Here is a 288,358-nt window from a genome sequence, read left to right as displayed (position 1 = left end):
TCTAGACCCCAAGGTGCCCGAAGACTGTCCAGCGACCTGGGAGAGGTATGTTTGGGTCATTTATTGTTTATGCACCAGTACTTTTTTGAATAACAAAGACATTATCCTACTTTCTCATGTGTTTTAACAGCATTTTATGTCTCAGCCCAACCTGGAGCCCTCTTAACATCTTTCAAATGGGGGTGGGGTCGCACACTACTCACACACCGGCGGTGTCGCCCCTAAGGACTCTGGTTAATGTAGTAACGTGTTCGCAATGCATCATCTTTCGATCTTCTGCTATCTTCGCCATCCCTGGACACGTGTTTCGGGGTATCACCCCTCGTCAGCAGGGATAGGCCGTGTTCTGGGGTTGCCGATGGATGCCAAATATCTGCCAGGTTTAGTACCACTCAGGCGCGTAGGTGTGGGATCCCAGGCTCGTCAGCCAACTGCTCAAGGGAGCTTAAATGTTACAAATGGGGGTGGGGTCACACACTACTCACACACCGGAGGTGTCGCCCCTAAGGACTCTGGTTAATGTAGTAACGTGTACGCGATGCATCATCTTTTGATCTTCTGCTATCTTCGCTGTCTTCGCCATCCCTGGGCACGTGTTTCGGGGTATCACCCCTCGTCAGCAGGGATAGGCCGTGTTCTGGGGTTGCTGATGGATGCCAAATATCTGCCAGGTTTAGTACCACTCAGGCGCGTAGGTGCGGGATCACAGGCTCGTCAGCCAACTGCTCAAGGGAGCTTAAATGTTACAAATGGGGATGGGGTCGCACACTACTCACACACCGGCGGTGTCGCCCCTAAGGACTCTGGTTAATGTAGTAACATGTTCGCAATGCATCATCTTTCGATCTTCTGCTATCTTCGCTGTCTTCGCCATCCCTGGACACGTGTTTCGGGGTATCACCCCTCGTCAGCAGGGATAGGCCGTGTTCTGGGGTTGCCGATGGCTGCCAAATAACTGCCAGGTTTAGTACCACTCAGGCGCGTAGGTGCGGGAGCCCAGGCTCATCTGCCTCATATAAAGAATTGGCAAGAATGTAGCAAGTGTGTCCAATTTGATGCACTTTATTCCATCAGCAAAATCCCCCAAAAAAGGAACACGTTATGCTGTGGACATGGCTGCTTTTTTTCCGCAACTTTGCTCTAAGGATAATTAATGGGAACCATTGAGGAAAAGGCGTTTGTCTCAATAAGTCACTAGGGGTTTTAACTGTTTTATTCAACATTGCACTTATGTCGTTGTATATTGCAATGATTGTAATTAATCAGGCGCTACTAGTCTCATTTGTCTAGTGTAAAAGCTTGAGCAGTGCTTCCATGGTCACTCTTTATGGCTCAGGGATCAGGACACTAGGATAACTCCTCAATGAAGCTGGAACCTTATTGCTGTGTGCTTCTTGAAGATGGTGGTCTTAGCTCCAGGATCATTCATCAATATTGCATCCACACCACCAGAAGCCATCCTAATAAAAGCTGAAGACATACCTCCAGGATCACTTCTCACTGAAGTGGATTTAAACCTCTAGGATTATACTTAATTCAGGCTAGGGTTACACCAGTGCTACTCCTTAGAGAGGTGCAGATCACACCACAAATGACACTTTCATAGAGGGTTGAATCATGCCGCTTTGATCATCCTTCATTGATGTTGGAGTTCATGCCCACTGGGTCACTTCTTATCAAGACTAGGGCACATCAGCAGGCCACTCCTCATTGAGGCTGGATTCATGCCTCCAGACTCACTTCTCCTCAGAGAGAAACCTTATGAGAGAACTGAGATGCGTGTCTGTAGTACAGCAATAAGGGAAAGCAAAGAAAATATACAAACAACTTCTAGCTCCTTGCCGGGACACACTCACACAGCTCCATCCTCTTCCAGTGCTTCCAAAGGCACACACAGGACTGCCTCTGCCCCAAGATCTGCTTTAGGGCAGAATATGTCTGGAAACACTGGAAACCCAGCAATACTGAAAAAATGTAGACTTTCTGCATCTGAGACCAAGAGGGCTCATTCTCTGACACAATACGTTCAGATTGTACGAGGTGTATGTGCCTTAGCATGTCAGATGCACTGTGAGAGGAAGGAGCTTTTCCTGTGTATCACATCGAGGAGCCAGATTCTGCTTTATTTTTTTTCTAAGAGTCTTTTTTGCTCAAAAAAGAGTATCCCTTAAAAAATGGATCTTGTAGGCTTTTACATTTCAGGGATTTGTCCAAAGTTGGGAACATTTACAGAAAACGTAATGAGACATTGAACAACTTCCAGCACCCACTGGTCAGCGGCAATTGCAAGTCAGCCGGGCAGATTTTATTTATTTATTTATTTTGAAAGTTTTTGTATAGCGCGAACAAGATCTTTTCAGATATCAGAGCGCTTTACAAGGGCACGGGGTTGATGTAGTAATAGACTGTAATAGTTGAGGTAGTTAGGTACACGGTGCATAGTTACATAGGTAGGTCAAAAAACAGGAGGTAGATCATAGGTGAGGTAGTGTCAGTACAAGGTGCATAGTCAAACAGTTGCGCCAATAATATAAAAGTACAAAAATAAGCATATACTTGTTTAAGCGTGCTACAAGTGTTTTTGGAGATAACATAAAGGTGGGCATAGTTGAGGTAGGTGCGTGCAGGATGTATAGTCACACAGGTGCATCAGTAGTACAAAAGTAGGGATGGTTGAGGTGGTGTAGGGACAGTGTGCAAAGTCAGACAGGTGCGTCAACAATACATCAAAATACAAAGAGGGAACATATACAATCAAATAAGTCATAATACAAGTAGTACAAGTAGACCTAGGGGTCAGGCAGGTATTACGGAGCGGATTCATGAGAACTACAGAATAATAGATCATGTGTATTTAGCCATGAGGATCGCTTTTACTTCTTTCTTAAACAGTTTGTTGGAGGAGATGAGCCTGGTTTCAGGAGAGAGTGAGTTCCAGATCCTGGGTGCTATTCCTGAAAAGGAGCGTTTATAGGTTTTTTCCTTCCTGAATCTTCGAGGCTTCAGCAGAAGATTGTTTGTGCTTCTAGTAGTTCTAGAGCCACCCGAGATTGTCAGCTTTTGAGTGAGGTAGGCGGGTGAGTTCATGTGTACAGCCTTGTGAGTCATGCAGGCGATTTTCAGATGTATTCTGGCTTCAAAAGGTAGCCAGTTCAGGGATTTAAAGTCAGGGGAAATATGCAAGTGTTTTTTTCAGCCAGTGATGAGCCTCGCTGCAGCGTTAAGGGACGCTCTTAGGGGTGCCGTTGTAGTTAGGGGGAGCCCGCAGAGGGCGGTGCTTCCGTATTCTATGTGCGGGATGACTATAAATTGTACTGCAGTTTGGAAGTCTTTGGCTGGAAGGAAGGCTTTAAGTTTTCTCAAGGTATTGATTTGGAAGTTCGCTCCTTTGGTTGCCTTGCTGATGTGCTGCTGCATGTTGAGATTGGCGTCAAGTGTTATGCCTAAGGATTTTGCTGAGTCTACGACGGTAGGTTGTACATTTAAAGCCGTTAAGTGCTTAAGCCATGTTTGAGTCGTAGAGATTTTTGCGGGAGGTGAGATCAGGAGGAACTCAGTCTTCAGGGCATTGAGTTTGAGGTGATTCTCTGCAAGCCAGGATTGGGTGTTTCTGATCGTGGTGTTCAGAAGCATGATGTCCTTGGGGGATTGTATTTTGAGATAGAGTTGGGTGTCGTCGGCATACATGTGAAAGTGAACATTGGATGTCTGTAGCAAAGTAGTGAGAGGTTCCATAACTAGGTTGAACAGTGTTGGGGAGAGGGAGGATCCTTGCGGGACGCCTAGCGATACAGGTACCGGAGAGGACATCAGGTTGTTGCTTTTGAATCTTTGTGAGCGGTTGTGTAGAAAGGAGGTGAACCACTTGAGAACGGTCCCTGATATGCCCATTCTTGTGTTTAACAGTTCGAGTAAGTTCTCATGTTTAACTGTGTCGAATGCTGAGGAGAGATCCAGAAGGATGAGGAGGCAGGTATCGTTTTGGTCTAGGATTTGGAGGGCTTCGTCCACTATGTGAGTCATAGCTGTTTCGGTACTGTGCCCTGCACGGAAGCCTGATTGATGAGCGTTGAGGAGATCAAACTTGTCTATGTGTTTAGTCAGTTGTAGCTGTACGCATTTTTCCAACAGTTTAGCGAGGTGGGAATATTTGTAATAGGGCGGTAGTTGTTTAGATCAGTGGGGTCTGCTGTTGTTTTTTTTAGTAGAGGTGTGACTTGTCCGACTTTGAGGGCGTCAGGGATGGGTCCTTGTTGAAGAGAGCTATTGATAATTTTAGTCCAGAGTGGGAGGAGCAAAGGGGTAAAGTCTTTTACAGCGTTTGCAGGAAGGGGGTCAGTGAGGTGATTGGATGGCTTCAGGTTGCTGAGCAATCTGCCAATTTCTTCTTCGGAGTAGGTGCCAAAGGATGACCATGTAGCGTTGTTCTTTGGTTCAGGCGCTGCTGTGAGTTGGGGGTTGGAGTAAAGGTTTGCGTCATTGAGGAGATTGCTTCTTATGTTGTCGTTTTTTTGGTTAAAGAAAGCAGAGAAGTCTTCACAGGAAGGTGTAACGCCCATGGTGCTGATTGTCTGGGGTTGTTCTTTGGTTTGTGTTCTGATTAGCTCAAACAATTTCCTTGGGCGGTTTTTTGCTTGGGCGAGCTGGAGGCTGAAGAAATCTCTTTTTGAGCGTTTTATTTTCCTGAAGTAGGCGTTTCTCTGTTTCTTCAGGCTTTTTAGGTGCAGTGCAGAGGGGGCTGACCTCCAAGTGCGCTCTGCCATTCGCATGGCCCGTCTATCCTCATTGAGGCTCCCGTCATACCATGGGTTGGAGATCTTGGACGAGACTCTTTTCAATTGCATGGGTGCAGCCTCATTGATTATTGTGGACATAGCAATTAGATAGTGGTCAGTCAGGAGTTGAACGTCCGTAGCGCCGGACGGGGGAAGTAGGAGATTGCAGCTGTTAGGTGGTAAGGAGTTTGGGTTGAGTTTCTTCATGTCCCTTTTCCAGACTTTGGGCTTAGAGGGTTGCACTGGGTTAAATTTAATGTTTTCATTGATAAGGAAGGAGACAATATGATGATCTGACCAGTCACAAGGTTGGATTGACTCAAGTTGAATAGCGTCCTCTTTGGAGATGATAAGGTCGAGGATAGAACCTTTCTCATGGGTCGGGCTATTGCATATTTGGGTGAGATCAAGGGCGTTGAGGAAGCTTTTGAGGCTATTTACTACTGTGTCACTGCTGTCATTCCAATGGAGATTGTAGTCGCCAAGGAAAATTTGGGTGTTTTGCCGTCCTGAATTGGTTGATATTGTGTCCATGAGTTGTTGGCAGAAGGAGAGCTTGTCCCCAGGTGGGTGGTATATGATGTGAAGTGAGCAGACCGGTTTGCTTTCGCTGATGACATCAAGGCAGAGGTATTCACAGGAAGTAAGAGAAGGGGCGGACGCTTTAGTGACTGAGAGGTTGCTTCTGTAGATACAGGCAATTCCACCGCCTGTCTTTTTGGGCCTGTCAAGTCTAATGATACAGCAGTTGGGGGGACTAGGATATCCAAGATAGGTGTAGAAGAATCATGCCAACCATGTTTCAGTCAGAATGGCCAGATCCGGTTCCTGAGACATGATGAGGTCGGCGACCCCCGCAGAATGTCTTTGGGCCGATCTGCAATTGAGAAGTATGCATTTGAGGCTAGGGGCGCAGAGGGTGGAGGAAGGTTCTATAGTGATGGGCACATTAGTGAGGTTGTTGGGGATGGCGCCTCTGTTGTTATCCTTTTGGTGCCTGAGGGGGTTAGAGATAATCGTTGGGATGGACAGGTGGTTGGTGGCTAGGCGATCTTGGGGAGCCGAGACGTACGATTGGAGAAGGGCGTGTGTGTCATGGTCTGAGATCGTATTGGTAGTGCGTCTGGGGCGATTGGTGGTATTGTGAGAGGGGATAGAGGTCCAGTGTGGGGGGAGTTGTGTGATAAGGCGAGTAGGCGGTGAGGAGAAAGTGTTGTTAGGTGTAGAGGGAGTATTACGATTGGTGGTAACGCGATTGCGATTGGTATTGTGATTCTTGGTATTGCGAGAGGGGATAGAAGTCCGGTGTGGGGAGTGTTGTGTGGTGAGGCGAGTAGGAGGCGCGGAGGAAGTGTTATTAGGTGTAAAGGTGGTGGTGGGAGGGGGGGTTCTGGGGTGTGTGATGAGCAACTCTTTGATGGAGTGTAGTTCTTCTTTCAATTGGAGGAGGGAGGACATAATCATGTCCAGCGTGGTGTTGGGCGCGGAGTTGGGGAGGGGTACAGGCGGTGAACCGGCGAATAGGTTGCTGGAGACGGGTGGGAATCGGGGTGAGGAGGTGGAGCTGGTGAAGGGGTTGGCAGTGTTAGAGAGAGGATAGGTGTTAGGGATGGTGTTTGTGTTATCGGGAAGGGCATCAGTGCTAGGGGGGGAAGGGTAAATGAGGGCGGTGTGGAGGATGGTGGTAGCGGGGGGGGAGGTGGGATAGTGGGGAGTGAGAGTGAGGGGTGAGAGGTTGAAGGAGGGGTGAAGGCTAGGCGTGACTGGAGTGCTAAGAGTGGGGGGCGAGATAGGCGGAGAGAGAGTCATTTTGTGTGGGGTGCAGTTGGGGGAGGAGGGGTGTTCTGAGAAGATTGGTGTGGAAGACGGGGCGGGAATGCTAAGTGTGGAGGGGGAGATAGGCGGAGAGAGAGACATGTTGTGTGGGGTGCAGTTGGGGGAGGAAGGGTGTTCTGAGAAGATTGGTGTGGAGGACGGGACGGGAGTGCAAAGTGTGGGGGGGATATGGGAAGATGAGCGGAGGTACGAGGGTAGGTAGGGGGATGGGGGAGCGGGTGGTGTATGTGGGGGCGGGGTCTCTGTCTGAGATTGAGGGGTGGGGAGGGGTAGCTGCAGCAGGTGGGTAATTGACTATGGTGCTGGGTGTGAAGGTGAGGTGGGTGTCGTTCTGGTGCTGAACTGGGTTGGGGGTGTTAAGGGTGGGTGCTGTGCCGTCAGGGGTGGTAGGACAGAAGGTGATATGAGTGAAAGTCCGAGGATTGGATAGGTGCTCTTTGAAAGTGGGAAACAGGTTGTCAAGTAGTTCTAGGTTCCTGTCTGTCGACTGAATTAGGACAATCCCGTTATTGTAAATAGTGATGGTGGTTCTGCCTGGGAAGAGTTGGGATGGTGTGATGGAGAGTGTTAGGCCATTGGTGGATTTCCTGGTGGTGGAGACGTTGAGTAGGGTGAGGAACGCTTTTTTCCATTGAGCTCTGCGTGTAGTGTGGAAGATGATATGGGTGTTCAAGGGTCCATTGACCGATAAGAAGTAGGTGTCGGCAAAGGGCGTTTCTGGGTGGGACTTAAGGAAGTCGTGTTTGAAGCGTTTAGCGGCTTTTTTGGTGAGCACGGGTGGGTAGTTGATTTTATAAGTGTGCTTGCCGATGAGATCCATGTTGGTATGGCGGCAAAAGTAGTGCGTGCGGGAGGGTGAACAATAATGATCAGCAAGAGCAAGATGCAAATGCAAACACAACAGGTTACATGGATCAAGAATGGCACTAGCTGGCAAAAGAGACACTAGTGAGCGACCAGCATACAGGAGGTGGCAATCGGTGCAATACATGTGAGAAATTTGAAGTGAGTGCAGGTTATATAAATGTGCTGAATGCACGCTACAAATGCCAACACCAGGTTACACGGCTCCAAAGTGCCCCTAGGGCGCCATCGTGACACTAGTGTGCCTACGTGACACTAGTGAGCGACCAAAATACTTGAGGTAGCAGTCGGTAAATTATAGGAGAGGAAAGTGAGAAATGGGTGCAGGTGCAGAGTTGTGCAGAGTAGTGCAGAATACAATTAGAGGTATAATTCTGATAAAATATAAGAGCAGAATACAGATGCAAAGCAATCAGTTACATGAGACAGATAGGTGTGTACCAAAATACGGTAGTTGAGTTTGGTCTAGGGTGGGGGGTTCTTAGTGTCAGTTCATATAGTGAGAATTAATGAACAGTCCAGCGACAATGACTAGTCCAAGATGGCCACCCGAGAGAGAGACTGGACAAAAATGGCCGCCACATAGGTGGGAAAGAGTCAGTAGTCCTCTGTTTATTGTGGATGCTTTGTGAGCAGGGAGGGCAGTTTCACTTTCATGCTAGCCCAGCTTCTAAGTTGCTGTGTGGGAGTCTTATCTTGCAGGAGCCTCGTGGGCACAGGAGGTGATTTATTGCCTTAGCTTTTGGGCCCCCGCCATTGTGAACAGTGGAGATTTAAAAATGTGTACTGGCAAATTCAAATAAATACCTTATTTGAGCTTAAAGTATGCTTAGCTCTCGCGGATGACTTTAGCATCTGGCTCAATCAAGCCTCCATGCACGCCTGGGGAGCCTCGATCCTTCAGTGTCTATAGTTCACCCGGTCCGCTGCCTGCTCTTGATCCGCAGCCCTTCCCGACTCGCCAGGCGACGACGCTTGATTCCAGCTTGCTCCGCTCTACCACTGCAGCTCCCAGGGCAGCGGGGCAACACTCACACTCGGCTCCCGCTCCCTCCGCCAGACACCAGATTGGGGCGACGACGCTCGTTTCCCGCCTGCCTCGCGCCCGCTTGCCTCGCTCCACCACGGCAACTCCCTGGGCAGCGGGGCAACGCTCCCACTCGCCTCCTGCTCCCGCAGCCAGCTGCAGGTGGGGCAGGCTTATTCGATCCTCCAGAGCCCGGTGGCCTCCTCCGCTGAGTGCCGCAGCTACCCCTCCGGTGTCCGCAGGTCCTCTCCCCAGATCTCGGTAGCAGCTGGGGGGGGGGGCGCCGGGAGTCACCGCCGCAATGGGATTCCTAGTGCTGTCCCTAGGGCAGTCGGACACTCCCGAGCCGCAGACCCTCCCGCCTCCGCCTCCGCCTCAGCAGGCGATGCTTCCAGCATGCCTCGCCGTGTTCCTCGGGGCTCCACGCCGGACGCTAACGCTCCCCCTCGCCTCAATTCCCGCTGGCTTCAGAGTACAGGGCATCCGTCCCGGGCACTGCCGCTGGCAAAGGCAGCCCGGGGTTCGTACAATGAGGGGGGAGGGGTCCCGATTCTCTCCTGCAACGGTCCGGGGGGGGGGGGGGTGACCAGGGACCCCCGCAAGCCTTAGTCCCAGCCACAGGAGACTCCAGGCAGCCAGACGTTCGCCCCAGGCACCGCCGCTGGCCGGGGGCAGCCGAGTTTCCGGTGAGGCGGGGCGATTCGGTCCTCTCCCTCGGCTATCCCAACCTCCGAGAGCGTGGAGAAGAGGAATCCTCAAGGTGCTTCAGCCGCTTCCAGTCAGGTAGGGGTGCTGAAAATGTTATTCCTGTTGGATAGATTATTAGATGCAGTTACTTGCTTGCGAGGGCCGGGGGTGCTGGGTGCTAATAGGGATTGAATCCAGAATTGGAATCCCAAGCACTCGGAGCTCTAGCCCAGAGCTCCTACCCGGCGGCCATGTCTTCTGCCCCATCTGCAACAGATGAACCTCAGAGCAACAAGTGCTTAGCAGCAGGTGAAGAGTAAGAGGAGGTTTTACCTCCCTGGTGGCCATTGCCTCTGACACCACCAGGTCTCCTAGACCCACAAAAAGGCTAAGCAGGCCACTGAATAGGATAGGATGACTGCCTCTAATGTTAAGTGTTATGATTTGCCGGTCTTCTTTGACAGAGTCTGAAGATAATCCATTGTTCTAGTGTAGTATTGTTACTAAAGACCCGGAGGGCTTCTGATGGGAGGATTTTATCTGGGCACAGACTCCGTTTGATTTATTTATTTACATCTGACCTTACTGTGTTCCAACAAAAATGTTAAATAACAAAGTTGTAGGCCGTCTTTCTTCCTTGGTTGTCCTGTAAAAGGGGCACCTGTATAGTCATTTCTCCTGTAATGCAGATGGCATAAAAAAATATTTCTTTTTCTGAAAGTAGAGTCCATCTACTATGGTGTAATATGTGTCATTTCCCCTCTCCCAATGTTGTGGATCCCAGGCTGAAAGGTATCCTTTACAAAGCCAGGATATAAGGTTCACTCATTGAAATTTTCCCAGGTTCAATATATCGTAATAGGGCATCTGCCTGTCCATGCTGTTGTATCAGAATCAAAAGAAGGATAAGATCATCCTAGCATGCAGAGTGTTGGTACATATCATGGATTTGAAGAACCCTAAATATTTATGCTTCCATTCAATTACTGGATGTAAAGCCCATTCAAGATTGTGTCTCCAGTGAGCAAAGTGTTTTTAATTGCTAACAATTCCTCATCATAGTTTGTCTAATTTTAGTCTGCAATTGTTAAAGTTGTAGTCACAGCACTGCATCAGTTATCAGATATTTTTGCAATAGAATGGCTCCCAGAGCAAAGGAAGTGGTATCCATTTCTGCGATAAAGCGTCGATTTGTGTGTCTTAGAATGGAAGCTGTAGTGAAGATGGTTTTCAGTTTGTCCAAAGTTTTTTGCTGTGATTCCCCCAGTGAAAAACAACCCTTTTATGGCACGTTTTACAATGGGGAGGGACCCCAGTAGAGACGTTTTCAATGGCATTTAGCTTAAAATTAGCAAAACCCAAGATCCTTTGTTATCTCCTTCACACTGAGAGATCTGGGACACTGTCACTTTCTTAGAATCCATACTGATAACTTCTGTCGAGGGCGCAACCCAAAAAAGTTAGTGGTTGGACTTTGAATATGCATTTCTCTAATTTAGCATGTTTCAGGAACTCATAAGTGTCTCAATACGTCTCGTACATGTCCTTGATGTAGTTGCAGCTCCGGAGAAAAAATGAAAAAGTTCTGTCAGTAGAGGATTACTAAAGTGTCCAAAATATCACCTAAGATGTTATTTACTAGATGTTGTAAAGAAGTGGACGCATTTCATAATCTAAAAGGCATAAAAAAATACTCAAAGTGCTCTTATTGCGTATTAAAAGTGGTCTTCCATTTGTCGCTACTTTAAACCTGACAGGGTTATAAGATCTCCTCAAATCTAATTTAGTGCAAATCTTGGCAAAGATGACTTGCTCCAGCAAAACTGAAACCAATGCAAAGGGTAATGATTCTTCACTTTGATGCTATTCAATTCTAAATAGGCCACACATGGGCACTGCTCTCCATTAGGATTCAGGGACAAGAAATATGGGAGCCTCATGCCGGTGATATGCTGGTGATATAGATTATCTAATGGAGCCTTTTGTTATGTTATCTTCGATGTAGCTCTTTAAATGTTCATCATTAATGGTCAGAGGATATAATAATAATAATCCACATGTGTAAAGCGCACAATCACCCTTAAGGGTCTCTAGGCGCTGGGGGCCATCGGGAAGATTAAGCGAGCTATTGCCCAGAGTCACATGGTGCTGGGCTAATCTTCCACCGGTGCCAGGGATCAAACTGTGATCCCCAGATTCTGGAGTCAGTTGCCCTAGACGCGGTGCCACACCTCTTCCCTCCATATTGAATCGTAAAGTTTGAAATTAACTCAATGACTCAGTGGTATCCCGTTGCAGAATTAAGGAATGAGCAATATTCTCACTGAGCACATCTTGATAATTTGCATAATCTTCAGAAATGTTTTTTTTTCTCTTTAATCGTGTTCAGAATAGAACATTCCGATAAAGGATGTAGAAGTGAACTCCTTTTAGTTGGGAAACGGTGCTCTTTACAATAATCTGAGATCAGAAGATTTACAATTTATTACTGTATTGTATTCGCGTAACCAAGAGATACCTAAAATAATATGAGAATTTGGGGTTCTAATAAATCGACTCTAATCTTCTCACAGTGTCCTTGGTCAGTAGCCATTACTAGTTCCAAAGTGTCTTCACATACTGTTTCTGAAGTCAGCTGTGTGCCATTTGTGCCTTTAATTGTTCAAGAGTTTCCATTCTTCTTGTGGTAACGTTACGTAGACTTAGAACTTGAAAATCCATAAAGCAGCCTGTCGCTCCCAAATGCAATAATGCCCAACACTCCTTTGGACTGCAAGGAGCTGCCAACGTCACCTATCAGCAAAAATGTGCTCTTCTTTGAGCAGACACTTTAAAGTTCCCTTTTCTCTGATCATTTTCTTCTATAGACAATGGTTTATGTAAGTTCCCAATCTACATAGGTTCTTCAGAGGCAACAGTTGATACTGGGTCTGCCAAAGCAAGTGGAACACCTTGAAGCCAGTTCTGCGTTTTTCACCATGATGTTCTTTCTGCTTCTGCCCAACCTGAATCCCTACATTGAGGAATGCATTTCAGGTAGTTGGTCTCTTAGCAACCAAGCCAAGAGCATCCATAAGTTCCTCTCTTAAACCATGGTAAAAGACAGAGGCCAAAACCTCATCCCTAGAGGCTTTCTCTGATTGTAAGTGTGTAAACTGGCTGATGTAAGTAATAATATTCTTTGATCCTTCTCAGAGGTTTAATAAGCCCGAGTGCGCTGCCTGTGTAATCAGTCTCTGACCAAATACTGTTTTAAATTGCTTGAGGAAAGTCAGATATTGCTAATGCCAAGTGCTGTTATTAAGAATTAGACATGTAGCTCCAACTAAAGTGTCTTTGGACAAATAAGATACCATAAATGCTGTTAGTAAATTGCTTTAGTTGTGTAAGGAAATGTAGATTATATTGAGCCAAAAATGTACAAGAAGAAATGGGGACCTTCAGTAAATTCGTCAGACAGTAGCAAATTATAATTCCCAAAGTGGGATGATACACTACTGCTAGTGAATTGGGAATGGGATTACTGATGCTCTTGCAGTGGGCATATCTCTTTCAAAAGCATGAGTAAATAGGCATACTCATGGAAGGAATAGCACCAGTGCATAAGATACACCAAACAGACCTTCATAAGAGACAAAGTCCAGACCAACCCGACCAATGCCAAAGAGCTGTTCAACTTCATACAGCAGTTTGCCAAACCCCCCAGCGAAGCCACGGACGTTACACCTTCCCAGGAGCGTTGCGACAAGCTCAGCTCCTACTTCCAACTGAAGATCAATGTACTCTACGACAACTTCAGCGAACAGACGCCGGACACCACCCCCTCCCCACTGCCGCGGATAAGGCAACCATCATGACCTAGAATCCCTCCACTGTCGAACACATCACCGCGACCATGAAGAAAACCCACTCAGGAGCCCCAACGAACCCCTGCCCACCGCACATATTCCACATGGCCGCTGTCACCATGAACTAGGACGGACCACCAACGCCTCCTTCAGATCCGGCATCTTTCCAGATGACTGGAATTGGGCTGAGGTCAAACCCCTCCTCAAGAAACCAACGGCCGACCCAACGGACCTGAAAAACTACCGGCCCATCTCTCTCCTCCCCTTCGCGGCGAGAGACTCGTAAACGCCCAGCTGACTGCTTTGATTGAAAAGAACTCCATTCTAGACGCCTCCCAGTCTGGATTCAGCAGCAACCACAGCACCGAGACCGGCCTCCTTGCCGCCACTGATGACACCTGAATGCTACTCGACCTGGGACACACCGCATCCTTCTAGACCTCTCCGCAGCCTTCAACACTGTGTCACATCGCACGCTCACAGCCAGACATCACGACGTGGGGATACAAGCAGCCGCCCTCGACTGGATCCTATCCTTTCTCTCCGTCAGAACCCAGAAGATCAGACTCCCTCCCTTCCATTCCAAACCCACTGATATCAACTGCGGACAGCATGGGCTCAGCATTGTATCACACGCCTATGACACCCAGCTCATCCTTTCTCTCACGAGGAATCCCGGAGACACCAGACTCTGCTTTCAGGAAGGAATGAAGAACGTGGCAGCCTGGATGAAAGACAGCTGTTTGAAGCTCAACTCAGAGAAAACAGAGGTCCTCATCCTCGGACCCTGCACCTCCATCTGGGATGACACCTGGTGGCCCCCCACCCTTGGGAATCCACCCACCCCTACAGACCACGCTCAAAACCTCAGCATCATCCTCAACTCCTCCTTCTCCATGAACCACCAGATCAACGGTGTTGTGTCGGCCAGCTTTAACTGCCTGCCCAGCTCCGCAAGACTTTCAAATTGATTCCCCTGACTGCAGTAGGACCATCACCCACGCGCTCATAACCAGCAGACTGGACTATGGCAATACCCTATATGCCGGAATCAACAGAACTCTTCTACACAAACTCCAAACCATCCAGAACGCCTCAGCCAGACTCGTCCTCCGGGCACCGCGTCACAAACACATGACCCAGCACCTACGAAACCTCCACTGGCTCCCCTTCGAGAAGATGGCCACCGTCAAACTCCTCACCCACCCCTACAAATCCCTCAACAACATCGGACCCAAATACCTCAATGAGAGAGTCTCCTTCCACGTACCCAAGAGGAACCTCAGCTTGGCCGACCTCAACTGGCAGAGGTCCCCCGCATCCTCAGAATCCAAACAGGCAGGAAAGCCCTCTCCTACATCGCAGCCAAGATCTGGAAAGACCTCCCTGTGGACATCAGATGCTCCCCGACCCTGCACACGTTCAGGAAGGACCTCAAGATCTGGCTCTTCGACTGATCCGGAGCTGCACCCCCCCAGCGCCTTGAGACCCTCACGGGTGAGTAGCACGCTATGTAAAACCCTGATTGATTTATTGATTGATTGATGATGGTCTATTTTTAAATCCTTCTGAATATTAGAGATTTCCTGTGCCTAGAGTTGCATCAGACTGTATTCAGAACTTATGTTGAAGGGTATGGCGAGGGTATAGCGATCTGGCAAACTGCCAAGATTTGTGGGTCTTGTTCTTCAGACCCCCCCAGAACATAGCATTTGGGTGAGCAAGCATGAACAGCAGAACTAAAATCTTTGGGGGTAAGGGGAATAGAAGTGAGAGCGAGAGAAAAGGGAGCCAGAATGGCACAGTCTTGCCAACCAAACATCTCTTATGCTTCAGGGTAGTCACAGTAGTGTTTTCAAAGGTGAATCCATAACATGTACTGAAGGTTAATGAAACAAGGATTTGCTATGTTGCATAAACATTTAAATACACTAAGAAAGAGAGGTATTGGGGGTGTGCTTACAGGATTCGTAGTGGCTGGCCTCAGGAAAAACAAGCCACAAGCAAAGGAAGCCAAAAACCACAATAGAATCTCCATTCAATAGTGAGCATGGAATTCATGAAGCAAAAGGTAGAGCAAGCACAGCAAACTATCTGAAAACCAAGAGTTAAGTCAGAATCCTGGCAACCAGTCAGCAAACAGTACCAAATCATAAGCTAGAGAGCAGTTCAGAATTCAGGCATTAAGGTCAAAGATTCAAGAAGAGAACAACAAAGATCAGGGGCATAACAATTGTGCATGAACAGAGCAAAATCGAAGGAACGTTGCCAGGCACTTTCCGAAGGGGAGTTTGACCGTTTATAAAACCCAATTCATACTCATGACCTGGAAGTCCCTCCCCTTCACCACCAGTGATGATCCTGATGCCTGCTCTGATAGACTTGTCTTCCATAACCTTCCTGGTTTTCTCAGCCATATTCTATTTTAATCATTTCCAGAACCAATACCCAGAGTCCGCAGAACTCCCTCATAACAGACGGTATGCCAGGTTGGAGAGAGTAAGCCCCAGTAGCTGGCTTCTTGCACTGCTCCAGTGTTAAACCTGCCTTGTCCCTAAATAGTCTGATGCTGTCAAATAGCATATCCATAAGGGATACCTGTACATCCCCCAAAAAAGCCCATGCCATATAACCAGGCAAGATGGCAAATTACCAACATACTGCTGATAGCATGGATATAACAGTCTGCGGTTTGAAGACCAGTCAGCAAAATGTACTTGGTCACGTTCTGGCCATTGTGAAGCATTTGAGCAAAGGGTTTTCAGTATTCCTTAGAGAAAGTGGACAAGCTCTCAATAACCATATCCCATAAGTCATGAGTATTTCTCCCTGATAAGCAAACATCATTCACAAACCGCCACACCAAACTGGCAAAAGAGAAAACCCTCTAACCAAGCACATGAATGTACTTTGAGTCTCAGACTGGCGGCGCACGAAGAAATGCATTTCGGTTCATATTTCTGCTTGAAGCCTGAACTACAACGTTTTCTGTCTTGGTGTGCTGCATCAAAAAGTGTGGATCCATTTGTGTAGGTCTAGATGTTTACCACTGAACCAACTCACTGGTGGTGCTGATCATGAATTCGACCCATCACTGTCAAAGCCTGCTTCAGAGCTTCATTGAAGGCCAACAAAGTTTCTGAAGTTGGAGGTCTTAGTTGCAAGATCTCCACATGCAAATTTGGTTTTGTTTCCACAGTTACAAATGCAAGATCGGACTATTCAACACCCGTGAGGCTCAATGAACTACCACTGCAAAAGAGGCAATTTTCTTGTGAAGGGCGCCTAGTGGGAATCCAGTTGTTTTTCAGGTGAAGTAGCAAATTGTCAGGCTCTTTCTCATCATCCTCATCAGGCAGAACCTTTTGGAGCGAGAATTACCCTCAACCATTCATCAGATTGTAATACAGCAAATGTTATTTATTGCATCAAATGCCCGTGCAGCTATTTATATGTAGGAAAAACCGAGAGAAAGATTGAAACACGGGTAGGCAAACACAAAAGTGTGATCAGTAATAAAAATACAAACTATAATCTTGTGGTTCATTGGATGGAGCAAGGCCACAACATCACCCAAGTCCGGTTCATAATCATAGAAAAACTGACAGTGAAGGAAGGAATAGACACAAGTAAAAACTATCACAGAGAGAAGTGTTTTGGATTAGGAAACTCCAGACCATGATGCCACATGGTCTCAATGACAAATTGGATCTGAGTAATTTTTTGTAATACCCCTCTGCTTTCATAAAAAGTTGCAGCCAGTAATATCATCATATACCACCACACATCGTTTCACATGTTTCACACATGCACTATTTCAGTCACTTAAATTACCCCCCGTAATACTTCATCATGTTCATTTTGGTTTTATTAGAGGGCACTTCAGATACCTTTAGCCTAGGTTATGGAGGGTACATTCACTTTATGTAATTGGAAACTATTCAGGTTCAACTGTACATTGTAAGTTCAGGTTTCACTCTATGTTACTTTAAACTCAGGCAAAACCTGATGAGTTCTATTGTACATTGTATGTTTCGGTCATATTGAACATGTTTGTGTACTGTTTAGCGACACATGTGTACCCCACTCTCGTCTTGACTACAGGTGGTCACATCACTGACCTTCTATACGCTATTCGTTTCACTTAATCACACCTGAGGCATGACATGCACCTTGCTAACAACACACCCTTTTCTTTTTGGGGAACTGTCGTCTTGGTATTCACTTTAGTAGGCAACTTTGGCTTAGGTCATTTTTGTTGTTTTGCGGCGTATCTGTAGCCCTTTAATTTCTCTTTTACCGCGTGTACATAACATGAAGTTTTGGTCTAGTACACTTTTTCGCTTTGCTGCATTTTTCTTCGCGCATTTTTTATACCACTGGCAGTAGCAGTATTTTTTGTATTCTTTATTTTTTGAGTTAATGTCTCATTCCGTCTAACATTGTTTATCGGTTGGATGCCAGTGAGTACTACATTTCAAGATGGTGGCCCATTCTCTTTCAGGCCGCTTCTATTTTTGTCTTTCCGTTTAATGTGACCTTCGTTCACGTTTTTAGGTCTCGCCTATTCCATTCCGCAAGGAATGAATATGCGAGTCTAATGCAGCTAAACCACTACTTAAACCAAAGGCTCACCAAAGGCTCTTCCAAGGCTCTCAAAAGACTCTCAAATGGATTTTCAACAGTTCACGCGAATCACGTGACCACACAAGCACGCGCATTTCCCCAACAGGCTTCCCCAGCGTGCTTAATTGCATCAGACCCATTTGCTCCTGGGCTTCCCTGCCCACTGCTTCACACTTCAGGGCCGCCAGGCCGTGACTCGCATTTCTGCCCAGCCCCCCCTCCCAGCACTGCCTTGTTTTTTTTTCGGTCTCAGTATGCCAGTGACTCGCATTTCTGCCCAGCCCCCCTCCCAGTGCTGCTCTCTCTTGACTATTTCTGTCATCCTTTCGGTTTCATTGCACTCTTCCTCTTCCTGACCCGTCTCTTGTCTTGTCTCTTCTTCTATCGTTGAGCGACACTCAGGACCTCTTCTGTCTGTTTTACCCCTTCATGCTCTGCATCTCACTCACAGCTTGGTGCCGCCAGCAGCTCTTCCCGCTCCGCCCCCTGCTGCATCAAAGGCTCCCCTAATTATTCCCGGCCGCCCCGGCCGTACTTTCAGTTTCACGGCCTCCAGGCCGTGTCTCCTTTTATTTTAACTTTTTTTTAATTTTACCCATTGTTTGTCTTCTGCCAGCCTCCTTTTCTCTTTGCTACCCTTTTCTATGTTTTTTCATCTTTGTTTTCTCACTGTACTGCCTTTTGCCCATCTCTTTCTACTGTCTCTTTCTCTTTTTTGCCCCTTCCCTTCTGTATGATGCATGTCTCTTTTCTGTATCGCACTTTGTCTGCCCTGCCCCACCCAGTCTCTCCCGTAGGTGCACTTACATTTCTCTATCATTTCTCATTGTCTCCACTTAGTGTCTTTATTGCTCTCTTCCTCTCGTGCGTTGATCTTCGTTTTTCTCATCCACATTGCCTGTCTAATGCATGTCTCTTTGCTACTCTGCCTTTAAAATATTGTAATTCCGAGTTTCCCATTCACTCTCCTAGTCTCTTTATTGCTGTCACTCTATCTCTCGTTGCTATATTTCTCCCAGAGTATTCTATCTCTTGCCTGTGTCCGTTTGTGCACCCATGCTTTTATTGTCTGTATAGCTCTACGCTCTTGGACTCAAACTTTACACTTCCTCTTGCCTCTCTCTCTCTGTCACTTTTGCCCAATGATGCCCTCTTCTTTCTCTTTCGTTCTCCCTGAGTCTCACTGTACTGCCTTTTACCCATCTCTTTTTTTCAACTCGTCCATCTACTACCACTATCTCGTCTGTATCACGTACTTCCCAGTCCCTCATTTGCTAGCCCCATGCATTCATTTTTCCCCAACTTCTCGTTGTCTCCCTCCAGTTTGTCTTACTCTTTCTCTCCCTTTCATTTGCTCTCGTCTTTCTCTCTCGCAATCTCTCTGGCCCACTCGTACCTTTTTCAGACTCACTATCTACTTCTTTCATAGCACCTACAATCTAGCTGCCACTGCCCTTCAGTCTCTCTGTGCCCCTCCTCTCCCCGTGCTCTGCCTGCTCTATGCCTGTGCCTCTCCGCGGCTTGACCTGCTCGGTGGATCGTCGTCTTCCATATCTGCCTTTGCCCCTCCTGTTTCTCACCGCATGATCTCTGTCTGCGGCACTCTTCTTCCTCAAAGCCTGCCATCCTTTCTCTCTTACTCCTTCTTTGTGTCTGTTTCTCAGGCAGTTTCTGCCTTCTATCTCCCCTCCTCTCCCTCCTTCCCTCTCGTCCTCCCTCTCCCTCCCTCCCCTCACTCTCTCACTCTCCCTCTCTCCGTCTACCTCTCTCCCTTTCCCTCACTTCCCTCTCCCTCTCCCTCTCTCCTCTCTCACCCTCTCCCTCTCCTCTCCCCCTCTCCCCCTCTCTCTCCTCTCTCCCTCTTTACCTTCCCCCTGCTCTCCTTTTTCTCCCTCTCCCCTTCTCCCCCTCTGCCTGCTCTCCTCTCTCTCTCCCTCTCTCCCTCCCCTCTCTCTCCCCTCCGTCCTTCGCTCTCGACCTCCCCCTGTCTTCTTACCCTCCCTCTCTCCCTCTACCCTCTCTCCCTTTCTCTCTCTCCCTTTGCCTCACTTCCCTCTCCCTCTCTCCCTTTCCCTCTCTTCCCTCTCCTCTCTCCCCGTCTCCGTCTCCCTTTCCCTCACTTCCCTCTCCCTCTCTCCCTTTCCCTCTCTTCCCTCTCCTCTCTCCCCGTCTCCGTCTCTCTCTCCTCTCTCCCCCTCTCTCTCTCATCTCTCCCCCCTCTCTCCTCTCTCTCTCTATTTACCCTCTCCCTCTCCCTGCTCTCCTTTTTCTCCCTCTCCCCATCTCCCACTCAGCACCACCACAGCATCACTCAGCACCACCACAGCACCACTCAGCACCACCACAGCACCACTCAGCACCACCAAAGCACCACCGCAGCACCACTCAGCACCACCACAGAACCAGTCAGCACCACCACAGCATCACTCAGCACCACCACGGCATCACTCTTCACCACCACAGCATCACTCAGCACCACCACAGCATCACTCAGCACCACCACAGCATAACTCAGCACCACCACAGCATCCATCAGCACCACCACAGCACCACTCAGCACCACCACAGCACCACTCAGCACCACCACAGCACCACTCAGCACCACCACAGCACCACCGCAACACCAATCAGCACCACCACAGCACCAGTCAGCACCACCACAGCATCACTCAGCAACACCACAGCATCACTCAGCACCACCACAGCATCACTCTTCACCACCACAGCATCACTCAGCACCACTGCGCCATCCCAGCATCAATCTGTGCAACCATTCAACAACAAATGGTTCAATTATGTTCTCTCAATGTTTCAAGCTTTATTACAAATGTCACAAAAAGATGTTAATATTTCACTTCTGTTCATGGATTTTCGTCACAATAAAATACACTGAACATAATCTTCACAAAAGTTTTTTACAAAAGTTAAAGCTATTGCCATTATAAATTACAATCACTTTTATTTAAATATTAATTACTTAAAAAAATTAAAAGCCATTGTTATTTGTAATATCAATACATCTAAGTCATGTAAATACCAATCATGTTGCATTACAAATGCTATAGGTGTCACATTTGCGAAAGTTATAACTATTGGCATTGTAAATGACAAAGATATTAATTTAGCTATTTTCAAAACCAAACCAAAAATAAAAAAATGGTCATTTACAAGACCAATAGCTCAAACTTTCCTAATGTGAGACCTATTGCATTGCAAATGCTTGTTTAACAGGCGGGGTCTCCCGCTACACTTTTCACCAACTTTTTGAACGGGACACGGTCCTTAAACCAGTCTGTGCGTTATCGGTAAGCGGCTACACTAACCTTTAGGTCTCGCCTACGCAGCGCGCATGGTCTACATAGGAGGAGACCTTTAGCCATCGGTCCCCTTTTTCACCCACAACCGTGCACGTGTACCATTGCCTTCAATAGCAACGCGTGCACTTGTGGAGATTCGCTTGCAGGAGCGAGTGCCACCATATGGTAGCAATTATCGCTCCCGCAAGTGAATCGAGCAGGCTCCCCTCCTCCCCCACGAGTTGCGTGCCCGCCTCCCCCTGCTGTTGCGTGAGCTTGTTAATCTAGAAGACAAATATACGGCAGGAAGCTACTGTAGCTACATAACAGCCCCACTCGGTGGCACTGGTGGCTATTCTTTAAGCATTACTGGTCTTTATTCAGAAAGTAAACATAATTTCATACTTTAGGTCGTTCCAATTGCATGCTGGAGTCCTGCGTGTCTTCTTAATGCAACTAAATCCATATAGCTTTTTGGCAAATGCCACCTTATTGCTGCCAATGACGCCAAAAAGAGTAAACGGTTTGTACACAAATGAAGCCCGAGTGTATTTGCCTTCAGACGTTTGAGGGGCATGCGACATGTCTGAAACACACACTCAACATTGTATGTCCCACGGCTGATTTTGCACTACTGCTTCACCTATGGTCCAGTTTAGGTAGAGAGTTAAACCTACCACAACTCTGAGGTAACACGGAGGTAAAGCACAGCTGGTCTGACTGCAGAGCCTCAACAGCAATCAATATATTTCCACCTTAGCGAGTGTCCGCTCCGGGCACGCATTCCAGCCTTCCGGGTGCCATGTCTCCTCTGAACTGGGGTGCCACACCTGTGAATGTAAGAAGGCATCTATGGTCAAAATACCACTTTTGGGCAGGTGGCACAGCCTCAAGATGATGAAGTCAGCTGGTGCGTTGAAGATGGGCAGGAGGCGCAGCCTCGAGATGATGACGTCAGCTGGTGAGCTGAAGATGGGCAGGTGGCACAGCTTCAAGATGATGACGTCAGCTGGTGAGCTGCCGATGGGCAGGTGGCGCAGCCTCGAGATGATGATGTCAGCCTTGTCGCCATTGAGTTTAAGGAACTCAACAGCATCATGAAAACAGTTCGCAAGGGAAAATGCTTGGGGCTGCTTACTTTTAAGGACATTTGGGTGGGATAGGGTCCCTACGAGCATCAGGAGGGAAAGAATTGAGATATAATATGTGCGACAATGTCTCACACGACAAGGTGTCAGAGGAAGTGTAGAGGCCTGGCTTGAATGACTAGAAATGGCTATGGCAAAAGGATACTGATCAGTTGGTGGTGTTTTAAATGAGGATAGTTGCAGGGGAGCCTGTTGACCAGGGTGTCCTCGAGTGGTGTCAAACACAGCTGACATTCTAAGGAGGATAAGCATTAGGTGCAATGCCAGCCTCAAAAAGGAATTTTCCCCAGACAGTGACCAGGGAGGTCTGTATGGCGTCTAGATTGGCACGGGTCAAGAATGCTTGTGGCTATCAAATAACTAGATTTGTTGGACCACAGATTGTTCCAGAACCCAGTAAAGCGGCTGATATGCCTTGAACCCATGGTAAGTGACGCGGGAGGGCTCAAATCAATGTTTTTTAAAGAGATAAGATGATCGCTTTTTAAAGGCCGCTGGTACCATCGCAGAGAATAAAACAATGTATAAGGTTTGCTAGTGGTTGCACTTTCTTTTGAGAGAGACGCAGCCATGGCCTCATTTAAGGCTTGGGAGGGGGACAGAGGTAATGGAGTTGAAAAATCTGTTAGGCCAGTGGTGGTGGGTTCAAGACTGAATTGGATGAAGAGGTAGGTAGAAAGAACTGGCAGGTGGGAAGATGTGATTTTCGTCTGGACATGTATGTCATTTTAGACATTTTGTACTCAGGGGAGAAATACATAGTTTTTTCTAGTAAATGTTTTTGATCAACATGATGTGCATTTCAAGCGGCATGTGCCTGAGGAAGTTGTAGATGACGTGAAATAGTTCCATGGGTTTGTTAGTGATTTCTGGATTCTGTATATAAGATGGTTCTGCAGTAGTCTGATGTTCTGACCGACTTTTTGCCCCTTTTCTTGAGTGAAGGTGATTGAAGGTGACTTTAGTCTGCTATCATTCTATTAGGAGGACTAGAACCTTAGATAGGGCCTATTTACAAGGCGTTTGATACAATTCCATACCCTTCTCTTTAGTTTAGGGCTTATAAATCTATGTTAATGGATAGATTCCTTAGTATGAGTAGTAATCCGTCCTTTTATAAGAGTGCTAGTATATTTCCGATGGAGTTATGCTTATTTCGGGCCTTGTAGGCCTCAAACTGGAGAGACTCCATCTTTCTTTCTGCCCCGGCAGCTTGAGATGCTTCTAGGTCAAATGTAATGTTTTAGTTACGAGGTGTTGTTCGCTTGGAGAGAACCGGCTCGGGCTGGCCCTTATCGAAAGACTGTATTTTTCTCCGTGCCGAAGACATAACATCAGGCCGGCCGGCTGAGAACGTGTCCTTGGTACGGGGAGGTACAAGAATTTGGTGGGCGGCAGGTTACTGGCCGTAACTTTCCATGAAGAGACAAGCTTCTATATTAGCGAAAGCATGAGGCAGTGAGTTAGTCAGTCTGTAGGCGGCAGCTAGTCGTTAGCATCAATGCAATTAATTATTTCAAGGCAGACAGTCGCCATTTTGAAGTCCGAGAAAGACCGAGAAGCTGATACTCTCTTAGAAAGATTGAAGTTATTTTAGTTGGAGCAGCTGGCGAGCTTTGACATTAAGATCAGAGCATACAGAGTGAAGCAGTTAAGTTGAGAGAATGAATACCAGAGTGATAGAAACTGAGTTATAAGATCGAAGTTGAGAAGTGAAGACAGTCCGTGATTGAGAGGAGAGAGGAGTAGTGCCGAACAGCCAGAGAGAAAGCAGCTGATGAGAGAAAGGTTCCAGTGACTTGGAGGGAAACGGAGGAGACAGAGCATAGCGGTGCAGACGTGTATCCGTGACTGCAGAGGTGTGATCCTAAGACGAGCCAAGGCACAGAGGAGAAGGGAACCCAGATGACTGCTGAGTCCAGACTTCATATCAATAACGTGACGTCGACATTTTCTTATTATCGTGCACACACATTCTAACCTTTCCTTTTCCTTTTTAGGCTATATGTTATAGTATAGTATTATATTGTTGATATTATTATTATTGTTATAATAAAGATACCCCAGTTCTTAGTGAACCAGTGTGTATATTTTATTTTCCTACAGTAAGGTTAGCCTTTCTTCTAGTCAGATGCTGTTATATGAACGGATGCTACTCCCGTCCAGGTAAATGGTAACTGAATATTGAGGGAGAGAGGAGCTCTTGAAATAGGGAATAAGTTATGCACCGTGTAATTCGGCCATTCTTGTGAGATCCATAAGATTGTAGTATTGTACCTCTAGTGGATAGTGAGAGATTCCCCAACATGAAGAGCTAAAGGTATTCATAGGAAAGTGATCGTCGTTGTAAGGCGGCGTTAATGAGAGCATCGGGAGGGAAACCGGTGTGTAATGAGATCGCCTCTAGAGAAAGAGGCGTTAATGAGAGCATCAGGAAGGAAACCGGTGTGTAATGAGATTGCCTCCAGAGAAAGAGGCGTTAATGAGAGCATTGACTGAGGTCGATGTGTATACCCATAGGATTGTGGCTTGAGAGAGCACTGGTTGCAGCCAGTGTGTAATGGTAAGTAATCAGAACTGCCCCAGGGTAGATTAGTCTGGGCCCATGTGGTCGCGAGACTATATTGTATGAGTGTGGTATTTTAGAAGATCTAAGCTTGTATATTGCTAATTCCCCATCCTTGCGTAGGAAATATAGATACCTGTTGTAAATAGGTCCTAAGGAGGGAGGTGGTTACGTTCGGCTGGGTTAGTGGTGTCTTTGTGAGCTGATTCTATCTGGTCCGAAAATCCGGCCGTTACATCTGATCAAACCGTCCTTGAGCAGGCTCGGCTTGACAACTGAATCCCACCAGATGGCCTTAAGGAAGCAGCAGTGGCTTTGGGGTTATAAAGTCTGGGGTGGAACTGGTGAGGTCGGTCCTCCAGGTTGCTAGATCAGAGCTGGCAGTGAGGGTTAAGAGGTGAGTGAGCTGGCAGTAGGTAGAACTGTTGGAGAGAGTAGAGGGCATCTGATGTTGCCAATGCGAGCCGCTTTCAATTGTTCTGAAAAAGCTTATTTCCAGGGCAGTTGGGAGCAGGGGAAGTGGGGTGGGGGTGGTGGGGAGGGGAGGGCAGGAAGGAGTCTTGAACATGGGCAGCAGTGATGGCAGAGAATGTTAAAGACTAGTAATCAGAACAAGCTAGAGGATCTGAGTCCAGAAGCAAGGTGGTGATGCCAAAGAGGAGCTCTGTATCAATGATGTGAAAGGAGGGCATCAGTAGAAAGGGGGATATCAGGCGTGGTAGTAAGGTCAGTGAGAATATGACAGGAGACTCAGTTGGCTAGTCCATGCAGTTGTTGGTCTCAGTGTTGTGGGGTGGAGTGGAGAGGCAATGGGGAGGAAGTCTTTACAAATAAGGGCTACACCACCTCCTGTTCTTGGGGCAAAAGTACTACGTGGGGCAAGGTGTATTTGACGTCTAATGCATTAGAGCTCTGTAATAAAGCTGCAGTCCTGGTTCCTGCAGGTGAACGTGTCATTTTGGTAGAGTGTCGGTGGTAACATAGGGGGCGTTAATACATGCTCCTCTGAACACTTTGCCTTCCAGACCCATACAGTGTAATATGAAAAAATGCATATCTATGGCAGATTATACTTTTTGTGCAGTGATATCTTGCTTGCTAAAGCAATCTACATTTTATGATCAATGTTTTTTATATGAAGATTTACCAATCCCGGATTAGTGCCTTCTGATGTCGCTCTTATTTCAAATGGTCCAAGTAAAGTCTATTTACTGTGCTTTGTGATTGGCCAAGCTCGAGGTAATTGTACAATAACAATCCGTAGTTCTAACTTCTGAAACACGGTCCTATATACTGCAGCTGGAGTACAATCATTATTAAAATAAAACACTGGCAAAAAAGTCAACCTTTTTAAGTAGTGAGCTTAAATGCAAGCTTGGCCAAACACAACTGGAGGCAACAATATATAATTATCACTCCTACTCACTAAAGTTGGAAAACCGATGTGTCTGCTCTTTAGACCAGCCCAATTTAAAAATATTTGATTGAGGAACTTAACTACTAAATGTGTGGTTGTGGTTATGTTAGTTAAGCATGCACGTCTCTACACAAGAGCAGGGTAATACTATGAGCAAGAGTCTAGTCTCAGGCGCTCTTTGTCTCTTTGCAGTGCCTCTGTTTGCCCAGATAGAACAGCGCAACAACGCTGCTGCTGTACACATGAATAACCTTGGTGAATTGGCGGGCACTTCAGTAACAGATCTCTATAAACACCAGTGTGTTGATATGTACATTTCCTCCTGATGATCATCTCAAAATGGGCTCCACACAACCATCTGTAGTAATCGTGGGTTATGGACACTCAATCAGGGTGCGCCAAGGAAACAAATCCTTGTGATGCAAGCATATTCCAGAACAAAGCAAAACAGGTTTGGAGAATTTCAGACTTATACAGATTGAGAACCTGCCTCCTATCTGGGTTATTATTAACTCTTGCTATATATCTACTCTTCTCTATTTGGCAAATACTGTCATATTAACCTGGTCAATCCAAGCACCAGTTCAACTGGTCATCCTGCCTTCCTCCTACAAAGGAACCAAAAAAATCTTAACAAACATAAAGCTCCGGACACAAACGGACTGCAAGGTGACAGGTACTCTCACAATGAGATTATTGGTCTCTACTTCCTCAAAACCGAAGGATCCAGACTGAAGAGGCAGAAAAAACAATTTTAGGATTTAAAGGCTTATGGAAATTGTCCTTCTGGGCTTAAGTTTTAACCAGAACAACGTCTATGTATGTACTAGAGCTCAATTTGTTTTGCAGCTGAGCATGAAAGCACTCCTTAACTAGGAACACTGATAAGAGAACTTCTTTTACTGTAAATACCGTTGTGAGAATGCCACAAAGTCAAGGCAGACGATGCATCTAGCAAGGAAAGTGTGCTTAGTTGTGACACTCTCTCTGAAAACATTTGTTGAGCACTGGGAAGGAGCTGCCTTACAGAGTTATGACTGTTGCTCACCCATTTCTGACACCTACTTCCACATCAGTTTCGAAAACCACACAGAAGTATACAAGTCCACTTACCAGAATGCTCAACGCCTTCTTTGAAGACACTGAAATCAGTACGGAGCGAAGGCTCCTTTGTCAAGAGTGGTCAGGGCTCTCAAGGAACGTTGTAAGACTGAACACAAGAATAGGCTGGGCAAGGAAAAAGGGCAGCATGCATGCAGGACCAACAAAAAGTTCAAATCTGGCAAAATATTTATTGTAGGAAATAAGTACTCCATTTACAGAAACTAAAAGATGTGAAGGGACTACTGGGACTTATGGAAGAGTATATGAGCAAAAATGATACTTACAGATGATACTGAAAGGAGAAGATATACACAGGTGGGAGTAAGCATGACTCAATAGTAGTCATCCTAGTGAGAATGTATTGCATTAGGTGGTGGCCAGGCTGGTAAGATAGGATCAACTTGAAGGGTACAATATAGTCAACAAGTTAGATCAGGCGGGAGGTGGACGATTAGTAGGGTATCAACAGCGAGAGCTATCTGCACAAGTCAGTCTTTGCATACTTCTCAAGTGGGAGTCATAAGGATAGATGGGAACCATTAGAGTGTTGGTGACATTAGCAATACTGCTGTTAACCATGTCAGATTCCTTTCTATCTTGTAATAGCAAGGTGTTCAGTAAAGATAGGAGTAAAGGTGCAATTCCTTCTTGATTTTCCTCTTGTGCTAAAGTCTCCCATTGGATTACAGTAAGCGCATATTCAATAGAAAATGCAAGATACGCTTAATTTGTACATTTGTGCAATCAAGGTTGGCCTAAATCAAACCTACAGCAGCTATACAGGGTATGGAAGTATATTTAATCAGTGATCTACTGTTGAGATCTGATGTTCAAGATGCAGTTGAAACACACAATACTGAGACAGAGAGCATTAGCCATAGAAAAGTACATTGATTAACACATTCAAGCTTTACAGTTTGTACCTAGGAAATGAGCAGCATTTGTAATAGTAATAGGAGTTAGTGACTACAAGCGAGAACAAATGGAAAAAATAGGAGCTAATGCACCAGAAAGTTACATCAGACACTATACTATACAGACTTCTGACATCAGTTCACATCCACACCACACATTACACCAAACTAGGCCAATACAATTCCAATGATCTATTTGTCCCTTAGAAAGACCAACATGACATCTGGAAATCTATCTCCAGACAAAAGTAATCTACGCTACTTAAGAGAGCCTAAACAGGCCCACTAATGCCTGCGTCTCCAGAGAAAAGTTAAAACACTAGACATCAGGGACTCTTTTTGAGGCGGGGGCAATTCCTCCTTCATTTCCCTCCTTTTGTGATAAAGTCTCCCATTGGATTACAGTAAGTGCATATTCAATAGAAAATGCAAGATACGCATAATTTGTACATTTGTGCATCAAGGTTGGCCTAAATTAAACCTACAGCAGCTATACAGGGTATGGAAGTATATTTAATTAGTGATCTACTGTTGAGATCTGATGTTCAAGATGCAGTTGAAACACACAATACTGAGACAGAGAGCATTAGCCATAGAAAAGTACATTGATTAACACATTCAAGCTTGCCCCCCTCACAATGAGATGGTGTCCCTCCCCCCCCTCAGGCCCAAAGGTTTTTCTGCTCCCCCGGGGCAGATTGGAGGTTCTAACCTAAAATTTGCCCAGAAAGTCCACTAGACACCAGGGATTTTTTTTAAGGCCATAAATGGGTGGAGGCGGTACAACCAGGCATTGGGCCTAGGCCCCAATCACCCATATAAACCCCAGCAGTCTTTCTGTACCCTGTCTGGGCATATTGGAGGCATTGGGGGAGGAGGGGAGCAGAAAGCCCACAAGACAACCAGGGATTACATTTGGAGGGGGGAGTGGTCACCCTTGGCAATGCTCCCCGCTACTTAAAGGCCCAAAAGTCTTTCTGCCCCACCAGGAGCATATTGGAGATTGTTAGCCCAATGACACAAGATAGTCTTTTTTATTGCTACAAAGTGTGGGGGTGGCCTGCCCACCAATAGGTCCTAACCTCCACCTCCAATATGATCCCAACAGTCTTTCTGCCCCCCTGGGGATTAAAGCATTACCCATCTTTTTGGCAAGAAAAGCAATACTGATTTTGGCTTTTTTTTGTACATACGGGTTGGACTAAATCCCAATATCGTACTACTTCTATGCTGATTGGCTGCACTTTTCAGGCTCAGGTCAGCTGCCACACGGGGAAACCTACCAAATAACATTTCAGCATTTCTGAAAACTAGACTTCCGAGGGAGTCCAGGGGTATGTATGCCTCATATGTATTCCACATAGCTTTTTTACCCACAATGCCCTGCTTACCACAAACTTTGCCTAAAATTGCATATTTTCCTTCTATTTCTGTATCATAAACTTCTGGAATCAGCAGGAATCCACAAAATTCCTACCAGCCAGTGTTACCCCACATGTCCCGATAAAAATGTTACCCCACTTGTGTGACCTGGCCTACTGCCCTTGACAGGCACAAATCAAACCAGGGTCAAAAAGAGTCACTCCCATTGATTTTGGTTTGATGCTTGCCTATCTCATGCGCTAGGCCCAGCCATGCAAGTGAGGTCTAATTTTAAAAAATGTACAGATTTGCAAAGCTTCCCCAGGTTACGGCTAAGCAAGGGCCCAAAAGCCACAGCTATCCACTTTGCAAAATACGGGTCAGTTTTGAGTATAAAAACGTGATGTAGCCATGTTGCGTTTTGGGCCGTTTCCCGTCGCGGGCACTAGGCCTACCCACACAAGTGAGGTACCATTTTTAGCAGAAGACCTGGGGGAAATGCTGGGTGGAAGGAAGTTTGTGGCTCTCTGCAGATTCCAGAACTTTCCATCACAGAGATGTGGTGAATCGTGTTTGTTAGTCAAAGTTTGAGGTTTGCATGGGATTCTGGGTAAAACAACTGGGTAGAAGCCATGGAAGTCACTCTATACTGGACTCCCATAGGTGTATAGGTTTAAAAATGTTATAAGTTTGCTAGGTTTCTCTAGGTTCCGACTGAGCTAGGGCCCAAAATCCACAGTTACCCACATTGCAAAAAACAGGTCAGTTTTGAGTGGAAAAATCTGATGTAGCCATGTTGCGTTTTGGGCTGTTTCCTGTTGCAAGCACTAAGCCTACCCACACAAGTGAGATACCATTTTTATCACAAGACATGTGGAAGCATAGAATAGTAGAATGTTATTACCAATTGGATTTCCCTGCTTTTGTGCATTCCAAATGTAAGCCAGAGTGGAAGAAAGAAGACATTTTGAAAAATACCCTCTAAATCATACGCTCGTAAGGGGACCTGCAAATTCAGAGATGTAGAAATAACCACTGCTCCTAAACAACACATCTTGTGCTCATTCCACAAATATATAGGCTTACCTATTTTTCCCTCTACACATTTCACCATCTGAACTGGTCTACACTCAGTACACATTAAATAAGCATTGGCATAGCCAATAGGTCTCGCCTTTGGGACCTTTTAAAGTGTTTAGCCATGCAACAGTAGATGTTATTGCACCAAGGATAATGTGCTGGATAACTAAACACTTATAAGGTCCCAAAGGCGAGACCTATTGGCTATGCCAATGCTTGTTACATTTAGGCGCTGGCCACTTTGTCTCTTGCAGCGCGGTTACACTTTTTTTTTTGTTCGTTTCCAGACCAGCCGTTGAAGACTACGTTCATTTCAAGGCAAAGTTTATTCTAACCCGGGGAGCTCTCTGTGTACTCTTTAAGTTTACCGCTGGGTACACACTTTGTGTCTTCACACTTTTCAGGCTCACCGCGGGCGCTTCTATATTGGCTGTTTCAGTATTTACATTTCAGGTAGTTAATTGCGTACTTTGGCATTCAGGTACCTGCATCCTTTTGTAGATTCCATTAATAGCTTGTTTTTGATTGCATGGGCACTCGACCACTCTAACATACCATAACGCTTCATGGGTGTTCATCTTTTACAGTGAATGTGTTGCATAAAACTCCAGGAAGTTTTGGACTCTTTTAGTCCGCCTGCAGCGGGTGATTTCTTTTAGATTTTTTCAGTCCTTTCGGACGTTCAGTGCCTTCTCATCATGAGTATTGCTATCGTGTTATGATCACAGAAGAATTTTCTCACTGGTAACAGTTCTTTTTTCTTTTTCATTCACTCATCTAGAAATCAGTTACATGGTTGCATCGCACTTGTGCTGTCTCATGATTTTTGGTATTGATACCACCATTGTATGTTTTGATAAATCAAAATATTTGTATATCACATGTATTTGAATATATATTTATCTTTTTGCATTGTAGTGGCCCCTGAGGAAGGGACACAGGATCCCGAAACGCATTGGCCCATCCTGAATTGTCTATGACTTAATAGCATTGGAAAGACAGGATGTCACTTTGTATTAGAATTAAATGATTTATGTATAGATACATAATATAAACAAGTGTTGTTTCATTTGTTGTATCATTTTATGTGTGTATACCATACAATTGTTGAAAGACATGAATTTTTGTTTGAAGCCTCATTCCTGAATTATTGTGGACATACATTGTTGATTTGTATTGTCAACTAAGCAAAGTTTGATTCAATGTGCAGAGTTCACATTGGTAGTGCACACAGTATTTCAAGTGAGTTTTCTCTTGATTTTTTTGCATGTATCCATACGTCGGACAGGCAACCCACAAACACTGCTCAGAGCACATAAACTTGTTCATAGATTAGGTCATTATTTGAATCACTTTTTTCGATTATTTATTTCAAACACATAACCTTTGGTGTGCACCGCATCATTCACATTTTCAAGAACCTTTTGAAGGCCTTGTATTGCCTCAGAATGGATCAAAATATAGCCTCAAGCTGCCAGCAATACTGGTGTTCAGGCAAAGGCACTGCCGGAGAATCCTTGCACGCTAATGTTTGTGTCTTTATTGATCTCATAACAAGGCACTGTCTCATATCTATGTAAGCTTTTGCCTGGACCCAAGACTAACATTGAAGTCAAATCCTGAGCAAGCTCCTCTAGAGCCAAGGCTGAGGTGAACCTGTATGGGCTTTGGTAATGGGGTGAAGGAAAGCCTGGCCTAGCATAATCAAGGCGCTGGGTCGAGGCCCAGATAGGTAAGTGGGCGCTGGTGTGAGTCCTAATGGCAGAAGTCCAACTGAGGTCCCTAGCGAATCCATTTGGTCTGAACGTGCTCCATATGAACCCAGATTGGTCTAGAATAACTACGCATTGTAAATGACAACATTTTTATTTATGTGATGGTTTAGAAAACAGATACATAAATGGCATTGTCATTTACAATGTCAATAGCTTAATCTCTCGCAAACGCGAGACCTATTGCATTTGCATCCACCCACAGAGAGCCACACACACAGAGAACCCCCCCCACACACACACACAGAGCCCCACACACACACACAGAGCCCCCCCACACACACACAGAGCCACACACACAAACAGCCACACACACACACACAGCCACACACACACACACACAGAGCCACACACACACACACACGCACAGAGCCACATACACAGAGCCACACGCACACACACAGAGCCACACATAGAGCCACACACAGAGCCACACACACACACGGAGCCCCACACACACACAGAGCCCCACACACACACACAGAGCCCCCCCACACACACACAGACCCCCCCACACACACACAGAGCCCCACACAGAGCCACCTACACACGCACAGAGCCACCCACACATAGAGCCACCTACCAAAAAAGCTACCCACACAGAGCCACACACACACAGACAGAGCCACACACACAGAGCCACACACACACAGAGCCACACACACACACAGAGCCACACACACACAGAGCCACACACACACACACAGAGCCACACACACACACATCCACACACATACACACAGAGCCACACACACAGAGCCACACACACACACACAGAGCCACACACACAGCGCAGAGGTTTACTCCTGTTTATAGCTTCGGCTAGAGATCAGCATTAGTGGTGTACCAGGGGAGAACGCCCTGAGCTGGAGGAGCTACCACGATATGCCAGGCCCTAGAATGTCACTGGTCAAAGTACAGTCTGGGCACAAAGAGACCCGGTGCACCCCACCCGCATATTGGCAGGCGGTACATCTGCAGTGCTTACAGGGCACGAAAAGGCGGCATGCAAGGAAGACAGGCGGCACTGCCTATGGCGTGTACTGCGGTGAGACTCCCTTGGATGTGCCCTCCCCTGTGACTCGGGGCCCTCCCCTAACTGCAGCAGCCTGGCTATAAATAGCTCTTCGCTGGTCTTTGCTACGCTTCCAGTTTACACAAGCACTGAAGGGAAGGGGCCCCTTTAGGGGGGCGCGGGACAGTCGACCGGCCGTTCCCAGCGAGAGTACATATCAAACGCCCTACCCTTGCAGGGGGCAATCGCTCTCCCGCCAGAGGGGTTTGGTTGCAGCGCAGATAAAAAGGCACTTCATACACGTATTTACCGAGCAGAGGTCATGTGACTGCGACAACAGTCACTGAACGGGACAGGGGGTGACAAGGCACTTCTGTGGGTACAACCTGCATCCAGGAACGACCGGCACTGAAGCAACCACCATGAATGAACGCCTTATTCCAGCAGAAACCTTGGTGAAAATGTGGCCTGGCGCGCTGCACGAAAATGTGGCCTGGTGCGCTGCACCAAAACAAACGTTTGAGGGCTGCCCTTAACCCACAAACCCTCTTCTTGCGTTGGACGTCAAGTGCCGACACATAATTCGATTTAAAATCTTGAAGGATAGCTGAGACCCCAGCCGGCATCCATTAGTGAGCGGCCTACCAATGCACGATTCTGAATAAAATAAAATAAGTCCTATAGTATATATTTAGGTGACACGTCCTATGCGAGGGGCACAGTGCCGATTGCCTAAGTCCGCATGCCGTATATTCTAACCAATGATCATATCAAGAAAACTTCAACTCTGAAAGCCTCCGCATGTGCCATCTCGTACTATCTGCAGTGGGTTCAACGCACGGCGACACACACGGAGGCGAGGAGCTTGCCATCACTGGTCTGGCTTGCGTGCTTTGAAGTGCCCCTCTCTCGAGTGTGCGGGGAGGTGCTGCGCAGACGCCTCACGTCAGCAGATGGCGGCTGGCAGCCTCCCTCGGAACCCCCTATACAACATGCAACCAACACACCCAGAGCGCCATTATTGGAAGGGAATTGCTCATTCAAACACGTACTCACAAAGTGAACTTGCTTCGCGTGCCTACCCGCTTCGGGCCCCTTAGTGAGCTGAAAGTTACATTGCACGCTCTCTTAAACCGCGTCACCTCCCTGGGGCTTTTCCAGACTCCTGCCTCCCCCACCACCTGTATGGAGAATGGCACCGGAGCAGGGAAGATCGTAACAAAGCACGCCCCTGATCTCGCTGCGTATGGAGAATGGCACCGGAGCAGGGAAGATCGTAACGAAGCACGCCCCTCATCACGCTGCCTGCACGCGCCAGGCGGCCCTCTGATTGGTTAATAAGGAACACCAATCAGAGAGCCGACTTGAGCGTGCAGGCAGCGTGATGAGGGGCGTGCTCTCTCCCGATAACGTCAGGGAGAGAAAGAACAAAAACACACCCCTCTGTCCGAAAAAGACGGGGCTTAAATGGAGTGACACCCCTCTCCTCCAATGGCTGGCCAGCATTTACGAGGCCAGCCAATGGAGAAGAGGGGCGGGAATCCAACATTCATTCATTCATTCGTTTAAGCCCCCAATACTGTAAACATTAAATCTCGTCTGTGCGAACACTGCTGCGCAGTGTAACGCTAAGCCGAGACCTGAAAACTGCAACTAAATATTTGACGTTGCACTCTTGGAACAGAGCGTATTCAGTTTTATCCCTCACTCCTTACTTCTTACTCTTTCATTGCTCACTCGATGTCCCTCATGTCAAACTCCTAATGTCTGAATACTTATGCTCTCATTAAAAGTCTGATGGAGCAATATCTACAGATGGAGATATCACTTTGCCAGGCCATTAGTGGCCTAGGGTTCACCCATCTGAAATTATCAGGTGCAAAAACACAGGCCCAGTTTTACTGGTGTGGCTCCTCTGTAGAGGGGCAATAGGTGTATGTGCTTGTCCCTAACCAGGCCTAACCAGCAACTAGCGGGAGCAGGCGATTCTCCCACAGCTTTGAAAGACATTCCATGCTCCCAGGTGCCCTCCAAAATAATGTTCTGGGATCAAGGAAAATGAGTTTAGATATTTCAGGGAATCTCAGATAAAGTCCAGGATGGTGGCTTAAAGTTTCAGTATAGAAATCCTCACAATGCTGACACACAAAAAATTATGTTCATTTATCTACACTCAGAGAAGGGCCTAAGGGAAGAAACCTCTGAATCAGTGCTTAATTAGTAAAAAAAAAAAAATAAGTGCTGGGACTCTAGTCAGCAGGCCTCTTCCGCTTGCACTGCCCATTGCCTCTGTTAGTTACAGTAACAGCATAACTAATGTCACACTCCTACAAGTGTGACAATTCTGACATTTTACAGACCCTCAAAGTTAAAAGAATAGTTTGCAACAGATATTAGTAATTCTTAATGTATATTAAATTAAAAAACAATAGTTGCAGTGCTCATCTCTGAATTTAAAAAAACAGCGCCACCATGTGGCAGACTGACATAGGTACCGGTGCTGACAATTAAGAGCTTGTGCAGAGCACCAGAAACGCCAGCTCAAATTAAGCACTGCTCTGAATGCCACTTGCCTGATTTATAACTTGTTTCGCAGTATTTCACTGCTGTCCATAGAGACGCAGATACCCAAAAAATATAAATGTGCAAAAAAAAGTCTGATTTCAATTGTAATAATCAAAGTCTTTAGTGATAAATCTTAGTAACAAAAATCTGTCTGAATCAGTGTCTATTAGCTCTTTCACCATTTACGGAAATAAGCAAACCCTATGGGTTTGCTTCCACAAAACTGCAAGCCCAGCCACAGCATCTTGGCTTTTGAATTTTTTTTAAAAACCACGCTCAAAACAGAATGTGTGGCTGACAGTCCTTTCTCTTATAAACACACAGCCATAAAGCTGCCCATCGACAGAAAAATGTAGTCTTGGCAGGCCCGCGTGAACACAATTACCCTAGATAAATCTCTTATTTCTTATTTTAATTTATCAGTGGTTGTTGGAATAATATATTCCCCTTCCTGACATGAGGCTGTATTTAATCGCAGCATTTTCTTATTTTCTCCATTAGCATTGAGGAGTGGGGGTGGGGGTGGTGGGGCGTAGTTACCGTTGCCGCCTGAGATGGCAGGTGATAGCGTCGGGGCGCCGCCCCAAAAACCTGTCCCGCCCAGGGTGGACTGCCCCCCCTAGCTATGCCACTGCCCTAATCACAGGCTAAAAATGCACTGTGTAAGAAGCTGAATACCTGATTTTTTCTGCTCTTTTTCTAAAATACAAACCATATTATTTTCTTACTTTGTCAGACCAATTTGTATTTCTCACCAGAGTATCATATTATCAGAATTCAGTTAGAACTGGTTAGTTCGCTCTTCTCAGCTAAGGCTGCATTGTCTCATGTACGTGTTAGAGAAATATGCTGTTTTACAAATGAAGGGGACTATTTTACAAAGGTAAATGTATACTTATAGTTCACTATTTTTTAGTGTAAAGTTACTCGCAGGTGCATACTTGTATGTCTCAGCCCCGGTAGAGCCTCCTATACCAGGATTTACAAGTTTAAAGTTACTTTTTGTAACTGTTCACACATAATACTTAAGGTCTGTGTCTCCAGCGCAGATATTGAGATCTGGTGAAGTATAAGGAAAAATAATAAAGTTGAATAATTATTTTAAAAAGTATTAAAATATTTGAATGTAAATTAACAATTATTGTTAATCTAGAACTAAAAAACAAAATGTTACAGCACATTAACTCATCAAATTATATGATTAAAAAATAACTATATAAATAAAATATATTGATTTAATTTAAACGTAGACAAAAGATTTTTTTAAATCTGACCCTCACTAGAATTTTTATATATTTTTAATTTTTTTATTTTAAAACTTTATTTGGGTAAAGGTGCGTTACAGGTTATGCATTTGATTACATAGTTTTTGATCAAGGCACATTCAATAGGCATTCAAGTATTAACAGGAGGTCAGATATGCAAACGACATAATCACATTCTGGGCATAGAAACGACATTGAGATTAGCACACCCATTGATCTCTACGTCTCATTCACGTTGGGGTTAAGTGTGTCCCTCTTCCTGTCGGCTTGCTCGTTCATGGTTGCAGGGACTGAGGGGTAGTCAGGGGATTGGTTAGCCCCATCTGTCTGTTGGAGATAAGACACTAGAGGGGCCCAAATGTCATGCGGTCTGCTCACTAGAGGCATTAAATTCCAGGACTCGCACAAGTGTGACTGAGAGTGTCTAGCGTCTGCTAGCCAGGTTTTTTAAGAAAGTGCCGGCTTACGGCCCCAGTGAATCGGCACCCTGCCCCTAGCCAGCACCAGGAGCATCGCTACCAGTCTTCGATTGGCGTCAGAAATGTCCTTGTCATATCCCAGGAGGCATATGAGGGGATCGGTTGCAAGGGTATCAGAGGTGATGTTGCCTATAATGCAGCATATATCTTGCCAAAAGGTCGCTATCCTTGGACATGTCCAGGCAAGGTGCACAAATGATGCATTGGGGGCAGAGCATCTAACGCAGTTTGCGTCCTCTGCTAAGCCCATTCTGTAAAGTGCTGCAGGTGTATGATACAGTCTATGTAGATATTTGAAATGTATCAGGCGAAGTCGATAGTTTGGGGAATGTTTTTGGGATTGATTGCTGCAATACAGCCACTGTCTTGGTGTGGGCTTGTCTGCTAAGTCTGCTGTCCATGCGAGGCGTGCCTGTTTGGTGTCCCCCGTCAAGGCTGCAAGAGTCAGCGCATATAGCCTGGATACCAGTTTTTTTATTTTTTATTTTTTTATTTTATTTTTAGAACTTTTTGAAGCAAGTTATAAACAAATCCAACATGCCCCCCCACACTCCACCCACCAGTTGAATAGCACTTCAGTATGGCGTCAAACACCTATCCGCACATTTTCCAATAGTTACACAGCGATTTAGCCAACAACCCTGTCAATGGGGCAGGTGGCATTAAAAATACACAATTATGCTTACACACGCAGATCAGACAACACAAGGAGGCAGCAGTATCCCTACTCGTGCCCCAGGCAAGCAAATCAGGAGATTACTCAATGTACAATGTGCTCCAGGCCCTGCACCCCTTCCACCTAGGTCTCCTGTGGTTCAGCATCCAGGTCATTGTCTGCGCTAGTCGCTAAGTAGGTTTGGTAAAGCCCCCAAAAGTTCTTGGGTCTGCTGGTAGAGGAGAGGAGTTCACTATAAATCTCAGACTGTGTGCAGCAATACAGCATGTCATGTGCCCATCTTTTAGGTGTTGACTTTGGTCCCCTCATCCAGCAGCATGCCACTACTCTGCGCGCAATTAAGAACCCCATGTCAGCCAGCCTGCGGACTGCTCTCGGCAACCTTTTGGTGTACCCTATCAGAGCTATCATAGGGTCAAGGGGAATGGCAACCTTAGTAATGGTGCTGAGTTCAGCGAAAATCTTGACCCAAAAGTCATGTATCCCCGGGCATTGCCACGCAAGGTGTAGGAAATCAGCGTTAGGCAAATGACACCTCTCGCACTCCGCTGTGGTTCTGAGACCATACCTGAAAAGTCTAGCTGGTGTATAATATATCCAATTGAGGAATTTAAAGTGGACCAGCCTGTGCGGTCCGTTCAGGGAGATCCTCCTAGTATTGGTGCAGCAGTATGTCCAAGTGTCATCGTCCAGCACCATTTGCAAATCTAACTGCCAAGCCAGTCGCGCTTTGGTGTATGTGTTTTCTCTATGGGATTGTGACAGGGTGTGCAAATGAGATAGCAATGTCATTTAGGTTGTGACCTAAATGACATGCGTGAGTTCTATTACCTCCGGTGGTTCTACCATATCCCCCCCAAAAGATCCGAAAGAGCGTGGCGTACACTAAAGTATTGGAATCTCGTCAGTGGCAACGGTGCCTCCAGACCAACCTTCACCTGTTCCCAAGTTTTGACCACCCCGTCCCCGAACAGATCTCCTGCCGTCTCAATCCTGAGTTTCCGCATAGCATCTAGTACCCCCTTCTCGCGTAGTGGAGGCAGCCACCGGGTCTAGTCAATGGGCATACTAGGGGAATACAGCAATGCGCCATTTTTTCTCTGTAGCAGATTGCTCCACGCATGATTCGTGGCCGCTAGCGAATCTAGGGTTCCCGTGCGGCGATCAGTAGGCTAAAAAATCGTATGCGGGAGGGAGAACGGTCGGGCAAACAGGGTCTCACTTTTTCACGTGTGGTATGTCTCTGCACCCATGTACCCAAGTGTGAAGATGAGCGGCCTGCGCCACTCTATAGTATAGTTCTAGGTCCAGCGCGCCTAGAGCTCCCATATTGTATGGTAGTGTTAGGAGCGACCATTTTGCCCTGGGTTGTCCGCCCGCTCACGCTAGCATCGAAAGCTCCTGTTGTAGTCTTTGAAAGAACGTCTTGGGGAGCACCATCGGGATGGACGTGAATAAGAATAAGAATCTGGAGAGCATAACCATTTTCATGATGGCAATCCGCCCCATAAGAGAGAGCGGAAGTTTGCACCAGGCGGTCACGTCATCCTCCAGCCTGCTGAAGGCGGTACCATAATTGGCTCTAAATAGGATCTCCGGGACCGTATGCAGTTGAACCCCCAGGTACCTAACCGTGTCCGTGGTCCAGGTGAGCGGGTATTCCATGGTCGTAGGTAGTGTGATAGGTGTCAGGGGGAATGCCAGCGATTTCGACCAATTAACTCGCAGACCTGATAGTGCGCCAAAGCGGACTACTTCCCTCAGGACAGATGACAAGTTATTGTCTGGGTCTCTGACATATAGCAGTGTGTCGTCCGCATACATCGAGACCACTATCTTGTAGTTCGGGAAACATATGCCTTCATTACCGTGGTATTCCCGGAGGGCGCAAGCCAGGGGCTCAGTCACCAGTGCATACAGCAGGGGCGAGAGTGGAAACCCCTGCCTGGTGCCTCTAGTGATCGGGAATGAATCTGTCACCAAATCGTTAATTCTGATTCTAGCACGTGGCCGATGATACAGAGCTCCTATCATTTGTAGGAAAGGCTGTCCCAGACCCATGCGCTGCAGCACCTTTCTCATGAACATCCATTCCACTGAGTCGAAGACCTTCTCCATATCAAGGAAGACTGCCAGCGCTTTTCTGTCTTGTCGGGTATGTTGTATACGTGCCTAAGACAGTGCGGATATTATACGTCAGGTTCCTGCTTGGAATGAAGCCAGCCTGTTCTGGGGCTACCAACTGGGGCGCCAGAAGAGCCAGCCGAGTGGCTAGGACCTTAGCGAATAGCTTTGCGTCCACATTCAGTAGGGACAGAGGTCGGTATGAACTACAGTCCTCCCTTGGCTTGCCAGGTTTCGGGATCGTCACTAGAAGCGCCTCTCTCATCGATTCTGGCATTTTGCCCTCAACGCAGATGTCGTCAAAGAGAGCCGACAGATGTGGAATCAGCTGTTCTTTAAAGGCTTTATAAAAGCCCGCTGTCAGGCCATCCGTTCCCGGAGCGCTACCAGACTTCATACTCATCAGAGCTTCGGATATTTCATCTTTTTCTATTGGGTGCATGAGAAATTCCCTATCCGAGTTTGGCAATGTGGGGAGGTCTATGTGTCCAAGGTAATCCTCAATGTCCTCTTCTAGGTCCCCCCGCGCCATGTAGAGGTCCGTATAGTAAGTTTTAAACTTGTTGGCTATTTCAACTGTGTCAGTGAGGGCCTCGCCCGCAGCCGATTTTACCTCTGTAATTTGTTGGCGTTTTCTCCCGCCCCCAATTACCCTGGCCAACAGTGCGCCAGGTCTGTCGCGTTCTCCATACACTCTAAGCGCATAGAGGGAAAATGTCTATTAGAAAATGTTTATTGGTATATGTAATAAGGTTATGTTAATAATTTGGTTTGTAGTGAATCCCCTGAAGAAGGGCTACTTTATAAATCCGAAATGCATTAGGAACCAGCAGAATCACCAAAGATTTGTTTTAAAGTACAAGCATGCGACAGCAAGAAGTTTTTTAACACAGCGGCCGTGTAGAAGCAGTGTTACTTTTCACGGTCTACTTTGTAACAAACACAACTGAGGAAATAATTTGAACATAAATAAAAGGATTAAAATTTGAAGTTATTGGTGGACTTTCGATATACGCCGTTCCGGCAAATGCAGTGCGCTCGAACTTGAAGTCACTCGCTTCAATTTCACTTGCATCTATTAAACACGTGGTTTTAGGACAGACCGCTATCGAGCGCACGCCAATTATTCAGCATAAGAGGAGTGCACTTGACCTTGCACGGTTTACCCATGTCATGACACCCCTGGCGTGTGTAGTAAAGCCCGCCGCCGCCACATTACCTTCTAGTCCCCTACAGTGTAGCATCTTACTATCCATAGGGAGGTGAGTCTCCTGAATCAAGGCCAGGTCTATACTATGACGCTGCAAGTAACTTAGCACTTTCCGTACTTTTCTGTGGTCATTCAGGCCTCGCACATTCCACGTGAGCGCCCTAAGTCTGTTAGCGCGTGTATTGTCTATTTCATCTGCCATCGCATTGGATTAACTTCATTAGCACTCTTGGAATCTAGATGGGTCGTGTGATCGCGCTGTGTATCGCGTTTGCCCCTAGTGTGTGTTATGCTATGATGTGTGGTGCATGAATTTGGTTGCCCGGAATCAGTGTGTCTACCATAGAACAGTAAAGTTTCTCCCAGCCCATTTCTCCACCCCCCCCATCCGCAACAGACCAACCCCAACTTGGCCTAAGTCAATACCCCTACCCTCCCCCTCCCATAGCAGACCAACCCAAACACGGCCTAGCATGATAAGACTTCCCCCCGCAAGCAAACCCAAAAAACTCAAATAAGCCCCCTCAGGGACTAACATTGCATACAGCGCTAGGGCCGAGGTAGCCAGTGAAACAAGAAAGTCTGTCGTTGCAATTTTGCATCAATATCGCCCCTAGCGCCATCACCACGAGTATATAAATCAACTAGAGCTATACTTCAATCGTTATTACTCCCAGGCCTCCCTCAACAGTCAAGCAGCTGCCCCGCCAGCCGTGCTCAGGCAGTCCTTGAGAGAACACTGCATCCAAGGGGGTGCGCCGTCGCGATGCATGCAGCCGCATTTCGCTTAATTTCATACAATAAATGTACAAATGGAATGTTCTCACCAGATCGTAGTTCAGCTTATCACTAGAAGGTGTCTCAGGACTGCGTTGTCCTTCTCCGCCCAGTCAGAGTGGGGCCTCATAGACACAGACCCCGGCTCCAAGTCCAATGCTAGGTCTCTCATCGCTCGAAGCGAGAGCGCAATCCTCAGTGTGAGTGGCGCTCCTATTCCTGGTCGTCCAGCCGGCTGCTCTGTCCCTCCGTGCCGCTCGGACTCCTGGGGTTGCTTTTCTGTTCCTTGGCCCACGTTTTTAGGGCCTTTTGCAGGTCTTTAGGGTCCGTGAAAAAATGGGAATGGCCCTGGCGATTAATTCGCAACTTCGCCAGGTAGAGCATGGCGTAGTCCAGGCCGAGGTCTCGTAGTTGCTTTTTGTAGGGAGCGAAGTGTCTGCGCTCTTCTTGCACTTTCGCCGCGAAGTCCGGGTACAGCGAGATGTCGGAGCCCTTGTATTGTAGCTTCCCCTTCTCACGAGCAATCCGCAAGTGCCGTGTCCCTGTCTCAATAATTTAGTAACTTGGCAATGATTGGTCTCGGAGGGGCTCTCGGACGGGGGCGAGGACCCAGCGTACGATGCGCCCTTTCTACTATAAACATGGGTGAGAAGACATCATCCCCCAACAGTGTAATCAATAGTTTTTCCACAAAGAGCTCCATTTTTCCTGTGTGGGTCGCCTCCGATATACCCGTAATTCGTATATTAGATCGCCGAGAACAGGCTTCTAAGTCTTCCGACTTATCCTGTATGACCTGGAGCAGCTTGTCAAGTTGTTTGCAGTCTTTATCCAGCCCCGTCTGCGCCTCCTCAACTTCGGTCAGGCGCCTCTCCGCCATGTCAAGTCGCTCCGCGTGCTTGTCAACTCTCTCTGACATGCGGTCCATTCGATACGTCAGGGCGTCAAGCTTAGTCCCTATAGACGCCATACTATCCTGCAGGCCCTTCTCCATTGTGACCATCAGTTCTTTGATATCAGAGTAGGTCGTGTCTTCCGTGCCCTTAGTCTGCTGCGCAGGTTCCGGCTCCTGGGGTTCTGGAGCCTTGGTTCAGCGCTGTTCAAACGGGAGCGTAGTTTGGGTCTTGTCTCCCTTTCCCATGTTGCCGCGTGGGCCGCGACGGCACTAGGACGTTCACAGCAGCTCAGAAGACAGGCCTCTCCTCAGGGACCACACCACACTCCGCCCGCCCGATCCCAGCAAGCTCCCGAGCGGCGCCACACCGCGAGAGTCCACCAGGGCCATGTGGCTCTCACCTCAATAAGGGACAGTGAATTGTGCTTTTTCGCGTTTACAGGCTCTCTCTCCGTCGACGTTCTGTGAAGGCCAGTGGTGAGGGGGCCCCCTCGAGCAGCGTCCAGCAGAGAAGGGGCAGCAACCATCCAGTGAGTCGCCTCCAGGTATTTTAGTGTGGCTCGTCAGTGGTCAGCAGCAGGGAGATCCACTCTCATTAGCGCAGCGTCTCATCCCCCTTGCAGCAAAAAATTGCACACACCAGTGTGTATCCAGGGGTGTTAGGGGTCTTGCACAAGCCAGCTCCGCAGCGGAGCATCGCTCTGTAGGCTCAGTCAGTCTTCCAATATGTAAGTTTTGTCCAAAGGGGGGCCCTGAGACCAGCAGCCCAAAGCCCCCCAGCAGCCGTGCTCGCACTTGTGGGCCCGGGCGCAGACAATGCTCATAGGACGTATCGAGTCAGGCCGCCACAGCGCTGGAGCGCGCTGAAAAATGCAGTCTCTCCCGACGCTCAGCAACGTTTCCAGGCCGATGTGGGTGATTCGCCCTCCACCGGGCAGGCAGCGCACGGGGTAGCCGCACGCCGGGTGACGCACGCCGGGTTACAGGCAAATCGAGGTCCCCGGTCTGCGGCCTGGCTCCCTGGAGGATTTGTCTTCGCGCCTGCTCCACTTAGGCTGCACGGAGTCTTCCGAATCTCCAGCAGCAGACGTCGAAGGTGTCGGCCGTTGTGTGTCTCCTTTTTGGGGACTTTTGCTCCGTGTGATCAGGATTATTAGCGGATTTTGTGGGTGATGGCGCGGAGCTCCTCTATCAGGCGACCGCCATCGGTGCCGGCAAGCTCCGCCCCCAGCCTAGATACCAGTTTGCACGGGGAGGTCGCTGTATGAATGTACTCAAGTGCAGCGTTTGAAGGTGGAGTGGTGGGGAATGTGTTGTTCATGTTTTTTGCAGACTGTTCTTATCTGAGAATATAATAGCTTATCTAATGAAGGTGCATTTTCTGGGAGGGGGAGAAATTTTCCATTGGGATATAGTTCAGCATTGGTGCAGATGCCTAACGCTGCGCCGCGCCGTGCCATATCACTAGTCTGCAGCGGGGTGAAAGAGAGATTATTAGCCAACTGCATCACCAGGGCATATAATGTCTTTGATCCAGTGTGTCTGCGAATCCCCTCCCGGGCCCAGCGTACGCATTCTACAGTATCTATTTCACCCCTCAGGGTTGTGTATGGTAAGAACAGCGCTGTTTGAAGTGGTCACGGTGAAGCGAGATCCGTTTTGACTGTGACGTGCAGCTGAAAAGGCATGGGATGTAGCCAGAAATTAAGAAAACTGGCCTGAGCGGAGTCTGCATGAAGTTAAAAGTTTGGAGGGCCCATCCCGCCACGCGATAAAGGTAGTTTTAGTGTTTGGTAGGCAATGCACGGTTGGCGACCAGCCCATAAAAGCATAATCATATTGGAGCGCAGTCTCTTGAAGAAGTGAGATGTGAGTGGCACTAGGATATTTAAAAACAAGTAGAGGAACTTGGGCAGGATCCCCATTTTGGCGATTGCGATTCGTCCCACTAGGGAAAGTGGAAGATTTTTCCAAGTGAGGATTTTGGATTCTAGCCAGTCAATAGTCTTGCCACTCCACAGCTCTTCTGTTTCCCTGGTTAACCAGAAGCCGAGATATTTGGTCGGGTCAGTAGCCCACTTTATTGGGTATTCCGTAAGAAAGGGTCGAGTCGCGTCCTTTAAAGGAAGTAGGATAGATTTTTCCCAGTTAATTTGTATGCCAGAGTAGCCTCTAAACGTAAAGACCTCTCTGGTCATAGGGGCCAGGTTTTCTTGGAGTTCGGGGATGTAAAGTGCCACATCGTCTGCATACTTCGAGGTCACTAAGCTGTGGGATGAGAACTCGATGCCACACTGCGTATGATGTTGTTGCAGGCCTTTCAGCAAGTGGTTCCATTGCTACGGCAAAAAGCATGGATGACAGGGGACAGCCCTGCCTAGTGCCTGTAGTGATGCACATTGGCTCAGTGATTTGTCCATTAATGCGGATGCGTGCTGCGGGCAGCGTGTATAGCAACTTGATTTTGCTTATAAAGGCTGGGCTGAACTCCAAGCGGCCAAGCAGGGTAAAGAGAAAAGGCCATTCTAGAGAATCAAAGGCCTTGGTGGCGTCCAGCAGGGCCGACACCGCTGGCAAGTCGGGATTGATCTGGTGCACAATGGAGAAAATGGTGCGCAAATTGTGTGATGTGGCACAACCTGGCATAAAACCGATTGGTCCGGGCAGGCAATAAGAGACAGGAGGGGAAGGAGGCGGTTGGCTAACAATTTTGCGTAAATCTTGTTGTCAGTATTAATTAATGATAGTGGGGCGATACAAGTCGAATGACTCATGCTGTTTATCAGATTTGAGGAGAAGAGTGATCACCACCTTGCGGAGGGTGGCAGGGAATTGGCCGAACATGACAGACTTGTTATACATCTCAGCGAGATGAGAAATGAGGATAGGCGTATATTCTTTATAGAAGGCAGCCGTCAACCCGTGTGATCCGGGTGCCTTATCCACGGGGAGGCTCAAGATCACCTGCGCAATCTCCTCAGAGGTAAAGGGGTTGTCTAAATATTCGCGATGGGCTTTGCTGAGCGATAGTAGCTCGATAGTGTCAAAATACTGTTCGAAGACATCCGAAGGTGTCTCAGCCCCGGCGGTGTATAGGTGAGCATAACATGTGGAGATCCTATCGATTATAATTCAGGGAGAAGTGATTCTGCCTACAGATTTGTCGTGTTATTCTGTTATGTAGGAGGAGGCATGTGGCTTTCTCAATAGGTTTACCAAGGTCCTGCCAGCGGGTCTCCCTCCCCACAGCGGTGCGCCTGCGCTTCGTAGCCGAGGTTTGTGACCTCAATCTCAGCTTAAGCCTGATATTCAGTCATCTTTAAGAGTGTATACGCTAATATAGCAGGGGAAGGGTTGCTAATATAGCTTTGGTAAAGTTGCTTGAGTTCCATTTCCAGCTTCTCCAGGGTGCCCCTGATAGATCTGCCACACTTATGGCGGCCAAAAGCAGTACAAAGATAGATCTGAGCACACCTGATTGTCTAGCAATGCATTCTCCCCTGACCACCACTTTAAAGGTCTCCCAGAGGATGAGTCCACCGAGCCGGTGTATAGTTAGAAGAATTCAATGATGGCTCAGCGGCGCTCTTCTCTGAATGCGGCATCCCGCAGCGTCTGGGGGGAAGGCACCAAGCAAACATGCCCTGAGGGGTCCGCTGGAGTCGGATAGCCAGACTCACTGGTGAGTGGTCCGATAGGATGCATGCTAGATGTGTAGTGGAGGTGGTCCAACCCAGTACATCCCGAGTGACTATCCGCAGATCGATGCGGGACCAAGAGCTGTGTGTATTGGAAATGTAGGTGCGCTCACCCTTGCCAGGGTGGCGATGCCTCCAACCGTCAACCAAGCAATGTCCTGCATGATGGTGTGTAGTGAGTCAGTAGTCTCTGGATGAAGTACGCGTATACCTGAGCGATCTTAAGTGTTCAGTGGGGCTATATTGAAATCGCCGCCCCATATCAATGGTAGTGGGCTGGAGGAGGAGATGAGTTTCCAAATTTGAGTATAAAAGTCTGGATTGTCAGTGTTTGGGCCATAAACAGCTGCCAGAGTCACTGGTTGAGTATAGAGGGTGCCCGTGAGGATCACATATCTCCCCTCAGTGTCTATAAGGGTGTGCATGGAGCGCCATGGCAAACATTTCCTAAATGGTATAGTGACTCCCCTTGCATTTGAATAAAAAGAAAAGTAAGTGTCCCCCCAGTGTCTCAATCGGAGTCTGGCGGTGCTATGAGCTGTCAGATGGGTCTCCTGGAGAAAACTAACGTCAGTCTTGTGTCTAAGAAGATGTGAGTGTATGAGATGTGCTTTGCGGAAATCTTTCATGCCTCTGATGTTCCACGTCATAAATGTTATCTCAGTCATGGGGTTGTTTTTAGTATGGGCATGAATACGTGTCTGAGGTTATCTATCCTGTTATCAAACCTTGGTGCAACATAAAATACAGTATAAATGTGATCAAATGCCATCATATTCAGGTTTAAATTGAAACATGTGCAACTTTGAAACATGGCCCGAGTTGCGAGTCTGCAGCAACACCCGTTTCAGGGACATCACCCCTCCCACTCCAACCCCCAACATAGTTGAGAATCGGACCTCCTCCCACCCAGGGAACCCCAAAATTGGCAGGTACCAACATGTAGCAGGACTTATGCCGATGGGGTATGTGGGCTCCACCATCATCTCTATGCCGTAGGGCATAGTGGCCGAGTGCCGCAGGTCGTACCAAGGGGGGAAAATGTAAATGATTAAATCACAGCAATTAGGATAAGCAGGAATGCAATGAAGAGATATACTATTAAACTCGATTAGTCAAGGCCTATTGCCAGTAGGATCAAACCGCAGCCACCATCAATGGTAAACAAATTCAGTCATTGTCACTTGCATGGCATTTCTCGGTGAGTGACTGTCGATCTTGGTGGAGCGATTTTTGCAGTTGTTTTGCAACCACCAGGGCAGCCTTAGGGTCGGTGAAGTAGTGGGGTTTGTTTCCAGAGTCTATGTGCAGCTTGGCTGGGTACATGACTGCATATATGATGTGAAGTTGCTGAAGAATACACTTAGTTGGGAGGAAGTTTCTGCCGACAGCTTTCACAGATAGTGTAAAGTCAGGATAGAAGGATAATGTGTTACCTTGATGCCTGACCTCCCCCATCTCTCCTGCCTTCCAGGAGTATTGAGTTGGGGTTGCAATATTTCAGTAGGCGAGCTATTATTGGCATTTCGGGGGTTCCGGTGGGAGGCCCCGGGCCCAGTGATCTATGCGCCCGCTCAACGATGAAAGGTCTGACAGAGCTGCGCCGAACAGTTCATGCAGCAGTCATTCCAGGTAGGTCTCCATTTTATCAATAGCTGTGGATTTAGGAAGTCCCACAATGCGTATATTGTTCCTGCGGGAGTGGGATTCAAGTTCTTAAGTTTTTGCGCAGATAATTTCCAACACCTTGTCCATTTTCAAGAGTCGGTGTCGGTTCTCCGCCCCGGTGTCGTCTGCGTCCGAGGCCCTCGCCTCCAGTTGCGTGATGCGGTTATCGTGAGTGTCCACCTGTTGTTTGACCTGATCAAGACGGGAGGTGAGATTGTCTATCTTAGAGTCAATGGTCTTTAAGCTAGATTTCACTTCGAGGTCAGAGAGCCTACACTGTGGTCCTGTTCTTCTAGGGTATCCATCTGTGTAGCCAGCTCGCCAGCCTCTTGGGGTGATTCTTTGGCCCTCCCTGTCCTGCAGCCCTCGAATATAAAACGGGATTGTTTTGCGTCGGCCTTCCCCATATCCAACGGTTTGCAATGGGCTGGGCACCACACCAAAAGTGTCGGTGGGGACGGAGAGTATCAGCATAAGGCAGATGCAGGAACAGTGTGTCTATTTGGCCTGATCACCACTACAACTAGCAACTATCGATTAAATGGTGCCGGGGGGGCAGAGGTAGTGCACTTTCAGTTCAATGTGCTCAGGCAGGCAGGGGATGCGCCTTGATGTCCACAGAGCAGGTGGGCCAGCATGTCCACCACTGCACCACGCCACCGATAAAGCATCCCCGCAGGAGCGGATGAAGATCGCAAATAGGGGATCAAATCAGGTAATGGGCCGGGGCGGCGTCCGCAGAGGCTCTCCGGAGATTCAGTGCCAGCAGCACCGATGGATACTGGTGCCCAGTGGTGAGGCCACTGGGCGCCAGTATCCATCGGTGCTGCTTCAGACCCAACGGAACGACAGCGCGCCAGGCAGCCAGAGCCAGCCGCCTCCAGGCCTGGAGGAGTTAACTGCAATTTCAATGGAGCGGGGGGGGAGTAGGCCCAGGGAGTCCAGGATATGCAGCCAAGACAGCCCACAAGTGTTCAAATATTTGCCTCTCCTCCCACTTTAGCTCCTTACCCTGCTGCCGGTGAGTTGCGCTGGGACCACAATGGATCCAGCACGCAGCTCTGCTGAATCGTTGTTGCGGCAAACAAATCCCTCAGGAAAGGGCCGGGACAGAGCCTCCAGGCCCGAACACACTGCACAGGCTTCTCCGATGCTGGGGCAGAGACCCAGCCGACCCCAAGCCACATGTAGTAGGGTCTCCGCGGCGGCAACTCTCCCAGCAAGATAGGGCCGCCCTACGAGTCAATGAAGTGGAGAGCTTAGGCACCGCACGGGCCGTTTCCCCGCTGAGGGGTGCGGTCCGTTCTCACCTGGTAGGCTGCAGTATGTTCACGGGCAAGATGGCGTTCCGCTAGGCTCCGTCGGGTACAGTTCTCAGCGTTCCAAGCCGTCTCGGGCGATGGACAGCAGCGATATCAGTGCCTGGGGTATTGAGCCAATTAGGCTCGCCTGCTATTCGAGTCAGCCCCCTTGTTGCTGTCGGATGATGTAGGATCCCTTAACCCAGCCGGCAGAGCTCGCTTAAAGGGAAGCCATCTTGCCTCTGGCGAAACCACGCCCCCCAGCATTTTTATATTTAACTACTTAGTACATTTTATTAAAACTTATTTGTTTAAATGCAATACATAATTTTCTTTACTTCAACATTTTATTTAATTATTTTTAAACAGTTAAATATTAATTTATTTACATTAAAAGGGATCTTAAATTCACTGTTTGTGCACTTGAATATTAAATATTATATAAAATATTATATATAATGTTAAATATTAATAGTATATATTAATATATAATATTATATTAATATATAATATTATATTATATATTATTAGATAATATTATATTAATATATAATATATTAATGTATTCATATTATATATAATATATAATATTATATATAATATTATATATAATGTAATATTATATATAAACATTATATATTATATAAAATTCTAAATAATGTTGTTTATTTAATACTATTTCCGATGGGGTGTTAGTTTAAGTCCTAGCCAGTGTGTTTGTGTATATTAAAAGTCGAAATCATTTCATCATTTTCCATTGGGCATTATTTTTTAAACTTTTTTTATTATTACAGAAGGACAAAAGACATAACAGGGTCACTCAGCAGGCATATACCAGATTACATCAAACAGCATGGGACAGGAGGGTACAGTGTGATCAACCAGTAGGATTATCACAGTATGTAGTTCAGGGTAAGAAGAAACTCTCTTGGACCTAGTATTCTTTCCAAATATTATACAACTCTGCTTCAATCTTCAAACATGAACTCACTCAAGGATCTCTCAATGACCACAAACATGGGCCCAAAGAACAATTATAAACACATTGATAAAAAACTATAACTGGTATAGAAATAATTTTATTAAAAATATATTTTCTTAGGAAATATTCGTATTTAAAATCAAAATGACACAAATGTAACTATAAACGACAAATAGACAAAGTCTAAAGTACATGAGAGACAACAGACATGTGAATCATTCAAATCATCATATTGCGGTTATTTTAAGTGAATCAATCGATTACATAAAAAGTCCATTAATGAATTGTGTGATTGGATGTAGAAAGTTCCTTTAATAATAACCTAAAAAAGACAAAAAGGGCGTTGACGCGTTTCAGTGGCAGTAAATTATTCAAAAACCACCTTCATCAGGACAAAAGTAATAACTGTCTCTCCTAGTGATACATTTGTTGGTGCAATTTCATGTTACCTTATCAGTAAATGTGGGATGGACTGCCAACCTCCAGTATAATATGGAGACACGGCGATGATAAAATGCTTTAAAAATCTTAGGCCATTTCAAAGTCCGCTTCGAATGCTTATCAATATAAAGACTGAACTTTTCTCAAATCTTAACCCCTTCCGTGCGGCCGCGATTTTCCCCGTGTGCGGCCGCCGGCCGAACACGGGCGGGCCATGACGAACCCCAGCCGTCATCAGCACACGAGCACCGTAGTGCATGACGGCTGGGGTCCGTCACCAGCATGGAAGGGGTTAAGCAAGTTAATCCGCTTCAAGTCCAGATCAGATTTGATCCCCTGTTATGTCAGTGGGATCCCTTGGTCTACAGAGTTCTCCCTCAAAGGCAACTATTATTTAAATATCTTCCATTGTTTTCCTATGGTGTCGGGGAACGATGTGTCTATCGTCTACTGTTGTGGCTTCCCTTTGTTTTGTTTAATCTCTCTAACGAGGATTCCAGCATCACATACTTCTCCGTACCGTTCCCCTCTACGACCGGACTTCACTGATAACATGGTGCCGTATATAAAAGTAGAAAAGAATGCAGCATAACCCAGGTGTAAGTCATGCTTGCAGTTTGGGACCAGCTCAGTGGTTAGGGCTGCAGCCCACCACAAGCTCATGCGGAGATATTCTCAGAGCCATCCGCATTCCAGTGTGATACTGCTTCTCGCTGTGCCTCCAATAGGCCACCAGCGGGGCCCAAATGTCTCTTGGCCTCGACTGCTCGTGCTTTTAGTCCTAATACACTTCCTTCTGTTCCTGACAATAAGCTGCATCACTTAGCTAACACTTGAGTCAGGGCCTGGGGCGACTCCCCAATGGATGGCAACCCTACACTTAGCCAACAATAAAATGATAGAGGTTAATTTGTGTATTTCGGAAGGGATAGCCTTTACATAGCCTAATAAGGAAATCAACGGTGAATGCAGAGACGTGTGATCCGTAATTAACGCAATGGTATCTAATACTTCTGACCAGAAAAGTGCCACCGCTGTACACTCCCAGGCCAAATGTAAGAAAGTAGCAGCTGGCGCCGCGCATTGCAAATAGTACGCACCATCAGCTAGTGTCATTCTATGCAACTGCGCTGGTGTGCGATAGATCCTGTGCAAGTATTTAAAATGGATCAACCTAAGCCTGTAGTTTGGGGAGATGGCTCTGGATTGGGAGAGCAGTAGCCCCACTGCTCCTCATTAATGGGAGACTGCAGATCAGCGGACCAGGCAGAGAGAACACAGACTGGGCCCTTGCATTGTGACATAGAGGTTTGTAATAAGTTTGTATGAGGATGGGCTAGTGATTGCCAGTTCCAGTGCGTGGAATGTCAGGGGAGCTGTAGAGAATGTGTTGTGTAATGCTAGAACGGTAGCGCAAAGCCGGTAGTAGGTGAACACATCCAAAAGGGTATGGGCCGGATCCTCATGTATGCGTTGTGGGCACCGGGGTTCTAGAGATGGCCGTCCAGTACTGCCAAGGCAGGACAGGCACACCCGCAACACACTGAGGTGGGCACGCAGCTCCAAGCTTGGAAGATCCGTCCTCACACTCCAAGAGCAAGCCCTCCAATGAGGATCAGGGCAATCCACATGAGGCCCACATTCAGCAGCCCTCCGCATACACCTCCCAACTGATGCCTGCTGTCCTGAGACTCCCAGGGCAGCCAGCCGCTATCCCACTACACAGCTGTCTTGCACATCTCCCCTCTGGCAGATACTGATGCCCGCCTCTCACCTCTTGCATTGACAACGGCCCACTCTGCACAACACCCGGACCCGGCCACGCTGGCAGAGTCCCTCCTTAAAGACAAGCTCCTACAGGCCCAGCCAGCCCTCAATGGGGCAAAGCTGGATAACTTCACAACCACGGTTCCGGTGTCAAAACAAAAGGCCACATTATGATCGGGGGCACCCAGGAGCAGCAGTGATGTTTAAAAATGGGTGGAATTTCTCCATTATAGACAGGATAAATTGCAAAATAATATCTCCAGGTGGCAGCCATTTTGTTGCAGGGCTCTCTGGTGCCCCCCTGCTTGCCCCCACCCATTTGGCATTATGTTAAGTTCTTGCTTCCATTCTTTTCTCTGGGAGTATGTTGCTATACCTGTGAGTAGCCATGTGTGGTGCTGGTTTACTTCAAGGTTGGAATGTAGTATATTTGCTACTGTTTTTGATTCCTTATAGCTATAGTAACTTTAGAAGTGTAGTTTGTCAATAGCAATTGGCTTACTCTTTTGTGGGTGGGTGTTTGTGTTTGTATGTCCCTCCCTAATACCCTCCTTACCCCTCTCTAACCTTCTATTAAGTAGTACGTATTTCCCAGTCCCGCATGCTTCTTTCTAGATTATGCAGTGCTTGAATGGCAAGTGTCAATGTTCCATTGGCCATGGCATTTCCTGGGATGAACGTGCAGCAGACAGCTCCGATCTTGGGACACAACCCTCCCTTTATTGCAGTGATCAAGCCCAGTACATAACGGTGCTGCATTACCATAAGGCGGATGGCTCACATTTCGTCCTTGATCACATTGAGGCCGAGCTCAGTGCTGTTCATTGTGAGCATTTTGCAACAGGTAATTTGTAGCCAGCGGGCGTTAGCTTCTGTCTGCAGGGTGAAGAAGGGTATCAACCTCCCTCCCCCCTTGGCCTCAGCTGTGCTTCCGTGAACAGTCTAAATACTCTGGAATGTCTTTCTTTTGAGCCCAGCCAAAATAGCCCGCAGCTCTCTTTTCACGAGCTTTGTGCAACAAGGTGGTCTTTTGTTTTAACAGGTGCTGGTACAAGTCTGTTAGCTCTCCACTCGGAATAACTAGGGCCCGGGTGTGCAGAGTGACCAGGGAACACAGTCCCCTCCATATAGGAGCCAGCTGAGTGTAGGCATGCTTGCCGCACTGCCAATAAAAATCCATAAGTGTGGAGGTGCCCCACTGCATATCTGGAATATGAAATATTGCTGCGCAGTTAGCAATTGTTGCCATCGGAAGCATTCCTTTTCTTTAGAATACAGTGTAAATTTCCATACAATCAGGGGTTGACCTTTCCCTTCTTGCCAAGTGTATCCACCCACCTCCGTGTCTCAGATTTCCTGACATGGGGTAGTCATACTTTTAATCAACCCTCCCCCATGTTATGACCCATTCCCCTTTCTGTCCCTGAATTGGATGGCTCTACATAGGAATTCCATGTCAGGAGACCACTTGTTGTTTAAGAAGACCGACAGAATATAATAAGAGCCAAACTCCATCTTGCTACCTCCAAAAATGTCTTCTCCGAGAAATCTCAGGGCCGAGTGATATCTTCCCCTATGGTACCCTTCCTTCTCATCCTGTCCAGTTCGGTTTGGATATATACGTGGACTCAGTGAGGAAGTTCAGCTCTGTTGAGTTGGTGTTGTATCAGGTCAGGTTTACAACTACCCTGTGTGGTTCTATCTTGTTGGGTTGGATCCTGGTCCTTATCCAATATAGGTAGAGGTGAACAAGGCATTTTGCTTTCTTAGGGGTTGTCATGCCCCCCCAAATAGGACAGGAGCCAGGAGTAGTCTTCAACACATCTTTATTCATGGCTATCCTACTCTTAACTAACTTCCCATTTTTCCTTTTCCTGCTCCTCCCTTTCCTGCTCCTCCCACCGGTCTATCCTCAAACACTAGACTGCTACACACAACATGACACCTCCCCCTTTCTTAACAAAATAGTCATCTTCAACTTGTTCGTAGTTTCTTGACTGTCCCCATGCAGGTCTGCGGGAGTCCGCAGGGGTCATAGGCACATTGCCGTTCCAGGCTTGGACTCAGTCAGCTTCTCAGGCGCTAGCAAGGTATAGTCTATTGAGGCACTGTTTTGTTCAAGCTGCTGTCAGCTGCCTCGACAAGGGTATCCTTGACTGCGGAAGTGTGCCTTTGAAAGTACGGAGTATTGTGTGTGATCTTCTGGTTCCCTGATTCGTTGCGGGCTTCAGTAGTCTTCCGGGTTATCCACCCATTTACAGATTCTGACGCGAACGTGGCTGCTTTGTGTGAGACGACAGTTGGTGACTCAGCTCGATAGCGGCAATCTGTCTTTCTTGGTAGTTCTCGTTCGACTGACACTCAATCTCCTTCAGGAGTGGACGATGTTCTGGTTCTCTTCCGAGCATCTGTACGAGATCTTGCTCCCTTCTGTCTCTTTGAGTCGGGGGCGGTACTGTCCTCTTGTTTCGAGCCGTGCATACCAATCAGCAGGGCACTGTCTGACGTGGGTGACCCGATTTGGTCTCGGGACTCATTTGTAATACCAGTCAGCAAAGCACTGTCTGACATGGGTGACCCGGTTTGGTCTCGGGACTCATTTGTTGGCCCTGTGTCCTCTTGTTCCGAGTCGTGCATATCAATCAGCAGGGCGCAGTCTGCTGGAGATACTTCGTTGTGTCTTTCTGGCAGTCTTGACAGGAGTATCGCTTCTTGTGATGTGGCTGTCGATGGTTCCGCTAGATGTCGGCTGTCCGTATTCTTTTGTAATTCTTGCTTGGGTGACAATTGATCTCTTGCATGTGTGTCCGTTATTTTGGTTTTCTTCCGAGCGCCTGCATGCACTTCTATTTCTCGTTGTCTTATTCGGTCAGGGGCAACACTGTCCTCCTGTCCATGGACAGGCATATCCGACAACATAGGTATACGTTTCCCTTCTGACTGATGATGATGACCTCTCTTTCCCAACGTGTTGGCCCTTCTGGGTGGGGTGACTGGGTGGTCTTTCCCCGCCCAGCAGGTACAATCGCCTGCATCCGTGCTTCTTCTGTGCCCCTTTTGCGTAAGCCTTGCTGACCCTTTCAGTGGTGACGGTATATTCTTCACGTCATGATGTTCCTGGGGCTGACATGGTATGTTGTTTTGTGGGGAGTTCAGGCATTGCGGGTTGTTGGCCTGACAGGGAAGACGGTCTTTGCTTCCACTGTGTTTTCAGGTGGTGGACACCGTGACTGTTGTCGGTACCAGGATTCCGTTGATCTAGGTGATCGTCCAGACATACTTTCTGAATCGCTCGATGACGCACTCCTGGAGTCGATGCTATCAAGGAGACACTCTTCTCGGTGCATCTCTTGAAGTGACGATGACACGCTCTTGGAGTCGATGCTGTCGAGGAGACACTCCTTTGGGTGCATCTCTTGAAATGTCTTTTGTGTTGTTGTTGTGACGGGGTTGTTTGCTAGCCACGTATTTACTTCCTTGGTTTGGTATTGGAACATTCGACTCTTCTCTGTTTTCTCCTGATCACAGATGGCTTGAGCGTATGCGTCTTGAGTTGTTCGAGTGTGTGTGTATATCCGTTTCTGGAGATGGCGTGGCTTGTCCCCTCTCCTGTGTTTGGTCCTTTCCTCATAGCAGTTGAGTTGACTGTCGTCGGTCTCCTCTGTGTGGTCTGTGTCTCTGCATGATGGTTCTCCAGAGTAGTATGTTAGTTTCTGGATATAACGTGACTTGTCCCCTCGCCGGTGTTTGATATTTTCGTCATGACCGTTGAGTAGATTGTCTTCGGCCTCCTCTGTGTGGTCTGTGTCACTGCTTGATATGTCTCCGGAGTAGTGTGTTGAGTGCTTTTAGTCCTAATACACTTCCTTCTGTTCCTGGCAATAAGCTGCATCACTTAGCTAACACTTGAGTCAGGGCCTGGGGCGACTCCCCAATGGATGGCAACCCTACACTTAGCCAACAATAAAATGATAGAGGTTAATTTGTGTATTTCGGAAGGGATAGCCTTTACATAGCCTAATAAGACTGAACTTTTCTCAAATCTTAACCCCTTCCGTGCGGCCGCGATTTTCCCCGTGTGCGGCCGCCGGCCGAAAACGGGCGGGCCATGACGAACCCCAGCCGTCATCAGCACACGAGCACTGTAGTGCATGACGGCTGGGGTTCGTCACCAGCATGGAAGGGGTTAAGCAAGTTAATCCGCTTCAAGTCCAGATCAGATTTGATCCCCTGTTATGTCAGTGGGATCCCTTGGTCTACAGAGTTCTCCCTCAAAGGCAACTATTATTTAAATATCTTCCATTGTTTTCCTATGGTGTCGGGGAACGATGTGTCTATCGTCTACTGTTGTGGCTTCCCTTTGTTTTGTTTAATCTCTCTAACGAGGATTCCAGCATCACATACTTCTCCGTGCCGTTCCCCTCTACGACCGGACTTCACTGATAACATGGTGCCGTATATAAAAGTAGAAAAGAATGCAGCATAACCCAGGTGTAAGTCATGCTTGCAGTTTGGGACCAGCTCAGTGGTTAGGGCTGCAGCCCACCACAAGCTCATGCGGAGATATTCTCAGAGCCATCCGCATTCCAGTGTGATACTGCTTCTCGCTGTGCCTCCAATAGGCCACCAGCGGGGCCCAAATGTCTCTTGGCCTCGACTGCTCGTGCTTTTAGTCCTAATACACTTCCTTCTGTTCCTGGCAATAAGCTACATCACTTAGCTAACACTTGAGTCAGGGCCTGGGGCGACTCCCCAATGGATGGCAACCCTACACTTAGCCAACAATAAAATGATAGAGGTTAATTTGTGTATTTCGGAAGGGATAGCCTTTACATAGCCTAATAAGGAAATCAACGGTGAATGCAGAGACGTGTGATCCGTAATTAACGCAATGGTATCTAATACTTCTGACCAGAAAAGTGCCACCGCTGTACACTCCCAGGCCAAATGTAAGAAAGTAGCAGCTGGCGCCGCGCATTGCAAATAGTACGCACCATCAGCTAGTGTCATTCTATGCAACTGCGCTGGTGTGCGATAGATCCTGTGCAAGTATTTAAAATGGATCAACCTAAGCCTGTAGTTTGGGGAGATGGCTCTGGATTGGGAGAGCAGTAGCCCCACTGCTCCTCATTAATGGGAGACTGCAGATCAGCGGACCAGGCAGAGAGAACACAGACTGGGCCCTTGCATTGTGACATAGAGGTTTGTAATAAGTTTGTATGAGGATGGGCTAGTGATTGCCAGTTCCAGTGCGTGGAATGTCAGGGGAGCTGTAGAGAATGTGTTGTGTAATGCTAGAACGGTAGCGCAAAGCCGGTAGTAGGTGAACACATCCAAAAGGGTATGGGCCGGATCCTCATGTATGCGTTGTGGGCACCGGGGTTCTAGAGATGGCCGTCCAGTACTGCCAAGGCAGGACAGGCACACCCGCAACACACTGAGGTGGGCACGCAGCTCCAAGCTTGGAAGATCCGTCCTCACACTCCAAGAGCAAGCCCTCCAATGAGGATCAGGGCAATCCACATGAGGCCCACATTCAGCAGCCCTCCGCATACACCTCCCAACTGATGCCTGCTGTCCTGAGACTCCCAGGGCAGCCAGCCGCTATCCCACTACACAGCTGTCTTGCACATCTCCCCTCTGGCAGATACTGATGCCCGCCTCTCACCTCTTGCATTGACAACGGCCCACTCTGCACAACACCCGGACCCAGCCACGCTGGCAGAGTCCCTCCTTAAAGACAAGCTCCTACAGGCCCAGCCAGCCCTCAATGGGGCAAAGCTGGATAACTTCACAACCACGGTTCCGGTGTCAAAACAAAAGGCCACATTATGATCGGGGGCACCCAGGAGCAGCAGTGATGTTTAAAAATGGGTGGAATTTCTCCATTATAGACAGGATAAATTGCAAAATAATATCTCCAGGTGGCGGCCATTTTGTTGCAGGGCTCTCTGGTGCCCCCCTGCTTGCCCCCACCCATTTGGCATTATGTTAAGTTCTTGCTTCCATTCTTTTCTCTGGGAGTATGTTGCTATACCTGTGACGAGCCATGTGTGGTGCTGGTTTACTTCAAGGTTGGAATGTAGTATATTTGCTACTGTTTTTGATTCCTTATAGCTATAGTAACTTTAGAAGTGTAGTTTGTCAATAGCAATTGGCTTACTCTTTTGTGGGTGGGTGTTTGTGTTTGTATGTCCCTCCCTAATACCCTCCTTACCCCTCTCTAACCTTCTATTAAGTAGTACGTATTTCCCAGTCCCGCATGCTTCTTTCTAGATTATGCAGTGCTTGAATGGCAAGTGTCAATGTTCCATTGGCCATGGCATTTCCTGGGATGAACGTGCAGCAGACAGCTCCGATCTTGGGACACAACCCTCCCTTTATTGCAGTGATCAAGCCCAGTACATAACGGTGCTGCATTACCATAAGGCGGATGGCTCACATTTCGTCCTTGATCACATTGAGGCCGAGCTCAGTGCTGTTCATTGTGAGCATTTTGCAACAGGTAATTTGTAGCCAGCGGGCGTTAGCTTCTGTCTGCAGGGTGAAGAAGGGTATCAACCTCCCTCCCCCCTTGGCCTCAGCTGTGCTTCCGTGAACAGTCTAAATACTCTGGAATGTCTTTCTTTTGAGCCCAGCCAAAATAGCCCGCAGCTCTCTTTTCACGAGCTTTGTGCAACAAGGTGGTCTTTTGTTTTAACAGGTGCTGGTACAAGTCTGTTAGCTCTTCACTCGGAATAACTAGGGCCCGGGTGTGCAGGGTGACCAGGGAACACAGTCCCCTCCATATAGGAGCCAGCTGAGTGTAGGCATGCTTGCCGCACTGCCAATAAAAATCCATAAGTGTGGAGGTGCCCCACTGCATATCTGGAATATGAAATATTGCTGCGCAGTTAGCAATTGTTGCCATCAGAAGCATTCCTTTTCTTTAGAATACAGTGTAAATTTCCATACAATCAGGGGTTGACCTTTCCCTTCTTGCCAAGTGTATCCACCCACCTCCGTGTCTCAGATTTCCTGACATGGGGTAGTCATACTTTTAATCAACCCTCCCCCATGTTATGACCCATTCCCCTTTCTGTCCCTGAATTGGATGGCTCTACATAGGAATTCCATGTCAGGAGACCACTTGTTGTTTAAGAAGACCGACAGAATATAATAAGAGCCAAACTCCATCTTGCTACCTCCAAAAATGTCTTCTCCGAGAAATCTCAGGGCCGAGTGATATCTTCCCCTATGGTACCCTTCCTTCTCATCCTGTCCAGTTCGGTTTGGATATATACGTGGACTCAGTGAGGAAGTTCAGCTCTGTTGAGTTGGTGTTGTATCAGGTCAGGTTTACAACTACCCTGTGTGGTTCTATCTTGTTGGGTTGGATCCTGGTCCTTATCCAATATAGGTAGAGGTGAACAAGGCATTTTGCTTTCTTAGGGGTTGTCATGCCCCCCCAAATAGGACAGGAGCCAGGAGTAGTCTTCAACACATCTTTATTCATGGCTATCCTACTCTTAACTAACTTCCCATTTTCCTTTTCCTGCTCCTCCCTTTCCTGCTCCTCCCACCGGTCTATCCTCAAACACTAGACTGCTACACACGACATGACACCTCCCCCTTTCTTAACAAAATAGTCATCTTCAACTTGTTCGTAGTTTCTTGACTGTCCCCATGCAGGTCTGCGGGAGTCCGCAGGGGTCATAGACACATTGCCGTTCCAGGCTTGGACTCAGTCAGCTTCTCAGGCGCTAGCAAGGTATAGTCTATTGAGGCACTGTTTTGTTCAAGCTGCTGTCAGCTGCCTCGACAAGGGTATCCTTGACTGCGGGAGTGTGCCTTTGAAAGTACGGAGCATTGTGTGTGATCTTCTGGTTCCCTGATTCGTTGCGGGCTTCAGTAGTCTTCCGGGTTATCCACCCATTTACAGATTCTGACGCGAACGTGGCTGCTTTGTGTGAGACGACAGTTGGTGACTCAGCTCGATAGCGGCAATCTGTCTTTCTTGGTAGTTCTCGTTCGACTGACACTCGATCTCCTTCAGGAGTGGACGATGTTCTGGTTCTCTTCCGAGCATCTGTACGAGATCTTGCTCCCTTCTGTCTCTTTGAGTCGGGGGCGGTACTGTCCTCTTGTTTCGAGTCGTGCATACCAATCAGCAGGGCACTGTCTGACGTGGGTGACCCGATTTGGTCTCGGGACTCATTTGTAATACCAGTCAGCAAAGCACTGTCTGACATGGGTGACCCGGTTTGGTCTCGGGACTCATTTGTTGGCCCTGTGTCCTCTTGTTCCGAGTCGTGCATATCAATCAGCAGGGCGCAGTCTGCTGGAGATACTTCGTTGTGTCTTTCTGGCAGTCTTGACAGGAGTATCGCTTCTTGTGATGTGGCTGTCGATGGTTCCGCTAGATGTCGGCTGTCCGTATTCTTTTGTAATTCTTGCTTGGGTGACAATTGATCTCTTGCATGTGTGTCCGTTATTTTTGTTTTCTTCAGAGCGCCTGCATGCACTTCTATTTCTCATTGTCTTATTCGGTCAGGGGCAACACTGTCCTCCTGTCCATGGACAGGCATATCCAACAACATAGGTATACGTTTCCCTTCTGACTGATGATGATGACCTCTCTTTCCCAACGTGTTGGCCCTTCTGGGTGGGGTGACTGGGTGGTCTTTCCCCGCCCAGCAGGTACAATCGCCTGCATCCGTGCTTCTTCTGTGCCCCTTTTGCGTAAGCCTTGCCGACTCTTTCAGTGGTGACGGTATATTCTTCACGTCATGATGTTCCTGGGGCTGACATGGTATGTTGTTTTGTGGGGAGTTCAGGCATTGCAGGTTGTTGGCCTGACAGGGAAGACGGTCTTTGCTTCCACTGTGTTTTCAGGTGGTGGACACCGTGACTGTTGTCGGTACCAGGATTCCGTTGATCTAGGTGATCGTCCAGACATACTTTCTGAATCGCTCGATGACGCACTCCTGGAGTCGATGCTATCAAGGAGACACTCTTCTCGGTGCATCTCTTGAAGTGACGATGACACGCTCTTGGAGTCGATGCTGTCGAGGAGACACTCCTTTGGGTGCATCTCTTGAAATGTCTTTTGTGTTGTTGTTGTGACGGGGTTGTTTGCTAGCCACGTATTTACTTCCTTGGTTTGGTATTGGAACATTCGATTCTTCTCTGTTTTCTCCTGATCACAGATGGCTTGAGCGTATGCGTCTTGAGTTGTTCGAGTGTGTGTGTATATCGGTTTCTGGAGATGGCGTGGCTTGTCCCCTCTCCTGTGTTTGGTCCTTTCCTCATAGCCGTTGAGTTGACTGTCGTCGGTCTCCTCTGTGTGGTCTGTGTCTCTGCATGATGGTTCTCCAGAGTAGTATGTTAGTTTCTAGATATAACGTGACTTGTCCCCTCGCCGGTGTTTGATATTTTCGTCATGACCGTTGAGTAGATTGTCTTCGGCCTCCTCTGTGTGGTCTGTGTCACTGCTTGATATGTCTCCGGAGTAGTGTGTTGAGTGACTTCTCGACGTTATGTCAATCTGGTTGTCACAATTCCTGGTTGTCCCAGTCTTACGTACATCCTTATCCATTGTCCTTTGTGTTGGTGACTCAGGGAGTTCCTTGTCACTTTGTCTCTCATGGTATCTTGTTTCTGGTCCGCTGTCACTTCGTTGTTCATGATAACTTGCCTCTAGTCCGCTTTTGCCATCCCTCTCTCGGGTTTTGTTTGTCTCCTGGGCTTTCCTCGCGGACATGGGGGATGTCTCCTTTCTTCTCTTTTTGTTTCCTGCTTCCCTGTCATTTTGTCTCTCATGGTATCTTGCCTCTAGTCTGCTTTTGCCCTCCCTCTCTCGGGTTTTGTTTGTCTCCTGGATTTTCCTCGCGGACATGGGGAATGTCTCCTTTCTTCTCTTTTTGTTTCCTGTGTCCTGGTGGAATTCCTTGGATGCTTCCCTCGCTGTGACCCGCTCTCCAACTTCGGCTCTCCTGATGATCTCTTTTAGCGAGAACCGCCCTTGAATGATCTTGCGCTTGGTGTCAGGCTTTGAACAGCCTTCAATCACCCGCAGTCGGATTGCATCTTCATTTGTGAAAGTGTCGAAGTGGCAACATTTCACTAGACGTTGCAGCCGGGTAATGAAGCTTGGTAAGGATTCTAATGGTTCCTGCCGTGCTACGTTGAAAGCAATGCGTTCATGATCCACGTCTTCCTTTGTGTAGAAATGAGCGAGCAGCGTCTCTCTGAGTCCCCTATATGTCTCTGTATCCTTTGCTGAAAATGTTTTGATTAGGCGTCGGCTTTCGTGACCCACCAGCTGAAGCAATAGTAGTCGACGTCTGCTATCCCTCCGCTCACCGGTTGTTGCGAGGAATTCGTCCAACGACTCCAGCCACCTTGACCATTCGGGACCTAAACAGTGGTCGCTGGTTTGTGCCACTGGAGGAGGTACTCCGATGCAGGGGTTGGGTTTGTGCGTGTCTTTCCTCACTGGCATGATGGTGGAATGCGCAAGCTTCAGTTGGAAGGATTTGGTTTCTTGAGATCAGCTTGGTCGGCACTCGCCCGTTGGCTGTATGCTTTTTTGTTCGTAATTGTTGCGTTTGATTGTTTGTATTTGCTTGTGCTTGTTATGTTCAGAGTTTGCCTTTGCTCGTGTTTGTTGCGTTTAAGGCTTGCATTTGCTTGGGTTTGTTGCTTCACACTTTGCCTTGGCTCGTGCTTGTTGTGTTTCGGGATCCGCATTTGCTTGTGTTCGTTGTACTTTATTGTTGCTTTAGCTCGTGCTTGTTTGCTTATTTTGTCTCTTGCATTTGCATGTGCTTATTATGTTTGCTATTGTTGCTTTTGCTCGTGCTTGTTTGCTTATTTTGTCTCTTGCATTTGCATGTGCTTATTATGTTTGCTATAGTAGTGTTTATTTATTCTCTGCGCCAATGCTTGTTTCTGATGTCTGTTGAATGCTCATTTCTGCGTGCCTGACTTAAAAATGGCCGCTTAGGCGTTTGAACAGGGGTGTCTCTATAGGCTGCCTGACTTAAAGATGGCCGCTGACACTGAAGTCTCAGTTCACACGAGACTTCCTTTTCATTCATTCCGGTCAATGCTGATTCATCCAGGACTCACCGACTGCTGATCGCAGAGGCAGCAACTCTTCTCCGGGTCTCTTCACCCTCACAGCACTGCAGCATCCAGGTGAGGTCGGGGTGTGCTCCCACCTCACTTTCCTCGGTCGCGCGCTCACTCGGCGACTGCATGCCAAGTCTCACGCATCGGGGGTGAGCTCCCGATTTGGGTTCCAAACAGCGCTCGGCTTCAGGCGGCTCCAGCGCTCAACAGCGCTTGCTGGTCGGGCTTCGCACGATCACCCGATCGTGGAGTTGGCTCACTTGCCAGGACTTCAAGTTAAGTTCATGGGGCAGCATTCAGGCTCGACGTGTGGTGCATTTCGTTTTTCGCGCTTCTTGCACTCGGCGCTGACACAGGCTGCAGGCTCGCAGGTCTCGGGCCGTTCACGGACGGCAGGGGTTTGGGCAGATGTGGGTTTCAGCATAATCCCACCCTCATCGCCATTGTCATGCCCCCCCAAATAGGGCAGGAGCCAGGAGTAGTCTTCAACACATCTTTATTCATGGCTATCCTACTCTTAACTAACTTCCCATTTTTCCTTTTCCTGCTCCTCCCTTTCCTGCTCCTCCCACCGGTCTATCCTCAAACACTAGACTGCTACACACGACATGACAGGGGTTACTTCTTGGGACAAGTAAAGCCTATCTGTGCCTACAGTGTGTGGGATCAATGAGCAGACATAGCATGACCTGGCTGATGTTTGGGAGCCAATTGTGGTCATGTGCTGGTACCATATGTTATGTAAAAAGGCACTATGCAGTGCATTTGGGATGCTGCTGTTCAGTTTAATTGTAGGTAACCTACAAGAGGTCCCTACACAGGTGTGGTAGCTCCTCATCAGTGAATCTCTTGACTCAGCAGTTCCTCTTTGGTATTTCCTATTTGGTAGATGATACATAACTATATAAATATACGTAACTTCTGGTGTGATACTTTAGTTCGAGGTATGGATCCCCTGGGAGTCATCTGTGCTCCTCCAGTGACTCTTGTTTCTTTTGACCAGTTAAAATATGTTCACAGTATTTAGTTCAAGGGTGTCATCACAATGGAAGGGCTCAACTGCACTTTGGAATGGTGCACCTACGTTAGGGTGACCAACCGTCCGTAAATTTCACGGACAGTCCGTAATTTCGGCCGTCTGTCCGTTGTCCGTGAAGGATTCTTTAACGGACGCCATTTGTCCGTAATTTTAACCCGGCACCGGTCGCACCTCCCTAAAGCCGGCACAGCTTCCACTCACCTCCCTTCTTGACCTGACATGACGCATTTAGGGCTGTTTGCATCTGAATAGATGCCCCTGCTCTTGAAGCTGCAGCCCCCACCCCTCACACCTCCAGCCCTTGATGAGCTGTTAAGAGGTGCTCGACGGTGACTGAGAGGGGGGGGGGGGTTCAGCTTCAGGAGCAGGGGGCATCTATTCAGATGCAAACAGCCCTGAATGCGTCATGGCTCTGCAATTTGTGTGAGACATTCCCTTTCTGCCCAGGGCCCCAAACATCCTACAACCGGTCTGGATTACACCGAGGCAGCACGCTCTTCACGGCACAGAGCTTAATTACTGTCACTAAATTGTAAACAAACCTCGATTCTTCAAACATGCAGTCTTTACTTGGAGTATCTCCTTTAAGTGCTGTACATCACAGTGGGGGATGACAAAAGTAACACTTTGGAAAGAGAGACTGACTTCTCATTGTCTTGTCCAGGAGGGGGTGAGGAGCCCTATCCCACCCTGGAAGAGACCAAGTTGATACTAGAATACCGCATGCCCACCCCTGTGCCCACCCTGGTGGATCCCAGTGATGGCTCCTGTCCCTCGACCCCCACCTGTGGTGGATCCTGTCTCTGCCCTGGGTGGCTTCTGTCCCAGTCCAGGAATGGCCCCTGCAGCTCAAAAACGCTCAGCTCAAAATTAGTATGAAAAGGTGGGCGAGTGAGTAAGTGAAGGGATGGGTGGATGGCTGGATGAATTAGTAAAAGGGTGAATGGATGAAGGAAAGATTGAATAGATGGATAATAAAAGAGGATGGGTGGATTTATGAGTGAGTGGTGGAAGGATGGAATGGAGAAAGGGTAAATAGCTGGATGTATGGGTGGAAGGGTAGCTGGACGGGTAAAAGGGTGGATGGATGAGGGAAAGGATGGATGAGTAAAAAGGTGGATGAGTGAGTGGATGGGGGGATGGATGAGTGGAAAGATGGATGGATTGTGAATTGATAAGTGCAAGGGTGAATGGATGGATGGATGAGTGAAAGGGTGGATGTGAGGATGGATGAGTGAGTGAAAGGGATGGTAGATGGACTAAAGGATGAATAGATGAGTGAAGGAGTGAAAGGATAAATGGATGAGAGAAAGGATGGATGAGTGATGGGGTCAATGGATGGATTCATGAGTGGATGAGTAGATGGATGGGTGGGTGGATGGATGGAAGGAAGGATGGCTAAGTGAAAGGGTCGATGGAGAGAGAAAGGGAGGATGGATGGATGACTGAAGGGGTGGATGGGAGGGAGGATGAGTGACTGAGTGGATGGATGAGTAAGTGAAAGGATGGCTGGATGGATGAAAGGGTAAATGGCTGGATGGATGGATGAGTGAATGGATGATGGGTAGAAGAGTGGATGAAGGAGTGTACAGATGGATAGGGTGAAAGGGTGGATGGATGGATAATGGATGGATGAGTGAAAGGGTGAATGGAGGGATGGATGAGTGAATGGATGGATGGGTAGAAGAGTGGATGTATGAGTGTACAGATGGCTAGGGTGAAAGGGTGGATGGACGGATAAAGGTTGGATGAAGGGATGGATGAGTGAAAGGATAGATGGAAGGATACATGATGGATAGGTTTGCAAATGGTTGAATATGTTTGGATATGGCTGGGCTTACTTATATACTATTGCGCGACCTCTGACGTGTCTGTAAAACTTATCCAATTGTCCTGAATTTATTTTGACCTCCTGTCCTGAATTTGTGTCCTGAATTTTGACCCTTTGTCCTGAATCTTTACACTCACCGTCCTGAATTTACACCAATGCCAGTTGGTCACCCTAACCTACGTGGGTGTAAAGCAGATCTCTGGCTGAGGGCCCAGGGTTCTTCTCTTCTTCCATTTGCGCAAGTACGGCATTGTCCCTTTTTCCTTTGGTTCATGGGGGTTGATGACAAATAGGCATTGGTGCACTTCGTTGTCTTACAGTTATCTGTTTTGAAAGAACTTTCTTCGGTGTTAATTCAGCTAATTACGTGCTCCTTTCTCAGTGGTCTTTGGAATCCTGTGTATTACCACGGGGATGTTCTCATCAACCTACTAGCTGCAATGTAGTGAGGTATTGGAAGGCAACCTCTGCTAAAAGAACATTTTCTGAATAAAGATTTAAAAACAAAAAAGGAAGGCAACCTCTGCTAGAAACGTCTTTTAGGGAGATTTAGGGAGAGAGAGAGAGACGATTATCTAGACAGATCCTATTTTAATGAGCCATTAAGCCCCCCTAATCCTACTTAAGGTGTCTTCGGATCTTCTCTGAAATGTTGGTTCTGGCCAGTCAGATCAAGGATAGACAGGTTTGTGAAGTGGTCTCATGAGTACAGGAATTGATAGAACTGTGGCTTTAGCAGGAGTTATATGGGCATCACTGGTTGTATCCCAGGCACCTCGCCCTGTGTGTGCACAAGAGCGTGGTTGCTGCACAGCCCCCTCCTGATACTCTTTTCCTGCTGGGGTCTACCTGTTTAAATATAACCCCCAGTTGCGTTAGCTATGAGTTGTGTTATTCAGTCCACATATTTGCTACATGTGCGCGGAAATGTGGGAAGAAGGGGCGTGTTGCCATTTGGGTTGCTGGTGCTTACCACGTGACCTTGTAGAGAGCCACCCGGCCTCTCACCAACATTGTATCCACACACACATGCACGCCTTCACCCTCGGGACGGGCACGCCCCGAGGTATATAATAAAAAGCGCGGAAGACCGCTCGGGGTCTTTCCGGCATGCCCCTCAGCCTGTGTGTGTGTCCCATTAATGTACATTTAGTTTCCTCTGCGAGGCCCGGACCTCGCGCACTACACTGGCGACGAGGCCGGTTCCGCCCCCGCGCGTGCCTGGCCACCCCTGGAGCTGCCTGCTCCTGCCCTGCTGCTCACCGCCTGCTTCGCCTACCTGGCGTCACCTTCGGCCGCGGAGCTCGTCCGCCGGCCTGTCACACCTGCTCGAAGTCGGCTCCCGCCCACGCGCCTCCTAGGACGGAGCGTGTTCAGCCGGCGGGAGCTGCCTGGTGAGTCATCACCCCTGCGGGCCCTGCTTGCCCCCCCCCCCCGCGCTCCGCGCGCCGCTGCCTGGGGGCTCGTCCTCCGTCCTGCGCGCGGTGTGCACGCGTGTCCCTAGACGTGCTGCCCCGGCGGGGGAGGGGCGAAGTGGGGAGACGCTGCACGTCAGCCCCGAGGCCCGACCACGTGGTGCCTCCAACGCCTGCCCGGCCCTCCGCGTTCCCGCGCTGCATTCCGCGCGTGAGGCCGGCCTGCTCTGGTTTTCTGCACGTCCTGTGCATGCGAGTGGAGAAAGGATAGACCCTCAAACAAGCATTGGTAAATGCTCTTGCTGTCCTGCCCGGGGGAAATAAACAAGCACTGGCCGGTGCAACTGCTGCCTCACCCAAGACATTTGTACCTTCTTCTGCCCTCGCCACTCCCAGCGGCCGACGCCCGTGGGTGTCCTCCTGCCCACAGTGACGGGTCACCAAGATGTCCGACCCCGCCGTAGGTGGCGCATCCACAGCACCAGCCACGATCGCCCCCACTGGGCCAGCCGCGGCTGCTGCAGTCCCAGGACCCGCTGGTCTCCCCACATGTCGAGACGCGGATCCCCACATGGTCAGTCATGCACACACCGGGATGGCCCCCATCCCACCTTTCAGTGAAACTGTCGACCCTGCAACTGCGGCGCCGCGATGGAAGGCATGGTTGGGACGTCTGAACCTGTACTTTAGAGGAACCAGAGAGACTGATGACACCGTGAAGAGATCGCTCTTGATCCTCTATGGGGGCCCAGAGATATATGACCTTTTCGAGTCCCTCCCAAACACCGGTGAGGATGATGACTATGACGCGGCGGTAGCCGCACTGAATACCCACTTTGACCCCCAGGTGAACACCGACTATGAAAAGTTCAAGTTCAAGCGGGCGTGGCAGACCGAGGCTGAGTCTGTGGACATGTACTATGCGAGGTTACGCCGACTGGCCAGCAGCTGCCCATTCGCCGACCCGCGAGAAGAAATCAGAGACCAAATCATCGTGGGTTGCAAATCGAAACTACTCCGAAAACTCATCCTCAGACAACCGGGAATCACTTTGGACGCCATTCTCGTCCTTGCTCGCTCCCACGAGCTATCGGACTCCAGAGCAGACGAAATGGAACTGGCACTACGGTCCACCATAGCTCCGCAGACCGTGCCCAAAATGGCGCCCATCAAGGAGGAAACCGTTGACGCAATACAAAGAAGACCGACGAGCGGGAAAACACGACAGTGGTATCCCCGGGACGCTCAATGTGCATACTGCGGGGGAGACCACACGCCGACCGCAGTGTGCAACGCAAAAGGAAAGACATGCTCGAAGTGCGGCAGGCTCAATCATTTTGCCGCTGTATGCCAAGGAGGAAGATACAGACCCAATGCACAAAGGTCGCGAGGCGGGTACGGGCCTCGGTCGGCAACTTCCCGAGTGCGACAGCTATCGCTTGAGCAAGAACACCCGCCTCCAGACACACAGGCCCAGGGCCGGAAGCCATACTATGAAGACGAGGAGGACGATGAGGTATATGTGATATCCTACGTCAGCAGGGTTGCCGCCCGGAAGAGGCCGCCGCCCATGTGCACAATCTCCGTGGAAGGCTCTGAAATCAGGGCACTTATCGACACGGGAGCCTCCGTGAACGTCATGGACTCTGACCAATACGACCAAATGTCGCCTAAACCCACTCTGAACCCGTCGAACGCCCGGATAAACACCCATGGGGGCACAGAACCCATGCCACTACGCGGCGTCATCAGCACCACCATTCGCAACGGGGAGTACATGACAGAAGCCCGGTTCCACATAACCGAAGGGAAGAAAGGCACCTTGCTCAGCTGCAACACCGCAGAAGATCTGAGACTGGTGTTCTTTGCCAACCAAGTACACCAGTCACACGCTGATGTCATGCTCGAGGAATTCCCGGCACTCTTCAGTGGCCTCGGAAAGCTCAAAGACAAGAAGGTCAAGCTGCACATAGACACTTCCATCCGTCCTGTCACCCTGCGGCACCGCAGGGTGCCATTCAACCTCCGCACTCAGGTGGAAGAAGAGCTGAAGAAGCTCGAAGACCTCGACGTCATCGAGAAGGTGTCGGGACCGACTCCATGGGTGTCCCCACTGGTGGTAGCCCCGAAACCCAAGCAGCCTGGCGCCATCAGACTGTGTGTCGACATGAGATTGCCAAACACAGCAGTGAAAAGAGAGCGCCACATCACGCCCACCATGGACGACATTGTCGCCGACCTCAACGGGGCGAAGTGGTTCTCTAAACTCGACCTCAACGCAGGGTACCACCAACTAGAACTGGAGCAAAGCAGCCGGCACATCACGACTTTCTCCACCCATGTCGGACTGCGGAGGTACAAGAGGCTCAGCTTCGGAGTGTCGTCTGCGGCTGAGGTGTTTCAGAACGCGATTCGGGAAGTCCTGTCCGGGTTGAGTGGAGTTATCAATTTGAGCGATGACATCCTCATCTACTCAAACACGCTGGAAGAACACCATGCACATCTCAGGGCCACCCTCCAAAGACTGCAGGAACACGGACTGACCCTCCACAGGGAAAAGTGCTCTTTCTACCAGGAAGCAGTAGACTTCTTCGGCTACCGATTCACGCGCGAAGGGCTCCAGGTTGATCCTAAGAAGGCGGAGGCCATCCAGAATGCCAGCACGCCCTGGAACCCCACCGAAGTGCGGAGCTTCCTCGGGATGGCCACCTACTGTGGCCGATTCATACCCAACCTGGCTGACCTAGCCGAACCCCTTCGCGCACTCACGAGGCAGGACCAAGAATGGGAATGGACGTGCGCGGCGAACCAAGCCTTCCAAGAAATCAAGGCGAGCCTTCTGGATAAGGCCACGATGGCCTACTTCCAACCGCGTAGGAAGACCGAGTTGGTCGTAGACGCCAGTCCCGTAGGCCTCGGCGCAGTTCTGCTGCAGGAGTATGGACAGAACGAATGGAAGCCCATCGCATACGCGAGCAAGGCCCTCACAGACACCGAAACGAGGTATGCTCAAATCGAGCGGGAGGCTCTAGCCATCAAGTGGGCCTGCCGCCACTTTCACTTGTATCTCTGTGGCCAACCTTTTACCATCGTGACCGACCACAAGCCGCTCCTGCCTCTGTTCGCTGGGTCCTCCAGGCTTGCTCCCCCGAGGATCGAACGCTGGGCCGTTCAGCTACAAGGCTACCACTTCACCCTGGTCTTCGGGCCGGGTGCCCACAACCCGGCGGACTATCTGTCCCGGCACCCCGATGTAACCAGAAAAGCTACCCCGCTGGCGGATGGTCAAGTAGTGGAGGACTTTGTCCACATGGTGTCCGCGGCCGCTTGTCCAGAGACTCTCACCCTGCCAGAAATCGGTGAAGCCACCGCCGAAGATGAGACCCTGACCCGCGTCAAGAAAGCCCTGGAAACGGGGAGCTGGACTCGGTTTCTGGACGGGATCCAAGGACTTCGACCGGAAGTAAGCCATGCACGACAACAGCTATGGCAGGTCCGCCATGAGCTGAGCGTCGGTGATGAAGGCATCGTACTGCGAGGACATCTCATTGTGGTACCGGCGAGCCTACAACAACAGACACTTGCGATCGCCCACACGGGCCACCAGGGAACAGCCAAGACAAAGGCCCGGCTCCGTAACAAAGTATGGTTCCCGGCCATGGATCGCATGGTGGATGAGATGGTGCGCTCCTGTCACGCCTGCACCATTACTGGGTCAGATCCAGCTCCGGCCCCAGTCATCACCGAAGAAGCAGCGACAACACCCTGGACTCAGCTGAGCATAGACTTTGGGAGCTTCCCAGACGGCCGACACACGCTGGTAGTTGTGGACTCTTTTTCGAAATTCCCAGTAGTGGAACTGCTCTCTTCCACAGCATTCAGCTCAGTCAAGAAAGCGCTGGACCACATCTTTGCCACGATGGGACTCCCAGAGGAAGTGAAGTCGGACAATGGACCCCCTTTTCAAGGGCGAGAATTCCAGGCATACCTGGGCAGCCTGGGGATTAAACACCGCAAAATCACACCGCTGTGGCCGCAAGCTAACGGCGAAGTGGAGAGGCTCATGAGGACTCTCAACAGGGCGCTCCGCATCGCCGTCAATGATGGGAAAGATCCGGAAGCGGCACTGGACCAATTTCTGAGTGCGTACAGGCAGACTCCACACAGCACTACCAGATGCGCACCGGCACATGTCCTGTTCAAAAGAGCGCCCTGGGGCAACATCCCGGCGTCCTCTACGTGGACCCCCGACGAGAGAGATGGTGCCGCCATCCAGGCACGGAGAACTGTCACGAACCAGAAGGCAAGTGAGAAGAGACACGCAAAACACCCCGGGTTGCAAGAAGGAGACACCGTAGTGGTGCAAGATCGACACCCTGGGTGGAAGTTCAGAACACCGTTTGAACCGGAAAGGTGGATCATTGAGAAAATTCGAGGCACAATGGTGACTGCCCGTCTCGGCCAACAGACTGTCACACGCAATATGTCCTGCTTCAAAAGAGTAGGAGTGCCGGATGGTGCTCCCATGGATGTGGAGGAAATCATCGATGCCGGCTCAGGTGGTCAGGACGATGTACGACCAGGGGGCCCGCGATCAGTGCCCATCCAGAGCCATGACCAACACAGAGAGGACAGGCGTCAACCTGTCGGGCCCCAAAGTGAAACACCTGGACATGCCTCCTCCCACCGAGACGGCGAATCAACCCCGGCTGGGGCTGATGGATCTCCTGTCCGGCACAACCACAGATATCACCTGCGGCCTAATCCTGGGCCGAGCCAAAGGCTCCGAGACTTTGTGTGCACTTCCCCTTAACCATGTGTACGGACAGTTAAACATGAACTAAATTGAAGGAGGGATGTAGAGAGCCACCCGGCCTCTCACCAACATTGTATCCACACACACATGCACGCCTTCACCCTCGGGACGGGCACGCCCCGAGGTATATAATAAAAAGCGCGGAAGACCGCTCGGGGTCTTTCCGGCATACCCCTCAGCCTGTGTGTGTGTCCCATTAATGTACATTTAGGGCCCGATGTAGGTAAATCCCATTTACCGATTTTGAAATACCGAATCCTACCGATTCGGTATTCCAAAATCGGTAAATGGTATGTAGGTCCCAACATCTGGATTCGTTACCGAATCCTTAGCAATTCTTTAATTACCGATTCGGTAAATACCGAATCGGTAATTAAAGAATTCACAAGGGTGCAGGGGGTGTCACTTTGACACCCTCTGGCACCCCCAAAACAGGCACAGGTGCCATGTGGCAGGCATACCTGCCCTAAGGGCAGGTCTGCCTGTCACATGACATAGGTGTGCATGCACACATGTGCATGCACACCGGAATCGGTATTTTACCATGGATTTGTATTCCATGGTAAAATACCGATTCTGTAAGCCATGTGCAGAAGGTACATTGCCTACCTACATTGCATTTTCGGTAATTTTACCGAATCAGTAAATATTACCGAATCGGTAATTATTTTACCGATTCGGTACATATTACCGAATCGGTAAATTTACCGATTCGGTAATGATACCGATTCGGTAAAATTACCGAAAATGTGCCCCTACATCTCAATAGCCCTTTACCGATCGGAAACGGCCGAAAATCGGTATTTTCGGCCGATTCCGATCGGTAAAGGGCTACCTACATCTGGCCCTTAGTTTCCTCTGCGAGGCCCGGACCTCGCGCACTACAGACCTGTGAACAAGTTTTCATGCTTGTGAATCTCCCTGTTCCTGGCACTTGGTGTGCTATGCAGCCCTTCCGCATGGCATAGATACCTAGCTTTGGCTGATCTCGCCCTGCCTTTTTATCTGGAATCATCATTTTGGGCTAGTTTTGGGTGTTGTTTTTCTTTAATTGTGGGGCATTTCCTTGAGCCGCGTTATTCTTTTTTTCCCTTGTCCGACTTTGAAAAGGTCAGAGGCTGCTCTGTGGATCTCCCCCTCCTCTATACTGCCCCGTGGGGTTGGCAGCTGACTGTTTCCTGGATGGTGCCTGCAAGCTGAGGCAACGTGATTGGACTATGCTTGGAATGGGGTTGGGCCTGGAAGGAGCGCACCTGCGGCCCTGCGATCCATCTGTAGCAGGGGTAGAGACTGGGAAACCTCTGTCCCTGGCACCCCCCTCTCCCTCGAGCCCCACCCACCTTGAAAGTGAATGCTAACTGGAGTCTCGAGCTCGTCATCCCATCGAAACAGTTCACAAACAAAACAAAAACATCTCAGAGGGATGCTGAATGCCTTGAAGATGGCGTTTACCAACGGCACAAACACAGATCCCTAGGTACTACGGGAGATAGACTAACTATGGACTCATAGAGGCAAGTTCAGTGGGGCTGCTCAAGAACCCAATTAAATCTAATGGGACAGATTACCCAAAAAATCAGGACTGTCCGGGCAAATGTGAGACGTCTGGTCACCCTACACTGAGGCCTCTTAGCTTACTGACTCATGCGTGTGGGGATTGTGGCATTTTATGGTCTCATGATCCCAGATGCAACCTTCAGTGAGGATGTCTTCATTTATAACTGAAAGGAATGTCTTCATTGATTCAGAGGCTCCTGGCACGTTTGTGGGGGCTGTTGAGACTACATGCCATGAAGGAATTATTAAGCATGTGCCTGATGTCCAAACATGGAGACCCTTTGTATTGCTGATTGGAATGCATCCCATTAGACTTTGGTTGCAGGAACTGGGTGCTTGTTTTTTAACCAGTTTTCTATCCCGCCCCCTCGTCAGACTGCCCTTCCCCTGGGGTGTGGCCAGTGAACCCTACCCTGGGGGATCAGCAGTAGAGTGCGCCTAGTGTCTGTAGGCGCTGTAGGGAACCTGATTATTCTGTGCTCCCATGGAATCATGTTGACGCCAAACTTAGTATGGACACCTGATTGACACTGCCCACTAAACCCGGAATACCTGGAAGCAAGTAAAACTTTTTTTGGACCCCCAATGTTGTCTGTAGTTCTTTCTGTTCTGGTACAATTTTATGGGGAAGGGGGTTGGGGGATGCTGGTCGTGATGAGTCGCTGGGGTTATTACTACCTATGTTCATCTGCTGGGGGGGGGTCAATTTTATTGTGGATTTTGGCTCTGTGGTTGTGTGAAGGTGCTACCATCCCACACTATTACCCCTCTTTGCCGGGATTGTGGCTCAGGTCCCTGTAGTGCTGGATTCCCTGTCTGTGATTGCTACTGCCACGTGCTCGCCTAATTACTTGATCGCTCCTGGGGTTGTGTGGCAATCGGCAGACCTCCTTGTGACTGAGTGGAAGATGCATTCTGATTACCCTGTGCTTGCAACTGAGGAGGTACATTTGTGGTGCTTTGTGGTGGCTGCCCCTGGATTTCTAACCTATGGTACTTTTGCTGCTCATGGTATTCCTTTGTCTGGCATGCATCTACCAAGTGACCCCGCCTTCGGCAATAGTAGCGCTCTCTAACGTCTGGTTGCAACCACCCTCTCTGACCTCCACTTCCATAACCTGTTCATGCTCCAAGACTTCCTGTTTGGAAGCCCCTTAAGTTTTGCGGTGGAGCCCCCATTGTGACTGGTGCCATATGCACGGCTGTGGCCATCACTGCAAGGGCAGTCTTTTTCAAATTTTGTTGCACTCATTTTGCTATATCTCTTTGGGCCTTTTCTTAAAAATATTATAGAAAGTTGTGACTTGTGAACCCGTATCGGTCAACGGCTGTCCAGTTCTAGTCCCTATCTTTTCCCGTTCTATTTAGCAAATTATTTATGCTTTCCTCTGGCTTCATGGTCTCTGCCATTAGCCCACCTACATTTAGGCATTCAGGGAATATTTCTCTCAGGGTGGTCTGCGCCTGTGCGTATTAAATGAGCCCCCTTCATGCTGGGCATCTGTTAGCATGATTGCTGGAATGCGAGCTTGGGTGAACACTGTGTTAGTCTGCACACCAATTAGACTGCTTAGCAGACTCTTAATGTCTCCTATCGCTAGATTGATACCTCAGTGTTTTTATCGAAGCATGTAATCCATTTCCCTGCCCCATCCAGAAATCATGGTAACTTTGTCCTCAACCCCACTTTATTCACCGGGGCCCATGGCACATATATAATCCCCGCCACGGACTTCTGTAGTAAAGGTCACACTCTCATGCTAAGTGACTCTACATGTTTCTACTCAACACAGTGTTCCCTTTTTACGAGGCATCGCTGCATGTAGAGGAACTCCAAACTAGGGTTTCCTCCTTCATGCCTGATGCAGTCCTCTGCTACAGCCATGTCCTCTAGCTCAAATGATCCTTCCCTCTGCCACTACCTGCCATATTCATCCCTCTCCTCAGTCCAATATCCTAATAGCTTGCAAAACAGGTACACAAAAGTCTTGCTTTCCCTTTTAGCTATTATCTCCCTCGAGGTTTGTCTATCTTTGTCTCACACCCGTGAGGAGCAACCCGAATCCTCGTTGCTGCTTCTCTCATGTGTACACACAAGTGCTATTCTGTTTTTGCTGCATCAGGGGTGGGTAAGTACCAGGCTGCCTTGTTCCTTTATTTCTTTGTCAGCCCCTCTCCTATGCCCACTGAATGATGTGGCTCTGAGCCTTGCTAGGAGCCATTAATCGATCTCTGATTCTTCCCAGTGCTGCACCCTAGTGACTGGCCCCTCCTTCTTCATGAGGAGAGTGCTCTGTCCTGTACTCTTGCATTAAATCCTAGTTGCATGCCCTTTCTCGAGCATCTGCTCACACCTCTCTTCCTCTCACCGTCTGGCCTGTCCCTTTTGTTGATCGCTACATGCTGCTTTCATTAGCAAACCCCGTAGCCCCACCTTCGTCATCGGTTCCCAGGTGACTGGAGCGCCCTTCTTCTCCAGAGCTCTCTGAGTTGCTATTGAGAACTGCCACAAATATCTGTGACGTTTACAATCGCCTGAGTCAATGGAAATGCGTATTTTACCCACCTTTGAGGTGTCACGTGTTGAGCATGGTGGACGGGGAGTCGAGCATTTGGGGACCTTCCCTAGGAACTTTGGCTGTGATGGGGGGGGGGGGGTTGCTTTTGGATTTCTTTAGGAGAGACCTGACTGACCTTTTTTCATTGTGAGGCTCATCGGTTTCTAATATTTTTGGGTATGAATATCCTTATGCAGAGGGAGCTAGTGTGAGTACATCCATCACTGCATATGGCTGGGGAGGTGCTGACACCTTGCTTGATATCGACACTGTAGGGTTATTGGTTTGAACTTCTTCGAAGATGGTCCATAATTCTAACACTCATTCTCTTTTGTCTCTCTTCTGGCCTGTGTATTTAGGATGTATATGTGTTTTAGTGTGTTCAATTATATTTGTGTCAAATGTTCCCTCCTAGACCAAAGTTATGTCTGTGCCTTCATGTGTAAATGCCACTCTAGGCAGAACATATTTATTATTGGTATCTGTTTGGGGAACCAAGTTTCCATATGTTGTTTTGGGGAATCCATGTCAATTTTAGTTAATTTGAATAACTACAACTCAAATGATGTTTTCAAAGTTTTGATTGTCTAATCGTAGGGGCAGTCGTATGTGGTCCACTCTTGCAAGTTACATACTAGGAGCTCAGCGCTTACAAGTTTTACATCAATCAGTTCGAGCAAGCCTTCAATGAAAACAATAAGAATGCATATGTAGTATAACAACATATTGCGAATATGCGATATGTTAGAATAGCATCTGCACGATCTCAGCTTTTCACACAATACAGTTTTCAATAAACAATCAATGCAATATCATCACGTACAATAATACAGTTCAATAATCGATGCCAGAAAAATCAACTTTGTCAAGCAATGAGTACGTTCATCACATGTTAATTTATAGCAAGAGAAGACTAGCGCTGAATACGTTCCTAAATGAACTGGATAGTCTGCCACTATCCTCTCCTAGACAAAGGTGGTAATCATAGAAACCATTTAGTAGTAACTCTGGAATCACCAGCCTCTCTTGGCCACACACAAGTTACAACAAGTTTCCCGGGTCCAATGTTTCTCTAATCGAATTTGCGCCACGTGACTTCCAAGGTCTAGCCAGATGCACCGCCCACAATCCCTCCAGGTACTAGGAGTGTTAAGCAACCTCTAGGAAAATGATGAGGTCAAAAACTATGAGACGGAGGGGTCAACTACGTCCATTCAGGATAGCTATGTCACAAAAATTAGCATCTGGGGAGTTATAAAGTGCTATTCACTATTGGCACTATATTCACCTTAGCTAGCGTACTTAGCTATCGAAACAAGGTGACTTCTGCAGGAACATCTCCAAGGCCACCTTATGGCTGATCCAGTTAGGACATATAAAATAAGTACTATGCCAGACCCTGTCAGTGGCAGGCAACTCAGTTTAACTTTTTATGCTTCTCCCTAGTTTACCATATGCCAAATGCTTTAAATTATGCTTTAGGTTCGGATGTAGTCTTCCTGTGACGGCTGCTTCAGTAATGACCTCCTCTCTGGGGATTCAGCAGAACTTCCAATCAATTGTGGTGTCTGCCCACCTTACTTGTTGTGCAAAAGTGAATTAATCCGGACAGAGTAACCTTCCTTCATCTGCAGTTGGGTACAATGTCCCAATCCTCCTGGCTGGCTCAGTAAAATGTTGCCTGAGTTTGAAATCCTTAGAAAAAGCAGAAGACAAGAGGCGTTTGACAAACCAGGAACAGTTTGTTTAATTAAACAGTTCGGCTTAGAGAACAGTTACATGCACTAGGTCTGTGGACTGTCTAAATTTACATTTGGGAGATATCCTTTTTATATACAAAAATACAACAGATAATAAAGGTTTCTGGCATACTATATAAGGTGAGGAAAGTCGGTTGCTGCCTTTGGAGTCATGTAGGAAAGTAGGATCTGCTTTCATGGTCACCCCCACTTTTTGCTGGTGTCATCATGTTTTACTGACTAGTCGGACTGGGATCCTGCTAATCAGTCTATGTGCTTCTCCCCTAAATTGGACGTGGTGAGCACTTAGGTACACTCCAGGTTGGCTACTGGTGTACCCATGTAAGTCCATAGTATATGATACTAAGGTACCCAGGGCATAGGAACACCAAGGGTCTCCCATGGGCTAAAACATTTATTATACCACCCATAGGAGACCACTCAAATAGTGATTACAGGCCTGCCATTGCAGCCTGTGTAAGCTGGTGCTAGCACCACTTACAAAAGATATGTTTCCTTATATCGGAGGTCCATGTACTTAAAACCAATAAATTACCCCTAAGGCAGGCCTTTCAATCTTGAAGCCAGGGGCTTGGTTATAAGTGTGAGGGGGGCCCTGCATGAGCAGGACCCCCAACAACCCACAGAGTCCTTTCTCCCAGGTTGTAAGTGCATCAGCCATTATGATACATAGAGCTGGCATGCGTCTTTATGCTATGGCTATCTCTAAACTGGCTGTAACGAACCCAATCGTATTTGGTATCAAACATGTTGGAATTATACCCCAACACTGTAAATGGTTTTGGAGGTATGATTCCATGCACTGTAAAGCTCCTCCGTGAGGCCCTCAGTGCTCCCGCTACCAGTCTTCTAGACCGGACAGCAAGCTATGGCTGCCGCCGACCAGAGACATGATTCTGCCCTCCTGCTGCTGAGCCAAGCTCCAGCAGGGGAAGGTAGGACAATAGGTTTACTGTCACAGGGAGGTGTTGCCACCTTCCAGACAGGACTTAGTGCATTGGGACAGGGTGGGGGCGCGTGCCAGCGCCACTAGAACGCTTTGAAGGGCACATTTGGTGCCCTCCTTGCATACTACAGTTGAAACTGGTTCAGGGAGCCGTTGGCTCCCACACTGGTGTGGAACTGGACAAAGGACATGGTCTCCACTGTCTAGCCCCTCCTCTGGGAGGGATCACTGAATTGTCCCAACCAGTTCCTTAGGGTACTTAAGGGCTTACCTGTGGATGGATCTCTAGATTTGTCGTGGGAAAAGATTCAGAATCAAAACCCCTTCATATTCAACCGTGTGGGCACTTTGGACTTCGCCGGACTTCGCTTTGGGAACCAAGACTGCAACTGGGAAGATTCCTGCTGCTCCTAGTCTCGTCGTCCTGCCAGTCTTCTGCAACATCTGTGCCTGAACTCCATACCGGTTCTTTACAAGGCCTGTGGACATCCAAGACACTCAAAGGAATCTCCCTTGGAGTGAAGGAGCCACTCCCCTACATCGCAGGCACCGCAACAAAGCTGATCGGTCTGCTGTTCCTGAGCTCCTTTGGACTCAGCAACACAGGTAGTGGTTCTGCAACTCCCTTGAGGCCTGCACTGCCTGCATAGCAAGTTTGAAGCCAATATCCCTCATTGGAACTGCTGGACAAATACCCCTGTGCACCACGTTGACTTGCCGTTGCCAAGGCTTGTTGTCTCTCCTCCAGAGATCTTCAAGAAGCTCCAGCCTCGGGCATCTCCTGCAGCCAAGATCTTCGTGTGCACCAAATCCCTTGCATCTTTTGGTGAGCTGCTCAGGGTCCTCTTGCGACTCCTCTGCCTCCGCCACGTGGGTCCTCTCAAGGGTCCTCATTGGCTCCAGTGGGCTCCCTTGCTTGCTCAGGCCTGCTCTGACTTACCTGCTTGTGTGAGTCACTTGGACCTTGCTGGTCCCGACACTGCACCTTTTTCGACCACTACATTGGTTGCAGTTACCAAGGCTTGTTGTTGCCCCTGCCAGACGTTGACCCCCTGGCTCTTGATATTTCGACATGGGACAGCTTGTGAATGGCTCATGGTCATCCACATCATTGCCTGGTCCGTACAGCTGCAACTTGAATGGCACCGTGAACTCTCATGCATCCCGACATCGGTGGACATTCATGTTCTGTGCCACCTGATCACTCCTGAGTGGCACAGACTCTGTCCCCTCTGCTTGCAGGTACCTCTCAACTTGAATCCACTTTTGGGTTCCACCAGACTCTTTCATCTTCTTTGCCAGTAGCGTCTTTCCTGGAGTCCTCCCATTGTGGTCTACTGGGGTTTCCGACGTCCCTTTGCACCTTTGCACCCGGCTTCCCTGGTGTGGGTATCCTGGTTCCTGGGGTATCCACGGATGGGGTGACTATCCAAACTTCCATCTTCCATGGGGTGTCTTCAGGGTCCACTGGGAAGGCTCCTCTTTCTTTAAAACTGCAACCGCGACATACCCATTGACTTGTATTGAGCATGCAGTCGTGTTCTCACTCTGCACACGACCTCCGTGGGGTCCCTAGATACTCACTGTGGGTGGTTCCTTGGGTACCTGCTCTTCTACGTCTTCTGGGTCCATTCTCGACTTAGGTCGTGGTTCGCATTCCACTATTTTAGTATATGTTTCAGTTTCACCCTGGGGACCCCTGTGTATTTGTGCTACTTACGTGTTCTATTAGTAAAGTATTGTGGTTATATCTCCGGGTAGGAGATATTGCAATGTGTTAGTGAGTGTTTTTAATAAATACCTATTTTTATAACTACGCTGTGTGGTTCTTTTTCACTTAACCTACACCATAAGATTACGTACTGGTAAAACACCTTCTGGACTAAGCCTGAAGGCTGCTCTCCACAGTTACCTCTTAGAGAGCTTTCTAAGGTTGTCTAAGACCACTGAAATCGCCATGAGGGTTGTCTGAATTAGTGCAGAGTGCTACATTTACATAAGTGAGCACCATCTACTAAGCCAGCCTCCTATAAGCCATAAATTAATGGTCAAATGGTTGTTACAGGTGAGTCTCAACCTCGCGTGGACACAGTGTGACCAGTGGTGAACATGTCCAGATTTCCTGCATGGGGAGTGCGTGATCACTATGTGTGCTAGATCCTGATTGGCTATGTGATCCTAACTCATGTAGCATCTGACTTTATGGTGTTTTTAGGAGCGTGCGTACCCCCTCCTGCCTTGTGTGGTTTATTGGGGCAATCCCCCATACCATTGTAATGTCGCTGCGCCTAACTGTTGGATTGGTCAAGAGTTTCCTGCACGAGTGTTTGCCAGCCAGCTATGCACCCTCCCACCTGTGACCCATCAATCAGGAATCCCGATCCTAGGTCTCAGGGCCTGCTTGACAACATATTTGCGAGTTGAGGCAGATGTGGAGTTCAGAACGGGGGATTCTATTAATAAGGACGAGATTTCATTTTTATCGATGAATGCATTGATTTCTATATCAACAGCTCAAACTGTTCACATTCCTTAGTTTGGGACCTGATTCTGTCTGTTTTTTCCAACATCATATATTTTGGACATAGGAGCCTTCTGAAAGGCCCCTATGTCATTTTCGGTTTCATGACACTGACCTTATTTGCACCTGCTGTAACCTTGGAAAAAATAACCCTCTACTCTCGTCACCCCACATCGTTTGAATGGTAGACATTGAACTACCAGTCACCCAAATGCATAATGTGCCTATCACCCCCTTCAACCCAACTAGCCCTTTACCAAAATCCATTGACTGAACCTGTATCTGCATCAGTATTAGTCAACACAACATAAAGCCAGTATTTAGGAGCTCTTTGTAATTCTGGAGTGGCAATTGTCTAAAATCATTTGGGCTCACAGCCGCCTGGATACCACCGAGACTGCATCTATTTGATCTGTCAATCCTGATCCAAGCAGGGACCCATCTTGCCGTCAACCAGTGTCCATGATGGCATCACTACTGTGGCTCTTCTTCTGTTTTTCAGCCCCAGCATTTATCTTTGCTATTGAAGCTCAGTTCTTTGTGCGTTATCCACGTACCCACGTCTCATGTTCAATACTTTTGCCTAGACCACTCTCCATGTCAGACACTATAGAGGGCAACTTCTCCATTAGGTTCACCCCCTCACCACCTGTATTTGACTCCATCATCACCTCTTGTCTCACTCTTCTTACCACCAGTTTCTATGCATCAAGGTGAGGATTTTCCTTTTACCCTGCAATCTGCCATCAAGCTAGTTCTAAGGATCTTCAGGGTTTAATTAATGCCCTGTCCTACCTTCTCCCTCAAGTCAATTTTACAGGAAAAGAATCATATGTTTAAGATTTACTTACAGCAGTTTTGTTTTTACATCATCAAAACTGTGTCTCTGTTTTTGTACTGCTTGGATGAAATCTGGGAACAGAAGCACCCTCTTATTCTCGTATGGGATAGCTCCCTATCCTCTTGCCTCCTGGAGACTGCTGTTCAAAAAGCTAGCTAGCATGACCCTAGGAAGTGGTTCAGGTGCCATCAGAGACACCAGTGTCATGTACGCCCTTTCAGCAGAGAAAAATGATGGCAGTCATTAAGCCTTCATTATCTTTTGAAGCCATTCTTTAAGGAACAGTTTAATACTGGGTCCTCAGATTTTTCTGATATGCAAATAAAATGAGCATTGTTGCACATTGATCTGCCTTCAGCTTTTTCGCGTCGTTGTTGTAGGACCAGGGTGTCCTTCATTAGCATTAGTTGGTTTACACAGCCCTTGAGCATTCTGTACTTCAGTGACAGTAGCAAGGCGCCCAGGAGTGGACGCCTCACAGGGAAAGCCAGGACGGGTTCCACAGCGGTATTCGTACAAGCACCTTGAGACCCTTACGGGTGAGCAGTGCGCTATACAAGTATCAATTACAAGTATCAATTACATAAGGCATCCCTTTTTCTCCCATTCACATTCATTGTTTTGAACTCCATTCCCAACAGGTTCACTTCAATGCTAAAAGTGTTGATTTTGTTCTCCATGGACAATGGATGTAGGCACCGCCTGGAGCATCTCCCACATGAAGGTCTCTTGTCCCCATGTATCTAGTGTCTGTTTTCCATCTCCAGCTGCCAGCAGTGACTGATTCGGCAGTGAATTCCATCCAAGTGTAAAATAATAATTATAAAATAAATCAAGGTGTATTTTTAAGAATTCAATTTTTTAATACTAAAAATTTGATTTGATATGGTAAAGTGCTGTAACATTTTGTTTTTAGTTCTAGTTTAATTATTTGCAGTTAATCTACATTCATATTTTACTTCAAAATATTTTCAATGTTTGTTTTTAATAGTTAATAAACTTATTATTTTTCTCTATGTGCATCCCATTGGTGGAAACCTCAGCCTGCGTGTGAAAAGTCATTAGTAGCTCCGCCCTGTTTTGCAGAAACCTCCTCCTACGTGTGAAAAGTTATTAGTAACTCCACCCCCTATTTTAGGGGATGGAGACCTATAAATCTACATTGTAGTAAAAATGTACACTCGGAAACAGTGAATAGCACAAAAGTGTAACGGTCGCTTGTAGTAAATTTACACTCGGAAATAGTGAATAGCAAAAAAGTGTAATGGTCACTTGTAGTAAATTTACACTCGGAAACAGTGAAAAGCACAAAAGTGTAACGGTCGCTTGTAGTAAATTTACACTCGGAAACAGTGAATAGCAAAAACGTGTAATGGTCGCTTGTAGTACATTTACACTCGTAAACAGTGAATAGCAAAAAAGTGTAACAGTTGCTTGTAGTAAATTTACACTCGGAAACAGTGAATAGCAAAAACGTGTAATGGTCGCTTGTAGTACATTTACACTCGTAAACAGTGAATAGCAAAAACGTGTAACAGTTGCTTGTAGTAAATTTACACTCGGAAACAGTGAATAGCACAAACGTGTAATGTTCACGAGTAAATCTACAATTTGCCTTTGTGAACTGGCCCCATGGTATTATAATTTGTCGATAAACATGGGATTTCAAGTTGTGTTCACTTTCGACTTCTTTCCCTGTGCAGGTGTTGCCAGGTAAAGCTTCGGCTCTCAAAGCTACTGTCGTTCAAAGAGGGAGAACTAGTCACCATAGGTAACTAAAGGTTAATGTATTTTGGGATTAAAAGAGTGTGCTGTAAAAATGTTAACACAGCCAGAGGTGAGGTGTGGTAATGACATTGTGTCAGATCTTCGTTTATCCCGTGATTTCAGCTATCCAAAAGAATAAACAATCATTTGCAGCATCACTGAATAAAGTAAGCAGAATGCCCATGGGTCATCTGTGTATTTTGGAAGCTGTGCCAACATATCAGTATATTTTTAGCTATCTTGCACATCCACTGCTTTGTGCGACTGCTCCTCTCAGGTCATTCATAGCATTCAGTACCTTTCCGCAGACCAGAATCAGCCAGATCCCTGCTCTGCCCTGAGTTAACATTTAAGACCACACAGCTCTAGAGTTTTCTCAAATGTGTAATGTTCCAGTTAGAACTGAAATGCAGTCCAGTTTATAAGAATTATAGTGTCAGGCAGGCCATATTATTGTACCATTAGACTCAGTTCCCACAGCCTATTTGAATGTGTGGACTCTTTCTTTGTAATGTTTTACTTTGGAATGTCAGTGTCTGTAAGCAATAACAGCTGAATCTGTCACGGTTGGTGTTGCTTAACTTACTTTCCAATAAGAACATTTTTACAATAAGAAAAATTTAGCTAGGCATTGATTCAACAGTACATCACTAATATATTACTCTGAAGTGAGAGTGATTTAGAACAGGCAAACCACCATATTATAACAGAAAATTGCTATTCACTCATGTATGTATCAAAACATTTAATTTTATTGTTTTGTATATAACTTATATTTAAAAAAAAAATGTTTACATCTTTATATTTCATTTACAATAATATAGTTGTATATCTATAATATATGGTAGATTCAAAGATGATGGAGGCAGTGCGGCAGGTGCCAACTACGCGCGTTTCGGCATAGGTGCCTTCATCAGGTAGCCGTCTATTGCACTAGAATAAACATACAATCAAATTAATAAATCATTATTTGATTATTATTCGGTGGTTGCATGTAACATAATTTAAACTTCAGAGATATTTGCAACATGACCTTTAGAGTTGCAATCAATTCATGCTGTCAGTTTTATAATTACTATTACTATCTATAGAGTCGCCAAACCACAAAGAAGTAAGGGTCCTCCACATTTGGGCAATAGACCCGGGGTTACTAAGGTAGGGTGACCCTGTAGAGTCTATGCTAGGATTACAAACCTGCCCTGTGTATCGCCTAATACCGGTCACTTGCGCCATAGTAATTCTTTTTGAAGGAGTGTTGCAACGCCTCGTGCATTATTTGAAGAAGTTGAGACATTTCTGCAATACATCCCGTGCTTAAACAGGAGTGGCTCGCATCTGTCAGATATAGCTTCCATGGACAGCATATGTCAGTGTGATGCCTGTTCAGATGTGCAAGCATAAATCTGGCACTATTTATTGAGCACCCGCACAGTCCATGTCAAAATTTAACAGGTGCCATTGAATATTAGTGGCAGTGTATGCACCTTGTCATGCGTGTGGCAGCTGGGATACAGATGTACCTATACCAGTTGATGAGTGTGTGGCATGAAAAAGAAAAATCTGCTGCATCAGAAAAAATGTTAAGTAGTCCCCACAACATCCACCCCCTCCAACTTCAACTCAGTTGGATACCCAAATCCTACCCCCCATTTCAACACAACATACCAAAACTGATACATTATATGGAGAATCATCCTTGGGCGCCAAGAGGACCACACTTACTCCCCAGCTGGAAAGCAGCTGGGTGGCCAGGAAAGAAAAGTAGGGGGATAGCATATGTACTCAGTCACCTCGGAGGCCAATCAGCACTTGTCCAATCTCTCCAGGCAGTAGAGCTCTCACTGAAAAGTATGCCAAGATGTGGTCAGCATGTGGCCAGAAGCCGACCGCCTCCAACTCCCATGGCCCCAAGCAGTAGTGTGGCAAACAACTGGTGGTTAGTCAGTGTCACTGAGATAGCTGCTAGTCGTTCCTCCAGAGAAGGGTGCGCCTGTTGTTGAGGCAGAAGCCAGACCTCGAGAGAACTTTGTCACAGCTTTGGGGGCTGTGAAGTGATAGATTTTCCGATTGAGATTGATACAGAGCTTGGCTGGGTAAATCATATAATAGGGGATTCCAGCTTTTTGCATAATGCATTTGGAAGGCAAAAATTCATGTTGTGCAGACTGCACCATCAGATTGAAATGTGTCTATGGAGAGATGTAGTTTCACTGATTTTGGATAGCCTGCCGTTCTCTAGCAAGACGTAAAATGGTGTCCCTGTAATTCAAAAGCAGAGTCACAATCGGCCACACTGGAGCCCGGGGGGGGGGGGGGGCAGTGAGTGATGGGCACGCTCAACCACGAACACAGGAGAAAGGTCATCGTCAAATGGCCCTCAGCATGCTTTCAACATAGGTATCCATTCTGTCCAAGTCCATTGATTCAGAAAAAACAGAAGACAAGAGGCGTTTGGCAAAACAGGAACAGTTTGTTTAATTAACAGTTCGGCCGAGAGAACAGTTACAGGCACTAGGTCTAAGGACTGTATTAATTTACATTTGGTAGATGTCCGTCATCTATGCAAAAACACAACAGATAATAAAAGTTTCTGTCGTAGTTTATATGGTGAGGAATGTTGGCTGCTGCCTTTGGAGTAATAAATTAATAGTTACTACAGATGAGTCTCAACCTCACATGGACACAGTGTGGCCAGTGGTCAACGTGTCCAGATTGCCGGCATGGGAAGCGCATAATCACTATGTGTGGTGTGCAAGATCCTGATTAGCTATGTGTTCCTAAATCATATAGCATTGCTGGTGTCTTTAGAAGCGCAAATTCCCGGTCTGCCATGTGTGCTTTATTAGGGCAATCTCCCCTGACCATTGTAATATTGCGGCGCCTATCTATGGGATTGGTCAAGAGTTTCCTGCCCTAGTGTTTAACAGCCAGGTACGCACCCTCCCACCTGTGACCCATCAATCAGGAATCCTGGTCCTAGGTCTCAGGGCCTGCTTGACTACATATTTGTGAGCCGATGTAGATGTGGAGTTCAGAACGGGCGATTCTATTAATAAGGACGAGTTTTAATTTTTACAGATGAATGCATTGATTTCTATAACAACAGCTCAAATTGTTAACATTCCTTTGGGACCTGATTCTGTCTGGTTTTTCTAACATCATATATTTTGGACATAAGAGATCTTCTGATAGGCCCCCATATCATTTTTGATTTCATGACATTGACCTTATTTGCACCTGCTGTAACCTTGGACAAAATAATCCTTCACTCTCGCCACCCCACATCATTTGAATGCTAGACATTGAACTACCAGCCACCCAAATGCATAATGTGCATATCACACCTTGAACTAAACTGGTCCTTTACCAAAATCCATTGATTGAACCTGTATCTGCATCTGTATTACTCAGCACAACATTATGCCAGTATTTAGGAGCTCTTTGTAATTCTGGAGTAGCAAATGTCTGGAATCGTTTGGGCTCACAGCCCCCTGGATACCACCTAGAATGGATCTCTTTGATCTGTCATTCCTGTTCCAAGCAGGGACCCATCATGCCGTCAACCACTGTCCATGATGGCATTTTTTTTTGCCCACCGTTCTAGTCATAAGTTCTCTCAGATGGCAGTGTACAGAGCCAGGACACCTCTGGGTAGCAAAGCGCTTTAAAAATATTAACATTAACATTAACATCACTATTGTAGTGCTTCAGTTTTTCAGCCTCTGCATTTATATTTACTATCGGAGCTCAGTTCTTTGAGCGTTATCCACGTACCCAGGTCTCATGTTCAATACTTTTGCCGAGACCACTCTCTATGATGGACATTATCAAGGGCAACTTCTCCATTAGGTCCACCTCTCACCTGTGTTTGACTCCGTCATGACCTCTTGTCTCGCTCTTCTTACCACCACTTTCTATGCATCAAGGTGAGGATTTTTCTTTTTCCCTGAAATCTGCACCAAGCTTGTTCTAAGCATCGTCAGAGTCTAATAATGCTATGTCCTCCCTTCTCCCACCAGTCAATTTATTTCACAGTACACGAATCATATGTTTAAGATTTGTATACCGCAGTCTTTTTTTGACATCATTAAAACTGTGTCTCTGTGTTTGTACTGCTTGGAGGAAATCTGGGAACAGAGGCACCCTCTTATTGTTGTATGGGATAGCTCCCTGTCCTCTTGCCTCCTGTAGACTGATGTCTTTATGTCTTAATTCAGAAATCTAGCTAGGATGGTCCTAGAAAGTGGATCAGGTTCTATCAAAGTGACCGGTGTCACGTAGGCCCTTTCAACAAAGAAAAATGATGACAGTCCTTTTGCCTTCATTACCTTTTGAAGCCATTCTTTAAAGAACAGATTAAAACTGGGTCCACAGATTTTTCTGATATTCTAATAAAATGAACATTATTGCGCCTTGATCTGCCTTCAGCTTTTTCGTGGCTTTCTAGTTGGACCACGGTGTCATTCATTAGTTGGTTTACAGAGCCCTTGAGCATTCTCTACTTCAGCGACAGTATCAAGGCGTCCCTTTTCCTCCCAATCGCATTCATTGTCTTGAACTCTGTTCCCAACAGGTTCACTTCAATGTTAAAAGTGTTGATTTTGTTCTCCATGGACAATGGATGTAGTCAATGCCTGGAGCATCTCCCACTTGAAGGTCTCTTTTCCTCATGTATCTGGTTTAGTGTCTCTCTGTTTTCCATCTCCGACTGCCAGCGGTGGCTCTTTCGGAAGTGAATTGCATCCAAGTGTAAAATAATAATTATAAAATAATTTATGGTGTATTTGATTAACTTAGTTTAATACTAAACATTTAGTTTGATAAGGTAATGTGCTGTAACATTTTAGGATAATTATTTTAAGTTAATGTACATTTTTATTTTATATGAAAATGTTTTCAATGTTTGTTTTTTAATAATTAATAAACTTTTTTTTAAAGAATAAATAAACGTTATTATTTATGCGGACACCTCAGCCTACATGTGAAAAGTTATTAGTAGCCCCACCCCCTATTTGAAGGGATGGAGACCTATAAATATACGCTCGTAGTAAATTTACACTCCAAAACAGTGAAAAGCAAAAAAGTGTAACGTTCACTTGGAAGAAAATTTACACTGGGAAAAAGGGAATATCACAAAAGTGTCACGTTCACGAGTAAAACTACACATGTAAATTTGCCTTTGTGAATTGGCCCCATGGTATTATAATTTGTCGATAGACATGGGATTTCAAGTTGTGTGCAGTTTTAATTTCTTTCCCTGTGCAGTTGTTGTCAGATAAAGTGTCGGCTTTCAAAGCTACTGTCGTTCAAAGAGTGAGAACTAGTCACCATAGGTAACTAAAGGTTAATGTATTTTGGATTACGAAAGCGTGTGGTGAATATGTAAACACAGCCAGGGGTGTGGTAAAGACATCGTGTCAGATCTGCCATCATCCTGTGACTTCCGCTAGCAAAAAGAATCAACAATCATGTGCAGCATCCCTGAATAAAGTAAGCAGAATGCCCATGGGTCATCTGTGGATTTTGAAAGCTGTGCCAACATATCTGTATATTTTTAGCTATCTTGCACATCCACTGCTTTGTGGGACTGTTCCTCTCAGGTCATTCATAGCATTCAATATCTTTCCACAGACCAGAATCAGCCAGATCCCTGCTCTGCCCTGAGTTGACATTTAAAACCACACAGCTCTGGAGTTTTCTCAAATGTGTAATGTTCCAGTTAGAACTGAAATGCAGTCCATTTTATGAGAATTATACTGACAAGCAGGCCATATTATTGTAACATTAGACTCAGTGTCCACAGCCTATTTAAATGTGCGGACTCTTTCTTTGTAATGTTTTTGCTTTGGAATGTCGGTGTCTGTAAGCCATAACACCTGAATATGTCACGGTTGGTGTTGCTTAACTTACTTTCCACACAACTCATGTGCAGATATCATTTATGCGAGTTTGCATTGCCCTCAGGAACCTTGAGAAAGAATACTTTTTATCTTTTGTTCTTTTAGCGTATTTAGCTTCCATTTTACATCACTGTTGCATCCATTTTGTTTAAATGCTTAGTAAACATGCTTGAACACTGGGCGTTGCAGTTGCGTGCAAAGGGTATGGATTTCCGAAAAAAGTTTGCACTCTGCTAAGTTCTTCAGAAAGGACTCGTATCGTATGTATCCAAATGCAGGTGTTAGTTGTACACACATTTTTGTTCTGCTAGACTCAAGAGTGCCTAAGCCCCCTTCCTTGAATTTGTATGTATGAACACATTTTGCATAGGTTCAGGTGAGTTTCGGAAAGAAAGGAAATGTGCCAATGTTGTTTACAGAAACTGGCCTAGTGTTAAGTTATTAACTTGGTCTACCCACAAGTTGTATTTATTTACGTGTGTATTCTACTGCACCTCGGCAAGGCCAACATAGTTTTGACATTGAACCGTCTAACTGTTTCCACTGATAGGGGGTTAAGTCAACTGATTGCAGTAATCCAATGTCATCATTTGTATCCTTTTAAGGCTACTGGCACCTTTACTTTGATTGTTGCACAGTAACTATTTTCTTCCCATGCCTTCTCCCCACCCCTCAGTGCGTGCCTTCTTGCCCCCACCCCCACTCTCGGTGTTTGTTTATTTTGTATTTATTTATTTATTTATGCGTTTTTATATAGCGCAGACTTTACCCGAAGGTGTCAGAGCACTTCACAAAAGGAACAGAACTGATACAAGAGAACATTTCAAGTGAACAAATTACAAAAGCAAAAGTTACATTACATGAGGCAAAAGTGACAATCGTGAGTGAACAAAATACAAGAGGTAGCAAACGGTGCATTACAGGAAGAAAAAGTGACATGTGTGCAGGTTACAAAAGCGTACAAAGCACAAGTAGAGGTATAATACTGCAATAAATGGAGGACAATCAAACACAAGAACAAACGTTACGTAGGCAATGGTGGCACTTGTGCAAGTATCGAAAGCAAACAAAAAGTAAGAGGTAGCAAACTGTGTTACAAGAGAAAAGTGACGTGTGCATGTTACAAAAGAGTACCAAACACAGGTAAAAGGGTAGTACTGCAATAAATGGTAGTCTCTCAAACCACAAGAACACACTGGGAAGGCACTTCCATTGATATGGAGAATAGAAATGTTCTATACTAAAAGGTCTTCCTTAAGATAATAGAGGGCATGAATTAACTTTGGAATTCGATTGCCTTGAGTGGGGCTATTTGTCTGCGGTATTGGAGGCATACGAACTGGAAGACAACTTCCTGCAGATGGTGGGACTCCTGTACAGGAACCCTGTGGTCCGTGTCCGGCTGGGGCCGTATATGGCGGTGGGTAGGGGCACCCGCCAGGGGTGTCCCCTTTCACCGCTGCTATTCGCTCTGGCCATGGAACCCTTAGCTGCGGCCGTGAGACAGCTCCTGGTAGATGGTATCCCACTGGGCAACGGCGTCCATCAGATATCACTATACGTTGATGACCTATTGGTCTTTGTCCGGGATGTGGGCCACATACCGGAGCTGCTAGCCCAACTGTTAAGCCGGTTTGCCGGTCTATCGGGGCTCCGCGTAAATGCAGGTAAGTCGTGCCTCTATGCCTTTAGCAGTGAGTTTGCTGATCCAAAGTATAGCCTCCATGGCACACGAGTCCAGTGGCGGGCGGACACGTTTAAGTATCTGGGGATCCAGATCTACCGCCAACCGGCAGACCTGTTGGACGGGAACTTGGGAAGAGCGCCGCCGGCGCTCAAATCTCAGATCAGTTTCTGGTCCACGCTTCCCCTAACACCCACGGGCAGAGTAGCTATGGCCAAAATGGTGATGCTCCCCCGCCTTTTATACAACTGCCCTTGTTCATACCTGCGCCTTTCTTCTTCAAACTTAACAAAATCTGGCGTGACTTTGTTTGGGGCGCGTCCCGCCACCGTCTGGCGTTCGGGAAACTGTTCTTACCCACAGACAAAAGTTGATTAACCGCTCCCTGCTTTGAAAACTATTACCTGGCAGCGCAACTTCGATGGATTGCCCGCTGGCTGGCGGACAGGGGTAGGGACGACACCGCCACGAAGAACCGCCATACACGCTGGAACGGATCACCACGCTCTTTCACCCGCTAGCGGCACCGGTGCAACCCACCCCGCTCTTACTGGCGGTGGCATACAAGTGCTTCCGCAGGGCACTGCACCTTACAAGGAAGGTGCTCCCATACGCACCTGCGGTGCCACTGGAGGGCTCGCCAGGGGGCGAAGGGGTCCTCACGCACCGCATGCTGGAGCAGTGGCATGACGTTAGGAGACTTATACCAAGATGGAGCATTGATTCCCTTTGAGAAGCTAGTCTCAGACGCCGGGCTCCCCCCGGGGGGTTCCTGATGCACCGCTCCCTCACGGCCCACATGGCGGCCAAATGGGGCGATGTTGCGGAGGAGCCAGCGCAACTCTTGACAGTGCAATACCTGCATGACATGGGCAGGGGCAGACATCTAATTAAGTGGTTTGCTGCATCCCTACGGACCCACACGGAACTAGATCTGACCCCGCTCTGCGGAAAGTGGGAGCGGGGCACGGGACGAGCGCTGGCGGACAAAGAGTGGGAAAAGATCCTTAAAAGCCCGGTGCGCATCCCCAGAAATATGTGCTTTTGCCAGGGTATACACCTGTTACAACGCATTTGTTACAATGCACTACCATTACAACGCGACTTTTACAACGCATACCATTACAACGCATTGCGCTGGGGGGCGCTCTAGGATAGGGAATAAGTATAATTTACTATCCAACACCTTCCCTAGGGTCCACGGGGACTGGAGTTAGAATAGTAAATTATACTTACCACTATCCAGCACCTCAAAGCGCTATGCGTTGTAATGGTATGCGTTGTAATGGTCGCGTTGTAATAGTAGGTAGTTGTAACGGTATGCGTTGTAACATGGTACATCCTTTTGCCAGATCCAAGTATTTATAGACCACAGGGCCTATCGTACCCCTGACTTAATAAACAGATACTTCCACAGGATGGACGCGTCTTGCTCTCGGTGTGGCGAGCTGAACGCGGACCTCCTTCACCTGTGGTGGCACTGTGCAGGACTTGGCACCTACTAGAATGATATTAGTGTTCTACTTACGCGATGCATTGGCCCCTTGCAACTGGCCTGAATATCTCTTACACCACTTCAAGCGGTCGCCCAAGGATAAGGCATCGTCCCGCTTTCTGGATTTGGGGATGGTAATGGCGGCACGACTTCTCACTAGTAGATGGAAGGCGAGGGACTCGCCTAATGTGCGGGCATGGACTTTGTCCCTCCTATCGTGGGCCCGAGCAGAATGGACTGCCATCCGGAGGGAGGAAACAGTGGGGCTCCGCAAGGAACCCATGGCGGAGCACTGGGAGCGCATGCTTAACGCTTTGCAGGCGGCAGAGAACACCTCGGGCGAGGGGGTGGCGGGGGACTAAGCTGGTACAGTGGGTGGAAGAGGGAGGTGCGCAGCGGGTAGCGCGTCTGGCACACTGACGGGTGCACAACATGTAATTGAGGCGAGGAAGCAACAGAAATGGTAACATGTAGGCTTTGTGGGTGGGGGGATAGTAAATGGGGGGGCGGGCCTAAGAGATGGAAACGGGGACGAATTGTGCTGTATCCTGATGACAGTGCCGCAGTTTGATGTTTCTGTTTACAGCAAATGTTTTCTTTGCAGTTGGACTATACACGTAAGATTTGTCTCTTCACGCAGAAAAGGGACACATTGACTCTTTTATAATGCGGGCATGCCTGGGCGCCCAAGATCCACTTGCATGCTATTTTGTGTACCTATTGTAGCGCCTCATTGATATGCTGCGCTGCCAGTGCGCTATCAACCAAGCAAGGTTGAAGAGCTGTCTGTCTTACTTACAATGATGTACCCAACATAATGTCGAAATATATAAATGCCAATAAACAGATTTGACAAAAAAAGGAATTAACTTTGGAAGTGTCTTTGAAGGAGGAGAACTTTGAGGTCAGTTTTGAAGGCCTGGGAGGAGGTGGTGGTCCGGAGCTGAGGCGGAAGTGAGTTCCAGATTCTCACTCCGTTGCCTGAAAAGGATTTTGCCATTGATCTTTCCTTCTTGAAAGTGGGAGGTTCAAGCAGTAGATTTTCCGCATTTCGTGATGGTCTAGAGCCTCCAGAGAGTTTCAATTTATTCGCCAGATAACGAGGAGAGGAGGAGTGCAAGGCTTTGTGGGTGATGCAGGCAGTCTTGTAGATAGATCTTGCCTCAATGGGAAGCCAGCGGAGGGTGGATAACATGGGTGTGATGTGGTCGCTTCTTTTGGCCCCATAAATGAAACGAGCTACTGAATGGAGAACAGACTTAAGGGGGGGGCAGGTAGGATTTGGGGAGGCCAGTAAGAAGAGAATTGCAGTAGTCCAGTCCGGAGAGGACCAGCGATTGGACCAGGGTTTTAAGGTCATGCTCCGGGAAGTAGCGAGGAATCCCCCAAAGAAGGAGTAGTTGGTATAGAGCAGACTTTGCAATTGAATTAATGTGGGAGAGTAGATTGAGTTAGTGTCGAGTATGACAGAAAGGGATTTTGCGCTGTCGACAATGATGGGTTAATTGTCCAGTAGATTCATCTGGTCCATCCATGATTGAACCGGGGGAGGAGAAAGTGAGGAGGAGAGGAGGAGGAATTCAGTTTTGGAGGGATTCAGAAGCAGTTGATGTGTTGACATACAGTTTTGAATGGAGTCCAGAGTAGAGCTTAGGACAGAGAGATCGTGAGTGGAGGCAACCTTGAGGTAGATTTGAGTGTCGTCTGTGTAGAGATGATAGTGGACCCCGGATTTACTTAGGAGATTTCCCAGTGGTTCCAAATAGAGATTTAACAATGTGGGTGCAAGTATAGAGCCTTGAGGAACACCTTGACCCACCGCCAAAGGAGATGAAAGACTTTCCCCTATTTTGATCATTTGGGATCTATCAGAGAGGAAGGAGGCAAACCATTTAAGTACAGTGCCCTCCATGCCCATTCCCTGTTGATGAGTGTTGAGGAGGGTGTTGTGATTGACAGTGTCAAAGGCTGCAGAAAGGTCAAGGAGAATTAGAAGACAAGACCCCCCGAATCGAGTATCCGCAGCGCATCATCAATCACTTGCAGCAGAGCTGTTTCAGTGCTGCAGTTCTGGATGAAGCCGGACTGAAAATTGTCAAGAAGATCATTGTCCTTGATATGACGAGAGAGCTGTTTCGCAACACATCTTTCTGTGATCTTCGCAAGAAAGGGTAGGTTAGTGATAGGGCGGAAGTTGTTGAGGTCATTCGCATCAGCAGTGGGTTTTTTAAGCAGAGGGGTGACCTGCCCAGTTTTGAAGGGAACAGGAAGGGAGCCTTGACAGAGGGAGAGGTTGACCAGAGTTGTCCAATAGGGAAGAGAATGGGTATAAAAGTCAATGGCACTAGGGATGGGGTCAAGAGAATGGTTGGAGGGCTTTGTTTCGAGGATGCACTTGAGGAGGACATCTTCAGAGATGGGGTTGAAGTTCTGCCAAATGGTTAGTGATTTGCGCTCCTCTGGAGGGGTAGGATGAGCGACCTAATCCACAAGTGATTTCACTTTTTTGTCAAAGAATACAGCAAAATCCGCAGCTTTCTTTGTAGAATCCTCCAACTTGGAGTTTGGGGGAGAGCAGTTAGTATTCTTGATGAGATCAAAACGTTTTTTGGGTCTATTTTTGGCTGAGTCGAGGAGGGTTCTGTAGTGTGATGCTTTCCCAAGGAAGATGTGCTTATGGTACTTGGATCTTGCTGAACGAAGCGTGGCCAGATTATCGGTGGAGGACGCTTGCCTCCACTGTTCCCCCAGGAGTCTTAGGTACTTCCTTTCTTCATAGAGGGATTTGTTGAACCAAGGTGCTGAGGGAATGGGCCTTTTCTTTTTGCTTTGGAGAGGAGCGACGTTATTGATTTGGGCTGCAAGGACTGAGAGGCATTGGGAGGTGAGATTGTTAACATCTAAGTTCGGGTCTAGCCTTGGAAGTGACAGCAAAGCTGATTCACAGAAGGAAACGGTGTCAATATCTTTAGTGTCACGAAACCAGGAGGTAGCCCTCTTGGGTTGGCCAAGAGTTATAGAGTGTGCTAGATGAAGAGAGAATGAGATGAGGAGGTGGTCAGACCAGTCTACGTGAATAGGGGTAGCGATAGAAAGCATGCCTGCTTTAGAAATCACAAGGTCCAGGATTGAGCCCTTAGAGTGTGTTGATTCTGTGCAGTGTTGGATAAGATCGTTTGTAGAGAGGAAGGTGGCCAGCAAGTTTGCGCAAGAGTCTTGCAGAGAGCCCCAGTGGAGATTGAAGTCACCCACGAAGGTCTGATTGTCACTTTGCGAGTATTGGTCGCTGATGAAGTCAGTGAGTTCCTCCATAAACGAAGGGCCACTGCCAGGTGGGCGGTAAATGACATGGAATCTGAGGGGTGAGCGCTGGTGTAGTTGAAGCTCAAGAGAAAGACATTCAAAAGTGTGGAAGGCGCTGATGGGAGAAGCCTTAAGTTGAAGGGAGTTTCTAAAGATGACTGCAACACCTCCCCCGACTTTGATAGGTCTGTCATTCCTAAAAATAGAATAGCCTGCGGGTAATAGGAGATCAAACATAGAGTGAGAGGTATCATTGAACCAGGTCTCTGTTAGGAAGAACATGTCAATATTGTGATGGGTGATGGTATCAGAGATTTCGAGTTTGTGTTTTATTGCAGATCTGCAGTTGTGGAGCAGACATCGCAGCTTTGTCGAGACTGTTTGGTGACGGGGGCACTTGGGCTAAGAAGGGTGATAGGGATATTATACTTATACGGGGTTGCACGGGAGGGTTTAGGTGGATGCTTGGTTCTGACAGAAGAGATGGTCGGAATAGTGTAGATAGTTGGGTTACTCGGAGATGCAAGTTGAAGAAGGGTGGCATTCAAGGGCTTGTGTGAGTGAAGGATGTTTGCAGACGACAGGTTATGCTTGGCTATGATAGGGTGAGGGGGCGAGGTGCATCTCGCGGGAAGATGAGAGTTTTCAAAAGGAGTTGAGGTGAATGGGAAAGTGGAAATCTTGGAGCTTAAAAGTGAAATGGAAGCTACAAGCTGGTAGATGGCGGTGATAAGAGAGTCTAACTTATTTTCAATAGAGAGTAGGGCAGAGCACGGAAGGTTGGGTGTCTCGATGGCAGAAGGAGGGGGTGAAATTGGTGGTGGAAGGCAGGGAGAGGTGGGGGACAGGAGAAGAGTTGGGGTATAGGGTTCATAGGTGGGGAAAGGTGGAGGTTGAGAGCGGGGGTTGGTGTATCAGAGGTGAAGGGAGAGTTGTCTTTGTTGGCATTGCACGAAGGAAAGGAATTAAGGACACATTTAGGGGGAGATGGGTGCGGATCAAGGCGGTGGAGGAGAGGGAGAGGGGAGGACTGTGAGGTGTCATAGGAGTGTAGGAGGTTTGAGGGGAAAAGAGTGGAGGTGGTTGGAGAGGTCCTGTTGCCTAGGAGAGGTGGCTGTGAGGGAACGGGCATCTGGCAGAGTGAGGGGGGTTGGGAGAAGGGGAAGTTGAAGAAAGGAAATGGTTCTGCTGGGCCCGATGGGGGAGATGGAAACGGTTACCAAGGGGGGAAAGGGGGTAGCACAGCACAGTTGGCGGAGTGGGGAGAAGGAGAGAGATGCAATGGGAATGTGGAGAAATCGGGGTAAGAAGCGAGGGGAGGAGGGGGTAGAGAAGAGGGGGAGAGGGAGGAATAAGGGGATCATAAGGAAAGTTAGCTGGGGGAGGAGGTTGGAGGAGGGGTGGACTATAAAAGGGAGTAGCAGGTAGGAATAGGGGGGAGGAGATGAGATTGGAGTACCGGGACGGTGCAGATTGGACGAGGAGTGTATTAGCTATTGGTATGGCTGACGTGATGAAGGGGGGGGGGGCATACTGTGAAGTGGGAGGAAAGGGAGAGGAGTGCATAAGGGAAGGGGAGGGAAGAGGGCCGACCTGTGCCTCCCGAGGGTGCAGCCTATTGGAGTGTAGGGGGGTCAGGGGAGGAGAAAGGGAGTAATGGGTGGAGCTAGATGGGGGTCAGGAGAAAACCCGGTTGCAGAGGAGGGGAGTAGGGAGGGGAAGAGGTGGTCAAAGAGAGAGAGACAGGTGTCTTTGCCTTGGATCATGACAGTACGGTTGTAATAGATTGAGATGGTGAGGGAGCCGTTGAAATACGCAGAGGGGGAAATCTTTAGTTGTTTCCCATGAGGGATAGAGGAGGAGGAGGTGACGTTAAGGGAATTATATAAGCTGGTGGACCAAGAGGGGGTGTTGTGAGTGAAGAAAATGAAATTGTTTTTGCGCCTCCCAAATCGACCATTGTAAAATTGATCAACAAAAAGGGAATCAGGGAAACGTTCAATAGTGTTATGCTTCAATCGTTTTACTGAAGCTTTAGTCTGGCCGGGAGGATAAATGATTTTATAGCAGTATATTCCAGCCTTAACTCGAGTGGTGGCCATGTTGGGAAAATGAGGAGAAGGAGTGCAGGGGGGATATGAGAAGGGTGTTACTAGGAAAGCGGTGGTGAGGAAAAGTATGACTAAAAGGGGGCACATATTCCAGATGTCGGATGAGGAAATCTGAACTAATGTGCTGTCCAGGAAGAGAGGTGGGTATTTGTTGGGCCCTTCAACTAGGTATACATGAAGCTAACTGGCACAAGATAGTATTTACAAGGGAAATGTTCACATATGTTAGGACCAACTGGACCACTGTCAGAACCATCACGAAGCACAATTAGACAAAATAGAACAGATCACAAACGAACACCCAGTGACCACTGGTGATCACTGTACTTGGCATCAGCCTGCATAAGGCCACCTTTAGAGGTGCTCAGAGCAGGGTGCATAAATCATACAACATGAAAAGCATTTCCTAGCACCACATATACTTAAAAAGAGCCTGGCTCTGTACAAACCTCGCAGTCTCCCTGGCCAACTGGCCATCTCAGAGGGGGACTCAAATGCCCTGAAACCATAATGTCAAGGTTGCTGCCAATGCAGCGAGAGTCCTAACTCAAACAGAAATGTCCCCATGGAAAAAATGTCCTAAACGGTGCAGCTGGCACTACTTGCAGCACAGCTGTAAAAGGCCTAAATGGAGCAGCTGGCACTACTTGCTGCACAGCTGTAAAAGGCCTAAACGGTGCAGCTGGCACTACTTGCTGCACAGCTGTAAAAGGCCTAAACGGTGCAGCTGGCACTACTTGCTGCGCAATTGTAAAAGGCCTAAACAATGCAGCTGGCACTACTTGCTACACAGCTGTTAATGGTCTGAACAGTGCAGCTGGCACCTCTTGCTGCGCTGAGGAGAGCGTGAGCCTTCCTGCCCAGCAGACGACCCCTCCATACAGCGCTCACTGTAAAACACTTGCGCTGCCTCCACGAAGTATGGCCATATAGTAAAATTTTCTGCCTCTTACCAGCATTCAGGGTGTTCCGATGACCACGTACACAGCACCCCTGCCATCTTGGAATCAGGCTCGATCTGAAACAATCACTGCAAAGTCGCAATGCGTGATTGCAATGAAATAAGCACCTTTATCGAGGCTGTATCCGGACCCATCCTGCAGCATCAGGTGAATAAATGAAGAAAAAGCGGTCCCTGGTTGCAGTTCTGCATGTCCATGAAGCCTCCGCGCTGCAGTAAAGGAGGCGTAGGCTAGTACAACTCACTGGCGATTTAGGGCACCGCACAGCAGCTCCTGGCACCGGTAGAGCGCGCCCAGTCCATGCCGCACGTCCTCAGCACAATCCGGCAGCCGCTGCCCTTACAGCGCGATCCCGGTCCGTGCCGCAGCTGTCTATGTGATGCTAGTGCCTTCCCTATGTCCTTCTTGCTCCCTGCCTTCCACCCGCACTCCCGTTTTCAATGCAATAGGTCTCGCGTAAATGCGAGTCCTATTGCATTGCAAATGCTTGTTTATAGACATTGACACCCAAGGTAACCTCCGCCTATCTTCTGTGAAAAACTAGTCTCAGGTTGCCCATTGGAGTATGTTGGCTTCTGATGGCCATGGGAGCAGGCATTTCCTGCATGGGTCTCTCTGTAACTTCTGTGGCAACACAGACTCGCGCTCAGGATCTCCCCCGGCTCTACACTCTGAGCGAAAGGGTGGCACGCCAGAGACAGAGGGCGGCTCCTTCCGCTCTCTGCAGGCTTCAGAGTGTGTGTTCGAGAAGTCGGGGCTAGTGTTTCCTCCCGGGCTCGGCAACTGCGTCCTGCTGAGAGAGACGTGCCAGGTGGCGTGGTACATACCACTGCCAGAACCATGTCCATGCTCAAGACCTTCATCCAGTCCCTGGACCCAAGACTATGCTCCGCATCCTGCGCCTAATTTCTGGTGTGTACTACCAAGGTGAGCGAATTGCACAGGAGACCCTTTGGCCTTCCGCCTCTTGGCACCATTGGGGGCTGGTTTGCTGCTTTACTGATCCTTCTTGAGCCACGGGACATAAACAGACACTGCCTAATTTGCTTCATTCCAATGCTACAAAAATGATGAACGTAGTGTACGAAACAGAGGTTTGGTAGGTATGAAATGTAGATGGAAAAAGGTGGTAAAAAACAGAAAAAGGATGGTTAAATGATACATAACAAACATGTGATGGCTTAGAAGAAATTGAAAATTGTGGCCATTAGACTTTAGAATGTATCATCCTAGCAAAGCTGATTTGTTGACAATTTACTTTTTACGAATCACACGAAAACGAAAACCCTTTGTACACATCAAGAAGGCGTTATTTTAAAAAACATTTACAAATATTTGTGAGCATTTTAGAATAATTAAAGATTGCTGCAACTAGACAAGCTACTTTCATTCATTCCATTTGATGCACTTTTCCAAATAAACTTAGAAAAAATAAAAAGGCCCACTCCCGCTAGTAGCACCTGTTTCGAATTTTAAGCGATTGACATCTAATGCATTAGTGTTTGTGTACAGCATGTCAAGAAAGTAAGATAGAAATGGAAACTGAAGACAAAGGTGTCAAAAGATAAAGACTTTCCGTTCCCTTACTATGCGACTGTGTCATGCGCAAACAGCTGCTGAAAATTAACAAAAAAGTACCTAAAATCACACAAAGTATGTCATGCACTCTCCTCAGAAAACAACATTTTGCTCTAGTTCACTTGGAATTTTTAACATTCCTACGTATTTGTTGTGAAATAACTCCTGAAAGTATAGTGCAACTCCAAGACAAAAAAGATTAATTATATATGAGCCCATTTGCTTGGATCCTGGACATACCTTTAGAGACGTCTTTGAGGTGCAAGCCCATATTTTCAGAGTTGGTTTTTGTGCCAAAGTTGCTTCTAAAGTGTATAGCCCCATTTCCTTCTCAGAATTCATATTCTACATTTAAATCGAACTGGTTCGGAAATGGATGTCAATTTTACCAAAATTTCAGGGGTAGTGGAAGTGAGATTGCACGCCATTTGACCTTTACTTTGACTCACACACACATGCTTACACATACTAACACTTTCACACGCTCTGGCACACATAAACTCAGCCTCACCCGCAAGCATGCATACAACATACATTTAACAGCATTTTCTTTACTTGCCTTAGCTTCCAGATAGGGTCATATTCCAGCGAATATACTCCATTTCATATTATACTAACAGTGAACAATATTATTCACTATTTGCATAATTAAACCAGCATTTCCAATGCAATAGGTCTCGCATTTTCAATAGTTTAAGCTATTGACATTGTAAATGACAATGCCTTTTATTTACGTTTTAAAAACCAAAACATGAGAAGCCCGGATAGCTCAGTCGGTAGAGCATCAGACTTTTAATCTGAGGGTCCAGGGGTACTTTAAAAAATACAAAATAAAAAAATTAAAAAACACATAAATAAAAGGCATTGTCATTAACAATGCCATTAGCTCAAACTCGCATAAATTCGAGACCTATTGCATTGCAAATGCTTGTTTTTTGTTAGGCACCGGGAGATTGATTTAACCAGAATCACAGGATGTTAGCCGATGCCGAGATTCAAACGCTCCCCTGCTTCGAGGTCGATGCTCTAGCCGTTAGCCAATGAACCAAAGCCATTGACTGACATCCGCCTTACTCCTCGAGCTCACAGGCAAAGACTGACCCAACACCCTCGGTCCTACACCGTTTGGTATTTGGACACATTTTGCCCACAGGGACTTTAAGCCCGGTGACCAGAGCCTAATAGTTAAAGCAGTTCCCACACTGGTATGAAAATACTTGTGTACTATTATGAATGATATAAATAGTTTGTCGAGGCTGCATTCCGGAGAGTCAAATGCACGTTTGGACAGGACCCGATTCATGATATAAATAGTCCGCCTGACACTCTTGCACTGCTATGCAAGCCATCTGCCCTGCCTTTTGACTGGCCGGCTATATGCACAGTACTTAAGAACACACGTGAAAGGTCCATAGTGCTACTGTTGTATCTACACTCATTGACTTGGATATTGTGACAAGGTCCGCATGTTTTTGTGTGATCACGTGTTAATCAAATTGTTATATTTAGTTCAATGTAAAAAGTCTTTCATTACCCAAGGTGTCAGACACTAAAAGTGAGGCTTCTGTTTGCAGATGGGCCTGTGAAACATTCCTGCGTGCACCTACTGCTGTTTCTTTCAAAATGTGTTTCTTGTCTAATTTTTGAAAAATAGTGACAGACAATTAGTTAAGCAACTGACTGAGTGAAGGTCTCAAATGATATATGAGGTGGAGAGGTTCATGGAGTACTGCTTTTCTTTGCATCTAGTTTTACATTGATGATGAAAAAAGCAAAACTACAAGTCCCAGAATGCAAAGGTTGGAATAGTCAATATGAGCTGCTTATATTTAACATAGGGCAAATTGAAATACCCCAGAAAGGGTATGAGCACTTGCAGTCATAAGTCATATTTTAATGTCAGCCAGTCTCGAGGTACTTTATAATGTAGGGAAAGCAATATATGGTTATTGCTAGGGGCAATGTCAAAATGGTTATTCAACTGGGCAGAAGTCTCCTTTGCCCACGGCCTGTACTTGCCTACTAACTGTACTAAGGGCAGATTATCCATGCTTGCCGGGAATCGTCTGTGCCAAGTGGTTTAATGTCATGTGTGCCACCTTTTGCCTTTTCCAGACAACTGCACTCTGTACTATGACACATTTAGTTCTAATTTTAAGTATGCGCTTAGAATTCGAGCATGGTAAATGCTGCTGGGTAAGTTGCTATGGTTGACAGAATTGTGCCACACATAACATAGATATGCTTGGCAACTGCCAATTTAGCATGCTAAGCTTTTTAAACCCATATTTTCAACAGTACAATGAGTGCCAAAGTCGCAGAATGCAACATACTGCTAGCTAACCAGGCATAAGTGTCTGAAGGTGTTTACACATGACAGTGAGCCACTTTAAAGCTATGAAAAGGTGATGAACAGATTCTTCACAGTGGATAATGTGGCTATGATGATTGTAATGCTTCTCCAAGCGGTCTAATGAAGCATGATCACGTGAAGGCAGCAGCAATTGAAACCCACTTCTTGAAGGGCAAGTGTTATACCACCAATATCCCTTCTAAAGAACATACCTTTCCTTGGAAGTTCAAAACGTCTGTGTTTTGTGCACGTTCTTGCTGTGAACTCTGAGCTCTAAAGTTGTGCTGCGTTAGATCTTAGTGCCTCTTTAAGTCCGGAGTTTTACTTTGTGTTCTGCTACCTGAAGTTTGCTTTTGTCTATAAGAGCAGAAGAGCAAGTGCTCAAAAGGCAAATACAAATCAGTACATGTTCTGCTCACACCATTTTAATTAAAACTTTAAATGGTGTAAAGTCATCCGCTGCAAATATTTGCATGTGCCGTTTTGCCAGCTCTTTAGATTTTCTTGTTTTTTCTGGTGCCAACAAGCCGCCATTTGGCTGCTTCAGAAGGCTTTGTGTTACATAATATATACACAAATACAAGGTAATCATAAGGAGTTTACATTAACTGCTGCTTGAAATTGCAAAGCAACATTTTCAGCTGCCGATTGGACGTATGTTATGAGTGATATCTTTAGCCTGAATTGCTTAAATTCTAACAACATTTTTGTATACTTTGATAAAAAAAAAAAACTAGTAATGCTTTATTAAAGAGAATCGAAAAAACATTACATAAATTATGAAACATTATAAGTAATCCAAGCTTTATATGTATGCAATAAAATATTACATTAAACTTTTCAATTTTACAAAAAGGGAAACAAAGGAACGTTAATAAAATGTAAATATCTGAACTTTGAACCACAATGCTTGAAGTGAAAGATGCAAACTATTAGAAAACCAAGAGCATATGAAAAAATGTTGAGAATAGAAAGACAAGAAAAAGAGAGAGAAGGAGAAAAAAGAATTGAAAAAGGAAGTAAGTTACAAAATGTGGTACTAGAACTAAAATTGATAACTATACTAATAACTATAGCAGCCTGATGATCAGTATAAACTTCTTGGGGGATCAAAAAGAGTACATTAGATGTGGAATGAGCAATAGGGTGTAAGTGGCAACCATAAAAAATCGTTCTTAATCATTTAAGGCAGAGAAGTGGAATCAGCTCTATCCAGTTTGTGATGCAAATTCCACCAGCTCTAAAGTTGTTCAGCGTCAGAACTTAGTGCCTCTTCAAGTCTGGAGCTTTACTTTGTGTTCTGCTACCTGAACTTTGCTTTGGTCCATAAAAGCAGAAGAGCAAGTGCTCAAAAGGCAAATACAAATCAGAACATGATGTTCTACTCACACTATTTTCATGAAAACTTTAAATGGCGTAAAGTCACCTGCTGCAAATATATGCACGTGCCGTTTTGCCAGCTCTTAAGATTTTCTTGTTTTTTCTAGTGCCAACATGCCGCCTTTGGGTGCTTCAGAAGGCTTTGTGATACATAATATACACACAAATACAAGGTGATCATAATGAGTTTACATTAACTGCTGCTTGAAATTGCGAAGCAACATTTTCAGCTGCCGATTGGACGTATGTTATGAGTGATATCTTTAGCCTGAATTGCTTTATTCTAACAACATTTTTGTATACTTTGATTTTAAAAAAAAACTAGTAATGCTTTATTAAAGAGAATCGAAAAAACATTACACAAGTTATGAAACATTATAAGTAATCCAAGCTTTATATGTATGCAATAAAATATGACATTAAACTTTTCAATTTTACAAAAAGGGAAACAAATGAACGTTAATAAAATGTAAGTATCTGAAGTTTGAACCACAATGCTTGAAGTGAAAGATGCAAACTATTAGAAAACCAAGAGCATATGAAAAAATGTTGAGAATAGAAAGACAAGAAAAAGAGAGAGAAGGAGAAAAAAGAGAATTGAAAAAGGAAGTAAGTTACAAAATGTGGTACTAGAACTAAAATGGATAACTATACTAATAACTATAGCAGCCTGATGATCAGTATAAACTTCTTGGGGGATCAAAAAGAGTACATTAGATGTGGAATGAGCAATAGGGTGTAAGTGGCAACCATAAAAAATCGTTCTTAATCATTTAAGGCAGAGAAGTGGAATCAGCTCTATCCAGTTTGTGATGTAAATTCCACCAGCTCTAAAGTTGTTCAGCGTCAGAACTTAGTGCCTCTTCAAGTCTGGAGCTTTACTTTGTGTTCTGCTACCTGAACTTTGCTTTGGTCCATAAAAGCAGAAGAGCAAGTGCTCAAAAGGCAAATACAAATCAGAACATGATGTTCTACTCACACTATTTTCATGAAAACTTTAAATGGCGTAAAGTCGCCTGCTGCAAATATATGCACGTGCTGTTTTGCCAGCTCTTAAGATTTTCTTGTTTTTTCTAGTGCCAACATGCCGCCTTTAGGTGCTTCAGAAGGCTTTGTGATACATAATATACACACAAATACAAGGTGATCATAATGAGTTTACATTAACTGCTGCTTGAAATTGCGAAGCAACATTTTCAGCTGCCGATTGGACGTATGTTATGAGTGATATCTTTAGCCTGAATTGCTTTATTCTAACAACATTTTGTATACTTTGATAAAAAAATAGTAATGCTTTATTAAAGAGAATCGAAAAGTACATTACATAAGTTATGAAAAATTGTAAGTAATCCAAGCATTATATGAGTGCAATAAAATATGACATTAAACTTTTCAATTTTACAAAAAGGGAAACAAAGGAAAGTTAATAAAATGTAAATATATGAACTTTGAACCACAATTCTTGAATTGAAAGATGAAAACTATTAGAAAACCAAAATTAGAACATTAGATGTGGAATGAGCAATAAGGTGTGAGTGGCAACCATAATAATTCGTTCTTAATCATTTAAGGTAGAGAAGTGGAATGATCTATATCCAGTTTGTGATGCAAATTCCACTAGCCAATAAAAGTAATGTTAGTGGTGTCTTTCCAAGTTGATGTGATTATTTGTAAAGCAATTGCAATTATCAAATGAATACATTTCACATCATGCCTTGGGATTGCCATAATGGAGAGGAGCTCCCTAAAAAAAGATGTAGAGTGTTTCATATGAGTAACATTTTTTAACCAAAGGACATTCAAAAAACATATGGAGAAGGTCACTGTTATTGTGGGGACATGACTAGCACTTGGTATTTTTGGAAAGTTTGAATTTATGGAGATACATGGGAGTTAGGTACAGTTTATTAAAAACATGATATCATGTTTGGGTTGTGTCTTGGCCTTTACATATTTCCAGATTTTAAAAGAAAATTAGTTGGTAAAGTCTGTTTCCCACTGTAGTTCTATAGTAGATTTTGCTCTTTGTATGGAGGAAGAATTCAAAGTCTTACATATGCAAGATGCTTTTATTTGTGAGGAAAAATCCGGGGTGAAAGAGGAAAAGTGTGTATGGGATACAGGAGTAGACGATTGAGAGATACATTGAAGAAGAGGAGTCTTAAGGTGCTGATATTGAGTGGCATAATAAGAAATTCCATATTTTTGTTGAATTTCATGAAAATCAAGAGGGGAACCTTTGGAGTGTATATGACCTATGGTTGTAATTCCTTTATGTATCCATTCTTTCTATGGGAGAACTCTATTTTTAAGTTTGATGTGCTTTTTGTACCAAATCAGACTTTGTTAGAATTAATAATTAGAGGTGTAGCAATGGAAATAGAATGTCTATGTATGGGTGAGAAAAAAGCCTTTGGGGGGTTGAGAAATATAGAATGCTTCCCTGAATAAAAATGGTGTAAACTGAGCCTGGCCCCAGACTGTCAATAAATCAGGAGGAGTAGCCGAACAGGAGGTCCAAATCTGCTAAAGTGTGAAAACAGAGTGGTATTGGTGGTATTGCTTAAGATTAGGAAAGTTGACCCCTTAGTTTTCCTTTGATTGCTTAAGTCTTGCTAGTGAAATTCACGGCCTACGCTTGGTCCATAGGAATCTGTTAGGAGAACGCTTAGTAGTTTTAAAAAATTTAAATGGAAGTGTAATTGGGAGCATGGACAAATAGAAATTGATTATTGGTAACATCATCATCTTAATCTTCCCCACCAGGACAAATATAGAGGGTACCAACTGTCAGCCAAAGTTGAGATTTTTGAATTGACTTCAGTGAGATTAATGTTAATGGTTTCTTTGATAGTCTTTGAATATAGAACACCTAGACTTTTATTATGCTTAGAATTTCATGTGAAGCTAGTGTCTTTGCTTATGTCAGGAATACAATATTTATTCAAGGGCAAAACCTCTGATTTTCCTATATTAAGTTTGTATCCTAAAACAGAAGAATATTTATATAATAATGAAAAAAATACAGTAACTGTGGTGTTTGGATTAGATACATATAGCAAAATATTGTCAGCGTAGGCCTTGAATTTTATATCCATATGCTTAAATTGAAAACCTGAAAAAGTTGGGGAACATCAAGTTCTTTATAAAGGATTCTATGAATAAAATAAATAAAAAATAGGATAATGGGCATCCCTGTCTGGTCCCTCTATGGAGAGGGAAATAACAAGACGGATTGCCATTAACCCAAACTGAGTTAGAAGGCTCAGAGTATAACAAATGATTATATTGGAGGATATGGGGTCTGGAGCCATGCCATTCTAAAGCTTCAAATATGAATTTCCAATTAACCTAATAAAATAAAATCGGGATCAAGAGTTTGCCCGCTAAGAGGGAATTCAGCTTGGAAGCCAAATAAATTATATTGAGGAAAGTTCTGGAATTATCTGAGATAGTCCTCCCATCACAAACCCTGAGTGATCTAAACCCACTAAATCGGTAATAACTTGATTAATGCGCAAAGCAAATATTGTAGCTAGGGTCCTAAAGAGGGAGATGGGTCTATAAATACTGCATTGAGATAAATCCTTACCTTTTTTGGGGAGCGGACAAAGTATAGCCTGAGAAAATGTACCTTGTGTCTGCACTATAGTTAAGAAGAAGGTATTTAGGAGTAATAGCTTTGGAATTGAAAGGTGCTCAAAATGCAATTAGTTCGTTGCTGGGAGAGGACACCAGGGTATATAAGTTGGTATAGTAATCAGTATATAAGTTGTAATAGTAATCAATATAGTAATCGGTAAAACACTCTAGTATTTTGAAATCACTGGTGTGTCTGACCCCGTTATTGTTTGTTATGGCTACTATCTTAGGAGCCGTTTCACAAAACTAATCAGAGATAAAGTCCTAAACTTACTACTTTTGGTATTCACAGAAGGCATTTAGTAGGAGTAAAGTTAGGACTCCTAACTTTACTACTACTAAACTGAGATAAAATCCTAACTTTACAACTTTCGGTATTCACAAAAGGCATTTAGTAGTAGTAATACACAATTACAAAATGATAATACTGTGAAAATGTTTATCCTTTTTATCAGTTGAAACAGGTTAAGGTGTTTATCTACTGTTGCATCGGGGGCGTGGCTTGGACGCCGATCGGGATGGCGGCGTGAGCTCGCAGCTCCGCGCGGAATCCCGCTAATTCTCCTGTTTTTCGGGACCCTAGGCGACCCGGAGACGACGCTCCTGCCCTCTGAAGTGTAAGGGGACAGCTGGGCGTAATCGGAGAGTCGCTGGGGGACTGCTGGCCCCGAGGAGAGCGAGAGAGGAGGCGGCCGAGGTGTAGCCCAGGGTGTGAAGAAAATGGCGGCGAGGAGGTCGGACGGTCCCGAACTTCAGCCCTGAGCCCGGTTGTCGCCAAGTAGCAAGGGACCCTGCACCCGGCTGCCCGACACACTAGGATTGGCGGGGCGATGCCCTGAGACCAGGGGGCGCTGACCCGATTCACCCAGAAGATCGGGGGCCCTCGTCGGCCACCGCCCTAAGACTCATACTTCCCCCCGCAGGCCAAAGGGGGTGACGGAACGGAGCTCGTCCGCCTGGCCATTGTTCCTGTGAACGTCGTCGGGGACATAGCACTGCCCGGTGCCCGGTGGCCGGCACGGACCCACGGGCGTACTCGCAGAACGGGTGACCGGACTTGTGACGCAGCGCCCTGACATGGCGGCGATCGGAGGGCCGATGCCCGGGAGCCGCGAGGGGGACTCGGCGACATCGACTCGGCTGAGTGAGAGTCCCTCCACGGAGCTTGACCAGGAACAGCGGCTGAACCGGCGTTTGGATGCCATCCTTGAGGCGATCACCTCCACTAAGGAGGCATTGCACAATGACATTGCCCAAGTGGCCACGGGCCTGGGGCTGCTACGCGCGGATCACGCGAAGCTGGCGGATCGGGTCAAGGATCATGACCAACTGTTGCTGGACCTGAAGCCATCGGTGGTGACCGCGGAGCACAGGATCACGGACATTTTGGCCCGACTGGGCACACTGGAGCAGAGGGCGGAGGATGCCGAAGGCCGCAATAGGCGGAACAACGTGCGGGTCGTAGGCCTGCCGGAACGGATTGAGGGGGAGGATGCGGTGGCCTACATGGAGAACTGGTTCCGCACTGTGGTGGCGCCGGAGGGGCTTACTCCATTTTTCACTCTGGAGCGAGCCCACCGGGTGCCCGCTCGCCCGCCGGGGCTTGGCCGCCCCCCCCGACCGATGGTGGTGCGGCTCCTCCACTACAAGGACCGAGATCTCCTCATCCAGCGGGCCAGGATGTCGGGCCCTTATGAGGTGGAGAACAGCAAGGTAACGATCTTCCCGGACTATACGCAGGCGGTCCAGAAGGACAGGGCATCGTTCCTTGCTGTGAAGAAGGAGCTCAGGGAGGAAGGCATCCAGTACTCCTTGCTCTACCCGGCCAAGCTGCGGATTATCATGGATGGCACCACGCACTTTTTCCAGACTCCGGACGAAGTTTGGCAATGGCTTGAGTCGTACAGAGCGGGGACGGACAGATCACACCAAAGTCGGCGAGACCAACCCAAGCAGCCCCGGGTGCGGCAGTCACAACGCATCAGATCCCGCAACAGGCGCCAGCGGGAGAAACGGGAGGCTCAAATGGCGGCGGAGAAGAGGGATGCGCTCGCAGCGACGGCGGCCATTACAGGGTCGCAACAGAACAGTGAACGGGCCGAAACGGACTCGGGAGGGGAAGGCAGCCGAACAGGAGAGGAACTTTCGGAGGCGGAGAGCCAGAAGGGGCCGATAGTAACCCCACAGACTTCGGAGGTTATTTTCTGCGGCTGAGATAGAACTGGGACTAGATCGGGACTTCATGGTAGGGTGTTATCCTGTTGCTGGGGGGCGGGTTGCCGGGAGGGGGAGCTGTGTGTTTTGGAGGGGATGAAGTGCGGGACGCGGGCTCCGCTAGCTGGGGTCGGCGGCGACTCACCCCCCTTAGGCCCTTAAGGTCGACTGTGGTGGAGACCACAGGGTAAGTGTGTGAGGAGTTGGGTCAAGGTTTGGATGGGGGCGGCCATTGGGTTCGTGTGCTCTGTCCTGGGGAGTGGGGTTTGGGGAATGTTTCAGTTTTGGGACTGTTTGGGGGGGGGCAACTGCATTGGGAGGGCCATGGACCGTTGTTATTTGATTCGGACTGTACGGAGTTGGAATGGGGACATTACCTAACTTGAAATGCCTAACGTGGAATGTCCGGGGGCTGCGGACTATGGTGAAACGTCACAAAGTACATGCATACCTGGTACGCAGGGGGGTTCAGATTGCTATGCTCCAGGAGACTCATCTCACCAAAAAAGAGTGCGCTGCCTTGCAGAAAAGATGGCGGGGCCAGGTCTTTGGCACCACTTACTCAGCGTATGCCAGGGGGGTCTTGATCTGGGTGAGGGCGGGGTACCCTTCCAGGTGCTGAATCAGGCAGTAGATCCGGATGGCAGGTTTGTAGCGGTGGAGGGGAGGTTATATGGACGGGATGTGGTTTTCTGTTGTGTTTATGCACCGAACACTGACCAAGGCCGATACTTTGATGGCCTCTCGGGGCCCTTGGCCTCTTTCCTGGCGGGTCCGATAGTGCTAGGGGGGGACTTCAACTCGATTACTGATGTTGCTCTGGATAGGTCCCATCCCCCCCTAGTAGACTCTCCTGTGCGCAGGCTGGCCGCGCACAGGAAGGACTGGCAAGAACGATGGGGGTTGCTGGATGTCTGGCGGGAGAGGCACAGGGGAACCAGGGATTATTCCTTTTATTCCGCTCTCCATGATCTACATGTCAGGATCGATTCGGTGCTTTGCGGGGGATCCCTAGCCCCATTGATTACCCATGCGGAGTACCTGGCTAGGACTATATCCGATCATAACCCCCTATTGGTGCATATTCAGTGGCAGAGGGAGCGCTCAGTGATACCAACATGGCGGCTTCGGCCGGAGACGCTGGAGGATTCTGTGTTTGACGATGCGGTCCGGCAAGGCATTGATAGTTATTTCGGTGTGAATGAAGGCACGGCTGCGAGTAGATCTACTGAATGGGATGCAATGAAAGTGGTGGTGAGAGGGGTGTGCTTGGGCAGGTTCTCGAATGCTCGTACGACTGTGCTGAATGACCTAATGAAAGCGGAGGAAGCTTTGAGGGACTTGGAGCGCCGCAGGCCAACTAGGCCAGGTCTACAGGCCCAGTTGTTGGAGGCGAAGGAAGTAGTAGCCGCGGAGACGGAACGTTTGAGATGTTACGACTATAGGCAGTACATTATCAGGGCACACGCAGAAAGGGACAAGGTGGGTACCCTCTTGGCCAGACTAGCTAACCCGGAACTTAGGGGCTGCCCGATCCTCAGCATTAATAATGCGCAGGGAGAGATGGTGTACTCCCAGGCAGCTATATTGGACCGCTTCAGGGGATATTATGAGGAACTGTACCGGAGTCAGCTGGGGGTGGGGGTTCGGGACATCGCGGAGTACCTGGGGGAGAGGCCGCTTCCGGTCCTGGACGAGGAGGACGCGAAGGAACTGGGTAGCCCGATCACGCTTACGGAAATTCGGGTGGCCATTAAACATATGGCCCGTAACAAGACGCCCGGGGTGGACGGACTGCCGATCGAGTTCTATCAACACTATGCAGACAATCTGGCGCCCAGGCTGCTGGTGGTGTATACCGAAGCCTTCGAGAAGGGGGCATTGCCTGGCTCCATGCGGGAGGCCTTGATAGTACCTCTCCTCAAGCCTGGCCGGGATGCCGCGGACGTGAGGTCTTATCGCCCGCTATCCATGCTGACGGTGGACTATAAGATCCTGAGTCGCATCCTAGCCACCAGACTGGCCCCGCATATGACGGGCCTGGTGCACAGGGACCAGGCCGGGTTTATACCCACGAGGAGCACGGCGATGAATATCCGCCGCCTGGTGGGAATAATGGACGCCATCTTGGATGGGGAGGGAGTGCCGGCGGTTCTGTCTGTGGACATCGAGAAGGCCTTCGATAGCTTGGAATGGCCTTTCCTGGATGGCGTGCTGGAGAGGTTTGGCATGGGCGACGGGTTTCGAAGGTGGACGAGGGTCTTATATACCTCGGCGACGGCGAGGGTACGATTGGGCGGCATGGTGTCTGCAGCGTACCCGGTGGGCAGGGGAACACGACAGGGATGCTCTCTCTCCCCTCTGTTGTTTGCCCTGGCGATGGAACCCTTGGCGGTCCATGCGAGGTCAGGCGACCGATACGCGGGGATAGTGAGTGATGGGCAATGGCATTATATATCGCTCTATGCGGATGACTTGCTCCTGTACCTAGCTGACACCTCGGGGGCATTGGTTGGAGCGATGGATCTGTTGTCTGAGTTCGGCCGGCTGTCGGGCCTTAAGGTCAATTGGGCGAAGACTTGCGTGTTCCCGCTGAGAGCGGGATCGCCAGCCCCTAGCAGCGATTTGGGTGTGGTATGGGAACCCTCTTGCATCACCTACTTGGGTGTCCGCATTTACCACTCGGCTGCTGACCTTTTGGAGGGTAACATTGGCCGCTGTGTCCGGGCGCTGCGGGGCAGCTTGTCTTTCTGGTCAACCCTCCCGCTGACAGTCCTAGGCAGGATAGCACTGTTGAAAATGGTGGCGCTCCCCCGCTTCCTCTATTATTTCCGAACGCTGCCTGTCTGGATTCCCCAGGGGGTGTTTAGGGAACTGCGGTCAATGATAACTGGCTTTCTATGGGGGCATGGCCGCCGCAGAATAGCCCTGAGCACGCTACTTCGCCCCAAGCTGGAAGGGGGCATGGCCGTGCCCGACCTAGAGCTGTATTATCTGGCGGCGCAGTTGCAGGTCCTTACGCAGAACGTAGCCAGGGTGTTCCGGGGACCGGAGGAGGACCGGGATCGGGGGATACAGCGCCACGTGCTGTCATACATCATCATGCAGCAGCGGCTCGAGCTACGGGCCCTCACCATGGAAGAGCGGACGCTCCGGCTGTGCTGGCAGAGGAGCCTTCGGAGAGCGAGGGCATCGCGGCCTTATGCCCCGGAGATCCCGATCGGGATGTTGACGGCATTGCCGCACGGAGGAGATTGGTCCCCGTTGTTGGATTGGGAGGAGGCGGGGTTGCAGGTGGTGGGCGACTTGTACATAGATGGGGCTCTGGCGCCGTTCGAAGTGCTCCGGGACCAGTTCGGACTGCCTGAGGGGGGCTTTCTCCTACATGCGGCAGTTGTGGCTGCCGTACAAAAGCACTGGAGAGAGGGGCTCTCGGAACCCGCGACGACTATGGCGTGCCAATATGTGGTAATGGCGGCTGGTACATTCAAAGCTGTGACGTGCCTCCATAATAGGATGCTGAACGAAGGGCTGGAACCACTCCACGGGCTCAAAGCTAAATGGGAGGTGAGCGTTGGCCGGCCCATACCGGATACGGCATGGGGCCATATCCTGCGACGCACGTGGAAGGGCACTAGGAACGCGCGCTTTCAGCAGGTCCATTTCTATGTGCTCCATAGGGCCTATTTAACTCCTGAGAAACTACAGCGGTACTTTCGGGTGCCGGATGCCTGTTGCCCCCGGTGTTCGTCCCTAGGGGCGGACATGGACCACTTGTTTTGGGGGTGCCCGCAACTGGGGACCTATTGGGCGGAGGTAGGGGAACTCCTGAATGAAGTGACTGACAGGGAGGTAGAATTTGACATGGCAGCGTGCCTATTGCTCTGGTTCCCGCATACTAAGCACACCAAGGTGACAAGTAAATTCATAGACCTGGGTCTGATATTGGCACAGAGGGAAATATCGTGGCACTGGAAGTCCAGGGGAGGTCCCTCACTGCGTAGATGGAAGAATGAGTTGCTGCGGTGGTCTGACTGCGAGAGTGTGCTCCGGATGAAGCAAGCAGTAAAGTTGGGGAATGAGAAGGTACTGGATGCGGCGCGAGCATGGGAGTTAGTGGTACAGGCTTTGCGTGATTCTTTGGTTGAGGATGAGGAAGGCGAGAACTAAGCCGCTGGACGCCGCGGGGCGAACACAGAAGTATGGTACTACGCACTGTAGGGGACCCATCCAATTCGATAGGGCGAAGCACACACCTTAGCAGTTGCCAGGGGAGGGGGGGTGTTGGGGGGGTTGGTTATAGGGGGTTTGGGGAGGGCCGGAAGCCATTGGAGGGTTGCTTGTTAGGGCCTTGGACCTACTGGGACGGTGGGCACTGAGTGGAGGGCAGACTGACTGGGTGGAACGGCCAGGTGCGCAGGCCCATATAGTTTAGGGCAGGCCCTGTAAGGGCGATATCGTTGATTATCACGGAGATGGCTGATGGGACTGTTGTTGTGGGTGGGGGGGGTAAAAGCAGATACACAAAACGACCTTCCGCCAGGGTCCCAATGGGACGTGCACTGTGATGTGTTCCTTTTGAGCGATGTGATATGCCGCCCGGCCTCCGGGATGCGGGCTGAATGGCTGTGTACAACTGTGAACTACCATTGGACGGGGGGAGCCCACAAGTGCACTGGCTGTTTAATTGTATCCTGTGGTTTGTACTCTGCAATAAAAATATATTTAAAAAAAAATATATATATATCTACTGTTGCATCAATTGACACTCATGCTCAATCCAGGAGAACTTTGTTATGTCATGGAGGATAACTATTCTTGGTTGTCTAGTCTCCAGAGTATTCAGTACCTTCAGCGCAGGACAAACACTGAATAAATACATCCACAAAATATCCCAACAACACAGAAATAACTTCTCCAAGGAAGTTGGGCAGAAAGGTCCCACTGAGATCTCCAGCTGCAGCTGACTTGGCGAACACAAAGAGTCTGCCGCGGACTAACTATAATCCAAAGAATCTAAGGAACAAGAGTTTCAGTGCAAGTGCACCCTTACCGATTCTTTTTAAAACTGGAAATGCAGGATCCTATTATAGCTGCTATGCGAATAATCAGTAGCGTCCTGCCGTCCCCGGTAACTTAAATGCAGAGAAGTTCTTTCGAGTGAGTAGGTCTTTTCCTGGGCATACACATTCACTTTCGCTTTGCCCCATGGGAAATGTAGTTTGTACAGCCAGATTCTCCTTCTCCTATCATCGGATGCCGACCTCATCAGAAGGAGGAATGTACGCTTCTTTTGTGGAGCTACTTTGCCCCTTCCACCACCCCTCTAGCTGCCGAAACACCTCTTCATAGCTGGTGAATACTGCCTGAGGGTCGAGAAACGCCCTGCTATAAACATTTACGGTATTGGGTATTGACCTGGTGACAGTGTGTGTGTGTGACAGCCAGAACCTACACAACTACTGAGCAGCACACTGCTACAAGTGTGACACTTCAGCCTATTCCTGACCCCTAAATCTACAAAAATATCTTGTGCAGCAGGTACTTGTTGTTTTTAATGCATACTGAATTAATAGAGACTTGCTGTTCTGCTCATCTCTAAATTATACAAACAGCGCCACCATGTGGCAGAAGTCATAAGTTCTGGTGTCGACAATTGAGTGCCAGTGCTGCCAATTTAGTGCTGGTGCCAAGCACCAGACACCACTGGCTCAAATTAAGCACTGGGCAAGGCTCTCAATGGTTTTAATCAATGCTGATGTAAGCGAGTTAGATTTCGACCCGGCCATCAGGGACCTGTTAGGTGGTCTAGTCACAGCACGCTGGGTCAGTGCCTTTTAAAGGGTACTCTGTTTGCCTGGGACCGGCAACTGACACTGCAGACCTCACTCACCTGCCCCCCTCAGGACAAACACACAAATTGCAGGCCAAGAGTTCAATGATGTTTACTTCATCCCATGGGCCCAGCGCCCGGGTGGCAGGGAAATGCTCTGCTTGGGAGAAGGGGCTGCTGAGGCGAGGGCTAACAGATAAAAATATCCTCGTGGTGCCACTGTATGTGAGAGAGTGAGTATTTATTTTATTTATTTATTTATAAAGTTTTATATAGCGCGAACAAGATCCCGAAGGATATCAGAGCGCTTTACAATACCTTAGCAGCACAGTGCAGCACTGTCAGGGAGGAGTTGTCAGGCTTGGAGGAGGAGGCTGGTGCCACTTGTGTGCTCTGGTAGTGGCTCGTGCACCAGGCGGCAGGAAGAAAAAAACAAGCATTTGCAATGCAATCAGTCTCGCATTTGTAAAAGATAGAGCTTTTGGTGTGGAAAATGACCATTTTTTTTACTTTTGTATTTTTATTTGCAGTGGAGTGATTTTATTTGCATAGCGCTATTGTTATTTGTATGATCTTGCAGCGCTGGAGAACTAGAAAATGGAAAATAGGTTTTGAGGGAGGGGGAGACAAGAGTAATATGCAGTCTAAAACTAAAAGTAACAACATCCTGGCAAAAAGCAAACACTTATAGGGAATGCAGGATTAAGTAAAGCATGTGAAATGTAAGCAGAGCAACATAGTTACCTGAACACGTTTACAGGTATTATTTAGATATCAATGAGTGGTTTTGCCTGAAAAGTTAAGACAATGACTATATGGCCCGGAAGGAACTACAGGAACCAGCGTGCACCGCTAAAAGCCAACAAAAGCTAGTCATGCCAATTACGATAACAGAGTGTGAAAAGAGAACAAATGAGGTGAAATGTGTGCACTTCATTATACTAAGTTAAGCCTTTTGCAGCATAGCAAGTAGTCTTGAGCCACATGCCTTTGTTAATCAGGAGTTGAAAAAGCACAACCTCTGTAGGACTAAGCCTGGGCCTAGTTCACGGGGTTTTGCTACGCGGAACTCCGCAAAGTTACAAAAAAACTCAGCGAAGTTCTGCGAGTGGCGAAGTGCAGTGCGAACTGCAGTTTGTGCTGGTATTCCTGCCGCACGGGTAGAAATTCTACCCAAGCTGCAGCTCGCAAACTTACCGTTCGTGATCGCGAGCTGGGAAAAAACTCTGCTGCACATCACGAAGTGGAGTTTTCAGCCCCCCTCGAGCTCCGCTGAGTGCAGAAAATTCTGCAAACTCTGCGAAAGGAGCGAAGTTCACTGCCCAGGCCTACATAGGAGTACACTAGCTATTCATCATCTGTTGCTGATCCGAGGCCAGAGTAGGGAAGCGTACAAGGATTTTTTGCATTCCAAGCAAAATAGGATTTTGTTCTGGCGTGCTCCCTCTGCCAAAAAAAAATAACTGTTTTCACACTTTTATTGTTTTTGGTGTAACGCAGTGGCAGTGTTCAAAGGATGCTGTGTTACCTAGCTTTATGAAGTGCCCGCCCTGACTCCTGGCTCCATGTTTTCTTTGCAATTTATTGCTATCTGTTGTGTTAGTTTAAATACGAATAGGTCAATGAAAACAAAGCAATACCAGTACAGCAGCCTCCCCCAATAAAAGAAGCTAGCTTAGTAAAATTGCGTGTACTGCTTTGGATAAAGAGTTGACCAGGTGTTTTCTCCCTCTTTTAAAATATATAATTTTTCGATTGCTTTTCTCCCAGACATCCTTTATCATAAAGCAATTTTGACGTAAATCAAGATGTTAGTGAATTATTCCTACTCCCGCCGTCTATCTGTCTTCCCCAAGAAGCAGTGGGTGTTTGAAATGTAACAGAAAAGTAAAAGCTTGAAAAGTAGGGAAGCTCCTGCGGTTCCACATTAAAACCTCTGCATGGTGAAGATGTAAATAAATGTAAATGTACAGGAATTTATATAGCGCAAATCACCACCGGTTTCTATGCGCTTGCTTAGGGAACCCGTCCTGGTATTCCCCTGTGAGATAACCCCGGCAGGGTATCCGCAAGGTGAAAGCCAGGCATCCCGCCGCGAGGGGCCGTTGTGAAGATTAAGCAAACTATTGCCCAGAGTCGGAGCCCGTGAATCGAGTAGGCAACGGAGCGAGAATTGTCCAGTCCATGGACATTTTAGGACTCAAGACCCGCCGAGCCGGGAATTGAACCCTGGTCCCGGGCTGACCTCTGCTTCCAGGTCTGCCTCCTCTAACCAGTGAGACACACTTCTCCTGAAGAGAGGTGGGACAAACAGGCTACCCACCTGCCCTCCCCCCACCCCCCCCAACCCCCAAACCCCCACATCAGTTACTAGGAAAGTATCGAAGAGGAGGGGCAGGGGAGTTCACAAAGGCAACGTTAAAAACCTCCACCATGCTTCTAATTAAAGCCTGCTCCCAATAAACACCACGTTGCGCCTAATGCAACAGCACACTGCAAAATAATAAAATGATCATTCTGCAGCAAGGTTTAAGACGGCAGAGTGTGCCATCGATGTGAGTAAGCTAGGTCTTGTTTAAGAACAGGAAGTTCGACGCTCACCTGATATTTGGAAGCCCTACAGGAAAATGTTTTTTTTAACATGCATGCAGAGTGTAGACTCAATGTCACATTGTCACTCTCTGAACGGGAAGCTTGCAAGCAGCAGTCACTAATAAAATGCACTGAACAAGACAATAAAATGTCTGCCTACCAGAATGAACCCCAAAGAAAGCTTCGGCACTTCAATCGGCCTTTTGCTGCCTGCTGTATACGAGTGCTGGAGGGGCAGAGGTGGGGAAGGCTGGAGGAGGGAGGGGCTAAGGTGAGGAGAAGCACCCTGTGCGGCCATTGTGCATTACCAGTGTGCAAGCCAAAAATAAACCATTTACAAATAAAAAGCTGCCTTACTTGTTAGTGGCCTCGCCGGCTAGCGGTGTCCCATTTTGAAACACTGTCGCTCTCTTTCCTGTCCTGTGAATGGTTTGTACAAAGCAGGCTTAAGAAACTCCTGGCAACCCACCGCTTTCTTCCAGCCACATATATTAAGAGAGGTCGGAAAAGGTGGAGTCCCCGGGACAGCAAACAGGCGGCTGGAGAAGCATCAAACCGTTAAGTGATCTACCGCTGAGAACTGCAAGTAGTTAGTTGGGCGAGCCACGCATTTTGTAAACATCATGCAGGGCCACTGTTGGAAATAAAAAATAAAGGCTGGAGTGGGGCAAAGTGCGCCATTTTGCAAATAAAGGTGTGCGTTGGTCACGCGGCTGGTGACATTTGAAAGTAGTGGGGCGTAAAAGTTCAGGATGAGTGTCACCAATTTTGTGTTGTGTCTCTATCAATAAGCTGGTGTCTGATGCACACTGGAGCAGCTTTACGTTTGCCCGACGTGCTATCCCACTCATAACTGCCCCAGTGGGTCATGCTGCTTGAGGCTTGGACCACAACAGGCACGGGTCTCTGGGGGGAGGGAGGCTGGCGCAAAGCTGAAAACCCCCAACCTTCCCTTGCCCAGTCCACCTGGCATCTCGCCTTACAGATGGCGAGGGTGGAGCTAATGAAGACGTGGTTGGGGGCCACCCCAGGACAAGGTTCTTCTCGAGGGAGAAAGAAGAAGAGGGCGAGCCCCCCGTCCCTCCCCGTGCCACGGTCCCCGGGTGTCTCACATATGTAGATGTTGAGCGTGGAGTTGTACAAGACTTCCATCTCGCGGGCGCAGGGAGCGGCTCGCTGGCTCCTCGGCGGGCACCTGGGGGAGCAGGAAGAGGTGCGGCCGGGATTAATAATTCACAGGCCGCCGGGTCCATCGCGCCGGTCCCCCGCCGGGTCCACGCGGGGGTGGTGGACTTTGTGCACGCCATGTGGAGGCCGGGGAAGCCAGTGTGGAGTCACGGCATGCGTACACTCTGTGTAACGCCCAGGAACACCCAGTGTGAGGACCAGCTTCACAGCACTTGATACATGTACCGGGTACACGGAGCATGTATCAGAGCACTTTACATGCGACATCGACGATAAATATATGTTGTAAGCTTTGGCGTTTTTAAAGCGCAAATGCAGCTGAATAGTACAGGGTGATGATTGTCTTCGAGGCACGGAGATATGGAGTTGGGAACAGTAAATGTATACGTATCAATACATATTTACCTACACTATTGTGGTAGCTCTATATTTTTGAGGTCGATATCCCGACGCACATCCTTTCTGTGAGGCGCGGCTCATGCAGAACGAAGGGTGCACCTTCTGTTAACTTGTCACCTGTGCTAAATCCACCCAGATCTACACAATAACGACTCATATTAGTGCAATAAAAACTGCATCACGTTCCAACGGTGGCATCTTCGGACCCTAACCTCACTTCCTGTGTTAAATGCTAAGAACACGGACACAGGTGGAATCTATCCCTATATATGCACTAACACTGTACCCAGCCGATTGCACCCCGTCAGATCCGCCCTGGACCTCACCTTTCCCGACTCTCCCCGCGCTGCCGCTGCACAGCACTTGATACATGTACCGGGTACACGGAGTCAGAGCACTTTACATGCGACGTCGACGATAACTAATAAAATATAATAAAAGAAACGTACTTTGGCTTCAGTTCCCACTTTTCTCCAGAGACTGCAGACTCCCGACTCCCGCCGTCCTGGATTTTGAATTCCTCTGACGTCTGGTCTGGGCTCTCGTCAACAGGATCAGGAAGGCTGCAGGCAGCCTCCCTCCCCTCCACCGCAGCCAGCGCTGTGATTAGTTCGGCCGGCTGCCCCAACCACGTCATTTCTCTCTGTATGCTGCAGCATACAGAGAGACAGGGAGAGTGGGAGGTGTTACTCGAGGGCAGGGGGGAGCGGCTTGCCCACTGTTCTTAATACTGTCTGTTTGGCAGCCTCTCTGGCTGCCCAAACAGACTGTACTAACAACAGTGAGCAAGCCGCTCCACCCTGCCCTCGAGTAACACCGCCCACTCTAACTTCTGCTTTCTCGCCGTGCGAGAAGGCAGAAACAAATGGTAGTTATAACGGTAATAACTACCATTTGTTTCTGCCTTCTCGCACGGCGAGAAAGCAGTGGGGCGGCGCCCAAACGCCCCCATGGACGAGCCGCCATTGCAAACAAAGGCATTTTTTTTAGAAGCACCCCATTCCGCTCACATTTCTTTAAATGAGCCGTCTCTAAAGAAAGTGGTGAGGCCGATAATAAAGAGAAAGCACAGCATGTAGCCCTAAAAAATTATATAAAGACCTACAGTGTAAGGAAACTGTAGTTGGCTGGTGCTCCTGGCTTAAAAACTGAAGTGATGTATCGGGAGCACTGGACAATAAGGAGCCAGGAAATAAAAGTGATGGAGTTGTGAACCAATGGCGAGCAGCAGATGTAATTACACTCCGTAGAGTGATTACAGCAGGTCTTGCAGACTGCGCATTCATGCTGAGGCTCGCCCTAACAAAGCTGCCACCTCAGTGACTGCTTGGGGCTGTGCAATCAGACACCAGCGTGATCACAGTGGAGCAGGTGCCTTGCTGCAAAATAACAATAGGCATGATGCCACCAAGCCAGAGCGACCTGAGGGCACTGCTGAAATTAATCTTCCGGATTTTGTTTTTCTCAACTGAACCTAACCATGAGCTGAGAGACCACATGGTAGGAGCGAGGTACAACACTCGGAGACAGCCTTCTCGGCTTTCTTTAAGAATGCCCCGACCACCGTGGTGTCTTTCGGTACTGAAGTGATCTTCATGAGAATTAAAGTAAAGCCTTCAGATGCCTCAACCTCGCACTTGGCCCACACCAATTAGTACACATACCACATATACATTTATGAATAAACTTACACAAACTGTGTATTTGCATTTTTCTGTGGGAAAAAAATGGCTGCCGTTTTATTACATACATTTACTCTGTTACATAACAGACCTTGAAAATCACAGTGGTCAGTCATAATTCAAGATGACAAGACCATAAAGCATTATTACAGTGTCATAACTCATTCTGAGTGTCTCAAATCATTCTGAGAGGATAACAAATTATAATTGCAAGACAGGCCATGAATCACGGTTGACAGGTCCATGCATCATCTCGGCCATACATAAATCATTTCAACAGGATCATAAAACCTCGCTGCATAACAGGTCATAAGTCATCCACAGTTGACATGTCCTACATCATCTCTGCCATATATCAACCAAGTCCTTGTCATTTGCTTGCCATAATTCTGACACCTTTTGTTGTTGAGGCCATTCTCCATGCCACTTTTTGAGATCATAAAGTTTTGTTGGTCTTTTGTTTGGTTCTTTCTCTGGTTTTGAGGGGGTAGCCTCTTATTGCTTAACTTGGTAATTTCTGGGTCCCCTGCGGCTGTTATTGCATCAGACCCTGATGCCCTCTTCGGCGATGGCCTCTGCCAGTGTTTAACATAGTAGACTCTCCTCATCACAGCACATGCTGCCTGCTTTAAATGTACCACAGGGCGCAGCCTCATTGAGCACACCTCATGGTGGTCCCGTGGCAGTATAAATGCCTGACCAATGAATTTAAGTGCAGTGACGGGGACACCAGCACCAAGATGCATTAGTCTAACACCCTGGGTGTGGTACTTGGTTACTGTCCTGAATTCTATAGAAATTTGGTTCCAGGGCCTCAAACATTGGCTTGGAAAGTAGCAACAGCAGGTGCAGTGGGCCCCAATGCCACAGCACTGGCTGCACCACTGATAGTCAAGTACCTCCGTTCCCTCGAGAGAGATGTCAGAACTGCTGAATAACATCAGATGGAAAGTTTTTGCTTCAGGGAGTCTCACTGTCTGTATGGAGAATGCCACGTGTATATTAGTCTATTTTGTCCATGCCTTGCAGGAATTGGCAGTTGTAAGCCTTCTGGAACTTATGAAGAAAACCTTTTCAAAACTGGCCAGTGATGATTTGGATCCCTCAAAACATATCCTGAAGTTCAGATTGAATCTTGTGGTATTAGGTCCTGGTTCATGGGACAGCTGTCATGTTATACCGGCATGGCTGGGTGCATTTTACACCCTATTTAGAAGATGTCCAGGACACTCCGAAGAACATGCTCACCTGGCGGCATTCTCCTTTCCAGAAGATCATGACTATTTGGGAAATGATTTGAGATATCCGACTGTCCTGCATCTCATGGTCCTACAGGTCTTATGACTACTCGGCCTTGTATATCCTAGTGGTTCTGCATGTCAGATGGCATGTAAGGGCCCTCTAGTGGGTCCTGCAATGGCAGTGGTTCCAACACCACGGGAGCATACCATTTTGGATACAGATCTTCCAGTTGATTCACCTGGACCAATGCTGGTGAATAGTATTGGTCAAACTTGAGTTGTGTCATCCAGTCAGTACATCCCAAGCACAGGTTGCTTGTGTCAGGGATGCCTCCTCATTAATCTAGGGCAGCCATCTCGGTGACATGATAGCATCAGGCCTTTAATTACATTTGGAACAGTGCTTGCACATAAATGTGATCCGACTTGCCTGAAAGACATTGCTTCCTTCAGTATTACAGAGCACCATTCATTATATCAACAGACAGACCAGTGTTGGATCATGTACCTTTTGTTGGGATGTGAATTATCTTTGGCAGTGGATGTATCAAAGGGAGATTTTCCCTCCCATCTGGCAGGGCCTCTCAATTTAAGTGCGGATATTCTTACTCACATCACAAAGTGACATTAAAACATCCAAAACTTCACGCCCCAAGCAACAAACTCTATTTTCAGTGCGCTGTAGGGAGCTAAAGTGGAGTGTGCCATTGGAGTTTTTAAAAGTTCTCTTTTGATCATTGCCCTAACAGTTATTGATTTGCCCACTTATTGCCACTTCGGCCAAATCACATCATTTCTCTCACTGGGAAGGAGATGGGACACCAGCTAGTTTGTTGAACACACCTTGCATGTGGGGGTCATGCATAACAGCATTCAAAATCAAGCATCTTAGTACCATGTCTCTTAATAGTTTGTTCAACCACTAGCCCTTTGCCTAAAATTTGTTCACAACATGAATCACTGATGCACTGTGTAATGTGGATATCACTCGGAAGACATGCAGTGCGTTACCTCACACTGTCAAATCTACTAGCACTGAAAATAACTCCAAGAACAGTATCCTCTGTTTCTTCTCAATCCAGTCCTGCGTCCACTTATTAGTGCACCCTTCACCTGCCCAGTAGATCCAGAAACCTGAGTGCCTGCAATATCCAAACACACCTCGTATTGCCTCACATATCCTTCTAGCTACATACATTTTCCAATATTATTCTCAGAAAATAATCCTAATTCTCCAAATCACCTTTTGCACTTCTGTTCAATCGCTCTTTTTGGTGTGGGAGCAACACACTACAAGTCAACAGGCATAGCCATCTCCATAAGGCCACTGCTGGCACTACCACCTTGCCTGCAAAGTGTAGGTGCCCAAATAACTGTTGTACTTTTGGTAACTCGTCTACTCAGTCACTTCATCTCATAATAAGCTCTTTGTTTACCAGTTTGTCAGCAGACAATTAGTATTCCATCAGTTCTGTGTCCAGCTTAATGCCTAGAAAAAAACATCTTCACTGAACCCAATTTTTTGTCCCTAGCCAAAAGAACTCTCAAATCACTCGCCAAAAAGCAAGAACTTACTCAAGATCACATCTCATTCACACTTTCCATCACATACTCCAATGAAAAAAAAAATCATCCAGGTTGTAAGAAAATGAGTTAATGGTTGAGTGGGTTGGAAGCCCCACTCAGGCAACAATCACAATCCTTTTCAGGGTTAACCACAAAAGTCACTAAATTAACCTGTGCTTAACCCTCTAATAGCTTGCCACAAAAGTAGTCAGGCTTAACCTAGAGGCAATGTGTTAACTATTTATGCAGCACAGAAACAGCAATAAAATGAAACCACAACTCAAGAAAAATTCAAAACCAATTTAGAAACATAGAGTACATTTTAATAAATGAAATGACACTGAAATTAATTGAAACCAATCAGTAGAATGGCAGTTGGGAAATGTTTACTTTATAGTAAAATCTAGCACTTAAAAGATTAAAGTGCCAATCTCCAGTATCTGGTCACACGAGACAGGGAAAAGTAGGAAGTTAAGGCTGACCATGATGGAGCATGGGTCAGATACAAGGAGTAGATTGGTCCCGGTCACGATTTACCTCCAGACTTAGAAGAAGTTTCAAGGAAGAGTAGGTAGAGTCTCAGCGGGGCAAGGCAGCAGGCTGTTGCCAAGAGGAGATCACTGATGATGGAGATCTGCTGAATGAACTCTTTGTGAAGCTGTTGACAAGGGCAGGAAAAGATCTGGGTGGGACAGTCTGGATTTTCAGGCAGAGGAGGTCCTGGTCCTCGTCGAGCCCGGTAAAGATTTCTACCCTCTGACTTAAAAGTCTTTCTGGAGCTTGGATTCACCCAGCAAGACAAGGCTTCAGGCTGTGGCTGAAGCTGTGGCCAAAGAGGGGTACACGAGGCTGGATACTGCTGCATGATGTCTAGCTGAAGAGGATTTGCTACTGCGGAGAAGAATGCAGTGGGAACTACAGTGAATCACGATGGTGGGTCACCACACAGGTAGATTCTGGACTCTTGTCAGTACTCAGGGAAGTTTTTGGTGAAACATTTTCTAAGTCCCAGATTTTGGATTCTGGTAGGAGAAGGTAACTGAACAGTGGCTCCAGGGGTCCAATATTTATAACTGGTTCCATCCTTTGTGTGTGGAGAGAAATCCTGCCCTACCCCCACATCTGGTCAGTGAAGTTCTTCCCTTCCCCTGTCAAGGCACCAAATTAGGGTGATAAAAGGGTGATGTTAAGCCCCATGTTGTGTGCTAGAGGCAAGCCCTTTGATGTGTATGTGGAGCAGGGCACATTTCTAATCTCAGCTTTCCTGCCCACTCCTAGTCCCCTTTGCGTCACTGTTTGGGAGAAATAGACACACCCTAACAGTAGAGCCATTTACAATCATGTGACCCAGGACACTGACAGGACGCACAAATAGTTAAGACAAGAAAATGCCAACTTTTTAAAATTAGCATTTTCAGAATTCTGACTTAAATCTGACTTTACCATTTAAGAGGGTTTTAAATTACAATTCATTTGAGTCTAAACCGCATATCTCTATGTGCCCCCAATCCAAAGGTAGCACTTGTTAAATGTAATAAGGTAATCCAATGTTAGCCAATGGGAGGGATAGACCTTACAGTGGTGAAAAACTACTTTAGGAGTTTTTAGTACCAGGACATGTAAAACTTAAACTCACATGTCATATGTTGTAAATACCATGCACCCCACCCTATGAGTCTACATTAGACATGATTTGTAAGTATTTAGAAAGGAATGGTTAGGCCTGGCAAAAGGTTCAGGCTGGACTGTTTCCATGAGGCACAGGGTCATGTCTGATTTGCATATAGCTGGGTCTGTACTAAGTTGGCGAAGTGAGCTAAAGAATGATGATGGATTTAACCCAGATCTGTGACTGGGGGTTAGTGTCTGAAAAGTTTCAGCGCTCCGTCCATCATCTTGTGTTTGCAAAAGTTTTATTTTGCCAGGTCGAGGGCAGGCCTGAGACATGTTTTAAATTAGTAATTTAGTGGGTGGCACAACCAGTGCATTTGATCGACTTCGGTAGGATGAAGGGCTGATGGGACCCATAGAGACCCATAGAGATCAAACCTGTGGTTATCGGGTCTTTACCCTATGAAAGTCACTTTGCCCGCTGCTGATGATCCAGTGTGCCCTGCAGACTCTTATCCTACCTGTATCAGTGCTCGTGAGTCTCAAGTGCAGTCAATCTGTTGGGTTTTGTTTTTTCACATTTTCTAAATATATTCAGCCAACAAACAAGTCACCAGTCGTCTGTTGTTTACCTCGTGTGGAGGTTTGCACAATGCCAAAGCATGCCACCGCTATGTCCAGCCACAATGTTTTGTGTGGGCATTGGACCAGTGCGTTCATTTTACATAATATAAAAACAGGATTTTAATTTACCATTCTTAATCCTTATGCAGGAAAAGCGGACGAAGTGTATGTCAAACATTATGTTGTATCAATAAATGTCTAAGTATAATCATCATAAATCAGGGCTTTTAGTGGGATGAAAAAACTGGGGGGTCTCTCAAAGGAGCGTGCCCAATGAAATTAAGGGCGTGGCTTAATTGCCAATGATTGGTAACTGCATAAGATAAATAAACAGCAACTATGGCTTGTTATATATAATATCGAAAAGGAGGCCAACGAATAGGGCCGCCTGATAACTGTTCCCAGTGTCACTGTGGTGTTTAAGCATTGTTGTGTAAACAGAGCCCGCCTGTGTTTCTTTACAGCTGTGCACGCGGATGGCTTATGGCTGTTGCACGCTGCGATCTTCACAGTACGCGCTTCCTGGCTGCATGCGCCCGGCAGCCTCGGCGCGAGGTGAAGGAAGGGACAAGCCCCCATCACGGCGATTATATTGGCTGCCTGAGTAAATTATTCCCTCCCTCCCTCCCTCTCCCTCTTTCTTTCACTTCCCTGTACTTCCTCCTTCTTGCAGGGTCTCTTTCATCCCTGATTTCCTCACCTTTTAACTGTTTTACATCCTCCTTTGTTACCACCTTTCTCTCTCTTGCTGTAGTTCAAGCTCTGATTATGAAAACTAAGTCTTGGTCCCCAGAAATAACTGCAGGAGCCCACCACCTGCAACAACCGGCACAAATGAAGCACTTTGTCTAAGTGCAAAGATGAATCCATCCTGACTACAATAATACGGCGGTTCACAACTCCCGTCTGTGCTATTGATGTGTCTTCTCAAATATGTAAACGCAAAAAAATATGGCCAGGGACTACCTAAACCCCCCCTCCCTTATCAAACCTTATTAATTGACATGAGAGGAATTTCTTTGGAAGCGGGGGTCGTACAACCCCCGGCCGTATTTATTAAACATAAAAATAAAACAAAATTGAAATAAACAAATATTTACATGATTACGCAGAAAAACATTTTTTCATGACATTGATTACAATTGATAAATACAGATTTCAAATGGCAAACCTTAACATAATTCTAGTACAAAGGTATTTCCTATCCGAATCTACATATCATCCATAATCATACAGCATTTACTTTTTCTACGTATCCTATTTGGGCCTACGGCAAGGTCACTAACTGGTGTCAGATCCTTATCAATTAACCACGCCCTCCAGTTGAAGTGCGCATGCGCAGAGGGCCTGTTTACAGTGAGTGTACTCCCCCCCGGTTCCCCGGTACGCTCTATTAACTCCAGTAAAGGGGGCCCTTGCCTTTCTGCGCCGTTTACTGGCGTCATTGTGCATGTGCGGGTTGGCCAACCAGCCTAGAGAAAGCGTGACTCCCCCCTCCCCGCACCCATCTAGCCAACTGGCTGTAACTGTCCCTGGGGTTCTAGGAGAGACAACTTGTCCCTCCCCTTAGGCAACCCCATTCAAGAATGGCGACGCCCTCTAAGGACCTTAAATTTACTGCTCACCAATCACGACCTTACCGCCACAGGCCAGCGTAGTTGACCTACTATCTGGCCCCTTCCAAACTTCCTCACTGAAAGGTCATGCCCTGTCTTTAAAACTCCCCAACCAAGCAACTATATTCTCTAACAGGATTTCCTTTCCTACCCTAGTCAGGTGGACCCTGTCTTTTAGAAGCACAGCTCCCCCCTGATACACCAGTGTGCGATTGTCTGTAGTTGAGGAGACCTAAACAACTTATATATTTTATTGTTGATCCTCCTTACTGAGTGATTCAACGCTTTTACAGAATCTCCCCCCCCTCCATTTAAATCTGGGTACCATTTGAGAACATGCTATGGTGCACCCCTGGCATGTCTTAGCTAACCAACCCACCTCTGAAATTATGGTTTCCATCAGCCCCCTTCTACCCAGGTTTACCAGTTTGTTCCTACCCAAGTGTAGGATAACTATGCTGGTTGGAGCCCCATGCTTACTCAAAATATCCCTGACGAAACCCCTGAACTGACTAAGGCAGAGCCCCCCTTTCCCATGAAATGATACCCTAAAACCGGCTTTTTCAACTCTGTGTTTGTAATTTCCTGAAAAGAAAACTGCATTCAAACGTCTCACATATGAGTGGTCAATAACCCAAACAACATGTGGGCCTGCTTCCTGTGGATGTGTCCATCTTTGTATTGGTTTTTGCTGCTGATGTGCCGCCGCCAGTTTCCCCCCTGCGTGACAGGTTTGAGAAACTGTAAATGTAAGCAGAGATGGAACATGCATCAGTACAAGTGTGACTTGCCCCACTCCCAGCATTTGTAGCCGCACATAGCGCTTATAACAATTGGAGGACCACCTCCCAATCCTTTTCACTCAGCTGCTGGCAAACCTCTAGCTGTTGCTTCAGTGGCCGCTCCTATTCTGAACGAGTGCGTTACAAAACACTTAGGATCCAAACCTGCCCTGTTTATTGCCCATCTGCAGGTATTAACAGTGCTCTCCCCTTTGTACTAGTTCTCTGTTGTAGGAATGCTTCTAGCTGAGTCACGAGGCAGCAAGGATTATCATATGCACGGTGGAGTACTATCCCCTCGTCACGGGCTTCCTGATCCATTTTTGATTTTTTGACAGATATTAATAAGGTGTCGCCCTGCACTTTTGCATGTTCAAGCTGCAGCCCCCCTTGCACATCCTGCTTATTCTGCACCACCAACTCCCCTATCCTAAAGGCTCCATAAAAGGCCAGTGAAAAGGCTGCTCTGAATAGCAAAGCTTCTGTTGTAGAGCTGCAGATGACATCCAGAGCCGCCAGTAGAGATGTTAGCAGCTGCATCTTGAAGCGAGAGAGTGCGTCAGCAGCATTATTCAAGACCCCGGTACAAGTTTAGCCTTAAACTGCATGTTCAATTTTATACATAACAACACTATCTCCTTCAAAAGGCAGAGGATCATTTTACACTGTGCTGCCTGTTGGTTGATACATTCTACTACAGTCATGTTGTCTGACCAGAAAAACACAGATTGGTTACGCAGACATTCAGGCCAAACAGTGAGTGCCACCCAGATGGGAAAAAGTTCCAGGAAACCAATGTTGGCTGTCACACCATTCTCCACCCACCATGCTGGCCAATGTTGAGCCACCCACTCATTACCGAGTATGGCACCAAATCACACACTGCCCGCAGCGTCAGTCTATAAACCTAGCTCCGCAGAAGTAGTGGGTGGACCAGGCCACACCACCCTGCCGTTGAAATCCCGCAGGAATGCCATCCAAATACGCATATCCTGGTGAACCTCTGACGACAGTCTTGTGTGATGGTGTTTTTCTTGGAGACCTGCCATGGCCTGTGAGATGGAGCGGGAGAATGGTCATGCCATAGGTATGACTCTCAGCGCAAAGTTCAAATGAACCACTGTCTGTTGTAGCTGATGTAAAGTTACCTTATCTTTTGCCAGACATTGCTGTAATGCTGTCTTAAATTTCATATTTTTTTCTGTAGGTAGCAAGAAACACCCCTGTACTGAGTCTAACTCTATGCCCAGGAATTCGATTGTAGTCGTTGGACCTACTGTCTTTCCAGGTGCCAGGGGAACCCCAAAAGCCCGCATGAGCACGCAAAATTCCTGCAATGCCCCAGCACACTCCCGGGAGCCCGCTGACCCCAGAAAAAGAAAATCATCCAGGTAATGCATGACATATTGGTGCTTTGTCGCCTGTCTAAAAACCCATTCCAAAAATGAACTGAATTTTTCAAAGTAAGCGCAGGAGACAGAGCACCCCATGGGCATGCACATATCCATGTAGAATTTGTCTTGAAACTTCAAACCCAGAAGGTGGTAATCCAGTGGGGGAACTGGCAGCAAACGGAAAGCAGACTCAATATCAGATTTGGCTAGCAGGGCCCCGGGCCCAATCCCCTTAGCATATCACTTGCCTGGTCAAAGGAAGCGTATTTAACACTGCAGATTTCCTCACTGATGGCGTCATTCAATGAATTGCCTCTAGGGGCTGACAGATTATGAATCAACCTGAACTCCCCTTCCTCTTTCTTGGGGACCACTCCCAAGGGAGAGCAGACAAAATTGTGTACAGGGATGTAATCAAATGGCCCAGCTATTCTGCCCAAGCGTAATTCTTTTGCAATTTTTGCTGCTGCCACCTCAGGATTGGTCCTAACAGAGAGCTGATTTTTGCAATCTGGTGTCCCTATGTAATCAAATGCAGGGATCCTGAAGCCATACACAAAACAATCTTGCAATGTCCTAGCCGTGGAATGATCTGGGTATTTGTTTAACCAGGGAGTCATAGCCGTTACCTCTATGGGTGAGCGTGTTACTAGTTGTGTCCTCAATTCACTCCTGTTTTTTCTTTCCCCTATATCCTGATTTCTTGAGACATTTGGACTCTGAGTGAGATGGGTTAGCGCAGATAGAGCACGCATGCCTGAACTTAGAGGTGCCTGGTGTCCTGGTGCATGTCTGCCTATTAAAATCCCAACATGTCCCCTTTTGTCAATAAGAGCACGGTAACTGTTTTAAGTTTGAGCGCACAGCAGGTAAAGGAATGTAACAAACACAAAGTTCAGGTATGGTGCTCCAGATGAAACAAGTCGGTTACCACGACAAGATCAAAGTGCTATCAAGATAGCTCAAACAATGCAATAATTTTCATCGAGCACTCAGAGTCCACAAAATTCTTTTTCAAGTAAAGTAGTTTGTTTTTAATCTTGATATGTTTCAATTTCCATCTTCATTGAAAACATTCTTCAATACATTCTTCAACACAAATGCAGCCAACACGTGTTTCGTCTGGTCTAGTCTGACCAAGGACTTCCTCAGGGCTGCAACCCAAACAAAGTACAACATCACCATTACATCCTTATTTTGCCTTCTGTATGACAAGAATAGTTTAGAATTTAACCAATATCAAAGGGACACATCCCTGAACACACCAGTGCTCAAAAGTAAGAATATAGGTCACAGTTTTTCTGCTCACCACCAAGTTCTAGCTTGAAACACCCAGATAAAATGCTCTTATTAGGTGGGATATGTAGCCTCCACCTAATTGTTAGTTCTATATCCAGAAAATGTAGTTAGATACAGTGGGTTAGTATGAAGTAAAAAAATGCGACCAAGCTGCAAGGCTTCCTACCTATATCTCTCCACGTTGCTCAATTCAACTTCCCAAATATTCCTATATTCGTATTGCACTTCACGTCTGTAATAATGTTTATGATCATTAATGATCTATTCTAATTTGTCTTTCTCATTCGCAGACTATATTACAAATAACTTAGTTAATCATCGCTAATTGTAAACATAATGACTCTCTTACCTCTGCCTTAGCAGAATCTCCCAAACGTATCGGGCTGTAACTTCAAGGTGTCGCTGTCTGTCACCTAAAAGGCCGAGGACCCGTATTAGATGATACTATTCCTTATAATGCATAAATAATCTCATATTGTTATCTCTATTAATCAGGGGGTTCTCACCTCGTATCAAACTATCATGTGCCTCGGAACACGTTTCTCCGTGTCGGCGTCCTAGTGTCGCGCCATCTTGCTATTTCTTTTTATACATATGTGAGGGCGGGAAGTGCCATCTTTGTAAAGTCCGTAATTTGTACATAAAATCTATAATGTTCTATCTTGGCAACTTTAATTAACTTTTCTTCTCCTCTCTCTTTATACTACATATTGCTCAAAATATCGAAGTTATTTAGACAGATGTTACGTGTACATATTACATCTGCGTTTTTCTAGTAATAGCGAATAATTGTAAACATCGTATTATTCAAATTATCTTATTAATGTGATTGTGTCTGTATAAACACTCAACATTTATTATTCCTTCTCCCCAGAAAAAAAGTGCATATCACAATGTGCATTATAACGCCCATATCTGTAAACTATAGTCGCCATCTTAAGATGGTCAAAAAGAGACTCGGTCTCAAAGGGGATCAAGGTTTATTAGACCACGATCGAGTGTCTCGGATGGTTTAAGACGCTCGTAATGTTATATTATTAGTTCAGCTACACTCTAATCCCTGTATCGGGACGGATACGTCAATTTGTGTATTATAAGTCAGGTCCAGACACCATTCAAAAAATGGTTCCTCATAATACTACGCTATTATTTTTTATCTACGAGGTTTACTCGATGGAGCATCCCTGACTATTTCTCTTCTTAATCTTGTATTGTATCCCACAGAGTCATATGTTTTCTATTGTTGATTGTGCAAAGCGGAAGGATACAAGCAGTTCGCCTCGCTATCCAGTCGCATAGATTCAGGTTAAGGAGTACAAGCAAGAATGAAGGAAATTCAAGTTTAGAGGTAGGGAGTTCAGTATGTCATTAAGTTACTATTTACACCATATTCAGAATGTGTTGGAAACAAAAAGATATAAAGATATGGTATCAATGTATAGTTGTACACATTATCAACATCAATTGACAGCAATCTTAACAGTCCATTCTGAATATGTCTAATTATCGCTATCCTCTAACATATTGCATGTAATAGTTTCATACATCGTACCCAATAAATATATCTTGCTGATTGATAGACATTACAGTAGATCAGGTCATCTCATAATAGGTATACAGTTATTCATTCCCTAAGAAAAATTCATACTCATGGTCCACATTGAGACCCATTTCTACAGCTTTCAATTTAATTAACCATGTAACTTCCTTTCTTATAAGAGTAAGTATCCTATTGCCCCCTCTGGGGTCTGGTTCAAAATGATCTATGCCATTATAGCTGAAGATATGTTTTGTTCTGTCTAGAGAGTTTCTTATCAAGTGGGCTGCGGTTGGATACCGAGTATCCCCCTGTTTAGTTGCTCTAAAATGTTCTGACATTCTGTCTTTGAGCCTCCTTTTTGTGCTCCCCACATATATCATCCCGCAGCTACATACAATAACATAAACAACGAAGGTAGTAAAACAGTTGATGAACATCTCTATGGTATTTTCACCCGTACCATTATAGTTGAAACGTATTACTTTTTTCTTTGCCCATCTACACGAAGAGCATCTTCCACATCTGTGGAAGCCTCTAAATCTAGATAGCCAATCTTTATTCACAAGTTTCTTAGGGTAACTGGGGCTGAGTATGTTGGCCAGTGTCATCCTTTCTTGAATGTTACAGAAGGATACCGGGTAATGTATGGTGTAATGTCTTGATCTAACATCAGTAAGTGCCAATGTTTCCTAAGAATTGAGTACAGTTTAGTGCTCTCTGTACTGTAATGTGTAATCATTCTGACTTTAACTTCTGTATCATTTTTCGCTCTCTCTGATTTAGCCTTAAGCATATCCTTACGCCTGAGTTTTTTTAACTCTAGTAACTGCTGTATCAATCACTTTTTTCTCATACCCTCTCCTCCTGAAAAGCGTAGACATATCTTTCAAATTCTTTTCAAAATCACAGTCTAAGGAGCAGTTACGCCTTGCTCTCACCATTTCGCCATATGGTATTGCTTTAAGTTGATTAGTCGGGTGACAGCTTTTGGCGTGAAGTACTGCGTTACAGCTTGTCGGTTTTCTAAACATCCGACTTCTAAGATGACCTTCTTCCAAAAATAGTTCAATATCTAGGAAAGTGATTTTATTGTAGTCATACTGAGTTGTAAACTGTAAATCATATGTATTTTCATTCAAGTAGTCAAAAACTTCTTTTAGTTGCTCTACTGATCCTGTCCAGATTAGGAGGCAATCGTCGATGAATCGACCCCAGTAATGAATATACTGGATCCATTCACTGTTACCCGGGCCCCAGATTCGCTCCGCCTCATACCACCCCATGAAGAGGTTGGCAAAAGACGGAGCAAATCTGGCTCCCATCGCAGTCCCGAGCTGTTGTCGGTACCATATTCCATCAAAAAGGAAGACATTATTTTTCAGTACCAATTCTGTGATTTGAAGTAACATTTGTGAGTGGTCGTATAGTTCAGCAGATCTCCTACTCAGAAAGAAGTCTAGTGCTTTGATTCCCTGGTCATGTTCAATGTTGGAGTATAGGGATACTACGTCTAGCATAGCTAGTATCATCCCTTCCTCTAATAAAATATCATTAAGTATGTTCAGTATAAACTTTGTATCCTCCACAAAGGACGGTAAGTTGTATACATATTCTCTTAAGAAAATATCTATATATTCTGAAAGGTGTTCGGTAGGTCCACCTATGCCGGAGACAATCGGTCTACCTGGCGGTCTGTCCCGGCATTTGTGGACCTTTAGTAGAGTATATAGGCATGGTGATTTTGGATATGTAGTTTGAAGGTAGAGGTATTCATCACGATCTATTAAAGAAAGGTCATACCATTCCTTAACCTTATTGTTTATAGTCTCCATTAGATCTTTCATAGGATTCGTCTCTAATTTGACATAGTACCGTCAATCATTAAGCTGTGATAGAACATCATTCTTATAATCTGTTGTATTTTGTACCACAAGGTTACCACCTTTGTCGGCTCTCCGAATTGTGATCTCCTTATTGTTCATGAGCTCCTTAAGAGCTTTTCTCTCTCTTAATGACAGATTGTCCTCTCTTGGGTTAAGGTATCTCTGTTGTTTGTGGTCCAATTCCTTATCAATATCTGTGCTGACTGTTTTGAAAAACACATCTATCGTGTTGCCTTGCGTAAGTCGGGGAGTCCATTTAGATCGTAACTTAAGACTACTTCCCTCCGTCTAGTATCGTTCTACTTCTAGATCTTCCATTAGTCTAGATATCGTTACAGGATCATCTTCACTTTCTGTCAAAGACATTCAAAGCTGCGTCTCTTTGAGTTCCTGTATCGTGAGGTTACTCAGCCCTCTGGTTACAGGCATTTTCTTTTTCTCTGGTATATTAGTAAAAAAAAAATTAAGTTTCAACCTCCTCCTAGTAAATTTAAAAAGATCAATTTTAGTCATCACCCAGTCGTGTCTCCTAGCTGGACAGAAACCTAAGCCTTTTTTGAGTATACAAATCATATCATTAGAAAGATTATAGTCTGATAGATTAATAACTTCAATGTCACTTACTTCTCCCTCATCTCTTAGGGTTGTTGCTTCCAAGATCTCAGACTCCTTTTTATCCTTGACCCCGGATCTCCCACTTCCTCTCCTGCCTCTCCTGGTCCTCTTGCAATTGTATTCCGATTTCTTCCCGTGTCTCGATTCCCCCTCCGTAGGTGTTGAACCTCGTCTAAAAAATTAGTTTCTGGTGTGGGGGTAGTTGTTACCACCGGTGTTTCCTCATTCTCGTCACTAGAGACGTTGCTAGAGGATGCTTCTGTATCACTAAGTGGTGTAGTGCTGCCAGTCTGCCTATTGCTTGGTGTTTTTTTAATAAGGTAGTCAAATCTCTATGCGTATGTATAGACTCTCCCTGAACGATAGTCATTTTCATCTCTTTTAATTTTACGGGCCTTCCTTCTCTTTATATCTAATTGTAACTCATTCAAAATCTCATCCATTATAGTGTAATTCTTTATTGCAGCTTCAGGAAGGTTCATTATTTTAATTTCATATTCTACTTTCTGGATTTCAATAAGTCATTTTGCCATCTTCCTGTCTGCATTGTCTATCAGTAGTTTCATTAGATTACGTGAACTGTCACTAAGCTCCTTTTCCCAAATATTGTATTGCGAGCGTAGGCCACGAGGTATCCTATTCAATGTCATATACTGCTTCAGAGTGGCAGCATCCCACCACTTATTTAGCTCTTGCCATTTTAGTGATTCAAGCTTTCTGAACTTGGCGCTAAGTACTTCTGTCTTGGTACTTCCAGATGGTCTAACTGATGATCCTATAGATCCACCTCCCATTAAGTTGCTAAAGAGTTCTTCCGCTTCCTTGTCCCTATTCATGTTTCCTTTGCTGCTGCTCAAAAAACAAATTCAACAATAAGAGCACGGTAACTGTTTTCAGTTTGAGCGCACAGCAGGTAAAGGAATGTAACAAATACAAAGTTCAAGTATGGTGCTCCAGATGAAACAAGTCGGTTACCACGACAAGATCAAAGTGCTATCAAGATAGCTCAAACAATGCAATAATTTTCATCGAGCACTCAGAGTCCACAAAATTCTTTTTCAAGTAAAGTAGTTTGTTTTTAATCTTGATATGTTTCAATTTCCATCTTCATTGAAAACATTCTTCAATACATTCTTCAACACAAATGCAGCCAACACGTGTTTCGTCTGGTCTAGTCTGACCAAGGACTTCCTCAGGGCTGCAACCCAAACAAAGTACAACATCACCATTACATCCTTATTTTGCCTTCTGTATGACAAGAATAGTTTAGAATTTTAACCAATATCAAAGGGACACATCCTTGAACACACCAGTGCTCAAAAGTAAGAATATAGGTCACAGTTTTTCTGCTCACCACCAAGTTCTAGCTTGAAACACCCAGATAAAATGCTCTTATTAGGTGGGATATGTAGCCTCCACCTAATTGTTAGTTCTATATCCAGAAAATGTAGTAGATACAGTAGGTTAGTATGAAGTAAAAAAATGCGACCAAGCTGCAAGGCTTCCTACCTATATCTCTCCACGTTGCTCAATTCAACTTCCCAAATATTCCTATATTCGTATTGCACTTCACGTCTGTAATAATGTTTATGATCATTAATGATCTATTCTAATTTGTCTTTCTCATTCGCAGTCTATATTACAAATAACTTAGTTAATCTTCGCTAATTGTAAACATAATGACTCTCTTACCTCTGCCTTAGCAGAATCTCCCAAACGTATCGGGCTGTAACTTCAAGGTGTCGCTGTCTGTCACCTAAAAGGCCGAGGACCCGTATTAGATGATACTATTCCTTATAATGCATAAATAATCTCATATTGTTATCTCTATTAATCAGGGGGTTCTCACCTTGTATCAAAATATCATGTGCCTCGGAACACGTTTCTCCGTGTCGGCGTCCTAGTGTCGCGCCATCTTGCTATTTCTTTTTATACATATGTGAGGGCGGGAAGTGCCATCTTTGTAAAGTCCGTAATTTGTATATAAAATCTATAATGTTCTATCTTGGCAACTATAATTAACTTTTCTTCTCCTCTCTCTTTATACTACATATTACTCAAAATATCGAAGTTATTTAGACAGATGTTACGTGTACATATTACATCTGCGTTTTTCTAGTAATAGCGAATAATTGTAAACATCATATTATTCAAATTATCTTATTAATGTGATTGTGTCTGTATAAACACTCAACATTTATTATTCCTTCTCCCCAGAAAAAAAGCGCATATCACAATGTGCATTGTAACGCCCATATCTGTAAACTATAGTCGCCATCTTAAGATGGTCAAAAAGAGACTCGGTCTCAAAGGGGATCGAGGTTTATTAGACCACGATCGAGTGTCTCGGATGGTTTAAGACGCTCGTAATGTTATATTATTAGTTCAGCTACACTCTAATCCCTGTATCGGGACGGATACGTCAATTTGTGTATTATAAGTCAGGTCCAGACACCATTCAAAAAATGGTTCCTCATAATACTACGCTATTATTTCTTATCTACGAGTTTACTCGATGGAGCATCCCTGACTATTTCTCTTCTTAATCTTGTATTGTATCCCACAGAGTCATATGTTTTCTATTGTTGATTGTGCAAAGCGGAAGGATACTAGCAGTTCGCCTCGCTATCCAGTCGCATAGATTCAGGTTAAGGAGTACAAGCAAGAATGCAGGAAATTCAAGTTTAGAGGTAGGGAGTTCAGTATGTCATTAAGTTACTATTTACACCATATTCAGAATGTGTTGGAAACAAAAAGATATAAAGATATGGTATCAATGTATAGTTGTACACATTATCAACATCAATTGACAGCAATCTTAACAGTCCATTCTGAATATGTCTAATTATCGCTATCCTCTAACATATTGCATGTAATAGTTTCATACATCGTACCCAATAAATATATCTTGCTGATTGATAGACATTACAGTAGATCAGGTCATCTCATAATAGGTATACAGTTATTCATTCCCTAAGAAAAATTCATACTCATGGTCCACATTGAGACCCATTTCTACAGCTTTCAATTTAATTAACCATGTAACTTCCTTCCTTCTAAGTGTAAGTATCCTATTGCCCCCTCTGGGGTCTGGTTCAAAATGATCTATGCCATGATAGCTGAAGATATGTTTTGTTCTGTCTAGAGAGTTTCTTATCAAGTGGGCTGCGGTTGGATACCGAGTATCCCCCTGTTTAGTTGCTCTAAAATGTTCTGACATTCTGTCTTTGAGCCTCCTTTTTGTGCTCCCCACATATATCATCCCGCAGCTACATACAATAACATAAACAACGAAGGTAGTAAAACAGTTGATGAACATCTCTATGGTATTTTCACCCGTACCATTATAGTTGAAACGTATTACTTTTTTCTTTGCCCATCTACACGAAGATCATCTTCCACATCTGTGGAAGCCTCTAAATCTAGATAGCCAATCTTTATTCACAAGTTTCTTAGGGTAACTGGGGCTGAGTATGTTGGCCAGTGTCATCCCTTTCTTGAATGTTACAGAAGGATACCGGGTAATGTATGGTGTAATGTCTTGATCTAACATCAGTAAGTGCCAATGTTTCCTAAGAATTGAGTACAGTTTAGTGCTCTCTGTACTGTAATGTGTAATCATTCTGACTTTAACTTCTGTATCATTTTTCGCTCTTTCTGATTTAGCCTTAAGCATATCCTTACGCCTGAGTTTTTTTTAACTCTAGTAACTGCTGTATCAATCACTTTTTTCTCATACCCTCTCCTCCTGAAAAGCGTAGACATATCTTTCAAATTCTTTTCAAAATCACAGTCTAAGGAGCAGTTACGCCTTGCTCTCACCATTTCGCCATATGGTATTGCTTTAAGTTGATTAGTCGGGTGACAGCTTTTGGCGTGAAGTACTGCGTTACAGCTTGTCGGTTTTCTAAACATCCGACTTCTAAGATGACCTTCTTCCACAAATAGTTCAATATCTAGGAAAGTGATTTTATTGTAGTCATACTGAGTTGTAAACTGTAAATCATATGTATTTTCATTCAAGTAGTCAAAAACTCCTTTTAGTTGCTCTACTGATCCTGTCCAGATTAGGAGGCAATCGTCGATGAATCGACCCCAGTAATGAATATACTGGATCCATTCACTGTTACCCGGGCCCCAGATTCGCTCCGCCTCATACCACCCCATGAAGAGGTTGGCAAAAGACGGAGCAAATCTGGCTCCCATCGCAGTCCCGAGCTGTTGTCGGTACCATATTCCATCAAAAAGGAAGACATTATTTTTCAGTACCAATTCTGTGATTTGAAGTAACATTTGTGAGTGGTCGTATAGTTCAGCAGATCTCCTACTCAGAAAGAAGTCTAGTGCTTTGATTCCCTGGTCATGTTCAATGTTGGAGTATAGGGATACTACGTCTAGCGTAGCTAGTATCATCCCTTCCTCCCATACAATATCATTAAGTATGTTCAGTATAAACTTTGTATCCTCCACAAAGGACGGTAAGTTGTATACATGTTCTCTTAAGAAAATATCTATATATTCTGAAAGGTGTTCGGTAGGTCCACCTATGTCGGAGACAATCGGTCTACCTGGCGGTCTGTCCCGGCATTTGTGGACCTTTGGTAGAGTATATAGGCATGGTGATTTTGGATATGTAGTTTGAAGGTAGAGGTATTCATCACGATCTATTAAAGAAAGGTCATACCATTCCATAACCTTATTGTTTATAGTCTCCATTAGATCTTTCATAGGATTCGTCTCTAATCTGACATAGTACCGTCAATCATTAAGCTGTGATAGAACATCATTCTTATAATCTGTTGTATTTTGTACCACAAGGTTACCACCTTTGTCGGCTCTCCGAATTGTGATCTCCTTATTGTTCATGAGCTCCTTAAGAGCTTTTCTCTCTCTTAATGACAGATTGCCCTCTCTTGGGTTAAGGTATCTCTGTTGTTTGTGGTCCAATTCCTTATCTATATCTGTGCTGACTGTTTTGAAAAACACATCTATCGTGTTGCCTTGCGTAAGTCGGGGAGTCCATTTAGATCGTAACTTAAGACTACTTCCCTCCGTCAAGTATCGTTCTACTTCTAGATCTTCCATTAGTCTAGATATCGTTACAGGATCATCTTCACTTTCTGTCAAAGACATTAAAAGCTGCGTCTCTTTGAGTTCCTGTATCGTGAGGTTACTCAGCCCTCTGGTTACAGGCATTTTCTTTTTCTCTGGTATGTTAGTAAAAAAAAAATTACGTTTCAACCTCCTCCTAGTAAATTTAAAAAGATCAATTTTAGTCATCCCCCAGTCTTGTCTTCTAGCTGGACAGAAACCTAAGCCTTTTTTGAGTATACAAATCATATCATTAGAAAGATTATAGTCTGATAGATTAATAACTTCAATGTCACTTACTTCTCCCTCATCTCTTAGGGTTGTTGCTTCCAAGATCTCAGACTCCTTTTTATCCTTGACCCCGGATCTCCCACTTCCTCTCCTGCCTCTCCTGGTCCTCTTGCAATTGTATTCCGATTTCTTCCCGTGTCTCGATTCCCCCTCCGTAGGTGTTGAACCTCGTCTAAAAAATTAGTTTCTGGTGTGGGGGTAGTTGTTACCACCGGTGTTTCCTCATTCTCGTCACTAGAGACGTTGCTAGAGGATGCTTCTGTATCACTAAGTGGTGTAGTGCTGCCAGTCTGCCTATTGCTTGGTGTTTTTTTAATAAGGTAGTCAAATCTCTATGCGTATGTATAGACTCTCCCTGAACGATAGTCATTTTCATCTCTTTTAATTTTACGGGCCTTCCTTCTCTTTATATCTAATTGTAACTCATTCAAAATCTCATCCATTATAGTGTAATTCTTTATTGCAGCTTCAGGAAGGTTCATTATTTTAATTTCATATTCTACTTTCTGGATTTCAATAAGTCATTTTGCCATCTTCCTGTCTGCATTGTCTATCAGTAGTTTCATTAGATTACATGAACTGTCACTAAGCTCCTTTTCCCAAATATTGTATTGCGAGCGTAGGCCACGAGGTATCCTATTCAATGTCATATACTGCTTCAGAGTGGCAGCATCCCACCACTTATTTAGCTCTTGCCATTTTAGTGATTCAAGCTTTCTGAACTTGGCGCTAAGTACTTCTGTCTTGGTACTTCCAGATGGTCTAACTGATGATCCTATAGATAAACCTCCCATTAAGTTGCTAAAGAGTTCTTCCGCTTCCTTGTCCCTATTCATGTTTCCTTTGCGGCTGCTCAAAAAACAAATTCAACAATAAGAGCACGGTAACTGTTTTAAGTTTGAGCGCACAGCAGGTAAAGGAATGTAACAAATACAAAGTTCAAGTATGGTGCTCCAGATGAAACAAGTCGGTTACCACGACAAGATCAAAGTGCTATCAAGATAGCTCAAACAATGCAATAATTTTCATCGAGCACTCAGAGTCCACACAATTCTTTTTCAAGTAAAGTAGTTTGTTTTTAATCTTGATATGTTTCAATTTCCATCTTCATTGAAAACATTCTTCAATACATTCTTCAACACAAATGCAGCCAACACGTGTTTCGTCTGGTCTAGTCTGACCAAGGACTTCCTCAGGGCTGCAACCCAAACAAAGTACAACATCACCATTACATCCTTATTTTGCCTTCTGTATGACAAGAATAGTTTAGAATTTAACCAATATCAAAGGGACACATCCCTGAACACACCAGTGCTCAAAAGTAAGAATATAGGTCACAGTTTTTCTGCTCACCACCAAGTTCTAGCTTGAAACACCCAGATAAAATGCTCTTATTAGGTGGGATATGTAGCCTCCACCTAATTGTTAGTTCTATATCCAGAAAATGTAGTAGATACAGTAGGTTAGTATGAAGTAAAAAAATGAAACCAAGCTGCAAGGCTTCCTACCTATATCTCTCCACGTTGCTCAATTCAACTTCCCAAATATTCCTATATTCGTATTGCACTTCACGTCTGTAATAATGTTTATGATCATTAATGATCTATTCTAATTTGTCTTTCTCATTCGCAGTCTATATTACAAATAACTTAGTTAATCTTCGCTAATTGTAAACATAATGACTCTCTTACCTCTGCCTTAGCAGAATCTCCCAAACGTATCGGGCTGTAACTTCAAGGTGTCGCTGTCTGTCACCTAAAAGGCCGAGGACCCGTATTAGATGATACTATTCCTTATAATGCATAAATAATCTCATATTGTTATCTCTATTAATCAGGGGGTTCTCACCTCGTATCAAAATATCATGTGCCTCGGAACACGTTTCTCCGTGTCGGCGCCCTAGTGTCGCGCCATCTTGCTATTTCTTTTTATACATTTGTGAGGGCGGGAAGTGCCATCTTTGTAAAGTCCGTAATTTGTATATAAAATCTATAATGTTCTATCTTGGCAACTATAATTAACTTTTCTTCTCCTCTCTCTTTATACTACATATTACTCAAAATATCGAAGTTATTTAGACAGATGTTACGTGTACATATTACATCTGCGTTTTTCTAGTAATAGCGAATAATTGTAAACATCGTATTATTCAAATTATCTTATTAATGTGATTGTGTCTGTATAAACACTCAACATTTATTATTCCTTCTCCCCAGAAAAAAAGCGCATATCACAATGTGCATTGTAACACCCATATCTGTAAACTATAGTCGCCATCTTAAGATGGTCAAAAAGAGACTCGGTCTCAAAGGGGATCGAGGTTTATTAGACCACGATCGAGTGTCTCGGATGGTTTAAGACGCTCGTAATGTTGTATTATTAGTTCAGCTACACTCTAATCCCTGTATCGGGACGGATACGTCAATTTGTGTATTATAAGTCAGGTCCAGACACCATTCAAAAAATGGTTCCTCATAATACTACGCTATTATTTTTTATCTACGAGTTTACTCGATGGAGCATCCCTGACTATTTCTCTTCTTAATCTTGTATTGTATCCCACAGAGTCATATGTTTTCTATTGTTGATTGTGCAAAGCGGAAGGATACTAGCAGTTCGCCTCGCTATCCAGTCGCAAAGATTCAGGTTAAGGAGTACAAGCAAGAATGCAGGAAATTCAAGTTTAGAGGTAGGGATTTCAGTATGTCATTAAGTTACTATTTACACCATATTCAGAATGTGTTGGAAACAACAATATATAAAGATATGGTATCAATGTATAGTTGTACACATTATCAACATCAATTGACAGCAATCTTAACAGTCCATTCCGAATATGTCTAATTATCGCTATCCTCTAACATATTGCATGTAATAGTTTCATACATCGTACCCAATAAATATATCTTGCTGATTGATAGACATTACAGTAGATCAGGTCATCCCATAATAGGTATACAGTTATTCATTCCCCAAGAAAAATTCATACTCATGGTCCACATTGAGACCCATTTCTACAGCTTTCAATTTAATTAACCATGTAACTTCCTTCCTTCTAAGTGTAAGTATCCTATTGCCCCCTCTGGGGTCTGGTTCTAAATGATCTATGCCATGATAGCTGAAGATATGTTTTGTTCTGTCTAGAGAGTTTCTTATCAAGTGGGCTGCGGTTGGATACCGAGTATCCCCCTGTTTAATTGCTCTAAAATGTTCTGACATTCTGTCTTTGAGCCTCCTTTTTGTGCTCCCCACATATATCATCCCGCAGCTACATACAATAACATAAACAACGAAGGTAGTATCACAGTTGATGAACATCTCTATGGTATTTTCACCCGTACCATTATAGTTGAAACGTATTACTTTTTTCTTTGCCCATCTACACAAAGAGCATCTTCCACATCTGTGGAAGCCTCTAAGGGCCATATGTAGGTAAATTCCAAATACCGACTCCGTAATACCGATTCATACCGAATCGGTATTAAGAATGAGGTAAACGTGATGTAGGTAAATATTCGGTAAACATTACCGATTCGTTCCTAATCGGTATTAAATACCGATTGTGACCAGATCGGTAATAAAAATGCATACCGAAAGGCTAATACCGATTCGATGTTACCGAATCCACACCCAAAATCGGAAATACCGAATCGGTAATTCGAAAAACAGCGTTTTGGTGAATCAGCCAATCCTGATACACCCATTTACTCCCCAAACAGGAAGTTGCCACACCCAGCCAGGTGCACAGGGCCTGGAGCTCACTGTGAGGCAGGCAGGCAGGAGAGCTGAGGAGGCAGCAGCAACATAGACCAGAATAAGAAAAGAGAAGAAAAACAGAACAAGCATTGCAATGGCAAGCCAGGACAAGGAGAAGGAGGGAGGTGATAGAAAAAGAAAACTCAAGTTCAGCGACAAGGAGCTTGAGATCCTGATTGAGGAAGTCACCCAAGTGTACCACAAGCTGTTTGGAGCCCAGTCCCACCAAGTGCCAGACGCACAGAAGAGGCAAATATGGAGTGGCATTCGGGACAAGATCAATGCCATAGGTGTGACCCTGCGCACCATAGAGGACATCAGAAAGAGGTGGTACGACCTCAGAAAAACTGCAAAACAGAGGATGGCAGAGAGACATAGGCTGGCAGGGAAAACTGGAGGAGGGAAAAATCGAGCCCCAGTACCAACACCACTGGAACAGATGGTGGAGTCCACCATCCAGCGGGAGAGTGTGAGTGGCATAGGAGATGCAGACAGCTCCGCCAGAGCAGCTAGAAAACAAGGTAAGAAGCATGCCCAGCATGCTGCCCTAACCCCTCCCAAACCCCAACCCCCATAGTGGTAAAAGTGCTCCCACTCCACACCATGTCTTACTGCTTACCTGCAATGCATACTGGGTGATGTAGTCAGTGTGAAATCATGATCAGGACTGTCAGGACAGCTAACACAATAGCATGGTAACATAATTGGACAGGTCAGGATAACCACTGTGCACTGTTGGCATGTACTTTAATGCAATGGCATTGCAGACAGAGCATTGAGAAAATTTACATTTGTGTCATTTCAGGCGAGTCATCTCGCAGTGCAGCTGAGGGCAGCAGAGGCAGGTCAGCCAGGCCAGAGGGGAGTGAACACGATGAAGACAGCATGGCTGCAGGGAACACCAGCTCTGCGCCATCGCAGCCAGCCAATCGTTCACCACAGACATCACCACAGCGCCAGGGAGGGCCGCAATCCCCTCTCACTCAGTCACCATTGCGACGTTCACCTACACCACCACCATCACCATCACCACCACCACCACAACCACAGTCAGGCAGGAGGCATGCCGTGATCACCCTCCAGCAGATGGAGGAGTCGGAGGAGGAGGGCAGCCAGCGCCAACAAAGTCCCATTGTAGAGAGATCCAACAGGGAGCGGGCTGGATCAGCATCCGAGGGTGCAAACATCTCATCACGACGCCGCAGGGCAAGGCCGGTCAGTCCAGTGGAATATGAGCAGGGTGGCAGTGTGTTTGCTGGACTGGAAGGAAAGATGCTGAAGGTCCAGCGCCTGCAATGGAGGGAGATGAAGGCGTTACACAGGGAGGTGGCAGACATTAACAGACATATGCACAAGATGGAGGAGGGTATCAGTGCCATGGGGGAGAATATGTCTGCAGGGATGGAGAGGGTAGCAACCTCGGTGGACAACCTGTGCAGCCAGCTGCAGCAGGACCGTGTTGGCATGCGCCGACTGAGAGTGAGACTCCAAGACTATACTTCGTCGGTGAACCGGCTGGCCAGTACAACAGCACTGATGTGTCGCCGGTCCATCGCCATGCAGGAGAAGATGTCGCATTGCAGCATGGATGTGGCCAGGGGGATGGTGTCCATGACCTCAGTGCTAGAGCTCATGCAGAATGCTAATGCCTCAAATATGGAAGGGGGGGGGACAGTGAGGAGGCTTCCAGCCGTGGTAGCGTCACACCCTCACCCACCGAGTGCAGGAGGCGTAGTGGACGTACTGTCCCAGCACAGGAACGGTCCAACTCACAAGGCAGTGTGGATGGGGAACATGCACGTGCAGCACGGGGACGCAAGAAGTGAAGGACTCTGGCTGTCCACATGCATGTGATGGGTGATGTAACCCATGTCCAATTGGACATTGCTCAGAATGCTCTAGGTGTGCCAAATAAACACCTGTACATGTAATTGGAAATGCCTCAGTGTCGTTACTCACTCAGAAGTAGTGTGATGTTATCTCTGCCCGTCTATGTCTCCCATCATGTTCAATTGCAGCACCAGCCGCGCTGGGCTCTGGCTGAGGGTTGTCCTCGTCTTCGTCCTCTGACTCAGTCAGTTCCACTGCAGTTCCTTTTTTGGTGGCCAGATTGTGTAGCATTGCACACGTAGCAATAATCTTGCAACATTTTAAGGGGCTGTACAGACGCGCACCTCCTGTTTTGTGGAGGCAACGGAATCTGCTTTTGAGCATACCAAAAGTCCGCTCCACCACGTTGCGTGTGCTCCTATGTGCCACATTGTATCTCCTCTCCCTTCGGGTGGTTGGGTTCAGATATGGTGTGAGGACATACGGCCGGAGGGCATATGCGCTGTCACCTATGAAGAGAAGTAAGTGGCATTGATTGGTGTGACCAACAGCTTGTGGCAGGGTGTACATCAGGGTGTGTGACATTTACTTACCTAGTATGTGTCCGTCGGCAAATTCACCAGCAAGCAGACGTGTATGTATGCCACTGTTCCTGAAGATGTAAGCATCGTGGGTACTCCCGGGGTATTTGGCCACAATGTCTGTGATAATGTGTTTGGCATTGCAGATCACCTGCACATTGATTGAGTGGGTGGATTTGCGGTTCCTGTAAATGTATTCACTTGCTGCAGGTGGGCAGATGGGAATGTGGGTCCCATCGATGCAGCCGATCACGTGGGGGAAGTGGGCAATTTGATAGAACTCCAGCTTGGTTCTCTGCAGCTCCACCTGCGTACTGGGGAAGGATATGTAATGTTCCATTCTGTCCATCATGGCGTCTAGGAAGGTGTTGAAGATCCGGGAGAGGCAGCTCTGTGATACTCCACCCACTGCTGCTATCACACCCTGGAAACTTCCTGATGCTAGCAGGTGCAGGCAGCAGAGTACTTGGACATGGGGGGGGATTGCGTGGGCCCTTGGTGTCTGATGCTCCAGATAGGGTGTTAGGTCCCGTATTAGCTCCAGGATGGTGTCTGGGTGCAATCTGTATCTCTCGTGGATTTCAGCGTCTGTCAACTGGAACAGAGTGATGCGTACTCTGTACACCTGCTCCTCACGTCTCCAGATCCTCATTCCTGCTGCTCCCAGCCGTAGGCGCCTTGCTATGAGATAGAGGCCTGCCATTGTGGTCATACAGATGCATTTTGGGTGTGTTTATATAGACTCCTCCTGATTACCACATGCTCCAGAAACGTGGTAATTAGCGAATCGTTATCACCGATTTTGGCCAAATTCGGTAATACCGGGGTTTGCTACATAGCATATTTGGGGGTTTTACCGATTCGTTTCTACCGATTCGGATCTCATTGTTTCGGTAATTCCGATTCGGTGACGGAAGGTTTTTACCGATTCGTTATTATCGATCCTATTCGGTATTACCTACATCTCACATGGCTACATATTTGTCGGTAACACCGAAAATGAGCCATTTTCGGTGTTACCGATCGGTATTTGGCCACCTACATATGGCCCTAAATCTAGATAGCCAATCTTTATTCACAAGTTTCTTAGGGTAACTGGGGCTGAGTATGTTGGCCAGCGTCATCCCTTTCTTGAATGTTACAGAAGGATACCGGGTAATGTATGGTGTAATGTCTTGATCTAACATCAGTAAGTGCCAATGTTTCCTAAGAATTGAGTACAGTTTAGTGCTCTCTGTACTGTAATGTGTAATCATTCTGACTTTAACTTCTGTATCATTTTTCGCTCTCTCTGATTTAGCCTTAATCGTATCCTTACAGCCTTTTAGGTGACGGACAGCGACACCTTGAAGTTACATCCCAATACGTTTGGGAGATTCTGCTAAGGCAGAGGTAAGAGAGTCATTATGTTTACAATTAGCAAAGATTAACTAAGTTATTTGTAATATAGACTGCGAATGAGAAAGACGAATTAGAATAGATCATTAATGATCATAAACATTATTACAGACGTGAAGTGCAATAGGAATATCGGAATATTTGGGAAGTTGAATTGAGCAACGTGGAGAGATATAGGTAGGAAGCCTTGCAGCTTGGTCGCATTTTTTTACTTCATACTAACCTACTGTATTTAACTACATTTTCTGGATGTGAACTAACAATTAGGTGGAGGCTACATATCCCACCTAATAAGAGCATTTTATCTGGGTGTTTCAAGCTAGAACCTGGTGGTGAGCAGAAAAACTGTGACCTATATTCTAACTTTTGAGGACTGGTGTGTTCAGGGATGTGTCCCTTTGATATTGGTTAAATTCTAAACTATTCTTGTCATACAGAAGGCAAAATAAGGATGTAATGGTGATGTTGTACTTTGTTTGGGTTGCAGCCCTGAGGAAGTCCTTGGTCAGACTAGACCAGACGAAACACGTGTTGGCTGCATTTGTGTTGAAGAATGTATTGAAGAATGTTTTCAATGAAGATGGAAATTGAAACATATCAAGATTAAAAACAAACTACTTTACTTGAAAAAGAATTTTGTGGACTCTGAGTGCTCGATGAAAATTATTGCAATGTCCCCTTTTGTCCCCCGCTAACAGGACTAGGGGCAGTGCCCGCGGTTTGGGGTGGCCGAAAGGGCTGAGAAGATTGAAATGTCGACCCCTGTTGAAGGTTTGCACTGCGTTAACAGTTTGTCCTTGCCCAAACTGATCCAACCATGATATTGTGTCAACCCAGTCTCAGCAAAGGGATGGGTCAGCTGCCCTAGCCTTCCTGAAATTTCTATCATACTCCTTCCACCCTATGCCCCCATATTTGTCATGAGACATAGTAATCCTACTCTGGTAACAAGCCATTTCTGCCTGTATGTTAGGAGAACGCTCAGCTGTTATTGCCATTAATACTGAGAAACCCTAATCCAGTTGTTCAAATTCTCCTCTACCCTGAATTTCAACAATTCACTATGCCATTCACTAGGCAGCATCCAATCTTTTTGTTTCCTTGAATACTCCATTTCCCTTTCATACACAAGCAGAGAGAACATATTAACGTAACTACCAGACCATATAAGTTCTTTCACTTCCCGCGTTACATGCCTGGCCAACTGTTCCCTCCCGGTGCGTGACTCACCCACGCCCAGTAATGGTAATGTCACTTCCTTACCATTGAAACCACTCCTGCTGGCTCCGTCAGCTTCTCCTTCCCCAGGCTGCTCACTGGCACAACTTTGTTGATTCCTAATGGGGGAACTCCACCAGTTAGTTGGGGAGGAGCTGGAGTACCCGGCCCTTCGCCTGGCGTCCCACCTGGTGTTGCAATAAACTGTTCCACCATCTTTTTCGCTTCAGCCAAAGGGTCTCTCCTACCTCTTTTACCCCAACTGATGTCGGCAACATCTCCGCCCTTCCTAACCAAGGGAGAACCGCCACTAACTGTGCCACTAATTCTTGTGGGACCTGATTGGCGCCTGTATGGGCACCTGATGAGATCCCACCCTGCGGGCACACCACCACATGGACCAGTAGGACAGGTGTAGGGGCCACTGGAACAGGTGTAGGGACCACTGGGATAGGTGTCGAGACCACCTGGACCGGTGTGGGGACCACCAGGAATGGCGTGGGGACCACCGGGACAGGCGTAGGGACCGCCGGGACAGGTGAAACCCCCCCTGTGGGACACCCCCCACAGACTCCCCCTAGATGGGGAACCCTTTCTTGGGCCTAGCCCACCTGGGGAGAAGATCTAATTCACCCCTGGGTTTTGGGGGTACTATGGTTTGCTTAGGCCTCCCAACCCCCTCACTCTGACCCTCAATTCTTTCTCTGAGGTCTGCAAGGCACCGCCCTATTTTATCAACCTTTTTCCATCTCCTATCCATAGTCAGCATTTTGCGCATCATTGACTCCATCATGTGCTCCATGCTGGAGCGCTTCGCCCCACGCTTACTGGCCATAGCTCCTGAGCCCAAATTGCAGGGTCACTTATAAACTAATGAACAATAACACCGCAAACGCAATTTTATCTGCACCTAAGTGTTTTCTCTCACTGAGAGCCTCCCCACAATATTTCCCAGGCCTGGAGACCTGTCCAGGTCCTTACCTGAGCACTGTTGGAGGTACACAAACCGGCCGTAAGCACCACGCAACTGGAGCCGCGCCACACTAGCTAACCTGGGTGTTAGGCGAGTAATCTCAAACCCATGCGGCCCACAGAAGCAGTGAAATGCAGGCCTGTCTGTGACCTCTTTGAGTGATGTTCTCGTGCCACCTCCAATGCGCCACTGCGGAGAGTCTTTTTGTACTTGGATTCTGTAATTATGACAAGGAGAATGTTATATCACTGACATCAGCTCAATCTGCTTCTGTATTTATTTGTAATGTTCCTTTTATGCAAATGTGCTTGCCCCCAGTACAGTGGTTATCCAAATAAAACACCATAAATACTAACCCCACACTATGCGAGAAACTTGACCCTTGTTCTGTGTAATTTTATACTTATTAAACTGCACAATTACACCCCTGAACCTTGAGGGCTGGCCCCTAAAGCAGAAACAACCGTTGCTTATTGTGACCTTTTTTGCACTTCAAACTCCTAAATTTATTGCCCCCAACACAGTGAGCAGCTTGCACAATGATTGCCCACCGTGCCCAAAATAACCGTGGCTCCCAACACAGAGCAACGCTATGTGCGCTGGCGCCACCACAATTGCTGCTTATAAAAGGAGAAAATTGCTCGCCATCAACTGAGACCGCTATGTCCCCCTCTAGGCCAAACCAAAAACCCTCTCCTCGCGGTACCTTCAAGACGCGCCATGTGCGCCTTTAAATACCAAGCGCCTACGTATTGCCGGCCCCACCTTTATAGCTGGCCCTATGTAAAAGTGGGCGCAGCTCTGCACAGGATTCCCCCGCTCTTGCCGCCGCCTGGAAAATGTTACTTGGCTGCTGCTCCTCCTCGCTCGCAGAGACCGTAGTTCCTGTTACAGCGGCGCAGCACGTCCTCAATTGCTGCCTGTAGGGGAAATAAAAAAGGAGGAGAAACACGGGCGCTTGCCCAATTCCTCCACGACGCTGAGCCTGCAGAGAAATGAAAAAAGAGGGTAAGAAACTCCCCCGCACCGTCCTCCCGATGTGCTAGCTCCTGACGCTTCGCTCTGTAACAAGGGGGCAGTCTGTTGGACTTCAACGCTGCCCTGCTCTCCTCCGTCAATGATACCTGTAACAAAGAAAACAAGAAAATAATTACAGCCTCTCTAGAGACTGGTGCGGCAGGCTGTGGAGTGCGGAGTCAAAGAGGCAGACTCTCGCGCTCCTCCGCCAATCAACCCCTACCTGCCAGGTCCGTTCTTACCGGCCTGACCTTCGCTCCTTAGCTGACCTGGAAGTGATTGTATCACTTCCAGGTCACTCTAAGGCCGGGGACCAACCAACTTTGGGACGCGCCTGTCGTGTCATTGCTGCGCGACAGGCCCGCCCCCGTTATCGAGGGAGGGGGGCCGGTGAGCCCGCCATACGATGCCGGCCCCGCCTTTCTCAAACTTGCACAGCAGGTTCTTTCGTTCGATATTTCAGCTTTCGCTTATGCCCAAATACACAACTATCCTAATTTTAGAAGCTACAACATAAGGCAAGTAATAGTGTGTATTGTTTGTTGTTGCTCTGCAAGAAAATTATTATGTTTAAAGTGCATGGCTGATTTGTTTATTTTTATTCACCGCTTTTGTTTCTTCAAGCTCTCGGTTCCTCAGAGGCACCCACTTACAATGTCCCAAAGATGAGACCTATTGGCTATGCCAATGCTTGTTTTAGTTGAGTATTTGCCTTTAGGAATGATTAGTTCAAAAATAACCCATCGACCTAGCGGGAAACTCTAGTTACAGTGGAGTGGGTCTGTTGTGACTTGGCTGGAAGAGGTGGGTCATCCATAGCCCCATTTGGTTGTCAGTTGTGTGTAAATCAGACTTGAGCTCGGGGAAATGTTTAACACCTTCGCCGCGGGGCTAATTCCCCCGTGGCGTGGGGGGGGGGGGGAGGGGGGCTGCCCACGGCGCCACGGTGCTGATGAAGAGCCCAGGCTCGTCATGCAGCACGGTGCTCGCGTGCTGGTGACGAGCCTGGGCTCGTCATGAGCCCGCCCGCACAATGGAACGCTCAGCACAGCGGGGGAATTATCCCCGCGTATGAGCGTTCCACGGCTCATGACGAGCCCAGGCTCGTCACCAGCACACGAGCACCGTGCTGCATGATATGCACTGAAGTGGTTAACATTCGCGTGCAATGTTTTTATTGGTTCACAAAGGCAGGATGCTCACAGTGTGTCACGTGACATCTCATTTTATGAATGGCGACGTGCCGCAACATTTGCTGATATTTCTGCAGTCGTGTCGTAAAGGGGGTGGGAGGATTTCCTAAGTGCGTGTTAACTGGGCCGTCGCGTAAATGCAGTGTTGATGAGATATTCACTCACAGAGCGATAAGGTTGTGGAAATTAACAACCTTTTCACATTTGTTTGCCTTTCCCACAAGTATCCGTACTGTGGCTCTTGGAGTTAACCATTATCCTTCATTTCTTGTGTAAGAGAGAAAGAACACAAAGAAACATGTTATCCATGTGAAGAAGTAATATGTAAAGCTATTTGTGAAAATTCACGAATATCTTAACTCCAAGTGCCCCAATACGAGGGTCACTGTAAATAGAGATTACAGGGTGCGGTAAAAATCGTGCACCTCGTTACATTTTGGAAGGTCAAACGTGCTGGAATTTAATGAAGAAAAAATGCCTTGTAAAAAGAAGGATATATACATTTTGGTGTGGAAAGCACCAAAATCTACCTTATGTCCCATTTTGCATGATAAATTCCTCACACACTGCTGTTGTTATGCCCCACTGTGAGGGGAAAAGTTGTAAAAAGCAATAATGATCACACAGGATACATTCTGAACACATTGGTGTTGTTATTTTATTCAAGTGCGATAAATATCGCCTCACAGGTTAGGACCCACGTAGTGAGAGAGTTCAAGTGTGCAGAATTTAAGGAGCTATTGAGATTTTGCCCACGTGAGACAAGGAACAAAGAGAGACATAGGCCGCAGAAGTTCCTTATAAAAGGTTGGCCACCTATTTAACTATAGTGCATAATCTTTAATCTCTGAAAATAAGGGTATGCCTGTTAATGTGGATATGTAAATAGTTTTTGTTCCCCTCCCTGTTCTCTTAACCCTTTAAGTGCTGCCGTCGGACAACCGTCATCACGAGCACTACCTTGCCAGTGCTGCGCACGACCGTTGGCCGACGGGTCAGCATTCGTAGTTCGAACGTTCAGCACTGGGCGCTGAACGTTCGACGCTCGGAAGGTGTTAATACATAGTTGAAGTAACATATCTCAGAGTGCGCGAATAAGGAAGCAATGGATATACCTACCTAGTTTTAAAATCCACTTGGTACACAATGCTGTATATTTAAATGAACTAAATGAACTGTGGATAATTCAACTCACAGAACCCAGTGTATATTGGGTAGGGTACAAAATGCGTCCCCAAATAGGCTTTTAATCAACACATTGGGTGCACCATCGCCCTTTGGTATTACAGAAGGCCTTCCGGATTTTCAAATATGTTGCTGGAGCTCCTCCGCCAGCATATTAGCTTTTGACTGATTACTCATTTCACAAGGGGGCATAACCCATTCAAAAGAGTTCTTATTACCCCTCTCCCTCTCTGACACGTTTGTCATTACTTTACATGCGCGATTAGAAATGCCATGGACAACAGAGTACCAAAATATTGGCATGTAACTTGAGTTTCCAAGGGGGGAGACTGGGGGAGCAGAGTTAGGGCCTTCATGCCCTCTGCTTGACAGCAGGCGCAAGGGGGTTTTCACCTGTTATCAAGGCAATTATTCACTGGTTTCTTGTGTACTGTGCAACAAATCATGTAGATGAAGCCTAGTTACAATTTAAATCTGTTGAATTCGGCAATGTTTGCACCTTCACCATTCACAACCTTTGAATAACAGGACAGCCAAACACCAACAAAAGAGATGTATCAAATATTTGTAGAGTGTGTGTCTATTAACATATTAACATTGTTCATTTGGGAAAAAATGTGTTGCTCAGATATTATTTGCAAACACAGTCATTAGGACCCAGAAGGTCTTACATCAAAGTGCCATTTTAATGCTGTGATTTCAGATATATTGTTAATTTGTTAAACGTGTGGCCAGACTGAAAAAAAGAAGTTACAGTTACAGCTAATAATAATAATTAAAACTTTAAAAAGAAACCTATAAAATAAAGGGATAATTGTGCAAAAGTTGCTATTTCTGTTCAATGTGTTTGTTATTGTTTGGATATTCTTTACTTTAAATTTTGTATTCCATTTGTATTGTGTTAATTTTTTTCTGGAGTGTGGTTTAGTGTAGATTAATTAAATGTATCCGTTTCTATGGCTGTGATCTATTTTTTCGTTACAACCACTAATTGAGTGTGATTTAAGGCTGTTATTGGCACTTTAACGTTAACATTTCTATATATTTCAGGCTTAACTTTTAAGAGTTTTAAGATATGACTGATTGCGAGTCATATTGCTGCAAGATGGCTGATGGGTAAGGCAGCTCCGGGGCTAGGGATCGCCTTTTTGGTGAAATATCCCTGAAAATGGCCCATCTCGACTCCACCACCCCTCCGGATGGGTTGGCAGCAACACTGCAAATCTCCAGTGCCGCTTAGCATCCGTCCCCGACTGTGACAAAGCTAAGAGACGAGTGGCGAACCGCTGCTACCGTATCCCTGAAAGGCGCCCTGCAGTGAGAGAGCGTCTTCGCCAAGGAGGCGCACCTAGGTCTTGTCCCCCTGCACCTAGAGTGGTTTGAACCCTGCAGCTGGTTGGGGAGAGTGACGGTTATCGGAGACTGGATAGCCCCAGAAAAACAACCAGAACCAGTGGTTTTTGACCCCGCTGGCTGAACCAGCCCCAACCCTTATACAGAATGGCGGTTGGGCCGCTGACGGCGTGCTTCCCCCGAATGATCGCGGAGAAGAAGGCTACTGTTGATGGAGGTGACCCGCGCGGCTGCTCTGGTGAGGCTCCGCCATCCTAGTGAAGCGAGTAGCGAGGTTTTTGGGGAAGAGCGGCCGGCGGCAGTGAGAGACCGGGAGGAGTGGTGATTGCAGCAGGCAGCTTGTGGGGAGCCCCTCCAGTATGATTCATGACTGGAAACCGGAGCCTGCGGTGAGTGCTGGCGGGTCTGCGATTTAGCCCTGGGCTGAACTCACTGCCCCCAAACAGTGGCCTGAGGAGAGAGGAGACCCGGGGTGCGTGCCAGGGCCGACGACTGGGTGCTCCCAGGAATTGGGTCGTTCGTAGCTATGATGGCCGCCTAAGATTGGAACCCATTTCCCACCGATGCGTTAAGTGGCTGGGGATTAGCGAGTGAGGAGAAAAATACACGTGGGGAGGAGCTGCACATTAGAGCTGGAGGCGTAAGAGGACGGGTCTGGGACTAGGTTGTATTTTATTCGCCATTCCCGTCGATCGGTCCCAGGATGCTGCCTGTCGCCAAAATGGTGGCCACAATTTCCCCGTCCGATTGACGTCTGCACTCATCTTGCGGCAATACTTGTTTCACGTGTACTACGGAGAACTGATCGCTAGTACTTTCTTCATTGGTGGGCCTTCGATTTATTGGAACTGCAAAACTACTCACTTTGGTCCTCTTTTATTGGAGACAGGCGAGCGCTCTGCGGACAAGATACCGCCCAACACATGTTTTTTTGTTGTAAATCTTTTTATTGTAATAAAAAACGAAAAAACACGAAGAGCATATCAAGTGCAATGCAGTCCAAAACATACAAGGAATCAAACAATTGAAAGGTCGCAATATCGGCAGCCGTTGAAGCATTGAGACTCTAACACACATTTGACGAATCAAGATTATAAAACTAGCTGAGTTAGCCTATATCAATGCGTGCTGCCCACATGCCCCTCCACCCACAAAATCAGGATATCAATGATCATTGCGCCCCTCGATACTAAAATCGTAAACAGGATAAAGTACAGACACTTGTATGCAAAAATGGACAAATCAAAATAATAGAGCTCGCATGGCACCTTAATACTGAAAACAGAGTCATGATATCCAGTAAGTAAAGAAAGAAAATAAAAGAAAAAAAACGAAAAAAAACGAAACATGCGCAACACCCCACCCCCCACCCTGCAACCCTGCATGTAGCTTACGCCTGACCCCAACTAGCAGTGTGCCTGTCGCCCCATCTAATCTACAAATACTAAAAGAAGTAAGTGGAGGAGGGCCATTCGTACAGGCTCCCGGCCTCTCCCACGCTAGTTCTAAGCCTCCCCCTATTACGGATATATTATCATTTCACTATCAAGCGAAAATAGGGGGATACATTACTCGCCCACACTGCCACCCGGTACCAACATCATAGAGTGAATCCCACACTGCCACCATTTGAATAAAGTTTTGAAACGATAGGCCGTTCTCAGCCTTGAACCGCTCGATCAGGTACACGAATGTTCTTCAACCGAACAGCCGCCATCTTGAAAAATTCGAAAGAACAGTAGCGAGCCGGAAATAGCTGGGCTTTCTCAGTCTCATTGTCACTGGGTCCCATCTGTGTCGATAAGAACCACGGACGTTGTTTAAAGTCCAGGTACACTGAGTTCGGAAAGGGAGAAAGTGCCACCCTGTCGAGCCACTCCTGAGTCATCACATGAGTCATCAGATACATTGCCTGGTGCGATTTACCCTCAGTCGATAATAATATTGTGAGCACTGACACAACCGGGTCCTCCAATACACGGGCATTAACTAAGTTGCAATCCAGGGTCTCTCGCATCACTCGTTTTATGGGGTTGCTGGCCGCCATCAGTCCGGGTGGTGAGGATGTTGTTACTTCCAAAGTGTCACTGAATTGAACAAAAGCTATCTCACTATTTCCCAGTCCAAAAGCCACGGCGTCCAATTTGTGCTCCAAGGCTTGGGCTTTCCAATTCAGGGAGAGATGAAGACCCTCGATCCCCGCCATTATAGCCCCAAGCGTAGGTTCAACCCTGGTCAGCACTAGTTGGCCCCCTCAATAGGGAAATACTGGTCCGGTCTAGGAGATCCCTTAGATAGGATATGTCGCCCCAGGTCATCCGTTTGAATTTTCCCAGACCTCTCGGAGGATCGGGTCCGATTCACACAAAGGCCGATATTGAGCGCCATTTCGCGCGTTTCGTTCACAGTCTATCTTTTGGCCCTTCGGGATAGGCCCAGTAGAATCAGAAGCTAAGACACACGTTCCAACCCCTCTGCATGCAAGGATATTGCGGAGCTGTCTTCAAGATATGTCCGAAACCATCGGGTCGCAGTTTAGACGGTACCAAGCCGTCTATATTCCGGGCTCCGACAACCAATTATTCAGCTCGCATCCGCAGTGTCTTTGAGGTGCCCCACCTCGGCGCTAATCCATACAGATATTTGATGTTGAAATCAGACAAAATGTACTTCCATTCCGGTGGACCGGCTCCTCCCAAACTGGCCTATGTTGTTCAACTAGAAGCCGGCTGCATTCTTACTTGAGGCCCCGGCTACAATGCTGATGTAGGCCGCAAACTTCAAGGCGACATTTCTCCGTTCTCGAAGCAGGTGGAACTTACGGGGCCACTCGGTGTAGCGTTATTTCGTTTCGTCTACCCGGGAGAGTTGCATAGGCACAGGATAACTGGCAGGATCTTGTAGCAGGATGAGAAGGTCTGCGGAGCCGGGAGCCTAAGCGACCATCTTGGTCGCCAGCTTGGCTCCTCCCCTGCGCCCAACACATGTTGAGGTAATTTTTTTTCCCCTTACGATAGGACTTAGAACTGCATCTGATGCATTCCCCTGTGTACTTGCCTGGTAGAGGTAGTGGCTGATCCAAGACTAGAATCTGATCTGCTTCGTAGCCCCCTGTTTCTACTCCACCCTCCCTATATCCGCTACTGGGGACTTGTTCATCTATGTTTACTATCCAACTGTAGCTATGCATAAGCTGTCACTCTTGTTATGTCTGACCGTTGAGACCTGAGTAACGTGGTTGATGCCCGGTGGTGCTGCTTGACAGCTATAGAGGAGATCGTCCCTGGTTCACACCCTTGGCCGTCACCTACCCAGCTGGACATTGGGCACAGTTCTTCCTTGCCTTCTAGCTGTGTCTCCTTCCTTCCCCTCCCTCGGACAAATCACTGTAACATTGTTTTTATTTCCATGTGTCTTACTATGATCTTGTAACTGATGTAATTTGTAACTTGTAACTTAATTATCCTCATGTAAAGTGCTCTGAAACCTCCGGGTCTAGCCAGTGCTATATAAAACTCTTCAAATAAATAAGAGTTTTTTCTATATTAGTTGTAAATGGAATAAAAACCCAAGACTTATAAAAAATATGTTGCATTGTATTTCTAGTGTCATAACAGATGAGGTGATATTGGCAAACAACACTGCAACAGTTTCACCAAATCTGTTCTGTATTGCTATTGATTTCACAACTGCAGAGTAGGAAAGCAAACATACAACTGACATATTTTTTTTGATAATCAACTTTATTAGCAGTTTTAAAAAACAACAGAGAAAATTCATTAGCAGCAGCTCGACAATTAATAGGTGCATTTGGAAAAAATCAGCAGTATACATAAAATGTTTCAGAGCAGCTTGGTCCGACATTACATATACGTGGGTTGGGTACAAAGCATATACCTGGGATCACGGTGGCATCAAATTGTACCATTTCCCCCAAATTTTAGAGAACTGTTCTGGCGAGTCCCAGGATTCGAAGAGAGCCTCTTCTTGGGCCCCACACCAATCCACCCCTCTCTTCCATCCTTTCACGGTAGGAGCTGAATCTCGCAGCCAGTGCCGTGCTATGTCTCGCTTAGCCACGGCCACCGCCGTCCCCAGCAGGCGTTTATCCTCTCTGTTGCCATCCAGTCCATCAAATATCCCCAGGAGCAGCCGAAGTGGATCATGAGGGACCTTCCAGCCCAAGGCCTGTGATAACTCTCTCTCCACTCCCCTCCAAAACCTCTCCAGCCCCGGGCATGTCCATACCATGTGGTAAAAATCGGCCTGGGATTGCCCACATCTGGGACACCCCGGGGAGTGTCTCAGGCAAGCGTGAAAAAGCATCTCTGGGGTGAGATAGGACGTGTGTAGATAATAAGTCTGTACCAGACGCAGCTTGGAGTACGTGGTTAGGGTGCGGGGGGCCATCAAGGCGTCTCTCCAATCGGCCTCCTCCAGGGGCCCCACCCATCCCTCCCATCGGGTGCGTAAGTGGTCAAGGGACGCGGGGCTATTATTGACTAGGGCACGGTAGATGCGGGATACTCCCCCTCTCCCCAGGTCTCCCATCATTACCTGGGCTTCTAGTGGGATGAATTCTGGGAGAGTAGGGAGCGCGGGGAGATGCGCATGGAGGGCGTGATGCAGTTGCATGTATCGAAAGTGTTGAGCATGGGGAAGGGCGTGTTGATGCTGTAGGTCGGCAAAGGATCAGATGTGGTCTCCCACCCAGACATCCCCAAGCACCGATACCCCAATGAGATCCCAGCATCGGACCCCGCCCAGGGACGATGTTTCTCGGAGCCAGTTCCCGTGCCAGAGTGGCGTCTGGCGGGTAAGTTTGCGGTCCCATCCCATGTGGCGGAGGGCCGTGCGCCAAGCCAGTAAAACCGCTCTGGTAATGGGGGCAAGGCCTGTGGGATCGGGCACCCGTAGAGGAGTGTCTGAATCTTAGGGAAGTCCGTCTCCTCCAATTCCACCCGATATGCCGGGTCGGACCAGCCGCCTGCATACCAGTCGTGGATGATGATCAGTTTGGTGGTGAGATAGTAGAGATAGAGATGGGTCACCCCTAGGCCTCCGTCAAAGGGGGGGATGCAGCTGTGTGCGAGGGAAATCTGCGGCCGTCCACCACCCCAGAGGAACCTGGACAGGGTTCCGTCTAGCTCCCGAAACCAGGCACGGGGAAGGGGAATGGAGGTGTTCTGTAGGATATACAGGAAAAGGGGAAGAATCATCATCTTGAACAGTGCGCTCCGTCCCTGGGGGTTAAGGGGAAGGGATTGCCATTTCTTCAAGGCCGATCTCATTCGGGTCACCCGGGGCATGATGTTCAGCGCCCATTCTAACTCCGGCAGCAAGGACACTCATATCCCTAAATATTTGACTGAGTGGTGTCGAAGGGGGATGGACGACTGCTAGTCGAAACATTTCCCGGGAGGGATGCAACGGGACCAGGGTGGACTTGGCCGCATTAAGCCGAAGGCCGGATACCTGCTCGAAGGCTAGGAGGAGTTGCAGACATTTGGGACCCGAGTTCGCCGGATCCGCCAAGTACAAGAGCACATCATCGGCATAGAGGGCGATCTTGTCTACGTGACTCTCACTCCAGTTCCACCCCTGAATGAGGCGGTCGTGCCGGATGAGCGTCGGCAGGGGCTCCATCGCTAGTGCAAATAGAAGTGGAGACAGGTGACACCCCTGGCGCGTCCCTCTACGCATCGGGAAAGTCTCTGAGAGCGTCCCATTGACCAGTACTCGGGTTCTGGGGTTCACATAAGGGACCCCAATATAGCTGCGGAACCGCGGACCGAAGCCCATCTCCCTCAACACGTCCTGTAGGTAGTCCCAGCCTACCGTATCAAATGCTTTCTCGAAGTCGAGGAAGAGGAGTGCCAGATAGGGAGACAGGCGAGAGCGATGGGCCAAGGCCAGATGGAGGCGGCGGATACAGTGGCGGGTGCCCCTGGCCGGCATGAAGCCACATTGGTCCGGGAGGACCAAGTCTTTAAGGAAGGGCTTAAGCCTCTGGGCCAGTATTGTGGCGAAAAGCTTGATTTCGGTGTTGATGAGTGAAATAGGACGGAAGTCCGCACAGTTCACTGAGGGCGGGTGGGTCTTAGGAATAACCACGATCGTGGCCAGGTGCGACTCGGGGGGGAAGGCGCCCTCCTCTATCACATGGTGGAAGAGATGTAGCAGCTGGGGGGCCAGAGTATCCCGGTAAGCCGCGTAGAACTCCTGTGGGAATCCATCCGGCCAGACGTTTTGCCCCGGTTCAGAAGAGGGTTAGCCTCCAAGACATCCTATTGCGAGATGGGCTGCTCCAAGGATTCTGCGTCCTCTGGAGCGAGGTAGGACAACCGGACGCCGGCGCCATCCAGAAGGTAGTTAGAAGCGCGTCCGGAGGGCGCACGACATAAAGGCAAGTGTAGAATTCGGCGAAGGTTCCCGCTATAGCCCGGAGGTCATCCGGAGGGTGCCATCCGGTGCACGAATCTCCGGAATGACGTGGTGAACCCTAGGGTAGGACACCAGGTTGTGGAGGAGCTTACCATTTTTATCACCCGAGCCGTATATTCATGCCACAGATGAGCGCCACAGCTGCTGGGCCGAATCAAGCGAGACCTGGTGGAGCTCCTCTCGGATCAGCGCCTGCTGCCGGGAGGGGTCCGCCCGACCGCTCGCAGCTAGATCGGCCTCGAGTCGGGCTGCCTGGGACTCCAAGTCCGCAAGCCGGGCCAGCCGGTCTGCTCATTTGGCATGGACCAGTCCTCTCGCCACTCCACGAATCATCGCCTTACCCGCCTCCCACAGGGTACCCGGCGACGGGACAGAGCCCTCATTGGTGTTGAAGTAGTGAATAAGTTCCTGCCCTAGGTCTTCCACCAGAGCCTGATCCTGTAGGAACCAGGCATTGAAGCGCCACACCGCACGCGGTCCTCCCGGGGCAGAGCCCATGCGGAGGGAGACCGGGGAATGGTCCGACAGCCCCCTTGGCAAGATAGCCACTCCGGAGACCAACTGGCAATCCGTGGCCGGGAGCAGGAGGAGATCTATGCGTGAGTGAGTGTGGTGGGAAGCCGAGGTATGAGTGTACTGTGTCTTGCGGGGGTTCCAAACCCACCAGGTATCACAAAGCCCCAGGGCTGACGCCCAACTCGAGAGGGCCACCGCAGATGAGGAGCTGGCCATCGAAGGGGGACCAGACACGTCCCATCCCGTCTGCCATACAGCGTTAAAGTCGCCGCCAACAATTGTGTGGCCAGGCGGGAAAGTGGAGAGGATCTGCATGAGGGAACGCAGCGTCGGGGGCAGGAGAGCAGGTGGGACATAGACATTCAGGATATTCAGGGGACAGCCCTCGATTACGCCCGATACCCCAACATATCGCCCCTGTGGGTCAGTGTAGGCTTTGATCAGGGTGAAGGGGAGACCCCTCCGAATCAGGATCGCCACCCCCGAGACCCGCGCTGAAACCCAGAGTGCCAGACCATCGCAAATCTGTAGCGAGCTAGGAAGTGACATTGGGTTCCCAACAGGTGGGTCTCCTGGAGAAGGGCACGTCCGCCAATAGGCGATGCGCCGCTTGGAGGACCGCCGTACGCTTGATACGGTCGAGGAGACCGTTGACGTTCCAGGAGAGAACGTGGAGGGGTCTAGCTAGGGAGTATGCCATTGAGGGGGGTGGGAGTGTGGAGGAGTACAGGGGTATCGGGGGGCGTGCCGCGGGGGCGGGACTCATCACATCGCTCTGGAGCCAGAGAACAGGGTATGCAACAACTGACATTTTAAAGAGAGGAATTTTACAACAACATTTTTTACTTACATTAGATTTGAGAAAGCTTCATACTCAGGAAAATATAATGTGATAGCTCCAACCCCTCAGACTCATTAAGCTCATTTTCAAATCTCCAATTAAATGGAAAAAAACGCTTGTCCTTTCAAAAACAATGGAAGAGCAAGTCACATGTTTTAGGGAAAATATTTGAACCCTGAAAGCCGTCAAACTGAAACCGTCAATAATTATTGCTTGCAAAACAGATGCAGTGTATTATGTTTTAGATGTACGTTACATGATATTAATTTGAAAAATTATAATAATAATTGCAAATCAAAGTCACACAACACTCTTTTTTGCAACATTTCTTTTTTTTTCCAATTATCCCAAAGAACATTGATACAATGGACAAACCTATACAAATTCTTAGATGGTGCAATCAAAAAATCATAAAAGGGTATTCTCTATGGAATGTATGAAAGAGAAAATATCCATTTCGGTGTAATTTGTACCTTTTTTGTTTAACTGCTGTATTTATTAGGCCATTGCTTGCCAGGACCGTGATCAGATTTCTCTCTCTCTTAGTGATGGTAACCAATACATTGGATGTGTTGAAGCCTTCGAAACGAAATATCATCTGTGTGAGCAGAGTTATTTTTTAGCTTTTCTTCATCATTTTGTGATATCTGGATATATATATATATATATATATATATATGTAGGTCTCAATTTCCTTCCCAGTTTAAAGGCCTGTCCTAAACCGAGGACGCACCAAATTCAATTGAGGCCTATTTTTGTCCAAGACCTAGAGATAGGCCATCTGAAAATATTTCTTAATACAGAAACAACTCAGTATGTCCTGAACCTTATTGGCCATTAGCAGACTCTTGGTGACTTCCTGCACTATATAAGTGGAATAAACTGCTTGTCACTATCATACTGTCCACAGGGTTCAATGAAGAGTGCAAACAGCAAGAGCAACATGGAAGAGCTCAAGACAGTATACATTCCTCTGGGGATCGTATCAAAAAGGATGCTTTCAGCATTTATTTTCACGTTAGGTTTTGTGGCATTTGCAAGCACAAGGATGAATATTCTTGGTTCTAAGCCAAATCTGATTAGCACTTACCTGTAGCGGTTTGGTGGTCAAGGGGCCGTGTGTCATATCCTCCTAGGTTGCCCCGTTGTTTGTGTATACCATGTAGTGAGAATGTTTCTGGTTGGAAGTACTACAACTACCAGCATGCTAAGGGGCTGGCAAACGGAGGCACAAGGCGGATCTTACAAAAGCACCTCCCTCCCACGAGGAAGGTGCTTGTCAATCAGCCCGGATGGTTTGGAAATGACGGATGGTGATCCCCGCCGGAATTCAGCTGGAAGATAGAAGCCTGCCGTGCCTGGAACCTGTTTTGAACTTTGTTTCCTGGAACCTGTGGAAAGCTCGCGTATTGCGATAAGTACTGATCCGATCGGAGTGCGGGCCCGCCTCCGTTGTGTGTGCTCTGAGCCTTCATTTTGTTTCTATTTTAGATAGCAACCGCGGTGTCTTACAAACGCGCCTCGCTTTTGTCTGGCATTACGAGTGAATAAAGGACTTGTAAGAAGAACGCGTCTGCTGTTAAAAGACGTGCTCTCTGACTTTCCTTTCAGGTTCAGCTGAAGACGCGTTTGGAGAGTTGCATTTCTTCTAATACCTTTGTACTGAGTTTTGAAGTCACAGGGGAATTCTAATCCGAGATTACTGTTTGTTTTCAGTTCTTTGAGGAGAGGAGCAATACAAACAAGGACAGTGACTCATGTTGTGCAGTTAACAACCGGAATTGTTTCTGATGACCTTGCGCTCCTGTTACTCTGTTGTCTGGCGGCATAAACAAACTCTTCTATGTGAAGGATGACCTATACGTATTCTTCCTGAGGATGAAGTACATTTTCATAGACAGTCTTATCTGCAGTGATGCCTAATGCCAACATTCCCTGATTGGGTGGTGTGATACTCTGGTGAGTCATAAGAGTAGGTTTCTGAGCTTTACTATCGTTCTCCGAAGGACTGATCTAAACCTTCTGTTTTGTCCCTCCTTTATGCAGTGTGGACGCTCCATTTGACATCTCGCAGTCCATTGGCCCGTATTCAGAGGGACCCACAGAAAACCATCAACCGCCTGTTTATTATTTTATCCACTTCCCCTTTTAGCCTCGGGGCACGTATTCACACAGAGAGTTGGTCATTTCACTGTTGGGATCGTGTTTAGGCGGGATTAGGGGGCTTATCGTCAGATATCGTTTCTGCTGGTCATCTGAACAAGGTTAGTGGCGATATTCTATGCTTGCGCTGCGGCCAATCCTGACATTACCTCAGAAATTTGAACCCTATTCAGTCAAATGCCTTCTTCATATGAAGCACAGTCCTCACCATTGGGAGCTTTTACTTTTAGTTACATCAGTTGTATTATCTGAGGATTACCTACCCTGGGTAAACCAAGCCTGGTTATGTTTGACCAAAGAGAAAGTCTTAATCTTGTTCGACAGAAGTTGACATAGAGCTCCATGGGCTGCAAAAACTGCACCTTGTCTTCCTGTCCTAGATTGAGAATCAAAGAAACAATGGCTCCTCTCATTATAGGTAGACTACACTTGGTGCCTCAAAGTATTTTGAGTTGAGTGGGAGAAGTTACTAAAGACTGAAAGAGCTATTTATAGCATAGGCTATAGAAATAGGCTAATAGCATGTTTAATCCATAAGATTTGGCTTTCTAATTCTTCCTGGACCATCTCCCATATGTTCGTAAATAAACCCAGATAAACAGCCATTAAGTTCTGCGTTGTTAGTGGGGTCAACCATTCATAAATCTTTGCATAACTTTGTAAATTTGGGTTACTTTATTCATCAGATTCTGAATAGCCCTAGTCAAAAGTTTGAAGTCTGGAGGCTGGATAGTAGGTTACTAATGTTCATAATATTTCTGCTTGAATTTTAGAACAGTAAATGTTGTTAAAATCAATCTCATCTTAGCCACTGTCAAATCTCACCTGGGTTTCCGCAGGAGTGATCGGAAGGGAATGATGCAATTTCCAAACTTTCACCCACCACCAAGACTGCCTAACATGGGTCAAGGCATTGAGGTGGAATGGGGGAAGAACGGATCGGAAGAAAAAGACAATATGTCCCACGGAGTCAGAGCAGGATGGTGATGTTGCCCAGATAGTCTTTCTATGCCTCCTGAATATAAGTAAGAGAGAATAGGAGAATCAACGCACCCTTAAACCTTTGTATATAGCATACAGCTGTTTTAACACATGCTTAGATATACCTGAATAAATCCCCTCTTCCTTGTACAGATAAGTGACTGCATACACAGGAGTAGTATACAATCTATGAAAAATAAAGGAAGAGTATAGGTTTAGAAAAGACAGGCTAACTAGAAAACCATAGCTTTTATTTACATGTGTGTGATACATGCATACCTACTGTATATGTAGCAGGATAAAAAGAGACACTCAATGACAGTCTAGAGCTGTAGTTAAGATAGAATATCCCAAGTGTGGGATATATATATATATATATATATATATATATATATATATATATATATATATATATATATATATATATATATATATATATACATATATATATATATATATATATATATATATATATATATATATGAACAAGAGATTCCTCCCCAGCTTGCTCTGCGCTCGCAGACACCGCCTCCACGCCAGCAAGGAAGAGGACCGGACCAGCAAACTCAGCAAGAATGGTAATTTATTGATCGATTAAAACAGAACCAGCGACGCGTTTCGGGCCAGAAGCCCTTGATCATATATACATATTCACTGAAAAAACAAAAGGTTACAGGGACGTTATAGTTAGGCTGACATTTCACTCGTACAAAACCAGAGAAATTCAGCAGTTATAGATAGCTGAGCTACCTATAACTTGCACCCGCAATGCACTGCTTATGACCTCACATATTACATCACTCAAGACATGGTTATTGACATCACTCATGACATCACTGATGACATCTCAAATGACATCACTCATGACATCACTGATTACACCATCCACATAATCTTTGATGCACCCACTCACATCCTAATATAACCTTTCATACACCCACTCCAACTTCCACACTAGCATTCTCAAAACCACAGACACACCCATACCAGTACTTATACACCACTTACTGATTCATAAGTCTACATACACATCCACTCATACTATATCTCACTCACTAATACAGCCACTAATACAGCCACTGATATAGCCACTCATACACCCATACAGCCACTCACACACCGTCAGTCACTCATAGAGCTACTCATACACCTACTCACTCACCTATAGAGTCAACCACATAGCCATTTACTCACCTATACAGTATACACACACACACACTCATTTATTCATACAGGTACTAACACATACTCAGTCACCTATACAGTCACTGACACAAGCACACACTCATCCATACGCCCACTCTCGCAATCATTCAGTCACACATACAGTCACTAATATACTCCAACACTCATCAATACTGCCTTTCACATATGCAGTTACTCACCCATATACCAGAGACACATACATTCACTCACTGACACAGCCATACACACACTCACTCACATATACAGCCCCTTACACACACATTCACTAACCCATAGAGCCACTGACTCACCCACTCACTCATCCTTACAGGCAGTTACACACCCCTCACCCACCCAGATAGACATTGAGACACCCATAGATGTACTTAGACAACCAATCACTCACCCATACAGGAAGTCAAGTACCCACTTACACACCTATACAACCATTAGAAACCAAATGACAGACAGATGCAGAAATTCACACAAGTTACTCACCCATACATTCACAGAGACACTTAATTATTCACTCATACAGTTTACTTACGCATACACGGAATCATTCACTCAGGCACTCATACACCCATTGATTCACCAATACACCTTGGTATGTATATTTAACACTCATAAACATTTTAAAAAACACTCACAGTCACTGGATGAGGTCATCAGTGATGTAATTTGAGATGTCATCAATAATGTAATCAGTGATGTCACTGACCATGTCATGAGTGATGTAATATGTGAGGTCATTAGCCGTGCATTGCAGGGGCGCAAGTTATAGTTAGCTCAGCTAGCAATAACTGCTGAATTTCTCTGGTTTTGTTTGAGTGAAAGGTCAACCTAACTATAACGTCTCTGTATCCTTTGGTTTTTTTCAGTAAATGTCTAAAGTTTTTTTAAATTATATTTTCTAATTATAACGTCCTTGTAACCTTTGGTTTTTCAGTGAATTTCTAAGGTTTTTTAAATGCTAATTCCCAATTATAACGTCCCTATAACCTTTGGGTTTTTTTCAGTGAATTTCTATGGCTTTTTAAGTAGAATGATGTTTGCAAAGTGGTGGGAAAGGGGGCGGGCCACTGTTAGCTCTCAGAAATCCCACTGTGTAGGACTTACAGAAAGTACCAGGAGGGCTTCTTGGTCCCCAAGGTCCCTTAGCATCCAAGAGAACTTAATTCCCCAATCAGTAGTGTGCCAGAAGATGGCCTTTGAAGACCTGTTAGCAAATTCGCTGTGTGTGACTTGCTGGAGGTAACAAGAGGGGTAGTTGGACCTTAATGACCTTCAATAACCAAGGGGACTTCATCTCCCAACCAGTAGTGTGCCAGGAGGTGTGTTTGCTGAGTGGTGGAGAAAGGATGCCCTTGATGATTGCACAGGTAGTGCCTGTGTGATTCAATGAGTACAATTTCCAAGGACACACTACGAATACCGGGTGTTTTTGACAAGTGTAAAACACATATGTACACGTATTTTACATATAGTGTCAGTGTAGCTATTTAGTAAGATACTAATTTAACTTTCCCCTTTGTATTAATTTGTCAAAATAACTACATCAAAAATGCATTTTCCTTCTTCACAGCAACACCGAGGTCACAATGACATCAGTAGTCAGAAATACAAATGACAAAATGTAAAACAGATATATAAACATATTTTACATAAAGCTTGAGTCTAGCAGTTTAGTAACATAATTGTTTAACTTTATTTTAACAACACATTTAACAGAAACAACAATTAAAAAAAATAACTTTCAACATCTGAACTCGCGAATAGAAAATAACTACAAAACACCCATCAAACTACTCATTCCTACCCAAACTCAACGGGAATCTGTTCCAAAACTAGTGTAATGCACACTTTGTGAAAAGACCCATTCTAGAGGGATGAACAAAAAATATTCATGTGGGATGATGTCCATGGTCTATCATCTTAAAACCCCAACATAGAAAACATCTCTAAGTGGCAATCAAGTAGAGTGAAGCTGGAGGACCATATACATCAGTGGCACCAGCAACAATTGCCTCCCAGAAAGTCCCTTGAGAGGAGCAGACTGCTGCACCAGAGATGGCTCCAGAGTTTTCAATAATGGCCACGTACAAAATCACTAAAAAATACATTTAAAAAACAAAACAGAAAATCATGTCACTGAGAAATAAAGGAATACCATTGAATAATACACTTTTCAAATAAAAAAAATAAAAAAAACACAACCATGTATCTATCTTGAACATTCTTTAAAAAGAGTTCATAATGAGCAGATGTGCGCAATGCACACTATGTTACAAGACATTGTCATGGGGCACAAATAAAAAATATTTTTCCAGACTACACCCATGCTTTGCCATCTAAAAACATACCAAAGCAATAGTGTAAAAGCAACAAGAAGGAAATGCAAGGCTAAAGGACCCCAAACTTCAATACCAGCCACAACAACACTGGGGCAGAGCGTCCCTTCAGAGGTCCAATCTCAACTTACAGATTTGGCTTCACAGTTTTCCTGGATCTCATCATACTGCATGGACTGTGAAGTTGTAGTGAGTGATGGAGAACAGTCCATAAGAGCCCTTTGCAATGTTGGAAAGAATCATATATGTGGATGTTCTTTTTATTTTTGACCCTTCGTAGTTTTTCTACATTAGCAGGTATTTTATTATCCTACAAAATGGTTATCTAATATCTATGTGTTGTTCATTTTATTATCTTCTACTTTATTGTAACACTACTTACATATATTTTGCAGTATGGACAAGTCAAAGCGTTCCTCGACAAATAAATATACAGCTAACTTTTGTCAGTTATCATTATTTACTTTTTCACTTTTTAAATACAAGTCAACAGTCTGTGTTTAAATCTTCTAGTGAGTGCGCCAACAACATATACCAACATGTTTTTTAGAATCAAACGTTTTTTATTGAGCAGCATAGTATCACATAACACAGCCTGGCTGCCTACATCCATCGGCCGGCAGAGCACAGTCCAGCAATATTTGAACACAGCCTGAGGGCCTACACCCCTTGGGGCGACCCAGCGAGGACAAACGAACAGCCAAGGGGAACAGCTAGGCCTATCATTGATACTGCATTTTATAGAGAAGAAAAAACAAACAGTGACATAAAGACAGAAAACCACCCACCCCTCCCTACCCGTCCCCACCGTCGTCCCCCCCTCCCCCGCCTCTCACCTCCGCATCCGCCCTTCCGTAACCGCCCACTCCCACCGCACTACCAGCACATAGCAGACCAAACCTCTCTAGGAGCTTGCACTCAGTGGCCCCAGCGGAATAAGTTGCAGGATTTGCAGAAACTTGGGGCATGTCACTTTGCACAAATCGCGTGAAAGCAAGCGTATGAATGGTTCCCACAGCTCCGCATACGTCTCACCCCTGCCCTCCACACACAGCGACAGCTTCTCCATGCCCAGCAATAGCCACAGTCGTCGGATCCAATCTCTCAGGTCGGGGGCATCAGGGGACCGCCACTGCGCAAGGATAACTAGGCGCGCAGCCAGAAAAGCTAGGGCTATCTGCCTACCCCGCATGGAGCGCAAGGGGAATGCTTTAGAGTGTGGTAGACCCAGCAGCACGTGCTCCGGGGCTCTGGGGAATGTGATGTCGAACGCGTCGTCCACGTCGTCCAGGACCGCTTTCCAATATCGCACTAGTTTGGGGCAGTGCCAGAGCAGATGCGTCAGGGTGCCCGTCGCGCCACAGCCCCGCCAGCATAGACTCGGGCATTTAGGGTCCCACGTGTGAATCCTAGCCGGGGTATCCAACATGTTTTTTAGAACACAATGTGTTACATTTTGTAATCTCTTCTTCAAAACTATCAACTGTAATATCTGTGTCCTGTTCTATAATATCTGTGTCCTGTTCTATAACTCTTCCGCTTAACAACTCTTCATTTTCCCTAGAATCCTGCTGAGGACTAAAGAAACGAAACTGCACATCATCACAAACCTTGCCTACATCTGCCACAGTACCACACAAAGTGCTCTATTCATTTCTCCTAAACATAAAGCAGGAGGTTTCACATAGTACAGCCTCCTAACTAAAGTTTTCATTGTTGAGTGGTGTACAACTAAAATCCTGAAATGATGAAAGGTGCTTTGGCAAACTTTGTTTGATGGACAAGCTAGTGAGTGTCCCTTCAAATTTGTATGCTTTCTAATCTTGCAAGGATCCAATCCTTGTAAAGTACTTACTTTCTGTTTTAAACTTCGCCTTGGAAAGATATGTAGAAACATCCTTAATATATCAATGAATTGCTGTAGAATACTACAAACACTACTGCAATTCCATTTATATACAGGCGCACGACTTCGCTTTCATTGTACCTGTTCTCCAATAACTTGTTCTACATTTGTAGGTACCATCGCTCCTTTCTTCCTCTGTAATCAAAAGGCATGAACTAATCTATTATCCTGGAGATAGCTTTCATCATTAAATAAAGATTCTGTACTAGAAGTATGTATGCATTCTCCACTAAAAACTGTACGAAAGTTACTTCTATTCACTAATCTTTTTTTCTGTTTTTGTCTTCTTGAGCACAACACCATTTTGTCAAGAGTCTTCATTCTATTTATAAACAAAATAAAAACTTTCACCTTCAAAGCAAAGGCCTTATCAACTATTCTCACAACTTGTTCTTTCTGTTTCACTTCTATACTTCTTACATGTCTCAGTAGATCAGTGGTTCCCAAACTTTTTCAACCCACGGCTCCCTTGACGTATTAGCCCTCGGCCGCGGCTCCCCACTATGTTCCAATTTTTTTTTAGGGTGTGGGATGTAAGCCCGGTCTCAGGAGTGCGTAGTCCCAGAAAGTGCACAATCATGACTGCAATGTTTTGATTTAGGTCCACTGAACAGTCCTTAAAGGGTTACAAAGAAGAGCATCTCTCTCTTTCCATGAACAAATTAAAGGGGATTGGAGTAGCTTGACCAAGACTGGAGACAAGCTGAAGAAACCTGCAATACTGTCAGAGAGAATACTCTCAAAATGAGACAGAGTGGGGGCCACTGGTAGACCAGACCGATACCTCTGCACCCATAAGGCATAACTGGCACTTGTAGCAGAGTGTGAACTACAAACCAGTGTAATTTAGACATTAAAGTGGTTTGGAGTTTATTTAAATTGTGCCTAGGACTTCATTACTTTTATTGGCAAGAAGCAGTGGAACCCCAAACCCACTTCGGTCAATGATTAACACACTCAAAATAGCTATAAAAACATGAAAAGTACGTTAAAATGTTTATTTTAAAATCCTAGTCGAGTGCATAAAATATGAACTGTAACGATACAGAATGCATTCTCAATAGCATGTAATAGTCAGCAAAAACACTAATTTCTGACATTTTTAAGTGAGTTCCAAACATCCTAAAGTCTAAAGCTATTTCTAGGCACTATGCTAAGTTTTAGCTGCAACGGTAAACAGCATGTCTATTGTCAGAGTTTATTAGGATAGATCGCACAGCACATCTGTTTTCATTAAGAAATAGCAACTCAGTAATTCTTTATCACAGCTTTGCCTGGGAATGAAAAGCAGTGCTTAGCTGAAGGGTGCACTGTTCCCTGCGTCTTCTCTGACTAGCCTGGTTGCCGTTGCAAAGCCTTGTGACCTCTTGCTTAGTCCTGGTGTGAACCCTAGGTCAGATACCGAAGTTTTTATAGTATCTGATCGGCGATCTTACAGTACTTGCAAACATTAAAGTATCAAGTCTAAAAAAACATGGCGATAAATGCATCATCTGGATTTACATATTGATTATATGCTCCCATAATCATAAGCAATAACAACATTTCAGCTAATACAGCGAGAGTCCATGATGTTATGGCAGCATCCATAACTGAAAACAATAAAGATATATCAGCCTTTATAATCAACAGACATGATGCCAGCATTTCTGCACGTGTCTAAAAACTATACACTTTCTAAAAAACAATCAAAGTCTTTAAAAGCAAGTCCTCTCTGTTGGTGAAAGAAAGAGAAATTTGCTTGCAGCTCCAGCTTCTCCTGGTGCCCTTTATTTTCTGTACTTTTGTCTGTGCCTCAGAATATTCATCCTGTTCTGCATCGAGCCCGGGGGCCTCTAACACCTGAAACGTACGGTCATAGAAATAAAAAGAGGACCGCACGAACACGGTCCTCGGAGGTGAATGTCTTTCATGGTCCAGTGGGGTTCCCAAATTTACAAATTGCTTTGTGCACGGCGCCCCTGGCTGGTTTTGACGGCGCACCGGGGTGCCGCGGCGCACAGATTGGGAACCACTGCAGTAGATTTATAACTACTCTACTACTAAAACATCCAAGCTCTGATTTCCTCAAAGTGCTCCTGTCTCCTGGTTAAGTTGTATACATTGTTGTTACATTCTTTCCTGTTATTGTTATATAGATTTTGTCAATTGTTATTCTTTCTCATAGTTTGAATTTTATTTTCATTATTTCATAATGTTTGGAAATGTCCACATGTATTTTTAAGAAAGTAGTTTGACCTCTTACCAATACCTCTTTTTTTTGTTCACCACTTCTTCTTCATTTTGCAGCTTTTGAGTCTCAGTTCAGAATAGATACTGTAGTTGCTTCCATTCCTTTCCCCTCCGAGGTTTTGTAGGCAATCTGTCTGTAATGATGCAGATATTGATCTGTAAAAAAATAAAACAATATTTAAAAAAAATTCTAGCCAATGTACCAGCTACCTTACTACTGGCTTACACATAAAACAAAAAATGTTTTTTTAATGTTATGTTGCAGTTTTAAATCCAGAAATCAACCTGCCTACATAACTACAAGCTCTCACTTCAATGTACCAATTCCAAACCAAAACACAAAACAAATTTATTATTTACCTTTTAATATTATAGCACCCTCTCCTACAACACAGCTGCACCATGTCTCAGCTCTCACGTATACACACTAAAAGACTACTTTATCCCTTATGTACTCAATTTTAAAATAAACATCAACCAAAGTGTAAAAGTACATACAGTGTCACAATACTGTAAATCCAAAAACACAACATAAGACCTATTTCTGTTCCTCTCTACATATGTGTCACTGGTATATTTAGTGTTTCAATACATTTCTACTTAGATGTTTTGGATTTAAATTTGAGAAACACTCCATATAAAAATCTGCACATCAATGTGTACCACAAACAAATAGCTCACTAAATCTTCAGAGTACATGCAAACAGTGTGTGACAGGTTACATATATAATTCATCAGATGGTTCTAAAAGAGCACAGATTCCTTAATATAACTTGTAAATACATATGTTTCTGGTTGAGCACACCAATACCCCCTGGATGATTGGATGAGTGAATAGATAGTGTCTGTGTGATTCCCTCAGAACATAGGTAGTGCCTGCATGATTCCCAGAGTATAAAGGAACTACATCAGTGGTTCCATATCTGCATAGTTAATGCCTGTGTATTCACATAACTATCTTTCTACTATCTGGGTGATTGGATGAACGCATGGGTGTTGCCTGCGTAGTTCATTGAGCACATTAATGGTGGCTGTGTGATTGGAAGAGTGCATGTGTAGTACCTGGGTGATTGAATAAGTCTAGATATCACACTTGATATATAATTGCATACATGGCTCTCTAAGAGTATACATTGCTACGTTACTCAGCGTCCACATGAATCAATACGTTTTTAAAGCTGAAAACAACAATTCTTCACCAGAAAGGAGACAAGCTTCCGGGGACCGGTTTCTGGCATTTCAGCCGTCGTCGGCCCAGCTTGCTTGAATCCTGATGGTGCAGTGAGCAAGGGACTCATGTCTGAGTTTACCCTGCCACACCTATAGTATCCAAAAACGATTCAGAAAAGGGGGTGGTGATGAACAGAGTGTCTGAATTAAGCAGACCACTCTTACCCAGTCCAAAGATCAGGGCTTGATCCATCACCGTTATTTAGCTCACTACACCATCCCAGCTCAGAACCTGGCTATATGCAAATTAGTCTGTCCCTGGCCCAGTGCATCATGGGAACAGGGCAGACCAAACTACCAAGCCAATTCTTCACCAGAAAGGAGACAAGCTTCCGGGGACCGGTTTCTGGCATTTCAGCTGTCGCCGGCCCGGATTTCTTGAATCCTGATGGTGCAGTGAGCAAGGGACTCATGTCTGAGTATACCCCGCCACACCTATAGTGGCCAAAACCGATTCAGAAAAGGGGGTGGTGATGAACAGAGTGTCTGAATTAAGCAGACCACTCTTACCCAGTCCAAAGATCAGGGCTCGATCCATCACCGTTATTTAGCTCACTGCACCATCCCAACTCAGAACCTGGCTATATGCAAATTAGTCTGTCCCTGGCCCAGTGCATCATGGGAACAGGGCAGACCAAACTACCAAGCCAATTCTTCACCAGAAAGGAGACAAGTTTCCAGGGACCGGTTTCTGGCATTTCAGCCGTCGTCGGCCCGGCTTGCTTGAATCCTGATGGTGCAGTGAGCAAGGGACTCATGTCTGAGTATACCCTGTCACACCTATAGTGGCCAAAAACGATTCAGAAAAGGGGGTGGTGATGAACAGAGTGTCTGAATTAAGCAGACCACTCTTACCCAGTCCAAAGATCAGGGCTTGATCCATCACCATTATTTAGCTCACTGCACCATCCCAGCTCAGAACCTGGCTATATGCAAATTAGTCTGTCCGTGGCCCAGTGCATCATGGGAACAGGGCAGACCAAACTACCAAGCCAATTCTTCACCAGAAAGGAGACAAGCTTCCGGGGGCCGGTTTCTGGCATTTCAGCCGTCGTCGGCCCGGCTTGCTTGGATCCTGATGGTGCAGTGAGCAAGGGACTCATGTCTGAGTATACCCTGCCACACCTATAGTGGCCAAAAACGATTCAGAAAAGGGGGTGGTGATGAACAGAGTGTCTGAATTAAGCAGACCACTCTTTTTTTTGGGGAAAAACTTTATTGTCAAGAAGGCAGAAAAGTTATTCACATTGACACTTTCGATCATCAGTTTCACATTATCACATGCTATTGTTAAAGAGACGGATAAAACTTAGTACATTCTGGCACTCTGTAGTTATCCAAACAGTATGGATATGGAAGAAGTAATAGCAACCATTTCGCACAGACTCCAACTCATTAACATACCATACCCTGTTTCAGTTTGCAATCCGCCCACTTATGATACAGTGATCAGTTCCCAGCAATTTCAACTAACAGAGAAAAAATTACATCTATAAAACCCAACTAAAGTCATCACTTCAATAAAGTGTTGTACCCGTTCACAGGCAGTTGTCATCCATTGCACATGATCAGTACGTTGTCAAAGGTAATATAGTTTTCTTGCTCCACCTCATCACAAACCAGAGTTCTTTATGTAAGTCCGCCCTCCCTAATCTTCTTCCTCCTCTCACTCCAAGTCCTCGTCCTCTGGTAAGGGTTCACACGGTTCTCCCCTGTATTTGTTCCATGGCATCCATACCTTATTCCATTTACGGGGACAGGCCCGCAGCACGTATACTGCCCTTTCCTTCACCATTAGGAGGTCCATATTCCTAATCCATCCAGACACCGTAGGTAATAATGGAGCACCCCATTTTTGTGCAATGTCCCTCTTGGCCACTGTCACAGCCAACGTGACCCACAATTGTCCATATCTGTTCAGGTCAGTAGGGTCCCAAATGTTCAATAGGCACTTACGGGGTTCAGGCAGGATTGACACCTCAAGGGCTTGGGACACTGTGCGCATAATTTGTCTCCAGACGTCTTGGATCAATGGGCAATCCCATAGTGTGTGGAGTAGAGTTCCCTCCTCCCCGCATCCTCTTAGACAGAAGGGGTGTGGCGCCCTTTGTATCCTGTGTAGAAGTGTTCTGGTGTAATACGTGCGGTGTAGAATCTTGAGCTGCACTAACCTGAATCTAGCTGAAATGCCCACTTCTTTTGGTGACGCAAGCGCCTCGTTCCATTCTGTGTCATCCATGTCGCCTAATTCCCCAACCCATCTCTCCCTAAGTTTCTGCGTGGGGTCTGTCAGGTTGTTAACCAGTTATTTGTATGTGAGAGAGGTTGCCTTTTGTTCCATAAAGTCCGTCAGTAACCTGTCCTCTAGTGGTGACGATTCCGGGAGTGTGGTGTCAGGTGGAATTGCGTGTAGCAGTGCGTGTCGGATTTGCACATACCGGTATGTTTCAGTGGGGCCCAGACCATATTGCTGCTGGAGCTGTGAGAATGCAACCACCGAGCCCTTGTCCCAAAGGTCCCCTACCACGGAAATCCCTAAGTGGTCCCATTGTGCGAAACCCTTACTGGACCGTAAGTTTCCTAGTGTTTTCGTGTCCCATAACGGCGTCATCCTGGTGATTTTCCCCTTCCAACCCATTCGAGATTGTGCTGTATGCCATAAGGTCGCCGTATGTAACGTCGGGCCAAGCAATTTCCGAACCTGTGAAAAATTGTATAACACTGAGAGCATGCTGTCCGTCCCCAACTGCGACTAATCCGCCTTGTAAGCGGGGTCTTCCCGCGGGACGTGGATCCAATGATTAATTATTTTAAGTTGGGACGCCCAATAATACAATTGAAGATTGGGTAGCGCAATCCCTCCTTCATACCAGCTTTTTACTAATTTGCCATGTGCTATACGGGCTGGGCCGTTGTTCCACAGCAGAGCAGACACCAGTGCAGCGACTTGTTGGAAGTAGCGCGGAGCCACCATATAAGGGGTATTTTCCAACACATAGAGGAATCTGGGGAGAGCCATCATCTTATATAACGCTGCTCGCCCAAGGAGGGTTAGTGGCAGGGTAGCCCAGTACTTAACGTCCGCACGCAGACGTACCAGAGGTGGCACCAAGTTTGCGGTATAAAAGTCCGCCGCGGTAGTGGTGATGAAAATACCAAGGTATTTAAATGAGCCGGTCGCTAACTGCAGGGGGCAGTCATCCCGCAACAGCGGCTCCGGGCCTTTAAGTACGAATACTATAGATTTGGACCAATTTAGGGTGTAACCAGACGCTTTCCCGTGCTCGTCGCACAGAGTCAATAGGGCAGGAATACCCTCATTGGGATTAGTCATGTAGATCAGCATATCATCTGCATACAGGGAGACTTTATCCTCCCATCCTTCCTCCCAGGTGATGTTGCTCTGAGCAGGATAGCCAGTGGCTCCAGCACCAGCGCGAAGAGTAGGGGCGATAGCGGGCACCCTTGCCTAGTCCCGCGTCCTAATGGGAACGTCGGTGAAATGTGACCATTCGCTACCACCTGTGCCATCGGTGACTTGTACAATAACCGTACCCAAGCAAGATATTTTGGGCCGAAGCCCATACGAGCAAGGACCGCAAATAGATACTCCCATTCCACCAGATCGAAGGCCATTTTGGCGTCTAGGGATAAGATGACAGCCTGTTCCGAAAGGAGATGCGCTCGTGCCAGTACTCCATGGACCCTCTGCAGATTCAGTGCCGTGCTTCTGTGCGGCATGAAACCTGATTGGTCGGGGTGTATTAGGGTGTGTAGGTGTTTGGTCAGGCGACTAGCCAGGAGTTTCGCCAGGACCTTTGCTTCCACGTTGAGCAAGGAGATGGGTCGGTATGAGGCGCATACAGTCGGTGGTTTGGCTGGCTTAGGAATGGCCACTATTGTGGCCGTGCGCTGGTCCAGAGGGAGTTCTGCCCTATCCACACTCTCAACATACATATTCAGCAGGGGTCTGCTCAACAGGGGAGCTCACGCTTTGTACCATTCTACGGGTATCCCGTTAGGACCTAGCGCCTTGCCGGATTGCAACGATTGTATCGCCAATTGGATTTCGTTTTCTGTCAAATCAGTGTCTAGTTCCTGTTGCGCTTCTTGCGAAAGCGCAGGGACAGTAATGTGGTCGAGCGAAGCTATCGCCTCCCGCTCCGTGACGGTCCGAACCGGTGTGTATATCTCCTGATAGTGGCGCGCTAGGGTGCGTACTATTTGTTCAGGGTGTGTCTGTAGCTGGCCCTCTTGTGTGTAGATTCTCTGTATACCTCTGTTGCTACCACCCCGCTTGTCCAACCATGCCAGCATCTTCCCGGCCTTATCGCCCACGTCATATATCCTGTGTGCGGTGCTCGCCAAGTGTCCCTTAGTAATCGTTGTGAGATGAGCCAGGTGTTGTTGTTGTCTGAGGTGCAGCGTGTGTGCGGTGTCAGGGGTGGGGTCCGACATGTGGGCGGTGTTCGCGGTGTGGAGTGCCAACTCTAATTGAGCGAGTTCACTTCTGGAGTCTCGTTTGTGTCCCGTGATTGCCGCTATGGCTGCGCCGCGCAGGACTGTTTTGTACGCCTCCCAGAGTATCGAGGGCGAGGAAACTGTTCCTGTATTTTCTGTAAAATAGTGTGATGTGGCCAATTTGAGTTTTTTCCTAATACCAGGGATTGTTAAATAGTTGGAGTATATCGGATAGAGTCTGGCGCGCTTCCTCTCTTTAGCAGTAATGTGGAGGGACACTGGGGAGTGATCAGATATGCCTCTAGGTAGGATCTCTAGTTTGTCTACCGACCCCAGTCCCACCCCCAGAAAGAAAAGGTAATCAATACGTGAGAGACTGTTGTGCGTAGAGGAGTAGTGCGTGTATTGAGTTGCTGTGGGGTTCAATTGACGCCAAACATCAGTGAGGCCTAGCGCGGTCAGAAAACCAGGAAGCGTGGCAGTCCCCCTCTGGCGTTCCCGTACGGGAAAGGTGTCTAGCAAGGGGTCTGTTATAGCATTAAAGTCCCCCCCAATGATCATGTCACCCTCTGGGAGGTCAATGAGAAATTGTCCAAGCGCCGGCAGTGCGGTAGAGTGCAGCGCCGGGGGGATGTACATGGACACCACGCTGAGGGGTCTCCCCTCCCACTGCCCATACAGTGCCGCAAACCGACCCTGATCGTCCGTCCTGCGGCTTTCAACCATAAAAGACGAGTTCTTTTTAAGGAGTATCCCAGTGCCCCTGGACCCTGTAGTGAATTCCGCGTGCACCGCCATGGCGTACCCACGTCTGTCGAGTGCTTTGCATGTAGACCCAGCCAGGTGCGTTTCTTGCAGCATCACTAAGTCAGGCCCGTTGCGTTTAATGGTTTGGAGGACCAATCCCCTTTTAATTTTGTCCCCTAGGCCTCTAACGTTCCATGTGAGCAGTTTTAAGGGGGCACCACTATCATCAGAGGGCCACCCTCAGCGAGTGTATCTCGATCCTGTTGGGCCATCTGGGTTTATGACCAGTGTTACTGATGTGTGGAAGTGGAGTGTAACACATATGCAATGACTTGTGCTAAGGTACCTGGAGTGTACGGCCTGTGGTAGGACCGTAGTCCACACGGAAGTGGTGATGACTGAGAACAATAACCATAACATTATAACTTCCCCCCCCCACCCCCTCCCTGCTCCCCTGCACCACGGACGAATTCCCGCCCGCATCCCCAACTTGGCAGAGTGCTTAATCCCATCCCCGTCCATCTTACTTGCTCGTGGGGTTGGTGAGAACCCTACAGGCACCGGCCAATGCCCGCCCTACTCAGCTCCATCAGCATCAAGTTCCCAAGGGCTGCATACGTGTTGTCCCTCACGCAGCCTACTCAAATCAGCCCCTGACAGGTTGTCCAGAGTCAAGTGGGTCCCTTTCAAGATCCGATTCCAGTCCCGTGGCGCCCTCCTCGGTCGTGGGGCTGCTGGACGGTCGATCCGCCGGTCCTCCGCCGCGCTGGTTCTGTCGGTCCCTGTGTGGGCGGTGGGGTTGGCCCACCTGCCTCCATCCGTCAAGCCATTCCCTTGCCACCTCTGGCGTGTCAAAGAACCACGTTTTTCCTTCGGCCACAATGCGCAATTTGGCGGGGAAAATCATCGAGTACGGCAGGCCTTTGTCTCGCAGCGCCTTCTTCACGTCCGTGAATGATTTCCTGCGCCTAGCCACCTCCGCTGTGTAGTCTGGAAAGAAGGCCAAGGTTGAGTTCTGGATTTTTACAGGTGGGGAGACCCTCGCCGCCTGTAGTATGGCGTCCCTGTCTCTAAAATTGAATAGTCTAGCCAGTACAGGCTGTGGAGCGGCGCCTGGCTTGGCCGCCCCACCAGGAACTCGGTGCGCCCTTTCAACAGAGAAGAAGTGAGATAGGCCTTTAGGTTTCAGCTGAGTTTTAATGAGGTCCTCGACGTATAAGTCCATTGCAGCTTTACCTTCCGATTCCGGCAGGCCTAGGATGCGGACGTTATTTCTCCGGGAGCGTCCTTCCTGATCGTCAAGCTTTTCCTGCAACTGCTTAGTGACTCTTTCCATGCGTTCCATTGCTACTTGCAGGTCCGAGGTGTCCTCAATGAGCGATTTCGTAACTACCTCTACTTGAGACACTCTTTCCGACATTTTTTTGAAGTACGCCCGAAGCAGAGTAACTTCCGAAGAGATGGAGCCCACCGTCGTCCGGACCTCGGTAAGGGTTTTCATAACGTCTTCTAAGGTCACCTTTTGAAGTCCGCCCGTTTCTGGAGCTGCGCCTGCAGAGTGGCGGCCGCCATTCTGGGATTGTCCATGTTGGCTGTACGCAAATTTGTCGAGCTTCGCCTGTGTCGACGCACTCCTCGTACCCTTGCCTGCCATGGCGTTGCGTTGGTGAAGGTAGTATTTGCACTTGGCGGCTGTTCTAGCACTTGGCGTCTACGAGCTGCGCGGCCCCCCCCGGGCACCAGGCAGTCAACTGGGTGTCTCACCGTTTCCAAGGGGGTTCCGTAAATCCCTCACAGGGCCCAGGCGCGCTGCAGCCGGTGGCTGTGACGCCGGCCTCCGAGTCGTTCTTGTGCGGCCTACTGCGTGGCCACTCCCGTCTTCCGCGCTCACTGTAGCGCTACTCGCCGCGGTGCTTCGGTGTGTCTTCAGTGAGCCCCTGTCAGGGGGCACCCCGCATATCGCGTCAGATCTCCGCCGTGTATCAGCACAGCAGCGCTAAGGTGGGACCGTCTGATCAAGCAGGACGCCACACGATGAGTCAGGCACCACTATGGACGCTCCCACACGATGCTGTCCCTTCGCCAGGATACCGGGGCTCAGACCCGTCCCTTCGTCAATTCGGGGTGAGATTCGGATCGGCAGCAGCGCGGGAAGACGGCAGGGCCCTTGATGCAGATCGTCTTACCCTGCAGCATGAACGGCGCGTCTGGTCGCCCGCTCCGTCCAAAATGGCGCCGCCTGGGACCCAGGGAGACCCTTGCCCTCGCTGGTATTCGCGCTGCTTTTTGATAGTGCTTGCAGCCAGTCCTGGACTCAACAGCTGAGCTAAGTGGTGCGTATGAGCACCCTTCGTGGCAGAGTTCAGCAGCGGCCGGCCGGCGCCACCGCGTCCGGGCCGAGGAGGATGGACTTCCGCCCGGGTCCGCCAGCTACTCCAGGTCGGGGCTGCCAGGCAGGTACAGGCCCCAGCACGTCGCTGCCGAATGGAGCAGTTCCCGGCGTCCGATCACCACCGGGGTCGGATCATTCAGCGCCGCTCGGGTTCCCGAGCCGATGTCGCTCCTTCGAGCGGGCGAAAAGTCGGATTAGTGTACGGATTTTTAGAGCGGGCCGTTATGCCTGGAGGAGCTCCCGCTTCAAGCTGCCACCATGCTCGGCAGTTGGCCACGCCCCCCAAGCAGACCACTCTTACCCAGTCCAAAGATCAGGGCTTGATCCATCACCGTTATTTAGCGCACTGCACCATCCCAGCTCAGAACCTGGCTATATGCAAATTAGTCTGTCCCTGGCCCAGTGCATCATGGGAACAGGGCAGACCAAACTACCAAGCCAATTCTTCACCAGAAAGGAGACAAGCTTCCGGGGACCGGTTTCTGGCATTTCAGCCGCCGTCGGCCCGGCTTGCTTGAATCCTGATGGTGCAGTGAGCAAGGGACTCATGTCTGAGTATACCCTGCCACACCTGTAGTGGCCAAAAACGATTCAGATAAGGGGGTGGTGATGAACAGAGTGTCTGAATTAAGCAGACCACTCTTACCCAGTCCAAAGATCAGGGCTTGATCCATCACCGTTATTTAGCTCACTGCACAATCCCAGCTCAGAACCTGGCTGTATGCAAATTAGTCTGTCCCTGGCCCAGTGCATCATGGGAACAGGGCAGACCAAACTACCAAGCCAATTCTTCACCAGAAAGGAGACAAGCTTCCGGGGACCGGTTTCTGGCATTTCAGCCGTCGTCAGCCCGGCTTGCTTGAATCCTGATGGTGCAGTGAGCAAGGGACTCATGTCTGAGTATACCCTGCCACACCTATAGTGGCCAAAAACGATTCAGAAAAGGGGGTGGTGATGAACAGAGTGTCTGAATTAAGCAGACCACTCTTACCCAGTCCAAAGATCAGGGCTTGATCCATCACCGTTATTTAGCTCACTGCACCATCCCAGCTCAGAACCTGGCTATATTCAAATTAGTCTGTCCCTGGCCCAGTGCATCATGGGAACAGGGCAGACCAAACTACCAAGCCAATTCTTCACCAGAAAGGAGACAAGCTTCGGGGACCAGTTTCTGGCATTTCAGCCGTCGTCGGCCCGGCTTGCTTGAATCCTGATGGTGCAGTGAGCAAGGGTCTCATGTCTGAGTATACCCTGCCACACCTATAGTGGCCAAAAACGATTCAGAAAAGGGGGTGGTGATGAACAGAGTGTCTGAATTAAGCAGACCACTTTTACCCAGTCCAAAGATCAGGGCTTGATCCATCACCGTTATTTAGCTCACTGCACCATCCCAGCTCAGAACCTGGCTATATGCAAATTAGTCTGTTCCTGTCCCAGTGCATTATGGGAACAGGGCAAACCAAACTACCAAGCCAATTCTTATACTGGGAAGGAAACAAGCTACCGGGGACCGGTTTCTGACATTTCAGCCGTCGTCGGCCCGGCTTGCTTGAATCCTGATGGTGCAATGAGCAAGGGACTCACATCTGTCTCCTTTCTGGTGAAGAATTGGCTTGGTAGTTTGGTCTGCCCTGTTCCCATGATGCACTGGGCCAGGGACAGACTAATTTGCATATAGCCAGGTTCTGAGCTGGGATGGTGCAGTGAGCTAAATAACGGTGATGGATCAAGCCCTGATCTTTGGACTGGGTAAAAGTGGTCTGCTTAATTCAGACACTCTGTTCATCACCACCCCCTTTTCTGAATCGTTTTTGGCCACTATAGGTGTGGCAGGGTATACTCAGATACAGACTAATTTGCATATAACATAATAAGAAAAAACATCCATTCCAAACATTGTGCTACAAATATTACTATATACATGCTTCTTTAAACACCTGTTTAAACTCATGTTTTGGTACTAAGCTTCTTCAAATCCATCTTTAAGAACAATTTTCCGTTTTTGCAGGTATTTGGGAAGTCGCGACGACGCCGTTAACCATGACGATCGCGCCTTTCCATAAAGGGAAAAACACATATATGAACACAGATTACAGTATTTTACACATGCAGGGCCCGATTCTCAAACGTAAACTGAGATGAAAGTCTAACTTCACGACTTTCGGTATTCATAAATGGCATTTACAAGTAGTAAAGTTAGACTTTTGTCTCACTTAAACTCAAGTTTTGGTCTTAAGTTTAACTGAGACCAAAACTGAGACAAAAGTCTAACTTTATTACTTGTAAATGCCCTTTGTGAATACCGAAAGTCATAAAGTTAAACTTAAACTTAAGTTTTGGCCTTAAGTTTACCTAAGACCAAAACTGAGACAAAAGTCTAACTTTACTACTCGTAAATGCCCTTTATGAATACCGAAATTCGTAAAATTTGACTTTCATCTCAGTTTACCTTTGTGAATCGGGCCCTAGGGGTTTATTACTGTATACTTCAAAGTCATGTTTTTCTAGTGTATTTCTAGAGCAACCATCTCTAAAACCTATTTTCCTTTTTCACGGTGTGGCTGGAGATCGCAATGACGTAGGTCATCTTGATCCCTGTGGTTATGTCGCAGGAAAGCAAACGCAGGAATTAATAGCCACTACCACATTCAAAAATTATAACTACCTAGTTAATTCTAACCATCACAGTAGATAACTCACTACCTAAATAACTATAAAACATTTATCAGAATCTCACTATCTCTATAACAATGCGTATTAATGATTCACTGATGACGTCGCGATATTCGAGACAACCCCACAGCGGTACACTGGGAGGGCATGCTGGCGGTCACATCGTATGTCATGAATATCACGCACAATCACAAAAATATATTTTGGACACGTAACTTGTATCACTAACACATCTATTTCTCAAACATAGGGTCAGAGTATCTCCAACCTGACCCCTTATATTAGCTTTTTACACAAATTTTCAGCCCCAGGAACCATTCCCGGATGATAAAATGGCAGCCGCAACTTTCTGTTCAGGTTGAGTTCAGCCAATCAGAGCATTCACGTTGGTGTGTGCAATTCGATTCATCCCAAAACCGTTTAAAATATCCACGGCCAGAGATATATCTATAAGTTTTGGCTTGAATTTCTCAAAAAATTCGGGACGGATTTGCACCAAATACCAAAAGGCACAATCTGCGTAACAACACCCTTCTGCCAAATTTGCTGTCATTCCGTCCAGCGGTTCGGGCTGTAGATTCAACAACGCATTCCTATGGGAATTAACATTACAAACGCACCCTTTTTTTGCACCCCTATTTCTCGGTCCCCACCGTACGGATCACCCCGAATCTTTCCATGACAACCAGACCTACTTTGGCACTTTTAATGCAAAATTTCATGAAGATTGATCAAACTACGCCAAAGCTAGAGCCACGTCTTATGGCCGTAACAAGTAATTCTTGCTGAAGTTTGTCTTTTAGAAAAGTCACCACTTTGACACTTTGACACAAAAGCAGTTTCTGGCAGACAACGGGCATGTCAGATAAGTATTGCTCATATGGTAATAATTATCCCTTAGACACAGACCGCGTTACCACCATTTGACATGTAGATGTAGATTTTATAAATGTTCTTTTTGTCGTGTTTTTCAAGTAGCATATTGGGAGAAACTGAACAGTATGCCAACAAATGGCAGCACCATCAAATACATTGGACTGAACATGGGTGTGACTGGAACTGGAAGGTGAGTGATTCTACGGCAGAGATTGCAGATGCCAAGGCTAGAACACTAAGCAATCTCTTGCCATAGGAGGGCGCCTTTTAAGCCTGCAGTGCTCGGCCCCTTAAGCATGCAAGACCCGAAGTGTGGCAGGCATGACAGCTACAGCGTCTACCATTTAGCAATATATGCCCTTCAATTCAGCAGTCTAACTTTCCCATCCATTTTATGACATTTTTTATAAGAAATCAAAAGACTCTTAAAGCAGCATTGAAAATACAAAAAACTATCACTGTTGTGTCATTGCATAGATCGGAGTGGCCGTGCTGTAAAGAATATGCTGTTACAAGAACCAATGGTTTAATCTGAGTATCACTGACAGTGTCCCTTCAAAAATACTAAGGGACCAATTACGAGTATGGCGGTCTTTGACCGCCATACTCGCGGCCACCGCAATCTGATGAATCTTTTGGACCATCCACTACTGCGCTAGGGAACCACCGTTTCTTGGCTGTGGTGCGAAGCTGGACCTCCTTGGTCTGCCAAGCATATTATGAGTTTCGCCTCCTCCAGTCTTTTCATGGCAGGCTCACCGCTGAGGGGAAACAAAGAGGGCCCTACAGGGCCTTTATGCCCCAGCCACCATGGGGATGCATGCAGGGGGGGCACAACATGTTCTCCTCTGTTTGCATGCACCCCAAGTTGCAACGCATCATTGACTTCACAGTCTATGCCGTTCTGGAACTTCTTTTGTGTTCCCATTGCTGTGCCTGTTTTCAGGGCACTGTCATGGGGGCGACAAAAGAAAAGATAAGAAAATCAGACCAGACACAAGTTGTACTCGAAATCTGGAGACCGGTCCCAGAGGGGGGGGGGGGCATTGTCAGGATGGCCACCAGGGTGGACGTGCCTAGCTGAGGCTCTGCATGAGGGCTTCTACCTCGACCCTTTACATGCAGCCCAGCTAGTCGCTGACGGTGTCCAGTGGCACGGGAGCACACCAGGCATCCAATGCTGGCACCTACGATGGCCGAGTTGTCTTGTAGCGGCAGGAATCTGGCTTTGGGACAGAGGAGCGGCACAGAGCGCAAGATGGCGACCATCTTCTTGGACGACCCCCGCCGAGGTGTTTAAGCGGCCGGAGGGAGCCTGCAGCACTCCCGCGGCTCCGCAGAGACATCCTGGCACCATAAAATCAAACCCACTGAGCAGCGCCCGCAAGAGGGGGAATCGACCATCCATAGAGAACATCAGAGCGCCGCGTGCTCACATGGCGCCAATGCTGAAAGCCCCGAAGTGACTGCCTCCCGACACCCGGACCTCACCAGTCTCCCGCCAAAGAAGTGAGTGGGGTTCCCTGCTTGCCCGCTGTCATCAAGGAGAAGCGCCACCCAGACCTCACCTGTATCCTCCCCAAGAAGTGAGTGGGGATCCCTGCTGCCTGCTGTCGCCGAGGGGGAGCGGCCGTTCCGGTAGAAGTGGAGGCCTTGCGGACAGCGACGCCGGTCCAACCGGTTCTGAAAGTCCTCCGTTGACAGGCCAGGCAGCAGACCCATGCGGCGGGCCTCCAGCAATCCTAGGCTGGCGGGCGGCGACGCCCAGGTGAGCCTGTTTGATGATGCTGGAGGGCCAATGGGTGGCCCTGTGCACCTTAAGGTTAACGCTGCAGGCCACGACCATTAGGCGGCCTGCCTGACTTCAAAATGGCGGCCAGATGTGACACACACTGTCGAGACATACTGAAGCGCGGCAGGCAGTGAGACCCCCTGCCAGCGCTCACAGCCCGCACTCTCGGCAGCGTCTGCCAGGGCTTGAGGATCGGTAAGACCTGGTTTTCCTACAAACAACATCAGGGAAAGCACCAGCCTGACTGCACCAGGGAGGGTTATCCATAGGCTCCCTGGGGGCAGTGTGAACCAAGAGACTACCGACCTGAGCACAGCCTGCTGCTGTGCCAGACCGAGGTAGAACTGTTGGCAGCTGACACCACCGGTACTTACAGAGGCATTCCACAGCAAGTCCCACCAGACAGAGACTGTGCCAACACCCTGAACATCAGGAGCAGCTAAATACCCCGTTGCCGACCAGGCCAAGGGGCGCTGCGAGTTTCTCAACAGTCAGGGCGGTGGTAGTCCAATGACAGGCGCCAAACAGAATCGGTCACGCTGAGCTCAACCAAACGCTACTGCTTACCACAGAGGTCCGCCCCAGCCACCTGTCGAGAGCCCACTCCGGCAACCCAGTGGGCAGCGCTTGCTGCCTGGCGCACCTGGCATCCACAGACTTACCTGCACCCCGTCTCCTTCCTGAGATATTTCCACTGACAAGAGGTGCCGCCTAGCCACGGCGTCGGGAGACGCACGGTTGGTCAAGCCAACTCTTCGCCCAGGCGCCAACCTCAGTCGGGCTTGCGTGGTCCCAGCTGAAGGAATGGGCAAACCAAGAGTGGCGGCAGCGGCCCAAGGGGCTACCTCAGACGCTACCACAATCACTCCACGGGGCTCCCCAAGGATGATGCCACAACGACGGATGTCTCCCTCTCGGCCAAACTGGACAGGGTTCTAATGGCAATAAGCAATCCAGGCTCTCTATGGAGCAGCAACTAGGAACCCTGACGATGGACATTAGCCTCTTCCGCGATGACCACTGAAAATTATCCGACAAGGTCTCGGATAGTGAAAAAGCAGTCACTTCCATCCAGCCTATGATACAGACTCACCAAGCCTCGATACAAACGTTGATAGGCCGAATGTCCACCATGGAAGAACGAATCAACGACTTGGAAGGGCACTCGAGACGTTGCAACATACGCGTTCTAGGCCTGCCAGAAGGAATTGAAAAGGCGGATGCAGTGGAGTACATGGAGACCTGGACCAAGTCATTCACGCCAGACGCAAAGCGGTCAGTGTTCTTCTCCATCGAGCGGGCGCATCGTGTCCCAGCGCGCCGCCCCCGGCCGTGGGCCCCGCCCCGCCCAATGCTGGCAAAATTCTTACACTTCAGGGACCGAGATGCGGTGTTAAGGGCGGCCCGTCAGGCTGGGCTGCTTCGGGTGGAGAACAGAACCATCATGATCTTTCCTGACTATTCCCGAGCGGCCCAGCGTCAAAGGTCGACCTTCCTGGAGGTGAAGCGGCGTCTACAAGCAGAGAAGATGCAATACTCCCTGCTATTCCCCTCCCGCCTTAAAGTCATGCATGAGGGTACCACTCACTTCTTCGCGACACCGGAGGAGGCGCATGATTAGATGGACCAGCACGGTGCCACAGGTCCTCGTACAGAGCGTACCCACAAACAACACACTGGAACACCAGGACTCAGAAGACAACGCTCATGGTGTCGCAACCGACAGGGCACCTCCAACTCGCTCCCACGCACCATGGGGTCCCCAGACCTTGAGCAAAATAATCCAAGAGAGACGGAAAGCCCTGAAGGCGGTAGCGAGCCTCAGTCCCACCTACCCTGCAACGGACATTGAGAGGGCCCCCTACATATTCACCTCAGAGGAAGAAGGAGACAGCAAAACAATGCAATCAGGAGTGGACACAGTGACCTTGCCCTCGGTCACCCCGCGATCAGCTGATGACCTGATATAAACGGACATCTGAACTTTGAAGAAAGTACCGGGGGAGAAGATGCCTGTTAGGCACCGGCGCAAGCAATCTCACTGCACTCGCGCCCACATGCCACCTTAGGCCAGGTCAGCCCTTTATCCACTCAAGCAGACCAGCGAGCAGCCATTAACTTGCGCGCATAGCCCACAAGCTGAGATACCTCGCAGACACAGGCCGCCACCCCCACAAATTATTGATGCTCTCACACCAACTAAGAGCTAGTTTGGACATATCGCTTTTGTCGGTGGGTCCCCCGCATTGGGACTGCGTTTTGCCCCACCCCAGTTTTCCCCCCACACTGCACTGTGTCCCCACCAATATGCCGATGAATAGCTGCACAGATGCCATCGTAAAGTCGACATTGGAGGGACAGATTAGAGCTCGTGACCTCCAAGAGGGTCCAGGGGCCCCCAAAACCCTACGTATCATACACATACACCGATGGCACAAACCGGCACCATCACCATCCTTACCCTGAACGTGCGTGGAATGCACACTGCGCGTAAACGGTACTCAGCCTATGCTTACATAAAGCGACATCACGTGCAGTTTGCGTTCTTGCAAGAAACGCACCTTGCGGTGGGGAAGGTGATGAAGCTGCGTAAGCGTTGGAGGGGAATCATGCGCTACTACGTATTCGGCCTTTGCGCAAGGCACCCTTATATGGGTAGGCCACGGTGTTCCATTCCAGGAACAGTCCAACACTGTTGACCCAGAAGGCCGATACGCTTTCTTACAGGGACGACTGGACGGCCAAGCAGTACTATTGGGGAGTATATATGGACCCAATGTTGACCAAAGTAAATTCTGGGACGCACTTTCCACCCAAAGAGCACATACACAAGTTCTGTGGATTTTAGGAGGGGACTACAACTGCGTACAAAACATAACACTGAAAAGATCCCACCCCTCCATCCGTCGTCTCCCATAGCAGCACATGCAAAACGATTCGCGACATGGACGCACCATTGGTCCCTCACAGATGCCTGGCGAGCTAGGAACCCCACCACTAGACTCGTTCCACCCAGTGCCACATGACCTCAGAGTGCGCTTCGACAGTTTCCTTTGCTCCTCCGTTATCATGCCTCTCATTTCAGATACGGACTACCTGGGCAGAACCATATCAGACCACGACGCTCATACACTCACGATGCGATGGCGCACGCCGCACCCCCTGTCCCTACATGGCGTCTCCCCAGAGAATGTCTTGACGATCCAGTTTTCAAACAATCTCAGGCGGACCATATTAGCCAGTACTTCCAAAAAAACACTGACACTGTCAGCATGCGAGCAACGGAATGGGACGCCTTTAATATAGTTATACGGGGCACATGTATTAGACACATTACAGGAGTCCATTACATCTTGGAGCGCGACATAAAATGCACAGAGCAAGCACTGGCCGATCTTACAAAAGTGAACACTGACCCTGTCACAACGCGTGCAACGGAATGGGACGCCTTTAAACTAGTTATACGGGGCACATGTATTCGACACATTACAGGAGTCCATCACATCTTGGAGCACAACATTAAAATGCACAGAGCAAGCACTGGCCGATCTTACAAAAGAGACTGACCCAGACAAAGCCACCCCGGCCCAAATTGCGGCTGCAAAAACAGCATATGAAGAGGCTTTAGTCAGCTTGCGTAGGTATAAATTTGGGGCATACACAGCGTGTGCCCACAAAGAAGGTGACAGGGCGGGCACGTTACTGGCGTGACTGGTCAAGAAAGACTTGACCCTCCCACCAATCACCGCCATTCTCAATGCTCAAGGTATCCTATTATGTTCCCAAGACTCAATCCTCCACGCCTTTCGAGAGCATTACACATCATTATACACTGATCCTGCTCAGGTGTCTGAGGTGGTCCTCTCCCAATTCCTGGCTCGCCACCAGATGCCCCAGATAGACCGTGACACCTGCCGAGACCTTGACGACCCCATCCGAGCGACGGAAATTAGACGTGCCATGAAGGCGTTAGCTACCAGCAAGGCCCCGGATTAGACGGTCTTCCACTAGAATTCTAGCGCACCTTCACCTCCCAATTAGTCCCTCAATAAGAGAGGCAATTCCGAGCGGCACTTGGTGAGGACACCTTACCCCAATCTATGTGCGAATTGATTATAGTGTCCCTTCTCAAACCAGACAGGGATCCCCATCAACTGGGCTCTTACCGGCCCATAGCCCTATTGCCTGCGGACTCTAAAATTTAAGGGAAAATACTGGCGGACAGATACGCCACTGTCCTCCCGCAGTTGATCCATCCGGATAAAAATGGATTTGTGCCAGGCAGGAACACTTCCTACAATATTCGGCGGCTGTTCCACGTGCAGGACCAGATCCGTGACCGTTTCCCACGTGCACCGTGTCTGGTCCTGGATCTGGAAAATGCCTTTGATACCCTCTCATGGGCATACTTATTTCGGGTCTTGCAACATATGGGAATAGGACCTCGCCTCCAGGCATATACTAGTCTCATATACTCCACGCCCACCTCCAGAGTGAGAATAGGCCCGCATCTCTGCCCCCTTTTCGGTCAGCCACGGTACCCGGCAATGCTGCCCGCTCTCCCCCTACTCTTTGCCATGGCAATGGAGCCCTTGGCAGCCTGCCTCCGTGCTGCGGGTGAAGAGTGGGGAATCCCTATTGCCAATTCCACCCATGCGGCGTCACTATACGCCGATGATGTCCTCGTATATGTCCGGGACAGTCCAGCGGACCTCACCCCTATACTGCAGATTTTGCAAGACTTTGAGGAAGTGGCCGGACTCACAGTTAACTGGTCCAAATCCACCGTCTACCCCTAGGTACAGGCAATGCCCCAGTGCCAGCTGAGGCTAGGTACCATTGACCTCTCATGGAGCCCCCAGGCAGTGCGGTACCTGGGAGTCCGACTGTATCATACGCCGCAGGACATCTATGAGGGTAACTATCGAAAGCTGATGGCAGGTATCAGATCATCCATACACTTCTAGAAAGATTTCTCACTAGCAGTCACAGGCAAGATAGCGGTAGCCAAAATGATCCTTGTCCCAAGACTCCTATACCTCTTCTCCAACCTCCCAGTGGTTCCCCCCGCTTGTTTTTCAGCAAGCTCGATACCCTGCTTGGAACAGTTATCTGGGGATCTCGCCGCAGGCGTATCACCCTGGCAAAATTGCAGCTGCCTCTCGACCAAGGAGGACTAGCTGTGCTATCCTACGAGGCCTACTTCCTGGCCGCCCAACTACAATGGGTGTCCCACTGGCCAGCAGGCCAGGCGCAGAGAGAACTGATCACCACGGCTGGACAACTTCAAACTCCCGCCATCCACCGCATGCTACTACCAAGAGCTGCACCCCCGACCAAGCATCTCCAGCTGATAACGGTGCGTGCCTGTCTCGCCCGCATCCACAGAATGCATCGCGCGACACCTCCGTACTCCCCTCTCCTGCAGCTGGTAAGGCTTTCCAAAGGTCGCACATACTACACAGAGAGAATGTTGCACATATGGACAGCACACACCCTGACAGACATTGGGGCGCTCAATTTCAACGTACAATTGCAGACATTTGAGGCACTTGTGAATGACTTTGAGCTCCCTAGGGGCCAGTTCTTGCTGCACAGGCAGCTCTTAAATGAATGCCGTCAACATTGGCACACAATTGATGAAGAACCCCCTACACACCCGTTCCTCCACGCAATCCTACAGATGGGCCCAGGGCGACACCTAGTTACCTGGATATATAAAGCCATACGATCCCTTAAGCAGCCCACACTGGCATCCCTCAGGGAACAATGGGGAACCGACTTTCTCAGGCCTTTACACGATGGGGAATGGGTCAAAGCACTAGCATACACCAAGAAGGTATCCCAAAATTACAGCTTCAAAAACATATAATTGCATATCGTGCATCGGGCATATCTCACTCCCGAAAAACTCCAGAGATATTTCCCCAATGGTTCCTTCGCCTGCCCTAGATGTCAGGGGCCCGCTGCCTCATTTTCTCACATGCTATGGGACTGTCCGTCCATTCACAGCTACTGGCATACTGTCCATGCTACCCTTAGAATGGTCACAGACTACGAGACCTTAACACATGGGAGGCTAGCGCCCTGGGTATCTGTAAGCGCCACACGCACATGAAAGTGGAAAAGCGCTTTGCTTCCCTAGTGCTTCTCCTTGGCCAAACGGTGCATAACTATGCACTGGAAGGCACCAGAAGGCCCGCCTCTGGCGGCCTGGGTGGGTGCGGTCAAGAAATGGGGCGCAGCGGAAGAGGGAACACTGCGAGGGGAGGAAGTCCAAGAAATTCGAAAACATCCAATCTCCATATCCTGGGCCATTCCTCTTCACTGCATCGCACAAGAAATGGCAACAGGGGTGAAAGCACGGGGGTGGCTCCCCCATGGCTCCCCCATGGCTCTTGCAGACCCTGAGGGTGCTCGGAAGGGTATGCAATGGGCCCGAACACCGGACGGGCCAGACCTCATGGCTGCCATTGACCCATCACCACACCCCTATGCAGCTCTTAGCGATGTCCCTCCCCCTCCTCCTATCCGCTTCAACGCAACTTATGCATTCACATACTCGTAATCATAACATAAGACACAGTGCATCCCAGTTTTCTACCCCAAGTTAGTTAACATTTAGAATGTGGCTGATATTTCAAACCCCTATAGGCCCATGTGGGGGAAGACAATTAACATCACACCTCCAGCGCGGCAAGGCGAATGACATGTGTGAAGGTTACCTGTAGATAGACACAGACCCATGAGGGCCATCTCCTATTAATGGACTGAGCGAAAAGGCTCAACAACCTTCAAAACCTAATGTTCTTATGTCATAATATTATGTCCCAGCGCGGGATCACTTGTACGCCCAAACCATCGGCAATTCATTCATTCAATGAAAGATTGTGATGTATGTAATAATCTTAAATGCCAATAAACATGTTTTACAAAAAAAAAATCTGGAGACCGGTCCCAGTACGGCTTTGGGATGGTTGTCATTCCAAAGAACCAGTAATGTGGTGAGTCAGAGATTCAAATCAAGAGTGAAAATAGGCAATTTTCTGGACAATATTGCATTTTTAGCACTTCTGATGCATGACAACTGCAGTAATACTACAGTGTGCGGAACATAATGTTTGCAACGCCCTTGTGAAGGAATATGCTGCCTACTGTTTTCATCATGCAAATAATGCAAAGGACTGCAGATGTGGAACATAGGGAGCTGAAAGAGTGCTGTTTGCCATCCAGGAAAACATAATGAAAGGAAACCCTTTAGAAGGAGTGGCATAATAAACAGAAGAAAAGTACATACAAGGCATCTTATGTGCCAATATTTCTGGTCCTGAGTAATTCTGACAGTGATTGTACTATGGATCTATAAATATGGAAGAGGCGTATATTAAATACTCGAGTATGTATCATAATTAGGATGAGAGTACAAAAGACAAAAGTACAGTAATGACTGTCTGTAATATTTCATATTTATGTGACTGCAAATAAACAGTCAGAAATGCAAAGAAATATGGAAAGTATAGTATTTATCCCGTGAAATGTCCCTATTGTGAGGCATGTGCAAGTTAGATATCTTGAACGTTGAAAACCATAATAAAGCAGCACAAATCCATAATATGTTTAAGAGATACAAGAGTGAATTTAGCTAGATAAGTTTTAGAAAAATATCATACTACATTGCAATTGATCTTTCAGAATTTTGAGGTAGTGGAAGGAGAGGGATATGAAAAAAACTACAGCGAGAATGCTGGTGAATCAATATTCTGGTTTCCACAGAAACTGAATGGGTTAAATGATAATCAGGACTGTACATGGTATTTATTAGTTGCCTTCAGTGGCACTACTAACAAGACAGGAAGATTGAAGTAAAACAGCTCTGCAAAGTATTCAGTGTATTTGATAATGACCTGGCATGAACACGTTGGCAATGGCAGGTGTACATGTAATGTGAAATCCCGTGTTAACTGTTTAGCAGGACAAGTAAAATCGGTATGTATTAGTTTTAAATGAAATTAGACTATGTGGTGTAAAAGGAAATTTGTGTATATATAGTGAGACAATATATAATATCTGCTGTCTTACAGATTTATCATACATTGATCCTGAAGAAGTTTATTTGTAATACCTAGAGCCATGTGAAAATGGATGTATAAGGAGCTACATCATTTTAAATTAACTTGTGTTGGAACACTAACGATAAGTTACTTACCTTCAGTAATGCTGTCGCTTTTGAATACTCTGTCTAACTGCATACTTCTCAACTTGTGAATCCCCCCGGTCTCTAAACTTGATTTGGAAACTCTTGAAATAGCTCCTGCATGCCGGCAGGTGGGGCCGTCAGTCTCCGGCATGACACCCACCAGCCTCCAGGCGTAAAGACTTGGAGCTGCATATAGGCACCACCTCTGCGCGCTGGCATCATTTGTGTCATATTTTTTCCAAGTCCTCAGAAACAGAACATGGTTGATTAGACTGAATTTATAGTGTCAGGTCGCAAAGCCTAAATTAGGATTTTGGGCCATATGTATCAAGCACTAATACGTTCGCAAACACCGAAATTCGCAGAATTTTGGCGTTTGCGAACGCATTAGTGCAAAATGGTATGTATCAAAGAAATCTGCGTGCAAAATAAGGAATTGCAAAATTTGCGATTCCTTATTTTGCGATTGCATTTAAGGAATCGCAAATTTTGCGATTCCTTAAATGCAATATATGAAGCATAAAAAAAATGCAAATTGGCCTTAAGGAATCGCAAATTACCACCAACTTCAAGTTGGTGGTAATTTGCAAATTCCTTGAAAAATGCAATTTTTTGCATTTTTCAAAGTGCAATGTGCGGCACATATATGCCCTTAGGGCATATATGTGCGCCACATGTGCACCCATGCGGATTTCAGGGGTGCAACAGGGTGTCCTTTGGACACCCCTGCAACCTTGAAATTATTCTCAATTTGCGAATCGCAAATTGAGAATAACTTTACATTCATTCCTATGGGCCTCCTGGCCCATAGAAATGAATGGGAAAGTATTCCTTAATTGCGATTCGCAATTTGTGAATCGCAATTAAGGAATACTAAGAAATCGCTAAAAAATTTCGATTTTGTACATACATCCCTATTTGCGATTCTCAAATAGCGATTTCTAAAAAATCGCTATTTGAGAATCGCAAATCAGGTTGATGATACATATGGCCCTTTATTACTCTCGAAAGTCCACTGCACAGAATGAGGACATGATCAGGCAGTGAAGAATCTGTGGCTACATAGAATATCTACAAGTAAGAGTGTTACAAAGTTAAGGAGCTTATTCTTCTGATGGACACTTCTCACTTCAGATTCCTCACCTTGTGAATTAGTACCAAAGCAGTGTCCTCTCCAAGGAGGAGTGTGAAATGAGGGAACTTAACACCAAGAAGACCTGCAGGTCCAAACAGGCAAAATGTACCTCTGTAGATATGAGAGTTAAGTGCCTGTTGAAAGTATGGAGGGAAGCCCATCAGATTTTCCCCTAGCTATGCCCATTGTAGCAGCTTTCATCCTAGTGGAAGGAGCCATAAGCTACAGCCAGAAGATCCAACTTTGCCGTGGCATAACACATGATGCAGAGAACAATCCATTGCATACAAGGTGAATATCAAATTAAGGTCCCACTGCGACATAATAAAGGTAGCCGGACAACTTATGTGAAAGCATTTTTACGAAACAGAGCATAACAGGTGATTTGAATAATGATTGGCCAGGCAAAGGAAGAAAGTTTGAAAGATCTGATAAGTTACCTTTAACAGTACTCATCTCAAACCCTTTCAGTGCCTTACAAAGTACAAACACAATAACGTTAGACATTTTCGCCTGTAGGGGATCACCTTGCTTTTCGTCACACCAGGCAAAAGTAGTCAAACAGACTGATTATACAGACTTTGTGGAGGGACGGTGGAGAGGCGGAATGACATCCATCATATTTTGACAAAGGATGGAAACCACTATGTCAGTTCTGCTCAATCTCCATGCCTGGAGGTGTAGACTGCGGAGTTTCAGATGTAGTACTCTACCCTACCGAAGGGACAGCAGACAGCATATCATTCAGATAAAAAAGCCAATTTAGTGGACATATGTTTGGGATCATGAGTTCCGAGTACCAGACCATCCAAGACCAATGTGAGACTATCACAGTGAGGTGAACTTAGTTCCGCCTGATTTTCTTCATTGTCTTTGTGATCAGAGGCAAAGATAGAAACGTGCAGAGCAGCTGAAGTCCCTCCAAAGGTGGAGCATGTCTCCTATAGACACCTAAAAAAGGGCACTCTAGAATGACAAATATTGGGCATTCAGAATTTTTGAAGGTAGCTTAGAGGTCAAGCAACAGGGTGCTCCCGCCCCGTGACAGAAAATGCTCAATGTCACCCTTGGGTACTGACACCTCTTGTGATTGGCAAGATGACACTATCTGAGTTTGCCTACTCCGATTGTATGGCATTCATCTAAATATCTGACCATCAGGGTGATCTCTTTAAGTGACAGGCAGAGCAATAAGCTCAACGCCTCCTGGCGGAGAGCACACGACTCCATGTTCCCTTGCTTTTTGCAATATCACATGTCAGTTATTTTGTCCAGCACCAGGATGGACCTGCCCTTGATGAAAGACAGAAAAGTCTTGAAAGCCATCAGAAAGGCATAGGACTCAAGGCAATTTATGTGATAGCGCTGTTCCGTCTGAGACAAAAGGCCTCCAATCTCCACATTGTTCAGGTGACCTCCCCAGTTAAGCGTCAATGCTTCTGTCGCTACCGTGACCTTCCAGGCATGGATACTGGTATGTTACACATCAGTTTGGCGTCTGTTAGTCTCCACTGAAGTTCCTGAGCTCTCATGACAGACACACAGATCCTGTCAGAGAGAGATATTCCCAATGCAGACACATGTTCCAACACAGGGCCTGCATTTGCTAATTAATGCAAGGCATCAGCAGAATAAATAAAAAAAAATATTTTCAAACATTATCCACATAAGAAACCCTAATGCAGATAGAAATGTATTGAAACAAATGACAAGTTGTTGTGTCCTACCACACAAACATATCTGAGTTAGGTTCGATCTTCTTGGTACTAATGCACTTCATACCAGTACTGAGATCCATGGTGTTAATGGTCCACACCACAGACATCATCATTGCTCTTTTCTATGTAACTATGTTTAAAGGACTCTTTCACAAGGCATGCTCCAGCTAATCTCCCACATTGTGGAGATCTTCACCAGTGCAGACAGCCTAACCAGGCATCCCTGTTCATTATATTCCTCCATAACATCACTGACCCCAGTCTTCAAGGCTGTTGGGCAACTTCCTGTACGTGCATTTATGATACTGGCTTCCATTTTTATGGTATTATTTTTTTTTAACATTTACGTCTGTATTTATCCATATTTATTTTTTGCCAATTTTATTGGTCTTTGTCCATATTTATTTTATGTTTTGAGAATAAATGGAGTTGTAAAATGGTATATTTCCACATTTAATTGATAAACACACACTCGCCTGTCAGGGTTTAGCACATTAAGCAGTCAAATAGAACAAAACAGTATACAGGTAAATATTAGCATTACATACAAATATGTATGTATGTATTTAAAAGAATCTGATCCTGTTTTTAATTCCCGTGGTGTCTATCTGCTTAGCAGCTGGTCTGGCATTCATGAAGGACAGCAAGGAGAGTCACTTTCAAGAAGCACAATTTTAAATATTTTTCCACTTTTAAAAATACATACAGACAGGAAAAAGATAGTTTTCTGTCTGAATTTATCTGTAAAAATCAGTAAAAATGGAAAACTGAAAGTCTTTTTTATGATCCATTGCAAGTCAAGTGTACCTTGTAGTTTCTTGGACGAGCGAGGATACATGCCTAATAATAGACTAGAAGAGAATGTGTTTCCTCTGACCCCTCTAATTCAAATATTTCTCTTGAATATTAAGGAGAGCCCTGTGCGTGCAGCCGTACTTGTAGCAGTAGCTGGCAATGGCTGGTATGGCACTCAGACCTACTCCACCTTCTACAATTAGACCGTGTCTGCCTCACCAGAGGAGAAACCACATTTCCCTACAGGGAGGGAGAGTTCAACACCACTTCTTGCAGTCATTCAGCTTAGGAGCATGGTTCCTGAGAATTTACCATTCAATGCCTAGGTATCTCCTCTGAGAATTTAGAGGTGCAGGCGGCAGCTAGGAAATCCTCTAAGGATCTAGTCTCTGAGCATTGACAAAGAACATCTACCCACTCCCATGCTCAGTCAATATTACACCAACTAGTTGAGACCAGGGTCCAGATGGATTCTTGCAGGACATCCTTCATGATCATGTGGACCTACCAGAAGAGGTCGTTCTCCATTGTCAACGAGGCCGTCAAGACTTTTGACAGCCATGATACATTGATTCCCTCTCAAATGTGCCCAACTGTCTTCTGAGACCATTTGGTTTTTGCCAGAAATATACATACTCTTGAGACAACTGCATCAAACACCTAAAACTGCTTTAGTGGAAGACAGCCTTTTTAGATGCCATAACTGAGGCTATATGTATAAATGAGGTTCAAGTCATTTGCAATGTTTCATAAGGACAAGTTCTTTGGGCTTAGCCTTTCTTCATTCAAAAGTGCAGCTAGAGTTCCATCTGATCAAGGAGATGGTTTCCCATGTCGCCATTCTTCCATGGCTGAGGAGATGCTACATAACTTGGACAGGAAGCTTACAATACTCTTTTATCTGGATCTGCCTTCATTGGCCCAGCATTTTGTGACCTTAGGGGCCAATAATGCCTGCTGAGCAGCTGCTAATACGACTAATAATAGATGAATAACATCACCCGGCAGACATTGTTACACTTTGCAGGGAGTCCATCCTCCATCCATTGTCAGTTCATGCTGCACCAGGGATAAGGCAGTGTCAATGGCTTTCTGCAGGCATGTGCCTGTCAGAGATATGTGTCCCAAAGTCGCTTCTTTTTACTCCTCACTTTCTCATTTGCTGTTTAATCTACTAACAGGGTGAGAATGGGAAAGAGCCAGGACTTTGGAGTAGGATAAAGTTAACTTTTATGGTAATTTTGTAGTAAATTAAGCGGTCTTTAGGCTTTTTACCGTTGTTAATATTCTCCTGCCAACCCATCTGGCATCGGTCACGAAACACATCAATGGCTCCATTTTCATATTACTGGTGAGGGCATGCATAGTCTGGAGTACACACTAAAGTCTGGTGTACATATACATACATGTTACTAGTGTGGAAATCCCTGTTAACAACTAGCAAAGCAGTATGGGGTCCCACGCCGAGATCCCAGGGACACCCACAGATTGCTATGAGACAGCCTGCGAATAACATATTTTACACTAAAGGTAACTCTATACTTTTTGTGCGACGAAAAACAACCATAAAACAGGTGCTACATTGTTTTAGCAGAGTTTGAATTAGCAGAAAAATTTACTTAAAGGTAACCTGCTTTACAAAGACAAGCATTGGCAAAGCCTATGTGAGAACTGTTGGCTTTGCCAATGCCTTTTAGCCATGCTCTACAGCATCATGGCTACTGTTCGGCATAGGTAATGTTAGTGTGTGGTATAGAGGAGAGTGGCATAGGGTAAAGTGATGTAGAGTACAGTGGAGTATTGTATTGTATTGTATTGTATGTTTGGATTTATATAGCGCTTATAACCCAGGGGTCTCTAAGCACTTGCCTTGGGAACCCATCCTGGCTTTTCCCTGTGAGATAGCCCCTACAGGGCATCCCCAAGGTGAAAGCCAGGCATCCCGCCGCGGGGGGCCGTTGTGGAGATTAAGTAAGCTTAATGCCCAGAGTTGCAGAGTGTGAACCCATGATTAGGTCAGGCACCGAAGCGAGAATTATCGAGTCCGTGGACATTTGAGCTCAAGACCCTGCCGCGTCGGGAATTGAACCCTGGTCCCGGGTCTGACCTCTGCTTCAGGGTCTGCCTGCTCTAACCAGTGAGCCACACTTCTCTGGAGTGGCATAGAGTGGAGTGACGTAGACTGGCATAGAGCAGAGTGGCATAGAGTGCTCTAGCATGGCATTATGTGGAGTGGAGTGGGGTAGAGTAGAGTGCATAGATGGGAGTGGAGAGGTTTGGAGTAGAGTGGAGTGGTGTATAGTAGTACAGTTGTTTGGGTATAAGTAACTAAAGTGTCAATATAGATGACAGATATTGTGAAAGCTCCATAAATAAGATGTATGCCTGTGTTAAAAGTAGGAATGCACATTGCACGTCCACGGATAATACTGAAATGCTTATAAAATTAAGAAAAGTGAAATGAGTTGTAAAAAGATGAGGAAGAACAAAGACAAGGAAGAACACATGTACCTGGTCCATACTCCAGGGAGGAACTTATCTGAGAAAGGAAAGGAAGCCCACCAGAGCTAAGCAATCAAAAATTGCAAATGAGACAACTAAAACTACTAATGGTATGCTGTGGGCGAGTTGTAAGCCCACTGAATTGTAAATAATAAGACTTGCAGCACAGCGCATACGCTCTGTAGCCAGGACCTAATAATGGATGCTACAAAAAACATGCAAATTTAGGAAGCAGTGGTTAACACTCAGCAGCACAGAAATGTTTTGAATTTTTTTCTCTTCAGGGCATGTATGTACCTTTCTAAATGATTAACTTAATATGCGGTTTGTAGAATAGCTAATAACGGATTTGACAAACATTGCTCATATATTTTATTGTGAGCTAAATTCACATCCACTTTCTAAATATGTTGTTGGTTTAACTCAGAATGCTTTGATACAACAAACTATGAAAACTGGAGTGGGCCCATTGTTCAGTCCAGCTGGGGGAGGGGTGGTAGTAACTTGTATGTAGTTTGCAAGATATATTTGTATGGAGAAACATATTTAAGTGGGTGGTATGGCTACTATTAGACCCGGGATCCCTGGTTGCCTGAGGTAGGTACCTTAGACCGAATAGTGACCCGCGTTTCAACATCAGGGAAAGGAAGGCCACCTTCTGAGATAGCCCGCTCACCCCCTTGGTAGCTTGGCACGAGCAGCCAGGCTTATCTTCAAGGCAAATTTGTAAAGTATTTGCAACCATGCTCACAGCAACCCAATGATGACATCACAAATAGACTCCACAAGAGTTTTATAAAAACGAGTATAAACTTTATGTAAAAAGATATATGATAAGACCACACAATATAAATCCAACATATACGTATTTATAATATTCTTCTGGCCGGTTTTTAGGCCAGCCAGCCCTTGTATGTTCTGGCGATATTAATGAGCACTTATAAACATTCAACTGTAATCCTAACACCATGTTATGCAGATCGTAATGCTAGAATCAGGCACTTTTGCAATGTAAAAATAATGCAATGCATACGCAACAATCAGGCACTTTGCGATGTAAAAATAATGCAAGGCGTAGCACGACAATCAGGTACTTTGCAATGTAAACATAATGCAATTTGTAATACAACCACCAGGTACGTCATTATACGGATTTAAGGCAATGCGTAATACACTAATCAGGTAGTTCCTTATGCAACAATAATGCACTGCGTAATACGCTAATCAGGTAGTTCGTTATGCAGAAGCAATGCAATGCGTCATACGATAATCAGGTAGTTCGTTATGCAGAAACAATGCCATGCGTCATACACTAATAAGGTAGTTCGTTATGCAGGAAAGATGCAATACATATATACTAATCAGGTACTTCGTTATGCAGAAATTATGCAATGTGTAATACAAAAATCAGGTACTCGTTTATGCAGAAATGGAGTTATCCGTACTACATTCCGCCAATGATCACGGTGCCTCAGGCGGTCTCTACGCTACTCGTGCTTACTTGCAGGTATCTTCTAACAACAGTTGCCCCCAAAACGGGTATGGTATAACACAAAAAGTGCAGCTCTGCGCTCTGGCCCCGGCAGTGCCACTTCCTTGGCAATACGGGCCACGATACGAGCTGAAGCAAAGGCTTGTGCTGCTGAAGTGAGAGGCTGAGAGCATCTCCCCTGGAGCCTGTGCTCCACCCCAGGAGTCGGCACACGTTACCTGGCGGGCGCAAACTCACTCTCCTCTCCTTGTCCAGTGGTTTGGACCTCCGATGCAATCTTTGGGACTTGGCAACAGCGGGCTCGGGCCGGCGGGGCAGCTCCTCTGGGGCTGCTGGTCCGGGCCGCTACTGCTATGAAGATCTCAGGCTGCCACAGGGCACACCCACACAGCGTCGTTGAGACTTCCTTGAGCTTTATGTGCACGATCACTGGGCACTCCACACAAAGGTCTCAGGCTGCACGCAGATCACTCACACAGCGTCACTGAGACTCACTTTAACTCTGGGTGCACGATAACAAGGCAAATCCTCATGAAGGTCTCACGGTGCACAACGCACACGGATAGTCGATGAGACTCACACGGATTCCGGTGCACATAATAACTTCACAATCCTCAGAAAGGGGTTCAGGCTGCACAAAGCACACGCACACCACGTCGCTGATCCTTGCTGGGACTCCAGATGACCACGATCACAGGGCACACCTTACAAGGGACTTAGGCTGCAACAAGCATGCGCACACAGCATCGCTGAGACTCTCCTGGAAACGTTTGTGTTCCTGTGTTTCCACAACAGGGATGCAGCTCACCTCGGGCCCTTGGGGATAAGTTACTTCAGGACACAGCGCACAGTAAAGTCCTTTCAAGCAGGGGGACACAGAACACATCAACATCCCTTTAGCCTTTCCTTGGTTAAAACAGCAACCTGCAGGCCAGCTCCAGAACACACAGGAAGGGTCAGTCCTCTCCTTCAGTCTATTCAGTTGTTTCTTCCTTGGCAAAGGTCCTCTTGACCAAGAAGTAGCTCCAGTGTTGTTCACACTTGATCAAGCCATTCTCCAAAGTTCAGGGGCTTCAGCTCTCATAGTTATACCCCTCAATGGCTTTGAAGTCTTTGTGTTCAGGGGGCACTGACCCCTGTTCTAACCAGCTCTGGGTGCCTCCCTGCCAGTGACACCTTCTTCCAGTGATTAGTGGGGGTCTGGATTCTCAATCACTCAGCAGGAGATCAGACAATTGTTTTATAGCAGCAGCCCAGGCCTCTTCACCTCTAGGGGCTTCTCCTCCCCCTACACTCCAGATGCAGGTCAGCCTGTTGCTGTCTCACCTCCTCCTCTGGGTCAAGACATTCCCCAGTTCCTATCGCTTTCAAATCCAGACACTCAATCCACAACCAGGCAGAGACACATAGAAATGTTAGAGCACAAAAACTCAGCCACTACTAAAAGAGTTTAGCAAACTGTGCGCAGGCACTGCAATGGCAGGCCTGAGTTCACTTTTTAAGGCTGCTTGAGTGGGTGGCACAATTAGTGTTGCAGGCCCACTAGTAGCATTTGCATTACCAGCCCTGGCACACATAGTGCACTTTACTAGGGACTTTACTAGTAAGGCAAACATACCCATCATGGACAACCAATTACCATTACTCTTTATGCAGGGATCACTTGCACTTTGACACTGTTTAGCAGTGGCAAAGTGTCCAAAGCATCTAATTTGGCAACACCATGTCAGAAAAAAGTTCTAGGGGGAAAGCTAAAAGTTTAGGGACTTTAGCCAAAAAGGGCCAAGTCCTACACAACCCACTTTAAATAACTTAAAAATTGATCAAATATCTTGAGTCCAAAAAATCTGTTTTCACATCATTTGAAGTTAACTGGGAGACCTGGTACGAGAATTGGTAGGCTGCAGGAAACACATGATGTGCCTCTCATGCAGGGCCCTAGGCAATTTCCCACCTTGCCCATGTCTCATAGTGTTCATGGTTGGCCAAGTGATGGGTAGCAAATGTAAATGAAGGCAAGCAGAGCTCAGGATTGCCTAGTAGTAGAGTATATGTCTGGTTGGTTATTGACAGGAAAGCAAGCGTAAGACATGAAGCCGTGTAAGGCCACCAGTCAAGAACAGACAGGTACTAGGCAAACTAGATGGGGCAAGCAGTCTCCTTCTACTGTCACATTGTTTAATGCAATAGCCAATGCCACGGTTGCCATCAATAGGGCTGCATTTAACCCTGTTGAAGTCATTCTTGACTACAAATTAGAGGTTGTGACATATACTTTGATGATGATAGGGAGATGTAGGCTTCATATTGGAAAGAAAAACTGCTTTCTGAGGAAATCCCATTTCAGTTGGAGAATGTACTGGATTTCAACACCTATTTTCAATTCTTGGCTTCTCTCTTGAGAAATCACTGCTGCTGGGTGATGGAATAGCCTCCATGCCAATAAAATTGTTGTTCTGTTTGAAATGATCAGATGTAGGTAACATCTGTAGTGCACTCTGACTGACCGTTCTATCCTTCCCTTCTGCTATACACTAGGCAGTGGATAGTGGAATTTTGTTAAAGTCATAATAAATTTCTTAAAAAGTTAATTTGGGGGTTGGCAAACTGTCAAGTACTTTGAAAATTGCATCTACTCCCCTTTCATTTTATATTGCAACTCCTTACAGTAGCCACAAAATTCTACTGTAGTCCGCACTGTACAGTAGAAATGGCAGAATTATCGTATCCTTTTCTACTGTTAACTGAAACATTATTTAGGACCAGTCTCGGCTCGTAGTGGGAGTGCTGCGGGGCGGTGGGGCTGGGCGGAGGAGGAACAGGGTGGAGGGTAGTAAACTCCGGCAAACGGCCGACTGGAGGTAAGTACATAAATAAATAAGTAAAACAAAGTACATTGCGCTCTGCAACACAAATGGCGTTGCAGCTCGCGCAATGTAATTTGTTTTATTTATTTATTTATGTACTTACCTCCGGTCGGCCGTATGCCGGAGTTTACCACCCACCACCATGCCCCTACCCTGCCCCGCCTCACCACCCCGCAGCACTCCCACTACGAGCCGCTACTGTTTAGAACACAATATTTATGCCATACTATATTTTGACTATGACATCTTGGAACCACGCCACAATGACCGTGAATGCATGCAAGCCATACCCAAGTCGGAGGTGGTTGCTCTTGGATGACGTTCACCCACTATTTTGAGAGAGGAAACTCCATACTTCTTACCCAAGGCCAGAGGAGGCTAAGAGGTGTCACGTTGTGCCCCAGCCCTGTTGCTGCTTCTATTTACAACACTGCATGCCTGTAGCCTGGCCTCGGTACCTTAAACACAACCTTAACCCTAGGCAGCCCCTTTATTTGTCAGTTATCTTTGACTCTTGTATCTGAAAAGTAACAGAGAACTCCACACCATTAACCCCTTCTATGCATAATGAATGGTAAAAGTATACAGTTAGGTGTTATGGAACTGGAGAAAGAACACCAGCAGAAATAAACAAGCATTAACACCAAGTTTTACAGTTAAAAAAAAGCACACAACATGTTTTCTTTACTCTCTAAACCCAGTTTACCAAGTTCCACGCCTCTGTTTATAACCAGTGGTAGGGCATATTTACAACTAAAGTGGCAGAGCTCAGCGCTAAGCCAAGAAGGCTAACACAGCACTACCGCACTTTAGAAAGGCAGGGCTGCACTGTATTTACAAAAATATGGTGCATCCCAGCGTTTCTCCCTGCACTGGCGCTAAATTTAGCTGCCTAGCGCCAACGCAGACCCTAGTGCAAGGGTGCCTGCGTTGAGGGGAATGATTGTTTATGTGCAGTAAAGTATCCCTTCATGCACATAAACAATCTTAAATAGCGATTTGTAAATTATGTATGCGCTGTTTTGTGCAGCACACATAGAAGTTGCAACTCATTATTCTTAAAATTATTGTTTATGTTCAGGAAGGGACACCTTCCTGCACAGAAAATATCATTTGCGGCAATGTGCTGTTTCTGTGTGTGCTGCATGCGTGCTGCACAATGCAGCAGAGACGGAAACCAAAAAAACGAGGAGTAATAAAGCATTTCTCCTCGTTGTGCCAGGGTAATACCAGGTTTTCCCTGGTCTTCATTTTGACGCTGCCCAATATTTACGCCACCTTGAAAATATGGGACAGCTCAAAATCAATGGGTGTTAGGGTGGATGCACACCGCAACACCCATTTACCACCCTTTTCACATTAATGATAGCGTGAAACAGGGCCTTATTCACAAGGTGGTGTTAAGGCAAGTTAAGTGGCTTAATGCCGCATTGTGAATAAGAAGAAGCCCCTATCTCCACAGAAACGTCAGAAAAAGCGACGTTCCTGTGGGATAGGAGCTTGTAAATATGCCCCAGTGCCCCTTTCATTCACTTCTGAGTTCCACTACACGTTGATATGCATTAAAGCTACTTTTGATTAATAAAAAGTAAAAATAAATCAAGCATGTTGACTTATTTCTGCATGAATATGTTGTTTTCGTAAAACAGGCCCTTTCATTTTTGTGACGAATAGTAACATTACTTTCTGTCAAGTCATTGTGAATTACATATGCAAATAAGTCCTCACACTGGTTTTCGGAAGTCTTGTGCCCTGCAGTCCTGCACCCCAAGTCATCAAGAACATAGCAAGTAAACATCACAGTGTAAAGCTTGCACCAGAGTCGAGCTCCTTCCCCCCAGCCCCACCCATGTTTACCTCTGAAAGGCCTTAAAATAAAAACACACAGGCACAGCGTGTTCCCAGAAGGCGGTATGAGCTAATCTGCTGCTTGCGAAACACTTGTGAGTGAGTGATGCCGCAGCAAACTGTGGAGGGGGCTGGAGTGATATCACTGTTCAGATTGTGGCCTTATTTTATAAACCCTTAAAACGCATGCAAACAAGACCCTGTAACTGCTGTCCCCGGAGGCTAAGTATCCCCAGAGAAAGGAGCAACATCTAGGGTACTGCCCAGAGTAAAGATAAAGATAAGAAGGTAGATTGCAGTTCATGTGCACCGGAACCGGAAATACGTTTGCATTTCGGATACATTCAGTTGTTGGCAATCTGTGACCTTTATTATAGGAGCACGTTATAGCCCGGCATTTACTGCCCTGTTAGCCTTTTTAATTAAAGGGGAAGGCGACAAGTGGCCTTGGGAAAGAGCGGGTAAGGATACCCTACTGGTGTTGTGTGACGTGGCCTTTGGCTGTCTTTTGAAAACAAACTCCTCTTTTGCATGAACAGACAGAAGCCGAATATCTTTTCATATAGCTGTGCCTCTGATCTTGGGATCCTCTCACTTTAAGTCAGAGAAAGAAAAGTAAACTCCCATTTTCGTGTAAAGAAAATTAGCAGTAGTTTGTCAGACGACTAGCCTGACATTTCACCTCTGTCTCTGAACGCACAGCAAATTGTCACGAAAACTCACAAATCATCTTTATTGCTCATTCACCATCGAATCTTCAGCATGGGTATTTTGGGGGCCGTGCAGCCCCCCCTCCACCCCTTTCCAGTGCCTATGCAAGAAAAGACTGATACTGAGGACTGCAGTATTTACCAGATGTGGTGCTACTATACCATTCAGAATTTTGCACGTCCGAATAGGGGATAACGTGGCAATATGACGTTTTCCACCTTTTTGAGGTGAGAAAATGTATAATGGTGAGCTACTTTCATGTACGCATTGTGCCAGGTTTTGCCTGTTAAAAACCGTACAGGGAAAATCCCTTGAGCGTGGTAAGTACTACACAACTCAGAATCCTGATTTGGTCACAAACTTTGGTTTGCACCAAAATCTGGAATCTCATAGGACTTATAATGACCCCCCCCCCCCCCCCCCCCCCCCAGCGTCTATTGAGAACAACTCATTCTGGAAGTCACCTATGCATGGTTTGATTACATATTTCCACTTTTTGGTGGCCTTCATATGTGACATTTCTAGCCACTTCAGGTCATGCATTGCATGTGGGGCTTTTGGTTTCACTTTTAACAGTGCACGTATTTGCTATAAAATCCCACAATGCACACTGTAAGTGTTGAAAAATAGGATTGGCAGAAGGTTTCTCACCAGAAAAAAAAAAACGTAAACATCCAGCAAAAGAAAAGTAATAAAAATAAAGAAGAGAAAAAAGGGAGGAAGAAGAGGGAACTGCACTAGTTTCTAAAGAAGGTTGATGCACCACTAAGGCATAGATGCATCAAGCGAAATTGCGATCGCAATCGCTGCGAAACAGGGATTGCGATAGCAAATTCCACTTCCGCAATGCATCAAGTGGAAAAGCAACAATATGCGAATTCGCAAAACAAAGAATCGCTAAACCCGTAGAAACCCCCAGTGCGATTCCTTAAAAGCGATTCCCCACACATATGCGAAAAAAATAGCGACTTCGCAAGCCAAATAGCGATTTCACAAATATTTCGCTATCCACATGCATCAGCAATCGCAAATAGCGAAAATACCACAAATCGCTAAATACGAGTCGCAATTTAAGGAGAAGCTAAACCAGGTGGTAACCATGAAGTCAAAATGGCAAAAAAAAAAACAACAAACAGGTGTTGGCTAAATCACACACACTTAAAGAGACTCAGTAGGAGCATGAGGAAAGTCACAATGGCAGGTCTCTACATCGTGGCAAGGCGGCTGAGGCTCCAGGCTGCAGCCCAGATCCGACGCAGGATCTATGAACGCATCTTCCGGCTGCGGATTACACTACTGTGACAGACTGAAGAGGAGATCTACTCCAAATACAGGCTCAATGGGGCAATGATTAAGAAGCTCATCAGAGACCTTGACCCCCTGATGCAGCACCCAACACGGAGGACCAATGCCGTGCCCACCCATGTCCAGGTCCTCCGGCAGCTTCCAGGGGATAGTCGCATATGCAGGGGGTATATCCCAGGTTACACTTTCACGCTGCCTACAGAGTGTTCTGGATGCCATGCTGAGCCGGATACATCACTACATCACCTTCTCAACAACCCAACAGGACTTAATGCAAACTAAACTGGACTTCTATCATACCGCACATTTCCCCCATGTAATTGGCTGCATCGACTGCACCCACATACACATCTGTCCCCCCGCAGGGACCGAATACACGTACCGGAACCGCAAGTCATATCACTCCCTCAACATTCAGATGGTCTGCAATGCGAAGACCATCATTACAGACATTGTGGCACAATACCCAGGGAGCATGCATGATTCGTTTATCATCCGGCGCAGCGGCATACACACCCGCTTGGTCAGGGGTAAATTTGGCGAGAGACATCTAGGTAAGTACACATGCCCACATACAGTATGTTAAGACCATGTAGCCGCGCATAACAGACACTGACCCTCTGCTCCTCCCTTCAGGTGACAGCGCCTATGCCCTCCGTGAATACCTCCTCACCCCATACCTCAACCCAGCAACACCACAGGAACGGAGGTACAATGGTGCGCATATACACACCAGAAATGTGATAGAGCGGACATTTGGCATGTTAAAGAGTAGATTCCTTATCCTCCACAAGACTGGCGGGGCCCTCAAATACCGGCCTGAGGTCTGCTGCCGCATCGTGGCCGTGTGTGCCATACTTCACAATATTGCCACCAAGCGGAGGATACCTGTTGAGGTGTCTGGTAGTGAGTCGGAGGGGGACAACCTGCCACCTGCACATGTGCATCATGCACACGGGGAGAATCCTGCTGAAGGTCACACAGAACTATTTCTAGTGCATCCATGCCCCTCACACAACACTGCACTCATGCAAGCCACATTAAAGATTGACATGAGGATTATTTGTTTTCAAAATAAAGCTTGTGTTTATTTCACACAGTCTCAATGTGCTTCCATCAGCAACAAATAGGGGTACGGTTAAAAAAAATCCAAGGTCATGTAACCTGAGCTGGTGTGCATGGTTGCCTCACCACGCCACAGCCTGCAATGTAATGTGACTAGCGCCTCCTGCCGCGCGCACCCTGTCGCCTCTCACCCTCCACGTTAGGCTGGTTCTGTCGGGATGCAGTGTTGGGCCGTGCACTGCGCCTCCTGTCTGTTTGCACGAACACAGACAGGCTGCTGAGGCTAGATGCCTCTTCGCTGGCATCATCCTCCCCCCCTTGCATTGCTATGGTCACCCGCCTGTTGGTGCTCCACAGCGTTGGTGACCTGCTCCAAGGCCCTTGCTACGTCAGCACAGCATTGGACCATCTGCATTTGCTTGGCCAATGACCTTCTTGAGAGCTGGGATGTGGCATTCCCGATCAGGTGATTTGAACGGGTGTAGGCTGACAGCCGTGTGAGCAGCTGCCTGTGGCGTCTGCGGGTGTCGTCCTGCTGCGCTACCATCAGCTGGTTGCTCTCCCTCACCTCTGTGGTCAGTTCCTGCACACTCTCCGTGAGGAGACTGATATTGTGTGCTCTTTTGTACAGCTGCAGCTGCATTGCTGCCATGTGCTGCGCCTGTTTGCGGTGCACACGCAGCATCTGAGCCGCAATGCCCAGGCCCAAGTTGTGTGCTTGTTGCTCCATGGCTGCTGTGGTGGGCACGGAGTGCTGCTGTCTTGACCTGCTGCTGGCGTGGGCCCGCATACTTGCAGTGGTTTGTGTCTGCGTCCTGGGTGGTGGTGGGGTCTGCTCCACTGCCTTTTCTGTCGAGACGTGCTGTTGGGCTCCGGCTGTAGCTGCAGGGGTGACCCTGGGTGTCGGTGCAGGTGCATGATGATTCTCCCCCTCCGTCTCTTCAGGTGTCTCCGCGATGTGGAGGATGTCACTGTCGGACGTGTCACTATCCGCTGCACCTGTGATGTGAATGAGTGCATGATTACTGGTATGATTAAGGCACCTGAGATGTTGCAACATGCATGCAGGCTCGCTATTGGTTAATGTCAGCATTCCCTGGCTGGCTTTAGGGGTCTGTGCATCTTTACTAATCTGGCTGTGTTTGGCTATCAAGGCACCTTTACACACTACAGGTTCCACAATGCATTTGGGCGTTTGGGAAGAGCAGGGACTGGAATACTATGCTCACAAATATGGATTGCACTGCGGGCATGGGCATTGTTAGGGTACGGGGTCGCAGTCGCATGCCTCTTACCTTGAGATTGTTGTGTGGTGCGGGAGATGTCCAGTTGGGTGACGCCCACGCAGGCTTCCGGGTGTATATTGTCCTCCACTAGGTCCTCCATGGGGGTGTTTTCAGGGACTGTGGAGTGTCCCCCCCCCGTACCCAATCTCTCCCCCAGTCTCTCAGCAATTCGCTCCTTGGCACGGCCTCTGAGGTCGTATCACCTCTTTTTTAAATCATCGATGGACCGGTGGGTGACTCCCACCACATTCACCTTTGCCTTGATGCGCAACCAGATGCGCCTCTTGGTTGCCTCGGGCACCTTCCAGGACGGCTTCCCAAACAGTTAGTCATGGTCACTGCTCACTCCTTCATTGAGGTACTCAAGTTCCTTCTCACTGAACTTTATTTTGCGCTTGCGTGCTTTCTCACTTGTTCCTGCAGCTTCCTGGGATATTGTGGATTGATTTCCACTCCTGTATGGACACTGCAGGGTGTGGCACCTGGAGCTTAGTTCTCTGCCTCCTCCTGCATCCTTCTCTGTGCTCTGAATGATGCTTGAAGCAGGCTACTTCCTGGTAGTGATGTCATTATTGTGCTCCAAATGCGACTTCACGTTTTTGCGATCTTGCAATGTGCGAAATCGCTATTTGCGAAATCGCTATTTTCGATTTTGCAAATTGGGTGTTGGAAACAGCCGGTTTTGCAATTAGTGACGGATTTTTGTGAAGTCGCATTTGGCGATTGCAGCAGGGTGCGAATCGCTAATTAGTAGCCATTTTCATGTTGCATCCCATTTTGCGGATTCATAATAGCGATTCGTTATTTTTCGCAATTTGGAATTCGCAGAATGGATGCTTGATGCATCTATGGGATAGTCTCGAAGCCACAAGGGGGTCAGTGGGGGCTGTAGGGCTGCCAGATCTGACTCTCTTCCCAGCACCCTTAGCACCCTTTGCCCCCTCCCCCCCCATTCCCTCTTTCCTCTACTGGGGACTTGTTTCGTCTGTAATGGACTTTGGTAACTGTAATTATTGTAACCATGTGTCCTTTACCAAAGCACTCATTCTCCCCTTGTTGGTGAGGGATCCAGCGTTTTTACCCTGGAGTCTCAGAGACTTCTCTGAGAAAGTCCACAGCGTCAAGGGAGCCACACTCAGCGGAGGTGTGGGAATGACGCCCCTTGCCAAAGCACTCCCTCTCCCCTTGTTGGGGAGGGATCCAGTATTTATGCCCTGGAGTCTTAGAGACTCCTCTGAGAGAGTCCACAGCATAAAGAGGGCCACACACAGGGGAGGTGTGGGAATGACACCATTTCCACTGGGATCACAGCACACCGGATGTTGGACACTGTTTTTCCTTGTCTCCCGGTTGTGTTTCTTTCACCCTCCCCCACCTCTTTCCCTCTTTCATTCTTTGTCTACCTCCCCTGCTCCTATCCCCTTGATAGAGCGCGCAGGTCACCCGACTCTTATTTTATCAAATATGCACACTTGGGCCCATAACGTATTTATCACTAAATTTCATAAATCAGGTAACCTACACACTACTGTCAGTAATTATTGTTCTATACTGTTTATTTCCGTGTTTTAAACACCTTTATCTAATTATTCGTCATCATCCAATGCCATGAGAATGACATTTACACAGATAAGACTATCAATAACTAAGATCAGAAATATAATGTAGCTATGAATCAAAGTAAGAATCATCTAATTTTAAGAATAAAGGGAGGTAAAATAAGGATCACGCTATTTAGTCTAACAGCCTTTCACAACGTCACTAAGGGTGGTAAAGAAAAAGGGAACATACTAAGAATGCGGAATTTGAATGTACTAATCGATTTAGAAGACAAACGATACTTTCCAAGATGCACTTATTTTCTATAGGGAGGGTAAGAGTGGAACATACTAGATAAGCAAACAGTTCATTGTTTGAGTAAAGGTAGGGAGAAAATATGGAACATGCTAGAATAATACTTTACGTGAGAGTCAAATGTTAGAGAAAATCACATAGGCCAGTTTGCTTTATTTAAAAAAATAGGAGAGAAAAGATTTAGATAGACAAACACCCACATTTATTATATTTACCTAGGACGGAAAGAAGAGTAACCCTGGCCACGGGTCAGTTGGGAAAGGCGGGAAAGGACCCTCAAGGACTTAGGATGCCAGTAGGCAAGCAGGTACAGCTCATGGACAGTCAAGACAGGATAACCCCAGGATTTGGATCAGGACTGGGCTCTCCAAAGGGTACGACCAACACCTGCAGCTTCGGATGCAACGCCCGCGCTACGCCCTCTCTGCAAGGAATCTGCCAATAACCCCGATTGGGTTCCCGAATCCCCCAGCAAAGTGCTTCGCCAGCACTTAAGGTTTCTCCACCCCAGACTGAGTTTGTGGAAATTACGGACAGAGTGCTCCGCAGCTCTCTGTATCAATCACCTATAGAGTTCGTAGGGTCAGTGACAGGTCGGCTATTCGGACAAGTCGGACAATTTCTCTAGCTAAACCTAGGCTAGTTATACTGTTTTCGGGTCAGTGTACCACCCTCCAATGTTGCAAGTGAAATGATCCCCAACTTCGGATTGGACAAGAGAGGTGGTTAGGCCATGACACCACCTATAATTTGAACTTTCCCATAATAAATATTCAGTTTTTGAACCCACCCCTTACATTCCAGTTCCCATGGCATAGAAATTCAGAAAACAATAGCGTACAGAATAAAACATCACAATGTAACATTTTTAGGTGCGAATCAGCATCTTCTCGCTGGGTTGGAGTTCAGGTTCCCAGGAGCATCTTAGCTTCGGGAGCCAGCTGGCTGAGTTCCACTGCTGCAAGACTCGCTTTTCCTTCATCACGTGACTAGTACCACACGGGCTTCAAAGATGGAGTGGCGCACCGCTCCCAGGCCCACAAAGATCGATACATGAAAAGTAAGCAAAAACAATTTAGAAAAACAGAAAAATTGAATACACTGTATACCATGATTGGCTATACTATATCCCTTACTTTATAATAACTATAGCATTAGGAGTTAAGCAGAATGAAACGGCTGAGCAGAAGCAGCGGTGGCAAGCGAGGAGCATGTTAGAAACAAAGCGGCCATCTTTAACTGTACTGCGCATGAGCGAAAAGTTCCCTCCAGAACTGCGAGTGCGTCACATCACATGGGTATGACCGACGCATGCGCAGACTAGAATCCCGCATAGCAGCGACCATTTTAGAAGCAAACGTGGTTAGGATTAGTAAACACATAGGCAAGCATCACTGGGACACCCGCGTGTACTGTAAAAGTGAAATATTAATACGACAAACGTGTTGGTTATGACGTTAATGTTTATTCGAGGTTCATGAGTACAAGCAAGTCGCGTAACATGCAAATCCTTGCTCCATCAATCCCCTCTTTGATGATATTTACTATCATCACTATTAATGGAACCAGATGCCAACTTTCTCTTTCATATTTCACCCATTTCAATTTCTACAAACTTTTTGTTGAGCCTTTTTTCTGCATCCTTATTGGGATGGTAATTCTTCATTTTTTTATAGATCTGATTATTCAGCTCTTCCAATTCAAGCTCATCAACATTCCGTTTCACTCCTCTCTTATTCACAGCATACTTCTTTTTGCATTTTTGACATTTACAGCAAATTATTATTATTAACACAATCAAACTTATTCCTGCTATTGGCATCAATATTTTACTCACAAGACTTTTACCTATGTTAGAAAACCAACTACCTACTGAGGAGAGACCATCAGTCAGTCTCTTCCAGGCACTGTCAACCTCCAGTGGTTTGAGTTCCTTTTCCAAATTAGTTATGTTTCCTACATATTTCTTAATTTCAACACTCTTATCAGGAATGTAAGTGCAACAATGTTGCGCTTTTCAACATTCTACAGACGCTGCCCTCTTTTGCCAATAAGGTATCAAGGGCAAGTCTATTTTGTAAAACCATTGATCTGATCGCAACCATTTCAGTATTGACCAGTAGGAAACCAGCAGCAGTGTCAGTTGATAACCAATCTACCACTGTAGATAATTTACAAATTCCGTGTGTATTCAGAACCACTCCCACTCCAGGTATCAATGCACTAAATATATCACCTATAATTTCTCCTACACTTTCTCTTCTACTTCGCACTAAACCATTAGTATTTTCATTGCTTCCAGCGGCGTCATTCACATGGTATATTTTCGGGAATACAATGCCAAAATAGCAGCTTCCATACCAGTGATCAGGCAATTTGAAATAAGCCTTGTTTCCACATATATAATAAATTCTGGGGAACACAGGTTCTGACCCATTTTTGAAACCCCAACCTCCAATTACCTTGTAATTGTGTTCGCATTCACTGGAACCGATGAATATATTATTATAATAACTAGTCTTTTCTCTATGAAGACAAAGTTTCCCCTTTCTTTCGAAGTCCAGCAACAAGGCAGGGTTTTCTTCACCATTTGAGGTGCTTTCCATGTTTTCTGCCCATTTAGGAGTTTTCTGTCTTTTATCATTGGCCTTTCTTTGGAAACTTTCCCTTCTTTTCTCTGCCATATTCAGAAACATTTTCTCTTGTTCATGTAATGAACAGGTCAAGTTATCTCTGTGTGCTTCACCTAAATCTATTTCACCTATAGTCAGAAAGTATTCTCCCATATAACGAGTCACATCACTCTTAGTATGTACAATGTTCAGATTTCCCCGACTAGGAAGTTCAGAAAAAATTACGTCAGAGTTAGAATAGTAATACTGTAAAGTTCCTCTATAAAATAGGCTTGCTAAAATACTACAGGAAATTCCATAGTTTAGGGGTAAATGGTGATAGGTCACACCTTCAGCTACAGAAGTGGGTAGCTTCATACAGACATAGCAATCTTCTATTTCCATGGCTTCTACATAGTGTACTAAAAGGTTTGCGAATACATTTAAATGTGTTCTGTTTTTGATTCTGTGATAATGTAGTCCTCCCTCATCTGATGCATCTACGTCCATGTTTGTCTGTCTAAGACTAGATGTTTTCTCGCGTCTTTCTACACTTCGTGGTGTCTCTTCTGTCGGCAGAACATCTGAGTCTTTGGTTATTAGTTTAGTAGGATACAGGTTAGAGTCCTTACTTAACGGTATTGAAATTGTTAGTCCTATCCATAATATCAGTACTATTGCTACACTACACAAACATATTTTACAGCATGTCTTACAGCAATTCTGTCTAGGTCTTCCATTCACATTTGAATCAGACATTGTGGCTTAAAAGAAGTTTTCTAACCCCTCTTTGTAACTCTACACAGGTGGCTTACACAAGGTAAACTTTTCAGGTTGGGTCTTCTTCTTCGGAACCCTGATCAGCAATCAGTTCTTCATCACTTTCGTCACTTATCTCGAGGTCTTCAAATTCCTCTAGCACTAGGTAAGTCCATTCGGGACTCCGGTACTTTTCGTTTTGTCTTTTTATTCTACTACTTATTCTTTTAGGCTTGGCTCCAGCTTTCTGTTTTTCACTGGCGGCCCTTTTCCTGTCTTCTAGTTTTTCTTCTACTGTTTTCAATCTTAGTTTCAGTCTTTTTATGAATCTTGGTTCACTTTTCTTCTTTTTAAATCTTTTAACTGGCACTGTAATCTGGTTTTCCTCACGTGCTCTTTTATTTTCGTTCAGTTGTGGCACATTTATTTAAACGTTTTCTTCTTCCCTTCCTGTCTGACTAGTCCCAGGTCTTTCTTCAGTTTCTTCCGCCTGGTTTCTAAGCTGGCCTGGTTCAGGTGTAAGCTGATTTTGACTTTTGTTCGTTTCAAATTCTGTTTCCTGAACACATTCGTCTATTTCTGTCTGATCCTGTCCATGCACTTCGAACACTTGATTTTCTTCCGCATGAACTTCAGCCCTAATTTCTATCTGTCCCTTTTCAGTCTCTGGAGTTCTTGGAGGTGTGTCGATAACCTGCCCTGTCCCTATCTGACCTTCCTCCTTATCAGATTTGACATGGATTTCGATTATCGATTATCTGATTATCTCCTCCTAGTCCTGTCTCGTCCTCACTATCCCACTCACTATCTAAGTAGGTGTATCTTCTGGTTCTTATTGGATCAAGAGTCAGATCGTCTGCTGGGACCCACTCATCTTGACTGGTGCTCGGTTGTTCGTCATCAGCTATTTCAGGACCAACGTCTGGAGACCCTTCAGCTGCACGACCTTCAGCCTCAGTTGCTTCTTCTTCTGTCACCCTCTTGGTATGACTGGCATGGATCCACTTTGGCACACCTGCACACTTCACCGCAGTTGTGGTGACCAGAATCACTTGTCTCGGTTTCCCCCACTTCGGTGCTAGGCAACTCGACCGGGTGTGTTTCTTAAGAACAACCCAATCACCTGGGTTCAGATTATGGACTGGAGTTGTTGGTCTGGCGACGGCGTCTTCCCCAATCTGGTGAGAGATAGAACGCACTTGGTCACCCAGTTGCTTGCAGTACTCTAGTACCAAATCATCAGAAATACTTAGCAGTTTGTGTCCTGGTACCCATGCCTGTCGCATCACTCTTCCCATTAGTATCTCATGGGGACTCAGGCCTGTTTTTCGGTCTGGAATGCTTCTCAGTCCCATCAGGACAAGGGGTAAAGCGTCTATCCAATTCAATCCACTAGAGTTACACATTTTTCCCAGTCTTGACTTTATAGTGCCATTCAGCTGTTCTACTACTCCAGAAGCCTCTGGATGATATGCACAGTGCAGTTTTTGGGTAATTTTGAATGCTTCACAGAGCTGAGTAATTATGTCATTGGCAAAATGCCCACCTCTGTCTGATTCAATTGTGACCGGGAAACCGAACCTAGGTATCAGTTCCCTTAGTAACAATTTGGCTACAGTAATTGCATCATTTTTCTTAGCTGGGTAAGCTTCCACCCATTTTGAGAATAGGCAGACTATGACAAGGACGTACTTCATTCCTTTACAACGGGGTAACTGTATAAAATCAACCTGTAGTCTGATAAAAGGAGCCTCTGCCTTTCCAATTGTACTTTGTAACACTACTGTTTTCTTCCCAGGATTAAACTGCTGACAAGTTAAGCACCTCTGGCAAAATCGCCTCTGCAATGTTCCTGAACTTCGAATTGTGCCGTATCTGTTTGAAAACACGAACCATCGCATCTCTCCCTATGTGTGAGTCTCCATGTATCAGTCTAGCCATAGGAGCAATCATGCTGTCTGGTAACACAGGCATACCATCACTATAGACAATGACACCATCTCTATTCCTTGGTCGACAACCAGATTTCTCCCATCTTTCCTTTTCTTCTAGTTCTGCTGCCTGTTGCAGCCCTTTCAGTTCCTCCCAAGTTGATACATCCTCAAACACCATAAGTTGGCAGCTGTTTCCGACTCCCCCCAAATTGATATTCAATGACATTTTATGTCGTGCACAATGTTGGGCTACTTGGTCAGCATATCTGTTACCAGCTGTCACATCGTCATTGCCAGATTTGTGAGCAGCACACTTGACCACTGCCAATTCTTTTGGTAACTGGATTGCTTCCAGTAGGTTCTGTACCACTTTTCAATTTCTGATAGGGGTACCCGAGGAAGTCATGAATTCTCTTTGCAGCCACAATTGGCCGAAGTCATGCACAACCCCGTAACCATACTGGCTATCAGTGTATATGGTTACTCTTTTGTTTTTCCCATTTTTACAAGCTCTTGCCAATGCAACCAATTCGGCTACTTGTGCAGACTTTACTCCAAATAGGTAGGATGCTTCTATTGTCTTTTCTAGAGTGACCACAGCATAGGCAGCACTTAGACCTCCATCCTCATGTCTTAAACATGAGCCATCTACAAACAATTCAATGTCTTCTATTGGCAAAGCCGTTTCCTTGATATCTGGGCGTGGTTTTGTACTAAATTCAGTCAGATCAATACAATTATGCTCGACCTCTTCCTTGACTTCTGCAACCAGTGTATCTGGCAATAAAGTTGCTGGATTCAGTATATTACATCTAGTGATGGTTACATTTGCTGCACCCACCAGGATTCTTTCATACTTAGTCAGCCGACTAGGTGTGAGGTACTGGGTCTTGGTTCGGGTCAGTAGGATTACAACTGCATGTGGGACATATACAGTTACTGGATGTCCCATGACAATGGATTCACTTTGTTCAAGACTCATGCAAGCTGTAGCTACTGCTTTCAGACATCCAGGCAATCCTGCAGCCACTGGGTCTAAGGTAGCAGAGAAATATGCCACCGGACGTCTAGTCAGACCATGAATTTGTGTTAGTACTGAGATTGCACAATTGTCTCGTGTGTCACAAAACAGGGCAAAGTCTTTTGAATAGTCAGGCATTCCCAATGCAGGAGCTGAGCATAGACAGTTTCGCAATTTCACAAAGGATGTCATGCTTTCATCATCCCGTTCAACCGGATCTTTGGCTCCTTTCTTGGTCATTTTGCAAATCCCACAATCCACTGTCTACAGTATCCTACTACTCCCAGGAACATTCTGATTTCTTTCTGAGTATTTGGTAATTCCATGTCTCGAATTATCCTAATTCTTTCTGAAGTAACTTTCCGGATACCTTTTTCTATCTGGTGCCTCAGATATTTCACTGAGTGTTTACAGAACTGTAATTTGTCCGGGGATACTTTATGTCCTCCTTTACCTAAATGATTCAACAATGCAATGATATCAGTAACACAGTCGTTCCGACTTTTAGACGCCACCAAGAGGTCGTCTATGTACTGGACCAAAACTGATTCTCCAGGTAAGACTAAGGATTCAAGGCATTTTTTCAAAATCTGATTGAAAATAGAGGGACTTTCTGTGTACCCTTGAGGAACACGATTCCAGACATAGACATGACTGTCGAATTCAAATGAGAAAAGAAATTTGCTGTCTGGATGTAATGGGATGGAAAAGAATGCGTGACATAGTCAATGATGGTAAACCATCCAGCATTCCATGGAATTTTGTACAAAATCACTGCAGGGTTTGGCACAATAGGACAACAAGGGACAACAATCTTGTTTACCTTGCGCAGGTCTTGCACTACCCTGTACTTCCCACTAGGCTTTTTGATACCAATTATGGGCGAGTTACAAGGACTGCTCATTACTTCCTGTATGATGTTTGCTTCTAGCAATCTTTTTATTTCAATGGCAACTCCTGCTTTCACTTCTGCATTCATTTTATACTGCTTGGTATTTGGGTAAACTGCATTTGGTTTTATGGCTATTTGAATCGGGTCTACATTTGCCATTAATCCTACATCTTTTCCAGTGAAATCCCACACCTCGGGTTTCACGGTCTGTTGGAGTTCTTCAGGTAAGTCATGTATTGTCAATTTCTTAAGTTCTGAGTCAGGCCTTATTAACATTAATTTATACAGTCCGTCTTCATCTGGGGTCTGAATTTCAACGCCCTTGGGTGTGCAAAAGATGGTACAGTTCATTTTGCACAGCAAATCACGTCCCAATAAATTCACAGGACTGGAATAACAGACGACAAATCTGTGCATCTCTTTGAAATTTCCTATTGAAATCTCCATTGGTTCAGTTACTGGGGTACTAATTATCTGATTTGACACACCCACTACTTGGATAGCTTCTCCCGAGAGGGGTAGGTTTAGAACGTCTGCTGTTCTCACAGTAGAACGGGTAGCACCAGTGTCCAACAGAAAGGTGACGTCATTTCCTTCGACCTTTCCTTCAATGTATGGCCCTGTCTGGTCTACTGGTAAGGAGGTGCCAAGTACGCACTCCTCGTCCTCCCCCCTCAGGCCCCGTCAGTAAGGTTCATCACAGAGGAATGTATCATTCAACAGGAATTGCGAGGTTGCTGCATTTCTATCCTCCCTTCCTTCCCATACCTCGACCTCTTCATTCTGCTGAGCTTTTTTCCTATAATTAGGTCTAGGTGCACGAGGCAACTGATTCTGTTTTACCTGTTGCTGTGTCTTTCGTGGCCCCTCTTTCTGCACCTGTGGATTTAAATCATTATTTTGTACATTACCATGCTGTAGCAGTGGACACTCGTCTCTCCAGTGCCCTATCTGACCGCACCCATGGCAGGGAAATTTCTTCCTGGCTTCCTCTCGACTCATTTTTACTCGGGGTTTCCCTCCACCCCAGTGCCTGTATTCGGGGTATTATTATTCATTTTACCTAACTGCTTTTCTTGTTGTTCAGCCAATTTCACTTGTGCCCACATGACCTTTTCTTTTAGCGCTTTTCGTTTATTTTCCATCTCATCTTCACAATACTTAGCGTATTTCAGGACCTTATCTATAGGTTTTCCTTGCCAACAAATGTTATTGTCTCTAATCCACTGTGAGATTTCAGGTCTCAATCCCAACACGAATCGATAAATGAAATGGGCATATCCTTCATTTCAATGTTATCGATTCCACTGTAGGTCTTGAACACCTGTAACAATCGTTCATAATATGAATGTACAGTTTCATCACGATTTTGGGTAGTTCTATCTATGCGGGTCCAATCAGTTTCTTTGGCTGGCACTTTTCCTTTTAAAAACAGTATTACTTTGTCATACTGTCTCATCACCTCCGGGGAGGGAGCCCCAGTTCTTGAGTCTCTTTCATATTCCTCACTGGGCAATCAACTGCAATTTTACATTCTGCCCATAAATCTACAGGAACTACAATGTCGAAGAATCCATCTAGATTCTTCAAAAGACATTTTTGAACCCTTACAAATCTTTCAACCTGTCTATACCACTCTAAAGGCTTCTCTCGTAATTTTGAAAAATCATTCGTGAATGACACAATGTCTTGTCGGGACCATGGAACATGTACATATTTCCCACCTGGTACTTCTCTCACGGGATACAAAGTCTCTGCCTTATCGACTTCTTTTAGAACATACTCAGAAGTTCTTTGTCTGGCCTTACTATCTTCCTTTTTCTTTGCCCATCTGGCTTTCCATTTGTCTAAATCTCCCCATTTCTGTAATAGGTTCAGCAATTCTCTTATCTGTACCTTTTTCCCTGACACATTCATGCTTTCTAAATCCTTGTCAGAAAACTCAGCTCTGTAGGGCTTTTGTAATACTTTGGATTTGCTAACATCTATTCCCATATTAGCTGCAGTGTCCATTAATTTCTCATGGAACACTCTGGAATTTCTGGTAATACTTTTACAGATGAACAGAAGCTCTTCCTCACTAAGAGTGTACAGCCTGTCTAGTCCCACGTTTCCAGCCATTAGTTCTTCCAACTCTATTCTTAGCTTGTAAATATCTAATAGTTTGGGCTGAGAAGTTTCCTTTTCCAATTCTCGGGTCCATCGATCTAGTTCCTCCGGAGTCACTACGGTGGCGCTTCGAGTACCTGAAGCTGTTTCTATCAGGATTTCCTTTGCACTAGCCTGAGTTCTCGTCCGTGGTACACTGATTTCCGGTTCCCTTATGGGCAAATCCATCAGGGAGATCACAGATTCGCATTCACTTGCCTGATCATCAACTATGAGAGGCTCCTTTCTGGGCTGTGCTACAGCTGGTGTAATAACTGGAGTTTTTGGACTAGCCTGTCTATCCCCATAAAGAGGAACAACGGGGCCAATAGTTACTGGAATTGTCAGAGCTTCAGGACTGGGATTTATCCGAGCTATTGTCTGAATGAGTTCATTTCGCTGTTTAATTAAAGCTTCCTTTTCTCGTTCGTGTAAAACACTTTCAATGGATGTGTCATGTAACACTTGTGGAACTAAAGGAGGGTACAGACTCGGGGCAGTTGGGACTGTCATACCTGATCTCTCATCACCGAATGGCCTATAATTTGGGACAGTTGTATCAGGCCTACAAAATCCATCTTTATTATTATGCATATTTCCTAGACCTGCGGTATCTGTTTCACTGGCCCTTCTACTTCTAGGACGTCTAAAGAATGGGTTTTTCAAGCTCAGGGACCTAGAATCTTCATCATATGGTGGTAGATTTTTCATAAATAAATCCTCCCGGTATTCATCTTCCGAATCACCCATAGTCATTAAGTGTCGGGTTTTCTCTGTCCTTTTTCCTCCTACAGGTTCGTCTACAGGAAGTACTGGAAATAGTCCCTCGACCATCATATTCTGTCTCCACTGTTTCATCTTTTTCTCTTTCGTCTCTCTCTGTAATTTCGGGTACCATTTACTTACTCCCTTATCCATTCTGGGTCTGTCTCGCTCCAAGGCCTCAATTTCCCACTCTTCTAAAGCCTCATATTGCGTTAATCTTGGTCTGGGATGTAAGTCATTCATTCAGGTCCTCAAATTAAACAGGATTCTACTATTAAAGGTGCCATCTAAGGGAAATGCTAAGATTCCATCTTCTTCGGTATACTTTACCCAATTTTCCAACCATACGCAGGTATGATAACCTTTATCAAACATCATAAATGATGCGGCAGTATTAGGTGGTGGAATAATTACACCTTCTCTAGTTTTGATGGGCTTGTCTTTCTTGAAATAATTCTTGACCTTGTCAGCAAATGACATTTTCCTCTTGCTTCCGTACATATTGTAAGGTCTGCCTCTTAGCATCTGATCCTTACGAAAACCTAAATGTTGTGGATCAGGTAAAAATTCGGGATACCACATATACTTTGTAACTAGAATTTTCGGGTTATGCTACGTATTTTGTTTACAAATCCTCTTCCAATGCTAGCGCGTCTTTTAATTTTCCAACAACCAATCTACACTGCGATTGCAAATATCCTCGACCAATGGGTACGCGGCCTCTTAGCGAGACGCGGTCTCACGCTCCGGCACTCGCCCCTCCTTTACAATACTAGTTTCATTACACGCCCGCTGTTTCGACCAATACCAGCGCGGCACAGAGTGACGTCAGCACAGCTCCTTGACCGACTCCCTCCTTCACAAGGTAACGGAAACTTTGAATTTTTCTTAAAGTGCAAGTGCTCAGTTTAATTTACAACGTATAACATTCGCCACTGTACTTGAGTGTCTAGAAGGAAAGAATTATTTCACAGCAAGTAAACTTCTCCTGTCTACTTTTCATACACTACGGATAGACCCTTCCGCCTACCCTTCACACAAGCATTAGAGAACCTGTTACTTCTTTAACTCATCCACTCTTTCCGGGATATATACTAAGTCTAAAGTTTCACCAGCGAACTCCTTTGCTATCACTCAAGCTCCGATGAACCTACTACTCCTTCCTCGTGTGACCCTTACTAGATAATATCACAACTAAAGTTTCGTTAGCGAACTCGTCACTACCAGTTATTCAATTATGCATACGAAAAAGCCCTAATTAGCGCTTCCAGTTCTGCCTAACCATGCACTAATCTTCCTCACAGCCAGTGACTTCTCTGCGGAGTGGATTCTACTCACCACCCGCTATTCTATCCCCCGGGGAATTTTCCAGACAACATATAACAATCACTAACACTTTGTTAATAAACACTTAATATAGCAGCATTTCATAAAATATAATTTCAATACGTTTTCAAAACATTTTAAAGCAATAATTTTTACAGCAGATCGATCTTAAGGGAAAAAAAACTTGTTAACAGTACATTTAAATTTTCACAGTTTATCAAAAATTAGTCTATCTACCTATCTTAACTAGTCCTAACCATCATTCTGCTACCAGAAAATTACTGATAGAGCGCGCAGGTCACCCGACTCTTATTTTATCAAATATGCACACTTGGGCCCATAACGTATTTATCACTAAATTTAATAAATCAGGTAACCTACACACTACTGTCAGTAATTCTTGTTCTATACTGTTTATTTCCGTGTACCTGACTTACCAAATCCTTGTCACAGGTATCTATGATCACGACAGATCAGGAGCTAGCAGGGGTAGGAAGATAACACTAAACATAATACCATGTACATTTATAAACTGTTTATATTTTGTAATAACCACAAACACAAGAAGTTTTAAACACCTTTATCTAATTATTCGTCATCATCCAATGCCATGAGAATGACATTTACACAGATAAGACTATCAATAACTAAGATCAGAAATATAATGTAGCTATGAATCAAAGTAAGAATCATCTAATTTTAAGAATAAAGGGAGGTAAAATAAGGAACACGCTATTTAGTCTAACAGCCTTTCACAACGTCACTAAGGGTGGTAAAGAAAAAGGGAACATACTAAGAATGCGGAATTTGAATGTACTAATCGATTTAGAAGACAAACGATACTTTCCAAGATGCACTTATTTTCTATAGGGAGGGTAAGAGTGGAACATACTAGATAAGCAAACAGTTCATTGTTTGAGTAAAGGTAGGGAGAAAATATGGAACATGCTAGAATAATACTTTACGTGAGAGTCAAATGTTAGAGAAAATCACATAGGCAAGTTTGCTTTATTTAGAAAAATAGGAGAGAAAAGGTTTAGATAGACAAACACCCACATTTATTATATTTACCTAGGACGGAAAGAAGACTAACCCTGGCCACGGGTCAGTTGGGAAAGGCGGAAAAGGACCCTCAAGGACTTAGGATGCCAGTAGGCAAGCAGGTACAGCTCATGGACAGTCAGGACAGGATAACCCCAGGATTTGGATCAGGACTTGGCTCTCCAAAGGGTACGACCAACACCTGCAGCTTCGGATGCAACGCCTGCGCTACGCCCTCTCTGCAAGGAATCTGCCAATAACCCCGATTGGGTTCTCGAATCCCCCAGCAAAGTGCTTCGCCAGCACTTAAGGTTTCTCCACCCCAGACTGAGTTTATGGAAATTACGGACAGAGTACTCCGCAGCTCTCTGTATCAATCACCTATAGAGTTCGTAGGGTCAGTGACAGGTCAGCTATTCGGACAAGTCAGACAATTTCTCTAGCTAAACCTAGGCTAGTTATACTGTTTTCGGGTCAGTGTACCACCCACCAATGTTGCAAGTGAAATGATCCCCAACTTCGGATTGGACAAGAGAGGTGGTTAGGTCATGACACCACCTATAATTTGAACTTTCCCATAATAAATATTCAGTTTTTGAACCCACCCCTTACATTCCAGTTCCCATGGCATAGAAATTCAGAAAACAATAGCGTACAGAATAAAACATCACAATGTAACATTTTTAGGTGCGAATCAGCATCTTCTCACTGGGTTGGAGTTCAGGTTCCCAGGAGCATCTTAGCTTCGGCAGCCAGCTGGCTGAGTTCCACTGCTGCAAGACTCGCTTTTCCTTCATCACGTGATTAGTACCACACGGGCTTCAAAGGTGGAGTGGCGCACCTCTCCCAGGCCCACAAAGATCGATACATGAAAAGTAAGCGAAAATAATTTAGAAACACAGAATAATTGAATACACTGTATACCATGATTGGCTATACTATATCCCTTACTTTATAATAACTATAGCATTAGGAGTTAAGCAGAATGAAACAGCAGAGCAGAAGCAGCGGTGGCAAGCGAGGAGCATGTTAGAAACAAAGCAGCCATCTTTAACTGTACTGCGCATGAGGGAAAAGTTCCCTCCAGAACTGCAAGTGCGTCACATCACATGGGTATGACCGATGCATGCGCAGACTAGAATCCCGCATAGCAGCGACCATTTTAGATGCAAGCGTGGTTAGGATTAGTAAACACATAGGCAAGCATCACTGGGACACCCGTGTGTAGTGTAAAAGTGAAATATTAATAAGACAAACGTGTTGGTTATGACGTTAATGTTTATTCGAGGTTCATGAGTACAAGCAAGTCGCGTAACATGCGAATCCTTGCTCCATCACCCTCTCCCCTGAATCTCTCCCCTTGCCTGCTTTTTCCCTTACATATATATTTTTAACACATGCAACTACGCTCCAGCAACTTGTAACTATGCTCTGAAACTGTGTAACTTGTAACTATGTAACTTGTACCTATGCTCTGAAACAATGCTCGTACTCATGTAAAGCACTCTGATATCTCCGGGTCTAGCCAGCGCTATATAAAACTTTTCAAATAAATAAATAAATTACTCAATAACATGGGGATCGGGGTGAAGGGGAAAGCAAAATTTACTTCTGAAACCGGTCCCAGGATGCTTGTTTCTGGTCCAGGGAACCTGGCCTGGTAGTTCCATTGAGAACAGGGTCAAACTGATTTGCATATGGCTGGGTCTAAAGTGGAATGGCCAGGCGAGCAAGAAAACGATGGAGTTAACCCAGATCTGTGACTGGGGTGATTGTTTGATTAATTCAGGATTCCATCCGTCATCTATTCTTCTTTCAATTGTTGCCCTAAGTGGGAAGGGAATATCCAGACGTGGGTCCCGTTCTCGCTATGCCACCAGATTCAAGCTAGCCTGGCTGATGAGGGGTGTTACCCCGAAACCGGTGCCAGGATGCTTGTTTCTGGTCTAGTGAAGACCTGGTCTGGCAGTTCGGACTGAACTTTTCTCATGGGGAATAGGGTCATGACTGATTTTTATTTGGCGGGGTCTCAACTGGAATGTTGTGGTGTGCAAAAAAGCGATGGATTTAACCCAAATCTGTGGCTGGGGGTGATTATTGAATTAATTCAGCATTCTGTCCATAACTATTCTTTTTACAATTCTCACCTTAAGTGGGAAGGGTATACCCAGACATGTGTCCTGTGCTCGCCACGCCACCAAATTCAAGCTAGCCTGGTTGATGCTTGGTTGATGAGGGGTGTTACCCCAAAACTGGTTCCAGGATGCCTGTTTCTGGTCCCGAGAAGACCTGGCCTGGCAGTTCAGGCTAGACTTTTCCCATGGGGAACAGGGTCAAGACTGATTTGCATTTGGCTGGGTCTAAACTGGAATGGCGTGGTGTGCATAAAAACTGATGGATTTAACCCAGTTCTGTGGCTGGGGGTGACTGTTTCATTAATTCAGCATTCTATCCATCATCTGCTCTTTTTGCCTTCCAAGAAGTGGCAGTGCCGTTTACGGTATACTTGGGATTTTGAGTCTGGGTTAAAAGGGAACAAGCTAGACTCGGACCAGCTAATCCCAAACCAGAGATAGAGTCAAAGTCAGTGAGCAATGTGACAATAGTGGTGGGAATGGACCGGACATCTTTTAGGTAGATAAGCATATCATCCACATAGAGATACTGAATGTACACCATCGCACAGCCGAATTCCCCAGTTCGGCCTTTGCGCATGCAGATGGTGCGCTAATGGCTCAAGTGCCAGTGAGAATAGGAGTGTTGACAGTGGACAACTCTGGCGGGTGACTCACTGTACCGCTATAGGGTCTGGAATGTGATAACAAATTCGCACCAGTGCTGTGGGATTAATATATAATAGTGTGGCTGGACAGATGAAACAGGTGCTAAGGCCATAACTTTGTACCTCAAACAGCAATGGCCATTCCAGTGAGTCAAACATTTTATGGAGGTCTTGGACCATACTTCTCAAGTGAGTATAACGCTGCTGTGCGTATGTGAATACTCTGAAGAAGCAGCGAATATTTGAGGAGGTGTTTCTGTCTGGCACAAAGACATTCTGGTCTTAATGGACCTAAGTGTGGTACCAGAAGGGCTAGGCAATCCGCCAGTATCTTCACAAGTATTTTTAATCAGTGTTTAAAAGCACCTGTTGGTAGTAGGGACCCATATCTAGAGATTCCCGACCTGGTTTGGGCGGTGAAATAAGAAGAACATCACTAAGTGTGGGTGGTAATGATGCATCAATAAGAGCATCATCATTCAGTACTTTTAGGTGAAGTGCCAATTGTGAGGCATATACCTTCTAAAAGTCGTCTGGCAAGCTGTCTGGCCCAGGGTTTTATTAGTGGCCAGTGCACGTATTGCTTCTTGCACTTAACACCTTCGGTGCTCATGACAAGCTCAGCTCGTCATGAGGCACAGTGGCGCTGTGCTCATGACGAGCTGATAACCGCCACGGTGCTCACACACGGGGCTAATTCCCCTGCTGTGCTGAGCGTTCTAAAGAAACGGGCGTGGTCATGACGAGCTCAGCTCGTCATGAGCACAGCGCCACCGTGCAGCATGATGAGCCAAGCTCGTCACAAGCACCGTGGCGCTGCGCGCGACTCCCTCCCCCCACACCTCGGGGGAATTAGCCCAGCGGCGAAGGGGTTAAAAAGGGTAATCCCACCATTGAGCTCTTCCTTAGAGATCGGCAAGATCTGCTGGAGCTCAGGTCCAGAAACGAAGGCAGCAATAGTGTCTGGATGCTTATAAGTGTGTGTATAGTGGTGAATATAAACTGAGTGAATATCTTTTTGCAAGTGAAGCAAGTGATCCTTGTCGAAGTGGATAGTAAGAATTGGGCTCATTTCTGCAAACCTTTCATAACCTGATGACCAAGCCAAATGAGTAAATCAAGATCTGGAAGTCTATTTATGATGTTATCTGCAAAAACAGACATCTTGGGTACATTTGCGGTTGGCAGAATTTTGTCATAAGAATTAATTTCATGCTTCATTGAGTAATAGCCCATTTTCTTGTTGTCAAGGGTATCATCCTTGATGGCATGGCCTGGGAGGCTAAGATGGAATACATGTGCTAGAAGAGCTCTGTGCCGCCTCTCCCTTTATCCTGCTTCATCCGCACTGCTGGGCAGCTGCCCGGCCCGCAAAGGATATGGCAGATGTCGTAGGTGCTTTTGTGATCTGGCGCAGGCTATGAGGCGGAACTATTTATGACCACAATGTGTCATCACTGTGCCTGACAAGGACCTCGACCTGAGGCCGCTGCTTGGCCTTATTGGCACAGTGTAACTGATGCGGCACTGACGCTTACAGCGCGTCAAATTCAAAGGAGCGCACCATCATTTAATGGTGGCCATCTTGGACTGGGCCATTCATTGTAATTGGTAGTGCTGCATTTGGTTTTGGATCCTCAATCTGCAGCAGTTAATTACAGAGTCAGTGAATGGTTACTGCAAAGGGCTGGTATACATTTCGTGCATGTCACTTCAGTCTGCAACACTTCAAAAAAGTAAAAAGATATTTGTTTCTTCAATATTTTGAGTGATTAATCGCACTGTTTAAAAGGAAAAAGAAAGTCATCCTGCACTTTTAGTGATGTCAAATTTACAGCAGTTTGTACAGACTGACCCTTTTCTCCAGAATCCTGGTAAACCTCCAGTTGCCTGGGAAAAAATTCTCAAATCTTTTGAGAATTTTATCGCGGCCATTGATGCAGCGAAGTTTTCTCCAACAAGAAAAGCAGCCATCCTTTATGATAATTTAGGGGCTGAAGGTAAACACATTTTTGATGATTTACTAGTTGTCTTGCCCCGTTGGACTTCGAGGGTTGGAATATGCATATAGAGGCAATAACATGGCTGAAAAACAAATTCACTGAACAACCAAGTGTTTTGCTTGAAAGGTTTAACTTTTTCAAGAGAAAACAGGTTGAAGATGAATCTATTGAGGTAACTGTTTCTGCACTCCAGGATTCATGCTGCGAAAAATGTAACTCTGGAAATTCATTAGACACTTGTGTCAGGGATCGATTTGTTTACAGTTGCGATTCAAGGAAGATTCTGAACGGTTACACAGTTTTCGGGATCCCACTTTATTTGAAATTCTGGATATGGCCAAAGCTATATAATGCTCTGTTATCTCAAGCAAATGTATTTCTGCTGAACCTAGTGTGCAAATGTTGAATACTGTGCAAATTCCTGAATCTGTGAATGTGTTGTTGTATAGGGATAAAACCACCAAGTTTACACAAATAATTATGGAACATATTGCTTTAGATGTGATTCAAAAACACATCTTGGCAATAATGCCTAATGTCCAGCTGTGGAAAAGAGGTTTAACAAGTGTAATAAAGGGGGTATTTCCAAAGGAGACTGCAGAAGTGTTATGGATGGCTTTCGGATGTGTGCAGTGGACATTGCTTCCATTGTGGATGAATGCTTGCAGAATTTATCGAGAGTGCTCCTTGCGCTTGATACATATGTTAAGGAAAAAACACATAAAAGGTCCTCTTTGTAATGTATATGTGGGATCAGTCAAGCTCAACATGATGGCAGATTCAGGGGCACCCATTATGAATATTTCAGATACTTTGTAAAATCATACATGGGGTAAAACCACAACTCTAAGTTCCCTTGATGTTTCTTCCAAAGCTTACGGTGATCAGGATATTCACATGATTGGTTACTTTATGGATAATGTACGGTGTTTGGGCAGGGAAATACATACCAAAATATATGTGGCAGAAAAAGGGAAATGTATTGCGGGATGGCGAGACCTAGCAAAGTTATATTTAATTCTGGTGCCTGGTTCATCTAGTCCCATCAGGTTGAATCATATGATGGCGGTGTTAGTCATTGACAATAGTGACAGTTTACTATTGGAACTAAATCAGCAGTTTCTGGAAGTTTTTACTAATAACATTGCACCATTCATAAATTTTAGCACAGAATAAAATTCAAGAAGAATGTCATACCTGTTTCTCAATAGGTTAGGCCAGTAACTTTGTCCATAAGATCAGAATTCAAGACTCTCCTTAATAAAATAGTTGAAGATGCTATCAAATACACAGACTCTTCTATGTGGATAAGACTCATTGTCCTTGTGCAAAAAAAAAATGGGGAGATTAGGCTTTGTGTGGATTTGCGCCCCTAAAACACAAATTTGGTTGTGGATTGGCACCCTTTATCTAAGATAAATGACTTGTTAGCAAACATAAATGGTGCCAAGTTTGTAGACTATTTCTCTAAATATGTATATTTTGAATGTGTTCCTGCAACCAATACTGCTATGATCATAAGATATTTGACGCAGGGAGTTGGTCCCTGAGAATGGTACACATTTTACTTCCTTGCAGAGTAAGGAATTTGTTCATAATTTTCATATCAGACATTTGAAGGTGGCCACCAACTTTGAATAGTCTGGTGCAAAGAATGAACACGTTCCTTAAAGAAAGAATACAAGCTGCCCTGGCCAGCATGGTTGCTGTGGAAGAGTGAAAAAGGTGTGGGCATACCATCTTGCACCAGACTCCACCACTGGCGTATCACCTTTTTGTTTGTTACGGAAAAAGACAACCAAGGTCTGAACTATGCACTGCAGTCCAGTCTGCACATAAAATCCACTAGAACAGAATGCATGATATAAAAAATATGGATCTCACAGTTGATGATTAGGTATTGATCAAACAACCCTCCATGGTAAGGAAAGAAGAGTCAATCTTCTCTGAGCCGGTCCAGATTATAAAAGTTTCCAAGTGCTCAGTTCTGCTGAATGAAAATGGTTGGTGGAGGAAAATGACTCTTGTGAGAGTTAGCCCCCAGCAAGCTGGCCGAATTATCACACACAAAACTGGATAAGACTCTCATTGTTGGTTTGCTTTGGAAGATACCAAGTGTCACTCAAGTGGGACTTATCACTCACCTGGGGCTTAATCTCCTACCCCTACTGTGTCTAACATTTCTGAATCGGGAACTGATTCAGTTCTCACTGAGGAGAATTCAACTGGTAATTCAGATGATTATGTTGACCTTAGTCCTTCTGAATGTGACAGAATCGGTCAGCACTGGTAGAGCTTCTTCTGGCAATGTATCTATACCTGTAAAGTACAAAAAAAATATTTTGTGCAATTAGCTGGTTTCAGTTTTTTTTATTGTTTTGTTTCATAAGGGCGAAGATGATGTAAAGTTAGACATGAACATTATTCTTTTGTTTTCATTCTTCGCCCAGTACCATGTTTGTTATAATAATTGTTTACTTTTGAAAGCTCCCACGCTCCGCGTTCCTTCTCCATGTGATCCAACTACAACTTTGGCAGTTGCAGACTGGATAATAGTTTCTTCTCTAAAACAACTTTAAAGCCTCCTTTGTACCTGTATTTCCTACTCAACACCTAGGTATTTCTGAAACGGGAACAATATATGGAATTTAGGAGCAGTGGTTATTTGTGCATCTAAAAAGCAAAAAACCTGAGGGTAGAGGCTGATCGAATCCGCACACAACAAATGAATAATGTGTCTGATTATTAACGAAGCCAGGGAGTACTCCCCTCTATACTCCCCAAAAAATAGGAACAAACCCTATAACAACACTCAATACAATAAGTTTCAGCACTATATACATTGGTATCAGCATGGCATATCAATTTGCAACAACAGTGGCGCATAAAGAAAGCGACCAATTCCAGGGTGTCTGTTTCTAAGAGAAATGTTCTTCTTTATTTTTCACAAGTAGATTTTCTTTACATTCCACATGTCATAGCCTCATAGCCAACGCGATTCGTGTCCACTGACACTCCTTCAGGGCTTGAACGTATGGCATACAGCGTGTTTCTTAAGTGATCATTAGATTTAGATCCAATGGTCATGAGATGTCTACATATCACACAATTCTCAGCAGCAGCATGATAACCGGCCACATGTGTAGTCCGCATACAATTTACAGCCTGTTGTAAACAGTATCTATATAGGAGAAAAAGGGCCTGATCATGCTATATTGGATATTGTCATGGCCACACATGAACAAAATGTAACTGACTCCCCTTTTCCGATCAAGAATATTGATACTATATGTGCTGTGTGAATTTGTTATACATGCAAAAATACAATAAATATATATTTTTAAAATATTAACAATTCCTTGGTGTCTAGTCGGCTTTCGGCCCTCCCTGGGGGGCATATCAGGGGTAATTGCCCCCATTTACCCCCAAGGGGGGAAACAAGACTGGAATAAAATAAACTGTGAAGGGGAATACATTGGCCATATTCCATATATGATATAATTTTTGGATGGGAAAGCTTTATTAATGTAGACAAATGACTTGTATTTACTCCTCTGTATATAGGGCTACAAAAAATAACATAAATATGTCTCTACCACATGAGGTGCTTATTAATTGAGAGTCAATTTCTCATTAGAATGGGTCCGTGAACTGGTATTTATACTATATTATGAATTATAATATTGACAATATGTTGATGTTTTATTCAGATTGCATGCATTTAATGCTCTTTTTTAATGTATTTGTATTTAAATGATCAAGCACTGATCGAATAACATACTACTACATCAATCCAGTCTTGAAGAGTAGTTCAGCTGTGTAACTATGGATGCCTGAACATACAGATCGGGAGCTGTGATGAGTCAGCGTGATGAGAAGAATGAACCCACAGCTGGAATCCAATCAAGAATTGTATAAAGGCCGGTAGAGCATAGATAGTCAACTGCAGAGAATGAAGTGCTGTGCTATGTGGGGCCTAGAGACGTTTAGAGCTTATCTGTGGAGAAGATCATTCTTTCTAGAAACAGAGAATTTTTACTTTGGTAGATATTATTTCTGGTCTTAAGGTGAAGAAATCCATGACATCGTTAGTCATAGTTACCACAAAATGTCTGGAATTTAATTTTAAGAATCAATACATGCAATGTGGGTGAAATGTAAAACTGAATGTGTATCTAGGCTAGTGGTGGAAATGTCAGATAAAAACGTAGTAGAAGACTTTGAAGACTGCATAATTGCAGATGCTGGTTGTTGGAAATGACCCTTTTTGCGGGTCACCCACAAACGTTTTGCCTACCTCTTCCTACCGTATGCTGAAATCATTTTTGCTGGCCTTAAAATTCTGAGCACTTTACAACTGCTAACCAGTGCTGAAAGGTGCATGTGCTCTCTCCTCTAAACATTGTAATATTGGCTCAGACCCATATGGCATATTCAATTTACTTATAAATCCCTAGTAAAGTGCACTACATGTCCCCAGGACCTGTAAATTAAATGCTACTAAGGGGCAGCTGCACTCATTAGTGCCACCCACCTAAGTAGCCCTGTAAACATACCTCAGGCCTGCCATTCAGGAGCTTGTATGTGCAGTTTTAAACTGCCATTTCGACCTGCCAAAATAAATCTTTTGCCAGGTCCAAACCTTCCTTTTTAATACATACTATCAGCCCTCCCCGACCTTGTCCGGGAGCAATCAGGCTTCCCCGACCCCCGCCCGCCCCGACATAGCAGCCTGTCCCGAAATGAGTGTTCAGGGCCCCCGCCCGCCCCATCCCCCGCCATTAGTGTTCAGGGTCCCCGCCGCCCCAGCCCCCGCCCGCCCCGTCTGCCCCGACCCCGACATTGTCCGTGGGTCCCCCGGAGCCTTTCCTCAGCCGCCGCTCCTCCCCCGCGCTCCTCAGTTCATCGCTCCGCCGCTCCTCGCCGCTCCTCACCGCCTGTCCGCCGCTCCTCACCGCCTGTCCGCCACTCCTCACCGCTCCTCCCCGCTTGTCCGCCGCACCTCCCCGCGCCATGTCTGCCGCTCCTCCTCGCGCTCCTGGACGCCGCTCCTCCCCGCGCTCCTGACGTCAGCACGCAGGTCGCGGCCGGCGCTTCTTCCACGGGACTACTTTTTTCTTCGCTAAATTTGATAAATAACGTATATTTTTAAACTTTATATAGCCAATGTCCATCTGCACACCCGGACGATTACAACGATGTATCAGGTGTGTGGATTGGCGCAGTGGTTCCCGAGTTTACCCGCCTCAAAGGTTCAAAGTTCTTCCTTTATAATAGTAGTATAGATAAGTCATTTTACATGTCCTGGTAGAGGAGTGCACGTTACGGGAGGTGCCCCACTCTCAAGATCTCTCGTATATTATTTGCTATCTTAGTGTTGTGTATTCTTCTATTTTAAAACATTTATTTTATGCTTTTTAGTTTTCATTCTTGTTTTGGCTATACAATTTTGTTGCCAGTAGTTGTGCTCACATTGGGGAACCAGTGTTTGACAATGGGGGTTGCTGGACCCTGGTTAAATCTTGTTTTACACTAAATTTTGACTTTTAAAAATACTGCTAACCTGTGCTGCACTGTAGAGTGCTTCCATCACTCCCTTAACAACCCCCGGATGATGGACTATAAAGATGGAGCATCTGCACAGCTCCTGGCAGTAGCTCCTTTCCTCTTATAACTTTCCTTGTAGCACGAGCGTGCGTTATAGTAGGTGCCTGGCTGCCAAGATCTCTCGTATGATTGCCATCTTAGTCTTTCACTTAATGCTGCCTACTAAAAAACCTAACAAAAGTACGCTAATGAATCGCATCACCCACTGTTCATGGCATAAAATTAAGTAAGATACCTTTAAGGCCTTCTTAACTCAATGAGCACTGGAGATGAGTCCAGATCTGGATACTGCTCCCACCACATATAATCAATGGAAAAGCAATTCCATAAATTCCCTTGCTTCAATCAAAACGAGCAAAAACCACAGACATTCCCATCAGAACTATGGTTCAATGACGACGTGAGAAAACAAAAAAAACTTGTCATAGACATGAAAGGAAATGGCACTCTAACTATGATGTCTAGTGTACTCTTCTATTTTAAAACATTTATTTTATGATTTTTAGTTCTCATTCTAGTTTTAGTTTGACAATTCTGTTACCCGTAATTGATCTCTTCCCTCACTCCCTTGACACGCCCCTAGATCACAGATTGTAAAGAGGTGACACCTGCGTGTATGTTGCTTGGACGCACTAGTGCACAAAAAGCAAGCCGTGCTGCGCCCATCCACTCACGCACTGCACTCAGCGCCAGCCCCCCTGCCGGTTTCACGCCCCCAAACAGTATGTATATCTTCTCCTTGCAGGATGAACTGCTTGACTGAAATAATTCAGGTAAGGAGTGCTCAGGGCCTACTCTTAACCACTTAGGCGATGCGACTTCCAAAACGTGCCAGAAATGTTGATTGGCCCTTACGGAGGATAAGTCGCACCCTGTATCCAATGGCCGGAATCACTACCGCTACACTCTCATCAATGCTAGGTCTCTAGTAAAAAATTATATTGAGTTTGCGGACTTCCTAGACGTCCATCTTTTAGACATTGCATTCATTACTGAGAAGTGGGCTGATGTGTCCTCAAGCCCTGACCTTATTTTGGTGACCAGCAGGTTACTGCATGTTTAGGCTGGATCATGTTGGGAAAAGGCTTGGGAGGCTAGCAGTCATCTACTGCAACTATTTCAAAGTTTTGTTTGTACCAATCTCGGTAACTCCTGAATGTGAAAAATTGAATTAACAAATGAGCACCAAAGATTAGTCCAGATCTAGATACCGCCCCCACCGCCTATAATCAATGGATACACAATACCATAAATCAGACCCCCCAGGATATAGCGGCATGGATTGGCAAATTTAGCGGCACAAAAATGAAAATTTAGCGGCACAAAAATGGAAATTTAGCGGCATTTAGCGGCATTTTATTTTGGGTTTTTTGCAACACCAAACACAGATATCTTACTGTTTGAGTTATTTGACAACATGGAGCTATGTACATTTTGTTTATTTACAATTCAACCCATTTGTTTTAGGTAAAAGGCATGTTAATCTTGGCCATGTACGCTCAGTTCTTCAGAGCACTCCAAGTCTAGACCAGTATTGTGTTGCTGGTTATAATGTAAAGACAATAATGCCCGGATCGATTGCTCTGAAAGGGACCGTCGTCTGGAAGAGAGAATAATTTTGTATATGCTGTTGCTCCTTTCAGCATCTGCAGAGCTTATTACACAGTCTTTGTACACAGCTGCAAGTTGGGAAAGAGCTGGAATGCGGTCAGCCAGCCCACGCCAAAAGAGGTCGGTGTCAATAAGTCCAGAGACAGACGCCTGCACTGCTTCTGGCCCTACATTTTCAAAGTACAGGCGAAGCTCCTGATCGGGAACTTCGCTGAAACCGGGGATGGCTGAATAGGCAGTCTTGTCATTAGGCAGGAAGCAGAGCCGCGCAGGGTTAAAAATGCGCACTTGTTTTAAGAATTGTATGCCTGGCTGGGCCTCCCCCATGTATTTGGCCACCTTTTCTAATGAATGTTCAAAAGCTTCATTAAGCTGGGCTGTTATTTTTTTTTTCTGTGCCAGACTTAATTTTGCCCCTGCAGTGGTCTGTAGAAATGGCTCAAGTGACTCCACAGTGAGGACTGAATTGTTGGTTAGGTTCATGTGGAGGTCCTCCAAATAATCGTATACCTTCATGGTCACTGGTGTCTGGCTCTGGAATAACTCCATCAGGTTTAAAATGCTTTGGCATTTTTCTGCCACAATGTCCAATTGGACTTTTATGCACTCCCTTTGGTCGGTGTTAAAAATCTTCTGTAGATTTTCAAGGGAGTCTGGGGGAGACTTGCTGAGTTGCATCTCTGACTCCACAAACCCAGCATAGGTCTCAAAGTGCTTGCAGTGGTACTGGACAGCGGCAAACCAAGAATTCCAGCGGGTACTGCAAGGATCAGGTGCCACCCGTGCCTTCATCCCATGGTTCTCTGCAAGATGGTGCAGGTACCTTCTCTTTCTGCTGCCGGCCATGTTAAAGATGCGGGAGAAGTACAGCAGGAAAGCATTTAGCTCCACAAAAGGCTTTCTAAATGACTCTCCAACAAGATTCATTATGTGTGCCAAGCAGGTGATGTGTTGAATGCCTTGAGCATGTATGCCGCGTTGTCAGTGTTGAAGGAAACAACGTTCTGGAAGTCTATGCTGTACTCTGTGAGCACCTTTACAACAGCTTGCGCTACAGTCCCATGGTTGCACTGGGATAGGAAGACTGTGTCCACCAGGTAGGTATGGATCTGACGGGCACCCTGCGGAGAGACTGCTGCAACTAGCACATTCAAAACACACCGCCCTTCGACATCTGGTGTTTCGTCAAAGATTACACTGATCTTCTGATCTTTCAATAGCTCTTTCAGCTCGTTCTTGGCACTTGTATATCTCTCTGGGAGATACCGTTCTTGCAGCTGATGACTCCCAGGTATCGCTCCACCATTCCGTACTCGCTCGTGCAGGAACTTGCGCAACACAGGGTGGTCGGTTTTGCTGAGCGGAATGTTCAACGCGGTGCAGACGTTAACCCACTCAGTTATCATTTCGTGGTTTGCGGCACCGGCAGCTGTACTCTTGGTGAATAGCGAGTTCACTGTCATCTGCCGTGCACGTTTCGGCGAAGATTGAAGGTCAGGATCATCTGAACAGCACTTCAAATGTTTTTGGGACCGCACATGCATATCCACAGTGTGTTTCCGGATGTGGTCCACCGCCACATTGCACACACTGCAAAACAGCACCCCACCATCAGCGTGCATCACATTGCTGTAGTCTCTGGCCCGGTCTGCTGCGGTTATCTGGGTGGGCAGATGTGATCTGTGCTTCACACCCTTTCCAAGCTGCAAAAACTTCTCCATTCTGCTTTTCTTGTGGTGGCTTGTGGCTCCCTTGTAAAACAGAAGATCTCCCGGTTGTGGCGCAGTCAACAGCAGACCCTTCCCAGTGATGCTCTGCAAAAGAAACCAAATAAAGAGTTAGGAAACTCATCAGGTGCCCACAACCCTAAACTTACCAGTGCGCTGCGGTAGCTGGGCAAATGAGTCTCGAAACCGCAGTCCCCTTCCCCACAGAGAAAACAGCAATTGCCCCAAACCAAAATAAACAAATAATAAATTCCCCTGAGGTGCCCACAACCCCAAACTTACCAGTGCGCTGCGGCAGCTGACCCACTTATGGCTCTTTCAACAGCAGACCCTTCCCAGTGATGCTCTGCAAAAGAAACCAAATAAAGAGTTAGGAAACTCATCAGGTGCCCACAACCCCAAACTTACCAGTGCGCTGCGGCAGCTGGGCAAATGAGTCTCGAAACCGCAGTCCCTTTCCCCACAGAGAAAACAGCAATTGCCCCAAACCCAAATAAACAAATAAGAAATTCCCCTGAGGTGCCCACAACTCCAAACTTACCAGTGCGCTGCGGCAGCTGACCCAATTCTGGCTCTTTCAACAGCAGACCCTTCCCAGTGATGCTCTGCAAAAGAAACCAAATAAAGAGTTAGGAAACTCATCAGGTGCCCACAACCCCAAACTTACCAGTGCGCTGCGGCAGCTGGGCAAATGAGTCTCGAAACTGCAGTCCCTTTCCCCACAGAGAAAACAGCAATTGCCCCAAACCCAAATAAACAAATAAGAAATTCCCCTGAGGTGCCCACAACCCCAAACTTACCAGTGCGCTGCGGCAGCTGACCCAATTCTGGCTCTTTCAACAGCAGACCCTTCCCAGTGATGCTCTGCAAAAGAAACCAAATAAAGAGTTAGGAAACTCATCAGGTGCCCACAACCCCAAACTTACCAGTGCGCTGCGGCAGCTGGGCAAATGAGTCTCGAAACCGCAGTCCCCTTCCCCACAGAGAAAACAGCAATTGCCCCAAACCCAAATAAACAAATAATAAATTTCCCTGAGGTGCCCACAACCCCAAACTTACCAGTGCGCTGCGGCAGCTGACCCAATTCTGGCTCTTTCAACAGCAGACCCTTCCCAGTGATGCTCTGCAAAAGAAACCAAATAAAGAGTTAGGAAACTCATCAGGTGCCCACAACCCCAAACTTACCAGTGCGCTGCGGCAGCTGGGCAAATGAGTCTCGAAACCGCAGTCCCTTTCCCCACAGAGAAAACAGCAATTGCCCCAAACCAAAATAAACAAATAATAAATTCCCCTGAGGTGCCCACAACCCCAAACTTACCAGTGCGCTGCGGCAACTGACCCAATTCCGGCTCTTGCAACAGCAGATCCTTCCCAGTGATGCTCTGCAAAAGAACACAAGTAAAGAGTTAGGAAACTTATCAGTTTGCCACAACCCCAAACTTACCACCCAATTCTGGCTCTTGCAACAGCAGATCCTTCCCAGTGATGCTCTGCAAAAGAAACCAAATAAAGAGTTAGGAAACTCATCAGGTGCCCACAACCCCAAACTTACCAGTGCACTGCGGCAGCTGGGCAAATGAGTCTCGAAACTGCAGTCCCTTTCCCCACAGAGAAAACAGCAATTGCCCCAAACCCAAATAAACAAATAAGAAATTCCCCTGAGGTGCCCACAACCCCAAACTTACCAGTGCGCTGCGGCAGCTGACCCAATTCTGGCTCTTTCAACAGCAGACCCTTCCCAGTGATGCTCTGCAAAAGAAACCAAATAAAGAGTTAGGAAACTCATCAGGTGCCCACAACCCCAAACTTACCAGTGCGCTACGGCAGCTGGGCAAATGAGTCTCGAAACTGCAGTCCCTTTCCCCACAGAGAAAACAGCAATTGCCCCAAACCCAAATAAACAAATAAGAAATTCCCCAGAGGTGCCCACAACCCCAAACTTACCAGTGCGCTGCGGCAGCTGACCCAATTCTGGCTCTTTCAACAGCAGATCCTTCCCAGTGATGCTCTGCAAAAGAACACAAGTAAAGAGTTAGGATACTCACCAGGTGCCCAGGACACCAAACTTACCAGTGCGCTGCGGCAGCTGGGCCAAATGGCTCTTGAAACTGAAGTACAGCGCAAGTAAAAATGCATGAAAAAGGGTCAAGATTCAGGAAAAGACTTTCCAAGTGGTGGAGAATGCAGATAAAACCTGCACAGGTAAAATAGTGCATTCATCTGTGGTCAACCCTGTGACAAAAAGCACAAACAAAACGATGTACGGCCCCCCGGCCCCCACAGGTTTCAGACTAGGCATGCTGGAGGCAGAGACAGGTCTCTGAGCGAGTGGGACGGGTATGCTCAGACGTGAGTTCCGTGCTCTCCATGGCACTGGAATCAAGCTATCCAGGCTGATGAGGGCTGAAAGCCCGAAACCTGTCCTTGGATGCTTGTTTCCAGTCCAGGGAGGACTTGGCAGTTCGGGCTGGACTGTACCCATGGGGCACAGGGTCAAGACTGATTTGCATATGGCTGGGTTCAAACTGGAATGGCATGAGAGCAAAAATAAAAACGATGGATTTTGGACCAGATCTCCGAACTGGGGTTTATGTATACTGTAGAGACTTACGGGCGGCTCCCCTCGAGCTGCCCGTTTATTCTATTTTGTCATGAACAAATGCCTTCATTTTGTAGGTACCCATTTTTTTTATATAATGGAATGACACATCACAATGTTTCATACTTTTCGAGTTCCAAAGAAATGTGTGCTAAATTTAGAAGGGTAGGCAGACATGTTCTTGGGTCATTTCATTAACAGCATACATCAATTCCTTGTATAATTAAATTACAAAACATCAATAAAAATCTCATTTCAAAACTCACAAGTCAAGTGCCCCAGCAATGCGAGTCCCTGAAACAGCAGAAGCAGTCATTGCATATTTTAATAAGCATTCAGAAATTATATTGTAACTTTAAAAGAAATGGTAAGGAACTGGCAGCAGGTTTAATAATGTTTTATGTTTGATTGCAAGTTTGAGGGTGTAGGTTTCACAATGCGCAACATTAAAAAAATCTGCCTTTCTGCCTGTAATTTCGCTTCCCCCGGTCTCTGCCTTTGCAATCATTCACAAAGTACAGAAACTAGTTGGCTTTCTAGCACTTTGCAACTGCAGCAAAGCCATATCTTTTTTCTAAAAATGAGGCCAAAGACTACAAGTAATGTAAAACGAGGCGCACATATAAATATATTGTGTAGTACTTCTCTGTGATAGGACCCTTGATGCTGCTTTCTCATCAGTTTCTACACTGCTCTATGTAAGAGTTGCTGGCCCTGCAAGAGTTGTCCATGGTGAGGAAGAATTGGTATCTGCTGATGGCCATATTGGTTGCATCTCTTTATGGAGGCCCAAATGTACAGTAGTTAATTTAACTGGGAAAGTAAGTTGATCCATTTAAAATTGGAAACTTATGCCGGTTTTGGAAGCACCACATAGCAGACGTGGCTGCAGTGTGAATGGTGCTTAAAAAATGCATTTAAATGCCGAAGTTTGTGTCAAGCCATTCATGAAATACTTGCAAGAAAAAAATTGTAAATTAGGCCATATGTACAGATATGGTCATGATCATGCGTTCGATATGTTGGTCAAATATAGCACACAGCTGTTCACGTTATTGATAAATGCATGCAACCGCTTGTGGGACAAATAATAAAAGATGACATGGCTTTTACTTTCGTTTTCAACAGGCATTTCGGATGCAGATATCATAAACATCACTCTGCCGACAGGCGTCCCCATTCTCCTAACAGCTTTTAACTGAACCCCCAACATCTCCACTGAGCCCCCCTCCAACCCGGGCAGCGCTGTCCCACAAATACGCAGCCCAGGCCGGGGGGCGGTCGGCCACATCTCTACTGAGCCCCCCTCCAACCCGGGCAGCGCTGTCCCAAATACGCAGCCCAGGCCGGGGGCCAGGTCCGCCACATCTCTACTGAGCCCCCCTCCAACCCGGGCAGCGCTCTCCCCTATGTGCGCGGCGGGCCCCCACAGTGTAGGACGGACGTACCTGTCGTCTGTTTGCCGGCCGGCTTTCCTCCTGCTCCGAGCCCCGGTCTCTTCGTGTCGCTGCTGCTTCGTGCTCTCTCCCCCTCTTGGTGTGGTGCAGGTCTTCTCCGCTGGTCTTCTCCCTTCGCTCGGCCGCCGTCCTCACCGTCCACGACCTCCTGGCTCCTCCTGGCTCCTTCTCCGCAAATGAATCCTGGGGGGAATGGGAAAATGGGTGCCTCGCGCCTTCTTTTAAGGCGGAAACGGGCGGAAAGACGGCGGACGGGCGCGGAAACGGCAAATTTCGCGGGCTTTATGGCAAATATCGCGGCATTTCCCGAGATCGGCCGATTTCGCAATTTTTTTTGCAAATCGCGAAATCGCGATAAGCTGGAGGGTCTGATAAATGCCCTTGCTCCAATCAAAATGAGCAAAAAACACAGATATTCCCCCATCAGAACTATGGTTCAATGACGAGTTGAGACTACAAAAAAACATGTCGTAGACATGAAAGAAAATGGTGCACTAACTATGATGTCCTAGAGAAAGATCTATATAAATAAGCTATCTTAGTTTATAAGAAGACTAGCAGCCCGTCCCGACGTTGTCCGGGAGCAATTAAGCTTCAGGGCCCCCGCCCGCCCTGACGTTGTCCGTGGGTCCCTGGAGCCTTCCTCCATATATTGCAGTATTATACCTCTATGTTTACTTTGTACGCTTTTGTAACCTGCACATGTAACTTTTTCCTCCTGAAATGCACCGTTTGACTCACTTTTTTAATGCTCCGTTTACTTCCTCTTGCTACCTGCACACGTCACTTTTTCCTCCTATACCTCTATGTTTACTTTCTACGCTTTTATAACCTGCACACGTAACTTTTTCCTCCTGTAATGCACCGTTTGGCTCACTTTTTTAATGCTCCGTTTGCTTCCTCTTGCTACCTGCACACGTCACTTTTTCCTCCTATACATCTATGTTTACTTTCTACGCTTTTGTAACCTGCACACGTAACTTTTTCCTCCTGTAATGCACCGTTTGGCTCACTTTTGTAATGCTCCGTTTGCTTCCTCTTGCTCACGATGTACGCTTTTGTAACCTGCACACGTAACTTTTTCCTCCTGTAATGCACCGTTTGGCGACTTTTGTAATGCTCCGTTTGCTTCCTCTTGCTCACGATTTTCATTTTTGCTTCATTTTTCCGCTGCTCACTGCTCCTAAATAAATAACCAACCTCATCCGCCGCTCACCGCTCCTCCCCGCCTGTCCGCCGCTCCTCCCCGCCTGTCCGCCGCTCCTCACCGCCTGTCCGCCGCTCCTCACTGCCTGTCCGCCGCTCCTCACCGCTCCTCCCCGCGCCATGTCGGCTGGTCCTCCTCGCGCTCCTGGACGCCGCTCCTCCCTGCGCTCCTCACGTCGGGCACGCACGTCGCGGCCGGCGCTTCTTCCAAGGGACTACTTTTTTTTACAGTAAATTTTTTAAATAATGTATATTTATTACGTTTATATAGCCTATATCCATCTGCACACCCTGACGATTACAACAATGTATCGGGTGTGTGGATTGGCACTGTGGTTCCCGAGTTTACCCGCCTCAAAGGTTCAAAGTTCTTCCTTTATAATAGTAGTATAGATGATCATGAAAGCCAAATCTAATTATGTTACAGCCAAGATTCAGCCAGAATTTAGTCCTCTTCGAAGCAAGTGTTTTGTAATGGCTTGGCCTTGTTTTTTAGGTCCAAGTTGGAGACCATATACAACTCTCTTTCAGCCAATCTCCTAACTCTGTTCCAGACACAATGGACATTTCTCCCACTGATTTAGACTATCAGGACATTAAGTTAGTCTCTTCTTTGAGCACGCCTGAAGGATCTCTCCTTAGTTACAACACATGACTCTCCTCGTTCTTGCTATCTAAAGCAGCTGTTCAGATTCCAATTAGCCAGGTCAAATTTGGCTCCCCACTGGACCTTTGCCCTCCCAAAATCCTGCGATTGGCTTCCGAAACAATAGTCAAATACTTTACAGAACTCTTTAATCGGATGTTTAAAACAAAGAGTGGAAAAAATCATCCATCCTCCCTCTTTTAAGAAAAACCCACTCTGGATCCTAATTCTAATAAGTACAGTCCTATTTCTCACCTGCTCTTCACAGCAAGAATCATTGAAAAGACCATCAATATAGTGCTCTCAGCATTTTTCAGAACCAACGGTCTACTTGATGACACCCAATTTGGCTTTTAAAGCCATCATAGTACTGAATCAGCCCTCAGAATAAATCAGACAAGCCTTAGATGCAGGAGGGAATGTGGCCCTGATTCTATTTGACCTCTCTACAGCATTTAACATGGTAAACCACTGCATTCTCTTATGCCCTTTATCCTCTTTAGGGATCAGGGGTCAGGCCCTTCAGCTTCTGAAGTCTTTTCTCTCAGACCAAGAGAAATCTGTTGCCTTGGATGTCTTAATTTCCCCCCTTCAACTTAGCATGTGGGGTTCCACAGGGCTCATCGATGAGCCCTACACTTTTTAACATGTATGTGTCCCCCTTAGCTGACCTCATTAATTCTTTTGGACTTGCAGTAGTGTCCTACGCTGATGACACCCAGATCGTGGTGTCGGTGGTTAGCAACCGGAGCAATACTGCCTCCAGATTCCAAGACTGCTTGTTACAGACTGGGAAATGGATGTAGCTAAATTTCCTTAAGCTGAACACAGGTAAAACCGAGGTATTACTATTTTGTAGTAACATTGCCTTCTGGTTTCCCAACTGGTGGTCGTAGGATTTTGGAACCTCTCCTACTCCAGTGTCCAAGGCCAAAAACGTTGTATTTTACATCATTCTGTCCTTTGAGGGGAATATCAACACTATTACCTCAGCATCCTTCTATATGCTTAAGACACTAAGGAAAGTACTTCCTCTTATTCTGCACGAGCTGTGGACACTGTAGTTTCTACCCTCATCATGTCAAGAATAAATTACTGCAACACACTGTTCATCAACATTAAGAAAAGATGGCTACAAAAAATGCAAATTCTTTAAAATGTTGCGGCACAACTTCTTTTGGGAATTCCTAAATTTGAATCTGCTTCCCATGGCCTTGTCCAGTTACAATGGCTGCCCATAAAAAAACAGATAGACTTTAAAGACCTCTGCACTGCCTTCAATACAGTGCATAATGTGGGACCTTAATATCTGACACGTTGTTTCAAATTGTATATTCCCATAGGTCTCTTAAATTATCATCAACTCGCAATCTAATAGTTCCCAAATTTAAAAGATTTAACTGGGGGCAGGAGCTTTATCGCCTGGACTGCCAGGATCTGGAACTCAATGTCTCTTTATCTCAAAGAAAAAACAGAACTGTTCTAATTCCTGAAAGTTCTTAAAACATTGTAGTGTAGTTCCTATTTTCCCAATAGGCTCTGCGCATTGGAATAACATGAACGATAGTTTAGATGTAGGACTGAGGTCGACTAGGTCTCTATTGAATATGTTAGACTTAATTTAGGTTTGCCAGCTAGCTCAGAGGTCACTAGAAACTTTCTCGAATGAACAGGGAGGAGTGAACTTTCCTGATTAGACAAGAAGGGATTCAGCTTCTGACAACCGCATAAACACGACAACTTTGCTCCCCCAGAATAAGGAGCATATCTCCAGAGTCGTGTGAAAACAATAGATAGCTATTTCACTCAGTCAATCGTGCATACTTAGTTTCACCAGAGTGCAGAGAAATAGAGAGACGGGCGTTTTCAATAAAAGGTATTATTTATTGAGCAGTCTTCTTTCTCATGCAAGAGAAATGAATTGCCACAATTGCAATATTTGTTATAAAGTAAAGTGCGTACAGTAAAAGGAGTATTATGAAATAATACTGTAAAAGCATTGATATGGTTTCTGAGCCATATGATACTTAAAAGGTATAAAATATATACAGTTACATACAATGATAAAAGCTTGACTAAACGTACTCAACTGGTGCTTCTAAGATACGCCTACCCCAATGTACCTAACCTAAGCCTAGTACGTGGGAAGGAGTACGTGAGCTGCAGTTTAAGTTAAGTTAGTTTTTGCCAAGAATCTGACTCAAGAATTCTCTAAGGATCTAATCAGCTCCGTACCTTGGTTTTAGAATGAAGGAGGTCTTGTATCTCGCTCTCAGGACTCGATCCCCCAGTAACCCGCAAGGGTGACTGGAAACACTGGAGCTGGATTTTCTCAGCAGGAGAAAAAGACAGCGTCTTTCTCAGTGCGTCAAATGGGAGGGACGGCTTCCTTCGACACTCGCATCAGCTGGGCTTCGGATTAGTAGATAGCCGCTCTGCTCCAAACCACTGTGTGTTGCTTAAGGCAAACGTTGGTATATTTATACCTGGAAGGTGCCGTGTTTGAGGGAAGGTTGGACATAAGACGTCAATAAAAGATATCACTAAGAACTGGCCGTTCTTTCAGTGCTCGCAGGAGTTCTAGGACAAATCAAAACAAAAGCATGGGGAATTCCGAGGTTGCTGGAGGTTTGGTTTGTTGAAAGAACTCGTTGTACTCTCTAGGAGTCTAAGGAAGTAGCCTTGCCGTATTTGGTTTGCATTGGCTATAACTAAATATGGATTTGATTCTTATGCCTTTATAAGGGTATGATTTGTTATAACCACATAAGGGCATAAATCGGGAATATTTAATTAGGGTCCTAGATACGATCACAACACCCACTCCACGTATAATGTCCATCATTACTAAATACTAAGCAATATATAAACATATAGGTATGCATGTGTTTTCCAGCCCACCCCAAAATACATCAAATGCATTTGAAATGGTATAGATATACGAAAATGAGTATTATACTGTACGCTTTCAAGCAGCGGTATCATTCAGATAATGCAAATATAAATATCAGCTGAATGAATTGCGAAAATTACCCTTATGAAATGGCTCTTAATACAGAAGAGAAGGTCGAGACCATTTCATCACATATTTATACAAGATTGTACATGTGCTATAGGCTGATTCAAAATATTGTCTCTAGAGTCTCTAGGAATAGAAGCTCTGTTCTCTAAGAATAGTTCTACTTTAAGCAGAGTACCTTGTGCCAAAAAAGGTCAATATTTTGGAATTTGGGAAAAATAATTTTCTTTCAAGGGAAAAAAATAGTTCCAAGTGTTTTCAGCAGTGCTGTTTATAAAAACTGAAGGCCAAATTCAGAGTTCAGGGAACGCTGTGTGCTTGCTATTTCAATTGTTATTCTCGTTGTTAGGAGAGAACATTACCTCAGCTAGACCAGCAAAAAATTTGTCTACAACAGTAGGTGAAAGTTGGGCCAACGCTGACAAATCAGAAAAGTGCATATATGCGATGCATTGCCATCATCGGTATTTAGATCAGCATTGTTCACAGAAGGTTGTACCTGTGTGCTGCCGCTTTCATCTCGTACTTCACGCCACCTAATCATAATAGTGAAGTCTCAACAAATGCCGTCATCAGAATCGGTAGCCCCTGGGGACAACACGTTGCATGAGTCGTTACTGGACAAAGCAAAGCGTCGATATCTATTGATACTGCTGATGGTAGTGTAAGACAGACGTCCAACACGCATTCTTCTGCGCATAGCAGACATCAAAGCACAGGTAAGATGCAATTTTGCCAGATCGGTCTGAATGAAAGAAACCAGGTAGTATTCAGATCTCTTAGCCGGGCCAATCCGAGGACCTTAGTGATACGGTCTCGGTATCGTATTGCTAGGATCGTTTCTTCCATCGTAGCCTGAGTTTTGTCTGTGACTTGGCTTGCCATATCGGAGCAGAAGGAACAAAAATAAAATTCCTGCTACGAGTTCCAAAATAAGAGGCAGGCCACCGAAAAGAGAGTACACAAAATTCGGGGAGATGCCCAGAACCGTTTCAAAAGATGTTAACAGTCCTGAAAATATTGTCTTAAATACATGTGCGATGCCACTGGAATCTGACATGTTTAAAATTTGGCTTAATATTTCTACGAAATGCACGGGGCACTTTGTCGATAATAGGGTATTGATCTCTGCCGCTGTCCTTGCAGCTTGCAGGTCATACTTCTCTTTGGACGAGGTTAAAGGCACAGTTGTCTGTAAAAGAATAAACTTCATTCTGCTTAAAGTATCAATTTGAATAGAAGAGATATTCACAGAAGGCCATAATGCCGCCTCCATGTCTGGATTGCTATTTGGATACAATACTTGCATACAACAAATGACCCTGGAAGTAACGCTCACGAGATAGGGTTTTCCTGGCATCATGCCACAACAGCTGTTGTCACTTAATATAACGTAGCTACCGTTGGAAAGATGTCTGAAAAGGGCTCTATCTGTGTAGCTGGGGTGCCGTGCAGATGGCATGAAAGGTTGTTTGATGAACCTTTGCAAGATCCATGCAAGTTTATACCTTCACATAGGAGTTTACCGCTCAGTAATGTTTTACAATTATTACCAATAAGAAATACCTCTTTCTTTCCCCCACTCCAACATCTATGTGTATAAGGTAAATTCCAGGTTGATTTGATGTATCCTTTACCCAAACTTTCATACAGGCCTGCTGGTATATACTCTTGGCAGTATTGAAACTGAAAAGTTGTTATCGGGATTGTAATGGTGCCATGTATTATCCATTCAATGACAGGTCTTTCTGACATTGTCAACGGTAATCTCTCAAGTTTTTCAATGCTCAGCACCGTATAGTCTGCTCCTTTTTATGCCAACGAGATTTGTCTATCAGTAAGGTTAAAGATAGAAAATAATGACGTTATGTTGATTAGACGCAATGGCACGTGACCTGAACGGAGGTTTTGTAACGTCCAGCCTAGCTGTACAATAGAAAGCAATTGGGACTGACCATGTTGTAACATTATCATATCCTGTTCTATTATATCAATAGCAGATGATACAATGCGGTCCAGTGAATATATTCTGGAGGACAGAGTCGTTAACCCATTGTCCACTACAGAAAGTGTTTTTTCCAAATTAATACGGTCAATTTCTCGTATTTTTTCAGCAGTTTCAATTTTATTTCATTTCCAAGCTTCATTGTAAGCTGCGTACATACCGGCGTATATAAAACGTTTCTGACATTGTTTGCGAGGTCCCAGTATGAAATCTCGCAAGTCAGCACCTTCTTTAAGTAAATTTAAGTGTTGCTTAATTTTGGGAAGTGTGGATCTCTGTAGCCAGTCGAGGCATAGTTTTCCTACACTGTATGTTGTAACTATCCCTGGATGTTGTCTCTGGGAATATCTTGGATCTGGCCTGTTCTGTTTGAACCCCTGTATTTTGTTCAGGAATCTATCATGACAGTTATTAGTGTCTGTGGGCCAGATCAACCATTTGTTCCAATCAGGAAGTGTTCTGTTTTGTTTTAAAATTTAGGCCATGTCTAATCCTTCATCTGTAGTGGTGTTTCTATCAGGCATTGGCTTTGGTATAGACGTGTTGTTTAAATCTTGTATCTTGTCTAAACCAAGACAGGTTGTTTGCTGAATTGTGTCATTCAGGAACATTATTTGTTCTGGGATCATGCAGGCTCTGAACAATCGTTCTAAACCTTGTACCCGCCATTCTTTTGTACTCCAGAGGGTTTTTGTCTCAATGTTGTTTTTCCAAAATTCAAAACCAAATGTAGACATTTTTCTCATAAAATTTCTCAGAATAAATCAGTTTAGTATTTGTAAACATGTTTTTCACTCTTATTTAACATTTTGAAATAGAATGTTTCAGGATCAGTGACATTAAACCCCGAGAAGTGTGGGAATTTCTCATAAAATGTTTTTGAGCTGCCTTTTGGTGGGGTTGGACAATGTTCCCATTGATTATAACTGAAAATATTTCTAGGATTTGCAGATTTATGCAGATAATGATGCCCAAACTGGTTGAAACAGTACATTTCCTCATAATTCGACGAACCCTGTAAATAATCATGTGCTGCAAATTTTGCTGACATTTCTAAATCTGACATCATATTATTAATATTTTCAAAGTCCCAATCATCAGAGAAAGTACTAGGTGATACAAAGTCACTTAAAGAAATCTTAAATTGGTGTGGATATTTCAAGAGCTCAACCGGGCCATAGATTTCATAGTCAGTTTTGTCCCATGCTATACCACCAGGTATAGGGATCGCTGTGATGTTCACTGATGACAGTTCTCTTTTTTCGATGTGTGATGATATGTGTGGTTTCAGGACCAAGTTGATGTTCTGACTTGCTGTGTCCATTGTACTATATTTTCCATCAATAAATCTACCCAAACTTAAAACCAAGATGAGCCATAGAAGGAGGAAAAGTACGCCTAACACAATCCATATTTTAATCCATTGTGAAGTTAGATATGTTTCTCTGAGTTGATGAAAGAGTTCTGTGATTTTTTCTTTGAATGTTTTTGTTGCTGGCTTGTCTCCATGTTCACTTGGATCATTGGAAAAGTCATCAAAGTTGATAAAGTAGCCAGATGCAGTTCTGTCAATTGGTGGGATTGCTCCCGGATTTCCATTGATCTTTGCATTTTCTTTTGTTACATTTGTATAGTCCGAGGCTACATCGTTGTAGACTGGTGTTTCTTGATGAATTGTTGCAATTTGGGTTTCAATAGGCACAAGTTCCACGGCTTTGTTGCACAGTCCTTTTTTAATAACCGTAGGTTTATCAAATGTGATTAGTCTCTCAGTTTGAACCTCTTGGATTGTAGCTAGATTTGGTCTTTTGCTATTTCTTGGGAGTCCACTGGGCCTACTACTTATTATCGGCCACATGGTTGTGGTTTTACCAGGTCGATTGATACAACTCGGATCTCCTTTTTTCCAGCAAGGGGCGGTAGTACAACTGATCTTGTTCCGCTGACAGCTAAGACAGGCACTGCTTTTCTGTAAGAAGGCCCAAATTCCTTCTTCACCGCGATCTTTTCTCTGACCAGATCCCCAATCTTTGGAATCCAGACAGGTCTTGCTGGGACAGGTGGTTTTTCTTCAGTGGTGGTTGGCTTTAGCTTTTCGTTACTCAGACTTTTTTTTGTTTCATTTAAGTCCTGTAAAACAACCAAACAATCTTTGATATCAAAGGCTTTGTGTTGCACCACTGAAGTCTGACAATCCAAGTACTGAATGATCATTCTAGTACCAAATAAAAGTTCGTACGGACTGATACATCCTAGAGAATTTCTTGGCATATTATTAAGACTACGTTGGACACTTATTAGATGTTTGACCCACCCATCACTCGAACCTAATACCCCCGCTGTTATAGATTGCTTTATGTCCCGGGTTTTTCTCTCCACTACCGCATTTCCCTCGGGATGGAATGGACTAGAATACCGCAATGCAATGCCCATGCTGGCCATGGCCTCCTTGTAAGCCCGAGAGCTAAACGCAGGACCCTGGTCAGAATGTAGCATGCCAATTGCGTATGTGCTGATAAAGGCTCGCAAATCTTTTATAACAGTTCTGGCGTCAGCCGAGCGCTGGGGCCACATTTAAATGAATCTTGTCTTAATTTTTATGGGACCGCATATGTCCGGTCGGACGTCCGCGCATAGATAGCCTGATGCTGTCTAATAGTGGTGTCTGGGCTGGTGTCTGGTCTGGTTCACAACTGCAATCTCTGTTGCAGTCCTGACAATTCATTGCAAATTTATAAATTTCTACGCTCATCCCCGGCCACCAGTATTGTGATTGTAATTCTATTAGAGATTTCCGGATCTCTTGGTGCCTCAGACCCAATCCCATGTGTGCTTCTTGTATCAAGAAGACTCTCCGGTTCGTGTTTGGAATTACTCTATCCCCCACTCCAGGGATTTGAGCAAACGGAACGGAGTTCGCATCAGTTTTGTATGTATTGCCGAGTGGATAGTTTACAGGTAACGCCGCATAATTGCCTTCCATTGAGACTTTTACTGCAAGCAGCGTTTCGCCATCTATTTGTTTTTTCGTACGCTTTTTTGTAGCTACGGAAGCCGAGTGATCAGCTGCCGCTGTGGCTCTGTCAGCCAATGAATTCCCTGCAACGTGAACGCCATCACGTTGATGACTCAGTGTATGAATCACGTGAGTCTTTTGTAGTTCTTTCTGCAAAAGAACTACTTGTTCCCATAATCTTTTATGCTTTATTGTGGCACCTGTCTCATCTTTGTAACCGTTTTTTATCCAGGTCTGCATGGAATTATCGGACGCAGAAATGCGAATCGCACACTATCAGTGTCGGGAATTCCTGATCAGCATTTTCAAGCATCATCTTTAGAGATCTCATTTCAGCTCTCTGAGCTGTACAGTTTCTGAGAGATTCAGTTTTAGTGACCATCGGTCTGAATTTACCTAAGCGCCAATGACCTTTAACAATCGCACACGCAACATTGCAAATCTGTTTTTCCACAACGTAGTGTTGTGCAAATCTGTCCAAGTAGATTACACAAGTGTATTGTTCGAGAGGCAGAATTTCTACTGGCAGAGGGCATTCATATTCGTATTCCAGATTTGCTAGTTTTTTCATTTTCGGATCAAATGCGTGTGTCACGTCTTCTGTAGCAAGAGAATTTTCCCATTGTATCCATTTTGGATCTAGAGCTTTAGCATTAGGATTACCTGGTATTGTTACCTCCTCAAGGGCTGATACTGCTGTTAAAACAGATATCCTTTTTCTTGGGCTAGGGCTCTTTCTTTTGCTACAGCAGTCTGAACCGCAGTTAAAAATATTTCAGTAGAACTGAATTTCATTTCAGCTTGTGTGTACACATGTGATTTGTAAGCTATTGGTACAGTTTCTCCCTCATTAGAGGTCAGGTATGTGAATCCGCATCTTCCTGGGATGACACGGATTACAAGGTTGCATCATTTGCGCGTGTTTGCAGTTTTGTTTTAGTTAACATGTCTGTCTGTAATGATCTTAAAATTTCTGTGTGTTTTTTAGTCCAATTAATCGGTTTAAAATCAGGTTTTATTAGTTCGTAGAGCGGTTTAACCCTCTCTGCATAATTTAGAATGTACGTTCTTCCGAAATTCAGGAAACCTAGTATTGATTGTAAGTTCTTCAGCGTTTTTGGAGCTTGGAGTACTGCACACTTCTCTAAGAAGTTGTCTGCTAGGCTTTTGCCTTCACTTAATAATTCATATCCTAAAAATAGGACAGTTCGATGGGCAATTCGTGATTTTTTAAAGTTAAATTTGTACCCTTCAGCTGCGAACCCAAGTATTATGGTGTTCACTCTTTTCAAGTGAGTCTCCAGGTCATCGTCTGTAAGATAGATGTCATCGACATAGGATAATGCCTCATCATCATACATTTGTAGTAACTCTGTTACCCTGGCTGAAAATAATCCTGGGCTGTTCTTGAATCCCTGTGGGAGACGACAAAATTGTTTTTGGGTCCCCATGCTGGAGAAAGCGGTCAAATATCTGCTTTCAGGTGCTAGGTTTTGACAGAAGAAACCATTTGAAATATCTAATGTCGTTTTATATTTTTTGCGCACAATGTTATTCATTAGTGCTGCACTGTGTGAGTTTTGTACTGCAAAAGTTTTACAACAGGAGTTTAGATGTCTGTAGTCCAAAACTAGACGATATGAATCGTCTGGCTTGGAGACAGGAAACAAAGGATTGTTCATTTGTGAGGTGCATGTTTCAATATCCCCCTGATATTCAAGCTGATCTAAAATTTATTTTACTTGTTTTTTAGCTTCTTGATTAACAAGATACTGCCTCTTTGCAGTAGGTTGATTTTTTAACTGGATTTTATGGTGAGGAGAATCCTCATCCCATCCTACATGATTTTTATATAATGCAGGGGCTTGGGCCACTGCCCATTTTCTAGCAAGTGTGTATTTTTTATGAATTGGAATGTGATTTGAGAAGGCAGGCATAATCATTTCTTCGCCATGCGGGCACTCCCTGACAAACTCTGGTGGCCAGTCTTTCTCTGCTAGAAGGATATTATAGCCTTTAGATAGATTCTCCCAAAAGAGACCTTTTATTTTCCTAGTTTTATCTCCCTCTATACGCAATGTTATTTCATATAGTTTATGGGGCACGCTCACTCGGGTGTCTGCAGTTTCTACTTGAATGTATTCATTCGTGTCCAGAAGATTCATCAGGATCCTGCGAGCTATGCTCACTTCTGCTGCGCTGTCTAGCATTGTCTGGGCCCACTCTCCGTTTTTCAGTTGTGTTCTCAAGAATCTCTGCATGTTTTATTTTAATACTCGCTACCTTCTTTCTGGGAAATTGTAATTTTTTACTTTGATGAGCAGGTTCCTTGTCTTTGGACTTGACATGCTCTTCTTTATGTTCTGACCGTCCTCTTCTTTCCGATTTCTTTGATGAAGTCTGAAAAGATCGAGAGGAACGTGTATCAATATCTTGATATCTGTCGGGTTTTCTCAAATTGTCCCTATTTCTAAGGCTGTATCTTTTTTCAGAGGGCTCCCTTTGGGGAGACTTGCCCCCCCTTCTGGAGATCTATTTCTCAGTTGGGGAGACCTTCCTCTAGACTGAAATTGTTTTTCTCTGGGAGTTGTTTGTTTGTTACCCTCCCACTTCTTCTTATGAGAATTGAGATTATTTTTAAGAAAAGTTTTTTCAGGATTTTCAATTAGTTGGGGTTTTACGGGTTTACCACCCAAACTATCTCTGCCTAATTCTTCATAGGATTTTTCAATTATTTTAGCAAGCTCAAAAGGTTGGTCTGTTATATCTGTCTCCTTCAATTTTTGGCAGATTGCCACACATGCTGCTTCTCCTTTTATGTTGGCTAATAATATAGCCGAGACCTGCTTAAAGTCTTTCAGTAATTTCATACCCAGAGTTAAAGCAGGTTCTGGACCGTATTCATTTTGAATCTGTCTTAGAACATCTGGTATAACCGCCATAGACAGAACACCATGTGTTTTTGTGTAGATAGAGGAAAAGACTGTGCCCCAAGTGTCACAGTCCTCCACATGTGGTGCGATCCCCATTGGGAGACAGACAGTCAGAATTCTGTGTTTTTCGTGAGGGGTAGTATCAGGAAATACTGCCTCTATCTGAGTGATTTTTTGAGCTAACCAGAATGGAATTTGTTTTCCGTTTTGCGGGTGTTTTACCAAGACATGATTGTATATTCTGTGGTGTAATCTTGTTTGTGTTCCCCTGTTGAGGGGTGTTTTGTGGAATTTTAATTGCAGGTTGGACTGTTGAAGTCCGCATGACATATTGGACCAATTGTCTATGAATTTTAAGTAGTTGTTTTAGCTGAACTAAAAGTTCTCCGTCTGACATTGCTTCAATGTCCGGATGTGGTGTGTAGCTGGCTAGAACCGGCCATGTGGCTCCTGGTCTACCTAGTGGACCGAGCCTGGTAATGTGATTTTGATGTTTTAGGACGCCATTAAACAAGAACAGGTGCTCTTGGTATGTTAGTGGAATTTCAACTTCCTTGAAAGGAGAGTATTCCTCTGGAGATTCCGCTATTTTGTAGTAGTGGAACTCTTGTGTTACAGCGTGTGCTGCTGGAAAGTTTATCCAGGAATAGAATACCTCTGTCTGCCGATATTCATGTGCCTCTACCACAAATATGACCGTACCACCTCTTGATGTTACTCCATTTTCTATAAGTTATATAGTTATGGTTTTTCTTATATTGACCAGGATGATTATTGCATCCGAGTCGTTATCTCGGACAAGTGTGTCGTCCGCTACGAGTTGAGCTGTTAGTCTAGCTCTGTCTCTTTCATCCTCACTGTCTGACATTTTTACTGACAGAAAGTTTGCAGAGCAAGTTTTGAGGAAACAAAGATTAGGTGCACAATATTTTGGAACACTGTATCCTTCAACGTTGACTATGCCGTAAACTAATACATAGGATTCTCATCCTACTAAGTTTCGGCGGATATTAACCTTTCACCCACTCCAGACGTCTATTGGAGTTTTTACGGGGAAAAGGGGTCTGTTTGAAAAAGCACGACTAAGTTACTAGTATCTTGCGTTAGATTATCGCCTTACCAAACGTTGGGCGCCATGTAGTGTAGTTCCTATTTTCCCAATAGGCTCTGCGCATTGGAATAACATAAACAATAGTTTAGACGTAGGACTGAGGTCGACTAGGTCTCTATTGTATATGTTAGACTTAATTTAAGTTTGCCAGCTAGCTCCGAGGTCACTAGAAACTTTCTCGAATGCACAGGGAGGAGTGAACTTTCCTGATTAGACAAGAAGGGATTCAGCTTCTGACAACCGCATAAACATGACAACTTTGCTCCCACAGAATAAGGAGCATATCTCCAGAGTTGTGTGAAAACAATAGATAGCTATTTCACTCAGTCAATCGTGCATACTTAGTTTCACCAGAGTGCAGAGAAATAGAGAGACGGGCGTTTTCAATAAAAGGTGTTATTTATTGAGCTGTCTTCTTTCTCATGCAAGAGAAATTAATTGCCATGAAATAATACTGTAAAAGCATTGATATGGTTTCTGAGCCATATGATACTTAAAAGGTATAAAATATATACAGTCACATACAATGATAAAAGTTTGACTAAACCTACTCAACTGGTGCTTCTAAGATACGCCTACCCCAATGTACCGAACCTAAGCCTAGTACGTGGGAAGGAGTACGTGAGCTGCAGTTTAAGTTAAGTTAGTTTTTGCCAAGAATCTGACTCAAGAATTCTCTAAGGATCTAATCAGCTCCGTACCTTGGTTTTAGAATGAAGGAGGTCTTGTATCTCGCTCTCAGGACTCGATCCCCCAGTAACCCGCAAGGGTGACTGGAAACACTCGAGCTGGATTTTCTCGGCAGGAGAAAAAGACAGCGTCTTTCTCAGTGCGTCAAATGGGAGGGACGGCTTCCTTCGGCACTCGCATCAGCTGGGCTTCGGATAAGTAGATAGCCGCTCTGCTCCAAACCACCGTGTGTTGCTTAAGGCAAACGTTGGTATATTTATTCCTGGAAGGTGCCGTGTTTGACGTAAGGTTGGACATAAGACGTCAATAAAAGATGTCACTAAGAACTGGCCGTTCTTTCAGTGCTCGCAGGAGTTCTAGGACAAATCAAAACAAAAGCATGGGGAATTCCAGGTTGCTGGAGGTTTGGTTTGTTGAAAGAACTCGTTGTACTTTCTAGGAGTCTAAGGAAGTAGCCTTGCTGTATTTGGTTTGCATTGGCTATTACTAACTATGGATGTGATTCTTATGCCTTTATAAGGGTATGATTGGTTATAACCACATAAGGGCATAAATCGGGAATATTTAATTAGGATCCTAGATACGATCACAACAACATGGCTTTTTAACAGTTAGAGTAGGTGCTTCAAAAGCATTACAAAATTTTCCGTTGGATCGTGTTATATCTCTGGAGCTATAATGCCTAGACACCCCAGGATAGTAGTGCACTTTACAAATTGAATTTTAATTTCATTTCAAAAACTCTTAAAGTCATTTTTCACTACTGCAAGGCCTATATCTTCCATAAGATAACATTGGAATTACCTTACTACCAGCGGCAGTTCCTTTATTTTGTTGCACCCGGACCCCTTAAAAAATATTTACTGTCAGCACATTTGATTATTTTTTTACCCTGCAGCGGGCACAGCATAACCTGGCAAAGTTTGCCTTTTCAGCCTCACGGGTGGACGTGGGCGAGACAGGGGAAGGGGCGGGGGCTTGTGATGGGTTCAGCTGCCGGCCTACTTGGGGGTTAGTGCGTATGTCAGGTTGGACGGGTGCCTTGCTCCGACCAGCCCGACGTGCCCCCTTGAACCCTCGCCTACCTGTGTAATGTATGGACCCAGGGGATTACAGGCACAGTCTCCAAGTCTCCTAAGGAGCGGAGGCAGCACCTGACCAAGCCAATTCTCACACTGCTCTTTCGTGCCGTTTTACAGCAAGGGTACAGCATTTACATTAGCTCAGGCGTTGCGAGGAGGAACTGGAAGCTGGGATAAGCTGGTCACAACTTCCGTGCATGCCTCGCCTGGTGGAGGCAAAGTCATGAGTTTTCATCTTCTATGACGAATTGTTTGGATAGTGAGTCAGAGTCACTCTCGTGTCGCGTGTGTGTGTGTTTCGGGTATATTGTAATTCCAGCCAAATGAGTAATTAAACTCTCCCTCTACGGCACACATTACAACATTGGTAATTCTGATATCATAATGACAAACTTAAAATTACTGCACCCGCCAGAAGGAGAAATTAGCTGTGAGTTACAGAAGAAGTTGCTCTCTGCATGCACTGGGTTGATATTTACACACCATGTACGATAGAGACAGTGACGGCACACTGCGTGATGCAAGCATAGATGAAAGTATCTCAGATTACTCTGTATTGCACTGTATGTATGTGCATGTATGTGCATACTGTAGAAAGCGCAAAAGCATGCACCTGCTGATGAGCACCACATGTGCTCCACAAGGATCAAACAGCCCTGCATGACAAGCTGTAGAGAGATACACTGACCTCTGACCCATTTCAGTATTGTGGTAAATGGGGTTCCTTGCACACATTTTGCCTCATGCTCTGCCTACGCCACCCACCCCGACCTTCCACCGAAAGAAGGCTTCTCTAACACCCTGTGCACTAACACTCGTCTCTTCCTCTAACACATCTCCTCCTACCCCCTTTCACAGTCAGGAAACTGTTCTCCCAATCCCCTAGCCACCACTTCCACCTTTAAGGAAATGCAGCCTCCCACTGTCAGGAAACTTCATACCTAACTCATCCTCCGGATGTGAAGGAGCTCTTCTCCTGACCCCACCCACCACCTCTCACTGAAAGGAAGTCTCTCTCCTAACTCTCTACCCCCACCTCCTACTGTTCAGGAGCTCCTCTCCCATCTTCTTTGAGACTGTGGCCTGGTGAGTACTGCTCACTGTGAAGCAAGTGTTGCCAGCTTGTGTATGTGTGTCAGCTGCCACTTTTTGTCATCTGTGTGGTTAGAGGTGGCGCTTTTAAGCACTATCATATTTATATTGATATTTTTCGAATTTATAGAGTGCATAGCTACCTCAGCGACGGGGCGTCCCAACGCTACCAAGACTACGGACGGGAGCCCCAGGAGAAAAATTGAGGTTTAAGCAGGGAAGAGCCATGTCTTTATGGCTTTACGGAAAGCAACGTGGTTCTGGATCGCTCTTGCTTTCAAAACTTGAGGAATGCTGACCAACGCTTGGTCAGCAGATCTCAAGGAACGGCACGGTACATAGAACTCCAACAAATTGGCCAACCCTACAGGTGCCGAGAAGTCAGGATCCTGTGCGACACACAGAGAGTCTTGAACTGAATGCGCTTTTCAACAGGTAGCCAATGCAATTTAGGAAGCAAACGAGCAACCGAACAGCATTTCGGAAGTGCCTACAAGAGGGGAGCTGCCGCGTTCTGTTCTCTCTGCAGATGCCTTATGCTGGATTTATTGGCGCCCAATAGAGGGAGTTCCCATAGTCCAGTCTAGAGAGAATTGTCGCCTGGATTATGGTTTGAGGCACTTTGGGAGGAAAGAAACCCAACAACGGTTTCAAACCTCGCAGAAGCCCAAAACAGATCCCTGCCACCGCTTTCTATTGGATGTCAAACATCATGCCACTGTCGAACCACACGCCCAGGTTCTTCACCCCCTCCTTGGGCACAGGGGCGGGTTTAAGGCGATCCGGCCAACATTGCTCGGACCACAAATCCCAATCCTTCCCAAACAAAAGCACCTCAGACTTACTGGCGTTCAACTGCAGCAGAAATGTATCCTGATTGATCACTGAGGTGAGGACAGAACCGTGACGTCGAAAGATTTTTTATTTTAACCTGGTGTAGAGTAGAGATGGTGCTGCTGTTGGTAGTGATATGAGTCTGTAGTTAGTAGTGTAAGACGACCATCACAATCACAAATCAAATCATAAAAACATATGTATCACTAATGAGCACTGGAGACCGCACCCTCGAGGGAGTTCAGCTAACTGTCTGCCTCTTTAAATTCTCAGACCAAATGTTCACAGCAAATGTTGCTGGCCACCGCGTTTGGCAGTTAAGGCAAGGCGTTACTTGAGGCCAGTGGTGGACAACAGAGGGGGTGGGGTCTATACTCACTCTGTGAACTAGTAAGTGATTGATTGATTGATTGACCTTTAGACACCCGGGCATAGTGTGCCTTTGGGGCATTATTTTATTCAGCAGTTCATCTGCAAAGGGTTTACACAATACAGATACCCGCTGCATATTTACCCTTTATTAAATATTTTCACTACACTTGCACGCACTTAGTACCTTCACTGGACCCACACACCCACATGCACCATCCGGCAGTCCTGAAAAGATCTCTGATAAAGAGACCCTTCGGGGGACCCGTAGGGGATTGCAGCGCCGGCCCTACGAGGAGCAACTGCCCGATGATGAAGCATGACACCTCTCGGGGTGTGTGAGGGCAACACAGGACAACAAATGGTTGTCCCACTTTATTAGTGGGTCACATTTACCTGGGACACTCTTCTTCTTTTTATTTCACCTTTCTATCTTGTGTGCACGGGTGACTATTTGCACCCCAAGGCGTGGGTAACTGTTTGCACCCCGTTTGTAGGAACAGTGTCCCCCCTTTGTTGATATTATAACCAGTAAGTGATGCCAGCTTGTGTGCTTGTGCCAGCTGCCACCTGCAGAGAGAAGTCTGAGAGGGGTGCCCCGAGCATTGCGCTAGATTTTGCCATCTGCATATTTAGAGGTGGCGTTTTTGAGCACTCTGATGCCCCTTGTATTGCCTGCCGGCTGTGCTGGAGGTAAGAGAGGGGCCATATTAAATTTATTCTTTTGTATTATGAGATGTGTACTGTTGGTTTTATTATTTATTTCAATTTCAAATTTATTTATTTGTATTTACTCAGCACTGTGGACATCTCACTCTCGGTGCAGCAGAAATGTATCATGATTCATGACTGAGCTGAGGCCAGAACCGTGACGCCGAAGGATTTTTATTTTAACCTAGTGTAGCATAGCGATGGTGCTGGTGTTGTAGGTGCTATGAGCCTGTAGTTAGTAGCCTAAGACCGACCTTCCCAACCACAAATCAAATCATGAAAACATACGTAAGCAGTCGCAATAAATAAATAAATCGGTGAGCTACTCAGCGTTTTTATATCAATTCAATTCAAAGTAAGCTTTATTCGATTAAAAAGATCATCATAAAAGCACATTAAAAATGCAGTACAGTCAGGGGCAAAAACACATGTTACTAATGAGTTAAAGAAGAAGAACCACAACCTTAAAAAAATTGATTTTACAGTACAGGTTCTTACATAAAAATGGTCTTTCTACATTTAGAAACTAACTTTAAAAACAATGTAACGGATAAAATTAATTGCTCTTCCCCCAGAAATTGCATAACTAGGAAAGCAGGGCAACATTGTTTCAGGCCTAATGTTCTGAGCACTGGGAGAATCCACCCTTTCCTCTGGTATGTATAAAATTTACAAAAAAATAAGACGTGCATGGTAGATTGTGCAGACAGGTCATCCACATGGGCACATAGACAATTTCCTGGAACAAACGTTAATTATTGGAAAGCTAATAAGCCTATGAACAATGGACATCCTAAAACGCGTTAATAAAAATCTATCAAAATCAGGGGTTACATATGTTAAGTACAGCTGTATCTTAAAATTGACCACAATGTTTTGGTGTGCCAAGACTGAGATTTTTTGAATCTCTGTGTTTAATCTTTTGTTTTCGGGACAATGCAGGCAACTAAGTTTCAGAACTTTCCTGTTTAATTTAGGCTGCTGGGGTTATCAAAAGTATCTGGGTGGCCCAATTTACACGAAAAATCTTTAATCTACATGAGCCATCCTATGTGAGCGGCCCCATCTAACGCACAGCAGTCTCTGATCACTTGGCGATTTAGGCTGGTCTGTTCTGTGGTTCAAATGTGATGCCAGAGGAGAAATGGCTGGATGCCAATGACATCTTCTATATACGATAGACCCAACTCCGCATGACAATTAAAGGTAGAAACACTAGCAGGGATAGCGAGCATCTGTCTAAGAAATCTATTTTCGATCTTCTGTAAAGAAGTCACATCTACGTATCCCCAGATACCCGCTCCGTAGGTCGCTATTGAGACGCATTTCGCTTTGTAGATGTGGAGCAGTTCTGCGGGGGGGCGTCTGCCTAGTTTTCTGCCATATGTTATATCAAAGTCTGTTATGAAGTTCTGAGGTTATACTGAATAAGCAGTTACCTACATTTTTTTCATATGCAATCTCTTTATTAATATTAGAACTACACTTTAACAATTGCTTTATTAACCTTCTTGCTTTCTCAAATTTGCTTGAAAATGCACCATTTGCATACTATTTTTTCCAAATTTTCTTGTCGGGAAACTCACCTTATGACAATCAGGCTTGCTCATTAAGCTCCCTCGCCACCGGGCACTCACCCCAAACTTTTACACTCTTCAATTTCAAATCTTATCAACCCCACTACTTATTACATTTTATAAGTGTAATTTCAAAATGTGAAGATATGACTGATTCAAGTTTGGTGTCTCTGCAATCCTCATTCAAAATCCTAACTTATGGTGAAGTCGGATCTTAAATTACAATTCTAAAAAAATGCCACTTTAAAAAAGTTGCATGAATAAAGCCTGACCCCAAACAAATGGCAGTAAGGACTTCAGCACGCAACAACATAAGTGTGTATACTCAGTATTGAATATTTAATACATATTCATCATGTGCTTTTTTAACAGAAAATTTTCATTCAATAAACATGAATCATTTTACACATTCGAAAAAGAAATGATTTTCATTTTGCAATTTATAACATGACATAAAACACCACATTAGTTTAACACCCAATGCATTTCGGGACTCAAAGTCCCTTCATCAGGGGTTCCTGAAAGGCAAAGGAAACAAATTATACGATGCCAGTACCTGCTAAAATTTTTAAGCGACAAATTTTTTTAAGCAAAAAAATGCTATCTGCAAGAGAACTATGCAATTCAAGATTGTAAAGCGACCCAACAAATCATCACACTGCAAGTTACACAGCCTAAATCACTCCGAAAAAGAACCTAAGTCAGAACAGTGAAAAGGTATTCCTCACCTTTCAGTGGGTTGGGTCACTTTACAATCTTGAATTGCATAGTTCTCTTGCAGATAGCATTTTTTTGCTAAAAAAAATTTGTCGCTTAAAAATTTTAGCAGGTACTGGCATCGTATAATTTGTTTCCTTTGCCTTTCAGGAACCCCTGATGAAGGGACTTTGAGTCCTGAAATGCATTGGGTGTTAAACTAATCTGGTGTTTTATATCATGTTATAAATTGCAAAATGAAAATCATTTCTTTTTCGAATGTGTAAAATGATTCATGTTTATTGAATGAAAATTTTCTGTTAAAAAAGCACATGATGAATATGTATTAAATATTCAATACTGAGTATACACACTTATGTTGTTGCGTGCTGAAGTCCTTACTGCCATTTGTTTGGGGTCAGGCTTTATTCATGCATTGCTCACTGTTTAGCAGACAGTAATTCAGCACGCACACTTACCCAAATAACTTGTTTAATAGTCCAACCGAGTGCGACCTCCACCCACATTCATCACTTTAAAAAAGTTGGCATTTTCTTGCCTTAGCCATTTTTGGTGCCTGCAGCCTGTCTCTGGTCATATGACTGGGTGTAGTTTGCAGTAGGGCTTTGTGTATTCCTCCTGGACAGCCACACACAATGGGAGCTTAGGTGTGCCTGAGGATAGAAGGGGGTGCTGGTCACAGCCTCTCTTGCACCTGAATAGATTGTGTTCTGTCCACACACAAAGGCCTGCATACCCCTTGTAGTTAGTCTGGAGCCAGGGAAGGAAAGGCAGGGCATCTGTGTACTTCAAGGGTATGCCTCTAGGAGCATCTCCCCACTTCAAAAGCACAAATGTGTATAAAAGACGGACCTCATACACCACCACTTCTGTACACTTCTGGACCTGTGGATACTCTGATAGGAAGAAGGACTGCTGTGCTGCTGAAGGACTGCCACTCTGCTGGACTACACTCTGCTGGACTCCTGTTTTGCTGTGCTTGTCTGCTGCCTGCTGCCCTCTTGCCTAGGTGAGAAGGACTGGACCTTCATCTTTTGAACCGGGAACTCAGAGTGACTTCAAGGGACAGATGGCTGGCCTCCTAATTTGAAGCCTCTAGGACATAACAGAGTTCCAACCACGTTGCACCGGCACCTGGACTCTGCCATCTGTGAGTCCTCCCTGCCAAGTGGGGCCACCAAAATCCTGTACTCTTGGGAGTAGGCCTAAGGTGCCTGCCAGCAGAACTGACCCCTCTTCTCCGCTGAGCAGCAAATCTCCGAGCAGAAGTGATATATCCCCACCGCTGTGTGTATTGGATCTGTTGTGAAGATCTGTATTGCTCACCGCAGCCCAAGGCATTGCAGACGGCGCAGTTCATCAACATCTCAGATTACCGCATCTCTGGTTGATTGTTGCCTTGATGCTGGATTCCGCATCAGAGCCTTGCAGCTCCTTGGAATTGACGCATCGCCACCTGCATGCCACATCCCGACACTGGACTTCACATCGCAAGCCCCATTGATGGGATATTTAACTATGACGCTACAGGACCTCGCACGGCAGCCTCGCCGCATCTCCAAACCGCTGCATCGCTTCAGCTGCGCGGCCGATCTTTGACACGGATCCATGGAACGATCCGCAACCAGAATTTAAGGTACTCTGCTCAGCGGGCCTAACAAGGACCCAGGAGCCGGCCCGTACTCAGCGGCACAGTCAGCCTGTACTTTGGACTTTGTCCCGGTCTGGCACAACCAGCTTTCCTAAGTAGTGCTTTGTGCTTTTGGAGCTATTTTCACTATACACTTTAATATTCAATATCTCCAGTTCTACTAAAACCAAGATTGAGGAAGCGAGAATTACTGCACCTATCCCATGGCCCTCAGTGGTTCTCAACACAGAGATTCAGTCCAATGTGTGCATACAATATCAGCACCTGCTGCCAAGATGCTGCCCTAAGACTGGGATATTTACATTATTACAAAATAAAGGTGCACCACAATTCATGAAAATGCACAAAGATATTAGAAAGAAGTTCCAGAGTGTATTCAATTCTGCTCTTTATTCTCAAATCCTTCTAAGAAACCACTAATTTACAGCAGATACAGCCAATACGTTTGTCTATAGCAATAGACTTTTTCAGTGCTGTAAAGGCAATATGTACAAACACACATAAATACATATATCTATGAAATATAAATACCCAGAACCTAACTTAGACCCTATGTGAACTAATTGCATAAAAGAGAAAGTGTTCCCTTTCTCTTTTTTGCATTTATTACCCTGTTCCTGTGGGTGTTGACTAGAAGGGTACTCTCTTTCTCTTTTAACCAACTAATTGCATAACACATTAAAAATACATTTAAACCAAAGCTATAACAACTTAATCCAACAAATACTACACATAGATACCCTTAAGGCACAATATTTGAAGCAAAAACATCTTGCTTCAAAATAAATGACAAAAAGAGAAGAATGAAAAAAGTACAGACATGCCAACACCCATTACATGCTGAAAATCTCCAGTTCTACTAATTGACTTTTTGTCATTTTGGTCTTGTTTTATTTATTAAAATGTACTCTTGTTTTCTAAACCTGTGGTGATCTCCTTTTTTGGTGTGTTTTCACTGTGTTACTGTTTGAAGTGTTACACAAATACTTACAAATTCCCTCTAAGTTAAGCCTGACTGCTCTGTGCCAAGCTGCCAAAGGGGGTTAGCACAGGTTAATTTGGGGTTTGCTTGTGCGTAAGGACAAATTTAAATACATGATGGAATGAAACTTGGTGTTACTACTCAGAAAGGTATTTGACTATTAACTATTGACCCAAAGAGAAAACATTTAAACAGGTGGTACAAATGTGCTGTATATTATTAAGTAGGACATATACTTTTGATATGTCCTAACAGCAAAGCATCCAAATTGTCGTTTTTGCTTTGGAAAAGTTAGTAGCCCCATTTGCTAACACATCGTTGCCGGCTGACTCCTCAGTCCAGCTAAATTCTGAATTGGACTACTAAAAGGGAACTTCAAGGTATCAAGTTAAATGTGGTATTAAACCTGACTTGATCCCAAAGTCGAACGTAGTATCATTTTTAAGGAAAGGCAACTTGTAGAACGTTACCTCAATGGTGGCTGGCCATCAGACAGGCTACTGCCGTTCTGGGGAATAGTGTGAATGACTCACAAACTCAGGAACAATTGTAGCCTGCTATAGACGGAGGTGATATCCCCCCTTGCACAAGGGCACAGAGGGTGTTGGCCCAAAAGGTAAGCTCCAAAGGCAAAGCCGCCTTTTGTGGTCAAAGAGTGGTCACAATCATGTAGGGCAACCCTTTTTTCAGGTAGACAGGCTGGCAGCGGGAACAGAGAAAGGAAACCAGAGGCCAAGCTGGTTTTCTCGTGGGTGCGCAGAATACAGGTAGCTACACCTCTAGGGTGGGCTACCAGTTCCTAACATCCAAGGAGGGGTTCAGACATCTTGAGAGATCACAATGGAACTGGAGAAAGGACCAAAGAAGGTGCCTGCTTTACCTTGGGCTAGCAAAGAGAGTGCTCTGCTTGTGGGTCCCGGCTCATGGAAAAATCGCTCCTGAGCCCCAAACCAACAAAATGACTCCATAGGTCAGCGAGTTGACCCACTAGAAACCAGTACTATGGCCATCAAAGCTGAAGAAGCCTCTGCTTTAAAGTCAGTAGCCAAATTCGTTGAATCACCACTGAATGCTAAAGGGCAACCCAAAAGACCAATCTTCAATGGGCAAAAGTTACACACGGGTCTGCTAGACCCAGGAGTGTCGCTTGTGTCCTAATTGTTCGCCAAAGACGGATACCAGCCTTCACCTCAGGATATTGCTAGACCTGAGGTGTCCTGAAATTAATAGCCCATCCACAGCTCCCCTTCAGCTGGCTCAGAGAGGACCTCGAGGGACACCGACCACTCTGGCCAAAACTGCCAACTTACCCATGGACTGATAAATAACCTCCCTCAAGGACACCCTCACCGACCGCAGAACACCCACAGCAGCTTTCAGGATCCTCAGCATCCTGCATCAGGTCCACTCCATTGAAGTCTATGGCAGGCTTGATGCAAAGTGTGGAATTGGACTTAAGAGTGCTTTAGCTAACACAGAGTTACTGGCTGACCACTTAGTCCGGCTAACTTCTAAATGGGACTACTAAAATGGACACTGCAAAGTATCAGATTAATTGTGGTATTAAACCTGACTTGATGTCCAAGAAAATGGAATTTAATGTCACTCTTATGGAAAAGCAACTTTTACAAAGCTGCCCCTCTTTTGTCCAGTTTTTCCAGTGGTCTTGAGCAGTTACTGGCTACCAGACAGCCTTCTGCCCTCCTGGGGATAGGAGCTGTTCCTCATGAGAGCGAAGAAGCATCGCAGCCCCCCCACACTGCTGTGCAGAAAGCGTGAAAAATAAAATGGCAATAAAATGATTTTATTACCATTTTTCTTTTTACCCTCTGCCAGCAAATAGAGTGTGGGGGCAGGCCAGTGCATCACTGCTGCTGATTGGCAGCAGTCAGGAGTGACTGCTTCAGTTTGAAGAGTGCATGTTGGATTGTCCGGTTACCTTGCTACGTCCAATCAGACATGCACTATTCAAACCTCTCCAACCCACCTGTTTTAGACAGCTGGGTTGGAGAGCAAGCATAAGGCTCCAGCGTAAGCATGGGCGAATTTTGCGAATCTCGCGTTCGCGAATTTTGCGGATTTGCGAACTCGCAATCCGCAAAATCTGCGAATTCTCGCGAATTTTTTTTTTTTTGTGTTCGCGCGGGTTTCTGCCAGTTCGCGAGGGTTTTGTACAATTTCGCAAACGCGAACTTACCTGTCGGGTCACAAGTTTTGCGAACTTGTTGTTTCTACGTGTCCAGCCTGTTTGGGACACTCTTCTTCATCACTGCAACTCTCTGTCACCACTGCCACTCTCTGACTACTCATGCCACCCTCTGGCCCACCCATGCCACCCTCTGTTTCATCACCGCACCCTCTGGTTGTCCAGTGTACATTATTTTCAGCAAAGCACACCTTCCCTGCCTCAAGTGACCTGAATTAATTTGGGGCTGATTAATGTGTCACAGAATATTTTTTTAGCTGGCACCTGCTTCCTTAGTGCTTCCTGATTAGTGATCTTTTGCACTTGCTAAGTGCTTTCATTGTTGCAAAATTAGTTACAACACCTGCCCTGCCCCAACTGACAATAATGAATTAGGGGCTGATTAATGTGTCACTGGATTTGAACTTCCAGCCTGGCTCCTGCTTGTCTGCCTTAGCTGTAATTCAGGACCTTTGTGTAACTATTCTGAGGGTCAGAGCAGGGTCACATAATAGTTGCAAGTAGGCAACTGAACTCTGGAGGGGCCCCTCAGGAAGCACTACAGGAAATGGCTACTAATGATGAGCTTGAACTTTTGAACCTGGTAAGTAGTTTCAGTTTTGCTAAGATCGTATTTCTGCAATTTAGCGCTTATTCGCGGGGCGCGAGGTTGAACTGGGAAGCCGCGAACTCACGCGAACAGTGCGAGCAAATCCGCTGCTCGCGGATTTGCGGATTTTGCAGGAAATTCGCGAATCTCGCGGATTGCGAATTTACCGAAAATCCGCAAAATCCGCGAGCGAAACTGATTTTCCGCCCATGCTTACTCCAGCGCCTTTCGGAGCAGAGAGCCAGCCAGCTTGAGCCAATCCAGATGCTTCACTCATGTTGCTTAACAGCATGAGAGCAGCATCTTGATTGGATAATGGAGTTCCCTGTGGGACCTGCTTCGCACTCGGACTGGAGACATGAATATCGAGGACGGACATGCTGCAGAACATCGAGTATGACATTAGGGACGTGCAGTGTAAGGTCAGTCTTTTTTTTTGTAAATTGTTTTATGCATCCCTCACTATGATTTAAATGTGTAGTGAGTGCAGTCACTACTGTGTACTACACCATGAGTACAGCCACTGGGCGCTGTGACCCAGTGGCGGTTTCTGCCGTAGGGCGTCGGGGCTTCGCCCCACCCCCGTTTGATTCATACTCAATGCTGCTGAAACGTTTAAAAAAGAACAGTTTCTTTTAACAAACTTTATTGCAAAAATCCCCCTTTTGTACTTTTTAAATTTAGGCAGGCACTGTCTCTCCCAATTACCTTCACCAGCTGGACACAACGTGAAGCTGACGTTGTGAACACAGTCACTTCACTAGTGTCACATGACGTGACTCTACACTGCTTGCTCCCGGGGCGGGCACAAATGCAACCAAGGGTATTGCCGGGCTGATAACCTCTCAGCCCTGAAGCCTGTGATGTCATCAGCACGGCAAAGACCTTGCTTCAGGCCAGAGTCTCCACCCTCTGATAGCCTGGAAGCAAAGTTAGCCCCAGGCGTTTGAAAACCAAGCCCTGTATTGCTAAGCCTCCATGTCAATCAGAGAGTGGAGAGCATTGTCACCCCACCCTTTCCCAACTCGTTACAGGACGTGGATGGGACCCACCCTGTGACGAGTTGGGGAAGGGTGTGACAAAGGAATCGAGTCTGCGCAGACTTGACAAGTGCAGTGACAGCTTTCCGGGTGCATCTCTGCAGGAATTCCGACTGCCTGAAATTAGTTTTTGAATGAGGCATCTGAGGCCTGCACAGGAGGCGCACACGTATCTGTACAGGTCTGTTTGTTGTTTCATTAGAATAGTCTAATTGTTTGGGAACCCTGCTGGTGTTATCAGGACTATCTCTGTTGGATGCGGCTTTTCGTCATAGCGTGATGACAGATGCTGGGGAAAAGGCCTGGGCATATGTGGCGTTCAGCGGCCTGTTGCGGGAGTCCAATTGTAGTCTTTGCTCACACACACCCAGACACTAAAATATATAACCACAGTAATTAAAAAAAATCTTTTTTTTTCAACGCAAGGCAGCAACATTTCTGCACCTGCAGCCAAAACAGTCATCAGTAACTCTAAGAGGAAGACGTGTTTTATTTCCCTCAAAGTTTACAGCTATCTCCGTCATCCATATAATGCAATAAAAGATTAAACACTCATGTGGTGTGTGTAAATGACTGTGAAACTTGGTTGAAAGGCGCCCAAATTAATCTCGCTATGCCGCTGTTGTGCCGTTGCTTAGCTCACTTGCTGAAGACAGTTACCTGTGGGGTCGTATCATGTACTGTCAGGGCTTTAAGTGGGCCGGGTCTCAAGGGGTCTGAGCACCAGCAGTTTTTTAAAGGGGGCTTCGAAACGGGTCTCTATCGGGCTCTGTTTTGAGCCCTGGCACAGGTGGTCTGTTTTTTTCCGGACTGCAGTGACAGCAGTTTGCTGTCACTGCAGGCCAGATAAAATTGCCAGGGCGTAAAACAGCCTGATAGAGACCAGTTTCGAGACAACAAGCACATTGATGTGCGCTGCTCACACTGCTCTCTTCTCACTATTGGAGACGTTATGGCATGACGTCATGCCAGGTGAGCGTTGTAGGGGAAGGGAAATCCTTTAGTCTTTTTCTTCCTTGATTTCCCTTCTCTTTCTGAAATGTAAGAGCAGCAACATTGTGGGATGGTCACCAGGGCTTTAATTGGAAGCGTTTTCAATATTATATGTAACAAGCCATAGTTGCTGCTTTTTTATCTTATGTAACTAACAACCATTGACAAAGCCAATAGTCCTGACTTGTTGTAGGTATGATGTTACTTGTTGTCTCACATATCTGGATGCAGTGACAGAAACAGTAAAATACAAGTCGGGCAGCATACTATGCTAAACACAGATTTTTAGCGTAAGTGTTTTTTTCCACGACCCTAATTACTCTGGCCACGCCCCTTTGAGAGGCCCCCCCAGTTTTTTCATCCCACTTAAAGCCCCCTGTGTACTGTACATGACATAAGTTCTGGCATGGCATCCTTGTGTGACTGCTTCTGTGGAACTGCACTTTCTAAAGCGCTTGCAGTTAACTTGGAGTTTCTCTTTGGTGGTGGAACTTACTGGAAGGAAGCCATTTTCCGGGTCATCGTACTCCAGCTAGATGGACACAGACTGCATTTAGACACCACTCGAGTCCCGAGACAGTCCAGCATTACTGCAGTACACTACTGGAAGGCGCAGATAGTCCCAACGCTTGCTGCTTGCCGGTGCCACAGTACTGACTCGACTGTCACTGACTGCAGGTTGCTGTCCGGACTAAAGTGAACTCAGAAGTCAGCAGTTCACCAGGCAGCCCAGGTAAGGCCCTGGTGGGCATTTTTTAAAGTTGTATTTTGTTTTTTTAAACTTTTATATGGCGCAAACAAGAATTTCTTTTAATGAAATTTGTATGTATTCATTAATAGCCTGTAATGTTGACCAGTCAGGCAATGCCCATTTCACCCAAAGGGCTTCCCCGAAGCTAGGGAAGCAGACTCAAGTCTCTGCAGGGATGTACAACATCCTTTGATTTTGGCGAAATCCCCTAATCTCCCTGTGTGTAACAAAATAAATGTACCTATCTGTAATGCAACTGGTGCTCATTTAAAGCGATCTGATAACTTCGGTTCGAGTTAGCGCTATATAAAAGAGACTCAGAGCGTGCAATGTGTTTTACAAAGCACTAGGCACTGGCAGTAATGGAAAATTGGCTTCTGTGAACTGTAAGGAACATTTTAGCAGTGTTCTAAAGGGGGCAGGTGGGTAACTTCCTCCATACATCCATGCACTTTTCCCGGGATGAATAAAGCAGCCCTGGATGGGGGTTGCACACTGCTCCCAGCAGGTGGGCCATTTTGTGAAACGGGGGTGCCCCTCAGAGTAGTTTTTGGCAAGTCCTTCAGCAGAGTATAACACAAGAAGGACATTTAGCATATCTCGGTGCAGAGCGGCCTAGCTGTTGCACCGAAACCAGAACTGGCATTGGGTTCGGTCTTACAGGGAGCGCGAGTGGCCTGGCCCTGATCTTGGTTTCTGAACTGGAGGCAGTGGAGGGGAGCTGCGGCCCTCCAGACCCCAAGCTCCACAGTGGGGGCCCTGCCTCATCTGGCAAGGATACTAAGTCTTCAGTGCTCCCTCACCTCCCCAGACGCGGTTTCCTAAATCAGATTTTCTCTGTATGGGATGGCGCTCGTATGTGCCCCAGTAGTGATGCGTAGTGAGCTCAGACACAGCCTCCCTTGCCAGCCTAAAAGAATTTCTGCCAGGGAACTGTGGAAAGACCAGCATGGAGAATTCACCCCCTTGTCCTGCAACAGTGTATAGTGTGGGGGTGCTGGCCAGTAATGACACCTCACTAAAGGCATAGGTGGCATTTGGAGAGTTATCTTTGAAAAATAAAAAAATGCTGCCTGAACAAAAAACACATTGAGTGGCCCCGTCATTGTTCATTCTCCTAAACTCTTTCAAGATTTATGGGGGTGCTGAATCACCTCCTGCATCCCTACTTCCAGCACTTATGGAATTCACCAAAACCAACCTGCAGAGAAGTATCCTCAAATATAGCCTAAACCTTCTCCAGATAGACTTTAGCAGCTGAGCATCTTGATAATCTAAAGCAACACACCCCATCTCAGTGGGCCTTTCCACCTCCTCACACGCAGCAGTCTAAGATTTCACTGGTTAAGACATGGTTTGTGAAGACCCAGTCATGTGTTGGCCAACCTAACCACATCATGTGCACTATTAATTACTTCAACCCTCGAGCGAGCTACATATGTATGCTTTTCCTGCGGTATTGCAGTCCACTGACGTATAGTCTGTGGCACTCTGCAGCCTGTCACATATATCTCCAAGCATTTTTGACATGAGAAAGACACAATTGACTCATCTTTCATAATGGCAGCTTCCATTAGCTCTATCTCTACTACAAGCACCCTACCTGGGTATGCATGCGTGCATATTCATAGATATTTGAGGTAAAAACATAACCTATCTATCAGAATAGTTCCTTTCAGGCACCATCCTTCTGGCAGATAGTTGGTTATCCATCATTTAGCCTTTGAACTGATGCTAGTTTGAGGGGAGGCAGTGGCCTGTTTCTATTTAGCACAGTGGCTTCCGAAAGACTTGAGAAAGGTGATGGTGTTGTGGGGTGGAGTTATATGCTTTTTTGTGCAGTATAGTGCCTCCACGAGGACTCGGAAGCGATGGTAGTTCTGTGGAGCTCAGTGCGCACGGATGGCTGCTGCACACTACAGTGCATGCGCAGGCCTTTGGAATGGTGATAGATGTGTGGAGCAGCGATAGTGACTCAGTCTGTTGCTGTTCTGTATGGTACATTCACGAGGCCTGACATCTTACTGGGTTGGGAGGTTGATCAAGGGAAACAGTTGCATAAAACTTGACAGACGTAGGATTTGTCGCTCAAAAACTTTAATATGCCCAGTAAAAGCCTGCAGTTCCGACTCTCTCATCGTCCGAGCTGTGCTACAGAAATACAACTGATATTCTGTCTGCAAGAGAGATGAGTAAAGGCTCAATTATATGTTTTTTTGTGTGAGTCAGGCTAGGCGGACTAGGATGGGATGTATGTTTTAAAGCATCTACATAACCACATGCACTTTACTCTTCACAGTCAAAAAGGAGGTGAGCGTTGGTCTAGACTAATTGTAAATTAGTTTAGGCCAACCCTCACCTCGTTTTTGACTGTGAAGAGTAAAGTGCATGTGTTCTCAAATTTGCTTGAAAATGCACCATTTGCCCACTAATTTTTCAAAATTTTCTCTGGGGGAAGCCCCCCAGAACCCTCCTTAGGTTGTTCGAGCTCGCTCGCTACGCTCGCTCGCCGCGGTGTGCTCCACCACTAATTTTCCGCCTTACCACTTTCAAATGTCACCAGCCGCCACTGCTTACCTATACAGCCAATGAGAGAACACAGAACTGTGCACATTTTCTCAGCAGATGTTGTAAAAAAGAGTTTATGGTACTGCTGGCAGCGCTGCAACACATGGCTGCTTGTTACCCTGGTAGCACGGTTATCTCATAGCAGGATGCAGCGCTAATCATAACTGAAAGCTCAGCTCTTTCCCTCCAGTCTGGCTTCTCTTTAAATTGCTTCTCAGTGGGTGGTAAGTAAGGAGGTATGTGGCCTGCTGTGGCAGTGGCCACATCATGAAAGGGCATACTGTAAGCGTGTATTATGATAAATGTGTAATACATGGAATTGAGGCCCGGCATACAGATTGTGCCAGCACTTTAGCACTGCCTAGTGTGTGCTGCCGACTTCATTGTGATAACATTTGTTGAAATAAATTTGCTATGCTTTTGATTGTTTGAATCACTTTGTCTGAAATAATTTCAATTTTCTATGCGCTCCATATGTCTTACTTGTTTTTCATTCATAAGAGGATTGGCCTAACAACCAGAGCTGCCGACATTGGAGCTGGGGAACTAAGTTCTAGTCTCTGCGTCGCCTCAACATCCTGTAATTCCGGACAATTAATTTAATCTCCACTTTGTTACCAAGAAATGTATGTGCCCATGTGTAATGTAACTGGTGCTCGGGTAAAGCGCTCAATTACATTTGGGTCGAGCTCTCTGTATATAAAACTGCAAAAAAACAAAAAAGATCAAGCCTTCTGCTTCTTTTCAATGCAGGTAGGAAGACCACGTGCCCCTTAACCCACCCGAAGAATGACTTGTAGTTTATTGATATTGAAGTGTCCAGGAGACCAGACAGAGGGCTGGGAGAGAACAGAAGGGTCTGACTAGCAGAGGAATGGTAGATAGAGGCATATAGTAAAAGAGAGCCCTTGACAAGATGGTGGTACAAATAGGGGTGGTGATGGATGGAGCATCTAAACCAATCAAACACTCACACCCAGTCAACAGATCTGGGTTTAATCCATCACCGTTCTTTAGCCCACTCTGCCACCCCAGTTCAGACATGGCCATATGCAATTCAGTCTGACCCTGTGCCTCATGGGAACAGTCCAGCCCGAACTGCCAAGCCATGCCTTCCCTGGAGCGGAAACAAACTTCCTAGGACCGGTTTCTGGCATTGACAAGATGGTACCAGGTTCACTGAGGGACTGATAGGGCAGTAATAAGAAGATACCAGGTAAGTCCAGAAGAGTAGGGTAAAGGGATTGTGGTCCTGGCAGAGAAGTCAGTGGTTCAGGCAAAAGCAGGGCCCCTTGGCCAGGGACCTCAGAGTGAAACAACAAACTTGTGTTGGTTAGGTGGTGGCTGGCACTCAGTTTACATTGTAGGTGCACCAACGTTTATTGATAAATTCTCGCTAACCCTGCTACGTGTGCAGATCTTCAGCCACCTGTTGGTCTGGCTTGTGTGAAGGCAGGATATAGGCCTCTGTGGTCCTGTGTAAACTCATTGTAGCTCTTGGCCTGCATACAATTCAAGTGGGTGAGACATTGGTTTGCCTTCTTCATAATTAAAGGTTCATCTGCCCTGTGCTTAATTGGAACCAGTGGGGGCCACTGGCACTCATTTATGGCTTATGTTTCCCTATCAGGCATTTTGCTAAATCTAGAGAGGGAAAAACACACAGACGGGTAGAAAGACGGAAAAACGTCTGAAAAGGGGAAAACAGGACCTGCAAAAGGGGGGGAAAGGGAAGGGAGTGCCTGGTAGTGGATTACTGAGGCAAGAGGTGGACTGAAGACAAGGACGTCCTTGTCTTTTTCCTCCTCCAACCTTGTTTTCAATCTGCTCTCCCTCTCCCTGTGACCACATTTCCTGGTCCTTCCTCTCGTTCCCACTTCTCTCGTTTTCATATCTAGTCTTCTTTTCTCTCCCTTCCTCTCCCCATGACTTTCCAACTGCAAGAGGGGAGGAGGGGGGTGTATTAAGGGTATATCGTGACCATGGATATGTATAATAAGTTGAGATGTTTTTAATTATTTTGGCTGCTGAAATAAAGCATGTGAAATGTTCAAAAAAAAAAAAAGAGGTGGACTGAAGACCGCACATTCTTGGTAATCTGTGTGGTACGAGCTTCTGGGCAGAGAGCTGGGCGTCAGTGCTCTTTCTTTTCCAAACTGAGCTGCCGACCTAGACCCACCACGCACAATGTTTATGCTTGAGCTCTGTTGATTTTTTATTCTTTTCAGAATTCCACTATTTAGCGTAAAACCAGTTACTGCAAGTTTCATAAAGGACACTCCCTGTTTTCATTATATTTTTAAATAACATCAGCATGGTTCATATCTCGCTGGTTGGAGAAGGGTTATGTTCAGGGCCGGACTGAGAATGTAGACCTGCCCTGGCAAATGAGTTGGACCGGCCGCTGGGGGGTGTAGCGCGTGGAAAACACTGCAGCTGCTTTTGTTACAGGGAGGCCGATATTGCAGCTATGCTGTAAAACCGACCCCGGTAACAAAAACTCCCCCCCCTCTAAAACCTGGACCCACCCTGGCGGCCCACAGGGGAAACACCCAGTGCCCCTATGGCCAGTCTGACCCTGTTTATGTTGCAAAAGCACACACAAACAGTAAGAGGAAGTGGTTTTAAGAAACTGGATATTCATTGACAGTTTCACATACTGTAGGAACAGTAAGCTGGGGGCACAGGGTGCCAAGGCCATGCCAAGGGCCATGCCCTGGCACACAAAACATGCACTTTGTATCATCTAACGGCCACTGTAAGAACAGCCTGTGATATGCTCGCAAGTGTACTGTTCTCTAACCACACAACCGAATTCCGCCGGTTCCAAAGGTCCTTATTTATATATAAGCATAAAATACCTCCACATGACAACTCTTGGGAGGGAACCATTCAGCCCAGAGCTTTGAGTGCCATCATGCAACATTAGTCATTTTGCAGGGTTCTCCCTGAAATGCATGCTTGCCTTCTACTTAAAAGCACTGAATTGCACAATGGAAGGTGCAGAAAAAAACATGCTTTGTCTGTCCAAACATTCCTATTTAGGACTTGTTAAATCCAGGAGACTCTCAGTACCCACAGCTTTCAAACTGACTCATCACCCACAAACCACTGGGATGGGTATGGAGCAGTAGTAATACTAACAGAAATATATTTTAATGCAAATAAAAGGACACAGGGCAGATAGATATACGCAAATGTGGTTTAATGGGAATAGCTGCTAGTCTCGGCTAAGCATCCTTTCATTCTGTGCAATGGGCTGTACGTATTTTGGGGGTCCCTGTTGGAAACAGCTTTGAATTTACCATCCAATTGCAGCTCTTTCATGCCCTCTGTGGCCAGGTCACTGACAGTACACAGGTAGGCTGGTCTAACTGTGTTTCCAACTAATATTTTTGAAACATGTAACTTGAATACATCCCACCATAACCTCTCCTTCAGTTCAAACTCACTTGCTATGCTATATCATGTGGTCAACAGTTTTCTGCCCCACCACTTTTAGAGTCCACCAGCCACCACTGCTGGGGAGTAGTGTGAATGACTCCCAAGCTCAGAAACAATAGTAGCCTGCTAAATAGGGAGGTGCTACCTCCCCTTTAAAGGAAGCCACACAGGATGTTGGCCCAAAAGACAATCTTTAAGGGCGAAGAAGCTTTTGGTGGCAAACGGCGATTACATTCATGTAGCGCTACCCTTTGATCAGGTAGATAGGCTGGCGGCAGGAACAGAGCGGGGAAACCAATGGCTACATCAGTTTTCCTGTGGGAATATAGCCCAAAGGTAGCCACACTGCTAGGGTGGGCTAACAAGTTCCTAACATCCAAGGAAGGGTCCAGACATTTTGAGAGTGGGTGGAATAGTGCACTCTGGGATTGCTAGATGCCACACATAGCTAGAAGTCGTCATTAGGTAGGAGGGAACCTGGAAGCCCCTAGGCTAGGAACCGCATCATTCCTTCAAGGCACTTTCTGAGCATAAATATGCCACTCCTGGCCCCCTGAACCTCAGATCACAAAAAAACTTGAGAAAGGACTGAAGAAGGACTTCCTTGCTGTCACCTGGACCTGACAAGAGAGGCTTCACCTACCGCTGGCCTGCACCTACTACACCTTGGGCAAGCAAAGAGAGGGCTATGCCTGTGTCACCTGGCTTGTGGAGTCACTCCTGAGCCCCAGACCAAAGAAGTGAATATAAGGGTCAGTTGGCTGACCTCTTGGAACCAGCACCAGGGCCATCAAAACTGCAGTCAGTAGCTACATTTATTGAATCACCACTTACTGCTGATGGGCAACCCAAGAGACCGAGCCTCAATGGCCAAAAGTTGCACCCGAGTCTTATGGACCAGGGAGCGTCATTTGAGTCCAGATTAGTCGCCAAAGATGGAGACCAACGTTCACCACAGGATACTGCTACACCCACTGTGTATGGAGATTGGTAGCCCAGGCGCAGCTAGCCTGCTAATGGCTGAAAAAGGATTTTGAGGGACACCGACCCCCGTGGTGAAATTGGTCCCACCTTACCGAGGACCAAGGAATAACTGTAACTGCAGCCCATCGACTCCACAATACCCAGGGCATCTTTCAGCATCCTCAGCATCCAGCATCCCCATCATTACGACGACTCCATTGAAGTCTATGGCAATCTTAATATACATTGAAGAACTGGACTTGAGACTGCTTTGGTGACCAGGGAACTCGCTAAATTCTCCTTATTGGTCCTCCTGACCTTCCCCATGCAAGACGAAGTTGCCCCACTCGGGCCGGAGTAGCTGAACATAACTCTTTCAAGTTGTTCAAATGTTTCTAAACTTTACAGTTACCATCGCTTGATTGCGCTTCGGACTAAAAAGCTGAAATTTATGTTTTTACTTAAAAATCTATATCGCTGGAACTCTCCGGTGGATTTTGCTCATCTTGATGTCTAAAATGTGTAAATAAATATAATCTATTTTCATAAATTAGTGTTAAAGTTCTCTAATTTTGCGTGACTTTCATATTTCATTGTTGGGGATTATAAATGCTTTACACTAGTTCCTTGGTTTAAGCCTTGCTTCTCAAAGCCACAGCTACCCAGGGTTGACCTAAAGGTCTTACAAACAGACCTGACAGGACACAAGACAGATTTGCGAGTGTAGTACGCGGTAAGGTCGCACATCAATACCGTATAATACACCACAATCGTCACACCTTTGAAAAGCCCAACTCTTGTGTATGTGATTTTGCCAGGTCACCAGACAGGTTAGAACATAAGAGACCTTTAAAGGAGAAAGTATGGACAAGGATGAGAACAGGCATTGGAGAATTACAGATCTACATCATCAGAACTTGAGCTTCCCGAGTCAGTTACGCTGGCCCAATCACAGTAGGGAAATTATTGACAGGAACACTTCTGGGTCATTAGGGGAAGTGTATAATAGATCCAACCTTTGCAACAGCAAACTGCATGGAAAAATCATCTGTTGTGACTTCCTCTCTTTCGTCACAGTTCCCGCCTGGCTTATTCCGCTTCCTTACTGTTGCTGTTCTCTCCCTCCTCGACAGGGGCGGCTCCTCCGTTGGAGCAGAGAAGCGTCGCCCCACTTCAATGCCCCCCAGATAAAAAATAAAATGGTAATTAGTTGCCATTTTATTTTTCATCCTCCCGTTCTGAACCAAGCATCAGGCCAGGCTGTCCGTTGGTGAATGACAGCAGCAGGGAGGAGGGTGGGCTGGTTTTGCACTTTTCAAAGACCGCATATCTCTTTGGCCGGCCGTCTTGAGATGGCCAGCCAGACATGCGCACTTTGAAACCTCTAATCCAGCTGTCATAAGACAGCTGGGTTAGAGCAATTGCAGGCCTCCAGAGCACTGTGAAGTGCCGAGTGAGAATGCTCCCTCCAATCCGGGTGCTGATCCATTAGAGCAGCAACAGGATTGGTCAAGGGCTGGTGGTTGGACTGCAGCCGCAAGAGGTCCAGATCAGGAGTTCCTGTCATAAGGCAAGTTTTCTTTTAATATATTTGAAGTTTATTTGTGCACGGGCCCGTTTATTCTTATATTTTTTTATTTTGTTTGAGCGGGGGCATCTGCACCACCCTGTTGATGCCAGCCGCCACTGCTCCTCATCCTCTCAATTCCTACATTTGTATGTTTCCTGTTAACTGCCCCTTTCATTGTTGGCAGTTTGTCTCCTTTCTCCTAAGGCTTCCCCTTTCCTAGTGCTGCAGTGGCATTCCATCCTAGTTTGGTTCTTGAGTGGGACTGCTGGCATGCCTGTGGACTAGTTACAGCCAGCTGAATGATCGCACTGGGTAAGGCCTGACCTACTTTCTATGTGGATATATTTTTGTCTCTCCTTGGTTATGGCTGCTTCATGGTGCCATATTTAACCAAGTATGGAATTTCTGGAAACCAACTTCCAGGAGTTTGTCCCATGTTCATGGAACGTGATTGTGACAGTTCTGGTTTCCAGGTGGCTTTTGGCAGGCTGGGGGCTGCCCTGTGTTCCAATAAAGTGAGCCTCTTTTCCATCTAATCTCTTATTATAGACTGGGTCCCTAAGGACACTGGCAGAAGGAACTTCAGGGTCTACACAGCATCTGTGATTAGTTTGTAAAAACATAAAGTAAGTGCAGGGACCCAAAGATTTTCTCAGAAGCCCTCTCCATGCGCTGCCAAATGCCAAGGTTGCCTACTCTTTTTGATTCAGACTCAATCTTCTTTTGTCCACAAACCTACACTCCATATTTCTTTACCCCACTTTTGCAGATTCTTTTCCATCCCAGCTTTCTCTCTTTGTCAGGTTCCCTACCTTCCTTGTATTCCTCTTATCTGCATGAACCAAGCAAATAGAAGAACGGGAGGAGCTGCAGGGTCTGACAGGCAGGAGCATGTTGGGCCCAAAAGCTGAAGCTACGGAAACTGCTACCATGGCCCAAGCTCCCTGGGGGCCCCTCAGCATACTACTATGGCTGGAGAGCTCCTGATTAACTCCAGAGGAGGCCCCTTCACGTACCTTGCAGGCAGCCGCGGCCTGTGCAGGTAAGAGCCTTGGGTGGTAGGTTTCGTCGTGGTCGTCTGTCAGAACCCGGCCCCACCTTCCCACCGCTCTTACCTGCACGGACAGCGGCTGTTCACACACTTCTACAGAGGCGAGCGCAAATGTTCACTCTGAGTGTAATGTGAATGAAAAGTTGGAAATGAAGAGTGTGGTAACAGGTAGAGCAGACCCCATGCTCAAAACATATGTGCCAATGTGTAAAGGCTAAAACGAGGGTGAAATTTGTGTATTTTTTTTTCTTTTTATCCTCATTTTGCGAAGCTAATGTATAAGGAGTTTCGGGAGACCGTTGTTCCAACGTTTTGTGCCATCACTGCCCCATGTTACGCGTTTGATCGGGGAGTATCCCTTTAGGTTTTGTTTCTGAACGGGTTTCTCCTTTTTTCCTTCATCATTACCAATAATTCTGCTTCGGTAGGGGGGGAGCTAGCCTTCCTGGCTACTCAGCAGAAATAATTTCCGCCTGAATTATTGTTATCGCTTTAATAATTGGATTTGATTTCTGAGGCCATACTGAAGGTATTAATTAACTATTTGGATGTACTGTTCCCAGATTTCCCAGAATTCAGTTTTTTTGCTAGCTTTCCCTTTCTTATCTAATTTGTTAGTTTTTACAATTGAGTTTAGCCAGTTTGTGTGTGTAGGAGGAGCTGGTTTGATCCAGTTTATGCAGATCTCCCTTCTTGCTAGTAATATCAACATAAACAAAAGCTTTTCTTGTTTTTTGGTCAGTTTACTCATTCCTATATCATTAGTGAGGTGAATCCCAAAAATAATTAGAGTAGTACTTACTTCAACTTGGATTCCCAGTACCGTGTTTATCGTCTTACCAGCTTCATGCCAAAAGGAGGAGAGTGAGGGGCATTTCTGGAACATGTGGATATCATCCGCCTTCTCCATTCCACACTTAGGGCAAGATTTTGTAGTTGCTCCTTTAAATGTTGATAGTTTTTTAGGGGTCCAGTATGCCCTATGAACTGTGAACAGGTGATTCCTTTTCAGAGTGGCAGGTTTTATAGTAGACCAGCATTTTTCTAAAGATTTTTGCCAGATAGTTTGTAGGTCTAGTCCCGGCATGTCTTTCTTCCATATTGTTTCAGGGACTATGCACTCTTCCTCTCCAGCAATTATGAAAGCCCAATACCATCTGGATATTTACTTTTTTACTGGTGTAGCTTTGATCATTTCCTTCTCCAGATCTTCGTTACCCGTTTTTGTGTTTGTTAGGGATTTGGCCCAGCTGGTCAGCTGATAGTGTTTAAATTTAGATAAGGTTGAGTTGGTGATTGAGGATATTTGGTCCCATGTGATTATGCAATTCTCTACCATTAGTTGTCCCCAGCATTCAATTCTTGCTGCTTTTAGTGGTAAGGCCAGAGAGTCTTTTAAGCAGTCTGGTGTGCCTGGAGAGTCCCAGATCGGAGCCATGGGGCTGTAGTATGGTATCTTTACTGTGTTCCTGATTTGGTACCATAATTTTGCGGCATTGAGTATTATCTTTAGTTTTATTTTTTTCGTGTATTGCCCCTAAGACCATCACTGGAGCACACTGGCCAGGATTTGGGAACAACAAAGAGAGAGAGGAGGCTCAAGGCATACAGAAGCTAAAATAACAGTATTTTTGCTGAAAAGATGTGGAGCCTTTAGTACTAAATGAACTTCATTCATTCTTACTCCTCCTCTCCCTCTGTTCATGGAAACTCCCATCTGTTCACCCCAGTTTCTTTTTCTCTCCTCTGAGCATCCCTCGCCCATTATCATCTCAGCTCCCTTCTTCCTTACTTTCCCCAGCTTTTCTTTCTGTGTCGGACTTGAACTACTGTTCTTCCCTCCAGGGCCAGACTGGCTACTGGGCGTTTTGAAATGCTGCTGAGCTGGGGGCTGATTTCGTTGATGGGGACCTGTGTGTACTGAACGAAATTCGTTTTGCTTTAAATATTTCGAAGCACATGCAGGTCT

This window comes from Lissotriton vulgaris, chromosome 6 (assembly GCF_964263255.1).
Source record: "Lissotriton vulgaris chromosome 6, aLisVul1.2, whole genome shotgun sequence".
Lineage (NCBI taxonomy): Eukaryota > Metazoa > Chordata > Amphibia > Caudata > Salamandridae > Lissotriton > Lissotriton vulgaris.
The sequence above is the reverse complement of the archived record's forward strand: the minus strand, read 5'-3'. Positions refer to the sequence as shown.